A 259,559-nucleotide genomic window follows, 5' to 3' on the forward strand; every position below is an offset into this window, starting at 1 on the left:
AAATGTATTGTGGAAAAAGTTGACGTTTTTTTCTTTGAGGATATTTGTTATTGTTAGGCCATACAGGGATTATAAATGATGTTACTTTGTTATACCACCAGGGGGCAATGTAGCTATTGCATGTGTACAGAACTACACTACAGTTTATTTTTTTATCCTTTCTCCTCATTCTCTGTCATACAGGCCTAGGGACCACTTTCACATGAATAATTACCGAATAATCAATTCCCAATGTTTAGAATCAAGTTAAAATAAATAAATGTATAGTAGATTATCATATGTATGTCACGCTAACAAGATGTGCTTTACATATTTCAATGTTAAAGGCAGCTCATTCTCAAAAGAAAACACATTTAGTCAGACTGAACAGTTCACATGGCTTCTTCTGGGAAGTAGTGGGCGGGGCCTGAGACGTAGACAAACACTGGCATGTTCTAGAGCCGTCCTGTTTTTTTTTAACGGCCGCTCAGCTGATCGTGACGTACCGTATTCACAGCAGACGGCAGAAGGACATACAGATATAGAAGTTGTGTCTCAATTACACGCTGAAGTAATGAAGCACGGTGTGCCAACGGTAAGCGGGGGAATCTAACGGAATGCTTATGTTGAAAGAGCGTCAGTTCCTTTGACCCACGTCTTGGGACGGACTGTGTTCCAGTGACTTCACCGAAATATCGCAGCCCTGTTTACAGAGGCACGGCTCCTCCTGGGTGGATAAACTTCTAAAAAAATGTAAGTGTTTTAATTGGGGTGGAACGCTACAACGCGGCCATTGACATTGCTGAATGATCTCTAAAATACTGTATTTATATGCAGTTGTCGTGTGTGTTTCTATGGGATGGTGATAAGGCATGCTTAAGTAGCACCGCAGCTGTCAGTGGCCTTAAGGCTCACACATAAATCGCTTTTTAAGTTTGGGCTTGAAATAACATCACATTGTGTCCGGTTTCCAGAGAGTTCCAGACATGGGCAGGCCAGACTCCAGGGAAATACCAGTCTATATTCAGTCAGTCAGGCAGGCCAAGTCCAGCAGTTTGTGATAAACTGTCACCATCAGAAACAGTTAGAATTAAATAATTAGTGTATTTGTCAAGTTAAACATTCTGCCTTTGTAGAGCCTACAACTTAAAAATAGTTAACAGTTATTTCTTTACATTAGTATTATATAACAAAAATTAGCTGTGTCTCAGATTCATGATTCAACACACTGCTTGGCCTGCATGGCATTGCCCAAGTTGTTGTTATGTTTGGTGTCGTGGCAGTTGATTTGAAGGATCACACATGCCTTCTCCTGTGAACATGACTGTAACTGACATGAAAATCACAAATGTTTCTGAAACAGTTTAAAATGAGTTGGTGACTCATTTTGATGCTTTTTAATCATTTCACTTTCACAATTGTTAGTAACAGGTGCACTGAGCTAAAGGGCGCAATGGTGGATTATTATGATGTTCTGGGAGTGTCACGAAATGCTTCTCCGGACGACGTCAAGAAAGCGTAAGTTAAAACCCCCTTAACAGTGATTTGCCATATGGGAAAGCTTTGGCATTGTTATGATTGAATGTTACTAAATGTATCTGTACCAACGTATGCAAGTAAAGACTACATGGTTTAAAACCAAGAGTGGCTCAACAGACTATGAAGCATATTACTTGTTAAATGCATACCTCGGGTCTTTACTGACCCCATTCCACCTCCTGTACCTCATCCATTTTTTAGAGTTATGCCCCCACATTTTTTGTATTCCTCAACCTTCTTTCTTCTGAATAGTGTAACAAACAAAAAAATTATATATATATTTGAAGTGCTTAATTTTTTTTATAACTGCTTGATTATGTGTACGTGCAAGACTCTATATATTCAATAGTGTTTTTTTGCTCTTCTGTAAATCACATTTTTTTGGATAATTTCATTTTTATATAAGTTGTGATATATAAAATCACAGGACATGTATTTCTTTGTTTATTACAAGACAAATTAGTACTTAATCACATTGATTTTCTGTGTGACAATGGCTAATTATCAGTATTCTATTAATGTGCACACATACTGTATATATTATATTATACATGATTGATTGATTGATTTACATTTGACACTGTTATTTAGCAAAGGAAGTAAACTATATCAAGTTTAACACATGAACAGTATGATATGACTATTGTCATTTGGATGTGCTACTGAAAAGTTGTGCATCAATTTAAACTCAATAAGTGCTTGGAAAAATAATTATGTGTAGCTTATATATCTTATTTGTTATGTGTAGCTCAATATATGTTTGACAGCTGTTGCCTCATTAAATTTCTGTGTGTAAGTAATGAATACTGTTCTAGATTTGTTGCTTTATCTCCTTGGTGTATGAAAAATGAAACAAAAAATGTATCCATATTAATCCAAATAATTCCATTATTTTCTAATTTTCTTGAAAATGTTTTGAAAATGTGACACTATCTGGGCATTTTGTAGATCAATTTGTGATAGATATAAGTGCTGGGTTTCTAAAAACCTGAGTATATACGTAATAATATTTGGCAAAACATCCATGTATTTAAGGGTTAAATTAAGAATATTTATAACACCATGTCATGAATTCTTTAATCTAATATCTTCAGTAAAGGACAGAATTACTTACCTATGTAGCATTTATTAGCAATTTTCCAATGAGTCTGGTCCATGGCAACATTTCTGTTTGCTTTGAAATGAAGTACACTGATCAGGCTACCTAGACTGTTGAGATGCAGTTTATTTATGTACATGTATACAGTTACAGGAAATTGGCTCTACGGTGGCACCCTGACAAGAACCCAGACAACAAGGAGGAGGCAGAGAGAAAATTCAAGGAGATAGCAGAGGCCTATGAAGTTCTTTCAGACAGTAAGATATCAGATATTTTAGCTTAAAGGTATTTTACTTGTGAGAAAGTGGATTACACTGGGTCTTACACTGTTGTGTTTTGGCATTTCCAAGAAAGCAAACGGGAAGCTTATGACAGATACGGTAGATCCGACATGCCAACCTCGGGTGAGTAAATCTTCACAGTGCTTGATACTGTCTTATTGCTATATGAGTTTATGTCAGGTCTCGAAGCTATTTTGATTTTTACATCTGTCTCCCAGGCTCTGGTAGCTCTTCATTTCCTGATGACTTCCCAGGATTCACCTTCACATTCCGCAGCCCAGATGAGGTTTTTCGAGAGTTCTTTGGAGGGCAGGACCCATTCGCTGACTTTTTTGGTGGGTGCTCATTGACTTGGTCTGTAGATATGCTTCTTGTTGGCCTGATCTTGAACCTCTCATAGATTGGTATCATAGAGTGTTTTCCTTGTGTAAATGCCTTTGCGCACCAAATGCGAATTTTCGCCACGATTAACATTTTGAAAAGAAACAATGGATACCTATGAAGCCTAAAATGAAAATTTGCTCGCTGACAAAGATTTGTTGTTGTTGTTGTTGTTTATTTTCTTCACTTTTTTCTTCATTTTTTTCAATACCCTGACCAAAAAAATATGAGCTTTGGATCACATATCAGGAGCTGCTGCAGTTACTAAAACAACGCAACATGTGGCGGTAATGCACAGAAAGCTGATTTGACCATCAACGTTAAATGCTAAAGTAACTCGAGGAAGAAATCCTGAACCAGCAGTGAGGATGTGTATTTAATTTGCATCAAATGCCTTAAAAAACAAAAACGAACATATTATACAGGCTTTTAAAATATAAATGATATTGCTGCTTCACTGTCTTTCATCCCCTTTAAAACAAATTCTCTTATCTTATGGTGATTGTCTTCATAATGAATTCCATATTGCTCTATTTTTTTACTTTTCACTTAATCTTATGTGAGCTCACTTATATCTCTAATTATGGATGCAAATTTGGGCACATTCTTTAACAAACTAACCACCAGTATCAACCTTATTAATTGGTTAACCAATAAGCCGTAATTCAAACAAATGACCATACAAGGCAGATTTGAATATTTAGCAATAGTTATTACATCAAACTTTGAATGAACAACCGTATATCAAAAACGTGATTATGTTGGTATGGATTTATGCTTTTTTGTTTGCATTATATAGAATCATGGAGCATTTAGTTGACATCACGTTTAATTCATAACATGCAGGGTTTTGAGCAAATCTACGGTATAATACAAGTAGATGTACATGGAAATAATATACAATCTGTATTGTTCCTATTGATATCTTGTTTTAACCAGTCATATAAATTCTTCTACACTCTATTCTTTCTAATTACCCCTCAGACTGTGTAAACATGATAGTGTTGTCAGTAAACATGTCTAGCATGTTAACTGAAATCATTTGTGAAGTATCTTAAATGTTTTCTTTCTCGTTGAGCAAATCAACAACAAACACATCATCACTGCTGAAGCTTATAGAGAGATCTTGCTTTCTTGTCTTTCGTATTGTGTTTCCATGGTTGTTTACTATTGAACTTGTAAAGTAGTTATTCTCATTTGTGATGGGAAAATGGCAGACCAGCTGAAAGGTGCTTTGCACCACCTACTGTCTGGGGTAAAAATTATTGTTGAATAGTGCCACCTATTGTAAAGGCGTGAATGTGTTAACACTGTTCATTCACCTCGTTTTTAATGTGAAAGGGACATTAATCCAAGTAGGTATAGCTGCAGGCCAGAGGTCTCCAAATGGGGGTGGAATCTACAGAAGGGCAGAGTTACTCCAAAAGGGGGTTGTGCCAACTCCAAAAGGGTGCGTCACTTTTTCCACTCTCGGTTAAGATTAGGGAAAGGGTTAAGTAGGGGCTCTCTATATCTTTGCTGGCTGTTTGGAGCTCCCACCCCTTTTTGGAGCTCTGCCTGCATTACATCCTTCTCCATTAGTTGGTGATTTGTTTCACATTATCTAATCGTCGCTGGTGTGCAAAGGCTTTAAGCATTTTCCCTTCCACCCAAACTGCAATACAAAAGCAAAATGCAGAAACTTCACTACTAATGCTGAGTAAAAAAGCTTAACAGATTTTTGATTGTTCAGCCAAATGTGTTGTACATACATGCATAGTAATGTACTGCTTAGATATGAGCATGAATCTGACAATAGTTGAGCTTTAGTTCAAATGATAGATCATACTCTAGTCTAGACTCTTAAGAGACCCACAATAAAACTATTGTGATAAAATGTGTAGTTACTAAGTTTTGCCTTTGCATGGCAGTATAGTCCTCACAAGCTCATCACATTCTACCATCATCTCTGCTTCAGTGTCTCACTTGCATTACCCACTTTAACCCTTTCTCATTCTCTATCTCCTCCCACCTTCCCATTAGATGATTTCCCATTTGGTGGGATGCATAGTGGGTTTCACAGCTCCTCCAGGCTTGGGCCCAGTCGCTTCTTCTCATTTCCCACAGCAAATGGTTTGTATTTTAAACTGTTCTTCTCACTGGTCTGCATTATGGGTATCTTGGTCTCTATTTGCATATAATCCCAGATTAAGACTTACTTCAGATGAACTTTGCTTTAAATCCATTATATCTTGTTTGAACCAAGAATCCAAAAGGGGGATGAAAATGACTAGGGCTGTGTAAAAATATAGATTTTCCAATTTATCTCGTTCTTTGTTTGAACGATCTCAATATCGATTCTTAAATCCCAAGATCAATCTTTCACTTTATGTGGCAACCCCCTATAAAGCAAGTAAACCCCTCGCATGTGCAACTAAATCTCCCGCTATGTGACAAAAAATGTCCATGATTAGCCACTGGCTAGTAAATGTTCAGATTTCACTCAGTGATTGAGTAGTATAGTGGAGAAGAAGTTATTAGCACAGAGGTCCTTTCACTGCATGTTGAGAATAAATGTTTGGTTTCACTCATTCTGTGTGTCCAAAGATGAGATCCACAGATCCATATGTCATTTAATAATGTCTCTTTTAATACCCTTTCTGTTTTTTTACAGTCAGTTTTTGATTAAAAATGAAAATATAATTCTAATCAAACATTAAAGTATTGTTTCCAAACCTTTTTTCAACATCCTTTGAGTATTTACAAAATCCCAAAAAGGTGTGGGTGGTGGGTGGGGTAGGTTAAAACTTGTAATACTCAAAAGTATTAACAACAATCTCATCTAAATCAATGCTCTCCAGTTTAAAGTTGACAAAATGCACAGAAAATGTACAGATGAAATCTTGAAAGAGGGGACCTTACTGCTAGATCAGTTATGATGTTTATTGAAAATGTATAATAATATGTACACTGGCAGCCGAACGTTTGGAATAATGTACAGATTTTGCTGTTTCAGAAGGATATTGGTACTTTAATTCACAAAAGTGGCATTCAACTGATCACAAAGTAAAGTTAGGACATTACTGATGTAAAAAAAACAGCACCATCACTATTTAGAATCAAATAGTTTTTTTATTATTATTTTATTTGAGCAAATCTAGACAGGCCCCATTTCCAACAGCCATCACTCCAACACCTTATCCTTGAGTAGTCATGCTAAATTGCTAATTTGTTTCTAGAAAATCACTTGCCATTATATCAAACACAGTTGAAAGCTATTTAGTTTGTTAAATGAAGTGTTTGTTTTGCCACAGTATGCAATAGACTGGCATGTCTTAAGGTCAATATTAGGTCAAAAATGGCAAAAAAGAAACCGTTTCTCTAGAAAGTCATCAGTCAATCATTGTTTTGAGGAGTGAAGTCTTTACAATGCTTGAAATTGCCAAAAAATAAATAAATGAAGATTTCATACAAAGGTGTACACTACTGTCTTAAAAGACAAAGGACAACTGGCTCTATCAAGGACAGAAGGAGATGTGGAAGACTAGATGTACTAAACAAGAGGATTAGTACATCAGAATCTCTAGTTTAAGAGATAGTTGTATAAATGTATAAAAGTAATGAGAAGAATTCTGTCTTATGGGAAGAATTGCAAAGAAAAAGCCATTATTGAAACAAAAAGTTAGAGTGGGCAAAGAAACACCGACATTAGACAACAGATAATTGGAAAAGAGTGTTATGGATCTTAACCCCATTAAGCTTCTGTGTGATCAGCTAGACTTTAATGTGCGCGAGACGTGCCCGACTAGACAGTCACATCTATAGCAAGTGCTACAGGAAATGTGGGGTGAAATGTCACCCGAGTATCTGGACAAAGCTGTCATTGCTGCACGTGGAGGATTTTTCTGTTCTGAAAGTTCTGGTGAAATGTTTTTTTTAATTTTAATAGTAAATTATCACATTATTAATGTCCTGTCTATACATTGTGATCAGTTGAATGCCACTTTAGTGAATACAATTACCAATTTATTTCCATAAGAGCAAAATCTGTACATTATTAAAGACTTTTGGCCACCAGTGTATACGAAAGATATGTAAGATAGATAATAAGATGACATAAAAAAAAATGAGGCAGGTATATTATTATGCAGGAGTAGATACTTTAAATCTTTTAATAACAAACACGTGAGTGGAACAAAAAATAAAGCTTAACATCTTAAACAAACCACAATGTAACACTTCAACTTACAATGAAACACTTTAAGAACTGACAGGAATGAACAAAACAGGAGAGTATTTATACAAACAAAGGCCGATGATGAAATGGAGTACAGGTGATGATGATAAGGAACAGCGGAAAATGATGAGGGCTGTGAATTCTGGGAATTGTAGTCCCGGGGGAAATTATATTTTATGTAAATTATTAAACGGGCCTAGTTATTATTCAAATGACTAATTCACAAGGCAGAGAAAATACCTGTACAGGGGCTGTATTCACAAAATGTTCTTAAGAAGAAAATTCTTTGTAACTACCCTTTTCTTCTTAATTTCTAATTTAAGACAAAAGTTATATAAGAATATTTTGCATTTCTGAAAAAGGCTTCTTAAGAAAGTTCTTATCTTTTTTCTTAAGATTAAAAAACTTAAGAAGCATTAAAATTTAACTTGAAATTTTTCTTTAAAATCATTGTAAATAACAGCTTAAAGTTAGGAAATCCTCACAGTTGTCTTAAATCCTAAAAGGTAAGATGTTTAATCAATTTACTGGATTCTTTAAAATGTGCAAGTTCTATCATGTTGAATCTGGTCGCAATTGTCTGTTTACATAGAAATGTGATTTGAGACCAAAACACATTTTGTGTTTAATCTTATTTTTATTTTCAGCTTGTAAACAATGTAAATGTTATCACCAAATTATAACAATACATGTTGTTTTGAATCTTCTAAATGTGGTGACCAATCATGCTAATTCAAATGGATGTGCTGCATATAGCACTCTCTCTCTCTGCAATCTTTAGGGTTCATAGAAACATAATAATTATATAATTAGAAAGCTGAGACTTTATTTTTCACCCACCATCCACATCCCTATCGGAGTTGTTGGGCCACCCTTTCCCATTTACCTGCCTTTTAATTTCCAACTTGATATAATTATCAAGCTTTCCAAGGAGAAATTTTTCCTTGCAGTGATGTCCTCAAAAATAACCTCTTCTCTACAAAAGTATTTGTTTTTTTTCTTATCCTCCATGTAAAATAAAAAAATTATCAAATGGTTACCAGCAAGTCAATTCTCCTATAGTGTCATTAAACTAACACATCTCAAGCACTTTACATAAAAAATCACGAGGTGCTTGCTACAAAAAAAAAAAAAAAAGCTTAATAGATACATTTATCATTATGATTTACCAGCGTTTTTTCTTAAGAATAGTATGTATGCAGCATAATATATGCATTTTTTGACATTAATTGATGGAATAGATGGAACTGAACTAACCATAAGCCTAAGCTATAATGTGACCAATTTGATGTAAAACTAATGATAAAATATAATTTGTAAAATTTATATTTTTTAATTGTACCTAGGAGGGTTGCCTAGAATGTTCCTTTATATTTAAGTGCATTAGCTGAGAGAGAATTGTACTGTACCTCTATGAATCGACATCAAATCCAATTGAAATTGAAAACAGATCCAACCGGGAGCTTGTGAATCAGAATTGAATCGGGAAATCTGTATCAATACCTAACCCTAAAAATTAAATTGATAAGGACACTGCTATATCATTTTAAATTCATTAAGAGCTGCATTTGTTTTCTCTCTGACACCAACAGTTGACTTCACCTCCTTCTCTTCTTCAATGGGAGGGATGGGCAGCATGGGAGGGGCAAACTTCAAGTCTGTTTCTACTTCTACCCGCGTTGTCAATGGAAAACGTATCACCACAAAAAAGTCGGTTTGCCTCTTTGTATACTGATTAAGTTTACTTTTACACTTGTTCCATATGCAGTGTAATTCAACAATGCAAAACACTGTCTTTATTTGAAATAATCTCAACCCACTGAAATATGACAATGCACTATGTCAATTTTTTTTGTTTGTTTGTTTTTTGGATGATTATGTAATGGGCAATTCAATGCAGTTGATGTAGAATACATCATCAACATTTGCCATACTGCAAAAGCTAGCCTACAAAAAGTAAAGTTCTTTGATATAGTTTAACTTCATTGTGTTAAACACAGGGTCAGAGAAAATGGACAGGAGAGAACTGAGGTTGAGGAGGACGGGGTTTTGAAATCCATTCTCATTAATGGTAATATTTGTTACATATCTTTTATTAATAACATGCTAGTAGATTTAGGAAGGGGAGACTGGGGGTGAAAGTAACAGTCGGCAGTTGTAACACTAAATTTCTTCTATCACAATCAAGTTAGAGTGATAAAACGTATACAGCACATGCTCTGTAAAGTTCTATCTGTGATGAAGGAAGAACAAGTGTGATCATTTCGTTTTAAGAGACTTTTGTTTTATCGAGTTGTAACACACCAACATCTTGTATTAAATCAATATGACAATAGAGTCTTTCTCACTATATTTTAATGGCACTATAACTGTTGGCACATAAATATGTTTTCTAAAAATGTTACAGTTGCCCCCAGCCTTCCCTATTTCATGACATTTTACACCAGCCTCTTGATTCGCTAATAACTACAACATTTATTCAAATGATCTGACATTCAGCTGTGTTTGTGTTTGCAGGTGTGGAGGATGAGATGGCTTTAGCTTTAGAACTAAGTCGTAGAGAGCAGTCAGGTCAGCCTTCCAGACGGCCCCAACAACCACTGCTTCGCCCTTCCAGCAACAGCTCTCCAAACCCTGCCCTGCGCTCCTACAGTGCTGCCCCTTTCTATAACTGCCCCAATGCCAGCCAAGATGAGGACGACGAAGACCTACAGATGGCGCTGGCCTACAGCTTGTCGGAGATGGAGGCCCAGCAGCGGGCAGACGACATGATCTCAGGTGCTGAGGGAGGGAGGGTGAAGCGACCAGGGGGTGGTGGTGGCAGTGAATGTGGGAATGGGAGGGGTGCCACTAAGAAAAACAAATCTGAGAGGGCTGGGACAGATGATTCAGCACTCAGCTCCCCCTCTTCTCCAGAGGATAGAGTAGCAGAAAAGGGGCTGGATAAGGGATCCGAATATTTTTATCAAGAGGGTGTTGTTGTAAAGGAGAATGAAAAAACAGTGGCTAATGGGACTAATATGATAAAAAAGAGGAGGAAGTGTCAGTGTGTGGTCTGTTAGTAAGAGTGTTTAGAATAATCCTGCTTGTTGAACATGTTATGTTAGTGTGTTGGCCCTATGTTTATTTGATGTGTTTTTGATCCTTCATGAAGTGTTGGACTGTGCCTTGACATAAAGCTCTCTGTTTCTTGTGGCAGGGCTTATGGCATTGCACAAGGATGAATGTGCTGATTTTGTATATTTTTGCATTACAGTATAAACAACAGGTGCCAAAATGTGTTTATTCACCACAAAGAAGGCCAGAGGATACACACTAAAAATGTAAAAATTAAAGGTGCGGTATGCACCATTGTTTTTGGAACCATGCATAAAATGTCCCTACTACCTGACATTGCTCTAAGAAAACACACATCTCTGTGACAGCCTTTAGCTCAGTCAAATCAGCTAAAAAGCAATATTAGCTATATTACTATTAGCAAATCCGAAAATGCCAGCCATATGCCAACCAGTCAGAAATGCTCTCTGCTTTTTTAATTGTTTTTCTCACTCAGGATTTGCTAATATCGTGTTGGTTAACATGGTTTTGGAGGTTGGGGGTTTAAAGAGAATGTGTGTACCTGCACTTGAGATTAGCACACTTACATGTGCAAGGATCATTTATATGTGATAAACAGGGTCCAACTTCACCCAATAATAGTCAATAATACTAAAAAGAGCTAAAACCTCTATGAATTCTTGGTAACTAATTTTAGTTTCTTTTGACCAAGGTATTTACTACAACCTCAATTCTTGATCATTTGAATTATTTACACTTCAAATCATAATTTTATGGATTTTTAAGTCAATGAAGTTGAAGGAACTTGACATGCAACTCACAATTATTAATTTACTTTATGTGTCCCTCTGAGTTCACCTTATAATTTTATATTTTATGTTACAATTATTAATGCATATTAAATACGTTTTTGAGTAGAATAAATACATTTTCATGTTATGGTTGTTGAGACAACTAATCATTTTGTGATAAGGATTTATTGACATTGAAATAACTAAAAACTATTGTGTTTTGAATGATGTTGCATCCATGCTTCTAGGTGTCAGTGTAAACATTTCTGATTGCACCTTTGAAGTTAGCAAAATGGTTGAAGTTAGCAAAACAGCTTTTAAATCCACTATTAGATATGACATTTGGCTGCCAAATGAAGAGACAGTAAATGCTCTTCCCTTAAATTCTCATTTTTTATAAAATTGCAGCTGAGGAAGTTAGAGTGTTTCAGTTTATGCTTAGCTGCCTATTTGGCATCTCATTCCCAAATACCTTACAATTAATGGTTTCAACAGAACAAGTTTTCAAGTTCATCAATGTTTTTAAAAGGATTTCAGGGACTCTGTCTGGTAATTTTGATGCTAGCTGCAGATACATCAATACACAAATGATTATTGTAATGGTTTCTTCTAGAACAGAGGTTATCTGATTCTTTGTAGTGACTAAGGCTCTCCATTAATCTGGATTTATTTGAAAACGGCGTTTGCGTTTTCGAAGCACACTCCATCCACACTGCTGTTTTCAAACATTTTCCAAACGTCACTCATCCACACTGAAATGTATGGAAACTCTTAAATTCCCTTACTGCACAAGCGAAAAATCACCGTTCCATGTACGGTCTGAAACGCAATTGTTCTCGTGCTCCGTCTGGATAGCAATTTTGAGTAAACTTCTCAATGCAATGAGAAGGTTGTACAAAGTAACATATATCTTTAACAATGCTATCAAAGTGAATAGCAGGCACAACAATGCCACTACAACATGGGCCACCATCTTGATTGTTGCAGTTGAATGGATCACACGACTTCTTCACATGACAACAATTTTATCATCGATTTCAGATATTTTCATTTCCCATTCACACTACATCGTGAAGATGGCATTTTCAAATTTATCCACTTGGGAAGCCTTTTCGCTGCCAAAAATTGCTGTCTCAGTGTGGACAGAAGGCCAAAACATAGAGAAAAAGATTTTATGGATGTGGCCTAAGTGTCTAAGTGTCTGGATGCTTTCTGGTTCTTTGCTGCATTTCTCATATTCATTCCTGTTGAACGTGATAGGTATACAGTATTTTATGAGATGAATGGTAAAGATTTTTTTTTAAAAGACACCACTATCAAATTATTCCCCCATTACTTTGAAAGAAGTTATAAACTTTTGCACAAAAAGACCAATATAATCACACTGTCTTTGAAGGCTAGTGCAGTACGTAATGGCCTGTAAATGATGTAGATACAGTACATAGTTTTCTTAATTTATTTGCTAAAATAACAGTGACAATGACACTCATCTCTAGTTTTATATGCATCAAATTGTTCAGTATTATTAATGGTTTGTGGCTTTTTTAGGATAAGAATGCATGGCTGTGGTTGCCAGTGCCATATATTATGTGCCAGCTCGTTTGCAAAACATGTTTACCAGAGAAGCACATTTTACTTATTATTATTTGTCTGTGTGGTTTCTTTCATAATAGCCAGCAACTGCGTAATGTGAAATGAACAATCAAAACCTCAATAAATAAAAAAAAATTCTGCTTAAAAAAACACTAGACAAAGCACAAACAGTTAGAATGTTATGCTATGCGAATGTTTATCAAATACGTTATTTTGTATAATTATAGAAATTGCAAAGCAAAAACGAGTTACAAAATTATTTGCTCTTATGTTTAAAAATGTTATGTGAGATGACAATTATGAGTATCCTAATTCAGAGGGATTCATTTTGGTGCTCTGAAAGTGATATTTATAAATGATTTAATTTATTTCAAATGCTGTTTCAATCATTGTTAACCTGAAGTTGTTGATGCTAATATGAGAAACAATAAACTGAAATAAATCAGTTTTGGTCATAAGCATTCATTTTTAGAACATAGAAAGTATTTTTGATGGACTGCAAACGTTTGTTAATTTGCATCCTTCTACATTGAGACTCAACTCATGATATTTTTGTCCACTTTACCTGATAATGAGTGAACTTTTTTTGCCTTTAATTCTAAATCTCTATGTAGTATTGTCATGGGATTTGTAACTTGCAAGATGCAAAAGGTTGAATTCCTGTCTTAAGTGATCAAGAGACCTAATTGTAGCTGCAATCCAATTTTCAAGTCTAGCTATATGCACTAAAAGCATCCCATTCATATTTTTCAGAGATTTTTTGTTGTTGTTAGTACCGCACATTTATGTAATCTTTCCCACTCATGGATTTTATTTGTGCATTAGCATTTAATATATATTTGTCTTTTTGCCTGACTCATTTTCCCTGCTGTTACAGAGTCCGACTTCCAGGCCTTCACAGGCTGACCTATGGCTGTGGCCTCTTCTTACCCCCCAGAGGTAAAACATAGTGTAGACCTCTCTGCAGCCCTCTTCATGAACTTTAGCATAGTTTTCAGACTTTTCTCCCCACTTTCCAATAGTAAAGCAGAACTCATTGTTTATTAAAAATGTCTGTGTAATTATCCGATTGTTGCCTGTCCCTGCTGTAAAACATGCCGTGTTCCAGTAAGGAAAATATCAAACTCTGTATAATCAGAGTCTATTTTAATTTGTGCAAAATAAATACCATTAGTAGGCACTACTGTAGACTCAAACTTACAAACAATCCTCATAATAATACTTGATTCATCCATCTGCCCTTAACAGGTGAAGCGTTCCCTGGTGCTCTGCTATTGCTTTTTGCCTCTCTGTCTCTCTCTCTCTCTCTCTGCCTGGCACACCTGCTGCTCAGACCCTTTTCAAAGTTTTATTTGGAAAAGCCCCAGGCAACACTACATAAAGGTCAATAATGTACATGTTATGATGTTTGTGTGTTTGTGTATGAATGTGTGTTCAGCCTTAGAGAGGGAAGACTGGATTTTTTTTTTTTTTAAACGTATTATATATTTATGGCCTGCACTGATCAGAAATAGTGGCTAATGTTTTATGGTCAAAATTATTCAATATCATTTTTAATAATTATGAATGAAACAATGAATGTGTAGCAGCACTATATTTAAGAATTTAAAATCTTCATAATTTATCATGATAAAGATTTATTATTTATTCAGAAAGGTTTCCTGTGTTTTATTTAAAATCTCTGCATTTGATATTTTTTCTGCAAGTCTTCTAATAATATACTACAGTGGCAAGAAAAAGAATGTGAAGCCTTTGGAATTATCCCATTCACATTGCTGTGGAAAAAGTAAGTGAACCCTAGGATTTAATAACTTTCCGATCCTCCTTTTGGCAGCAAAAACCTCAACCAAGTGTTTCCAGTAGCTGCTCATTAAACCTGCACAACGTTCAGAGGGAATTTTGGACCATTCTTCCTTACAGAACTGCTTCAGCTCAGCCATATTCTTAGGATTTCTGGGTGAACAGCTCTCTTGAGGTCATTCCACAGCATCTCTATTGGGTTAAGATCATGGCTCTGACTGGGCCACTCCAAAAGGATTTTTGAATTTTCTTTTTTTGAAGCCATTCTGTAGAGGATTTGCTTCAAATTTTAAGGTCATTGTTATCTTTCATCACCCAACTTCTACTGAGCTTCAGCTGGCACACAGCCACCCTGACATTATCATGTAGGACATCTTGATAAACTTTGGAATAAATGTTTCCTTCGATGATGGCAAGCAAAGCAGCCTCAAATCATGATGCTCCCTCCACCATATTTCAGCGTTAGGATGATGTTTTCATGCTTTCACTAACAATGTGCTGTTGTTCTTCACAAACAATTCAACCTTAGTTTCATCAGTGCACAAAACATTTTCCCAGAGTGTCAAGGTGGTCTCTGACAAACTTCAGGTGCACAGCAATGATTTTTTTTGGAAAGCAGTGGCTTCCTTATGCCTGTTTAATATTTTCTGTACTGTAGACTCATGAAGAGTTGGGCTGCAACCAATGATTATTTAGAAAATCGACTAATCTAACAATTATTAGAATGATTATTCAACTATTCTATTATTGCAGTGATTAATCATTAGCTTTTAACCGACTATTCAGCTTGTGCCCTGAATTAAACGTTGTATTAAACGTGCTTTCTAACAATAAAGTGGACAACATCATCTTTTAAAAATACCCCTAAATGATATTCACTGAATTAAAGGGAAAAAAAAAATTTTTTTGTTAAGTTTAATTCAGTAAAAAAATCACAACAAAAAATCCTGTTATCATCAAGTGTTTTTGTTTTGTTTTCCATTTAAAATTGTCTAAAAAAAAATTACATATACAAATATTTTAAAATATCTAAAGATCCTTAGAAAAACATGCATTCACCTGAGAAGCAACATAAACGATATTTAGACTTGCTTTAAGAGACAAATATAAGTGTATTTTGTATACGTGTGTATTTTTTCCACTTGGTTACACTTCTACGAGTGCAGTAAAGACAAAATATACTTATATTCCAGATCTATTCTCTAAAAGCATGTCTAAATAGCTTATATGCTGCTTCTCAGGTGAATGCATCTTTTTCTGAGGATCTTTAGATATTTTAAAATATTTGTATTTTTGTATTTGTATATGTAATATTTTTTTTGTATTATATTCAACATTCTCAGATAAAACATTTTTCTTCTGCAGTATTGGTGCTACAGTAAATGTACTATATGTTGTTTTAAAGGAGTTTTAGATATTTATATTGGAAGAGTAAAATTAAAAAAAGAATTAAAAAAAAATAAAAAATTTATTGCAGTGTATTGGGTAGAAGACTCTCACCATCCTGTTCACTTCAATCCATCTTTAACTCACAAAAAATCAAACACTCTCTTGTTAATATTAAGCCAAATTTCTTCACGATAAGAAATGACACATATACTGTATTATGATATAGTACGTCGCGAGCCATCACGTTATAATCTAGCTGCAGCAAGCGTGCATGCTCTGGATGAGAATCCCCACAACAGACTGTGCCTCGGCTGGGTGCAATTTCAATCTCCCCCACTTAGATGGGCAATGACCACACAGAGAAATGCCAGTTTTGGAGTTTGTAGTTTTTTACATAATCTGCTTCCTTATTATTTGAACTTTAATAAAGCTATAACACATGAAATATAACTGCATTAAAGATGTAATGCCGGGTGTTTCCTTTAAAGGCACCTGACACAAGTTTTGCTTCACCGGAGCTCCAGCTCCACTTATTCCACAACAAGAGTGCTTCTGAATTTACTTATTTTGTATTTTTTGCATTATAATTTCCTCATACTTTTAGTTTCTACTTTTTAGAAAGTTTAGTGTGCATCTTGACTATGAGCTGTGTAATTCTTTCTCTCCTCTAGTCAGGTGTGAACTGCAGTGCTGCTCTCGCTTGTCATCATTAGAGTTTGTATGATCTCATGTTCCTTTAAATGACATCAAACGACTATTCGATAGCAAAATTTCTTGTCGACATTTTTTTATTGTTGACATTGTCAATAAAGGCGACTAAACATTTCAGCCCTAGAACAGAGATGTTAACCAGTTTCAATGATTTCTTCAAGTCTTTAGCTGTTTCTCTAGGGTTGTTTTTTGAGCATTCTGCAGTGCCCCTTAGAGTCATCTTGGCTGGACGGCCACTTCTAGGGAGAGTAGCCACAGTACTAAATCGTCTCAATTTATAGATAATTTGTCTAACTGTGAACAGATGAATATCTAAGCTCTTTGAGATAACTTAACCCTTTCCAGCTTTATGCAAAGCAACAATTTTTGACAACTTCTGAAATCTCTTTTTTGCAAGGCATGATCCATGTCAGTTTATGCTTCTTGTGACTAGCAAACTCAAAATGTTTGATTTGCTTTTATAAGTTAATAATAATAACAATGTATATAGCACTTTTCTAGGCACTCAAACTGCTTTACATAGTATAGGGGGAATATGCTCAACCATCCAGACCACAGGGTGAACACCCCCTGCTGTCCTCCCCTAATACCAATTCCAGAAGCAACCTTAGTTTCCCCCCAGTCTCCCAGGTACTCCAAGCTCATTCCTGCTGAGCTTTAGTGGGCAACCAGGCGAGAGCTGCAGGGTGCTGACAAGGTAAGTCAAGCTAGCTCTAACCCACACCTTCAATCTCGTTTCATTAATTGGATGCCAGGTTTGCCAACTCCTGACTCTAATTAGCTTTTTTTTGTCATCTTTTGCCTGGGTTCTTTAGCCTAAATTCATTAGCCTAAATTCATTTTCTTTTTCCACAGCACTGTTGATGTGTAATGGGATATGTTCAATAAAGACATGAAAGATTATAATTGTTTGTGTGTTGTTATCTTAAGCATGTTTTTCTTTGTCTATACTTGTGACTTTAATGAAGATGAGATCACATTGTTTGACCAATTCATGCAGAGAACCAGCTGCTTCCAAAGGGTTCACATAATTTTTCTTGCCACTGTAGATCCACCAATGCAAAAAAATATTTTCTTAATTAGTATTTTTGTCTTGTTTTCTAGTAGAAATATTAAAAAATTCTTAAAACAAGATAAATTTACTTGACAAGCAAAATGGCATAAGATTGTTTGTCTTGTTTTCAGAGAAATCTAACTTAATTTAGTGAGGTTTATACTTTAAGCTACACTATGTAACTACTGTATTTATTAAGTGTTATTAATGAGAGAATGCAACAAAAATCCATCTTCCAGACCATGTCTTTACCCAAATATAATTTGATAAACCTATAGTGGGCTAAAGCACATAAATGTTAATCAGAAGGTCACTGGTTCGATCCCCACCATTGTGTCCTTGAGCAAGGCACTTAACTCCAGGTTGCTCCGGGGGGATTGTCCCTGTAATAAGTGCACTAAGTCACTTTGGATAAAAGGGTCTGCCAAATGCGTAAATGTAAATATAATAATGATTGATATTTTAGAGCTGTAGGGATGGATTTCATGGGATATTGCATACATATGTCATTTGCCCGTGCGTGTTGATCGTCATATCCGTACACAGGGAAAATAAGCTCCGGCTACTTTAGCATGTGCATGGTGTGAGAGTAGCTGAAGTTGAAAGTTTGTTGTCATAATGAACAACAGAAATTAACCATGGATCATTCAAAATGGCAAACTTATGTGGAATCACCGGTTGTATAAACAAAGAAACCCCAAACAGAGAAGATTCAACAAGCAAAAAGGGAAAGCAACAGAGTCCGTTATAAAACCCGAATCAACATCGGCTTTGATTTTCAGTGGTGGTGACAACTCAGAGATCTGAAAAGATTTCAAAGCGACCCAGAGATGGCTTTTCTCTTTCTCAACTGGTAAGATATTTTATTGATATGGTTTATGTATAGTTGTGTAATCACACATCTGTACACATTATACTGTAATTAGTGCAGAACCTTTAACTTGCTAGCACAGATATGTATTATTTATAACAGCAATAATTATATAAATAAATCCTTTAGTTCTAGGCTTGCAAAGGACATGTGAGTCTTGAAATGAGGTTGACCACTGGTTGGTATCAATGGCAATCTATAAATTAGTTACTGTTGTGGATATCCTGCAGTTATATAAAACTTTACAACGTTTGACCTTATCAGACAAGCAATCATTGTGTCTGATGTTAACATAATTTATTTCAAAACATCAATGTTTTCAATACGTCAAAACAGCAGCATAAGATATGGCACTTATATGCTCAGATGTTTTTTGAGATATCTGTCTTTTCCTTTTTTTTGTTATTTATTCATCCATTCACTCTGATAAGATGTCCAGTATTCATGTGTACACCTGCGCCTCAAACCACATTCATCTGCGCAGAGGAGCCAAGCCAAAGCACAACCAAAACAATGTTCTTCCGCAAGGCGCATGCAGTTTTATTTTTTTAACCACTAGAGGGCCAAAAGTTACATTGTGTAGCTTTAAAAGAAGAAAAACTATTTGCCAAAAAAAGTTATAATAATAATTCAAAGAGAAAACAAGTTTATTTTTCTTTCCCCATTGGCAGATTTATTATAATTTTTTTTTTTGTTTTAAGCATAAAGTTTCCTAAATTTTGTCAGATTTCTCTGAAAACAAGACTTAATAGCTTTCGTCATTTTGCTTAAGTAAATATATCCTGCTTAAAAAATATTTGTATATTTTTACTGGAAAACAAGACAAACATACAAATAAAAGAAAATAATTTAAAAAAAAATTATATATATATATATATATATAATTTTCTTTTTACTAATTTATTTATTTATTTTGCAGTGAAAGCAAACAAACTTACTACCAAGGTATTTTAAAGGTGAAGTGTGTATTTTTTTGAGCCACTAGATGCACAAAACAGAATTACAAAAATAATGAGTGTTTTCAAACAGGTTTCTCAAACATTTCCATTGGTCGAGCAAATACAAACAAATAGTCCTTCCCCAGACTCGCACTGCTTGAGCTCACCGCTCATTGCTTGAGACTGGCTTATCTGTATTTTCTCTGCATATTTTAACACCAAAGAATTACACACTTCACCTTTAACAGTGCCGTGTTTCATATTATTATTGTTAATAAATAGGTGCAGTCTGCATAGTCATTATGAAAGCGAGAGAACAGTATGAAAAGTCACACATCAACCAGTGCTGCTTCACAGATTCACATTTAATTTACAACCATTTAAAATTATAGTCATAAAAGTCTCTCTCTTTTTTTGTCTTTTTTTGTTTACCTTTGCTACATAAACAGACAAACATACCTCTTTGTGATTTGTTTACAGTGAAGACATGACATCAAGGCTGCACTAGACATTAAGAAGTGAATGCACTCAATGTTTTACAGGAACTGTATGATTCCAGAGGTGCCTTTCAGGTTATACATTCCACCAAAACAAACAAACCACTCTAGTGTTCAGACGTGACTGTGCATATATGAGCTAATGTTTGACTGCATGAGACATGTTGGCCTTTTTTGAATTTTTGATACATGGATTGCATTTTTGGCCATCAAGGTAGGGAAAGCATTCGAAGAACATTAATGTAAATGTAGACACTGCATTTTAAACATCAAACATTATATATATTTATATAAAAAGACAACATGATACTGTCAATCATGAATTAGGTCACTTACAATGACTGCAGTGTGTTTAAAATTATGATGTCTCATAAAGCCACTGTTCTCCCTGAAACACAGTAAGGACTGAAGAATTTGGCCCCTGTAAAATATTTTTCAGAATACAGAAATCTTTCGTTGTCTTTTACAAAGGGTGTAAAGTTTACATTTCTGACTCAAAGTGAATGAGGTGCACGAAAAGAGAAATGTGTAAGCAGAAAGGGTGTAATAGGGACACAGTGGGGTGTGGCTCACTGAGGAAGGGCTTTCAGAATGGCATTCACCTCTTCTGCCACAGCTGTTAGGGCAAACTCAAACTGGTCCTGAGGAGAGAAACAAGCACACCCAACAGGTTGTTACAGTTTTGTATTTAGTTTTAATTTCTATCATACTTTTCAATTTGATTTATTTTTCTATATATTTAGTTTTAGTATTTTAGGGATGCCAAAGTTAGTGGTGAAATCATTTGAAAACAATTTGTACATACCTTAGTGCATACCATACTTGGTCTTTGATCACGAATATGCTCCAGTGTCGCAGCAATATCAATCTCCTTCACGCCTAAAAACATAACAACATCCTGTGAGCATGTAGTGCATGCACAGTGTACTGAAATGAAGCAGCTATTGAGAATTAGTTGAAATTTTCAAGAAGTAATGAGGTGCTTACCTTTCGCCATGCGGTTAAGTACCATGTCAATAAGAATGTAAGTGCCAGTTCTGCCAGTACCATCACTGTTTGAAACAGGAAACACAATTTCCATTTACTGTAAATGATTCAATTGCAATGAAAACACTAATAATAAAACACAACATTGAGTCTGAGATGCATATTGCAGGTGTTTACCTGCAGTGCACAATGATTGGGCAGGAGCGTCCTCTGTAGCACTTGTTTACTTTCCTGAAAAAAATATGCATAAGGATTAAAAAAATGGGGGCATTCAAAACAGAGCATGTCATAATGAGCATAATTTTCCATTTGTCATGGCCAACAATTCATTATTCTGCCAACAGAGGAGATGAAGGAATGATGCATCAGTCTGTTTAGAAGGGTAGGGTAAGGAGGAAGGGGGAGAGTGGCGATGGAGCATCCGTTAAGCCTCACTCCTGCTGCACTCACACCTACCAATGATCATTTTTGTGACTATGCAACTGGACCCAGACTACTAGCTGCAAATCACAAAAATGACACTGGGAGGTGTGCTATGTCCAGGGACCTACCGATCTCCATCACAGGCAGCGAGATAATTGGACTGAGGAAAAGCAGGGCCAGTGGAGCATATAGAGCACAACCAGGGAAAGTCCAAAGTGCAGAGGCATTCACGTGTGAGGAACTGAGGGGACTGATCTTCAAGGTTGTGAAAACATCCACAGAAGGTAACCCGAGCATGAAGCAAACCTTCATATCAGGGTTAGGAAGAAATAGCATGGAACATACAGGTTTTTAAATAGTCCGACAGATATGAATGAACCATTTGTGTACATGTCAGTGGAGTGTGGTGTCTTCCCCTCTCTGGGTTTGTTCCAAAACAGTTTTAGGGTTTAAAGTATGTGGAACACCAATTAGCTTATACTATCAACAAGAAACATATTTTGTGTGTTTATATTAACATGCTATTTATTCAAATCAAGTTTAAAAAATATATATATATTTTTTTACATTGCTTCATAAATAATAATGGCAGTAATACAATAATAAGCATGTTTCCTGTCAAATCTTTTATTTGTTTATATTAGCTGTTGTTCGGCTATTCTTGTTAATTGTCACTTTTTCAGACCATCAGCAACAAATCCTGTGTAAACACCACAGGTGTAATCCAGCTCACTCACAGTTCATCATTACAAGTAATTTCAATCTCTATTCGGACGTGTTCGACAGTCACGGCGGGTTCACACATCCTGCTTGAGCGGGGCGGTCACATTATCAGCGTCTTTTCTGCAAGAAACAGCAGTGCCTCTGCGTATGAAATAAAGTTATCTATGTGATCCTACGCCACTTTTTTTCTTTAATATGGTCATAATAATCTGCAGTTATTGCTGCTCCAAGTACTTCAAGCGTTTACGTGCACTTCATCTTGATCAGCACACTTGCTTGTGATTGGGTAATCTTGTGTCTATACAGTACAATTATATAGGCCTACACAGAATAGCAAAAGGTCCAGCAGTTTATTAATTCTTTACTTTAAGTTATTTTATTGAGCTTACTAGCACACAGACAAATTGTAGTGTAATTTCGGTTTGTATAATTTTGATTTGCTTTTGTGTCTTCTCTATAATCTCTTGATTATTTTAGTGTTGTACTGCACACAGATCCCTGAGCTCAGCATGAGCCACATGTCAAAAGTAGGCTCAATGGCGCTTCTGGGACGCGTCACCTCACGACTCACACTTGCAGTGGGAATGGTGTAATCTGTTAATATGGGTGCCAAAACGAAAACGCACTGCTGACGCTTCGCTCATGGAGAATGTGTGAACCCATTGTAAGTTGTTAAAGGGATCGTTGACCCAAAAAGCAAAATTCTCTCATTATTTAATCACCCTCATGCCATTCCAGATGTGTTTGACTTTCTTCTGCTGAACACAATCAAAGATTTATTTGAAGAATATTTGAGCTATGTAGGTCCATACAATGCAAGTAAATCGTGACGAGAACTTTGAAGCTCCAAAAATCACAAAGTCAGCATAAAAGTAATCCATGTACATATATTAAGTCAAGTGAGGCAATCACTTTGGGGGAGAAACTGATTAATATATAAATGATAGGACTTAAATATTCAACTGTTTCTCACACACACTTATCATATCGGTTCTGAAGATCTGAATGTATCCACTGGAGTCTTATGGATTCATTTTATGCTGCATTTATGTGATTTTTGGAGCTTGATTAAAGGTCTGATCACCATTCACTTGCATATTATGGACCTACAGAGCTGAGATATTCTTCATTTGTGTTCTATAGAAGAAGGAAAGTCATAGATGTGGGATGGCATGAGGGTGAGTAAACATTGAAATAATTTTTGTTTATGGGTGAACTATCCCTTTAATTAATCAGCACCATTGACACCATATTACATTTTTCACGAGATAAAACAAAGCTGTGAGGAGTAGATATACAGTCTGTTCAATGGGTTGTACTGTTTAACACCTTTGTTTCGATCATTCAGCTAAAGAAACATTAAAAATACGTTATGCCAAAAAGTACAACATGTCTACATGTCTATGTCTACAAAAAACTCTGAAAACACAGGTTTTGATCATTTGATGTTATCTAGAACGTTTAGATAGCACAACCATTAAACAGACTGTATATCTATCCCTCAGCTTTGTTTTCAATTGCCAAAAAATGTCAATGGATTTTACCCTGACTCAAGCAGCGTAAAAACAGGGCGAATTCCAAACGGAAGTGAGCATCCCTATGCCCTACTCTCTCCGAAGGGCTGAGCCCTGGAGCAGGGCACTCGTGTCTCACGTATTGCCGTTTGGAACACCCTTGATGAAGGGAGTAATGAAAGACATACGTCACTTCCACTTTATATTCACCTTAAACATTACCATGACAACACAGCGTTGCTGTTCTAACAACAGGGATCTCTTATTTATTGCTGTTAATTTGTTGTTCCAAATCAAAACATATAATTTGGGCTAAAATTTAGTTTGAAAATTAATTTCCAATATAGAAGGACCTGTTGGTGAAAAGCTGAAAATTTCAAAGGTAGCTTAGTAATGTCAAAATCATATTGTAATAGAAATGTTATACCCCCAAGGCATTTTATACCAATATGATGATTAATTTTTTATAAAGTTTTGCAACCATTTTAGTTTAAGCACACCATTCATTATCAAAATCAATTGTGTTTAGTCCACCATCACTTTTCCATATATAATTATATTTATTTTTCCAAATAAAGTCATAAATCATCTTATTGATTAACTAATTTTTTTTTTTTGCCAAAATTGCTAGTGAAAAACTCTTGAAAGCTCTCCACTTTAGAGAGAAAAAAATTCTGCCAAATATCGTAATGTCTCTATGGAGCCAATTATTCATAATTAATTTACATTTATTTAAATTACTATCAATATTTAGATTTTCTACATTGTCTAAATTCTTAGAGATCGAGATGCCCAGATATTTCACCTCATCCTTAATTGGAATGTTGCATAATGAGATCAAAGGATGATTATGAATAGACATTAGATCGCATTTGGATGCATTTAGTTTTAACCCAGAAGCTTTTGGGAAAAACTCTATTAAATGAATTGCTATGGGGATTTGCAATTTGTCTCTTTAAAATAGAGTTGTATCATCAGCAAGCTGACTGATAATAAAGTGATTTCCTGCCATGTTAATACCTGCTACTCTACCCATTTTTAATAAGATGGCTAATAGTTCTGCTAGCATAATAAACAGCAGGGGTGAGCTCCACAGCCTTGCCTGATTCCTCTTTTGATTTGAAATCTTGGACTCGTCCCTTGCATAAGTGCCACTAAACTATTTATATATAAAGCATTTTAATGATATTTATACATTTTATTCTAAAACCAAAATGATGCAATGCTTGAAAAATAAAGTGGTGTTCCACCATGTCAAAGGCCTTATAAAAATCTAAAAATAATATGAAACCAACTTCTTCAGATAAATGACCATACTCTAATATAGCAAGAACTAATCGGATATTATTATGAATTGACCTGACTGTGTCTCACTTATTATTTGTTGTAAACTGTCCTTTAATCTTGATGCTAGAGCTGCTGTAAATAATTTATAATCTATTTTAAGTAATATTATGGGACGCATATTGTCTAATTTTATTAGTCAATCTTTATTTGGTTTCGGAATCAAAATAAGAAGGCCTTGTTTCATGGTAGGTAATAGGTTGTTTTGTTTTATGCATATCTGAATAGCTTCTAATAGGAAAAATTTCAGCTCCTCCCCAAAACATTTAAAAAAAAATTGTGGTCAGCCCGTCAGGACCCGGTGATTCACCAGTTTTATTTATTTTTTTTTAAAGCTAGCTCTAGCTCTTTTACTGTAATAACCGCTTCACATCAATTTTTAAAAGTACTGTCAATTGTTGGGATATCCTTCTTCACTTCCTTGAAAAAATCATTACAATCTTCAGCCGCTTTTGAAGAAGAGTATAAATTAGAATAGAACTGAAAAACCTCTTTAGTAATTATTCTATGATCAGAGACTTCTTCCTGATTTTCTACTAAACTAATAATCATATTTCTTACTTGTCTCCCTTTTCCAGCTTGATGAAATATGACCTGTTCTTTTCTCTCTCTTCCATCCACTTAGCTCCGGATCTTACATGTGCACCTTTTGCTTTCCTAATTTATACTTCATCCAGCTCAGGTTGTAAGTAAATAAATGAGTTTTTCTTGACCGTGTCGGTTAACAACGTTTTTCAACCACAATGATTTATATCTTGAATTCATTTAAATTATTTTTCCTTTTATTCAGATTTTTGTTAAATGTAATTGAGTATTCTGTCATTTTGTATTTCATACATTCCCACTGGACATATCTTTATTTCTAATCTCAGTAATCATTTGTTTAATAGTGGACAATAGTCTTTTTGATTTAGCAGCTCGGCGTTAAACTTCCAGTAGCCTTTTGTTCTTGAAGGTTCTTCAAGATTAATTACACAATGATCTGTTAAAGAAGCATTAGAAATTATACAATTGGTAACCAAATTGAAGATCTCACTTGTACCTAACCAATAATCAATTCTTGATCTAGCGTTCCCATTTGGTTTAATCCACGAGAACTGTCTAGAAGTGGGATTTAGCAAAATACCATTCACTTGCGAATTACTAAATTTGGATGGAAGTTTATATAAATATTCATCAGGCGTTATAATGAAATCCCATCCTACCAAAACATGATTGTTGGGAACGGTAGTTTTAAAGTCTTTGATAACCTCAGTTATTGTCAATAATAAATTCTTATTCTGGAAACGTTATTAAAACATTTGAAACCAATACACGTTTACATACAAGTGTTAAACAACTGTGAACTTCAATTTGATCTTGTTACGGTTGATGTTCACACCTTGTCTGCTCACATAACCGTCAGCTGTGATAAATTATATCCCCATTAAAATATGATATGTAATAAAAGTAGATTTGATAAATATTAAATTTGCCCTGTGTAAATCATAATATATAGGAACTGTATCTAAAATAAATAAGGGGTGATAAATAAATACTAATACAACAGGCTAGAAAAATAGACATTTATTCATTTTAATATCCTATATATATTTTTAATGTGTTGAAACTGAAGAGCCACTTAAAAGTTTTGTTCTCTCTCGTAAAAATAAACGAGTGTAAATGCCAATATCATCACGTATGTCGAAATGATTGATGTCATTAAATGAGTCCATCAGTTTTTATTCCATCAGTTACTCCTGTCGGAGTCTTATGTAAATATTGAATTCATACGTAGGGTTATGTCCTACCTAAGTTTAATGGTGCAATGCTCAAATATTTAGTAGTGCATAAATTGTGACTTAGTGCCCATTTACGCCACAGCTAGGCTAAGTTGTAACTTATGTATATCTGGTGCAACCAGCCCCAGGTTATTAGATGTGGGCCTGCCGAGCGACACCACAAAATTGAGAAAAGTATAACTTTATGCAAATGAAGAGTGACAACCAATAGGAGTGAAGACTGTGTCACTCTCGTCATCCGTCTCCTTTAATATAATGGAAACAACAAGAGTGCGGACTAGACGAAGAAGCCTTGTGATGATTTTGTGAGCGATTTCACTGTTCTGTATGATTCATCTGGGTTATGTGATTCATGAAGGGTGGGAAAGAAACTGTCGGTAGTCTGAGTGAGTTTGATTCGTACATTGATAGATCGTTCATCTTTTATTAATGAAACAATTTAATGGGCAAAGCTTCAGTTCATATATAACACTCCCATGCAGAACAAGAAAAGAGTCCTTGTCAAAATAGAAAACAAAATCGTAGTTTTACCGACATAACATCTCATCTGTGAGCATATTTTCAAAAGATATGGCCAGACGTACGGTCTCCCAGTAATGTTAGAGCGACAGCATGTGTGTACGTGTTCAGTTGTGCAGTACCTGCGGAAGTCCAGCAGGGGGCGCGTGGAGGAGGGTATGCCTTGTGCAGGCCAGCTCAGAAAGTGAAATTGGGTCAGAGTGCGCGTCTCTTGAGTCTGCACGTTCTTCAGGTAGAAACTACGAACCAAGAAGTCTTTACACCAGATGTGTTCAGACACAAGATTCACCTGAGAAATGTAGGAGAAAACAGTTAGTTAAGACAAAAAAATAAAAATAAATAAAAGCCACAAGGGACATTACTGGGCAAAGACTAGATGGAGTTATTCACCTCATAGATGTTGTACAGAGACGATCCTTCATCGGGCCAGTAGCGTTCACACTGTTTCTCTCCGTCTTCCACTAGAGCTGTCATCATCACTATTACAGTACATCCACTCTCCCATACCATCTAACACAAACCGGAACAGTGTCAGTACAATAAGAATGGCAACACTTTACAATGAGGTACCGTTTGTTAACATCAGTTAATGTAGCCTACTATGAACTAACATGAGCTAACAATGAACAACTGTATTTTTATTAACAAAGTTTTGTAAAAAAAAAATGCATTGTTCATGATACCTGATGCATTTACTAATGTTAACGAATGGAACCTTATTGTAAAGTGTTACCAAAAGAATAATTGGTAACACTTCACTATTAGGTTACATATGTTAATATTAGTAAAATAGTTAACATGAACTAACCATAAACAATGTTTAAACATCCTTTTGTTAATGTAGCTTAATGTTTATTTCGTAATATTAAAATGTGTATGTTAACATTATGAACATCCATCCATCCATCCATCCATCGTCAACCGCTTATCCTGTGTACAGGGTCGCGGGGGGCTGGAGCCTATCCCAGCTAACATTGGGCGAAAGGCGGGGGACACCCTGGACAGGTCGCCAGTACATTATGAACATTATAATCTAAAATGAATTAACAATGGTCTAATTATAAATAAACATTAAAAACAAGATTAATAAATGTGCATAGAACCTTATTGTAAATTGTTATAAAATAATCAATCTCTTAGATACATATTACTGTAAATAAATGTTTCTGTTTATTCAGCTTTGATTAGTTTTGACTACACTGAATATTTAAGTGTTAGGACCTTGTTTGAAAGCAATCAGAATTAAACTAGATTCAAACATCTAGATCTTAAAATTTCCCATTTCATCATCACTCTCAGCATGTGCACCTCACCTGCCAGAAATCAGCAATAGTGTGTGGCAAAGGTCCTTGAGTGGCAATATAAGCAGGCAAACGTGGATCATGATCAATCTATGGGCAAAGACAACAGTATAAATGAAGACCCTTTCCTGTCTCATTACCACATTTGTTAAATGTTTTGCTAGAGACAATTCTTTATTTTTCCAGAATACATAATAGTACTTTTTATAAAGGTCTGCGTACTATAAAGATTACGATAGCATTTCCTTACTATAGTGCTGGCATTTATGTAGTCTTCTTTGGAAGGGTTGGTCTCTGCCTTTAGTTTCACTCGTGAATGGTCATCTAAAACATAGAATGTAATGTAAGCCCCCAAGTAAGCCCCCATGTAAGCCCCCCAGCTCAGTAGGTCCATTCAATGCAAGTGAATAGAGGCCAGAACTTTGAAGCTCCAAAAAGCACATAAAGGCAGCATAAAAATAATCCATACTACTCCAGTGTTTAAATCCATGTTTTCGGAAGTGATATGATAGGTGTAGGTGAGAAATAGATAAATATTTAAGTCCTTTTTACAATAAATCTCCACTTTTTATTATTTTTCTAATGTTTTTTGGTAATTTGCATTCTTCGTGCATATCATAACCTACTGGACAGGGAGGAGAATTTATAGGAAAAAAAGATTACAATATTGATTTGTTTCTCACCCACACCTATTATATCACTTCAGAAGATATAGATTTAACCACTGGAGTCGTAGAGATTACTTTTATGCTCCCTTTATGTGCTTTTTGGAGCTTAAAATGTTTGGCACCCATTCACTTGCATTGTGAGGACCTACAGAGCTGAAATGTTCTTTTAAAATCTTTGTTTGTGTTCTACTGAAGAAAGAAAGTCATTCACATCTGGGATGGCTTGAGGTAGAGTAAATTGGGTGAACTATCCCTTTAAGAATACTGAAATATGAACTATGTTGTTGTTTTTTGTTTGTTTGTTTGTTTGTTTTTTCAGTTATATGATCTGGGGCTTTTCTAACCATCAAAATAGTATTTAGCAAAAGCAGTGTTCTGTATGCGGATTAGATCACTGTAATAAAGATTCCTTCAAAAAAAGAGGCACATTGCTCTTACAGGGCACAAAGTCAGGACAGCGGTTCTTCTCAATGTTGCTTTCATTTTGGGCAATAGATACGGAGCTCGGCTCAGCCTGGTACGAACACAAAGCCTTCCACTCTTTCTGCAAACGGTCCTTATTCTTCAGATGGTCCTCCATATATGCCTGAACAACAGAAGTGAACTTTAAAAATTCCACTGGTCGCCCATGACTAGTCTAATCCTTCCTTATATAATTAATAACGGACTGGACATGGAAAAGATGACTCCATATTAGAGTATAGAAACCAACTAGAAGCTCTGATCTGACAATATAACTAAAATAACACAAAAGTCTTTAACACTTCTTTAATTCACTGCTGTGTGTGTGTTTTAAGATGGAATTGTTTTGTACAAGCAAGTACTAAAAAACCTGTTTACTGATGTGTAGAGAAATGAATATAGTATGGATCACAACACTTTTTTTTAAGACCCAGACAGAGAAAAGCTGCCAGAATAAAACATTTTGTGCCTGTTTTTTGGGGTGTGGGAGTGAGCCAGTGTGTGTACCAGTATCATGTGTCCAGTGGAGATGTCCATGTTGGACTGTGCAGGCTCTTCACTCCAGGATGGTGTGCTGCTGTGAGAGCTGGGGCTGTGCTGCGGTCCATCGCTGCAATGAGATGACACGCTGCTGACTCGAGACGTGTTGGTCCCCCGCCGACCACCTGGCTCCGGACGGGTGAACGATGTCTTGGCTGCCATGTGCTGGCGACATAACTCCTGAGAGACGCATAGGAACCTTATCATTAACATTCAATAATATATTTCAAAATACATTTTCAAATCAATAATCACTAATGTCTCCTGTACAGTTACCAATATCATTAATACTCACAGCCAAATTTAAATGCAATTACAGTGACGATTATATGTCAGTTGCATCATATTTTAGTGTTTGTTGAATTCATCTGAAAAAGTAACTGCCTCCTCTCAAGCTCATGTCTTAATAGGAAAAATATATAAATGTTATTAAAATTATATATTTATTATTTTATATAAATCATTACATTTAAATAAGGTTTTGCAGACCGCAGGCATACAGAGGATTCCTAGTCCTCCATACTGGAAGGGTGGTAAGATTTTTTCAATATGGCATAATTCAGACACTGTTAGTCAAACTATAAATAATATATGAATATTAGATTTGCTATTGTGTTGTTAGTTCTGTGATGTGTTTTTCTATGCTTATTTCTTGTCATTTTTGGCAACATAATTTTCCTATGTGGATCATAGAGTACATTTTATTCTGTATTTGTCTTTTTCTCTCTGTATCTGCCTGTGTGTACCTGGTAGTCAAAGTGGGTTTCCACGCCAGCCTCTGGTCCCAGACCCAGTTTTCCTGAGGCTAACTGACGGGTGTGGTGGCGAAGACAGGCAATTCCCAAGGCAACCAACAACCCTGTGCCCACACATGCCATGGCGACCATTGTCAGGATGACCCCACGTGAACCCTCCCTTACCCGTGTGGCCTGGGGCAAACCTCGCCCCTCGCTCCTCTATGGCGAAAAGAGAAAAAGAGAAAGAAAGAAATATTGAAGAGACCAGTGAAGCAATGCCAAGGAAAATTAAAATGCTAGAAAATTAAGCAATAATAAAAAGAGTCAATCGAAGTCAATATAATATTATTGCATAGTCAAAAGGAGAGAGTGGAGGGTGCCGTGTTTATGTGGTCTCTTTGGCATAAGACAGTGTCTTCCTTACTCTCTCGTCCTATCTTTTGTATCTCTGTTTGTGTAAACAAATTGGATGTCACCGCCATCATCAGCTACTGATTACCCTGCCAACACACGCACGATCTCATACACACACACGGACAGCCACGTGCCAGCCTTTCTCAACTCCCTGAAATAATTAAAGAAAGTCACTGACCCACCCGCCCCTCTGAATAATTACCAGCAAGTAAACAACTAAGGAAATCCCCCACACAATGCAGGGTCAATCACTCTGAGGGGATTCTCATTTATTTTATTCAATCAATCTCTCTCTCTCTCTCTCTCTCTCTCTCTCTCTCTCTCTCTCTCTCTCTCTTTCTTTCATCTGTACTCATACTACATCACGAGAACAAGAAAAGAGAATGAACTGATTGGCAATGATTGTTGATGTCATGCAACTGCTTTCCCAACCCTCTGCCCCCGTGTCTCCAACCCCTGCCTGTTGGTGTTGCCATGGTGTCTGGGAGCCTCAGCAGGGGAGAACAGGCCATAGCGCTGCCATGGCAACAACAGAAAGCTCTATGTAATCCGTGGCCATCACAGTGTGGAAAGGAAATGAGAAAAGAGGAGATATGCTGTCATCATTATGCAAAAATAATTCAATATAATCACATGTGGTTTAATCTGTAGAATCTTACTTAGTATTTAGTACCTATTTACTAACAGTCCTTTATTACATATTTACATATTCATCTATATTCATTTCATATTTAAGGGTTTTACTATGCAGCTAAATTTCATGTATGCAAAACTACATAATATTATGGAAATTAGTATTTGATCAAATGTATTCAAATGAAAGGAAATACTCTCTGTACCAAAATCAACTACCGCTTCAGTGAGGCCTTAAGAGGACTATAATAACATCACATAACTAAATTTCTCAAGTAAAAATATGCTTATTTTATGCAATTAATGACTTTTACTTTCAGCTGCTCCCGTTAGAGGTCGCCACAGCGGACCATCCGTGATATGCATATTTGACTTGGCACAGGTTTTACACCCGGATGCCCATCCTGACGCAACCCCCAGTGGCTGGTGGATCTCACTCACACCTGTGGGGCAATTTAGAGTATCCAATTCACTTAACCTGCATGTTTTTGGACTTGTGGGGGAAACCGGAGCAACCCCACGCAAACACGGGAAGAACATGCAAACTCCACACATAAATGCCCAGTTGAGCCTGGACAGTGCTAACCACTGAACCACCGTGCCACCCTATGTAATTAATAACAAAAATTATACATTTTGAATTCCCACATTAAAAACACTGAAATATCATCCTGAATTGGGATTTAAAAAAATCTAGAGTATCTTTGCTTTACATTACATTAATTTAAATTGGACGAAATACTCTCTCTCTCTCATCAACCAAAGCCAATAAAAGCATTAACTGTATTTTGTGTATAATTCTCAAAATTAAAAGGAGAAAACTCATCATGAACATTTTACATTTTAAAGAAGATGCATAAAATGTGTTGTGATCAACTTCTACTGACTACAATCTTTTGTGAAATATTTTATGTATGTTTGAGCTTTACATATTACTGACTTTTCCAGATAAATTTAAAGGAATGAGTTCACCCAAAAATGAAAATTCTCTAATCATTTACTCACTCTCATGCCATCCCAAATGTGTATGATTTTCTTTCTTCTGCAGAAGAAGATTTTTAGAAGAATATTTCAACTCTGTAGGTCCATACAATGCAAGTGAATGGTGACCAGCATTTATTTCCTTTTTTTTTTTTCATAAAAAAAACATTTGTATTTGTACTCCAAGCGTGTGGAGGCTTCACGCTATTCTCCATGGTATCCATGCACAACTCACCACGTGCCCCATCGAGAGCGAGAATCACATTATAGTGACCCTCACTAGCAACCGAGCCAATATGGTTGCTTAGGAGACCTGGCTGGAGTCACTCAGCACACCCTGGATTTGAACTCGTGACTCCAGGGGTGGTAGGACCAACATTTTTATGATCCACAAGGATATAAATACAGCATAAAAACTCCAGTGGATAAATCTATATCTTCAGAAGCAATATGATAAGTGTGGGTGAGAAACAGATACATTTTCAAGTCCTTTACTATAAATCTCCAATTTCACATTCTTCTTCTTTTGTTTTTGGTAATTCACAGTCTTCGTGCTTATCGCCACCTACTGGGCAAGAAGGATAATTTAGCAGTAAAAAAGGGCTTAAATGTTGATCTGTTTTATAGATTACTTTTATGCTGACTTGATGTGCATTCTTGGGCTTCAAAATGTTGGTACCCATTCACGTGCATTGTATGGACCTAAAGAGCTGAAATATTATTCTTAAAATATTTGTTTGTGTTCAACAGATGAAAAAAAGTCATTCACATCTAGGGTGGCATGAGGGTGAGTAAATGATGAGAGAATTGTTATTTTTAATATCTTTATGTGGATCAAATTAGGATTTATTTTTACTGGCTAATCTTTTAACAACCTATTCTTAAAATGGATGAAATATTTTTCCCAAGTACCCACTATCTTTTGAGAGCGGTGTGCAATAAGTGGAATAGACCTTTAGGTTGACACCTCACCACCATCTAAACAGGTTCTGCAGCACACAGCCAGACATTAAGAGCTGCAAAGAGTGAGTAAATGAGAATTTAATTCTGACCACAAAGAGGTCAAGATGCCTTCTATCCTTTTCTATCCTTTTCTCAAAATGTATCAACCATTTTCCCCCTTGTTCCCCATCTCTTTCTGCCATCTTAACACACACACTCTCCATTTGTTCCTCATACATTTCATTCTGTCCCTCTTGTTCCTACTCAAATTCAGCCATTTCTCCTGAAAAGCTAGAAGAATGTTCCGGAGAGGAGATTGAAGGAGTGGAAGAAGGGAGGGGGTGATTTGAGGCAAGGGTGAGCGGCTGGACGGAAGGACAATGGGGGAGGAGATAAGGGGTGTGGGGCGCCTCACCTGCTACTCTGGAGAGGCCCCGAAAGGAAGAGTGACAGCCTTTTAGAAAGGAGCACGGGAGCAGGCAGGAAAAATGAGCTGGTTTAGGACAAGAGGACAAAGGCCCCCCAAGGTCTGAGAGGGGCAGGCAGAGAATATGAAGGCTGAGAGAGCAGAGAAAACAGGAGAGGAGGCAACCGAGCAGAGGGGTGAAGGAAAGAATACATGGTTACAGGGTACGAGTGAGTAGAACTCTGCGTAGGGGGGGTAAAAGGGGTCCAGAAAGGGTAGATATACTTGAGAAAAATCTAGGAAAAGAGGTCATATAATTACATGGACTAATTCTGCCACTACATCCCCCACACACAAAAAAACAAAAACATTACACAATGCAATACTCATTACAAACATAATAACAAATACAAATGTGCATTAGAATTACAATAGCTGTTGGCTGCATAATTTTAACATCTGTTCCTCAAGAAGCGGGAAAATAGGATTCAGGGTCCCAGGACCCCTCCACCATTCCCCATGACCCCACTGACCTCCACTGAGCCCTTTGACCGCAACCACAGAAAAAGAAGATACACACAAACACACATGCATGTCTGTGTGTGTGTGCTTGTTTGTTTTGGAAGATCTCAGGGGCAAAGATCATAAAGAGCTTTGCACGCTAATCACAATAGTAGTTCAGGCATAGCCGATATGCCAGAGTCAGAAATGGAGCGCCGGCCATCTCTGAGTCTCTAGCTGATATAAGATTTCATCAGCCTGTCTGTCCCATTATGTATCTTCTGGTCCATTCAATCTCTGTGAATTGATTCCACAATTCAGCAAGACTCTGTTATCTGATAGAACCGTTCAGACTGTGACTCGTCAGGATTCTTATCACCGCTGTAGTGTCTCTGCCTTTATATTACACAGCAGATGGTGTGCAGTACATTTCAATTTTCATTAAGTTTGCTTGAAAAAAAAAAAACATTTGGAGGGTTTTTTATATAAAGAATGTTCTCTCTCTATCTGTCTTGCGCCTTTCAGTGTACTAACATTCCCAACTAATTGTTAACCAATATTTGAAATAGCAAAGACAATACAATTAGCAATGCTAAAATAATTTTAAACTATCAATTTTGAAACTAGAAAATACTAAAACAATCATTTGAATGTTTTACCATAATGTAAAAAATTATGTCCAGTCAATTCTAGGCACTGCGTGGGTGATTTTAGCAGCACATGATAGTAGGAGATAAAACTTTCAAAATTGATTTTTTCAAAATCCCTTTGAAAATGAGTACATGAAACCTATAGAAATAGTGTAAACTTAAGTGCACCTGCAACGGCTACAAATAAATTACATCATCTCTCTCATTTAGTCTGCTCTGCCCTGTTACCACAGCAACCAGTCCACCTGACATCACTAGTTAAGATAGCACACGGCTCCAAAAAATGGTTTAACAAAAATGTTTCATGAAACACTTGAATCACACACACACACACACACACCACAGTACTGTGTGTTTGCCAAGCTGCTTAATACTAAAGGGGTTAACTGTGGTCAAATGCATGTACTTAATTGTTATTTTTGTTCTGATTCGAATTTCTGCTAATCATACTTTTCCAAATATTGCAGGAAAAAGAGTAAGTTACACTTTTACAGTAATGCCAACCTATGTTTAAGATCTGCTGTTTGTGGTATACAGTTTTATGATAAAACAGACAAGTATTGTTCACAAAAATATTTGAAATATGTATCAACATTTTTATAAATGCAGACTATTAAATGCATACTAATCATAATTTACTTTGACCCCTGTAGAATTGAGAGACAGAGAGAGAGAGAGAGATTATTTTTTGTATATTTTTCACAAGATAGTATGATGTTGACGAATTATTGAAGTACTTCATATTTTAGACATTTCTTAAAATACTGACATAACAGTAGTACATAACATATCAACATTTTCAAGACTGAATATCCCAGCCTTTAACTCATACTATAATTTAAAAAGTGTCACCAATGATTTTCGATGAATGATCAGATTGCTTTTAGATTTTTTTATTTAGCTTTTAACAAAACAAAACAAAAAGTCAATTTTAGTTGCATGTAATTCTGCATAATTTACTGTTATTACTATAGTAAATACATGCAATATGTATAACAAGGACATTGTAACATAAAGTGTTTATACTAATGTTGACTAAATGGACAAACCAGGAAGCACGATAAATTGCATCAATATATCGATCGACTAATAACGCGACAAGTAGCCAATACCTATTTATATACTTTATTTAACATTATTCATAAGGAAATATTTTTTATAGGCCTATCTAAGTTTGTTGCTAATGTTAAATTGGAACGGCATGGAAATTTGACTTTTAGACATGAATGACTGGTCACATCCTAGTGTCAAACATAAACGTCAACAAACACAATAGCTGCAGAATTCAACGGTTTTATTTACTGGTATCTCAACATTCACGTAGTCCATTAAGGCCTACAGCATCAGTGATGAAGAGCATTTAGAGTGAACAGAACTCACCCACACACATCTCTACATCAGCGCGAGCAGGACTGTCTTCAGTCTCACATTTTTCAGCCTCCTCAAAACCCACGCGTCCCGTTCGGACAACTTAAGCTGGAGCTACACATCAAACAAGCACCTCATAGTAACCAGTGCTCAACATTCCAGCAGTGAGAAACCACAACTGAAGGAAAGAGTGCCATACGAGTAGAGGCAGAGCGCAAAGGTAGGTGAGTGAAAATAACCGGCGAGGACAAGAAAAGGGAGGGGAGAGAGAGAAAGTGCCTCCCCGAGAGCTGTGTCTGACTCGTATGAAGGTCTCGGTGCCTCTCAGCCCCATTCAACCAGCGCCGACACTTGTCACATCAAACGGCGTTGCCATAGCGACAGCTCCACATGTTGCTGATGGTGGAACAGTGGAGGGGAGGGGGTGGCATTGATGCCCTGGATAGGCCGTCCATGAGAGAGAGAGAGAGAGAGAGAGAGAGAGAGAGAGCGAGAGCGAGAGAGAGAAGGGAAAAAAACAGGCCAAAAGCAACTGAAGCAGGAGGGGGCACAACGAATGTGGTGTAACTAAAGTGCCATGGGCCTAAAAAGGGGATTGTAATTAATATGGTTTGGCAAGGACACAAACACTCAGCCTTCACATCTGGAATAATTGTATCAGATATACAAGAATCGGGGATGATATTGAAGATGCATCCTGTGATTTAAAGAATAAGAAGTATTTAGTTTGATGTGAAAATAAATAGGCACACTCAAAAAAGGATTTTTGCTGCTTGTTTAATTTGCTTAATCAAAATGAATTAAAGCAACAAAATTCACAATCCATTCTATTCATTTAAATTTCTAAAATGGAAGTTTATTTAATCCATTTGAGCTAGGACTACATTCATAATTTTTGTAGTGTTAATGTAGCATTCATGAAACTGGCCAAGGGATTTTCTCGATAGGGAGAGTAAACGTTAAAATTAAGTGTTATTTTATGTGTCTGTGCAAGATGAATACAAAGGGGAATACTTGATAGTGTTTAATGTTTTGTTTGTTTAGATTTAGAAGAGTTTGTTATGTTGGAGTTTTGGGGGTTACCGTTATGGTGAAGAATGAAGATTGAGCTAACAATGAGGACAGGTAGAAGTCATGTCACCCTGCATCTCTCCCACTGAAGCTAAGCAGGGTTAAGCCTAGCCAGTACCTGGATGGGAGTCCTCCAGGGGAAAATTAAGGTTGCTGTTGGAAGAAATATTAGGGAAGCCAGCAGGGGGTGCTTGTTCTGTGTGGGTCCTAATGCCCCAGAATAGTGATGGGACCACTATACTGTAAAAAGGCACTGTTAAACTGAGGACCTGACTCTCTGTGGCCATAAAAACAAATCCCAGGGCACTTCTTCTAAAAGAGTAGGGGTGTAACTGTGGAGTACTGGCCAAATTTCCCCCATTGGCCCTTCTCAATCATGGCCTCCTAATAATCCTCATCCATTAATTGGCTCTATAACTCTCCTCTCTCCTCTCCACCTATAGCTAGTGTGTGGTGGGCGTTCTGGCGCAATATGGCTACCATTGCATCATCCAGCTGGATGCTGCACACTGGTGGAGGTTGAGGAGATTCCCCCTATACTATGTAAAGCACTATATAAATGTAAGGAATTAATATTATTATTAACCATAGCATTGATATGAAAATACACTCTGTACTTCCAACCAGCATTCACTTACACTAATTAGAAATAAAAGAGATTTATATGAGTTACATCGGCATGCCTAATTATGTTGGGTTTTCCCAATTCATCTAGGTTCTTTCTACACCAAATGTCTGTGTTGAGATAACATAGTCATTTGAAGTAAATAAATCTAATTTCAACCTTGTGGAAGTTGAACCACTGTCCATGATTGTGTCAAGTTCTTTCAAAGAGTGATTTTGTTTTTCCATGCATGTGATTTAAGTCAGATGTGTTTGGTACAAAATGTATGAATTATGCTAAAAAGATGAATGATGAACAATATTGTCTGTATATGTTGTCCAATAAATAGAAATGTCATCAAAAGGATTTAGAAAAGAAAAGTTCACTACTATGTGTGTCACTGTGGGAGATAAATACCTTAATTAATTAACGAAGAGAAGAGAAAAAAGAGACTGACAGAGAGAAAAAGCATGAAAAAGTAAAAGAGAAAGAGAGAAAAGCATTTATCCCCAATAAAAGGCGGACAAAAAACAGTCAGGTGCAAGCAGGTCTCATTACTGAGGCAGAGAGAGAAATTATAAGATAAAGGAGAGAGAGTGTATGCACACACACTCTTACACACACGTACTCTCACTCGCTCATACACCATGCACTTCAGAGCAAAGAAAGTGTTACGCCCACAATGGAACAAGAAAGAATAATTTTAAATATGAGCAGGCGGATGCAACAAAAGACATTATTCTGCATTCAAGGGCCTGCAACAGCTGTACAAAGTGAAAAGAGAGCAAGCGAGGGAGAGAGCCGAATGCCTCAATATGCACCAAACACAAAAGCCACCCAAGAAAGTGGGGGAGTGAGGGAGGGGGGGTCAAAGACAGAGGTAACAAAAAGAGAAGGGGTAAAAAAAATGGCAGAGGGGAGAATGGCATGGGACAAGAAGAGAAAGAATGAGTGAAGGAGAGAAATGAGGCACAGCAGGAAAAAACGCAGGAGGATTTGAGATGGGGCAACGGTACAGTGGGGACAGTTAGAGATTTCAAAAAACATTTCGTTTGAAATGCACTCCTTGTTCAGTTCAGTCTAAAACACCAAAAAGATTAATGAGAAAGGGAAATTATATCTCAGTACATCATCTGTACATAATAGATGGACAAACTGTAGAATCTATGAATTTCAATGACACCCCAGTTTGCTTGATGAGGGCTGTTTTCTAAAGAATAATGACCTGTGTGGCCAATTCGGTTGCTGACTGACAAGGAGAGAGTGGCTCATTATACCAACCAATTAACATAATCACTAATCCACAAACCTGCCGATCAGGGCGAATGTGTGGCTTTTGCGGTGTGTGGTTGGACGACTTAAAAAAAGCAAGAGAGAGAGATGCTTACCTCTCCCACTCCAGTCTGGACAATTTTAAAACCTGTCTCGCCCTCGAGGAAATTCTTCTCAGCTACTGCAATGTAAAAGCAACAATGTTTGCGTGTGTGCTGTTAAATGAGTAATACCTGCTTAATTACCTTGGAAGAAATATGACTGCTTTTCCCCCTCTCCCCATCCCCATTTTACACCCCTGGATGTAAAATGAATGGTCTAAATAAGAGGGCTTGTCACTTACCAGCTTTATTGGCCACATCCTCTGCGTTGAGATTGAGAGAGTTCTGTCTGATCCTGAACGTCAGGGCAGGACCCACCACACTGCAGACATGAGCAGAGACAAATATATCTTGTTTCTTTTATTCTCACTCTTTACTCACTGATCTTTCAGTCTCTCTCCATCCAGCAAATCAAACACACACACACACACACACACACACACACACACACACACACACACACACACACACACACACACACACACACACACACACACAGTTGTGTTTCCATGTTTTATGGGGACTTTCCATAGACATAATGGTTTTTATACTGTACAAACTTTATATTCTATCCCCTAAACCTAACCCTACCCCTAAACCTAACCCTCACAGAAAACTTTCTGCATTTTTACATTTTCAAAAAACATAATTTAGTATGATTTATAAGCTGTTTTCCTCATGGGGACCGACAAAATGTCCCCACAAGGTCAAAAATTTCGGGTTTTACTATCCTTATGGGGACATTTGGTCCCCACAAAGTGATAAATACACGCTCACACACACACACACACACACACACACACACACACACACACACACACACACACACACACACTGTACCTAATGTTGATGAAACTGCTTGTAGAGAGACGAATTCTTTCTGCCAAGGTCTCTAAGAGTTTCACCCCATCATACAGACTTAAAGGACTGGCGGGAAAACACATGAAGACATCACACTAATTTTCTTTACAAGCATTTAGTACACAAATAAAATGAATACAGTAGTAACAGGAACAAATCTAGACTACATTCTGCAAATGTCTCAATGAGGGAAAGCTGATCTAGAATCATTTTTGCTTTATAAATCCTCTTAAAACCTATAATATAAGAAGGGGAAAGGTAATAGTAAGGTAAGGTACTTTTAAGGTAATATAATGAACTGGAGCAACCATTCCTTCAATTCAATTTCTTAAACAAAGATTAAATTAGTATACTGATTTCAAATGATGTACTCAATTAAATACAGTACATCATATATATACATTGAGATTAAAAAATATCATGATATCCGATTATAACTTCAACCCCATATTTATTGATTTACTTTAAAAATTAAATTAATTTACTGAAACACAAAAAAAACTTTAACTTTACTGAAATTCAAATTGCACTTTAACCCTTAAAAGCATACCTCGGGTCTTTAGAAACCCGGGACATCATTCCATCCCTGTACCTCATACAATTTTTGGAGTTGTGCCCACACCTCTTTAGTATTCCTCAATCTATGTCTTATATATAGTGCCAATTATAAAATTATAATGGTTTAAGTGCCAAAGTGTATATAGAGACACAAGGTATGTAAGAGTCTTTTTTTTTTTGCACTTCCATAAATTATATTTTTTATAATTATTTCATATCTATTTAAGTTTACTATCACATGATATCAATTTTTTGTGATTTATAACACCAAATATGCACTATAATCTTACAATTAAATATTATATCCCGTTAAATATTCTGTGCAAAACTGAATGAGCAACAACAATGAATTATCAGTATTTTATATGCATATACACACACATAGTATACATGTTGTTTCTTACTCATGGTGGCACTGATATTTCATTGATTGACTTGATTTACATTAGACATTGCTATTTGATGAAGAAACAAAATCGAAGTAAACTATAAACATCTATTAAGACTCAACAAGTGCCTGAGAAAATACACATAAGATACACATAAGCTAGACATAAGTTACACATACATTATACATGTGTAGATTTAGTTTGACAGCCAGTTGCATCTCTTGAAATTTTTGTGTGAATATAATGAACCCTGTTCTTGATTAGTCCTGATTTGTTGCATAATATCTTTAATGTATGAAAAATACAACATCAAAATATATTTTATTGTTTTCTAATTGTATTGAAGATATAAAAAATATGTACACTATCTGGGCATTTTGTTCTTCCATGTTTGATAGATATAAGTGCCAGGTCTCTAAAGACCTGAATATGCAATAGTGTTTGGGAAAATGACCATGCATTTAAGGGTTAAACGAAAAAAGCATTTAAAATAATGAAATGATCAAACAATCTTATATAACCCCCTTCCCAAATCCATTTACTGTCTCCAATGGCCTCATTTGCCATCACGCAAGTATTCATCTATGCCAACATGTCAACCACGAGAACCCTGCTACAGTAATAACGCTGCAAAATCACATTATTAATTACTATGCTATTACAATGCTCATTCTTATTCTGATTCAATTAATTTATTACTTTAAAAGCAGTTAAGAAAAACATTCTAATGGTTGATCAGGAAGCTGTTCTACTGTACTCTGAGACAAAAAGTAATTGTAAAGCCTGCCCAGCCTAATACTAAGAAATGTAAAACATAATGAAGGGCAAGGTGTTCATGGCAACAGATAGATGCCTTATTTACACTGTGGTTGAGCATAGATAATAGTCTGGAAATTATCATGGTGGATTTCATGAACTCCACCATCAAAGTTAACTGTGTAGCATTAAAATTAAGTCTTCAGAGGTTGATTCATGGGAGGCTGGTGAAGGCTGGTGCCAATGTAAATCAGATCACAACTGACTCCTACCTCTGATTAGTGACAATATATCCATACACCTCTCTGGTATTTGTCCCATCCTTAGCGGTTGTCAGGATATTGGCTGTTTTCTCTTTCAGATCCAAGTCTTTTGCTGACAGGGTGGTGACCATGGTGCTCTTACGGTCATCCTTAGGCACAGTTGCAGGGGCAGGTGTGGAAGGAGGCTCATTAGGGGTCAGCTGGTATGTTGGGGTAGAGGGCAGAGCTGAAACAGGTGAGGGGGATTTGGCTCCTTTTTGTGTCACTTTATCACTGCCTTCTACAATTGTCTGTCAAGGATACAAACCAATACGGGCAAAGTTAAAGCACAAGAAATAATGTGCACTCATCAAATGAATAAATTCAATTTTTAAGGTTTTTTAATAGGAATTATGATATATGCCAGCATTATTTAAATAATTAGATGACTCATTTAACTATGCGCTGAAAGCAGTGTTTTTGAACGAATCCTGGTGTAAGTGTTATAGGTTCTTTTAGCAATCAGATAAATAATAACATGGCAAACAGAACCTACCTCTTTTACTGTGACTGTTCCTGGGGATTGATCTGAGCAAGACAAAAATAAGAAAAGCAACAGGTAATAATAAAAACACTTATGACCTGAATGCTTAAAGTGATAGATCACCTAAAATGAAAATTCTCTCATAATTTACTCACCGTCATGCCAACCCAGATGTGTATGACTTTTGTTCTTCAGCAGAACACAAATTAAGAATTTTTAAGAATGCTTCAAAAAGCACATAAAAGCACCATAAAAGAACTCCACATGATTCCAGTGGTTTAATTAATGTCTTCTGAAGCAATATAAGTGTGGGTGAGAAACAGATCAATATTTTACTAGTATTTTATTAGTACTAGTACTAATATTTAAGTCCTATTTTACTCTAAATCTCCACCTTAACGTTCCTTTTCACATTTTTCTTCTTTTGTTTTTGCCGTTTTGCATTCGTGTATATCGCCACCTACTGGGTAGGGAGGAGAATCTATAGTAAAAATAGAACTTAAATATTCATCAGTTTCTCACCCACACCTATCATATTGCTTCTGAAGATATAGCACTGGAGTTTTATGGATTACTTTTGTGTTGCCTTTATGTGCTTTTTGGACCTTCAAAGTTCTGGCCACCATTCACTTAAATTGAAGGACCTACAGAGCTGAGATGTTATTCTAAAAATCTTAATTTGTGTTCTACAGAATATAGAAAATCATACATAACTGGGATGGCATCAGGGTGAGTAAATGAGAGAATTTAAATTTTTGCGTAAACTATTTCTTTAAGACTTGGTGCGGTGACTACTTCCTACATCATTCATGCAGTGTGGCAATGCATACTGTACATCTCAATGCATATGCCTGAGTGTTTCAGGGTCATGCTTTACCTGTATTCTCCATGTTTTGTAACAGCTGTAACAGTAGAGTGAGTCTTTTTATCTGTTGAGGGCTCAGGTCTCGTGGGTTTATCCCAAAACCTTCTAAAAGAGTGGCCAACTGCGCCAGTGTGTCCTCTGTAACACACAAATTCAACCTACTACTGCAAAATGAAAACATCAGCACACAAATCATCACTAACAACTAATTGTTTTTTTTTTTACTGATGTTGAATGCAACTCTGTCCTCAAGTTCTGTTTTATTGCAAGTGTTCCTGTAGCTCAATTGGTACAGAATGTCCCAGGGAGCACATGCACCAAAAATGTATAGTTAGAATGTGCTGGTATGTTGCTTTGGATATAAGTGTCTGCTGAATGTAAATGTATTTTTTAACAAAAATAATGAAATCTAATGGAAAATCAACTCAAAACACACAAGGCAACTTTCATTTTATGAGTGTTACTTATTTGTGCAAGAGACAATAAATAGCTTTCAACTGTAATTTTTTACCCTGTGCAAAATTGCAGGAAAAAAAAAATCGCATTCAGACTTTAGTAGTTCTGAAGATGCATTACACAGAAAAAGCCAGATTCCACCAGACTGATACTCACCATCAAGTTCAGCAAGAGAGCTGTAGTCCTGAGGGACTTTCTTGTTTGTTCGCTGGGGTAAGCCCGGTTGTCCCTGTAGGGTGTAGTCCTCTCCATAGTCCAATGGGAAGTCTAGATCTTCATAATATGGGGCGGCAGGGAGTGCTGCCGCCCCCCTGTGGCGAAAAGAGGGCTTGGCAGAGGCGAGGTAGAGAGAGACAGCATCTTCCAGGAGCTGACGGTTTCTATCTCTCTGCTGGGGTCCAGTTCGAGGGGAAGGTTGCTGGTATCCCACACTGGTGTGAGGATGGAGAGAATGGGTCATGTCTTCCTGTTAGGGAACAATGAGGACAATGAGTGGGAAAAGGTATTCATGACTCTTAAATCTATATGTGTGTTTCCAATTGTAATGCGCATTTCTTCATTTACAGTCCCAGTTTACCTGCAGGTATGAGTAGGGGTCCATAGGTAGGGCCTGCATCCTGAGCGAGGAGGACTGATGGGGGTCTAGAATCATGTAATCCATATAGCTCTGTGCTGGACCAGGCTCAGAGTTAGAACTGGAATAGACCTTCTTAACTACAGGCTGTGAAGGCCTAAAAAAATCAATCAATTACACTAAATCATCTTCAAGATGTAGCTGCTCATTTCATTGAAATCAAAGGTCTGAAGTCTGACAAGAGCCCCAAAATGAGGTTTTCCAGCCTCACGAGCACACACTTAAAATAAAAGCCACCAAATAATAAATATATATAAAATAATATAAGTGCAGTTTTATCTTTTTGAACAATTTGATTCCATGTTTCTACTACACCTCTGGTACTCACTGTGCATTCTGGGTCTTTTGGGAGCGTGTGTGAGTAATACGGCTCAGCTCCTTAGCAATGATGTGCTGTGTGATGTCATCCTGCCAGGAGAATCCTGTTTACATGCATACACATGCACAAACACTGCATGAAAGCATGTATGCGTAATGAATAGATCCTTTTGCTGGTGTCTTTATTACATGAGTGAGTCAGTGTGTATGTCGGCTTATTGTGGGTGTGCTTTCTCCTTGAAAACAAGTCTGAAATCTCAGATGCAGAATCCTGCTTATGATCAATACAGCTGGACAACACTGAGGAGTTAATCCAATGACATGGCTTGTTTTTTTTCTCTCTCAAAGTTTTGTCCGTTAGTCTCTCCATAATTCAAATGAATAATCTTCCTGTCATGATTTCATTTGGTATTAAGCTACAGTATTATTTTTGATATATCTTGTACATGCATTGCACGATACATTAGATCAAAGTCTTTCTAGCAAGTCAGTCCACTGTTAATGTTTTTAATCCAGTTTTACACAGGTCACAACTGTGAGGGATAGCTAAATGTCATTTTGAGCTCCAGGAAAATACTAGCTATTTTGGGTGCTCATATACTTCACTAATATCTAGAATTTATACAGGGTTTTTATTAATAATTAAATAATATTATAATTTAACTTGTTTATAATTACATACAATTTATTTGTACTTTATTTAATTACTCATGTATTAAAAAAGCACCAAAATAATATTATAATGTGTATGTGTGTGTGTGTGTGTGTGTGTGTGTGTGTGTGTGTGTGTGTGTGTATATACTACTTACCCTGAATCATCAACTGTTTGAGCACTTCCTGTAGTCTTTGAAGAACAGGAACAGAGACCTGGTACTGAACCTGGTCATGTCTGGAGCTCTGACACTGTCCAAAGATGCGGTCTGTAATACAAACATAGATTAGTTTCAGCAAGTATCAAACACCAAAGAATAGCTGGAAAAGATATCTCTTCTGATTTCTGATATTTTGTTCAATCATTGTGTGAAGAATCTATGAACTAATTAATGTTAAAAAGTTACTGATGACCATCAAATATTAAGAAAAAAGAAACAAGAAAATGTAAAACATTTTGTGAAATATGGTGTAACCAAACTAAGCCATAAATGAAACAATGAGCCAGTTGTTTGACTGACAAACACCCTTAGCATAGTCAGCCCACCCCACGCACATTTCCACACATATACCATTGACTCATCCCTGACTAACCCCCAGTTGTGTGGTTTAAAAAAAGACCTGAAGGGCTGAGTTGATCCCCTGACACAAATGAGCTCCAAACATGAACCCAGCCATTTTCTATCTCAGAGCAGGTCTGCCCATGAATATGACTCACGGCTATTTATAGCACAGATGGAGATGTGAGAGCACTATGGGGAAAAATAGATCAGTTGCCCTAGGGAATCAAAATACACAGTACATTATTTCATCGTAATAGAAGACACCCAGGAGAATGGTCACACCACAATTCCAGTAAAAAAATGAAAATGTGGAGTAACAAAGCATATAAACTTAAAACAATTTGTTTTTTGTCTCTCAGAAGGCAAGGCTATTTGAAGATTCACAGATTGCTCACATTTTTCTATTGTGCCATTCTTGTCTATACCCATAAACACAAAAAGACACACACTTACCTACAAAGTGTCTGAAATTACCTTTTTTTATTAAGAAGAAATAATTGACACCTCTAATTGAATTTCATGAGGATATTGTACCTTATTTTTTTCTTTTTATCTAACAGCTACAGGTCCCTAAATGATTTATGCACTAAACGCTTAATTCACAAGTTCACTAGTTCATATAGTCCTGAGCGCATTAAGGTAAACATAATTGGTGTGCTGTCCATAACGGAGGGGCTCGAGCACAGGACTGGGCTCAAAGGAATAGTTCACCCAAAAATGAAAATTCTCTCAACATTTACTCACCCTCATGTCATCCGTGATATGTATGACTTTCTTTCTTTAGCAGAACATAAACAAAGATAGACTTTTAGAAGACTATTTCAGCTCTGTAGGTCCATACAATGCAAGTGAATGGTGCCAGAACTTCCAAAAATCACATAAAGGCAGAATAAAATGTAATCCTTAAGACTCCAGTGGTTAAGACTTCAGAAGAGATATGATAGATGTGGGTGAGAAACAAATCAATATTTAAGTCCTTTTTTACCTATAAATTGTCCTTCCTGCCCAGATATGCGAATTGCCAAAAACAAAAGAAGAAGAATATGAAAGTGAAAGTGGAGATTTATGGTAAAAAAAACTAAACCTGACCTGTTTCTCACCCACACTTATTAAATCACCTCTTAAGATGTGGGTTTAACCACTGGAGTCTTATGGATTACATTTATGCTGCCTTTATTTGATTTTTGGGAGTTTTGGCAGCAACCCCTCTAATGTTCAAGACAAATCTACACCCTTGCTTAAATACATACATCATTTTTTTTTTGTTAGAATCCATTTCTGACTTGAAATAATTCCTAACAAAGCACAGAATGAAGGATAAAGGGATGGCTTTAGGAATCTCTAGTTATTTTACCAAGATGTCTAACTGTGGTTTTTAAACCCCTTTTGCCCAAAAGAAATAAAACTGTAAAGATATAAATATAATATAATATATGGGTATAAATTTGAGCATATGTGCGTTGATTGTGTATGGATGCACGGCAGATACGTATTTCTGTGCGTAAGCACCGGGCAGTGAGTCATCAGTGATTGTGGGGGCGTACACCCAGCTTCCATGGGCTTGATGATGTCACAGTTACCAAGGGGACATAGAGCAAAGGTGGGAGGGACTTGATGCAGAGAGAGAAGAGCAGGTGACAGAATACAAGTGGCTCAGGGTTGTGGAAATACATGCACAGGTAAAGCCCTGAGGGGGGTATAAATCAATGGGATATGTGAAACAGTACTGGAATCTTCAGATTACTGCATTAAAACACTTTCAGTCATATGGGGTCATTCTAAAACCATAAGACAAAATTATCAACATTTAGTCAGTGTTGATAGTGTAGGATTGTAGACATACAGTATTCTTTACAGAACTAATTTCAGAATGTCTTGTTACAGTGCGTTCCAAAAGACTGAGACCACATCGTGGGATTATTTTTTTATGATATGAATTGAAAAATAAATATTTAAGATCATTCATTCAATGTCAATAATCAAATAAGCAAATTTGTGACATTTGTGTGAACTTATTAACTAATTTGTACAAATTTTTTTATTTGTGTCCAAATCAGTACTAAGTCAGATTTCCTTGCATCCAAAGATATTTGTGTAAAAAAATTCCTATACATTTTATCCCCAAATCACTCAAATTGTTAGGCTGATAATATAATTTAAATTTTTTATATATATATATATATATATATATATATATATATATATTGAATTACACTGAAAATGTTTTTGGAGTGACCTAGAAAACAATGTCCACGCAGAAATTGCAAGTAAATTTAAAGGTGCAATATGTAAAAATTTTCATGTAATATTCCCTTTTTTTTGCCTTGTAACATGTAATTGGCTTGTAACGCAACTTAAAAAATGAGCCCTTCCCAGACTTCCTAGGTTGCCTATTAAAGCCTGTAGACTTCATGCGAAGGGAGCGGGTCGCATTTGCCTGGAAAATCCAAAGGATGTGACATTAATGCGCGCTCCCGAGAGCCTTGCCTCAGTGCGTCCGCTATTCAACAGCATCAACAGACAGTCTGCAACACTAGGAAACGTTACCTTAGGCTACGTTTACAATAATTTGTAACAGCGTTGAAAACAGCGTTTTCGTTTCAAAACGCTCTCCGTCCACACTAGTGTTTTCAAGTGTTTCCAAAAGTTGCTCGTCCACACTGAAACGAATGAAAACGCTTAAATCATGTTACTGCACATGTGGAAAATCCCCGTTGCATGAATGGACGGAAATGCAATTGTCCTCGTGTTCCGACGCCGGACACCAATTCCGAGTAAACTTCCCTTTGCCTTTGAAGGAACGCAATGTGATGGTTGTACAAAGTAACATTTTTTTTTTTAACAATGCTATCAAAGTGAGTATTAAGTACAACAGCACTGCTATAACACGGGCCGCCATCTTGATTTTTTTGGTTGGATAGATCACATGACTGCATCACATGACAACAAATACATCATAATTTTCAGATATATCCATTTTCACAGTCCACACTACAATGTGAAAATGGCGTTTTCAAATGTATCCACTTAGGAGTGCATTTTCAAAAAGCTCAGTTTTGCAGAGAAAAATGCGGTCTCAGTGTAGACGGAAGGCCAAAAATTTATTAGTGTGGACAAGGCCTTAGAGATGGAATCCAGCATACGTTCGGCTCCCAGCACAACACCGACTCTTACACAAACTCTGTTCCAGCACTGGAGAGTCAGATGTAATATGCAATCTCAAAGTTCGTAGTAAAACAATCATAACTGTGTAATTTCAATTATGCTATCTCATCTGTCAGCATGATACTGGTGAATTAAGTTCAATCTCTTTGTACGTTATGACATTGTTTTGGCCGATGTTCGCTCGTGTCCCTATGGAGTGTGTGCACGAGCCTGAGCAAGAGCAACAAGTATCTGGGTGCAGTTCTCTTAACGGCCACAAGTGTCATTAATAACAAGGGTCTCTGAATCTTACATACTGCACCTTTAATAGACCACATTTTCAAGTAAAGGCTAGACACAACTCCTCGTATAAAGGTTACTTTGCAATACCCTGTTTCAAGTGCATTTTACTCACTTTTTGAATTTTATTCAAGCATTGTAGCACTGAATTAAGTCATGCTTTTAAAAGTGAGTAAAATGCACTTGAAACAGGGTATTGCAAAGTAACCTTTATACGAGGAGTTGTGTCTAGCCTTTACTTGAAAATGGCATTTGAATGCTTTTTAAGTGTACTTAATGTACCACAGGCCACACAGAAGCCTTCCACAGGGAAGCTTAATGCATGTTTTGTAGTCTACTGGACAAGAACACCTTGCTTTAATGGCTATAGAAACAAGATCCAGAGCTGCGCACGCAGACCTCAACACTTGGTGCATGAAACACGATGAATGTAACAATAAACAGATACAGTCATTCTTTTGATCATGAACTGGTTATTTTAAGTAGAAAATGAACTTCAGACTTCACAAAACAAGAAGTTACCAACAAAGCTAACAACAAAATCAACAATACAATTGGTGTAAATCAACTTGCAAACAGTGAAACTATGCAAGCTCATTCATTATTCAAGCTTGGTGTGTGCTGGGAACACCAACTTCAAAAAGTTAAGTAAATGTTACTCAAATTAGCAAATAAATATGACAAGGATTCTCCTTTAGGATTCATATATGATAAAGCATGTAAATATAACAAACAATATTAAATAATATATACTCATTTTTACATAAATGTAGAATTTACTTAATATTTTCAAGTTCACACTTAAACTAACTTATTCAATGTAGACAGTACTTAATATTTTCAAGTTCACACTTAAACTAACTTATTCAATGTAGACAGTACTTAATATTTTCTACTATATTTAATTCATATTTCAGTTTAGAAAAGAATGCAAAATAGAAGCATTTTCACTAGTGGTCTCAGACTTTTGGACCACACTATATTTCCAAGTGGACTATGTAAGACATCTTTGCTACTCTTAACTAGCATGAAATGAGTGAAGCAAATGTTCCTGGAGTGTAAATTCTTTAGCCTCATTTATGTGTCTTTTGTTGTCTGAGCAGCAGGATGTAGAAGAGCTGTGGTGTCAAGTGATGATCCATAGTTGGTGATTAAATCATCATGAGCAAAACATGAAGAGGAAGGACACAGGAGATAGCACCACATGCTATTCTAACATTAGTCAGCCTCATCCTTTTTTCTGAACTACAGAGATTTACTATATTTGTGAATGACATGCAATACTCTCCCCCTAGTGTGATACTCACCATCAGAGCAGAACTGCTCCCTGGAGCACAGCCTCTTCTCAAATAAACAGCCTGCATGCAAAAGAGAGAAGTGAGAGGGAGAGAATGAGTGAGAAAAATGAGGAGGCATAAGAACCAGACAAATTACAATAAAATAAGGGTTAACGTTACCATACAGTTATTGAACATAATGGAGGGATATGTGAAACTATATTTGTGTATTGAGGGTTAGACTGAGCATTAAATCTGAACTAGACTGTCTAATTGATCTTTCCTCCACAAACACTCATCTCAGCATGGGACTATAAACAAACTTGTCAAAACTGTCTTTCCTTATTTCTCTGTGCCTTTTACAGGAGTTGTAAACAACATATCCAAAACATTTAAACAATACTGAAACAAAATGAATGAATGACACAAATCATTCATCCATGATGGTCAATAGTTGCAGCAGATTGCTCGGTTTCCCCTAAGATGCAGAACTGCTGCGTGGGACGATGAGGTGCGGAGACAAGCTCTGGGCATGAGCTGAACACAGCTGATCAAATAAAAAAGGCGCAACTGCCAGTGAGCATGACCTGACTATGCTTGAGTGTGTATATGGGTGTGTGTTTGTGTGTGCGTGTGTGTGTGTGTGTGTGTATGCGTGTGTGTGTGTGTGTGTGTGTTTGTGTGTATGTGGATGCGTGTTTGTGTGCCTGGATATGTGTGTGGGAATCACCAGGCTGGCCAACAGCACTGCTGTCAGGGGAACAGAGTAGGACAAGCAGAGATAAAAAGTCAGGCTGATAAATCTAGAGGAGAATAAATCCAGAACTGGCATAAAAACAGATGTGGAGGGTTTAAAGTGTGTGACGCATAGTAAGCATTCTGTTTGGTTGAAATTCAGGAAACACTTTACAATAATGTTCCATTTGTTAACATTAGTCAATGCTTTAGGTATCATGAACAAACAATGAACAATATATATTTTGTAACTATTTTTTTATCCTTAGTTCATGTTAGTTCATAGTTCATGATTTTCGTCTGATAAAATGACATACTAGCCTTTTCTATGTCGAGTTATAGCCAATTTTACATCAATGTCATGATGATGTAATGTCAACAAACACTAAACCCTAAAATGACTGTAAAAATTACAAGTTTAAAACAAGTTTAAAGCTCAAACAATACATTCGTTTTAACATAATGATTAATTTAAGTGCTTTTATAAAATGATAATCTTTTCTGCCTTTAAACCCTCCAAAAATGGCTCACATTCACTTCCACTGTAAGTGCCTCACTGTACCTCAACTTTTGCTTTTTTAAAGAAACAAATAATTTTTGTGGTGATCAACATTATCCCAAAAGTGCTGTCAATTGAGCTTATCTTGTATTGAAATCAGAAAATTCCTTTAACTAAGATTAATAAGTAATAACTAATATTTAATAAATATTATTCATTGTTAGTTATATTAACTAATGTTAACAAATGGAACCTTACTGTAAGGTGTTACCTAAACATTCTAAATGGAATAATACAACAATCAAACGTAGCAATACAAGTAACTGATTAACTCTATTAAGAGTGAAGTTTACTGAACACAGTTCTTACAAAGAGTTAATGTTTAGATATTTAATGCATCCCAGTGTACCTCAAAATAAGAGTTGTGATATTTTATCATAATTTTAAAACTGTCTCCAGTGAAGCAAACTGACAGGTAAGCTGCTGATATCAACCAGTCTCAGTAGCAAATTCACATTTCCCCTTTCCTAAGTTATCATATTCTGCAGAGGCAGCCTTGGACACTGTTTTACTCAAACTGGATTAATGATGAAAATTGCGCCTCTTGTATAAAACATACAGTAGTGACCAACACCAAACATTACCAGAGTTTAAACTCAGATACACATATCTATTCTCAAACCTCCATTAATATCAAGCCTCTTTCAAGTCATAAATGCTACATAATATTCTTTAACCCCTTAACTTTTTACACAGTTAGCTACATGTATGTTCTAAAGACACTTTCTCTTTCCTGCAGTGGTATGTGTCTGCATTGGACATTGTGAGTCATAATTGCCCTCAAAAGCAAGACAAATGGGAAAACACAAGAAACTGAGAGACAGGATGGGGCATCTGTGGGAATAAAGGCAGGGTGGATGGCAAAGACCATACGTGTCAATAACTATATCAAAACCAGCTCTCAGAAAAATAAAGGCAACTAGAGGCAAAGGATGAACAAGTCGAATCTGGAGCTGTAAAATTTCAAAATTGTAATAGTGACTTATGGTTCCAATATGGAACCAATATGGTTCCATTTTTTAACATGAATTAACACAAACTAACAATGAACAATACTTTTACAGCATTTATTAATCTTAGTTAAGGTTAATTTCAACATATACAGTAGTAGTACATTTTTTAAATCAAAAGTTGTATTTGTTAACATCAGTTAAGGCTGAACTATGAACTAACATGAACCAAGGCACTGCAGCCAGGGGGGATATGGGGTACACATCCCCTGTACTCTTTACCAGAGGTAATTTCAAATGGTGGATTTGTATACAGTATTCTTTGCATTTTGTTACTTTGGGCACTGGATGGTTGTGCAACCATCCAGCGAATCACAGGTGAGTTTCATGAGCCGAAACAACCCTTACATAATAGTCCATTAGTCAGAGTCTAATCAACGGCTCTGTTCATTTCTACAAAGTTGCTTTCAACAATGCTCATTTATCCATGTTTTTTTTATTTCCATTAATGCTGTCTAAATTAATAATCTAGAGATGAGGAAAACACAAATGAGAATGATATATCGGCATATTGTTCTTGATTTGCAGCATTATGTGGAATGCACTGCAGAAAAAAACAATCCTTCTTTTAAGCACACATTGTATGAGGAGTTTATATCAGCACATGAGTCTTTTACATTATGTTCGTGAGGTAATACTTTGATCGGTTGTTTTTGCCAATTAAGCAAATTATTAGATCTGTGTTAAATATGTAAAGATATTTTTAATATCAGCTCCTGTTTTTAATATCTATGTTAGTTGATGAAAGATAGATCTTCTGTGTTCATCGAACACTTACTGAGTTGAATTGATATATAGACATGCTTTTTTATACATGAAAATGTACGACCATTAATGAAACTGATTATAATTATTATTATGATAAAATTCATGCTCATAAGTTCACAATCAGTAGGGAAATTATAGATTTGCTTTTTTTATATAATGCTTAAATGCCTCGGCTCAAGTCTCTTTGTAGCTCTGTAGACATACAAATTTTTGAAATATTCAAATTTTCTTTTGATCATTGATTGAGTGACTATCTCATTTCACACAAGACATCAAAAGGTGGCATCACCAGAACTGGTCACTGAATGAATCATTAAATGGATCTGAACAAATTTTGGTGAACATAGTCAGAACACTCGAGCCACTTGGATACATTTAAATCACACAATGCACAAGCACAGAGTAAAACATTAAATTGTGCACATGCACATTTTTCATTATTTTAATTGATTAAATACTTTATTCAAGGACCAGCTTGTGCTCAGTCTTTTATTGTCAAGTGCGAAACAAAAGCAAGTGCTCCACAAGATGCCCTTTATTTTTGCAGCTAATTTAGATAAGTTTTACATTAATTTGCAATACTTGAATGTAAAATACTACAAATACTTCAGTACAAATACAGAAAATATTTAAGTTGTTCGCAGTTAATATAACCCTCTATTAAGGAGTGTAAACATGTGTGGCTCGCTGTGTGGGGCGAAGGGCTCGAGGCTCGAGACTTGACCCGAGCACCCTGGATTAGCCTAGTATTGATGTAATACATGGATGAGATGGGGAGGTGGTGGGATGCCGGAAACCCTCAGTGCTACGTAGAGGTATGTAACTATTTACATTCTCTTACTCTGATCGGTCGGATTAAATGAACTTGCTCCTCCCGCATCTGGTTAATAAATCTACATATAATACTTACATATTAATAATAATTATATCATACTTGCATATTAATATATAGGCCTACTGTAATATATAAATAGTGCACTGCAAGTTTTGGGTCTGTGCGAGCCCCCCACCCCCATTGTTAGTGCACGATATGCCTACATAATGCATTAACTAATGTTAACGATTGGAACCTTATTGTAAAGTTATGTCAGTAGTAATCACATGAATAACGCACGAATAAATACAAACTAAACTAACAGCAACCTTACGAAATCCGTTCTGACGGCTCTTAAGAAGCGCCCTATAGACACAGTGATGAAGAATAAGCAAATGTATAAGACTTATTGGATAATATAACATAGCCTAATAAAGCTTTCAGAAACCAAATGGCTCACTGTTTCCGTTTCGCCGCCGTACGTGTCGCCAAGGACACAGAGACGAGTAGGCTATAATGTTATTTCTATTGGTCAGACCATGATGGCGAATAAGGGGCTGTTCAGACATAGACGCAGCGCAACTAATGAAATAGAAAGCAGGTTTCTCGAGAAGCGAAGAAGTTCTTGAAGTCACACAAATGCGGCGTTCCTTCGCGAAACGTTCAAAGACGCCCAAACTGCGCAGACACACGCACACACAAAAACACGTTTTAAAGGCCCCTCGTGTGGCTTTTTGTTGTTAACCAAATAGTAAGATTGAAGGTTATGAGACCTTCGGGAATGCTAGATTAAGTGGATAAATGTTTTATAAAATAAACGAATTGCAATGCTGTCCCTATCCGTGGTGCTGAAATGTTGCTCTTCACCGAACGGCTCCTCTAGGATGTGCATTCCCACCAGTTGCGTGATAGAGCTGAACGAAATTCGCTTTACCATAACGTTTTGATGCATGTTAAGCAAAGAGTAGGTCACAATGTTTTGGCAAATCAGATCTCTGTTTGAGACTCGAGCAAACACCTGAACAATTTATGCGGATATCTCACAAACTGATTTATAAGAATGACACGACTAGATATGAAGCATCTTATACGTGATGCCACATGTCATACAACGCAATAAAAATGTAAACGCATTGCAGCATTTTCTGTTTTTGCTCAAAACATCTGCAAGTAACAGTAACTACAAAATGACAGAATTAGGAGCACCCAGCCACAAGTCATTGTAATAGGCCTTAAAACCGTACCAGTTCCCAGTCTGTCTGAATGTGCAATGAAACAAACAAACAAACAAAAACAAAAAAAGTTAATATATTCTTGCATCTTTCATTTATTTCTCGATGCCTTTCTCTGTTAGCGATCCAAATAGCTACCCACCGTATTTGCCTGCCATCCCAAGCTGGTAGAATGCGGTCATCAACAACAGGGCTCTCCATAGTGGTGGATGCATCATCTTAACTGTCCACGGGACTGAAGTCAGCACGCGTTATTTTACCGCCGTACATCAGGGATTTAAATCCACATTTTGTCTGTCGTTGCCGCAGGCTTGTGCTAAACGGTTGTAGCACAAGTGATGGACGCGGCAGGTTAGGCAAATCAACTGTGGGATTCCGTTTTAGGCAGTCATTAACACACGGATGCATTTACGAATGCACCGAATTTGTGGTGCGGATCTGGATCGGGAATCACGCTCTTCCTGTGGCGGAGACCCGCAATGACGTCACAGAGAGACCAAGAGATTTGTGAAGAGTAGTGAATGAGGTGGAGGAGGAAGTCGAGTGCTAGTGCCACAAAGCTGAAGCCCAAACATCTATTTACAGGTTTACCAGAGAAATGAAAGACTGGGCAGGATGTGTAGTTGGAATACTTGAATTCAGACTGAACATGTTTATGTTTGGGAAATGCAGAATATGATGGAATCCTTCTGCTTTTAGATTTTCTCCCCTAACGAAGAGATTGGGTGGGAAAAAAGACATCACATTCTCATAGGAAAGAATAGCCTACATACTAAATTATGTATTCCTTAAAAGGTAAATCATTTCCAGTAATAAATACTACTTGTTTTTGAATTTTTTTTTTATTATTATTATTTTTTACACTGAAAAGTAGTACATATGTGGATTCATAAAAATACAAATAGGCCTATGTATGCTACAATATAAAAATGCATCACTAAAAATGTTTGTCGACATGTGATAATAGTTGTTTAGGCCTACTAATGTTGACAATCGTATGTTTATTCCTGAAAATATTCCTGTGATGTCCAACATTCATTATGAGACATTCGTCTCAGTGGCTGATGACAATAATTTAGCGCAATAGTGCTCTAGGGGGGGATTGTAACATTATTCACTTTTTCCTTCATAACTCACCAGGGCCGTTTCTAGGCACAAGCGAACTAGGTGGTCCCCTAAGGCACCACCTGCTGGGGGTAGGGGGGTGGGGGGTATTGGCAATGCAGGACCGCGAACCAATGGGATGAGGTTGCTCCACCCAGAAGAAAATTAGCGATCTCACCTAGGATGCCAAAATGGTCAGAAACGGCTCTGTAACTCACATACCTGCCATAGTTTTGGTATAAGAAACATTTATATGTATCCCAAAATAACTGTTATAATATTCCAGGTTCAATACAAGATAAGCTCAATCGACAGCATTTGTGGCATAATATTGACTACCATAAAAATGTATTTTGACTTGCCCCTCCTTTTCTTTAAAAAAAAATCTGTGTTACAGTGAGGCACTTACAATGGAAGTGATTGGGGCTGTTTACTTCTTGTGTTTCTACCTTTGAAACAGTGAGGTTTTTTAACATATATATATGGACTTGCCCCATTCACTTCCATTGTAAGTGCCTCACTGTTTCCCAGATGTATTTATTTTTTAAAGAAAAGGAGGGGCAGTATTTTATGCCACAAATACTGTCGATTGAGCTTAACTTGTTTTGAACCTGGAATATTTCTTAATACACTTGAAATAAAACCAAAAACAAAACAAGATAGTAATATCACATTTAATACAAGGTGTTAGAAGCAATTTTAACTCTTGTAAAATAAATTATATAAACACACCTCAAAGCAGCATTGCTTTAATGCTTATTAATACTTTTTGAATAGTTTTCACCTTTATATGGTAGCCTACTAATTCAGTCTTCATGTGTTTAAAGCAAAAGTCTACTTTCAATATGCATCTACATTATAATTTACTGAAAGTAAACTAGAGTTTTGTTTAAATTTCCTTTTTCCGTTTTCCTTTATTTAAAAAAGATTGTTCACTGGTGTGCATTACATATGCCAAACTACGTGTATTCAGTGTACATAATTTTTATTGTGCAACACATGTTGACCAAAGTGCTTTACATTAATACAAAAATAAAGATTTAAAATATACTCACATTTAAAAAAGCATGGACAATATAGAGCATCAACCCAAGAATAAATACAATGCGTCTAGACACAGTTATAGGCAATAGAGAAAAGATGAGCCTTCAACTGAGATTTAAAAGACTCAATTGTACCACAGGATCTAAGATGAAGAGGCAAACTATCCCAAAGGCGAGGGGCTGCAACAGAGAATTAAACGAGACTTGGGGACAAAATCAGGCTCTGTGAAGATCTTAGTGGTCTAGCGGTTTGATATTGATGTAAAAGTTCCGAAATGTAATCAGGTGCAAGCCCATGGGTCAGATTGGCAAACGGTTTGCCAGAATATACCCTGACCCCCATGCATACCCTTAAAAACAGTCACAAGCACCTTAAACTGAATTCTATATTTAACTGGAAGCCAGTGTGGAGAAGCCATCAAAGCGGAATTACTAGTGTGCTTACTGGTGACAGTTAGGAGGTCTATGTATAAGTGCACAGGGGACAGAACTAAACTATATCTAATTTAAATAGTTGCACTTCAAAAATGCACAAAACGGTTCCTGAAAATTGTACCACCCCCTCAATGTAGCGTAAACTGGGCGCTGAAATGGAAGATCGGAAACATATGCCCCCGCAGCCGAGAGCTCACCATTATACCCCGCCTCGGTTCCCCCGTCTCTTTTTTCGTTTCCTGCGATGAAGTGAGCAGTTCGGGAAGCAACACATGTCCGCCGGTAAACGTGCAATGAATGGGGAATCAGATGACTCTTGCCCCTCCACTTCCAACTGGAGACCTCCACAGCAGAGTTTTGATGGCTGGGAAGGAAGTATCGCGTGAGGTACCTCGATGCAGAGACAAACAGTGAAACAGGACGACGATGGGTAAAACATGCAACACAAACCACTAAATGACGGCCTGCCGACAGACACAATGGCGCCATCTTGAATATCTTTTTGTTGTTTTTTATTTTATTTTATGAAAACATCTTCAAAGTGGGCTCACATTGACTGATCAAATCACTATAGAGATTAATTTGTTTATATAATGCTTAAGAAGTAAAAAAAAAAAAAAAAAAGTGTAAGCATTATCTTAATTTGTAACCCAAAAAATAATGTTGGTGTCTCAAAATGATTTGCATTATTTGACCAATTTATCTCTATAACTTGTCTCTATATTTACACAATATCACTTTAACCCACTGCGGGCCTTTAACCTCAAGTGTGTGGGCCTTTAACCCAAATTTGGGGTAAAATCTCCCTAACCACCTTACCACTAACAACCTTCCATTATTATTTCTCTTCACACAAATTAAGTTGCTCCATCAATATTCAATAAAAAGACATCAATGTTTATGATCTTGATACATTTTGTGACCAGAAAAAATATATTTTTTATTTATATATATATATATATATATATATATATATATATATATATATATATATATATATATATATATATATATATATATATATATTAAAATATTTTGTTGTTGTTGTTGAAACAATCACTCTCCCTTTTCCAAGACAAGAACTCTACTGAGCATTTGCTGTCTTTACTCTAGCTCAGTATGATTCAAGGAATTTAGTGTGTGAGGATTGTCTTTTTATTTTGCAGAAATGTGGTGCCACCAACTGTCCAGATATTGTCAGTGTAGTATTATTTTCACCCAGCCTATGAGGCACAAAGTACAATAAATTATAGATTATATGTTAATCTTTGTTAAACATTATGGATGTGCCTTTAGGATGCTAACACATATTTGAATTCGAAAAAAAATAAAAAAAAATAAAAATCCACGTTCACAAATGTTAAAATAAATAAATATATGTTATTTTGCCTCACTTTGCATTCATTTTTAACTACCACTTATTTAATATGTTGAACTATCTTTCTCTTCATTTGTCTAGTGTGTGATTTTCCGGGTTATTTGAAATGTGAAGGTCTAATGAAATTTGGCCACAAGCTCTGCAATATACTGTAGGATAGGATCAGATAGTACTTTATTCATCCCCAGGTGGAAATTAAGGTGGAACTGAATTTTATGTTTTACATAGGAACCCTTACATATTTTACAACTTTTAAACAATGTCCCATTGTCCTTTGACCTGCCTTAATTCACCCTTCCCCTGTGGCATTTCACCTTGTTGGAATCTGTGTATGTCTGTTTGGTGGGTTGCTGAGACACCCGAAGGGTGTTTTTGAAAGACGACCCACTTGGTACCTCCCATCATTTCCCATAACTCCCGCTGAATCTTGGTGTCACATGTCTTGGCATTTAGACACCACAATCCACTGGCATCTATACTACCACCTCCCCATGTTAGCAAACCATCTGCACAGGACATACTGATGCAGGATCAATTTAAATAAACTGATGTAACACAAGAGAAAACCTCAATACCACAGGACAGCTACAAATGTAATTGTCCCTAATTAAGTCTCAGTGAACTAAAATGACGTGAAATTATTGTGTCTTATTTAAACTACTTATTCAGTTACAATAACACTACAATGAAAGTATTTTCTTTTGGGACTGACTGAAATGGCAAGGTAAATAAATGGCAATAATAAATCAATAAAAATTATATTAAATTCATTTCAGAATTCTACCCACACAAAGAAAATGAAAGCCTGAAAAAGAGAACACTTCAAAGCTTTTGTCCTCCAAAGTAACTCATTTCAGTTGCTAGCTTTTTTAATCCTAAATTTAGTTTTAGTTCTGTTTGTTTCACTGACTCAGTTTAAATTGAAGTAATGAATTAAAAATAAACAACACACACACATTATATAAATTGCCAAATGCATAGACACAGCTAATAGTGGAGCAATGCTGAATTTCTGTTTGTGGTTACTTGGCAACATAAACTGTGTGATCTGACCTTGTCAAAATTCATATTTAAACAGCCATCCCTCCTGACACATGCCTGTCCCAGAATTCTTCTGTGCCTCTGGGATTTTCCCGAACCTTATACCATAATGTGCCACAAATAACTTCAAATTTTAATTCATGATGAAGCAAAGTGTATATCGGAACAATATTGTCAATAGGTTATATTTAAGACTGTTGAAATTAATCTTCCATAATTCCATCACTGTTTATCAGTGTACATCACTACCCCTCAGGACTCTCTCTCTCTCTCTCTCTCTACTCTCTCTCACACACACACACACACATGGTTTGGGTTGTCTTTCTATGTTTTATGGGGACTTTCCATAGGTATAATGTTTTTTATACTGTACAAACTTTATATTCTATCCCCTAACCCTACCCCTAAACCTAACCCTCACAAAAAACTTTCTGCATTTTTATATTAAAAAAAATTATAATTTAGTATGATTTATAAGCTGTTTTCCTCATGGGGACCGACAAATTGTCCCCACAACGTCAAAAATGTCAGGTTTTACTATCCTTTGGTACCCACAAATTGATAAATACACACGCACACACACTACACAAGATTCAGAAGCATACATTTACTGAACATAAATTGCTCTTACTGGGTATGAAACTTTATTTTGCATGATTTAAATAAGACATGTTTACCTTGGTTAATTACTTGGATATTTCTTCATGTCTCATCCATCTCATTGTAAATGAAAGGTCAAGTTCAATGCATTTGATTGTGGGATCTAGTAGATACACAGCATATGCTCTGTAGAATACTGCAGCTTTTTTGGTGCAGTATATCATTTGCTCATTTCACACTGTAAGCAATTCTGCTGTGTAACAGAGCTGTGGCTCTTTGCAGAAAACAAAGTGATTACAGGGTTACAGCATTAAGTATTTCCATAAATAATGGAATCTATATTGTCAAATTTTGTGTGTTTTCTGGAGTGAGCCAGCCCACAGCATGCACATTGCTTGCCAGATTTTATTCTCTGTCTCCCTCAGTTGGCCCGTTTCATCCACAGGCCTGCTGTTCTGTTCTGCATTAACAGAGAATCTTTAGCCCGAGATGGAGGACTTGTATTAAAATGAATGGGAAAAATGGGGCACCCAATATGGCAGATGTAGAAAAGGAAGTCCCTCCTTACAGGTAAAAGAGCCAATCAACTTTTAGATACAAACATCACAAAAACGCACATGTGCATTTGCTGGTCTTGCCTGAAAAAGTGTTTTTCAGTGTGATTTTAGCTAAAGAAGCACAATTTATAATACCATTGTTTTACTGCTGATTTAAATTATGTTCTTTGATTTTAATCTTGACCATTCCTTTTGGAGATTTCGGACTTTCCCATGTCAAGTAGATAGGAGCTGTATTTTATGCCGCTTGTATTGACAGAAACACCTTGCTGATGAGAGAGGTCAATGGAGAATAGCCAGACTTGTTCGAGCTGACAGAAAGGCTACGGTAACTCAGATAACCACTCTGTACAATTGTAGTGAGCAGAATATAATTTCAGTATGCACAACTCGTCGAACCTTGAGGCCAGGCCTGGTTCCAGATCAAAGTCACTGAGGGTGCTTCTGAAAATAGTGGGGGTGCTCTGTATAAAGTGGAGATGTATCATAACTACACATTTTATATATTACAATACAACAATATATTGAACAACGTAAATAACAGTTTTTGATGTACCAAACATTTACTGCTTTTCACACGGTCTGTCACTGAAAATGACAACAAAATGCTGCGTGTGCAGATTAGATAGATTGTTAAGATAAAATGCTGCGTGTGCAGACAGATTTGCACAATCATACACGTTTATGAGTTTTGATGTAGCAATTGTGTGTTCACAAACTGCAGGGATTTTTATGTGTTTGCTGGGATTCAAGGAAATCTGCTTGCCAAATGACAGTTTTAGACTTACATATTCAATTGAGCAGAGGTATGCAATTGTTTTGGTACTGGGGCCACTTCAGCCATTAAGTAGAACATGGAAGAGAGAAGGTAAAACGTTTTACATAGTTGTACCTTTAATCCCAGAAGTACTAGTGCACTCATGCACTCAGTGAATGATGCACAATTTTCTGAAGTGTACACAGACTGATGGGACCATTCTGTGATTGCTAGAAGTTTTCTACATTTCTATTATGTGTTAGTAAAACTGAATAAAGGCTGAGTAAGATGATTAACTGATTATTTTACCATACTTCAATGCAGTGGTAATTTAGTATTAAATTTAACACTCTACATCCGGAGTTTGGTTTAATAGTAAAATAAAATATTCAGAATTATAGATTTTAAAGTCTTATTTTAATGTTGGCCACAAAGTGTTTTATTCTCAGAACATTATCATCCGTTTACACGCTCATGGGACATGATGTGATCTCATCAATGGTATATTTGGCATCCCATTCAGCACACAACTGGTTAAAACAGGCTGCATGTCACTGATAAATGATTACTGAGCCAGAGTAACATTCACATACAGCCGTGAGGGACTTCAGCATTTTACAAATAACACAAAGAACAAACAATTTCCTCTCTCACTTGGTTTTACTCGCGTGTTCCCTCCTTGTGCGAATGGTGTGAAGATCTATTGAGATTTTACTTTTGAGTTCATCACTGAAAAGGTTTGCTCGCAGACTTGGCACTAAACAGCATACGCAGCCTCACGAATGGACATGGAGTTGCTGCATCACACTTTTCTTTGAGCATAATATTGCACTATTGAGTACTTTAAGGTTTTTTTCTGAAGAGAAGAGAGAGCGCACTTGCATGCATGGTTTCCAGATTGCATAAATTAAAGTATGACATAAGATAAAATATTTCTTATTTGTGTATGTATAAATCTCTGACTGGGGTATTTCATCTATTATCTGGCAACCCTGAGCATATTAAAAGCTTGTGGATGCTTGAAAGGTCCCAAAGCCAGATAAATGAAAGCTCTAATCCTTCGGCATATCGCGGCACCGTTTTGTGGCCCGTTCTGCCTAACGTGGCGGCCCGTTTCTGTTTATAGCGGCCCATTCAGCCCTGTTTTGTGACCGGCCCACTGGGAAAAGTCACGGTTCACCCAATGGCCAGTCCACCCATGATGTCAGGTTCTATTTCTGTCAGTCAAGAACAGAAAACTGAGGCTGCAGTGACCTCTCATCAACAAGGAATTTCTGTCCGCAGAACAGAATCAGAAGAACGCAAAAGTGGAATTTTTTTTGTTTTTTTGGCACCATTCTGTGTCAACTCTAGAGACTGTTGTGCATGAAAATCCCAGGAAATCAGCAGTTACAGGAATACTCAAACCATCCCGTCTGGCACCAACAATCATGCCATGGTTGAAATCACAGAGATCACATTTTTCCCCCATTCTGATGGTTGATGTGAAAATTAACTGAAGCTACTGACCCGTATGTACATGATTTTATGCACTGCTGCTACGTGATTTGCTGTTTGGATAATTGCATGAATAAGTAAGTGTACAGGTTTTCCTAATAAAGTGGTTGGTGAGTGTATATTTAAATATATATAATATAAAATAATCAACCTATTTTAATTATTAAAATATCTATTGAAATATATACCATGATTCATGTTTTTTAATCTGTATAAACAACTCTTAGTTTAGTGTGGTTGGAGCTGTTGCCCTGTCAAATCCACTCTTTCTCCAAGAGGCCCTGAGGAAAGCACTCTGGTGATGGGGTTCAGACTGGAAATCTATTAATATCTTTGACAGCAGCAGCTGAGGAGTAACACTATGAGGAGCAGGGCAGAGCTATGGGGGTTGGTGTGTCAGAGTTCTTCTTTGGGATCACATGTATTTGATGACACCGATACAATGTTACATTCCTCTGATTTCCCAGGTGAAATTTAAGAGGTTATGACACAAATTGGAACATTCCACCAGAGAGGAAAACAGGTGAAAGACATGTAAAAATCTAAATCACCAAGAATAGTGTTCTGCCTCTATGAGTGCAAGAATGGTGTGATATTTCTAAAATAATAAGTCAGCCTCATCTGATAGCAAAGTATGCAAAGTGTTGTTCTGAAAAGGATTGAAACTTCATAGGTAAAAGCATGAAATGAACTGTTAAACCAGGGAAAACACTTCACAGTGTGCAAAACCAGGATGCGCAAGAGAATAGAGATTTATGAAACCATTGGTGGTACATACTCTGTTAAAAGTATTATATACACTTTAATCCAGATTCCTTTTCAATAATCAATATTCCCTACCTGTCAGCCTGAGCACATTGTCTTACAATCATACATGGGCATTTGAGTTTAAAGTAAGCAAGGGAATATAAATTAAAAAAAAATATATAAATAAAATATATTGTCCGTCATAATTGGTTAATAGAACCCCAACTAATACCATCAGTCTTACAATTGAGAAGAGTTCAGGGCTTAGAGCCAGACATTTAAAGCTTCCGCTTCCTGTTTGCCTGGCCCAGGCAGCCTTTCAGCCACTGAGAAACCTGGCTTTCACAGCAAAGGAAATATGTCTCTTTATACGGAAATAAACTCTTTATACACAAAATGCATGCGGTCGTCGAAGTTACCAGGAGTTCTACCATTAGAAGGGAGACTATGTCATGATGAGTAATCTTGAAACAAGTAGAAATGGCATAAGAGTGAAGTCACCTGTAACTCAATGTTTGGAACTACTGCGCCACCTAATGCCCTATCAGCACTAACCACCATCCATCTGCTACACACAGCTGCTAGAAACCTGACCCATGACAGCTGAGGAAGCAAGGATCAGGAAAAGATAGAGACAGAATTGGAGGCCAATGTGTGGGGGTGAGAACAGTGAAAGAATGAATGTGAAGGACTGGGTGGGGCAGATGGGGTGGGAGCTACACTATATATAATCTAGTTTAGCCACTTGACCCTCATTCTACCACACAGCCCTCAGAGACCCAACATTTGTGCACAGTCCAAACCTCAGAGGCCCAGACATGAGTAAGTCCTATTCAGCTTCTGCCGAGACGGCTTCCTCCTACCGCCGAACCTTTGGCTCTGGTGTGGGCTCCTCAATTTTCACTGGCCGTGGATCCTCTGGCTCCTCTCGTTTGTCCTCCAGAGTTTATGAGATGACCAAGTCCTCCTCAGCTCCCATTTACTCCAGCCAACGTGCTTCCAGCTCCTCCTATGGTAGTGCAATGGTCCGTTCCTACGCTGGCCTTGGTGAGAAGCTGGACTTCAATCTGGCTGATGCCATGAACCAGGACTTCCTCAATACACGCACAAATGAGAAGGTAGAGCTGCAACATCTGAACGACCGCTTCGCCAGCTACATTGAGAAGGTGCGCTTCCTAGAGCAGCAGAACCAAGCACTGATGGTGGAGATTGAACGTGTGCGGGGCCGCGAGCCAACACGTATTGCAGAGATGTATGAGGAGGAGATGAGAGAGCTACGCAGACAGGTAGATGCACTGACCAATCAGAGGTCTTGCGTTGAGATAGAGAGGGACAACCTGGCCGATGACCTCCAAAAGCTAAAACTAAGGTGAGAAGACCCAGATTTAGGACTCCACATGACAATCTGTCAGCCTTTTGAAGTCAGCATACAGATTTATTTATTTTGATTCAGAATTAAATGGATTTTTTTTTATATTGCATTACTAAAAAACAGTTTGTCAGCATTTGTTCGTTATTACAGAAATTTGAGGTGGTGAGATATTGCCATAGATGATGGGGCCTAACACTTGTTTTGATCTTCAATATCCAGACAAATTTTATTATGTAATGCGTGTGGCCTGGAATAAGTCACATAGCGTATACTGGAACTGAAGTCGTGATAGCATTCATAAGTCATGCACATGTCATTGAGTTTGATAAGACATTATTAGACATGTACTTACTATTATCTCACTACTGATCTTCTCTCAAAAAGCATTACATGCAACATGATGTTTGGCAATGAAAGAATGTTGCGAATTGGAAAATAATTTGTGACATAAGTGCCAGAATCCTCAAACATAGACACCAGACACATTACCTCAAGGAATTTGAAGAAGAAAGGGTTCAGGGCCACCTTAGACATCAAGACAGAATGAAAGTCAAGTAGTGACCACCGGTGTAAATTATATCTGTGTATGATGTTGGAAACAGTATGTGAGTGTCACTGCCATTTGCAAGAGGACCCAGAGTCATATTACACATTGCCCAGATTAGACTGCTATTATTATCCTCTTTAATATACCACCCAGCACTGAGAATTCTTAAGCCTTAAAATAACCATTATCTCACTGATAGTCTCTCGCTGTGTGTGTGTGTGTGTGTGTGTGTGTGTGTGTGCGCTTGTGTGTGTGGGCAGGTTTAAGTGGTTAACGAGGACAATGTTTTTTTAGGTTACAAACTGGTAATTACAAGGGTATTATGCTATAAATGTGGTTTATGAGGACATTTCTAGTGTCCCCGTAATTCAAATCACTTTAAAAAAATTTTGGGGAAATCTAAAAATGCAGAAAGTTTTATTTTTGTGAGGGGTATGGTTAGGCCCTAAGGGGATAGAATCTATAGTTTGTACAGTATAAAAATCATTATGTCTATGGAGAGTCCTCCTAATGATAGCCACACCAATGTGTGTGTTTATGTGTGTGTGTGTGTGTGTACGCATGCATTGTACTCAAGGTACTCTATTGGGACTACCCAACATTTTCAACCCTGATTAATGATAACTGTGCTAATTCTACTCACAAAAAATGCTGTTCATAGACATTGCTCAAAGTGAACCTATTGAGGACTGTTTAAAATTGTGTAGAGATTAAAATGACATTTTATTCATAATTACATTTCAGCTAAAGATGTAAATTCTTACTATTCAGCATTGTATGAAAACTAACTAAAACTTAATTTTCTGAAGTCTTTCACATAATTTCTAGTGCCCACAGAGTCACCAGCTTTGGCATGGTATTATTTATGGCATGACTTCTTTCATCTCTCTGATGAAAATATCAGATACCAACTGACTGCCAACAATTACATTCATGAAACCAGATACAGTGTGTGGCACGTTAACAACATACCTCTTTCAGAGAGGTCAGGGACATTTATATTGAACCTAAGCAATGTGTGATTCCAAGCAGTTTGTGAGAGTATAATGTTCCATCTTGATCTCTGGGCATGAAGGAATGCCAACATCACAAGCTCTCCTCAGCATTTTTCAAAGACTGAGGACGTTTAGAACACATTGACCGTAAGGACTGGCTCTATTTCTGGCCATGCAGGAATTCCTGTAGAACAAATGTCAATTTACATCATTAAAATTCATCTTACATAAAATGTCAAGGACATAACAGGCTAGTTACAGTAATTTTCTCAAAATATGTCATGACATGCTTACTTTAAGATTGTTAAACCTTAATATCTCTGTCTTCCACAGACTTCAGGAGGAGATCCACCAGAAAGAGGAAGCTGAGAACAACCTCTCTGCTTTTAGAGCTGTACGTTCTTTCTATCATATGTGCCTGGAAAACCTTTAGTGCATTGGGGAGACACGTTAAATTTGATTGGCGAGACTCACTTTTAAAGATACACACATACAAATATAAAACAATGGAAAATGAAAATTGTTTTATTATTATTGTTTTTGTGCTTTCTATAGGATGTAGATGCTGCCACTCTGTCCAGGCTGGACCTGGAAAGACGCATTGAGGGGCTTCAGGAGGAGATTGCATTCCTCAAGAAGATCCACGAAGAGGTCTGTCCACTGTACACACCTAAAGTCACATTTATTCACTTATTCCTCAACATTTCCCAAGACTATGAGTGATTGATCGCTCATCTCCATTAGATAACAAAAAAATCTGAACTTGACAATTTATTGGGATTATCGAGACTGAGCTCTCTGCTCACTCTTTGTCTCTGCCTGCAAACCCTAATCCCCATTCTCAGTATACTTCAACACAGACTACAGTTACATTTACTGACAGGGCTCTTATGCCAAAGTCTTCAAATGCTCTGCTTTTTATTTGACAAGTTAGAATGAAATGGTCACATGTGTGCAGTATATGTGTGGTGCATGTCAGCTACACACTGACAGTGAGGGGGCAGTGTAAAACTGTGGAACAGATGCATCCCTATAATTAAACAGAGACAGATTCTCTGTCTCTTAGACAGCTGTGAGCAGGGTGGTGGACTTAAAAAGCCTTACAAGGCATCAAATTCCTACACGTATCCGTCTTCATAAATTTAACTTTTCCATCAGGAAATCCGTGAGCTGCAAACCCAGATGCAGGAGACTCAGGTGCAGGTCCAAATGGACATGTCCAAGCCAGACCTGACTGCTGCCCTAAGGGACATCCGTGTGCAGTATGAGGCGATTGCTGCCAAGAATATCCAAGAGGCTGAGGAGTGGTACAAATCCAAGGTCTGTATTAGAATTAGGTCTGAATAACCAAAAGGGCTATATTCAGGTGTGTGTATCATTGGGCTAGACCCATGGGCACATTAACGCACAGGCTTATACGACCTGAAAACCAGAGGCCTACAACTCCCATGGGGCCCAGTGGGAGGAGCGTGTTAATACGCTTTCAGCAGGAGACGTGATTTTTGACATGATGACATTCCGCAAAAGGTGTCCGTGTAGCGCTTGTTCAATTCACAGCAGTTGACCAACTCCCCTAACCTATCGTCTTCCTCCCTCAGGTGTCAGATCTGAGCCAGGCAGTAAACAAGAATAATGATGCTCTGAGACAGGCCAAGCAGGAGTCCATGGAGTTCCGTCACCAGATTCAGTCCTACACTTGCGAGATCGACTCTCTCAAGGGAACCGTAAGTCTTTAAATGACCTGCAGGCTCTAAATCAAGTTAGTATATCCCAGCCAAAACAAACATTTGCTGAGCTGAGCTGATTCCACCTTAAAACTAATGATGAAGCCTGTTTCCCCAGGTGGTCCATGAGTACATTTGATTCAGTAAAGAGCCCCAAGTACCACTTTCTCTGTGAACCACTGTCTCTATAAATATCTAGCTACATTTATTCTCAAGTTTTTTTATAAATACTGCACTTAGTTATTTTCAACTCCTCTATCTATTGTTTCATTTTTCACCTTAATTTCACGTCTTTCTCTTTCTTTTTTTGTCTATTTACCTTAAGAATGAGTCTCTGATGAGGCAGATGAGGGAGATGGAAGAAAGGCTGGGTCATGAGTCCGGTGGTCAACAGGACACCATTACCCGCCTGGAAGGTGAGATCACTAAAATGAAGGATGAGATGGCTCGCCATCTGCGTGAGTACCAGGACCTGTTGAACGTAAAGATGGCACTTGATGTTGAGATCGCCACCTACAGGAAGCTTCTGGAAGGAGAAGAAAGCAGGTAAGAGATCCAGGAAACTGAGAAAATATAGGTTTTGTTTTAAAATGTGAACTGATAGCGAACTGTTGCTGTTATTATTATATTTTAATAGTAGAAGCATTCATATAATTATTTATGTTTTTTCTTTTTTCTTTTTGCAGGATTACTCTGCCTGTACAGTCATTTTCTAGCTTGAGTTTTAGAGGTGAGTTCTCATATTGTGAAAACAAGAGAAACCTTTTCAGCTTTCAACCTTTAAAACCTGTAAACCTCTCCTGAGGCCTTTGATCAAAACTCCTGCCTTTTTCATCCACAAGGGGGGCTGCCTCCTTTCCTATTGTTAACTGGTTAGAATTCAAATAAACAGCTTTTTATTTTATTTTTATTTTTTTTAATTTTTTTTATGACATTACTCTGTGTGAAATGCTACCAAATATCTCAAAAAAAAAAAAAAAAAAAACAACAAACAAAAAAAATTGTTCTGGAAGAACACACTGAAAATAAGGGATAATAAGCAGTTAAATGATTTTTCCCCATGTGGGGGAATTATCAGCATAGAAATCATGACAAGCAAAGTATTCAGTAGCCTATATAAAATAAAGTATTTTTTGATAAATGTATTTTTTATATTAAATATATCCCCAAAAATATTTAAAATATACCAAAAATACATCTGCAATTTAAATCAATAAATAACCAAAGTCTCTCTCCCTTGCATACAAGCATACACTGCTTGGGCATGTTTGTACTAAATGTCATCTTATGTGGATCGAATTATATTATTTTAATTATTTTATTTTAATGATTTAGTTACAGATCTGCTTCTTGGTCAGAACCCAGCAGCATCAAATCAGTACCAATAAATCATTTCTAACAATAATTCTGTTTATATATAATTGAGAGATGTACCTCAATATTTTTGTTTAATATATGATTTTATTTAAATGTTTGATGACACAGTTTCCTTTAGAATCAGAGCAAATGTTTTCATATTCAACTTACAAGAGAGAAGCCTACTATAATAAACCATTCATACTTTGGTTTTATAAAAAAAAAAAAATCGGAATGAAATTAACCGGTTATTTACTGGTTATCAACATCTGGAACAATTGAAACGGACATCGTTCCCATTTTCAGTTACGTTCTGAAAATTGTTTCAGTTAGTATTTGTTTTTCATTTTTGTTCCTTGGAACATTTTCAGTCCCTGATCAATAATGCAGTATTTAGAGTGTGAGTTTACTGACGCAGATATTGTGATTTGTATTGCCATAGAGACCAGCCCAGAGCAGCAGCACCTTCACCAGCCACAGCGCTCATCTGAGGTCCACTCTAAGAAAACAGTTTTGATCAAGACCATTGAGACCCGTGATGGCGAGGTAAACTGCATACAAAAACAAATAAACAAACATTAGCTAAAAGGCTTGTCATCTCTTGACAGAATTGTTGTGTTAAAGGAATAGTTGATGCAAAAATACAAATTCTCTCATCATTTACTCACCCTCATGCCATCCCAGATGTGCATGTCTTTCTTTCTTTAGAACACAAAATACGATTTTTAGAAGAATAACTCAGCTCTGTTGTCCATACAATACAAGTGAATGGGTGCCAACGTTTTGATGCTCCAAAAAGAACATAAAGGCATCATAAAAATAATCCATAAGACTCCAGTTGTTAAATCCATATCTTCAGAAGTGATATGTTAGGTGTATGTGAGAAACAGATAAATATTTCAGAACATTTTTAGTAGAAATTATTCTCCCTGCCCAGTAGGGGGCATATGCATGAAGAATATGAATCACCCAAAACACAAAAAGAAGAATCTGAAAGTGAAAGTAAAAGTGGAGACCGACCTGGCAGGGAGGAGAATTTATAGTAAGAATATTTATCTGTTTCTCACCCACACATAACATATAGATTCTGAAGACATTGGTCTAACTACTGGATACATATGGATTACTTTTATGCTGATTTAAGTGATTTTATCCACACACATGCATATGTATGCTTATAGTGTGTAGGCTACATTTAATTATTATTACCAATATCATTTTCCATTTCACTCTAAATTAGGACAACTAGTGAGGGAATGTGCGCCCTTTGTGCTCAGTGTGTAAATTGAGCCATGGCTCGTTTGTGTCACCTGTTTCCTGTTCTGAGCCAAACCTGTTCTCTATTAACCAGCACTGGGTTTCATTGAGGCAATACAGACTCTCAAAATCCTCCAATCCTCACTGCTAATATCTGTTTTCTTCTAGTGTTCTGCTCAATCTCACAGTGTTTTAACACTGCACACGCTCAATTTCTCACTTGACAACACAAAAGGAGAACTTAGTTTATTAAAAAATGTGACCTTGTACTTGCCTACTATTCATCTGCTGAAAGAAAAAGGCTGTTGTAATTTAAGCCTCTACTAATTCTCTTTATTCCTTATTACTGATTAATGACTTCTTATCAACAATTTACCTTGTATAGCACTTTCATGTGTTTTCATCGCATTTACTTGTGACCAGTTTTCCATTTCTGTGCATGTGAGTCATCATTCTCATCTTCAGACATCTCTAACCATTCCCCTTTTTTCACTCTCTTAGGTCGTCAGCGAGTCCACACAGCACCAGCAGGACATTGTTTAAAATCCATAATACAGATTTTAATTTCGTCAAATCTCTAACCCTAATATAGATTTTTACTGATGGCCTCATGTTTTGTATGCACACCCAGCCTTGTCATGACCCATGACCACAGTGTGGATAAACACAATGACAAAATGAATGTGAGCAAAAGAACAAGAGAGATAAGAGATTGAGTGGAATCAGACCTGCAATACACATATAGTGAGGAGAGTCCTGAAAGTGATCAGTTGATCTCAAAGTTTCTGTTTGTATGAATGTACACGTGCACATGTGGTTGGGTCATATTTTAAGAAATCGTGTTCCACCTCTACAAAAAGACGTTAATAAAGATTCACTGTGCTTTTCTCCTATAAAATTGAATTCAAGGTTTCTTTGCTTTGGGGTTCTGACTCATTGTACATTTACCAATAATAATTAGTGGTATGTGTATTTTATAAGTCAAAAGACTCAAAATGACTAAAGTCACACATACCTTTGCATAGTGAAATGCCACGAGCAAAATACAGACATCTCAATGGGAATCCACGCAATTGTGAATTTCACGTGTTGGATTTTCGGTGGCGAAGAATTTCCACTCACGGATTTTCCATGGAGTTCAAGTGTGGTCAATTTCGCCATGTTGACCAGTGGGAAGTTGGTTTGGCAGTGACCTCTGTATTGGCGGTGCTTCAAACACAGCTATACTGAATATTCACAATGGACAAGGATATCGTTTTAGTGCTGAGTTTCTTTTTAACTTCACTCCCCCAGAGTATAAAGTGCAGCATTATAAAGAGGCTGCTTGACAATTATATTTTTGCTAGTTTCACACACACTTATTGTCCACCCACGCCACCTTCACCCTAGTAATTTCGCCGTGTCAAGGCATGTGTAACCGTGCCTTAAATGTGATGCCTTTCCAAAAATAAATACGTAAATAAACAAAGAAGCCAAAATGCATGTACAGCACATCTTAAACACATAGGAAGCAGCTAGGTTGAGTGAATGATTCTGGATTACCATAAATTATGCATTTCTCATAAAATCTTCACCTTCTGTCCTAATTCAGCTTCCAACTCTTTGTTTCTGAGGAAAAGGCAGCATCATATGTGCAGTCACTCAACCCTCCCTCTCACACCTTAGTTATCTCTCTTCATACACACAGGCCATGAATACATCATCATAACCTTAATAAGACTCCTTTATCTTATAGTTAACTCTGCCCTTTAGAAATTCTCCAGCACTTCGTTGTCTTGAATATAACAAATGCAAGGGAAATCAAGAGGTTCTATTAGTATTATTATTAGTAGTATAATTTTATATATTGATTTATCTACAATATATTTAAGGAACAGCCCTGCAATATTAATTTCCAGGATAATTTGAGCTTTTGATTGACATCTTTCTCACATTTATATGAATGGGATATAATAATGCAACATTGTCACTCTACTGCAATTTATAGAAATAAATCGAATTCAAGTTTAATCTAATCAACTTCATTGGTGTAATTCTTCTCACTAGAGAAAATTCTTCTCTGGTGGTCAGTGTTAATTTTCATTGGATTGAAAGTGGGGTTCTCCCTCTAAATGATAACAGGCAACAAGTCACTCAGAGATCTCAGACCTATTAATACCAGAGAGTATAAAACAGGCTATAATTGGGAGCATATAATCATGCTAAAACTATCTACGGATAGCGTCTTCTAATCAAGAGAGTCCAGACCACCACAAACATGCATGCTGAGCACGCACTCATAAATGAAAGGGAAGCGTTGCTAGCTCAGCCCCACTGTCTGAGATGACTCGAAAGATATAAAACAGACTTCTCTATGTTTCTAGAAGACGAATGAGGGCATTGCAGAAAAGATATCTTAGATAATTTAAATGAAATCACAAAGCTAAACCATTTTCATAGCTTTTTCCATCAATATGCAGCTAAACAAATAAAATAAAATGACAACAGAAATCCATTTTAATGTGATTTTTTTTTTATTTTCCTCAGTGTAAATGAATTCTGCCCCTGTGGAGATTTGCACATTTATTTTTAAAATGGAACATTATGCAGTGTATCACAGAGGTACTTGAGCATGTTTTGCCTTCATTGCTGGTGCATGCCCACCAGTAACTACTGAACACAATTTAATATGTTTCACCCTGTGCCTCAAAGGCCTCTACTGCCTTCAAATAGACCAAATACGTCTGTTTTAAACAGCAATGTATTAAGAGGGAAATGGACACATACACAAAAGCATATTTGACTTCAGGAGCACAACATTTATGGTCATAAAGTTTGTACAAATTCATGCTCAATAATAATAATGGTCGACATCAATTTAATTACATACAGAGTTCCACTTGAAATCCTTATCTATTAAATTAGAAATAAATTATAATTACAAATGACTATCAATGACACATTTGTCAAAAGGACAGTTCTTCACACAGATGTAACCACTGATTAGGAAGAAAAAAAAAACAACATTAAAAATATTAATCAAAGCACTAGCAATTATACAGAATTGCATGTAAGCATATATACATTCAGACAATGTACAAAATTTTACTAGAGATCCAAGCTGTCCCTTTAAAACATGGCAAACAGAGAGGAATTTAAGCCTTTGAGCCCTTTCACTACTCCAGAGAGAGGAAGAGATTAGACTGTGACTTCATTGCTCTTACAGCCCTGATAAACACAGAGGAGAAACTGGGTGTGAAATCACTCTGCATCCAAATATTAAGATAAATCAGAAATTAAGACCAGTATGCACAAATGCTTTCAACAAACCTACACACACACACCACACACAAAAGATTCTCTCTTTCTGCATACACACCCAAATACACGTACAGACACACTCTCTCTATTTCTCTCCCCCTCTCTCCTTTTCATGCTTTCTACAAACACACACAGGAATACACAACATCCTTTGCGGTGGGAAGTCCACCATTCTAATTCCCCCTCAGGCATCTTTCTTTAGTCCCTTTCATTACTTTCAAAACTCTCTCACAGTAGACAAGGACACTTTTTAATCATCCATACAAACCCCTTAAGTGTTCACAGTTACATCGTTAGGCCTCCCCTTGCTACCACAGCCCCTGAGATTTAACTGGGAGCCACAATAGCCAACAGACATAAATGGGACGTCTAACAACAGGTTTAAAAAAATGAAAGCAATGCATCGCTACTTCACAAATAAGTAATGGTGGCACTTTTTCCCACATGCATTGGCTGACAAAGATAAACACACAAGACATTTCATTATTTGTGGTTTCAGCAATAGGCTCAGGCTGAATTGATCTTGTTTTCACCTTACATGGTTTGACAGAAATTGCGTAGGTCCTGACACATAGCAGATAAAGCCATTTGAAACTGTTATAAAATGGTACATACATCCCTGCCTGTGCTGTAAACAACGCATTATCTGAAACATGTCTAACAGGTCAAAAAAAAAAAGTTTTACTCTGTAAACAGATATATGAATGGTCTATACTGCAGAACCTGTGCATGCTATATGACAACTTAGTCACTTAAAAGTCAAAGCTGTATTTGGTCCCATGTTCGGATTGAACATAATGTACCTTCTTTAAAATTGCTGCTGTGATTATGAGACCATTCTTCCTGAACAAAGTGAGATATCTGCTTAATTATGGGTAGAAGAGCCTCAGAAGGGCAGATGCACATACTACACCCATCTTCAGCAATACAAAATAGAGTAAAGGAGCAAAACTAGGCAGTGGTGTGCAAAATATAACACTCTGTGTTGTAGGTAAACAATCCATTTGATGCAACCAAAACAGCATCACACTTACTTAGCAAAAAATGCATGGGAACATGGCAAATCGGTTTGGGTATAAGAGTCCCTTGAGCTATTTGATTTGATCCAGCCGGTACGTTCTTGGTTCACAGATTGGTTGCTGCTGTGTATCTCCTGTTCAGTAGGGGAACTGGGTCAACCTCTCACTGCAGGGCCTGTTTGGGCTGTTAGTGGCACTTGGGAGCCACAGTCATAGTCTAAATCTACAATGTGTGAGCCACCAATCAACCTGTCGTGAGAGTAGCCCCTCCTGTCTGCACGCCTGTCACAAAAGTTCTGGATGTAACTCTAAAAGAGAGAGGAGGGTGAACATGTAACACAATCTTTGATAAATTGAATAGATAAGCATGAGATTAGATTGTTATAAATTTTGAATAGATTTTTGAAAACACAAAAAGTGCCACGTAAAAAAACAAATCAGTGATTTCTTGAATTATGTCATAGGATTATGAGAATAAAGTCCAAATGGTTTAAGATTAATCTCATTACATGCCTTTTACGAGAATAAAGTAATAAAGTTTAAAGTCATAAAATAATGAGATCAAAGTCATAATATTTTGAATAAAGTCAAATTAGGAGAATAATGTCATAGCATTTTGTGAAGCCAGCAGCTTCATCAGTGCAAGAAATGGATATGGAATATTTAGTTAAATCATTCTTTAGGACATGTCCTTTAGGCTAAATACTTGGTCTTTTGGCGCATCAGCACACAGTACACAGACACTGGTTTAGTAGGAAAATGAATTTATTCAGGAGAAAGAAACAGACAGACACTCATGCAGTCCCGCTCAGGGTGGGTGATGCTTGGTTTGCTTTTTGTTGGTTTTGCTCTTAAAACAATACTACATCTTAGGGGATGTTACGACATACTGTAAAATGTATTGAAATGGACCTACATAATTCACAGCAGTTCACTTGAGTGGAAGTCTATATCTCACGCCTCCCTTGTCAGGTGCCCACAGGTTGAAAAATTCTGTACTAATGCATACCTCATTCATGAACACAGAGCTCGCAAAAAACATCCCACAAATTCAGCTCGGCCAACTTGACAACAAAGTTGCATAGCCAATGTTATCTCCCTGGTTAGTGTTGTTTATTATATCCAAAGACTTGAGACTCTCCACTTCGCTGTTGTCCACCACATCACTTTAATGTTACTTTCCTTACAACATTTTCTCAAAACATTTACAACTTTAATTTTATAATGGTCTGACTTTATTCGCGTAGATGTGACTCTTTATTCTCAAAATAATATGACTTTATTCTCAAAATCGTAGTTTTTTGTATTTATTTTTAATTGTGGCACTAAAAAAAAACTATGTAAAATGACAAATGGATTTGTGGCAGAATAGACATTAGCTGAATTAACTGAGATTGAAATCCATAGATGGAGACTGATGTAGTGGGATGAACATATGAACTAATGATACATACCGGAGAAAGTATATCTCCATCAAAGCGGCGATTGGTGTTGGGTTTCCGACGGTGGGTGGGCTCTGGATGCTGGAGTTTGGGTGTAGGGTTGGGTGGACGAGGGTTGGACTGAGGGGGGTGGTGGTACTTCTGTTGCTGCGGTGGCTGTTTTTGTGGCTTTTTCTTCTTCTTTCTGCATTCTTTCCTTTCTACCTTCTGACTAATTCGCATTAACTGCACTCTTCTCTGCTGGTGACTGATGAAGACTTTATGAGCAAAAAAAGGAAGGAGAGGAGAGAGCACATTTAGGAAAGGAATCCAATACCTCAAACAAGACCAAACTGTTAGAAAGGCTGACAAGAATGAGAGTGAAAATTGGAGAAATGTTCTCTGTATTCATGGCCCCAAAGTATCATGACTGCAAAACAGAGGCTTTATGTTAACTTCCATCTCTATTTTCCTTATAATGTAAAGACACTACTTTATGCTGTGAGTACTGGTTGGATTGCTCACATTATAGTCCAAAGCCAAGCTGCTAAACAAATCATTGAGTATTTTGACACATTCTGCTCTGCCACAAGGCTAAATCGACATTCTGTTCTCTGTCATTATTAAAAACAGACATAAACAGAGTATTTTTGCCCATTCAGTCCCTCTGTTGTGCCTCAACAGATTCGCGGCCCATCTGTCAGGGAATTCATGTAATGATCTCTCTCTCTCCCCCCTCACAAACACTCCTCCCACCCTCGCTTCTATTTTTCTATCCCTTCCTCATAACAGCCCCCTCCCCCAGTCTGCCAAACAAGGGCCCAACTTGTAGCCATGGTAACCACTCCCAGTTGTGGCTGCATGTTTTCACAGAGTACACTATAATTCTGAATCTCTGTGTCCATTTGTTTAGTCTTGGATTTGATAAAGAAGAGTAAGGATGTATGCTTTTAAAGAGAACTGTGGATTCTACCATAGACGTTATAAGATTAGGAGAGAAGTACATAACATAAATCGGCGAATCTGTCACACTAAGGGTCTGTTCCAAAACCTAGTGAACTGCCTCACTGCTTTCTGCCTCTGGCAGCATCCTAAATTAAATGCAGCATCTTCACAAGAAGCAAACTCCACACATCATCCATAAAGTGTTTCTCTCGTGCAGCGGAAGATTCAACTCACAAATGATTTCAATACTGGTGACACAAGAAGAAAAACACAATACTCTAATGAACAAAAATATGTATAGCACACACACAGTCTGGTAAAAATACTAAATTTTTAGCTCACTTGGCTGCTGCCTTTCAGTTAAAAGAACCTATAACAAGAGTCATTGCCCTTTCCTTTTTATAAAAATAATCATTATGTTCAATAAGGCAGCTGTAAGAAGGGAAGCTGCTGTACAGTTAAAAGAGCCAATCACCTTTTTGTTTTTTTCTTGAATGAGCAAACTCATCAGCTAGACCAGCCAGTAAAAACAAAAATAACAGAAGCCCAATTTATAAATAAATTGTTGTCAAATTTTGTTGTCAAATTTGAAATATGTTTCTAGAACGTTATCTTGACCAACCGTTTTGGAGATTTTGGTCTTTTCCCATTCAAGACAATATATGACTGGCAATAGCTGCTCTGAGACGTTACCAATATGGCCACAGATTTAACTTAGAGACTGTTTAGCAAAGACAGGCCACTTCTATTAAAAATAATGGGAGAAATTGGAATGCCCAGTGGATGTAGAAAGGAAGTTATTACAGGTAAAAAAGCCAATCACCTTTTAGATACAGACATGACCTATCATTCAACTTGAAAACTTGCATGCACATTAGCTATAAAAGCTGCACAAAATTGTATTTTTTTTTATTTCAGTGTTGTCAGATTTTACAACTGATTTGAAATGTCCTTTGACCATAATCTTGGTCAACCTTTTTTGAGATTTCAGTCTTTCCCCATTCAAGAAGATAGGAGCTGCACTTTCATGACTGGAAATAGCCTTCAAAGATTGTTCAAAAGATGGCCACTAGAGGACTGACTTGCTAGAAAGACTAACTTGACTAACATGTCTTAAAGGGACCTAGACGACATCAAACCTGTGGAAATCTTCATGCATACTCCCTTGCCCTGCATGCTGGTTGCTTTCTAAAAGACAGCGATGAAGCAATTTGAAAATCCCCATTCACAGATGGTAGGTAAAGCCTCCCCAAAAAATTCTCAGAATGATTATGTATGCAGGGCACAGCTGAGACAGTCTGGTCTCCATAGGATCATCACCACAGCACGTAATTAACGGGGACACCCATAAATAGAACAGAGCCTTAAAACCCTGCTCATTTCCCCAAAAATGCACAGGATACCTAGGGGAAAAACTTATTTGATAAGGTCCATAAAGGCCATCCCATATTGGAGTCTTGCTAATTATGTCATTCTCCTGGTACACCAAGCTTATTTACAATTGTCCTAGACATCATAAATCAGTGTTTCTCAATCCTGGTCTTGGAGGAGCCCATTACTACACATTTTGAATGTCTCCCTTTTCTGACAAAGCCGATTTTACTAGTAAGTTCTTTAGAAGAGACTACATAACCTAAAATGGTTGTGTAAATAAGAGAAACATTCAAAATGTGGAGTACTGGAGGTATTTGAAACTTACCTTCTGTGTGTGAATATCCTTCAGCCGTGACCTTCCACTGAATCAGAACACCAAGCAGCGCTAGCACGGGCCAAACTCCCATGACCACCCATGTGAACCAGCAAACAGGGCGAGGTGGATCCACCTTCACCCTCTCGTAGATGTATCGTGTCAAAGCGAACAGCTCAACAAAATAATCCACAGTCACCGTAACCACGGCTGATCCAAAGACGGCAGTGGAGAGGGTTGTAAAACAGCGCTGCCATTGCAACGTGAGCACAGCAAACAGCATGCCTGATCCCAGCAGCACACCCAGAGGAAGCCACACTGTCCTCGGGTGATAAAACTCTTCCAGAACCACCAGAGAGGCAAGGGCCACCAGTAAACCCAGGAGAAGTCCAACCATGAAAAGCCCCACACTGCGGACCAGCATAGTAACCAAGCCACACAGAGTGCCAATGCCCAGGCCGATGCCCACACTGGCCTCCACACTTAGCTGAGTATCCATGACCCTCTCCTTATAGCAGAGCATGAAAATGATGATGGAGCCAAACATTAGACCTGTAAGGAACATTACGGCCTTGAAGCAGCGGTACCCTATGACAGAAAGAAGAGGGGTAGAAAGGGCAGGATAGGGGAGAAGGAGGTGGAAAATAGAAAAGTTATAGAGACACAGAATAATTCAGATTATTTTAACATTAAGAAATAAGAAGAATAGCATACAGCAGAGATTCCAAAACGGGGGGTACGTGAGGTGACAAGGGGGGTATGCGATTTACCGTTCTTTTAATTTCATAAGTCTAAAATAACATTCAAACCCAGTTCATTTCTCACTGGCAAAAATAATTTTGTGTGCCCCCTAGTGGTTGTGTCATAAAGGTCAGATAAATAGGCAATGAAATAACCCAATCTTTTACGGTTTAAAAAAATGCACCTTCTCATGAGTCGTGCATCACACAAGTATCTTTTTTCGCCAGCCAAGCACACTTCTAGGTGACATAGCTTAGTGATAGCAAGTAAAATTGATACTTCACTGTTTTGCCAGACTCGCACATGTCAGTCGTCCATGATTTTAGTTTGTCTGTTTGTTTGTTTTTTCGCAGTTTGAAATGTAATTTGTATTTAAGGTTAGATGCATAATGAGTTTTGATTCTGATGGTATAAGATCATAAGGTCTGATGACAGGTATAAGACATGCAGTGTGGCCAAATAATTTTCCACACGTAGTAATTTTTACTCACATTTGCTTGCACGCTAGAGACTTGTTTTTCATTGTTGTATGATGTTTTTTCAGTAAATGAGCTCAACCTTCCTAACAATGTCAAATTGTGACATAAAAAAGCACCTTGAGCTGACCTCACAATACCCGCAATGCTCGTAGTAGGTCGACAATGCAGTACCTGCTGTGATGCGCAATTTCAGGCACAGAACCGAACGCTATTCTTGCATAGTGTGGGGGAGTTTGCAAGTTATGCAGTTATATCATATCTAGCTTACCCATCTCAATCGGTAAGCTCTTTAATAAATATTTATATGATTAATATAACATATAAAAAAAACATGCACAAACATAACATGTTTAATATAATGCACTTGTTTTACAAAGACAATTGTGTTAAATTTACACATTTTCAAAATACATTGTGTGAATGTTATCTATGCGTTAGAGAGGGGGTATGCAAAAGGATGTTGAATCTTTGAAGGGGTACGCCACTGTAAAGCGTTTTGGAACCACTGGTATATAGTATATACCCACTAAAAAGATTGTACTAGGAACTAGAAAACTTCAATGTATAATTTCTGCACTACTAGTGTCACCAAATGGAGTTCCAAAAAGAGTCATAGTTTTGAAACAGACTCCAGAAAAGTCACCATTTATCACTGGCTGTACAAACAGATAGTCCCACCCCAAAGGAATGTTTTGATAAAAAACATAAAGACACAATGTTACACTTGCAGGTAAAATCAACCAAAAAATTATTTACTTATCCTCCTGAGACCCTGCATCCACATGCATGGACATTATGTTTTGGCTTCGCTATAGGCTATGCATAATTTAATTTAATTTAAACCAACTAATCTCAGTTCAGGAGACTCTAGGCTGTCATTAAAGGGTTAAACTACAAATGTACAAATGTTAAATACAATGACCACATACAAGGACTAAATATCCTATATTCTCCTATATATCCTATATCCTATAAAATCTGGAAAATGTTGCTTTCAGAGGCTGTATATGGAGTTAGGATGAAAATTAGGTTCATTTCAAACTGTTCTGAGACCAGTGCAGACAGACCGCATACTGGAGGTCATTCCCCAATTAGGGAGCAAGAGAGCAAGGGATTGTTCTATAGCTTTCCTATACAGCCAAGTGCATTCACTCCTAACATCCAGTCAAAAGTTGAGTTTCAGGCTACCGAAAATGTGCTATTGGCAGACATGTGACAAAAATAATTAGTGAATAGATTCAGAATTTTTCATGCAAAATAGCAGTGATTGGATGATGCTGCCGATTACTTTGAATCAGAATTATTTATGCTAATTTCTAAAAAAAAAAAAAAACATCAATAACCAACACTCCTGAAAACAATTGTATAAAAAATACTTTCTATAGATTGATATTATTTAAAATTTCACAACTTAGTCCCACTTTCCACATATGTGGACATCAATTTTTATGAAAACTATTTGGTTTAAATAAAAACTAAATTCTTAGGGTTACAAGTTACAAATCAAAAAAGAATGGAAAATGCACACAACAGTCACACTTTGGTCTCAGGAGGTTTTGATGTTGTCTCTGCATTTAAAGCTGTGGCACAATAAATGATTTTATAGCATCAAAACACTTTAAAGATATAGTCAATCAATTCTAAAATAGCTCTATACGAAACCCAAGAGATAAATATTGTGTTTGGAGACATGTAAGTAGAGTCACCAGAGCTGCATTGAGAGGCAAAGTTACTAAAGGTGTTTGGTGCTCTTTGCTATTAACGCCCATTCTGTCCATTCAGTTACAAAATGGTAGCTTTTAAATAACAGGAACCTTTCATAATGCATTGCACTTTCCACAGAGATTTTTGGCTTTTAACTGATGCAATTTAGAATTGTCAGTAATGGTCCAAATTGGTGTTTGGAGAGAAGCGGGGCGGCGGGGGGCAATAAATAACTTGTTTTTAACAGTTTAATCATATAGGAGCCTGAATGCCTCAGAAAGAATATAAAGGAAATGGCCTGAATCCTCACTCTCCTCACTTTCTCAGTCACTCCCCTACCAAGTAATGGGCAGTGAAAGCAAATTTCAAGTGAAACTGATAAAGCTAATCTAATAGAGAGGGACAGGGATCTGTCACTCTTGTCAGGTTGTCACAGTTATACTGGCACCCAAAAGTTTGGAACAATGTACAGATTTTGCGGTTTTGTAAGGAAATTGGTACTTTATTTCACCAAAGTGGCATTCAACTGATCACAAAGTATAGTCAGGACATTACTGATGTAAAAAACAGCACTAGCAGTATTTGATAAAGGTAATTTTTTATAAAAACTAGACAGGCCCCATTTCCAGCAGCCATCAATGGCCACCCTAGTGGTCCAGGAACGCCATCTCTGGCTCAATCTGGTCGAGATGCCTGAGGCTGACAAGAACCGCTTCCTGGACGCACCTGTCTCCCAGATTGGCCTTTTCGGCGACACCGTCGAGGACTTCGCCCAACAGTTCTCCGCGGTGAAGAAACAGACGGAGGCCATCTCTCACATCATGTCCCGCCGCACACCTGCCGCTACGGGCCCTGCCCCGTCTGCTCGCCGAGGGCGTCCCCCTGCGGCGAAGAAACCAGCTCCTGCTCCGCCCCAACCCAGGCCCATCAACACCTTATCCTTGAGTAATCATGCTAAATTGCTAATTTGGTACTAGAAAATCAATTGCCATTATATAAAACAGCTGAAAGGTATTTGGTTAATTAAATAAAGCTTAACATTGTCTTCGTGTTTGTTTTTTGAGTTACCACATTATGCCATATACTGGCATGTCTTAAGGTCAAAATTAGGTCAAAAATTGCAAAAAAGAAACTGCTTTCTCTAGAAACTCATCAGACAATCATTGTTTTGAGGAATGAAGGCTTTACAATGTACTTTGATTTCATACAAATGTGTACACTACAGTCTTCAAAGACAAAGGACAACTGGGTCTAACAAGGACAGAAAGTGATGTGGAAGGCCAGATGTACAACTAAACAAGACGATAAGTACATCAGAGTCTTTAGTTTGAGAAATAGACGCCTCACATGTCCTCAGCTGACAGCTTCATTTAATTCTACCCGCTCAACACCAGTTTCATGTACAACAGTGAAGAGAAGACTCAGGAATGCAGGACTTATGGGAAGAATTGCAAAGAAAAAGCCACTTTTAAAACAGAAAAACAAAAATAAAAGGTTAGAGTGGGCAAAGAAACACAGACATTGAACAACAGATAATTGGAAAAGAGTGTTATGGACCTTAACTCCATTGAGCATTTGTGGGATCAGCTAATCTGTAAAGTGCGTGAGAACTACCCGACAAGACAGACACATCTATGGCAAGTGCTACAGGAAGTGTGGGGTGAAATGTCACCTGTGTATCTGGAAAAACTGACCGCTCGAATGCCAATCATCTGCAAAGCTGTCATTGCTACACATGGAGGATTTTTTTATGAAAACTCTTAAAGTTCTGATTTTTTTTTTCAAATTGTAATAGTAATTTTTCACGTTATTATTGTCCTGACTGTACATTGTGATCAGTTGAATGCCACTTTGGTGAATAAAAGTACCAATTTGTTTCCATAAGAGCAAAATCTCTACATTATTCCAAACTTTTGGCTGCTAGTGTAGATGTTATTATGTGAATTAAATTTGGCTAAACAACCACAACTAAAACTATGTTTGTCATAATGAGGCAAAAACACACCCATGCATTTATGTCATGCTAGAATCTGACCTGGTTTGGAGTGAGCAATACTTACGTGGTAAGTAGGTGCTCGTGGTGGTGCGGTTACTCACCTCAATCTGGGTAGTGGAGGACAAGTCTCAGTTGCCTCTGCTTCTGAGACAATCAATCCAAACATCTTATTATGTGGCTCAATGTGCATGACACCATGGAGACTCCCAGCATATGGAGGCTCATGCTACTCTCCGTGATCCACGCACAACTTACCACGCGCCCCATTGAGAGTGAGAACCCCTAATCACGACAACGAGGAGGTTACCCCATGTCACTCTACCCTCTCTAGCAACCGGGCCAATTTGGTTGCTTAGGAGACCTGGCTGGAGTCACTCAGCATGCCCTGGATTCGAACTTGTGACTCCAGGGGTGGTAGTCAGTGTCAATACTCGCTGAGCTACCCAGGCCCCCATGAGAAATACATCTTATGGAAATCTATGTTTCTCCAAACCAGTGATCTGCCATCTGTACTAATTGTCTTAATATAATCAGTGCATTCATGAACCTTTTCACATCCAGCCTGTGCTACAACCTACCAAAGAAGCAGTAGATGATGCCAAAGAGACAGCACATGGAACAGACGACAGCCGGAATCACCTCGTAGCTCCGTTCAATGTTCTCATCACAGTTGAACAGACGCTCTGAACTCTCATCCTGAGAGGGTGGGGAGAGCTTAAAGGCCAGAATCTGTGGAGTGGATGTCATACTGCCAGTGTATGTTAGAGAATGTTATGGTTTTAACGGGAGCTGAGAGCAGCAGGAGAGTGGGGTCATGTGGAAGACAGAGGATGCAGAGAGGTTCCCATCCACAGCAATTTACCTGTTCAAAGAGATCAGAAGAAGAGTGTGCAGATATTAACTCATGACAGTCTACCAGTTTGAGTCTACCTGTCAAAATAAACATTGTATATACAGTAATGTGCAAAAGACATTTGTCTTAAGATGGTTTTATATATATATATATATATATATATATATATATATATATATATATATATATATATATATATATATATATATATATATTCAGCTTTAGTGTGTCAATTGGAAATATTCATTTTAAATTCCTGAACATTCCTTTTGCAAATGGAATAGAATAGAAGCACAGAGAGCTCTGCAACAGATAGTATTCCCCACCACTGAACACTGAGTCAGTCGGGGATTACATGAAGAGACAGAAGCAGTTGATACACCCTAAATAGATAGATGGACTGTTGCAAATTCTCCAGCTTGGAACATCCAATCTGACAACAACCAAAAAAAACTGTGTCCAGGTGTACCTAGGAGAATTGGTGCTGTTTTGGTGTAAAAGTGGTCATATTTTAATATTGATGTAGCTTTTTTATGTTTACTGGACTTTGTATGACATTAGTTGATAAATAAAAACTTTTTATAGTTTTATTTTTTAATCCATCCTCACTATGCTACATTCCCCTTCTGTCGCTCTCTCCACGTTGTGTCGGAGAAGCGACACTAGGGGTCTCTCTTGAGCGCCGATATCCACCTCTGATCTATGAAAAAAGGCCAATGAGAGTTGGCAGCCAGTATTTGCATGTCCCGCCCCCGGACATACGGGTATTTAAGCGGCGCAAATACGGGAGTTCATTCAGAAAATTTCTTCGGAGCCGATGGTCTGTTTGCAGTCTGCTGCAAGAATACACACCACTTTAAACGTTCCTGTTTCCTCTGACGATCTGCATGCTGTTGGATCTTGACGGCACACAACAGCGGCTTTCTCCTTCACATTGCACGCGTGCATTGTTGCCCCTGAGTGCTTTTACAGCGCAAACACACACACACATTGTGTATTTAAAAGAGTAAATTCCTATTAAAAGAGTAATTTCTCTAAAAGAGCAAAACACAGCGGCGTTGAACGTCCTTTTCAGGACGCGGTCTTTTCAAGATGCCCTTCCGCCCCTGTGTTGTTCCTGGATGCAGTAGAGTGCTCTCCGCTTCAGACGGCCACAGGCGCTGTCTCGTGTGTTTGGGCCGCGATCACACCGAGGCGGCGTTTGTGGATGGCTCATGTTCTCACTGCGAAAACATGACCATGACCACGTTGCAGTCGCGGCTTGCTTTCAACAGAGAGCAAGCCACCCCAGCTGCACCCCGCATTGCTCATTCTTCCCACGGGATTGAGGACGATGCGGTTGGCGCTGGGGGCGATTTGGGGGTGGCAGCGGGTGCAGTTTCGCCGGGTAGCCCCCCGCGAACCTCCTGTTCCCCGACACGCTCGCTGGTCCCCGTCTACGCTCGCGGCGATAGCAGCTCGCCTCACGGCCCGGCTGTCTATCCTCCCAAACCTGAAGCAGATGAGCTTGCCGCTGCATCAGAGAGTGTGATGTCTGATGCCGAGGACTCCCCTGGACTGTCGCCTTCGGGCCAGCAGGCCCAGGCTGAGGCCGACGCTCAGATGTCTGACATGCTTTCCCGGGCCGCCGTGAGCGTGGGGTTGGATTGGAACCCTCCATCCTCCCCACAGCCTTCACGGTTGGATGACTGGTTCCTGGGGGCAGCGCGGCGTTCGCGGCCTCGCATCCCCGGTCCCGTTTTTCCGGAGGTGCATGATGAGCTGGCGTCTACGTGGAGAGCCCCGCTCTCCGCTCGTCTAGGTGCCACCCGCTCCACTCTCACCACCCTCGACGGCGAGAGCGCCACGGATACTGGGCGATTCCCCAGGTCGATAGGGCAGTTGCGTACCATCTATGCCCCGGTAGCCCTACCTCCTGGCGTGGCCGCCCCGTACTCCCATCCAAGCCCTGTAGGACAACATCCTCGCTCAACGCGAAGGCCTACAGTGCAGCTGGACGCGCTGCCTCCGCCCTGCATGCGATGGCCCTCCTTCAAGTCCACCAGGCCAAAGCACTCAGAAGCATGCACGGGGGTGGACCTGATCCTGATGTGCTGCAGGAACTGCGCTCAGCGACCGACCTCGCCCTGAGAACGACGAAGGCCACAGCGTAGGCACTCAGACAGGCGATGGCCACCCTAGTGGTCCAGGAACGCCATCTCTGGCTCAATCTCGTCGAGATGCCTGAGGCTGACAAGAACCGCTTCCTGGACGCACCTGTCTCCCAGATTGGCCTTTTCGGAGACACCGTCGAGGACTTCGCCCAACAGTTCTCCGCGGTGAAGAAACAGACGGAGGCCATCTCTCACATCATGCCCCGCCGCACACCTGCCGCTCACGGGCCCTGCCCGTCTGCTCGCCGAGGGCGTCCCCCTGCGGCGAAGAAACCAGCTCCTGCTCCGCCCCAACCCGGGCCCAGCTCTCAGCCCCAGCGTCGAGCACCCCGCAGGCGGCGTACGCCCCCTGTCTCACGAACCCCCTCTAGGACACGGAAAGCTCCCAAGCGTTCCTGAGACAGTCGACCCAGAGCCGAAGATGTTAGCTCCGGAGGTGGTAAGACTGCTCCGTCCCCCAGTGGAGGGCCGGGTGGAGAATCCTATGTTTTTTCATTTGCCACACCCCCTGATGGGGGCTGTGGTACCCACATTCTCAATAAAAGAGCTATTTCCTTTGCCTCTGGGTCACCTGGCCCGCAAATGCCATTCTCACGGCAATGTGCTTTCAGATTACGACAGTCCGGTACACGGACGCGGCGATCCGCCTTCCGCCTGCCCACGACTGTCCCCGGCCAGCCGGTTCAGAGCGAATCCAGAGGGCGCCAACATCAGACCTCCTCCTCAGTCATGAACCCGCCCCTGCCGGGCGCGTGGAGCAAGGTAAGTGCTTTGAGTCTATTCTCAGCACCTCAGCCTCAGGCGCAGCGAAGCCGCCCGACGCTGCATTACCTGTTCCGCCCGCTGCGAGGCCCGCCGGGTACATCCAAAATACTCGTCCCTTTGGTGCCCCTAGCGCAGAGCTGGGAAGCGTGGCTTTCGCTTCCCAACGCATCACGCTGGCTGCACCGGACCATTCGACTCGGTTACGCAATTCAGTTTGCCCGGCTCCCGCCCTCCTTCAGGGGCGTCTGCTTTTCCGCAGTACACGGCGAGCATGCCAGTTCCCTGCGCACGGAAATCGTGACCCTCTTAGCTAAGGGCGCGGTAGAGCCCATCCCTCCAACCGAAATGAGGAAGGGTTTCTACAGCCCTTATTTCATTGTACCCACGAAAGGCGGCGGCTTACGACCAATCCTGGACCTGCGAGTTTTCAATCGGGCCTTGTTAAAACTCCCGTTCAAAATGCTCACGCAGAGAAATATTCTGGCTGTTGTTCAGCATCTAGATTGGTTCGCAGCGGTAGACCTGAAGGACGCGTACTTCCATGTCTCAATTCTGCCAAGACACCGACCCTTCTTACGGTTCGCGTTCAACGGCCAGGCGTTTCAGTACAAAGTCCTCCCCTTCGGCCTGTCTCTGTCCCCTCGCGTCTTCATGAAGGTCGCAGAGGCGGCCCTTGCCCCGCTACGAGTAGCCGGCATCCGCATTCTCAACTACCTCGACGACTGGCTCATCCTAGCACACTCTCGAGAGTTACTATGCACACACAGAGACCAGGTGCTCCGGCACCTCAGCCGTTTGGAGCTTCAGGTCAACTGGGAAAAGAGCAAGCTCACTCCGGTTCAGAGCATCTCTTTTCTCGGGTTGGAGTTAGACTCAGTCTCAATGACAGCACGTCTCACGAGCGAGCGTGCTCAGTCGGTGCTGGACTGCCTTGCTTCCTTCAAGCCAGGCACAGTGGTCCCTCTAAAACTTTTCCAGAGGCTCCTGGGGCATATGGCGTCCTCCGCGGCGGTCGCGCCGCTGGGGTTGATGCATATGAGACCACTCCAGCACTGGCTCCAGACTCGAGTCCCGAGACAAGCATGGCACCACGGCACGCATCGGGTAAGGATCACCCCCGCCTGCCTCAAAAAACTCCCTGGACAGACCTCTGCTTTTACGGGCAGCAGTGCCCCTGCAGCAGGTGTCCCGACGTGTTCTGGTCACAACCGATGCCTCCCGGTCCGGGTGGGGTGCCGTGTGCAGCGGGCACGCGGCAGCGGGCCGTTGGAAAAGGGCCCCGCTGCGTTGGCACATCAATTGCCTGGAGTTGCTGACCGTCCTTCTTGCTCTCAGGAAGTTCCTCCCGTTAGTTCGGGACAAACATGTCCTCGTGAGATCGGACAGCACCATGGTGGTGGCGTGCATAAATCGCCAAGGCGGCGTACGCTCCACCACATGTCACAACTCGACTCAAGTCGCTGCTTGACACTCACATCCCCGGCAAGCTCAACGTCGTAGCGGACGCGCTATCACGACAACGCCTGCACGGAGGGGAGTGGAGGCTTCACCCCCAGTCGGTCCAGCTGATTTGGGAACAGTTTGGCAAGGCCCAGGTAGACCTGTTTGCCTCCCAGGAAACCTCCCACTGCCCGCTCTGGTACGCCCCAACAGAGGCTCCCCTCGGGACAGACGCGCTGGCACACAGCTGGCCCTCGGGGCTGCGCAAGTACGCATTTCCCCCAGTGAGCCTTCTTGCACCGGTGCTGTGCAAGGTCAGGGAGGACGAGGAGCAAGTCACGTTAGTGGCCCCCTACTGGCCCACTTGGACTTGGTTCTCGGAACTCAGACTTCTCGCGACAGCTCCTCCCTGGCGAATTCCCCTGAGAAAGGACCTCCTCTGTCAGGGACGGGGCACGCTCTGGCACCCGTGCCCAGACCTCTGGAACCTCAATGTCTGGTCCCTGGAAGGGACGCGGAAGAGCTAGCCGGCTTACCGGCGACCGTTGTGAATACAATCAACCAAGCCAGAGCCCCCTCTACCAGGCACCTTTATGCCCTAAAGTGGTGCTTGTTCGCAGATTGGTGTTCTTCCCGAACTGAAGACCCGCAGAGAAGCGCGATCAAGTCAGTGCTCCTGTTCCTACAGGAGAGGCTGGACAGGAGGCTGTCGCCGTCCACCCTCAAGGTGTATGTTGCCGCCATTGCCGCCCACCACGATCCTGTAGACGGCAAGTCTTTGGGTAAGCACGACCTGATCCTCAGGTTCCTGAGAGGCGCCCGGAGGTTGAATCCCTCCCGGCCAGGCCTAGTTCCCTCCTGGGATCTCTCGGTAGTCTTGGCAGGACTCCAGATACCTCCCTTCGAGCAGCTTGAATAAATTGGACTCAGGGCCCTCTCTCTTAAGATGGCCCTGCTGATCGCGCTCACCTCTATCAAGAGGGTCGGGGACCTGCAAGCTTTCTCTGTCAGCGACACTTGCCTGGAGTTCGGTCCGGCAGATACGTCTGTGATCCTAAGACCGCAACCGGGCTATGTGCCCAAGGTTCCTACCACACCCTTACGAGATCAGGTAGTGAACCTGCAAGCGCTGCCCCGGGAGGAGGCAGACCCAGCCCTTTCGTTGCTATGTCCAGTGCGTGCCCTGCGCATTTACCTGGACCGCACACAGAGCACCAGACGCTCTGAGCAGCTCTTTGTCTGCTTTGGGGGACGGCAGAAAGGGAATGCCGTCTCCAAACAGAGGCTCGCCCACTGGGTTGTCGACGCCATCAACTGGCTTATCACACCCAGGCCGTGCCCCTACCCTTGCGGATCCGAGCTCATGAAACAAGGGGTGTTGCGTCCTCGTGGGCACTGGCCAAGGGCACCTCCCTAGCAGACATCTGTAGAGCCGCGGGTTGGGCAACACCCAACACCTTCGCGAGGTTTTACAACCTCCGCGTTGAGTCGGTTGCGTCTCGTGTTTTCTCAGGTCCGAGCCCGTAGAACTCGGTAACACGTAGACCGACCGACCGGGTGGATCGCTTGCGCCCAGCGCCCTTTTCCTGACGTCAAGGTAAAGTAGTGCGCCTTCGTCCCAGGGCACCCCACTCCGAGTCAGGACCCTGGTCGATTCCTCCCCAGCCCTCCGGGTCCGCGGTTCAGCGGAGGAACTCGGCGACCCAAGCCACTGCGGGTACCCTGATGGCTACCCTGTACTGGTATAGGTGCTCCACAGGTAAGGCCTCCTGCTCGGACTCCCCCTGTGTGTATTTCCACGGTTCTGTCCCCTTACGAGCGGACCCCCGTGTCTCCCTTAGGCAGTTACAGCTGCCCCCGGTCGCCGTGCTGTAGCAACTCCCCCCCTTTCGAGGCTGGATCTACAACCGCACCATACTTTCCACACGAGCCCTAAGACGGCCGTGTGACATGTCTACCACTTTTCCTCCCCAAGAAAAAGGGCATGTGTGGTCTCCGCAGGGTCTGGGTAAGTCCCCCTTCCCTATATGCGTGTAAGGGCCCCGGCCGTGATTGCTCTATGCGAGAAACATAGAGAGAAAAGAGGCCCAGCCAGGCTGGCCCATTCCCATGTTGGCAAACATCGCCTTGTTCCCCTTCCAGGGTAACTAGAAGGATTCCGATGTTCTTATGGGGCATTGGGGAAGGGTACGTGCAGCCAGGTACAGACGATGCGCGGCACTGGATGAAATCCCTGTCCGCCTCTGTATCGGCGGTTCCCGTACACGGTTCAGCGCATGGCAAGATTGGAATGGGTCCCCTAGTGTCGCTTCTCCGACACAACGTGGAGAGAGCGACAGAAGGGGAACGTTTGGTTACGTATGTAACCTCCGTTCCCCGAGGGACGGAACGACACGTTGTGTCTTTCCTCCGCCATGTCGCTGAACCGAGCCACTGTTGTGGCCGGACCATTTCCGGCTCCTCAGAAAAATCCTGAATGAACTCCCGTATTTGCGCCGCATAAATACCCGTATGTCCGGGGGCGGGACATGCAAATACCGGCTGCCAACTCTCATTGGCCTTTTTTCATAGATCAGAGGTGGATATCGGCACTCAAGAGAGACCCCTAGTGTCGCTTCTCCGACACAATGTGTTGTTCCCTCCCTCGGGGAACGGAGGTTACATACGTAACCAAACGTTTTTCACAAGTGCCTAAAACATTTGCACAGTACTGTAGTCAGGGTTGGGGAGTAACGGAATACATGTAATAGCATTACGTATTTAAAATACAAAATATAAGTCTCTGTATTCCACTACAGATACAATTGAAATCATTGGTATCATCATTAGAATACAGTTACATTCAAAAGTGTTTTGATTACTGTAGAGATTACTTTGCATTTTATTGTCATTTGTATCATTTAATATTTAGTCCTTTCAGATGGAAAACATTTATACATATAAATGATGCGATCCAAAGAGCGTTTCAGCAGCGGTGAAACACTTTCTTATGATGTGTCTTATGAAAGTATGATTCATACTTTGAAGTTTGGAGCACAAGAAATATAAATAAACCTTGTGTAAATTGTCAGCTTTAAGCTCAGCTAAAATGGCATTTTACATGCATATTGTCACGATTCCTTGTTGTCTGCCCCGTGTTTTCCGTTTCACCCTTCACTGATCACATTCCATGTCACGTTTTCCTTGTTGTCCGCCCCGAGTCTCACTGTCCTTGTAGAAAACTACAATTCCCACAATTCCCGGGCTATGATGACAAAATAACAATCAGGTGTGGACAATAACGCAGTGCTGGCAGTGAGGGTCGGGAATGATTATTTGTCTGAATAAATTGTCCACCATTAAAATCGCAATACAATGTATCCGCTCACAATTTCTACTATAAGGACTTAGCTTTAATAATTGAAATATGATTCGATATTATTCTCATGGCTTATTGAAAATAATATCACAAGTATTTAGGTAAAGCTTTGAAGCGAAATCTTTTAGAAACAGGAATGAGATTATTTATCAAAATATACCACAGTCATTCATCTTTGAATACAGACAAACTTTATTGCTATTCTAAACATAAATCTAATCTAACACATATATACATGAGACAGGTTCTAGAAAAGAGTGACAGAATGTGAAATAAATTATCAGTACAGTGAAAACTAACTTTATGGACGCTGTTGACAATGCCTTAAGAACTACCTTATTTGAGTCTACATCAATTTTCTATCGGATTAGACAAAGTATTCAACTAATACACCAGCACTTTGAGTACAATATTGGAGATGTACTTTTGCGTCTTTATGGCGTTTCCTTGCATTATTTGTGTTGCTTGGTTCTTGGCCGAAAGTTCGTTCCGTCAATGTTTTGGTCTGTATGAATGATGAGGTTGGCTTTGAAGCGAGGCCTTTTCATGGGTGTGTGAACTGTAGAGAGTGACCAGCTTCCTCGGGATGTTGCATCCCGAGCTTTCTTGGTCCTCACATGGCATGGATCTGGTTCCGACGAGATCCAGAGAGGACCACGAGGGAAGAGTCAGAGCGAAGTCTGAGCAGTCAGAGAAGCAGAAGATGCGTGAAGGCAGAAGAGACTGAAGAGAAGCGTGTCCTTCCTTTTTGGAAACATTTGAACTGAAATTGGCCGCATCCCAAAGGTGTCCTGCACCAATCAGAAGTAACTTTTCAGAGTCAAATGGTCAACTGGGCTGTCTTTTCCGACAGTTGATTTATGGTCCTTTGTTTCAGATTCTTACAGATCTCCTGCTCAAAAATTGTGCATATTTAATCATTAACTTTATATCTTGAGAATGGTACAAGAGACATAATATTCGTTGTCATCAGCTTCCTCCATGTAACCAAGCGAGCGTTTGCATATCAAATTTGACCTTCTTTCATTAATATTTGTACGTGTAGGTAACAAAATATGAAAATCCCTGGTTACAAATAATACTGGTTAATTCCTTGGTTATACAACATGGATAAAACATTACACACATTTTAAAGAGGTACATCAGGCTATAATCATTAATTTGTCAGTTATACAAGTTACCACAGTTCAAAGCAATTTTCTGAATTCACTAGCAAGACTAGGTATTGTATAAATCGTGGATGTAAATGTATTCTATACATTTTAGAAGGTTAAATGGGTAAAGTACTGTGACTTTGTGTAGAATGTTCCTGGATTAAGACGAAATGTGCTAGTATTCGAGTCGTGCAAATATGATGGTCTTTTGGAAACCTTTCAAAGAGAAGTCTGCTTTAACTCTGTGTGGAAGTTCAGGAGGTCGTGCAGAGGGGGCCTTTCTGAGCAATATTGATGCCTGGGCTGTCTAATTTATGACGTTGTGGAATTCCAGGATTAAGATTGGGTAAATCCTAGATTAAAATCATGTGGTTTCCATTCTTCTTTATGTATAGTAATACAAAGGTTTATGTTAAAAACAAGAAAAAGTTATGGTAACGCTTTAGATGACAGTCCGCAATTTACAGCGTAAGTACACAGAATTTACAGCGTACCTTTTAGTAATAATAGTGTACTTATAAATGACTTACGTGTAAGTACAAGGGAACGATATGCAAATTTTGGGGAAAAAAGGGGTAACAACCTGGAAAATTACAAATTATTTATACTTTAAGTATTTTAAAACTAAGGGGTAACTATTTTAATATTACGTGGTATGGATGACCTATAATGCAAAACAACATGGAAATTTACAAAAATGTATACTTTAAGTATTTTATAACTAAGGAGTAACTATTCTAATATTATATACTGTATATATTATGTGGTATGTATGACCTACTATGCTAAATAACAATCTAACGTTTGCGATTTAGCAAGAACATACACTGCGTACCTTTTTGTAATAATACAGAGTTATTATATATATATATATATATATATATATATATATATATATATATATATATATATATAGGCCTAGGTATTTTTTAACCATGGGGTAGATATTCTATTATTACAGAATACATGATGGAAATTACTGAACAACAAAACTTGAAATCTAGGGAAATTATTTAATGAGTTTCTGCTATGATTTTATTTAAAAAATTTTGTGTAGGCTACTTACTTTATGAAAGTGTATTGCATACAGGATTGTTGTAGTATATTTTTCTCTAGCAAACAAAATCTCTTACTGACAAAGAGCGGAAGTCATTTGTAGTCAGATATTTTATTTATCATGTACGAGAAATTCTTTGAATAATCTAATACAGTGTTTTGGAAAACATTTTATGTTCTGTCCCTCGGGATCCTACATTAACAAAGTACTTATCTCACCATGTGGCTTTGAAGTACACATTCGCCAATATTTACTTTTCAAAAATGTATGCCCCACGCCCCCGCCCCCACCTTAGACCCAAAAATGCAATGTTCCCATTCCATTAGATAGCCTCTTTCACCCAGATAACTAACAGGAGGAAGGTATTTACACATTGCTATTCCAAAATGCACAAATCCCTTCTGGAATCATGGGAAAAGGGCCTATTTTTGCATGAAGTGAATACTGGTTCTAGAAAAATTGTGAACATCCTCTCCACTACTCTGAGTGGTACACCTTATCTCTAGTGATGCTTTGATGAACATCTGAAATTACATTATAAAACTTTAAAAGCTGATGAAAGCCGGGGGAAAAACAGAAGGCTGTCCATTAGGCACCTAAACATATCCAGCTTTGATCCAGTCTCTACAGTGTTTGTTAGTCTAATTCCAACTAAAATATTTAAATACTTGAAATGCGCTTTGGCATTTACTGTAGATCTAACAGAAAAAGACAAGTTAGATTAATAAATACAGACATATTATTTTAACCTGTGGTCACAAACTGTATTCTGCAGACAAGCAGAGCTATATTTTTATGTAAACTGTAAGTGTCATTGCCAGTAACATCAGTGCTATGTACTGTATATTTGGAGCATGTAAAACAATTCAGAAATGTTCAGACATCATGGCATATAGTTCAGAATGATTTATCTTCTCAGCTCTGTGACAGATTCCTAAGGGCAGCCTTAAATTGGCAATGAGTAGACATACGATGTCCAAAAGAGCTCTTGTATGATGAGACATTCTCGAGTGCTGATTCATTTGTTTTGGGGCGAGAACTGTTTTAGAAAATTATTTATATAACTGACATAACAATACCCCACTTCCTGTCTGTTGTCATAACAACAGTGGGATTCTGGAATGTTACAAGTTATACACCATTTGGCTGCAATGAGTAGAGTGACCTGCCTCCATGGCAACAGCCTGAGAACCAATAAATGTTTCAGCCTGCCTTGTAGTCTTTCAGTGCTGGAGAGGTATTTCTCACTACTTCTACTGCACATCTACTGCACTACTTGCAGTTAGTGCCCTGCAACTTACAGTTGCACTACATGACTGATCGCAGACTGGGTGTATCAACTACTCAACCATTCATTTCCAACTGACGCTCTGTGTACATCTGGTATTAAGATGCATTTTGGGTGATCCAATCACAAGTGTACAAGCCAGACACATCACCATTACACCTGTCCTTCTCTTTTGACCCCTTCCCTGCTAAAGGGCCAGCTTAAGCAGCATGCAATTCCCATGCTGGTGTAGGCTAGTTTATGCTGGTTAGTGCTTGTTTGGTGCTGTCTAGCTGGTTGACCATAGCCATGCTTTTCACCAGCAACACCTTGCTTGGTGAACCTTGTTGACCAGCATGTCTTTCTGATGAAGCAGGCTAAGCTCATTTAAGGTCTTTTCAGCAGGGTTGTGTTTAGATTTAAAAGTTTAGAGCACAATTCTGAGTTATTTTTGTGCAGTGCTTTTAACTGAGCTTCTAATAAGTGTGCTTCTCATATCTGTGTCCATGCATGCTGATATCAGACACACTGAAGAATTTCGAGAAGTTCTTGTGCATGTACACTACCAGTCAAAAGTTTTGAAACACTTCCTCATTCTTTATTATAATTAATTTAAACAGTATTGAAGGAGTTACCATCTATGTTGGGCACTTATTGGCCGCTTTTCTTTATTATCATCAATCAAGATCACCAAGTCATCAATTTCAAAAACTTTTTTTATTTCAGAACATTGTTTTTTAAAATGTTCTGATCAGACAGTTATTTCCTTTTAAATCTGCATGTAACTGGCAAGGTTTAAACTCTTGTTTTGTTAGGTGGTGCTCAGCGGCTGTGGCACTACCAGCCCAATGTCTGCATGTGTTTGAAGTGGAAGAATCTCAGAACAGTTTGGACTAGGGCTGCACGATTTGGACAAAAAGTCATATTGCGATTATTTTGAAAAATATTGCGATTCCGATTTGAACTGCGATTATGATGGTAATGTTTTCCACATGTTCAACTGCAAAAAGGCTGCTGGGGTTTTCACACTTGAGCCCTCTTAAAAAGAACCTAACTAAGACCTTTTTTTCAGTTCAACCACAAACAAATAAATGTATAAACAGTGAAACAAAGTCTTCTTCATATTCAAATGTTACCGTCCACCATGTACCCGTTTTTGTCCATTTTGTGATAGGGTCTCAGCCCACTAATCATCATCATTAGTTTTTGAAACAGTCAACTTGAATATTAGGGATGCTCCAATCAGGATTTTAACATTAACAAAGGTAAAACCATTGTTGTTGCCTAGTTTTTGCTGTAAAAAATAATGTTGGTTGATTGAATAATGCAATAAACACCAAATATAATTTTTAAATATAAATGTTACTCTTTATTCTAGGCCTTAAAAACTAGTTGGCTTATACAAATTATTTTACTGTATACTTTACTGCAGTGCTTCTCAATCTTTTTTCAATAATGTACCCCCTATCAAATTTTTTCTCAGCCAAGTACCCCCTGACCGGCCCCAATAATTTTAGACAGAAAAAAAAAGCTACGATATAGTGATGTGCCATCATTATGAGATTTATTAAACATTGTAAATGAAAAACATTTGCAATAATAATCATTTGCAATAATAAATATTGTATACAGTGTGCATATATATATATATATATATATATTATATGATGTGTATAACATTTTAGCGCAAAAACACTTGTAATAATAAACAACAAACTAAGTTGCACTTATAATTTAGTGCAAAACATGTGCTTGTGCTTCACTGAGGATCTTGGTGATCCTCGGGGTCAGGGAGGACACAGCAGTGATCAGACTTTTTTCCAGGCCCAGTCTGTTTCTCTGCTTTGTTTTGATCACAGTCATTGCAGAAAATGAGGCCTCACACAAATATGTGGATCCAAAGGGCAGTAGCTGCTGCAAAGCTTTTTCTCCCAGCTCAGGGTGCTCCTTTTTTACACACACCCAAAACTGCGTTAGAGTGGAGTTTTCATATTTCGTCTGTAGGCCATAGTCAGATGACACATCCAAGAGTTTTTCCTAGTGACAGAGAGGGAGCTTGTTTCTGCTTTCTTCTGACAAAAGAAATGGGTTTCTCACCCAACTGAGCTGTGGAGATTTTTCCTCCATGTCAGGAAAGTATGAGTTAAAACTCACAATCAGGTTGGCCAAATGTTCTTCTATGATGGACTTCACTGGTGCTCTCTCCACATCTCCACATATGATGCCTGTAGTGCTTTGGCTGATGTTGTGGAGACTTTTCGCATTGTTTCCTGCGATGGTCTAAACTCAGCAAGTTTTCTCTTGAAAAATTCTGGTGGCTTTCCAACATGACACTGATGTTTGGTGCTGAGATGTCTCTGGAGGTGCGCCGGTTTCATCGAGCTGTTAGCTAGTTTCTCCCCACATAAAAAACACAATGCCTGGGGAGGTTTGCCGTTTGTTGCCGTGAATCCCATCAAAACATACCCCTCCTGATATTGACGGTATTTTGTTGGCTCCACTTTGGCTTTCTTTTTTTCTTCATCCTCCACTGTAGTATTACTATGTTTTAACCAAGATTTCATTTAAATGTCTGTTTGTTTTATAGTAAAGCAACTGGCTTCCCGCTCGGCGTGATTCAAATTCTTCTTCTCTGATTTAACGTTAGGTAGTATACAATCACATTTAAAATATAAACATTTAATTTAAAACTGTGGTTTGCATAAACATTTTATTAAACTTATTTTCGTATGATATTTTTAGAAATCATGGATGATTTTGTATATCTTTTAAATTAATTTAAATTAATTTAAGAATATTATATATATATTTTTTTTAATAAATCTCACATACCCCCTACAGTACCGCAACGTACCCCTAGGGGTACGCGTACCCCCATTTGAGAATCACTGCTTTATTGTATATAAGATAGTCCGAAAGAATGAGGCTTAACGTCAAACTGAAGCTGAACTGATTAATTTAATTATTTTTATTCATTATTTTATTCTATAAACCCTGGTTGCCCCGGCCTTTCTGTGTGGAGTTTGCATGTTCTCCCCGTGTCTGCGTGGGTTCTCTCCGGGTACTCCGGCTTCCTCCCACCATCCAAAAGACATGCAGGCTAGGTTAATTGGTGTCTCCAAAAAAAATTGCCCTAGGTGTGGATGTGGAGGTGAGTGTGAGTGTATGTCTGTCTATGTGTGGCCCTGCGATGGACTGGCGACCTGTCCAGGGTGTCCCCCGCCTTTCGCCCAATGTTAGCTGGGATAGGCTCCAGCCCCCCGCGACCCTGTACACAGGATAAGCGGTTGACGATGGATGGATGGATGGATGGATTTTATTCTATTTAATTTAGTAATGCATTATAGTATAGTAACTAAATATTTAATATAGATTTATTATATATACGTTCCTTCCATTTCATTTTGTTGGATGTTGGTAATATTAGTTCCCCTTCTGTCGCTCTCTCCACGTTGTGTCGGAGAAGCGACACTAGGGGTCTCTCTTGAGCGCCGATATTCACCTCTGATCTATTGAAAAGGGCCAATGGGAGTTGGCAGTCAGTATTTGCATACCCGCCCCGGACATACGGGTATTTAAGCGGGGCAAATCACGGGAGTTCATTCAGAAAATTTATTCGAGCCGATGGTCTGTCTGCAGTTGCTGCGAGTTTACACACCACTATAAAACGTTCCTGTTTCCTCTGACGATCTGCATGCTGTTGGATCTTGACGGCGCACAACAGCAGCTTTCTCCTTCACTTTGCACGGCGTGCATTGTTGCCCCTGACGCTCGACAGTGCAGACACACATACACACTGTGTATATTAAAAGAGTTATTTTCCTTAAAAGAGTAAATTTCTCTAAAAGAGCAAACACAGCGGCGTTGAGCGTCCTTTTCAGGACGCGTCTTTCTGAAGATGCCTTTCCGCCCCTGTGTAGTTTTTGGAGGCGGTGATTTCTCCCCACCTCTGGCGGTCATAAAAACGCCTGGCGTACCTGGGTTGCGAAACACGCAGGCAGCGTTTTTATGAATGGTCTATGTTTTCAGTACGAAAACATAGCCATGACAGCATTGCGGTCGTAGGCTTTCTCTTGTAGTGAGAGAGAGCGCTTCAGCCGCCCCGCGCCTCGCCTCCTTCCCACGGGATTGAGGCAGGCGCCGTGGCGATGAAAGCGATCTGGGGTCAATGGCGGGCTGCGTTTCGCCGGGTGAACCCCTTGAAACCCCCGCCTCCCGGCACGCTTGCTGTTTTCCGTCCGGGCTCGGGATGAGCATGCTCTCCAATGGGTTATGTTTTCAGCCTGAGAACATAGCTGCAGCAGCGTTGCGATCTCTGCTTTCTTGTGAGGAAGAAAGCCACTTCAGCCGCCCTCCGCTCCTCGCCTCATTCCTACGGGATTGACGCAGGCGCCGCGAGCGATGAAGATGATCCCGGGATAATGCCGGGCTGCGTTTCACCGGGTAAAAACCGCTCGTAGTCCTGTTCTTGACGTGCTGCAGGAACTGCACTCGGACAGGCGATGTCCACCCTCGTGGTCCAGAAACATAACAAATGGACTGGATCTGGTCGTAGTACAGGAGGTAGACAAAGCACGCTTTCTCAAAACTCTCCAGTCTCCCAGCTCCATTCGGCGACACCACCTGACGACTCCACCCAGCAGTCCTCAGTGGTGAAGAAACAGACGGAGGCCAGGTCACACGTCCTGCCCGCCGCCAAACCTGCCGCCAGGGGCCATAACCTGTCTGCTCGCCGAGGGCGTCTTCCTGCGGCTTTCAAGGAAGAAAGGAAGTGGTGCTCCGCCTCAACAAGCGAGGCGGGCCTAGCTCTCAGCCCGCGTTGAGCTCCCCGCAGAAAGAGGGCGCCCCCTCATCTCACGGACCCCTCGAGGACCCAGAAGGCTCCCAGGCGCTCCTGAGACAACCGACCCAGAGACCGAGGCGTTAGCTCCGGAGGTGGTAAGACCTCTCCGTTCCCGGTGGAGGGCGGGAGGAGAATCCTTTGTTTTTACATTTTCCACATTCTCAATAATAGAGCTATTTCCTTTGCCTCTGGGTCACCTGGCCCGCAAATGCCATCCTCACGGCAATCTGCTTTCAGATTACGACAGTCCCGGTACACCTTCCGCCTGCCCACGACTGTCCCCCGGCCGGCCGGTTCAGACGAGTCCAGAGGACGCCAGCATCAGACCTCCTCCTCAGTCATGAACCCGCCCCCTGCCGGGTGCGCGGAGCAAGGTAAGTGCTTTGAGTCTATTCTCAGCACCTCAGCCTCAGGCCGCAACGAAGCCGCCCGACGCTGCATTACCTGTTCCGCCCGCTGCGAGGACCCGCCGGGTACGTCCAAAATACTCGTCCCTTTGGTGCCCCTAGCGTAGAGCTGGGAAGCGTGGCTTTCGCTTCCCAATGCATCACGCTGGCTGCACCGTACCATTCGACTCGGTTACGCAATTCAGTTTGCCCGGCTCCCGCCCCCTTCAGGGGCCAACCGAAATGAGGAAGGGTTTCTACAGCCCTTACTTCATTGTACCCAAGAAAGGCAGCAGCTTACGACCAATCCTGGACTTGTGAGTTTTCAATCGGGCCTTGTTAAAACTCCCGTTCAAAATGCTCACGCAGAGAAATATTCTAGCTGGCGTTCAGCATCTAGATTGGTTCGCAGCGGTAGACCTGAAGGACGCGTACTTCCACGTCTCAATTCTGCCACAACACCGACCCTTCTTACGGTTCGCGTTCGACGGCCAGGCGTTCCAGTACAAAGTCCTCCCCTTCGGCCTGTCTCTGTCCCCTCGCATCTTTACGAAAGTCACAGAGGCAGCCCTTGCCCCGCTACGAGTAGCCGGCATCCGCATTTCTCAACTACCTTGACGACTGGCTCATCCTAGCACACTAGGATCGAGAGTTACTATGCACACACAGAGACCAGGTGCTCCGGCACCTCAGCCGCTTGGGGCTTCAGGTCAACTGGGAAAAGAGCAAGCTCACTCCGGTTCAGAGCATCTCTTTTCTCGGGTTGGAGTTAGACTCAGTCTCAATGACAGCGCGTCTCACGAGCGAGCGTACTCAGTCGGTGCTGGACTGCCTCGCTTCCTTCAAGCCAGGCACAGTGGTCCCTCTAAAACTTTTCCAGAGGCTCCTGGGGCATATGGCGTCCTCCGCAGCGGTCGCGCCGCTGGGGTTGATGCATGTGACACCACTCCAGCACTGGCTCTAGACTCGAGTCCCGAGACAAGCATGGCACCACGGCACGCATTGGTTAAGGATCATCCCCGCCTGCCTCAAAACACTCCGACCCTGGACAGACCTCTGCTTTCTACGGGCAGGAGTGCCCCTGCAGCAGGTGTCCCGATGCGTCCTGGTCACAACTGACACCTCCCGGTCCGGGTGGGGTGCCGTGTGCAGCGGGCACGCAGCAGCGGGCCATTGGAAAGGGGCCCCGCTGCGTTGGCACATCAATTGCCTGGAGTTGTTGACCGTCCTTCTTTCTCTCAGGAAGTTCCTCCCGTTAGTTCGGGACAAACATGTCCTCGTGAGATCCGACAGCACCACAGTGGGGGCGTACATAATTCGCCAAGGCGGCGTACGCTCCCACCACATGTCACAACTCGCCCGCCGTCTCCTCCTATGGAGTCTCTCCTCAAGTCGCTGCGCGCCACTCACATCCCGGAAAGCTCAACGTCGTAGCGGACGCGCTATCACGACGACGCCTGCCCGGCGGGGAGTGGAGGCTTCACCCCCAGTCGGTCCAGCTGATTTGGGAACGGTTCGGCAAGGCCCAGGTAGACCTGTTTGCCTCCCAGGAAACCTCCCACTGCCCGCTCTGGTACGCCCTAAAAGAGGCTCCCCTCGGGACAGACACGCTGGCACACAGCTGGCCCTCGGGGCTGCGCAAGTACGCATTTCCCCCAGTGAGCCTTCTTGCACCGGTGCTGCGCAAGGTCAGGGAGGACGAGGAGCAAGTCACGTTAGTGGCCCCCTACTGGCCCACTCGGACTTGGTTCTCGGAACTCAGGCTTCTCGCGACAGCTCCTCCCTGGCGAATTCCCCTGAGAAAAGACCTCCTCTCTCAGGGACAGGGCACGCTCTGGCAACCGCGCCCAGACCTCTGTAACCTCCACATCTGGTCCCTGGACGGGACGCGGAAGAGCTAGCCGGCTTACCGGTGACCGTTGTGAATGGGTCCCCTAGTGCCGACACAACGTGGAGAGAGCGACAGAATGGGAACGTTTGGTTACGTATGTAACCTCCGTTCCCCGAGGGAGGGAATGACACGTTGTGTCATTCCTCCGCCATGTCGCTGAACCGAGCCACTGTTGTGGCCGGACCATTTCCGGATCCTCAGAAAAATCCTGAATGAACTCCCGTATTTGCCCCGCTTAAATACCCGTATGTCCAGGGGCGGGGTATGCAAATACTGACTGCCAACTCCCATTGGCCCTTTTCAATAGATCAGAGGTGAATATCGGCGCTCAAGAGAGACCCCTAGTGTCGCTTCTCCGACACAACCTGTTGTTCCCTCCCTCGGGGAACGGAGGTTACATACGTAACCAAACGTTCTGCTTTCACTTGTTTCCGTGGGGAGTGTAATAAGTGTGACCTCTCGTGAGGTAAACAAAGGACAGGAGAATGAAGAGAAGTCCCTCGACACTACAGGTGTTACTGTTAATGCTGTTTGCTCAGCAAGCATTTAATAAAGATGTTTGAATTATACCCCATCTTGTATTCCGCATTATTATTATGGTACCTGTGCCTTGCGGATACTGAGATGCTGCTACCGCAAATAATAATAAAAAACGCTTCACACAGGACGCGCCAGTTTAGTGTAAATAAAGCGTTTAGTGCACATAAGCAAACGGAACCGAACTCTGAGCACTTCTGTTACTCTAAGCATGAGAGGGAGTTGTGGAGTGCAGAACTGCTCTGAAAACACCAACAATGCTCTAACTTAATATAGACTGCAGCGCAAATAAAACTTGGTGAGAACAGAATATTTATTTATTTAATTAAATCGCAACCCTTCCAGTTTAATAATCGCACAAAGTCATATCGTGGTTTTGATTTTATTTCGATTAATTGTGCAGCCCTTGTTTGGACCCTGTTATAGCAGTCTTTAACATCATCCCATTTCAAACGTACCGCCCAAAACTAATTTTAAAATTAAAATAACGAAATTCATTCACAAACTCGTGCACAGTTTATCCGTGATAACATGTCAACAAACATGAAAGAAAGGCCTGATTGCACTGATTTGCACAGAATGGAAAAAAATAAGAAAAACAGCTGAAAAAAAACAAACAAACAAAAAAACAGTGGGTAGGGAGACGTTGGTGATGTTATATTTTATTTTCTAATAATGTTTTGTCTCCTGCTTCCCAATACCTTGCTCTCCTCTTGCGCTCTCTCTATATTTCATTGGCTATTGCTCATCATCGATTCTCGCTCGTCGGGACAGTGTGCACACCCGACGACAAAATGTCTAGATATAAAGCTGGTTTGAAATCTGTCGTAGTGTCTGCGACTAGTCGAGATGTATCGCAGGAGTGCGCACAATCTGAGACATCTCAATGCAGACCAGTTGACAACTCAAATCATCAAAGGAGACGAGCTGGAATCGTGTAGTGTGCACTAGGCTTAAGCAAGCCCCTTCCTGCCTTAAGCAAGCCCCTCCCCTTCTGCACCCAAGATGTGCAAATAACAACTTGGCCAAATTTGGAAAGCCTGGGAAAGGCAGAGTCAGAGAAAGAGAGGATAAAATAGGAAAATAATAAGAGACTAAGAAGCCAACAGGGTAATCAGAAAGACAGGGTCATAGACAGGAACACAGACAGGGACAGAGAGAGAGAGAAAGAGAGAGAGATCTGGCAGAATATTTCTTCATCATCAGAAATACAAAGCAGAGAAGGATCCTTACAAAATACAGTCTCAGTGACCTCTATTCTAGCCACAGAACAAAGCAGATACAGACAAACATTCGAAAAGATGAAAAAGACTGTGCTCATTGTGAGACTGGAGAGATTATGATAGATGCGTTCTCCTTCACTGAAATAAAGAGAGAAATACCTTAAGGGATAAAGATTGTTTTACTAAGCCATGTTTACCTTCATCCATGCATGGGTAAACTTGTAGCACACAATTCAAACAGGTTCATGTTACAACAAGCAAAAATAAATCGATCTGGTCAAACACTCTACAACAACTCTCAGCACTCGAGCAAGAAATACATCACTTGGATGGAGAAGCAGAAAGAGATAACATAACATGAAATTTCACCACTGGGATAGCTTGGGGAGAATACATTCAGGTATAGCTACATATAAAGAGCATTTTTTAATACCAAATAACTCTCTCTTGCGCAAAGAAGCTGTCTTTCTATTTCATTCCTGCCACTAAAAAACCCAAATCTCTTTTGTATCTCCTGATGGTACCTTCAGTGTGTCCCTGTTCACTCCAGACCATGGGCAACCAGTCCTTGTCTAACTCAGGTGTAGATGTCTGTCATGATGTAGAACAAACGGCTCTATTGAGCTTGCAAATTCACATGAATATTTTACACAGCCTTCTAAAAGGCCCACAGAGAGAATGTCAATAGAATGAAGCTTGACCCGTATATGCACACGTAATATATTATGCATGTGTGGATGTGTGCTACTTATTAGATGGAAAATAGCAGATCAATGTAAACAGCCGTCCAGCTGAAAAAAAAACAGGCAACGTGATGGGCTTGAATAAAGCACTTTTGTCTCTACAACAGCCTAGGAGTTTGAACCCTGGTACCCTTGCATGCTTAATAAGAGTCATACTACCGGACTTAAGTCTTAAATAATGAGCAATTAGGTTCATATGTTTTCTGAGTTAACCCTTATTGGGATAAAATCACAATATGCAATAGTAGCCCAGATCTATTGTAAAATCACCACATGTGTAAATAGGTGGTGGTCCTAAACATGAATCATGCCCCATGTGCACATGTCTGCTCTATGTGGAACACTGGGCACAACTAACACAGATGGCAGAATAAGGTAAATACCCCTCCAGCTGGAGAGAAACAGACATAATGCTTCTACACTGTGTATTAAGTATAAAGAGACATGTAAAAAAAAAAAAAAGAGTCTGAATTTCTAAAGTAACAAATAATTACTTGTTTAAAACACATAATAAACCATTAAAAGCCCCCTTCTCTTGATGAAAATCTTAAAGGGGTAATATCATATTTTTTCCCTGATGCCCACTAATATTTTTAAAGTTTTGAGTTATAAGTACAGTCATAATTCACTTTAATATAGGCCTAACCATTTTACACTCTCTCTTAAACAGAGTGTTTTTGAAACTCTGCCTTTTAGACTTTATTTTAACATTATTTTCGTGTGTGAAATTAATTACAACACTTACTCACAGGTTGATTGTTTGCTGTTAGGTCACTATACTTGATGATGCCCTATACTTCAATAACAGCCTCTTCATAAATTCCTTTATTCATTGTGCCAGGATCACAAAACCAATTAAGTTAAAGATGCACTTAGAAACATTTTGTTTATCATCTTGGACTTGACAGTGATATCTAGCGGTGTGGATGCAGCATCATTCAAATGGAATCGTTTTCAGTTTCAGATGCCATTATTGAAATTAACTATTTACGGTCAACCATGATTATTTTAATTATTGAGTGAAAGTGTCCCATAACAGGGCAGTTCCTGAGATTAAGCGAGAAGTATTCAGCTGGACATGTGATCCTAACATGGCCGCCCCCTTGAGGGGACCCTCTCCATGTAAAATAAAACACCTTAAAAGCTTACTGATATGACTGGAGGCTTAATCGCATGTGAGTGTTAATGAAACTGCAATGAATTTCTTTAGGAGTAAAACCTTTTAAATGATGAAACAATTACTGAGTGTATTAAACTGTAATGATCAGTAATCTTGTTTAAAAAATAAACAAGATTTCCTGCTAGAATCTTTGGAAGGATTCTCTTATTGTTAATTTTATACTAACTGAAATAATATATAATAAAAAGTATAATAAAACAATAAAAAGATAATAGTATATTTTTCTGGTGTTTAGAAATAGTAGAATCTATCCTTCCCCCTTTTTATTTCACTGTGACTGGGCGAGCCAAATTGCTAAACACACTGTTTCCACCTTCTTTAATAATGTAAATTTAGCAAACTTTTTTATATCTCCAATTTTATTCAGTTTAAATTTATAACATTTTATATTGTATTATATTACCCTGGAACACATTTAAAAAAATCAGTTCTATCGGGAAGACACGCAGGCTTGAGTGAGGTTTATGATGCCATTTATTTGATAAATGTAAAACAAGGTAATGTCTCTCTCTTTGGCGTAGGCCCTGTCCAGCGGTCCGAGGGAGCGGACCCCCTCGAAAACGAGATGTTTCATCTCAAGGGGTTATCCTCAACAATAAAAATTCAAATTCAATTCAGTTGTGCCCAGAACCATCATATCCTGCCGGAGATAGGAGGCAGGGGCGAGGAGCCTACCCCCGTGCGGGACAGGGCTCAGCTGGTGGTGGTGGGGTGGCGGAGGTTGCCTGTGTTTTAGCGCACTGAAACAGCAATGTGTTAGATTGTGAGCAGACTTATAAAGCGATGGCTTCCAATGCGATTGGCTAGGAATTACCCCGCTAATGAAGTGATGATGTACAGCTGCTAGTCTTCCCGCTAGAACTACGCTGCACTACGTCGCACTTCCATTTCTATCGGGAAGACACGCAGGCTTGAGTGAGGTTTAAGATGCCATTTATTTGATAAATGTAAAACAAGGTAATGTCTCTCTCTTTGGCGTAGGCCCCGTCCAGCGGTCCGAGGGAGTTGTGCCCGGAACCATCATATCCTGCCGGAGATAGGAGGCAGGGGCGAGGAGCCTATCCCCAAAAAGAGAGAAAGTAGTATACTACCCCTAAAGAGATGATCCTGTTTGGTACGAACCGGGTCTTGTGTTGGGCGTTCATTCTGGAGAAGAAAACAGAGATGTGAGCATCAGAATTGACATGAAATTTGTGATATCTCGGGTATGGTTGTGTGAAGCCTTTGCATGGGAAGGGTTTTTTTTTTTTTTTGTGTTTTTGGGCTCTTCGTTGAGGCCCCTGGTTGTGCAGAATCTGCCTAAGGCGAGCAGCGTGGTATGCAGCCCTACGTTAGGCCGGCGTTGCTGTGCGGTATCTTTGTTGAAGGACGACGTTTGATATGAAAACCCTCCGACGAGGGAGGAGTTGTTTGAGGTATCCTTGCCGAAGGTGGGGAACGTATATAAGCCATACGATAATGGCAGCGCTGCGTGCAGCCCCTTCGTTGAAGACATTTGATATGAAAACCCTCCGGCGAGGGAAAGTTGTTTGAGGGATCTTTGCCGAAGTTGGGCAACGTGTGTAAAGCCATACGATAATGGCACGTTGCGTGCAGACCCTTTGTTTTAAATACGTTTGATATTAAAGCCCTTCGGCGAGGGAATGATTGTTTGGGTATCTTTGCTGAAAGAGGTGGTTGACGTGCATAGCCATACAATAATGGCAACGCTGCGTGCAGTCCCTTCGTTGAAATACGTTTGATATGAAAGCCCTCCAGCGAGGGAATGATTGTTTGGGTATCTTTGTTGAAAGAGGTGGGTGACATGCATAGCCATACGATAATGGCGACATTGCGTGCAATCCCTTTGCTGAAAGGAAACGTTTAACTGTGAAACCCTCCGAAAGTAGTGATAAAATGTGTGTGTTTGTTTTTTTTGTTTTTTTTTATATAACCTGCCGGGGTTATGGCATGCATGGGGCCGTATGATAATGACGATGTTGCGTGCAATCCCTTTGTTGAAAGAAAACATTTGATATGAAAACCCTCCGACGAGGGAAAGTTGTTTGATGGTTATCTTTGCCAGAGTGAACGCTTCTTTTTGCCGCCGTCCCTAAGCTGTCGGCTATAGGTGCGTCCCACTGGCGGGGATGAAACGTTTGCCGCCGAATTCGTCACTCCCATTTCTTTTTGCCGCCGTCCCTAAGCTGTCGGCTATAGGTGCGTCCCACTGGCGGGGATGAAACATTTGCCGCCGAATTCGTCACTCCCATTTATTTTTGCCGCCGTCCCTAAGCTGTCGGCTATAGGTGCGTCCCACTGGCAGGGATGAAACGTTTGCCGCCGAATTCGTCACTCCCATTTCTTGCGAGATTTTCTCTGGTTATTGCCTCGGGCTGATCGACCGCGGGCGGCTGGCGGCAAGCCGCTTTGAAATACAAGGATTTCTACTCTCAAAATCGACCAGCGCTACTCTCAAAATCGACCAGCCTTGTTGGCTATTATTATTTTTTGCTCCAAAGCCATTAGGGTTTATAACAGAGTCTTGACTCTTGATTCCATGATAAGGTAAGGTTTAGGAAATGACATTTAAATTACTTTGAAACTCTGAAGCGATTATACAGTAATATATGTAAAATATATTGAATTATTTTACGCACTTGAAAATTGTTTACATTTCTTTGATTGCTGCGCATTTGAGACATGCACCAATAAACCAAAAATAATTCCTTTTGTAAAACTTACTTGGCAATAAATATCTTTATGATTCTGATTAGGTTTTAAAATAGATATTTAATTCATGGTATGAACAATTTAGCAGAATAAATTGATGAAGTTAGACTTTTCACGAATGCCTGACTATCAGTGAACAGTGAAAGACATCTGCAACATGGCCAAAATCTCGGGTATACTTTAATTTTTTTTATTAATTTGCAACCATGGTGATATCTGTCATAAACATGAAAATCCCTGTTTTGACATGAAGGATAAACTCAATGAAAAAGCGAAATTATCCTCTGGTTTCACAGATGCGAAGAAATTTTGTTTATGTCTACATTTTTTCCAACCTCGATTTTTTTTTTGTTGTTATTTTACCTTTTAGAGGTTTTGCAATTATGACCTGTACAAATGTTTAAGAAAGTGTTAAAGTCCCTGTAAAGGCAATAAAAAAAAATCTAAACGCATTATAAATGTTAAAAATGTATTGCTAAAACACATTACAAAGACTGAACTGTGAAGTTCCGCTGTCGCCATATCTGTTTCCGGTTTACTTGCGCGTCGCCCAAAATGTCTGTTTTTACTCGATGTCTCCAGAATCTTCCGAAAATTCGCGTCAGCGATGTTCATCGCATTGTTGATGCCTGGTCCCCTGCTCCGACAAGCAAGGGGGACAAGGGCTTTAAACTCTACATATCGAGTTATCTGCACAACTACAAGGGTAAGTATTTTAATCTAATGTGGTGTGCCGGCAGATAGCGGCTAAGCTAGTTCGCCACGTGTTCATTTTTTATGTAAGGTTAGTATAGAAGCTTGTTTTTTCTTAGTTTTAAATCAGACTGTTTGTTAATTTTTGTGATAATTGTAATATAAATTATATTAACTTGCTCTCCTCTCAGTTTCTAATAAAGATCAGGGCACAGGTGAAGTCACTGTCAGGGCATTGTGCTACAGGTCCATGAGGAAAACAGATAAACCTCACAGTTTGAGAGTATGGTGAAGCTAGAATTGATAAGACCGCAGTTACAGGCTTGTTACTTTAATAGCCCGATGTTCCTGGGGACTCGGCTAAGGTTATTCATGTTTAATGTAACTCAAATCAAATGAAAACAGTTATTGTAGGCAGGTAAGTTTCCCTAACTGGTCCCTCTGTGTAAAATGCGTTCTTATTCAAATTTTCAACTCAGTCATTCGTTTAAGATGCAATCTTGTGTTATAAGTATTAGGCTATCATGATTATACAGTGAGCAAGCTATATAAATAAGTATTTAATATAATAAAAGTGTAGAGCAACAACCGAGGGTGTAAGGTAAAGGCTGAATATTGTAGATTTATTACAATATGTTGCATGTTTGAATTAAAATACCTGTGGATATGCAGGAGCACACACTCTACAAAGGCCTGACTGGAGATTTGCCTGATCTATCCGTCCTTCAGGTGAGTAGGGATACAACAATAGCAAATTTCACTGTACAGTATGATATATCAACCAAAATCTGTATACCAATATTTCATTATTTTCTTTTTCCTCCCCTTTTACAAAAAAATATATTCTGCTTCAAAGAAAAAAAATGAAATTGATGTTATTATAAGGGTTCTTCATTATGAACTTGTATGCCATGCATAACATACTGTGGATAGAAACTACAGGGAAAGTTACTGGTATGATAATTGTGGTTATATTGTATTACTATTATATTTAGTGTATTGCTAATCAATATATTGTTACTTCCCAGGTGACAGCGGCTCACTTCAAGAGCAGGTGAAGCAAGTTGGGACAATGTTGAAGACATTTGCTCGCACTGGGCAATCAGGTACAACTTGCAAACAACACCTGTGGTTGTTGGTTTAATTCCCACTGGGGCCACCTGTACATGTAGTAGACCTAGATATAAATGTCATAGTTTAGTAGTTGAAGGACCAGGACTGACTACTTTATTCTTTTATTCTGGGAACCCCTGTAGGTGCAGATCAAACCCTAATGCTGCGACGTCTTGGAGTTTGGCGATGTTGTGCGTAGCATAGACAACAAAATGCTATGCTGCAACATTTCAGTGCCAATGTGTCTGTTGGAGAGTTATCCCTGCCAGGGGATCTGTTACTCCCCCCAGACACCCAGGAAGATTTGGCGTTGCTTGACAACAGTTTGAGGCAGGATAAAGAGCTCCAGCAACGATTTGTAAGTGTGCCGATTTCGTTTATAACGCCATAGGGTAATCTAAAAAGTAAAATTAAGATCGTACACTGCATATTCTACAGTCTGAATCCACAGCCTGTCACATTTTAAATTTATGAGAAGCTTCAGAGAAATGTAATTTGTAACATGTTTTTTTTTGTATTTTCAGCTTCGGTTTTTGGCAATCAAATGTGAGAGGGACCTAAAGACAACCGTGTGGCGAACGCTTCAGAGTATCTTCTCTAATCACCTTTCCATCAATACAACCTGGACTGGTGTAGGGGATAAAGAATGTTTTAGAGACATGTTCCTGAAGACCATTGTTCAAAGTAAGTTGGATATTTTTTTTATATTTAAGTAGATGTGTATGACCTTATGCCATTCAAATGGAATGACAGATCTTTATTTTCTACAGGAGCCATCCGGAAGAACCCGGCAACCCAGGATGCCACTGATGAGGCGATCCAGGTTAACGTTACGTGTTACCTGAAAGGAGCATCTGAACATGAATGTGGAAAAAGGCGCCGCACAGCTGAGAGGGGCCCACAGCCGACCCCTTAAACCTAGGCTGACTACTGACACTCCAGCATCACTGACAACTGGAACCCTTTCTTTATCCTGCAGTCAGTAACATCAAGACCCCTAAAAAAGCCTGCTAAAAGTGTCAGACTACACTCACCCAATCCACACTGTTCACTGTGGAAATTGCTCTTTTTTTTTTTTTTTTTCTCGTGACCCTGCTTTGAGGGAAGCTCCTTGGATGAATATGGGATGGTTTGTCCTTTTATACAGGCGCACGAGGAATCACTGAAGATATGCCAATTTGCACTGCCTCATTCTGGAGGTCGGGGAAAACCGGTGATTCTTAGCCCGCCACGCAGACCCCAACCTCTCCAGACATTCTGATTGGCTGTGTTCTCTACAGCCAGATATTCTGCTGTTAATTATATTTATTCCCACTTGTTGTCATGTGTAAGTTGAATGTCAAAATGTATATTATACCTGTTATCCTGCACATTCCTTGATACCAAAGATCTCAATTATTTCATATACAATTTGCTGCTTATTTCATTGTTACAGTGCTTAACTATTCTATTTTTAAATATAGCTTGTAAATCCTAGATTATACATCTAATACTTGATATTTGCACATTATCTGGTATAAAATATTCTACTTACCGTGACTTTAGTATTGGCTTATTTCATTCCGTCAGTGCTTAACGATTCTATTATAGTTTGTAAATCCTATTTCATGCCTGATATTTGATATTGCACATTAACTAGTACCAAAAATTCTACTTTCATTCCGTCACAGTGCTTAACTGTTATTCTATTGTTAAATATAGCTTGTAAATCCTTGTGCCACAGGTCAGCATTGCAGTTATAATGATATATTCTACTCCAGAGCTTTACTCTAAATTATTACCACTTAACCTATTGTTAGAAATGACTTGTAAATATGATGTTATACCTCAATTTATTTGGTATCCTGCACTTTATTTGGTACCAAATATCCTCATTGCTTATGTTTACTGGTAATTCTTTTCATCCCAGAGCTGACCTCTTTATATTATTAACAATTATTGTAAGTGTTACAATAGTGTTTTAAATTTTTATTTTTTTTTTTACCAAAATTGAATTGGAAACCTGCATGTTCTTTAGTGTGTGTGTGTGTGTGTGTATATATATAATGTTTGTATTTTTCTGTTCTATATTTCATATATTTCATTATATATTTCAGTGATCTGACATCTTGTTTCAATGACAGTTACTGTACTTTGAAATGTGGAATTAAAATGCCAAATGGAAATTTGTCTGGTTTGATCAATCATTATTGTTGATAAACTTATAACATAGTTATGTGCTGTCCTTGCGAGCGGTGAGCTTGCTTGAATTGAATCAGTGAAGGTAAGGATGAACCACCGACCACCACCAGATATGCATGAGAACTTATGGCTGATGGAGAGTTGAGCTTGTTTGATGATTTGGGTCAAGTTGACCATTTCAGGTACGATTAGGGAGAGCAGCGGCCGAGCATCTTCTTAGTAGATTCCGGTATACCTCGAAGGGTGCCCGTCGAGCAGGTCTGTGGAACTCCTGCGAAGCGAGGGAGGGAAGTTGAGAAACCTGGGGATGTGTCTGGCTGGGATGATGAAGTCACAGGAAATGCACTGCAATGTCAGACGTCTAATAGGGTACATGATGGTTCGAGGAGGGCCGGACTTTATTGACTGTAGTAACTACTGCGAAATTGTCGCATGACTACGATGCGTTTGAGGGAACCCATATGATGCTGGCCGTGATGATGGGTGTGGAATAAGGAAGGCACATTTTAAACTTCTTTTGTAGATGTAGCTTGCTGTGTCATCGCGGAACGAGGCTGCAGTGGTTCTGCGAGTGTATTTCCTATTTCTGAACTCGAACATAGATTTTACCCCGTATGGGGTAAAGAACCATTTCATTGGAGGGTAGAGGGGAAGGTTGTTTGCTGGACCGTATGATGAAGTGCTGTACGAATGGCAAGGAAGGATTTGAAGCTTGGGTCTCGGTGTCATTTCTTTCTTCCCGCCGCTGAGCCGCATTGAGACTGGGATTGTAGGTCGAGATCATTTGTTAAATACATTAAATTATTAAATATCTAGCAATGGGAATACTTACGAAGAGAGCATCTGGAGCGTAGGAAGCTATATTGAAGAGAGTATGATTCTGGCCATTCCCTTGTGAACCATGGACCTAGACGGCAACCCCTGAATCCTATGGAGGGAGCCATGTCCGAGAATAGGGGCGTGTCGTCCGGAAATTCATCGATTGGTGGGTAGGAGAGGCCGTCTATGGAATGAGCTAGTGTGAGGAGGCGGACAAAACGGCAGAATGGCCTTGAGGAATGATAAGCATGGCAAAATTGAGGTGGACTGATGGGGCTGGAGATTGCGTTAGGAGACCCAAACGGACCAGGGAATGACGTGAAAATAGACCTGATCCTGTCATGTTTCTTTAGGGGGGGAAGCTTGCATGGTTAGAGAAGGTGTGTGATGTCTAGAATTCTAGAGATGTGGCTCGTTGTGTTTTTTTTGTTGTTTTTTTTTCTCTCCTCTCTCTCGCTCTCCTCCCTCTTATCCTCGAGCTGGAGCAAAATAGGGTGAGAAGAATAATGTCTCAGCTTCATGATTTTAGTTGTTGGCTGTAAAAGGAACATAAGAGTCTTCATGTACTCCCGGCATAGAGCCCTGAAGATGCAGTGGACAGTTTAGTTTTTGAAGGAGGTGTGCCCCAAAACATACGAGAATGTGTGCATGTTTGTGAAAATCATCTTGCACGAGACTGCTTTGTGAATGTGTGTTGATATGAATCGGGATCTTCAGGATGTGATTCTCGAGCATGGATCAGTTCCGGCTGTTCATGTCCCACCTTTACGACCTGAAGATGCAGTATCGCGCTTTATATTTTGTGAATATTTGCAAATATCCTTCCGAATGTGCTTGATAGCTGATTCGACGGCTGCTGTGCCGAGTTACCATTGTCTCTGACATATTTCGGAGACCAGATACACGCACGCCTAAACATGTATGGCTGGATTCCGGCATTTACGCTGTCAATCATATTGGTTCGGAGTAGTGGTTGCTGTAGTGGTCTGACCACGATGAGTGAATGATTTGTGAAGGCATGCCAACGAATTTCTGCTCTTTGATGATGCCTGAATGATAATAAAATGAAAGTATGCCATGAGATGGGAATCACTCGCTGTATGTCCTGATCATAATTGAATGCCTTACGCTGGTGGTAGACAATCTGAAGAATAGGGGAAGCGGTGCGGAGCCTACCTCTAAGTGTCAGAGGTGCGCCGCGACAGTGGTGCTAGCGATGAAAACATGGAAGTACGTCTGGAGTAAGAAAATGCTGCGTTTTATGGATCGCGTAAATTCGCCCTTGGAGGCGCTCTGGGAACCTCATCGAATGTTGTACTGAATGAAGTAAATTCTTTCACAAGGCTTGGTGGAGGCTATATTAACCCGTTGATATGTATTAGTTTGCGCTCGGGAGTGAAGTCACTCTGCTTACGTTTAATAGATTTGCATTCTGATACATGCATGCATGAATATGCGATTAATGATAACAGATTATATGTCTTTTCGAAGGTCTAAGTGTTCGACGTTGATATCCGATCTCTGATGCATGATGACAGTCCTCCAAAAACAGCAATTTGTTTATTTGTGCCGGAAGTGCGGGTGGCAACATGCAAAATCAGAAACGGGACGTCATACCTTATGAAATAGCGATCGCCAGATGAATCCAGTTCAGCCTGCTTGGGTCAATTGTCCGTGACAGAATTCATTCTATAACGTCCAGTAGCACTTTTGTACGCAATTATAAATCTTGATATGTTCTCCATGTTTACATGAGATCTCACCTGGAAGAATTACACTTCATCGTTCTTCGACAGACTATGCAACCGGAGTAGCATTCTGTTGTAAACACTGTTTTCTTACCTGTTGTAAAACTGTATATTATCTTTTATATGAAGTCTTCTAAACAGAATGAGCCCATCTCAAAGTCCAAAACGTTTTATTTATTTTTTTTGTGCTTTAAAATAACAACATACATTAATTCTGAAATTTGAGAAGTGAAGCCTGAAGTGTCTTCTTTCAAAAGATACTCCAACTGTGTCCATACTCCAGGGGAGCCAGTAGATACAGCCATTCAAGTTGGGTATGTAATTTGCATGGTTTGTGCTCGAAAAGGGGGGGCGCACATCGACGGGTGAAACTGATGTCATGCTCCCTCGGAATGCTCACGTCGTGGGCTCGGTCTTCCTAGTGAGTAGGGCATAGGGATGATGAATTGGATTGGAACCCACCCTTTTCGTGATTTGGGCAAAGGCGGCAACAAAAAAAAAAAAAAAATGGGGGAATCTTACTGAATGAGTAATGAAAGCCCGTATGATAAGCGTTGACTGTACATGACGATATGCCTGAATAATTATATTAATTCCCAGATGGGGAACGCTCGGGCATGCGGACTGTGAATGACAAGTGAATGAACCTTGCCTTCATGAGATTGCGCGATTATCTGCCATACTATGAGTGAATGCGCTGTTGACGTGAAATACTGGCTTTTGATATTGATGCAATTGCGTTATGATGAACAGGCAACGTTGCAACTTTGTGATGAACAGGTTTGCATGGCAACGGAAGATCTAGACCCATGACTAGATCTGAATGCTTTAGATGGATATGAAAATGACTTAGCTTATTTCTGATGGAAGCCGGCTGCTGCCTAAGCCGATGATTTTGCAGGATTCGCGGGTTGCCCGCTCCTTCGCCGGGTTGTGCAATGCGACTGGGAGAGATCTCCTGAGTGAATGAGATATGTTTGCTGGTTGTTTACTCCCCATGGGTTTGATGTTGGCAGAAGTTGAGATGAAATGACGACGTCGTTGGAAAGGGAAGGCGGGCTTCCGGAGAAGTGCTGTGCACTGGTTATATGTGGCCTGGAGACGTTGAAGTGCGTCTAGTTGCCTGTGTTTTAGCGCACTGAAACAGCAATGTGTTAGATTGTATAAAGCGATGGCTTCCAATGCGATTGGCTAGGAATTACCCCGCTAATGAAGTGATGATGTACAGCTGCTAGTCTTCCCGCTAGAACTATGCTGCACTACGTTGCACTTCCATATACCATAGCTGCGATGAGGCTTCTAACACATTTGCTGATTGAGTGATGAAACTTTGGCCTATTTCTCTCTTCTTGTTTCTGTTATACAGCACTGTATATTTTTTCTCTTTTTTGATAAGCTGTGAAAGCGTAATCGTTGATTTTTTATTTTGCTACCGATAGCAAGAACCTTTGGGCAAAATGTGGAAGTTAGCTGTCACACCTGGCCTAAATCTGGCATGGCTAAACACACGTGGGCCAAACATTCACTATATATGTTTTGCCAAATATTCTCTTGGATCGCAGCTGGCATTGAGGCATTTGGCCCAGATGACAACATGTAGCTGAGAGCCATGTGTGGCTTGGCTATGGCAAGCCATGGAAAACGTTAACTTTTTTTTCTTGTTTTTTAAATAGGACCAAAAGTGTTAGGGGTTGTAGATAATGTGTTATAAAAAGTGTCTGATATGTGACTAATTATATTAATTCTATCTAACTCTATTTTCTTCCTAACAGGTTGTGAGTGAAAAAGATATTGCCCATGGGTGAGATTTTTCGAATATGACTACCAACTTTAATACAATTTTCATGTGTTTTGTTTAACATTATCTTAAATGAAAAATAAAAATGATTGTAAGTACACTCACATCACGCATTAAACAATTCTAACCACTTCTAATGTTACTACCAACATCAACACACTTCTGTAATGGTCTTCCTTGGCAACTTCTCATACCTCTGAACTTGAGAAAAGGCCAAAGTGAAATTGGCAGACAGAATTTGCATGTCCAGCCCCTGGACATACGGGTATAAAGGGAAGCAGGCGTGCGTCTGTCAGTCTTCGGAGCCGAGCGGTTGTGCAACACTAAGCTGAGTACTCCACTGTTACACTCACTTCTACTGGCATGAAGCACTGCTGTTGGATCTTATGGCGCATGTCCAGCTGGCATTCTGTGCAGTCCACACCCCTGGGCGCTTCGACAGCGCTTTCACTGCCTAAAAGATTGTTTTCTCCTCCTAAAAGAGTTTGTTTCTCTAAAAGAGTTTGAGTTTTCACACTCAAAATAGCAATACACAGCAGGCGTTGAACGTCCTTCTCAGGACGCGTCTTTTTAAAGATGTCTTTCCGCCTCTGTTTAGTTCCTGGATGCGGTCGATTTCTGTCCACTTCTGACGATCATAAAAGCTGCCTCGCGTGCCTGGGCTGTGATCACACGCAGGCAGCGTTTTATGAATGGTTCATGTTCTCAGTGCGAGAACTGTGTCACTGTGAGGGATTCACATCAATCTCAAACCATCACCGCTCGAACAACCAACAACAAACAATTCGCGGTAAGTCATGGCATCCGCTCATCTTATTTCTTCCTGCATTGCATGTCACATGTTTACAATTGCCTCCTCCGTCAGCAGTGAGGGATTCACATGGGATAAATGTAAGGAATTAGTCAGGCTGAAGGTTAATGAGTTAGAGACTCGCATCTGAACGCTAGTGGAGGTCAGTGAGAAAGAGAAGCCGGTAGATACTGTTTCGGATGCGAGTAGTACAGAGAGCAACATACACACTTTGGTTCTGGCTGTAGAGCCCCTTCAGCAGGGCATTTGGGTGACGTCTAAGCGACATACTCGCTCAGCAAAGAGACACCACTCTCCCGTTCCTATTAGGGTTTCTAATCGATTCTCCACCAATCAGTGTCACACCCACTGAGAATCACGTTGAAAGAGCCCTTGTTATTGGCGATTCTATTGTAAGGAACGTGGAAATAGAGACTCCAGCCACAATTGTTAATTGCATTTCGGGGGCCAGAGCGTCTGACATAAAATCAAATTTACATGTGCTGGCTAATGCTACACGTACATTTTCTAAAACTGTTATCCATGTCGGCACTAACGATGTCCAGCTTCGCCAGTCGGAGATCACTAAAGATAATGTTAAAGAGGTGTGCGAATTTGCAAAAACAATGTCAGACACTGTAATATGCTCTGGTCACCTCCCTGCTCGTCGTGGTGACGAGGTTTGTAGTAGATTAGTTTCACTGAATGGCTGGATGTCTGAGTGGATTTATAGACAATTCGAAGAGTTTTTGGGGTAGACCTGACCTGCTAAAGAGGGATGGACTCCATCCCTCCAGCGAAGGTGCTGCTCTCCTCTCTAGTAATTTGGCTCATAGTCTTAATAATGACAGTATTTGACTAACTGGGGCCCGGGTCAGGAAGCAGACAAACTGGTTAATCCGAACATCTGCTAGCTGCCTTGAGATGTCACACAGGTCACATAAACTACAACATATAGAGACTGTATCACCTAGATATCTCATAGACTGTGTCTGTTCCCCGAACTACCAAACACATTACCCTCATTAAATCACTTAGAATTTTTTTTATTAAGGTCAAACTTGAACAAAACAAACAAATAAAAAATACACATCATATAAAAATAGGGCTACTAAACATTAGATCATAGATTGGATGCGCTCTGTTTGACTGAAACCTGGCTTAAACCAGATGAATATATTAGTTTAAATGAATCTACTCCCCCAGGTTATTGTTATAAACATGAGCCTCGTCTGAATGGTCGAGGAGGAGGTGTTGCTACAATTTACAGTGAAGTTTTTGGTGTTACTCAGAGGACAGGATATAAATGTAAGTATTTTGAACTAATAATGCTTAATGTGACACCGTCAGATATAAATAAAATCTGTCATCTTTTGTCCATGCTACAACATATAGATCACCCGGGCCTTATTCTGATTTCCTTGGTGAATTTGCAAATTTTTGATCAGATCTTGTAGTTACTGTAGATAGAGCTTTAATTGTTGTTGACTTCAACATTCACATAGATAATGAAAATGATAGACAGAGCTTTAATTGTTGTTGACTTCAACATTCACATAGATAATGAAAATGATACATTGGGATTAGCATTTATCGATATTCTCAACTCTCTTGGAGTCAGACAAAATGTAACAGGACCAACTCATCACCATAACCATATGCTAGATTTAATTCTGTCATATGGAGTTGATTTTGATAATATAGAAATTCTGCAGCAGAGTAATGACATCTCGGATCATTACCTCATCTCTTGTATGCTGAAATCAGCTAATGCTACTCAATCTACACCACGCTATCATTCATGTAGAACTATTCTTTCGGCCACTAAAGATAGCTTCACTAATAATATTCCAGATCTATCTCATACAATCAATAACCAAAAATATAAATGCAGTCTTCTCCAGCACTCTTGATATTGTCACAGGTGCTCTGTACTGGGGTAGGGCTCCATAGGCTTAATTCCCTCTTCAGGCTACTCCCTATGATGTATTTTCAGCAGTCCCACTGCCCCTGGTCGATGTGCTTGTAGAGCTCCTCCCTCATCAGGCAGGACCTACCACAGTGCCGCTCCCACGTATGGCTTCACAACCCTTGTGGTGTGTTTGCCACATGTTACATCCCAATAGTCTGTGCAGGATGTGGCCTCCACAGGGTCTTTTCGCCCTGAAAGAATAGGACCGGTAAAGACTGCCTTCCCCGACGCATTTCATAGCGCTAAGATAGCCCCAGCCGCTTCATACCCTATGCGAGAGACATAGAGAGAGAAAAGGCAGCGGCTGCCGGGCTTGCTCCCAAGCTAGTCATGTAGCACCTGTTCCCACAACAGGGGTGCTGGGAACCTAAGGTCTGTATATGACATCTCTTATGGGGGCGTTGGGGAGGGTTACGTGCAGCCGATACAGTTTCCTCTAGCACGCCGCAGCCTGCTTGCACCTGTCTCAGCAGTTCACGTAACATGGATTAGTACGTGGCATTTTTGAATGGGACACCTTGTGTCACTTCATTCGACACAACGTCGAGTGAGTGACAGAAGGGGAACGTCATGGTTACTGTTGTAACCTCCATTCCCTGAGGGAGGGAACGAGATTTTGTGTCCCTCCTGCCACAGCACTAGATCTACCACTGTAAACGGTCGTGCCTTATTCTTGGCTCCACAGTGCAAAAACCTGACTGACAGAAGCAAGCCCGCTTCCCTTTATACCCGTATGTCCGGGGGCGGGACATACAAATTCTGTCTGCCAATTTCACATTGGCCTTTTCTCAAGTTCAGAGGTACGCGAGGCTCCCAAGGAGCTCCCACACTCCCTTGTGTCACTTCGTTCAACACAACGTCTCGTTCCCTCCATCAGGGAACGGAGGTTACAACAGTGACCATGACGTTTTGATTCAGTTCTGGAAGAAATATCTTTGCCAGATTTGGGCCATCATTCACTTTCTGAGCTGGGCCATATTTCAGCTGTTTATCTGGGCCAAAGCTGTGCCAAAGGAAATTTGTTGACTGCAGTTGGAGCAAACGGGTAAGCAAAAAATTTATTTGCTGTGGTCCCCCATTCACCAACTATGTTTATCTATTCAAGTTTATCCAACTACTTGTATGACAACTTCCGCTTTGTGAACGTGGATGTGTGAAAAGGGTCCATAGTCGTTGTTGAGTAAATGTGGGTCGTCTCAGTCATATGTTAATGTATTTATCTGACTGACCTTTAGAAATTTCAGAATAAATAATTTTTGCACATTTAAGAACAAACTAAGTTAAAAAAATCAGTTCTGAAAGCTATATATGTTTTCATAGAGCCTGACATCAAACACTTATTTCTAAAGATAAGATTTTTCATTATATGAACTTTTACGACTTTAAAGTCATTCTAAAGTGCTATAGGCTATCACTTACACACACAATCGTTTCAGTCCCACTATGAACTACAGTACATGAATAGGTCAGAAAGCTACAGAACTCTTCTGCACTCTAAACTCTGAATCACAACACCCCATCCATTAGCTCCCTGCAGAGCACTTACAGGTGTGGAAGACAGCATCTGACAGGTAAAATGTACAATAGGGACAGATAGAGGGATGTGGAAGATAAATCAAAGAGGCAGGCGCTGAATGGTGGGGTGGGGTGAATGACAATGTGTGTGTGTGTGTGTGTGTGTGTGTGTGTGTGTGTGTGTCTGGGCTGTGTGGTTTAACAGACAAGGCAATAGCTCTGCTAAACCTAATTAATCTTGTTGAGAGCTTCTGCTCTAAATTCCATTAGCACTGGACCGGCTTTCTCCTTCTGCTGACCTGAATGAGATCAGCAGTGTAATGGGTGTGTATTTGTAATGTGTATGGTCATGTGCAAACCAATGTGTGCATTTGTATGTGTGTGTGTGTGTGTGCGTTTGTGTGGCTTGCAGTCCAGTATTCTTCAGTTTTATCCACTGCTCTAAACAATGACTAGCTCCACAATGGGCCCACTGTTCATTTACATTCTGAGTCAAAGGTGCAACAGAACAACAGTGGGGTGGTCATCTGATGTCCAACAGCAGACCTGACAGCTCTGAAAACATCATTACAACATTAAAATCATACACAGAGTATAGCTTCTTGAATTACATATTGAATTCATGAGAGTATATAGAATTGTATCATTTGTTTAAACAAAGTTTTAAAACTCACTGAGTACTTTTTTAGGGACACCTTAACACCTGCTTATTCATGCGATTATCTAATCAGCCAATCATGTGGCAGCTGTGCGATGCACAAAATCATGCAGATACGAGTCTGGAGCTTCAGTTAATGTTCACATCTACCATCAGTATGGGGAAAAACGTCATCTCTGTGATTTCGACCATGGCATGATTGTTAATGGCTGGTTACATGTCGAAACTTGAGGCAAATGGGCTTCAACAGCAGAAGACCACATCTAGTTCCACTTTTTTCAGCCAAGAACAGAAAGCTGATGTTGCAGTACACAGGCTCACCAAAACTGGACAGTTTAAGACTGGAAAAACATAGCCTGGTCTGATGAATCTTGATTTCTGCTGAGGCACACAGATGGTAGGGCATGCCAACCTGCCTTGTTTCAACAGTCCAGGCTGGTGGTGTGTGTGTGTGTGTGTGTGTGTGTGTGTGTGTGTGTGTGTGTTGGGGGGTACTTATATAAGTAAAAGTAATGCTAATGAAGAAATAATTCACTTGGTTACAAGTAGAAGTACTGAGAAATATTAGGCCTCAAGTAAGTGTAAATAAGTAGTTTGCTGTAAGTGTAAATAAGTATAATCCACCCTGCTGGTGATGAAAGCATGCACAGTAAAGAGAAGACTCAGGGTTGCAGGCCTTATGGGAAGAATTGCAATGAAAAAGCCACTTTTGAATCAGAAAAACACAGACAGCAGATAATTGGAAAAGAGGGTTAAGTTCCATAACCCTCTTTTCCAATTATCTGTTGTCCAATGTCTGCTAGACTTTAAGGTGCATTAAAAGTGCCCGACAAGACACATCTATAGCAAGTGCTACAGGAAGCGTGGGGTGAAATGTCACCTGAGTATCTGGTCAAACTGACAGCTAGAATGCCAAGTATCTGGAAAGCTGTCATTGCTGCACCTGGAGGATTTTTTGATGAGAACTCTTTGAAGTAGTTAATTTTTTTTAACTGTAACTTTGGTGAATAAAGTACCAATTTCTCTCAATAAGAGCTAAATCTGTACATTATTCCAAACTTTTGGCCGCCAGTGTATATAAAAAAGTTTGTTTTAGACATACAGCAATTAAACAAGATATCCCCACATATACTGTATCTCAAACTACATTGTGTTAATGTTTGAAACAGTTAAAAAATTGCAGCCCTAAAAAACAAGTGAAGTTTGATCAGTGGTTAAACGTGCTCAGACGGTTCCCTCATACATGAATGAATTACTCATTTCCAGAATAAAATGAAATATGCAGAAAATCACAGTATTAAATTTTTTGTATAGTGATAGGGCAGAAAGTCTTGGAGAAGCTTGACAAGAGAGGACACCGGCAGCAGTTTATGAGAGCTGCTGTGCTCATGATGCTGTGCCCTGTGGGCTTCAACCATGCCGCACACAACACGTTTTAGTTTATAAACAGATAACTTTCTTCTTCTCAAAAATTCAGAAATATTATGTATTTTTTGTTCTTTGTAATTATGGTGAAATATAATTGTAGTGAAGTTGAATACTTGATTTTTAATCAACTCAATTAAAAAGAGTCTTGGCACATTTTGGGCCTGTTGATACCAATGAATCATCACTTGAATGCCACAGCCTATTTGAGTATGGTAGTTGACCATGTGCATTCCTTCATGGCCACAAATTACCCAACTTCTAATGGCTATTTCCACCATGATAATACACCATGTCACAAAACAAAAGTCATCTCAATCTGGCTTCATAAACACGACAATGTGTTCACTGTGAAAGAGCCATTTCAGTGGCCTTCCCAGTCACTAAATCTGAATCTAATAGAACACCTTTGGAAACGGGAGATTCGTATCATGAATGTGCAGCTGACAGAGCTACAGAAATTGCATGATGCAATTATGTCAACATGAACCAGAATCTAAAAAACAAAACAAATTCCAACATCTTGTGGAATCCATTCCACAAAGAATTGAAGCTGTTTTGAGAGCAAAGTGAGGCCCTACCCAATAATAGTATAGTGTTCCTAATAAAGTGCTCAGTGAGTGTATTTTTCATGGTAAAGAAATTATGTTTTTTTACAAATATCATGAAATGCTGAGTGAAGAATATCAAGTTTTAGCAGGGTTCCTTCATATGACCTTGACAAAATATGCCTTTTCATAAAACAATTCTAAATATATGTGATATTTTTCAAAACCTCACACACAATGTTGAGGATTTAAAGATTTTTTATTAAAAAAAATTTGACAACAAACTGGCAATCTAAATGTTGTTTACACAACCAGACTTTGATTTATTGGACATAGAATTTTCAAATATTATTAATATTTTAAAAATATTTTATTACAGCTTATTTTTTTAAGAAACAATAATAAAAGATGAATCTGCTATACGTGATTATGAGTGCAATCATCATTAGCAACATAATCACAACCTCAGAGCCAGTGCAGCAGACTTCATCACATACTGTAACTGGCAAGCTCAGTTGCAAAAGTACACTTCAGTCCTGGATAATTCTGAACACAATGGCCTACTATAGAGCTGAAAACACATCTCCCCAAAAAAGTGCATTGCATCAACATGAGGACTAACAGAGCACTCTATGACACTCCTGGCACAAAGTCCAGCTGAGAGGCCCTGAGTGAACCCCTCTAAACTCATTTCACTTTTCACAACCAAGACAAAGGAGAGAGGAAGAGAGGAGATGTGTCTTTTTTATGATAGAAGCTCGTGACTTCAATAATACACACCAACGAAAACTCTATAACATATATCAGGGGTATTTCGCACTTCTGATCTGAAAATTCATCATCTTCTGTAGTTGATTATTTTCATTGTTTCATAGGGGCCCATCTCCCTCTGATTGTTCTTGATTGTGCGGTGGGTGGATCTGTAATCAGTGAGTCCCAGTCACAATCAGTCGTTAACATGTAAATCAGAGCAAACAAAATAAAGTAATTGCCAAGCCTATGTTCGAATTCCATTTGTCCTAATACACGTGGGGGATAACATATGCATATGCACACACACATAAATACACAACCCTCTCACAATGGGCTGAGTGACCTCTGCCACTGACTTTGTGTCTAAATCAAATGCTTTGGAGATTTTCCCAGGCTGCTCTTGGGGATGATACAGAGCATCTATTGAGCTATTCTTGGCTGGAGCTCTGAACAGAGTCACTGACAGTCCACTGAAGCAGAAGTGGATAGACTAAGGAAAGGCCAGAGGGAAGAGGAGGTGCCATCCAGCAGATTTATATGGAGAAACAAAATACACATTTAATATATATTAAGTGCATCAATCTCCCCTATAGTCAGTCCAAAAATAAATAAAAAGTACAAAGGCCCCAACATACTTCTGGAGAAGTTATTTATCATTTTTCATTCAGAGGTAAAAATAAGTTTTAAACAACCAAGCATCAGTATACTGTTTGCGAACATTTAGACTCCGGCCCCACTGCTGTGGGACGCATTTAGAGGAGCATTTAAATATAAGGACTAATGTGACATTAAAATATTTTATCAATGACTTTATGCCTCATTCTTTGAATATAATTTACATCAGGTCAGTAAAAGAAGCTGTTTTAATCACTCAATGATGATTTAAAGTAATATTTATGCAGTAGAAATTTTTAATTAGTCTTTTTTACATTCTGAATTCATGATGCTAATGCGCTAACACACTATACGCGGCCATAATATGCGCCAGTAACAGTCATTGTAATTTATGATGACACTGATACTATTGCAAAGATGAGTGATTAAAAGTGTTAATGTGCAGAAAAAAGACAAAAGTATGATGATAGGTATGTCTTACTTTGGGCAGATGTGTGATAGCTGAAGATGGCTCAAGAGTGTTTGGGCACTTGAGACTATTTGAGTAGATTTGATTCCTTTTGTTGACTAATTAAACAAACAAAACAAAAACACATAGCATGGTCTTGTAAAATGTCTCTAAGTGAACGATTGTACAGATGTAGGTAACCACCAGCTCAGCAGTAACTGCACGCCGGGGTGTTCATGTTGACTTGACTGACTGAACAATGCAGACAAAATTAGCTGTCGGCCTCAAGGTAGGTGGAGCTCTAGGTCACACCTACCGATGAAGTTCAGCAGCCAGTTAGAAGTTTTCCTAAAAGTTCACCAAGGCAAGCTGTTATGAACCACTGAAACGAACTCTAAACACCTTTTTTTGTAGATTTTGTTCTAAATGACATCATACCCATTCGTTCTTCAATTTCGTACTAAAGATCTAATATGTCATGTGAATTACTTTCTTTATTCAATCAACATCACATCAGCATATTAGTTGAGAACCCAACAAATTCGCACCCTAGTTGCCGAATTCCGAACAAGAACCACCATTTGGTAAATGTTTACGCCCCAAAAATAGCACTCGAAATAGCACTCGCTGTGCTTTTGATGAAATTGAAAGGATGCTGTTAGGGTAACAGTACATTAGGGTTAGGTTTAGGGGTAAATAAATGTCATTATTACTTAGAGGTTTCCGAAAATCAGACGCCCAGTGCCTTTCACCATTCAACCATTCAAGTAAGTTCTCAATAATTTTCCACATGTGCACGACTGTAGTTCCAGCTTCAGATATTCCAGTTCAGAAATTCAAAAAGAATAGACTCATTTTAGCTGACAAAACAATCAACCTCCTGTCGCTGATTTTCCCGTGAGATCAGTCTGATTGAATTCCATTCCAACCCGTTTGAACTGACACCAATGTCAAACCTAGCAGCAGCAATCTTCAAGATACAGTAAATGTAAGTTTTTCTTCTCTAAACTGATGCCTTGGAGTTCTCTTGACATATTAGCAAGTGATGAGAGACAAAGATCCAAATAGGCTTTTCTCAGATTAAAGCTTCCCTCATAATAATGACTAGAAACCAACACCAGGGTCTAAACGCAAACATTGAGTTAACTATCATCTTTTAATGAAGCAGTCGCTGACCCATTAAGAAGCTTTGAATTGAACTCAAGTTTTAAGAAATCATACATCTTAAAATGTAGCTGGAGGGAATTTATGAAAGGCAGGACAATATGATGAAATGACTTCAGTTCGGGCTCAAGCAAAAATTCATTATTTTTTCACTTGAGAGAACGCTGTGAGGCCAAACAAAGATTCACATTCATCTCTCATGAACACAGCACAAAACATTGGGTTGTGCGCTAATTTAAACCATAAATTTAAATGGCATGGTAGAGAATCAGTAGATAGCTGTACAATATACACTGGGGAATACTTTGCTTGGCTCTTATATCATTACATGACTCATCGAACATCTGCTCTACTGGATCATATTATAGAGGATAAGCTGAGACAGAGATGTTGTGTCTTTTGAAAGCCAAGGACGTATGAGTGATGTGCCTATGAGACAATTCTAAACAGACTATATTGCATGCACAAAGGCTGTTGAGTTGATGTTAGAAGGTAAAAAACTGTTCTGAGAATAATACAACATAGTGATGGAAAGCTGATTCTAGATCAATGCGAAAAGACAGCTAGAACAAATGAGACCACTTATATATTGGCACAAAAAGGACTGCTACAGACAAACTGCATGACAATTTCCTGAGTTTTGTGCAAAGTATGGGCAGAATTTAAAGTCTACTTCAAGAATGTTACGGTTATGGATTAACTATGACTGTTGGGCAGAACAGCAGTGAAATGGATTAAAAGATTTATCTTCTCTTCCTCTCCCACTCAGCAGTCTCACCTCCTCTGGTCCACCATCATTCTTTTCATCACATCTTCTTGTTCATCTTCATTATCTCTCCTTCCATCTTCCACTCTCCCTTAAAATGAAATATGAAATGTTTGGTCTGCTGCCGCCTGACTCAATTAGACATGGATCTCTAAGGGGCATTACTGCTCCCTTCATCCCTCTATTATTACATAACCACCTTCATTACAGAACACAGTGCTTGGCTCTTAAACAACTTCACTCACTTTTCTTTCTTTACCACACCCATTATTTTAACCTCCCTCCAACTGTGCATTGTTCCACACATCTGTGCCTCATCATGACCTAACTTTTATATGAGTGTGTAGCTGGGAACCCCAGATGAGGATATTTCTTGGTATGACTCATAACTAAAAAAAAAAATGTTCCTTACATAATCATGTTGTGCATGTAAGCTTTCTTGTAATCTTTGCAAGCTTTGCTTGTCTATTTCACTTGTGTTTTATAATAGATAGGTGGTTAGACAGTGGCCTGTCATAGAATACATATATTTTCTATGTCACATTGGAGGTGTTCAGTAAACCTGATCAGCATAAATGCAATTCAGAAAATATCTGCAGATAATGTTTATAGGCTACCCTATGATTATTGATGTCAAATCTCATTCTGCTCAAATGTGACAAGATTCAGAGAATCAATCTCTTTATTTAATTTACACCCAATTAGAAGACTGCCAAGAGAAGCCCTCTATCCAAGGCAATTTCACTCAACTGTCCTGGATAATTTAAAAAAATGACAGACACTTGAAATTTTCAAATTCCAGAGATGAACCAAAATTCAGTTAACCTAAATTGTATTAAAAAATTTAGAACACAAGCAATCTAAATAGTACAAGAATGATGCAAAATGTTTCAACACATACATTCTTAAACCCAAAGTATACCTTTTTAAATGTTTTTGTCGTTTCTGATGCAAATGCAAGCCTGTCAAAGTATACATGAGGGCTACGACTGATATGAGTGACTGGACTATTTCTCCTCAGGTGTTTTGACACATAAACATGTCTTTATATTCCTTTGGACTCGAGTTATACAAATGTAGGTATCGCCTGACCTCCTCACACATGCGCTCTTGATGTACACATTCACTGTTGTTGTCATTTCCACATTCGTCTCCTGTTGATTACTGGCCATTTCATCTTCTTCTAGTGGTTCATCATATTATTCAGTAAATAATATGGCATATTCAATATTCAAACTTATTAACAGCCTGTTTAAATCGACCAAGTTATTGCATTCAGTAAGACCTCTGGTGGCTAGACAGGGGACCATTCATCCTGATAGATCTTCAATGGTGATCTTGTTCATGTAAGATCGTTTGATCATTTTTGGCCTCAGTGGTTGCACTTTGGAAATTAAAAACAGTCACTTGCGATCAGAGTTTGTGCGATTCCTGAAAATGTTTAATCTACCAATACCAGCTGCGTAGCAAATGGGTCTTATAAGAGCAGATGCAATAACAATGACAGTAATTCCTGAAATATGCTATTCATGCCATAATCTTTATGTTGGCTACACCACCAAAACACACTTAGAACAGTTAAGCTAAATTATTGTATTGCTATTTTGTACAAATCAAATTCAGAACATGAAAAAACAAAACTCTTATAATTTTTTTTATAAATGAACACGACAAACTCTCCCATTACAATGACTGCTGTCACTCACTGCAGGTTTACACTGTTTGAGACCTGCATTTCGACACGAGCTCAATGGCGCTCCGCACACTGTTCTGCACTCTCGCGAATGCTCTCATTAAAAACAAAGCTGTCTAATCAGCATAATAAATTAATTATTTACACAGCGTCTGTGTCTCGATTAGAACAGGATCGTTTTAGTTTTGTCATGTTGCTAATTTTCAGTGTATTTAATATCTATGCTCAAAGCGAGTGTAAAATTGCTTTTCGCTCTTGTTCTATAGCTTATTTTCAAGTGTCAGGTGTTGTTTCTTCAATATTAATTTTCATGTGCTGGGCGAACAGAGCTAGAACATAAAGCAAGCATCTGGGCATTCAGACGGTTTAAAACGTGCGCATCGGATCTGTTGTTATTACAGATAGGACAAAGGAATAATCTAAGTGGCTCCGATTGGCCATTGCAATTTCATTGCTCAAAGGACATGTTAGATATTGGTTAGAATACTCAACCGCTGCAAAAACACGTTGTAAATAGAAACCATTGACGCAATAGTAGCAGACTTAAATTGAACGCTGTAATCATCAATTTTCACTATTACATAATCGTGGCGGCCGTTATCGTTTCTCGTAATCGTTTTTTGCACCTCTGGGCCCAAATGTACTCCAATGTTTTTAACACTACACTGACACAGAGGTCATGCTGCAATGTCTGAACAGCAAGCCTTTTCCATTTCTGAGTGCAGGTGTCAAACACAGCTGCTAACCACATGGACTGATTCTTTTATTTATTTAATTTTTGGTCAATACTGCTAAAATATAAGTGGGCTGTGTTGTGAGTGAAGTTCTACAGGAATCCTGCAGGATTTTCATTGTACCTGCAGGATGTGTGCAGATATCCTCCAGGAATGATGAAATACTGCAGGACACATGGACAAACCGTGCAGGATATTCATACAGGTTTTAGAATGGAACTTTAAAAGCCACAGAGACATGCAGGAATAGCCAGCACACTTCCGGCACAGGAAATTTCTACCGGACAACTGCAAACCTCCTGCAGGAATAAAACAGTATCCTACAGGATACACAGGAGGACACACCGATATAATAACTGTAATAACATATATTAACACTGCTATTGTTATATACCTGACTGTCTTTTCAAAACAAGACAATTATTTACATAAAAAAATAAACATTTAAGAAGAGACACCATTTAAAGGATTTTTTTTTTTTTACTCTTTTTAAAAAATATATTGAAAATGGCATTGTATGTGTTAGGGGGTGCAGTATATGCTGTAGTGTTTACCCATATAATTAAAACGTTATATTTTAATAAGCATCAGACTACATAACCTGTTTATCGATTTACATTAGTACGTACATGCATCTAAATGCTTTAGCTAACTGTTTGATATAATGATCTTCATTCAATAGTGGAGGTGACGCTTTACAGTATAGTTTGTACCGTTAAAGATGTTGCGTCGCGTCTAGCTGTTATCACCGACTCGTGTCATAATAGTGTCGCATGTTTCAGATGCATCAAAAGACCGCTGTGCTCTGTTCCATTTGTTGCGCTCCGTATCAGGTTTTTGAACAATAATGCATCCTGTGTACATCTTGTTTAACAGTACATACCAGACTACAGAGCTTCACTTCTAGACTATTTTGTTCATACAATATCAGTCTAACCTTGTATCTCGTTTTTGTGCTGTGTTGTAATGTCTTTTGTTTTTTATTAAATGTTGGGCTTTCAGCCACACCGATATGGACCAGATGGCAGATTGTGAATCTCATGGAAAAAATGTGATGTTATGAGCTGTTATGAGATGTATTATTGACATGTCCAAAAAACCCTTCCTTGAATGCCTTTATGCATTCAACATTAATTGAAATGTACCTATTGTTTTTCCCCAGACACAGTGGACAGTCCTAAAGGAAATTAACAAGGCAAAAATCAGGGAAAAGGCATGGATGAATGATGATATAATACTTTTATAAAAGATTAGGTAATACTTTTCCACTTAGTTTTTTAAAAGACTTTGGAAAAATAAAATACATTTTATACGAATCCAATGTAAAATTGATAACAGATGTTTGATTAGAATGATCTAAAACATACACCTTTGTGAATATAAAAACATACTGTATCTGTGGTGTGCACAGACCTGATCAGGGAGGGGCGGAAGGATAAAAAAGGACACTGGTAATATACAGTACTGTGCAAAAGTTTTAGGCACTTGTGAAAAATGTTGCATAGTGAGGATGTCTTCAAAAATAATTAAATAAATAGTTTTCATTTATCAGTTAATGTCATACAAAGTCTAGTAAACATAAAAAAGCTAAATCAATATTCAGTGTGACAGCACCAATTTACATTTATGCATTTGGCAGACGCGTTTATCCAAAGCAAGCCCTTATAACAGGGACAACCCCACTGAAACCTATTGCCACCTAAAAACACATGCTTAGTATCAACATATAATGTATCTCATCTCACACCATTGTTCTGATTCTTCACAGTTGTCAGCAATACTGTCCTATTTCTTAGCTTGTTTAATTCTCTGTTTTCTAGGTGTGACTGACTGCTTGGGAATTTAACAGATTATGTCATCCATAATGACAACATTTCCATAAATGAAATTATTCCTAGGAAAACAATTGACTACTTGTGAGGGAAAAATCATGCAGGATAACACTCAAATAGTCCCTGAAGAACACTCCTGCACAATGTGTACGGTTTAACACTTGCTATGTTTTGCAGGATTTGAAATCTACCCTGGACAATATTCCTGCAGAGGCTAAAGGTGTTTTAATAACCTGTAAGTCAATTCATGCAGAAAATTATTTCAATTCCTTCATTATATTCCTGCACGATTGCTACAGCAAAATTAGCCGAAATCCTGTAGGAAAACGGCAGAAAATTCCTGCAGGATTCCTGTGTTTTTTGTTTTGTTTTTTTAATAGCCAATCGTTGTTCACAAGTATATGCATTACTTAGAATTCGCACATATTATTTTCGCAATTGTCTATCATTGCCCCAATCTATCCCATCAGCCAAATCTCTTGTCTTTATCTGTGGCCATCTTCACTGGAGGGAGGAAGTAAACAAAATATAAATAAATCAATAAATACAGTGAAAACTGTGTAACATTCGACGCCAATGCAATGAAATGGGGACAAATAATATATAAATTCCTTGGCAAAGTGCAGGCTCAGGATTATTACCGTGACGCAATAACACAACAATAAGCGAATTCTGTCGTGATTAACACGTGACTAATTCCATAACACTGGATCAATTCCGCTTGTTTTCACTGTGAATACCTTAAGTATTTAGGGGGGGGGGAAACGTTACTGCACAACCATCAAACATACAGGACTGTGTTCTTTGATTGTTCTTTGCTGCTATTCCCTCGACACATGACTCACATGAGCACATTATTATAGAACAAAACAATTCAGCACAGCGTGTAGGCTACATTGCGATTAAACAAAAGAACACACACAATGGGATTGAACAATGCCTCATGTCTATAAACTGCGCTGCCATACATGTATTGAAAGTATTACGAATGATTTTCAATTACGGAAGATTCTCATTGATAGTTGTTCATTAAAAAAGTAACCTGCCTACTTTTCTGTTGCAATACTGTAGCATTTTAAAATCGTACATAGCACAGCATACATTGTGAACAAAGGACTGGATGCCTACCTATACCCAAACTACCTACATTGCATTATTACACATCCCCATCTATATACATTCAATACATTTAAGGATAAATTCATGTTTGCAAACTTATTAGCGATTACATTAAAAGCGCGCCATATCTGTATACGGTATTGGTGGGGGGAAACATAACTTACCGTTGTGTCAGCTCAAGATCAGTAGTTTTAATTTCTTTTCTAAAGCGCTGATAACTCAAGCTTGAACGTGGTGACCACACTTAACATCCTTTGTGGTGGACGCTTTTCCCATTCCAAAGCAATGCTTTAGAATCCAGTGTTATATTGAGTTATACAGTGATCTAATGTAAAGACAACTGATATTTCAGGACGTTAACCCTCCAGTAGGAAATGGTTCACATCATTTTTTAAAACAAGTCCTGATCCTTTCAAACGGACCCCCTTTCATGATAAGCTTGCTTTCTGGTCTTCCTCTGGTTTTCTTTCCTTTCTAGTGTGCTATCTGATGGCACACACTGTTTTCATTTTGACTCTCACGCTCGGTCTTTGGAGTGTACCATTCGCTTAGGCAGCGGGGGTGTCGCGTGGCAAAGGCGCACAAAGAGTGCACTGCATCCAGTATTATCTTTATACAATTATAAATTAATATATGGGAATACTAATCATATGAGTGAAATTTTATTGTAAACAATATTCCTGTAAGTGGGAAATGTCAATGTTCACATATTGTCTCTATAGTGTATACTTATTCCTAGTTTAATTAGAGGGGGAGTGGTCAAATATTCCAGGATGTGACCGAGTATCCGCGTCGAGCATAATGAAACAAATTTACAGCAATGGAAAAAAGATAAGCTAAAGACAGACCATTTAGAAATGAGAGCATTTTTAATCTATCTTTTCTATTTAAAAAATCTGAGTGGCATGTGAGAGGTTTTGCTGAACTGTATTATCGTCCCTGGCGCTGTCTAGTGCTGAAACAGGACACATGTATCATCAGTAGCAAATACGCTTCATGCGCTTCAGATCTCCTCTAAAAAGACAGACCAAAGAATATACAGCACAAATAGTGTTTGTTTTAGATCCTACAGGGGATGTCAACTGTCTTGTTCTGGGTCGGCCTTTGACACACAGATTCGATTTCTTCTCTCTTCAACAGGCTGAATTTGCACGGCTTGTTTGTAATGCCCTCTTGCGTAACAGCTACATCAATACAATACTACAGAAAAAACTATGCATTTAGGTGGCAACCTAGAAAATGTTCTCAACACTAAACAAGGTTTTTCGAACACTTCTTAGAGGAACTCCCCCTCAAATCACAAAGAAACATAATATTTTGTCCACATAGGCTAGCAAACATCACATTGTAATAAACAGTAATAAAATGTAGTAATAAAATTAACTGACATTAATAACAATGAGAAGGTAAAATATTGTCAGTTTTCCTTAGAACATTATTGCTCCAATACATCAAATACAACTTTAGTTTGAATACGTGCATTAAGTTGTAGTCCTCCTAAAGTGTTTTTATTTTATTTTATATATAATATATGAATGTGTAAAATCCAAATGTCTATTACGTAAAAAGAACATTTACCTGTTTAAGTATGATTGGAGGAAAATAGACAGATACGTTTTAATTGCTATAATTTCCAGATATTTGGCCCCTCGAAATTGACTCATTAATGTAACCTTTAACCTCGCAGAAGGGTCTGCACCTTAAAAAAAAAAACTACACCTTTTTTTTTTCTTCCTATATGAAGATGCACAGGGCTTTAGCTAGTGGTGTGAAAGGTGGAACTTATTCTAGGGGCCCACATTTCAACAAATTATAAACTGTATTTTTAATAGGAAAGGGGCCCAGAACATTATACAATCAGGGGCCCCATTCCTTATACAGCCCTGTAGATGCATAAATGCTGGCCATGATATCTGAACAGATACACATGCAAAGTGCTCGCCCTGCTGGTGCTACATTGAAACTGCAATGAGAACTAGGTTATCTGTTTGACAAAATGCATTGTTCAAATCAGATATATCTCTTAAATTTAATGGTAGTTCATTGTTTAAGCAGGGTATTGGCTAGAAGGCTTATACCCTATACTTGCTTTTGCACACATACATTTAATTTAAAGTAGAGAAAACTGACAGGTTAATCTGTTTAAAAGCAAGAAGCTAATAAACAAAGGTAACAAACTGTTCTGTCAAATATTAGATTTCTGTAGACACAATTAATTCAGATGCAAGGTGAATAATTTGATAGGTGTTTCAATAATTGCCAACTGAATACAGTATTCTACACCAAACAGTCTCAGACTTTAGAGTTCAAGCAGAAACTAAAAGTAGGCTATGAGAAATTAAAGTGTAATCTCCGGTGGGTTCCACCGATGTGGCAGTTGAGGAACCCCAAATGTTGCCTCAAGTATCTTTTACACAGTATCAGGGCTATTTAGACCACAGCAGTCACAGTTCCCATATGTAATTGTTCAAAGGACAAGAATGTCATGGAATGTCTATAGCTTGATTGACAAGAAAATCAGGAAGACATTTAAAAATCCTGTCGTTATTTTGGGCATTCATCACACAACCTGCATTGCATTGCACATTAGCATTTTTCTTGATTTCAGAGATGCATAAATTGATGAAGACTGGTGGGGTCAGACGTTCACTCTTCCATCTAAAATTGTCTTTTGGCACACAATGCAAATACACCAATGTGTGGTTGTATCTTTGGCCTATGTCCAGTACACCACTGAGCTGGAAAATTTGCCTTATTGTTATTATTGTTATGCACACAACTGATGGCTATGCTGGTTTTTAAATAGTAATTACATACATGCAGCTTCCATAGAGGCTGTGCTTTGAGGTTTTACCACAAACTACCAAATGCCATGAACTGCCTAATCCTGGTGCTCAAATAAATGTTTGATCCATTAACCACTAACTGGCTGGCTATGTGAATCTTGCAGACCACAAATAAATCAGAACCATCTGCTGAAATTCGATGGAGAGTTTATGGAGTTCTGTTCATGCCAATCCTCGAATGAGGCTGACCCATGCCCAATCCACAAACATTTATTTCCCTTTTTTCTTTCTTTTTCATGTATTAAAAGGACATATGACTGATTTAAATAGACTACTAAAGCAAAAGAGTGAGCCCACTTTAAAAGTTTGTTTACGGCACAGCTTGAAGTAACAATCCCTAATTTTTACTGTTCCAATAAACTATTTTCAGAATTTCAGGTACGTAATACAGTTCTATAAGAATTAGCATGGTGAACATTAGACTTTATTCGGAGTAGGGCCATATTTAAGTTTTGACAAGAATGAGAAGCAGGCTGTAAGGGATAGACTTACAGTCTGTACAATGGCAAACACTGTAGGTTACAACATGGCTAAAAGCCCCCGAGGTAAAAGACACTTGATTTTATTTTCTCCCAAAACACTAAAAACAAAAATTACCATGATACTTCCCTTAACACCTGTTTGTCACAATACACTGCAAAATATTCCTGATCAATAAAATCATTGCATGTAGTATCTACAGATAGATCTTGAGGTAATTTGATCTATTATTTAATCATTTTTAAAATGTTGAAAATGTAGATAGCATTGAGAATCTCTGAAATGATTACATTTAGTTTGAGACAAAATTAAATGATTAAATAAATAAATAACAATATTAATAATAATAATAATTATTATTATAATAAACTGTCCAATAAAATCTTGACGTGATCCAATCACAACGGAGATTAATTTGTTTATATAATACCCCAGATGTTATGAAATACCAAATGTTTTTGAAATGAACAGGAAGTGGTTAACCCTTTTCCAGAAGTGGTTCTTTTGAATAAGTATTATTTTAATTTGTTACAAAAAAAATTTAAAATCTTAAAAGTATTTGCTTAAGTTGATACATTTTCCCTTATAACTATTATTTACACAATATCACTTTAACCCCCCTGGGAGCCTTTTACCCCAAATGTGGGAGCCTTTTAGCCCAAATGTGGGTGCCTTTTAGCCCAAATGTGGGTGCCTTTTACCCCAAATGTGGGAGCACTTTTACCCCAATTGTGGGTGCCTTTTACCCCAAATGTGGGATTACTTTTAGCCCAAATGTTGGTGCCTTTTTCGTTTAATGTGGGTGCATTTACCCCTAATGTGGGTGCCTTTTACCCCAAATGTTGGAGACTTTTACCCCAAGTAAAAGGCCAAAAAGGCTCCCTCTCCACCTTTTTAATAATATTATTATTAATAATAATAATTTTAATCAAAACAAACTTTCATTATTTTTTATTTCCACACAAATTATGTTGCTCCATCAATATTCAATACGTTTTCTCGATACATTGTGTGATCAGAATAAAAGCAGATATATTCTTTCAGGTGTGCCTTTAGCCCATTGTACCCTACTGTATTAAGTTATAAGTTATGAACCAATTTTCACGTTTCGTGTTTTCTTGAGTTTTATTTCTTCTAGTAACTGAATAAAGCTGAACTGTCAACACTGCTTCAAACAACAGTTTGAAACTATGTATAGACTGTGTGGCTATAATGTGGCGCTACTCTTAATAAGGTCTATGACCTGACCTCATATTATACATGTCACTGTAATACCATTGTAAAATCGACAGCATTTAAGTACAAATTAGTAAATTAGTGTTGGGTTACGGCTTCGCCCTCCGTGGCGTGACATGACAAATCGTGTACTGTCTCTTTAAGACTGCGCTATTGTCATTGGTCAATGATCATCTGTCTTCTGTGTGCGCTTGTGCAGGTTCATTCTATTCCACAGGCGAATATTATAGGCCTATCATTTAATGCACCCACATCGTGGCAAGCAGTACTGTGTTGAATTATTATTATTGTTATTTTTTATAAATGCTTATTTGAACGGTTACTTGCAAACAACAAAATAAAAAAGGATAAAGATGGCTGAATTACCGATGGGGAAAGGGGTTTCCGCAGGAAAAATAGCGAGTAATGTACAGAAAAAAATTACCAGGGCTCAGGAAAAGGTAAGACATTTCAGCCATTATAGTAAAACACAGCATTATGGTATTCAGTGCTGCCATCGTTTCTGTTAGCACTGATCTCAGCGTTATCTCTCTTGCTGTCGTTGTATCGTGCTTATCATGATGTTTTAAATTGTGCAATGAGTAAAATATCTCGATGGCTCATTCACATATTGAATAGCAAACACATCTTTACACTAGAATACATTGAATTAGTTGTTTTACTGAATTAACAGATTCAAAAATGTGCGCGAGCTCGCTGTTTACTTAATTGCAGCGAAATGGGTATTTGGAAGCAAGCAGAAAAGCTGCGCGTTTTGTACGCCGATATGTGCGTTCATTTGACGCTTGAATACCACAATGGTCAACTCTAGATTTATTTTAGGCTTAAACCAATGCATTGAATGCCTCTGAACGTTTGCACTGAGCGAATATTCAGGTGAGCGCAGCTGCATCGCGCACTGCTGTTGGCCCTGATCCTTCATCACATTTTCAACTGGTGCTGCGTCCTGACAGTAATGAGCGACTGTCACATTTGCAAACACTTCAGGACGTTTCTTGGGAATACTTTAGCTGAGCTTTCTTTTTGTCACGCGCTTTGCCATACGTGTCTTTTAAAGCTCTCGACTGAAAAACATAATCATAATAAGAGGATATTTAAAGGGATTATTCATCCAATAATGACAATTCTGTCATAGATTACTCAACCTCATGTTGTTCCAACCCCGAATGGCTTTCTGTCTTTCTTGGAACTCAAAAGGAGATTATTGCAGATGAATGCCAGAATGTTAGCCACTGTTCACTTTCATTGTATAATTTTGTTTTCCTCCATACAGTGAAAGTGTTACGACTGTGGCTAACATTCTGCTTAACTAACTCACAATTATGTTCATTAGGTATAAAACAAACAAAAAAAACAAACAAATGGGAACCACACACTAACATTAGGGAAATGTTTATATTTCCTTTTGTGTTCCATGGATGAAAGAAAGTCTTGCATTGAGGAACTGATTACAGAATTTGTAATTTTTGAGTAAACTATCACTATAAGGTCAGTGCAGTATTTAGGAAAATTATGCAAATGTATGATGTATGCAAGGTATAACAAAAGACGGTGGTTTATAAATTTTACAGCAATACTTTACAACATATTTATGCAATTTGAGGTGAGTACTGCTCTACAGCTGCTCTTAAAGGGATAGTTCATACAAAAAATTCTCTCATCATTTACTCACTTTCATGCCATCCCAGATGTGCATGACTTTCTGTCTTCTGCAGAACACAAACAAAGTTCTTCAGAAGAATATCTCAGCTCTCTTGGTCGATACAATGCATGTGAATGGTGATCAGACCTTTAAAGCTTAACAAATCACATAAAGGCAGCATAAATGTAATCCAAATGACACCAGTTGTTTAATATGTGTCTTTTGAAGGAATGCAATCACTCAAACAGATCAATATTTCAAACCATTTTTACTGTAAATCTCCACTTTCACTTTCAATTTCAGAATGTGAAAGTGAAAATAGAGATTTATAGTAAAAATAAAGAAATATTATTAATGTTCTCACCCATGCCATCATATTGCTTCTGAAGATGTGGATTAAACCACTAGTTTTTTGGATTACTTTTATGCTGCCTTTATTTGATTTTTGGAGCTTGAAAGTTTTTTTTCTAAATATCTTTGTTTGTGTTCAGCAGAAGAAAGAAAGTCATATACATCTGGGATGGTATGAGAGTGAGTAAATGATGAGAGAATCTTTATTTTGGGGGTACACTATCCCGTTAAATTAGGGCCACGCACCAAATAATTAAAGACTATCTAAATTCTTGTTAATAATTGTTATCCATATTGTGTAGGTAACTAATGAAGTATGTAGTTAAATGTCACTTAAGGAAGTCATAGCACATTGATACTATTCTATATGATCTGTGCAGATGTGCAGTTACTAGTCTTAAATAATGCAGATCATTCATTTATGTCGGAGATTATATAGATACCTAGGATTTCTCTTGAAAAGAAAAACTCTCTCTGTGTAAGTGCAGTTGGGTTGTGGTTTATAATTATCCATTCCAAACAACATGTTTTCATCTTCTGTTCTTTAAGTCAACCTTTTAAAAACAGCCTTTCTAACACTACTAAACATACTTAAGAAATATCAAGCCATAAGATGTGTTTCTTTGTATTTTTCTTTTTCACAATATTGGACGAATATATGCAATAATATGATGATCTTTCTTCAGGTTCTCCAAAAGCTTGGCAAAGCCGATGAGACTAAAGACCTGGCATTTGAAGAGGGTGTGATTAACTTTAACAAACAGCTGGTGAGTTTTTTATTTTTTATTTATGTATGTTTTAATAATTGTTTCCCAGTTCTGAAGCAATATAGCCTAAGCATTAAAGGCCCTTCCTATTTTATGCCCTTGGTGTCCATTTTGCAATGTGCTCACATAGGTTGAGGGTTCCAAACTGCAGAAAGATCTTCGAGCCTATTTGACAGCTGTGAAAGGTGAGATTATTAATTGGCTCAAATATACACATAAATACAGTAAGTACAGAATGAACTGCACTTAAACAAATTGGATTGTTTTCATACTTTTTTGTTTTCTTCTTCTCTCGCTGATCCTTTTTTCTTGGTTTCCCCTAGCCATGCACGAGTCTTCTAGACATCTCTACGAGTGCCTGGATGACATGTATGAGACTGATTGGTATGGCAGAAAGGATGTGGACTCCATCTTCGAGGTTATTTTTGATTCATATGTCATTTTCCGAGAATAATGTGCTTTAAGGTCTCAGAGCACTTTAGGGGAAAATGGAAGCCTATTTGGTCCAAATATGCACTTAAAAAAAGAAAAGAAAAATTGTATTTTTTCTTTCTCTTGTAACTACATTTTTCATTTCTAATTCACTCCCATTTTACCCATTTTAAATGTGATTTTACCATGTTTCCATTACTGAAAATAAAGTTGTGCCATGTTCCATAATTTTTCTTGATCTCTTCTTTCTTTGAAAGGAATGTTAGAAATGCATTATAGAAGTGGGGAAACAGATGGGCGGTAATTCAAGGGGTTTTAATTTACAGTATTTAGATTCATGTTAATCTGCATAGTTAAGTCTTATACAGTATGTAGATAATATTCATGTAAATGCAATAGAGTTTTACAGCACTGTAATTACATTAAAGTACAAAACAAGCATTATTGATCTAGAATTAGTTTCCATCCTAAATAGCTGTACAAAATTAAGGATAATTGAGCTGCTCTAGTTAGATGTGTTTCTGTACGTGTGTGTGGGTTTGCATTTGAATGTATTAATAACAGTTTTGTACCATCCTGATCTCTAGTCTCTAATCTTGTATGTGTATAATAGGACTCAGACCTTCTCTGGACAGACTTCCATCAGAAACTGGTGGATCATGCGCTTATATCCATGGACACTTACCTGGGCCAGTTCCCTGATATCAAGGTACTGAGATCAGGATAAAATAATCTTGTTAGCGTACTGTTATTATATTAAATGCTATGATCTTTCTATTTAATATCTGTATGTTGTTTGCAGGCCCGTATTTCAAAGCGAGACCGGAAGCTGGTGGACTTTGACAGTGCCCGTCACAATTTTGCCGGGGTAAACAAAGGCAAGAAAAAGGAGGGTAATAAGATCACCAAGGTAAACACTGGACAGAAAAGTTCAGTTTTCAAAAATGTTCCAATGTGATTTCTCACAGCCATTTTGTATTTGAATGGGGTTTTTGTTTGTTTTTTTGACCCTGTAGTCCGTGCATATTTGTGCATGTATGAGTTAAATGTATTTTTCATGGCCTCTCTTGTTCTATATGTAGCCTGCTTCTCTGCTGGAAAGGGCCGCTCCAGGCTGGGCTCAGGGTATTCTGTCAGCCCATAACGTGGCACAGACCAGCCTCTCCAGGAGTCAGGTGACAAACCATTACTATTACTACTATGTACTTATAATGTATCTGTGTTGTTGCATTGTACTTACATTGAAGTACCTGCATTTAGTTACATCTGTAGTTACACTGTTTACCTTACCCCTAAACCTAACCCCAATCTAAACACCAACCCCAACCCCAACCCCAACCCTTACCGTAAACCCTAAACCTACCCATACCTCAACCTCATTAGCAGCAGCATATAGTACATAATAAATACATTGTATATATACATTTTAATGTTAGTACATGGTAGTTAAAACACCTAATATAAAGTGGGACCCTGTATATTCAGAATGTTAACTGGACAGTATTTTATAAATAAAGGTAAAAATGAAATGAATGTCCTTGCATTTTTGGACTAAAAATATGACAGGAAACAGGGCTTGTTTTGTAGTGCAATTTAGGTCAAATGGTTTCAACAGCTGAAACCAGTTGAAATAAGATTAGGTGCAGTCCATTTCATATTATGATGTTTTGTATGTGTTTGTGTTAATAGGCAGAGGAAGAGTTGGAGAGGGCACAGAAGGTGTTTGAGGAGATCAATATAGATTTGCAAGAGGAACTGCCATCATTGTGGAACAGGTATAGTTCTATATTATACTGTTGATTAAACAATATGGAGAATTAAATGACATATGTCTGCTGTCCCACAGAGCCAGACTTTTGACTAGTGGTGTAAAGTGCAGTTCATATTGTCCACATAGCTTATTCTTGCTCAGAAGACACAAGTGTATATTTGATTTATGTGATATTTAGGGGATTGCAAATCTGAAATCTATAATTATACAATAATAGACTACTGTGCAATAAAGCTGAAACACAATCAAATAATTGTGTAACAGTCTCATTGAATGGTTTCACAGACAACACCAAATAAATTACTGGAAAATGTGTGTATCCTTCATTGTCAGTATCTCTGTGCACCCATCAGTAATAAGTACTGATTATTTCACAGACATGACTCTAAAAACAAAGCATAATAAACTGTTTACTTGCTACAAAGTCCCTCAAACATAATTCTGAATATCTTTCAAAGATTCAGTGCCATGAACATCACATACTATTGCAAAAAGTTCTTCCTCTTAAGCACTTATCTTGTCAAATGTGTTAAAAACCTCTGTAATCAGATTGGCCCTTGCTATTTTTGTGTGCAGTATGCATAAGATGGGCCATTAGTCTGGGACTGCATGTTCTGTTGCTTTATTGAGGGCTGATATTGTATCTGCTCTCTTCCAGTCGTGTTGGATTTTATGTGAACACATTTCAGAGTGTGGCTGGTCTAGAGGAGAAGTTTCACAGAGAAATGGGCAAAGTAAGGTGTTGCAAATAATAATTTTATGGCAAAGTTTTGAATAAAAATGTATATCTAATATAATTTTTTATAATATAATAACAATATTTTCTTGTGGCTTGAGTAGCTCAGTGAGTATTGACGCTGAATACCACCCCTGGAGTCTCAAGTTCGAATCCAGGGCGTGCTGAGTGACTCTAGCCAGGTCTCCTAAGCAATCAAATTGGCCCTGTTGCTAGGGAGGGTAGAGTCACATGGGGTAACCTACTCGTGGTCACGATTAGGGGTTCTCGCTCTCAATGGGGCACGTGGTAAGTTGACTGTGGATCGCAGAGAGTAGCACGAGGCTCCACATGCTGGGAGTCTCTGCGGTGTCATGCACAACGAGCCACGTGATAAGATATACTGATTGACAATCTCAGAAGTGGAGGCAACTGAGACTTGTCCTCTGCCACCCGGATTGAGGTGAGTAACCGCACCGCCATGAGGACCTGCTAAGTAGTGGGAATTGGGCATTCCAAATATATATATAATATTTTCTTGAAAGAGTAAAAAATTCTCTAAAAGTATGAAAATACTGTATATTACTGATGGCAAAATATGAAGAAAATAACTGAAATGAAAGAAGTCTAACACATTGTCCTTTTTCATTTATTTTCTTTCTTACAGATCAGTCAGAATTTAAATGATACTCTGGAGAAGTTAGAAAATCAAGACATGTCCAGGTCAGACACATTTACGAATATACACAATGTACAGTAATATGTACATTGTCAGTAATATGCAGTCTAATCCTGTCAATGCTGTTTAGAAAGATGTATAAACCGGATGTGCATATGGCTATTATTAGTATATTATACTGTAATTACACTACACATAATAAATAACAATAAATAAATGAACAAACCCCAACACAACTCTCACAGAAAAACAGGTAGCCAAAGGGTGAGGACATCAGCAGCTCAGAAGAGGTAACAGCGGTATCCCTGCAGTGCTCTGTGTGTTTGAGGGTTTGTGTGTGAGTGTGTGTCTGCTTGTGTGTGTCTATGCATTCCCTGTTACTTAAGCTTTTGTGCACCATCAAGTGCTACCCATTTAGGCAAGGGTTGTCATGTGCAATACAGAATCTTTGTCAATGCCGCCTGCAGCCCTGAGCCTGTAGGTGCTACACAGTAATTAACCAGCAATAGTGTTGCATTCTGCCATTGTGTGTTTTAGATCAGTGTTTCCCAACCATTACTGCTGTAAGTACCCACACAGCACAGTCAGTAATGCTAAAGTACCCCTTCACTGACACAAAACCAAAGATATGGAGCAAAGATTATATCATTTAACATTATCATTATTATAAACGAGTTAATGCATGCGATTAATTTAAAAAGTTTAACACGTTCATTTTTCTTAATCGTGATTAACGTGTTTATCGTTAATACAGCATAAATACTGGTGTGAAGGGTGGTAACTTTGTAATGTGTCCAACCGGAGACATTACACTGACACGCACACACACACCAGAGCCCTTCTACCAAGATGAGCCTACAAGCTTAGCATAAAATAGCATAACGTGATGGTCCCATAGACATTCTTTGGGCTGTTTTGTCATAACACACTAAAGTTGACCGTTACGCTCTCTCCAATGATAGAGGTTGTTATTTAATTAAATAAAAGAATATCTGACAGCACTTCTCTGTCAATGATAAAAATGATCGAGAAAGGAGCTCTTAGCTCTATTTGTTGTACAAAACAAGCCCAGATGGGACTTGTGAATCAAGTATTTTTCATGGTGAGTTCAAAGCGGTGCTCAAAGCGCTGACACGAATCATGAACGCAGCTTCACGATTGCTGTAACAAAGCTACAGTCTACCGACAGATTAATATTGTGGATGATGAGAGTTTAAGAGATTTAATACCCATTGCAATGAATATGCAACCTATTTGGGGACAAGCTCTTTCAATTAGACTTTGGGAAACGTTTAATGTGACTTGAATGAGTGATATTTTAGTGCATTGCCTTGATATTGTGGAAGGCTTCGTTTGAAAAATATTAATAGCATTATATTGCTATCTCTGGTTTTGTTATCTTTCTAAGATGAAAGTAAATACATTTTTACAAGAAAAGAAGTATAAATATTGTAAAATTTCAGCTCTTTCAAAATGTGTGATTAATCACGATTAACTAAAACAATTATGTGATTAATTGTGATTACAATTTTTAATCGACTGGTAGCACTAATTATAATCAATAATATTTTAAGTATATTTTAGTTATAATGTCCATTTCACCTAAATAGGAAAGAATTTATCTCTTTGCTAATGCTGTTACTTATACAGGGGACCTTCTAACTTGGTACATTACGAAATATAAATTTTACAAATTTTATTTTATCAGAATTATTTCATAATTTTGGTCACATTTTAGGTTGTTAAATTCAAATAAATATGAATTCTTGGAATTGCATGATATATTGCATACATATGTTTTATTACATGTTTATTGTTTACATGCATAATTTGTACTATTTTGCTGCATAACGATTGGCCTACTTATACTACGCCCTTAAAGTATCAACTTATTTGCTATGGAAAAGTACACACTTTTGAATGTGTAGCAAAAGAGTGTGCAAGTAGTCATACATACTATCACACCATACAATTGCATCTTGAAACCACAGACCTCTTTGATGCATAATTTCATGCATCCTGTCACCACACACTGAACTGTCAATCATAGTTACATGCATCCTGTCACCATACACTGACCTGTCAATCATCCTGTTACAGTTATTATGACATAATTGTTCCTTATTTAATTTTGACTATCATTCATTCATTATTTCTCATTCCAATTTATTTACGCTTCCTATCGTAGAAGAAGCAGTGCGTTGTTGATGATCTGTCATGATTAGCTGTTGTTTTTACATATGATGCATGATGTAATGTGTATTTAATGCCAATCTGATATAATTTGCTATTGTTATCTTCATTAAATGTGAGTAGTTCAAAATGTGTTGCAGATTAAATATAACACATTTAACAGTAAATAAATGATTGCGTTGACAATGTTATCTTGCGATACATCAGGTGAAAATCTAGGATTATTTACCACATCTTGAATCCTACTCCAAATCGGAAAGATAGATCATTTGCATGACACTGTGGTGAATAACTTTGTTATTTTTATCTTTCGCAACGTCACATTACGATTACATCATTACAACAGACCATTGAAAGAGAATCTGGCCTTTGCTATATTTCAGTGACAAATGAAATGGAAAAAAATTTAATGAGAACAGACTATTTATTATTTTTAAGAAAGATCTCTTTAAAAAAATACAGCAGCATACACAATAAGCAATAAAAATATATTAGGTGGAAATATAAGCGTGCAGGTAAGATGATAATGATTATTAATAACTTAAACACTTTTCTGTTCTCTGTGTAAGTAGAGCAGTTGATCTTTTGCAATTTCATGAGTCGATCAGAATGAACAGTTGTAGGGGGAGTGTGTGTTCTCGTTATAGAAAGCACCTGATTAGAAAAGGTTTCTCATCCTCTTTGTGACATCATGGTTGTTCCTGAGTCTTTTTAGCCAGAGCAGAGATACTGCAGATTCTAAATGCTTATATCTTCTGAAAATGGATTTTGTTGACTTTTACAAGTAACACTATAATTTAGAGGACTTTAAAGCTAAAAGATATGGACTATACGCAACAAAACTTTCATTTTGATTTCACTGAGTTGCACCGTCAGTTTTACTGCCGCCATGTTTGTAGTTTTCTTTATTTTACAATTGTAGTTCAGAAGCAAAGTTTCCATCGAGCAAAGTATTATGGGCAATATTAACCGAAAATGAATATAACATTTTGATATCTAGCACAAATAGTAAACAAATCGGGTAACTTTTGCATATCTTTTTACACATACAATTATTTGAGACACACTAATTCTCATCTCACATATATTTTGGATGGATAGAATGCAAAGTGATACGCAGGGATTGATATGTAGAACAAGAGCTATTGGGACTGGTCAAATGAAGATTACGATTAATTAAAAATCGATATTTTTACCCATCCCTAATTTTATTATTTTTATTTTAAGCCATAAATGTCATTTTGTTATGTTCAACATAGCAAAATCCAATTCTTTTCACGTACCCCTAGAACCTTCTTACATACCCCGGTTGGGAATCACTGTTTTAGATGATACCTTCCCAGTCTGTTTGAGATCACTGCATGAGTAAAAATTTGCTTCCCCAGATAGCAACTTTGTCTGGGTCTGCATGAATATTGTTATGTTTGATACTATCCCCACTGTAGTTACTATGCAGTTCTTGCTTGGATGTGTCTCAGTTAGGCTTCTGGTACACACCAGTTAGGTGTGCTTGGATTGATCCCACTTCATGAACATGTTACTGTATTAAGATTAGTATCTGTAATTTGTGCTTCAGTGACAGACCACAAGATGCCAATCACACTTTGAGCCCAGGAGGACCACCGGCAATTCCAAAATCACCATCTAAGGTAATGTATGTGTTTATAAATCACTGGTGATATAGTTACAATCAGAGTTCCCTCAAATTTTTGTTCTTGCTGAGCAAAACTTATGTCTATTGAGGAGATCCTGTGACCACATGAGCCAAAACACACCATATACTTTGGAGTGGTGGTGGTTTAGTGGTCTAAGCACATAACTGGTAATCTGGTAATCAGAAGGACGTTGGTTCAAGCCCCACAGCCAACATCATTGTGTCCTTGAGCAAGGCACTTAACTCCAGATTGCTCCAGGGGGATTGTCCCTGTAATAAGTGCACTGTAAGTCGCTTTGGATAAAAGTGTCTGCCAAATGCATAAATGTAAATGTAAATATACTGTACTAGACCAGTGGAGTGTTCACTGTGCCTTTTCATTTAGCTCTAATTCAAGAAATCCACTCATTTTGGTCTGAATGGGAGCAACATCAGCAGTGTGAGGTGTATACGCATTCAGCTGGAATTTTGTTGCAGTAAACAATAACTGTGCTTGCACCAGTGAGCTTACAGTTATTTCTCATCACTCTCTGTGTTAGCATCAACAACATTCACCTCCATTGCACTTTTTATGTGTTTCCAGCTAAGGCCTGTTGTTCCTCCACCTCCTAAAGTTACTCCATCAAAGGACCTGAAGCAGGAAAGCATTATCAATCTCTTTGAAGAGGCTGCCACTCCAAACATCAGTGTCACCTCACCAACACAGGTCAGCAGGATTTCTAGGCTAATGCTGCTATATATAAAGATACCATGAGTGCATGACTTATAATTATGGCTACCTCTTAAAAATGTTTTGCTTGACAGTCACACATTTTGTTCAAATAATCACACATTTTAGCTATGTTGCTAAGCCAAAAAATGTGATACTATCTTTTAAGATACCTAAAATCTAAGGCAGCATTGCATCTTTTGTGAATAAGGCAATTTCACTCAACATATGTGTGTTCTCATTATACAGTATTATACATGCTCTTTAGAGTATTGAGTTTTATGCCACATCAAACTCTAATATGCTAAAAGTGAGTAAAAGTCTAGTCTCTTTTGCAGTTCATGAGCGAACCTGCTAACTGTGAAACACTTATGGAAAAATCTTTATTGTTCTCCTCTTTTTTTGTGTCAGTATGATGCTCCAGCCACTGCTAATCTGCTGGATATGGACCTGGACTCACTCCAGGCTGCCACCACCCCAGCACAGGTCTGTCACAACTAAAGCATAATTAAAGCAATTAAATAATAAACAGTATAATTGCAGTACAGTAAAAATGATGATATATTTACTTTTAGACTGGATTAGATATTAGCAATGGAATTTCATTGTGCAATATCTCTTAGTAAAATGGACACATCTGGCTTGTCCAGTCATTAATTATTCTTTATCTGCTTATTGGCAGACTTGGGATTCATGGGGGGTGAGTGCACTTTTGAATATGTTTGCTCTCAAAGTTGTTGATACCAGCAAATGACCTTCTCTTGTAATTCAAATGGATTCTCAAGCTTAGCTATTTTAACCCTTTAAGCTTGAATGAGCCGAGACTGAAATATAGCGAGTAATATCTAAGTATATGTCTTTGACGAACATGTTACATGTAAAACAGGTGTTTCTCCTATACTGCGTTTTCGCTTATAATTTAATAAAAAAATAAACAGAAAATTAAATATCACATACCATTAAGTAGACGAGGTGATTATCTTTAAAACAAGCCCACACCCAATGTAATTGTATGCATGGATCATTAGATAATCCACACAAAGTACATGCTATCTGGCTAAAAACACGTTAGCTTTCCTGGATCAAATGATTTTATCGGAAATAATTTAGTATGTTGTCCAGCATCATGGAATGCTAAACCAATAATATTAGGATTCAGATCAGTGCGACCAGATGTGGAAGTCATCATAATATGGGCAGAGAGGATCGTTCACTCTAATTGCATATGGTCACCAGGAGATGGCGCCAAGTACATGACACAGACTCAAAGATGGCTCAAATGACACAGAATGGAACTGAATGAGATCTCGTTACTCATGCCTGCATGATTTGGAGAGAGAGCATACCTTTAGTCATTGTTGTATTTGCATGTGTAATTAGTTCTTATGCACAATTATAATGTTTTATTTGTTTGGAGAGGCTTTTGGACACTTGGAGACTGTGACAAGTCAATTTTCAATTTAAAAGTAAAACTTTATTGGCATGATTGTGTTTACATACAATATGCCAAAGCATTAATACACAAAACAGATAATGACAAGACAATTAATAATAATAAAATGGTAACAAATAGCAATAAAGATAGAATTAAAATAAGTTGCCAGGTAGTGAATCAAATAAAATAAAAACTATAATAACAATATACACTATACAATATAAAATAAAATAAGCATTTAACACGACATTATGAACATAAGAGAATAAAAGTACTGTGACTGAAGTACATGTGCATCTCAAAAATGAATTTAGTTGCAACTGATTCATGATGGTCCTCCCCCAGTAACAAGTCTTCTAGTTGTCATTCGCAAAAGGAGGAACCAGTAGCCGGATAAACAATCCAACTTAAGTTTTATTTTGCATACAAAGATCTGCTTTTCAGCATAACACACATGATCTCTTCTGCGTGTGTTTCTCTCTCACTCCCTCCGGCGGTCTGGATTGCCTTTTTATTCCTCTCCACTCTCACTGCAAACACAAAACAGCTGTTAGAGGTGATTTCCCACAGGTGTCAATCCTTACCGTTCTGTCTCTCCCAGCCTCACTCTCTGCCAACGTTGCTCAGCCATGCCCCCATCACCACAGAGACGTTTTTGGACACTAGGATAAATTATATTTGTAATGCTATTACTTTTGCTATTAATGTAATCCTATTAATGCTATTAATGCTTTGTCAGATCAATTCAAAATTGTACTCAGTTACAGGTGACATGATTGGAAACAAAGCAAATGTTTTTCAGAGCTACCTTATTTACTCGCTGATATATATAAAGTTAATTCATCAAAATAAGATTTTTTCTTTAAATTATTCACCCTAAGAGCTTAAAGGGTTAAATTATTTAACTAATTCTGAAATACTTGTATGTCTTCTATGAATAATAGTCAAGTTATTCCAATTTCTTGAAGGTCAGAGAAAACAAATTCAAATAGTTTGAGATATCAATCTACAGTTGCAAAACAGCTATTCCATAAAATGTCCTCTCACTGCAAGCTGTCCTGCATAAGCTGTAAAGTTGTAAATGTCTGTCTGTCTTGCTTTAGCACTAACTGTCCATGATATTAATGTTGCATTTTTCACATCCTCCAGACAACACTGTGTTCAGCAGTAGAAATGCTCATCTGTGTTTTACAATCTTTCTGGCTCCTCATTCTTCCTCCACTCCGAATGATCCCTGGTCATGCTTTTCCTGGTTCCCACATGCCACCCCCCCACCCCCCACCCCCTTCACCATACCCCAACTGCCCTACTTACCCTACCCCCCTGCCACATGTAGCAAGCAGAAAAGGAAGCTGATGTGCCCCAGACATGGGACGATGATGGTACCCAGCCTATGGGCTCTAGCTGGGGCGATGATGGTTCCCAGGCTACCTGGGATGATGGTGGTAGCCAACCTGTGCGTGCTCCTCCCGCATATCCCACCTGGGAGGATGATGCCTCTCAGCCTGTGCAGGGGAATGACAATGGTTCTGTCCAGCAGGCCCAGGGGTGGGACGATGATGGGGCACAGGTACAATTCTCATAGAGCTAGATAAGAGGAGCAAAGGTGTGCTAGACTGAAGGCATGCCTCCTATGGATGCCTCTGAATGGGAGCAAGAAGATGCTTTTAGGAGGATGCTGGTGGCAGTGGTACTGTAGTAGCAATAGTAGTAGTTGTAGTTGTAATAGATATAGTTGGGCATGATATGTTATAAAGAAAGCTGTGTAATTTGCACCTTTTTTGTTCTCTCTTTCAACTCTCTTGATATTTCACCCTCTCATTCCTCATTCTATATTGGCTCTCTCTTTCTTTATCCCCCAATCTTTCCCTTTTACAGGCCACAGACAATACAGCTGCTACAGAAATTGAAGCTGCTACAGAAGCTGAAACTGTAAGTGTCTTCCAGATTTTCAGATTTTAAATTTTACAAATGTATTTTTAAATACAAGAACAGTAGACAAACCCAAAGTGCAGTTAAAGAACAGCCAAAGGCCAGAATCCAAAACCAAGTCAGAACAATTAGGCAACTAAATCTAAGCAGTTAGATCCAGGCAAGAGATAAGTCAAAAATATATATAAACGATGCCTTTGCAGGGCATTTTGAGGGGAGAACAATCATGATGGCCATACTGTGGGGTCATTCCAAACATAATTTTCATTGAGAATGAATTGTAAAGTGAGTTTAGAATGACTGTTATCTTGGGTCCACACACCTTTTAACCCTGTGAAACGCTCACTGAAAAGGCAAAGTCTTAGAAGGGAATTGGGCATATGGATGATCACTTCTGAATGGAACACACCCTGAAACTATTGAAGGTTCCTCAGAACTAGTATTCAGGCTAGAACTCCCTCTAGCAGATTGAAGGAGCAGCTACAAACTTGTCACTGTGCACATTGGAGGAAGATTCCCTGTAGGTGATCAGACCTACAGATCAGAAGGGTAGAGTCATGGCCTCTTCAGGTTGACACACACTTGGTCACACTTGCATTTTCTTGTTCCTTTGCTAGTTCTTCATATATCACCATAATATATACACATATCCATATATGTGTTTCTGTTGTTATATTTGCATTTATACTTAAAATCCAGCCGGCAGAGGCAACCACCAAGAGCACAGAGAGTGTAGAGATGCCAGAAACCTTCCTGTTCAAAGTGAGTGCAAAATTATGCATTAATTTAACTAACAATTTTGTTTTGATGTATGTTGATCACAATTTTCAGCAAAAGAAGTGACCCAGAGTTGTATTTGTGTGAATATAGGTGAAAGCAATGCACGATTACACTGCCAATGACTCTGATGAGTTGGAGATGAAGGCAGGAGAAGTGGTGTTGGTGTTGAACTATGATAATCCAGATGATGAGGTTAGTGTGGCCTTTCGTTTTAACCCTTACTAACCCAAAATATCTCAGAAGTGTTATATGCAGTGTTGGCTAAGTTACTTAAAAATAGTAATCCATTACAAATTTTGAAAAATTATCTAAAATGTAATCATATTACTTGACTAATTAATTTATTGAAAATTAATCACATTACTACTTACTTTACTTTTAAGTTACTTTCTAAAACACTTTTCCGCTCATCAAATTCCAAATAATGTCTATTTCCCCTTCTGTCGCTCTCTCCACGTTGTGTCGGAGAAGCAACGGAGAAGAGGTGAATATCGGTCTCTCTTGAGCGCCGATATTCACCTCTGACCTATTGAAAAGGGCCAATGAGAGTTGGCAGTCAGTATTTGCATACCCCGCCCCCGCATACGGGTATTTAAGCGGGGCAAATACGGAAGTTTAGTCAGAAAATTTATTCGGAGCCGATGGTCTGTCTGGACTCCCATGGACTGCCGCCTTCAGGCCAGCAGGCCCAGGCTGAGGCCGACGCTCAGATGTCTGACATGCTTTCCCGGGCCGCCGTAAGCGTGGGGTTGGATTGGAACCCTCCATCCTCCACACAGCCTTCACGGTTGGATGACTGGTTCCTGGGGGCAGCGCGCCGTTCGCGGCCTCGCATCCCCCCGGTCCCGTTTTTCCCGGAGGTGCATGACGAGCTGACGTCTACGTCACCCGTCTAGGTGCCACCCGCTCCACTCTCACCACCCTCAACGGCGGAGAGCGCCACGGATACGGGGCGATTCCCCAGGTCGATAGGGCAGTTGCGTACCATCTATGCCCCGGTAGCCCTACCTCCTGGCGTGGCCGCCCCGTACTCCCATCCAAGCCCTGTAGGACAACATCCTCGCTCAACGCGAAGGCCTATAGTGCGGCTGGACGCGCTGCCTCCGCCCTGCATGTGATGGCCCTCCTGCAAGTCCACCAGGCCAAAGCACTCAGAAACATGCACGGGGGTGGACCTGATCCTGATGTGCTGCAGGAACTGCGCTCAGCGGCCGACCTCACCCTGAGAGCGATGAAGGCCACAGCGCAGGCACTCGGACAGGCGATGGCCACCCTAGTTGTCCAGGAACGCCATCTTTGGCTCAATCTGGTCGAGATGCGTGAGGCCGACAAGAACCGCCTCCTGGACGCACCTGTCTCTCAGACTGGCCTTTTCGGCGACACCGTCGAGGACTTCGCCCAACAGTTCTCCGCGGTGAAGAAGCAGACGGAGGCCATCTCTCAAGCATCATGCCCTGCCGCTACGGGCCCTGCCCCGTCTGCCCGCCGAGGGCGTCCCCCTGCGAAGAAACCAGATCCTGCTCCGCCTCAACCCGGGCCCAGCTCTCAGCCCCAGCGCCGAGCACCCCGCAGGCGGCGCACGCCCCCTGTCTCACGAACCCCCTCTTTCGCTTCCCAACGCATCACGCTGGCTGCACCGGACCATTCGACTCGGTTACGCAATTCAGTTTGCCCGGCTCCCGCCCCCCTTCAGGGGCGTCCGCTTTTCCGCAGTACACGGCGAGCATGCCAGTTCCCTGCACACGGAAATCGCAACCCTCTTAGCCAAGGGCGCGGTAGAGCCTGTCCCTCCAACCGAAATGAGGAAGGGTTTCTACAGCCCTTACTTCATTGTACCCAAGAAAGGCGGCGGCTTACGACCAATCCTGGACCTGCGAGTTTTCAATCAGGCCTTGTTAAAACTCCCGTTCAAAATGCTCACGCAGAGAAATATTCTGGCTGGCGTTCAGCATCTAGATTGGTTCACAGCATTAGACCTGAAGGACGCGTACTTCCACGTCTCAATTCTGCCACGTTCTTACGGTTCGCGTTCGACGGCCAGGCGTTTCAGTACAAAGTCCTCCCCTTCGGCCTGTCTCTGTCCCCTCGTGTCTTCACGAAGGTCGCAGAGGCGGCCCTTGCCCCGCTACGAGTAGCCGGCATCCGCAGAGACCAGGTGCTCCGGCACCTCAGCCATTTGGGGCTTCAGGTCAACTGGGAAAAGAGCAAGCTCACTCCGGTTCAGAGCATCTCTTTTCTCAGGTTGGAGTTAGACTCAGTCTCAATGACAGCACGTCTCACGAGCGAGCGTGCTCAGTCGGTGCTGGATTGCCTCGCTTCCTTCAAGCCAGGCACAGTGGTCCCTCTAAAATTTTTCCAGAGGCTCCTGGGGTATATGGCGTCCTCCGCGGCGGTCGCACCGCTGGGGTTGATGCATATGAGACCACTCCAGCACTTGCTCCAGACTCGAGTCCCGAGACAAGCATGGCCCCACGGCACGCATTGGGTAAGGATTACCCCCGCCTGCCTCAAAACACTCCGACCCTGGACAGACCTCTGCTTTTTACGGGCAAGAGTGCCCCTGCAGCAGGTGTCCCGACGCGTTCTGATCACAACCGATGCCTCCTGGTCCGGGTGGGGTGCCGTGTGCAGTGGGCACGCAGCAGCGGGCCGTTGGTAAAGGGCCCCGCTGCGTTGGCACATCAACTGCCTGGAGTTGCTGACCATCCTTCTCGCCCTCAGGAAGTTCCTCCCGTTAGTTCGGGACAAACACGTCCTCGTGAGATCGGACAGCACCACGGTGGTGGCGTGCCACTCACATCCCCGGCAAGCTCAACGTCGTAGCGGACGCGCTATCAAGACGACACCTGCCCGGCGGGGAGTGGAGGCTTCACCCCCAGTCGGTCCAGCTGATTTGGGAACGGTTCGACAAGGCCCAGGTAGACCTGTTTGCCTCCCAGGAAACCTCCCACTGCCCGCTCTGGTACGCCCTAACAGAGGCTCCCCTTGGGACAGACGCGCTGGCTCACAGCTGGCCCTCGGGGCTGCGCAAGTACGCATGTCCCCCAGTGAGCCTTCTTGCACCGGTGCTGTGCAAGGTCAGGGAGGACGAGGAGCGAGTCACGATAGTGGCCCCCTACTGGCCCACTCGGACTTGGTTCTCGGAACTCAGACTTCTCGCGACAGCTCCTCCCTGGCAAATTCCCCTGAGAAAGGACCTCCTCTCTCAGGGACGGGGCACGCTCTGGCACCCGCGCCCAGACCTCTGGAACCTCCACGTCTGGTCCCTGGATGGGATGCGGAAGAGCTAGCCGGCTTACCGTGACCGTTGTGAATACAATTAACCAAGCCAGAGCCCCCTCTACCAGGCACCTTTACGCCCTTGTGCGCAGATTGGTGTTCTTCCCGAACTGAAGAACCGCAGAGATGCGCGATTAGGTCAGTGCTTCTGTTCCTACAGGAGAGGCTGGACAGGAGGCTGTCCCCGTCCACCCTCAAGGTGTATGTTGCCGCCATTGCCGCCCACCACGATCCTGTAGACGGCAAGTCTTTGGGTAAGCACGACCTGATCCTCAGGTTCCTGAGAGGCGCCCAGAGGTTGAATCCCTCCCGGCCAGGCCTAGTTCCCTCCTGGGATCTCTCGGTAGTCTTGGCAGGACTCCAGAGACCCCCCTTCGAGCCGCTTGAATCAATTGGACTCAGGGCCCTCTCTCTTAAGATGGCTTGCTGATCGCGCTCGCCTCTATCAAGAGGGTCGGGGACCTGCAAACGTTCTCTGTCAGCGACACTTGCCTGGAGTTCGGTCCGGCAGATACGTCTGTGATCCTAAGACCGCGACCGGGCTATGTGCCCAAGGTAGTGAACCTGCAAGCGCTGCCCCGGGAGGAGGCAGACCCAGCCCTTTCGTTGCTATGTCCAGTGCGCGCCCTGTGCATTTACCTGGACCGCACACAGAGCACCAGACGCTCTGAGCAGCTCTTTGTCTGCTTTGGGGGATGGCAGAAAGGGAATGCCGTCTCCAAACAGAGGCTCGCCCACTGGGTTGTCGACACCATCACACTGGCTTATCACACCCAGGCCGTGCCCCTACCCTTGCGGGTCCAAGCTCACTCAACAAGGGGTGTTGCGTCCTCGTGGGCACTGGCCAAGGGCACCTCCCTAGCAGACATCGGTAGAGCCGAGGGTTGGCAACACCCAACACCTTCGCGAGGTTTTACAACCTCCGCGTTGAGTCGGTTGCATCTCGTGTTTTCTCAGGTCCGAGCCCGTAGAACTCGGTAACACGTAGACCGACCGGCTGGGTGGATCGCTTGCGCCCAGCGCCCTTTTCCTGACGTCAAGGTTAAGTAGTGCGCCTTTTTCCCAGGGCTCCCACTCCGAAGTCGGGACCCTGGTCGATTCCTCCCCAGCCCTCCGGGTCCGCGGTTCAGCGGAGGAACTCGCCGACCCAAGCCACTGCGGGTACCCTGATGGCTACCCTGTACTGGTATAGGTGCTCTGTAGGTAAGGCCTCCTGCTCGGACTCCCCCTGTGTGTATTTCCACGGTTCTGTACCCTTACGAGCGGACCCCCGTGTCTCCCTTAGGCAGTTACAGCTGCCCCGGTCGCCGTGCTGTAGCAACTCCCTCCTTTCGTGGCTGGATCTACCACCGCACCGTACTTTCCACACGAGCCCTAAGACGGCCGTGTGACGTGTCTACCACTTTTCCTCCCCAAGAAAAAGGGTGTGGTCTCCGCAGGGTCTGGGTAAGACCCCCTTCCCTATATGCGTGTAAGGGTCCCGGCCGTGATTGCTCTATGCGAGAAACATAGAGAGAAAAGAGGCCCAGCCAGGCTGGCCCGTTCCCATGTTGGCAAACATCGCCTTGTTCCCCTCTCAGGGTAACTAGACGGATCCCGATGTTCGTATGGGGCATTGGGGAAGGGTACGTGCAGCCGGGTACAGACGATGCGTGGCACTGGATGAATCCCTGCCCGCCTCTGTATCGGCAGTTCACGTTACACGCTTCAGCACATGGCAAGATTGGAATGGGTCCCCTAGTGTCGCTTCTCCGACACAACGTGGAGAGAGCGACAGAAGGGGAACGCTTGGTTACGTATGTAAACTCCGTTCCCGAGGGAGGGAACGACACGTTGTGTCTTTCCTCCGCCATGTCGCTGAACCGAGCCACTGTTGTGGCCGGACCATTTCCGGCTCCTCAGAAAAATCCCGACTAAACTTCTGTATTTGCCCCGCTTAAATACCCGTATGCGGGGGCGGGGTATGCAAATACTGACTGCCAACTCTCATTGGCCCTTTTCAGTAGGTCAGAGGTGAATATCGGCGCTCAAGAGAGACCTCTAGTGTCGCTTCTCCGACACAACGTGTTGTTCCCTCCCTCGGGGAACGGAGGTTTCATACGTAACCAAACGATTTCTTCCTTGATCATTTTTATACGCAAGTCATCCATTCAGCACCTCACATTTGTCCTTCCCAATAACTGGTCACATGGCCATAATTCATGTATTCTAGATAAATTATATATTAGAAATAATCATAACCCTATAATGTTCTTAAAAGTAATTCATTGATTAAATTAATTGAAAAACAGTAACTGTAAGTGAATTACAGGAATTGAAAATGTTATGCATTACACAATTTTTTTTTACTAAAAGTAATTAGATTACATTAACTAATTACTTTGTAATTGGATTACATAGGGGTGTCCTGATACCAATACTTGTACCTGAATGGGGTCCGATACCGTGCTTATGTACTTTTAAAATGTCATTAAAATAATACCAAAAACTGATACCATCTGTAAACATTCAGTGCACAAATTAAAATCACGTTATGTTTTATTATCTGCAAAAGCTTTGATAAATTATAATTTTAGAATTATAGTAAAGTATAGATTTATAATTATAGTATAGAAGGTCCCCAGTTCGATTACTGGTTCAACCTGGGCCTTTCTGTGTGGAGTTTGCGTGTTCTTCCCGTGTTTGCATGGGATTCCTCCGGGTGCTCTGGTTTCCACCACAATCCAAAGACATGAAGGTCAATTGAATTGGAGACTCTAAACTGGCTGTACATTGGCATTCAAAGTTTGGAATAATGTACAGAATTTGCTCTTATGGAAAGAAATTGGTACAGTTATTCACCAAAGTGGCATTCAACTGATCACAATGTGTAGTCGGGACATTAATAACGTGAAAAATACTTCAAAGAGTTCTCATAAAAATATGCAGTCAGTTTGTCCAGATACTCAGGTGACATATTCCTGTAGCATTGGCCATAGATGTGACTGTCTTATAGGTCATTTCTCACGCACCTTAAAGTCTAGCTGATCCCACAAAAGCTTAATGGGGTTAAGATCCATAACACTCTTTTCCAATTATCTGTTGTCCAATGTCAGTGTTTCTTTGCTCACTCTAACCTTTTATTTTTGTTTTACTGATTCAAAAGTGGCTATTTCTTTGCAATTCTTCCTATAAGGCCTGCACCCCTGAGTCTTCTCTTTACTGTTGTACATGAAACTGGTGTTGAGCGGGTAGAGTTCAATGAAGCTGTCAGCTGAGGACATGTGAGGCATCTGTTTCTCAAACTAGAGACTCTGATGTACTTATCCTCTTGTTTAGTTGTACATCTGGACTTCCACATCTCTTTCTGTCCTTCTTAGAGCCAGTTGTCCTTTGTCTTTGAAGACTGTAGTGTACACATTTGCATGAAATCTTCAGCTTTTTTGGCAATTTCAAGCATCGTATAGCCTTTATTCCTCAAAACAATAATTCACTTACGAGTTTCTAGAGAAAGCTGTTATTTTGTTGTTGCCATTTTTATCTAATATTGACCTTAAGACATGCCAGTCTATTACATACTGTAGCAACTCAAAAACAAACACAAAGACAATGTTAAGCTTCATTTAATGAACCAAATAGCTATCAACTGTGTTTAGAGAATGGGTGGATTGATTTTCTTTGTGCTTCAAATGTGAGCACTGAAGGTTCTCCTTGGCTCATACATGGAAAAAACATCCTGACCATTGCACCCTCAGTTTGTAGCAGGTGATAGTGAAATGAGCGCAAATTCACTTTATAGCACAAGGCACATACAGACTATTGTACATATTTATTTTATTAAATAGCAGCCTTTTGCAGTTTGATAATCACTTTTAGTCATGTAGCAACTGGCTTTTCCAGACTGACCTTCATAACAACACAGAAACACTTCAAAATAAAAACGCAAATTAAATAAAAAAAGTACGACAGAAATAGATGTATAGTTATGTAATATTGACTGTAATACTACTAATAATAAATAAATAAATAGTAATTGTATTATATTTATATTTAAGCAGTATCTCACATCTGTAATGCTCTATTATGCAGCACTTTATTTGACAAAAATAAATCTAATGATGTATTTTGGATTGTGCTGTGATATTTTGTATAAAAGTACTGAAATTGAAGTATCAAGTATTGAAATATTTTCAACATAGAATATTATATTATATAATTTTATATAATATATTGAAAAATATTTTCATTTGATTACATTTTTAAATAATTAATTTATTTAAGCATGATTTTGATGATAAAAAAAAACTGTTGATGTGGAATTCAGAAAAACTTTTTAAAAAAAATAGATAAGTATCAGGACATCCCTAAGATTACACTCAACACTGGTTATATGCCATTTTACATAAACTATAAATCGAGCTGTACATTTCTTTAAACAAATGTATAATGCTACAGTATTATTTCTGCTTGTAACAGTCCAACTGGTTCCTTTTGTAAACTGATTACCAAACCTTTTATTAAAAATGCAGTTGTAATTTCTGTACCACCAGGGGCACAAAACAGATTAGAAAAAAGTATTGTTTTCAAACAGGTTTCCCAAACACTCCCCTCGTCCTCCATTTTTCAATAAGCATGTAGTCCCCAAACCCACGCCATTGGTTGAGCCAATATTACTATGTTGGCCCCACTGACTCTCATCAGAGAAATATTGCAATTTTGGGAAATCAAACTACAAATGGTTTACTTATAGTTTTCTTTAAACTTTTGGCTGCAATTAGAAAAAGTATTCTAAAATTAAAAAAATAAATGCAGCCTCTTTAATTAAATGTGATGATTTTACATTGAAGTCAAGAACATTTTTGTTTTTGTGCTGAATCACCCAAATGAAGGTATAAAGCATTGTGTGCATTGTGTGTTTTCAGGATGAAGGGTGGTTAATGGGAATCTTAGAATCCGACTGGATAAAGTCTAAAGATCATGCAAAAAAAGGAGTCTTTCCAGAAAATTTCACCCAGAGAATGTGAGCCCGGACATCAGCCTGATCTGTGTCACTTCAACCCTTGCTCCGTTTCTATTACTCCTTATTCCACCTTCTAAACTTTCAATAAATATGCATATATGGAAAATCTGTCCTACACCAACAATTGCACAATCTGTTGGTTAGGTTTGTGGAAGTTGTTTGCATTGTTTTGGGTGTCCTCATCATGGCTCCAATTTGTGACGGTGTAAGGACAGTATGAAATTGGATAACCCCATTCTTTGACAAAAGAAAAGTGTCATTCTGTTACTTTGTTTTGCCTTTTATGATGTAGAGAAAGCTGTTTCATCTGCCAGTGAGTTGCATACCCAAAGTTAGGAAATCGTCTAGTACTTTGGTGTAAATTTGATTAGACTAGGCACTCCTAACCATGTACTTTTTGTGTAAAAATGTTTGAATGTCACGTCTCTAAATTACGTATCCAATTTCTGAATGAAAAGCAAAATGTTGAGGAAATTGCTTATCCATGTGGGCTAATGATGTATGATATTGCTTAAACAAACCATAGTTCTGCCACAGGTGGAAACAAACAGTATTTATTTTTAAGTGGTGAATAATTGCCCTCGTAGTTGCATAATCCTTCAGTATGAAACAGTGCTTTTGAGACCAAGTGCTGAGCACTCTTCTGTGGAGATGGAACTTGGCTACTCAATGTCAAAGATCTACCAGCACCATTGTTCCTGCATGTTTAAATCAGTAAAAAACTAAAAAGTAAAAAGGAAGCAGACTCTAATATAGTATATTTAGTATATTAATAGAGCATATTAATATACTCTATTAATAATAGTAATAGAGTATATTGTCCTTCTCACTATGCACTCATTCCTTAACATACAGTATGCAGTTAATGTTGACACTAATGACGCTGACGTATTTATCCCCGGACACTTGCTCAGGTTAAATGTTAATGAGCCTGTGTGCTGTGTCTAACCCTCAGCTTTACTGTATACAGTACACAATATTACTGGCCACAGATGTCTTTGAAAAAGCCATTCCAGATATCTCTGTTTATTATTGTACTTCATTGTGCAAATGGAATCATGTAAAAATAATGTGGCTGTCTGTCATTCAGTGAAAAAGGGTTTATATTCTGTGAAGGAGAAGTAGTCACATGCTCTTCCTTCTTAACATGAAATGCAATAATGTCTGCACAGGTCTTTATTTCTTTATCAATTGTATTCATAAACATATGTCAGAGATATTGGCATTTTGTGATTTGAAAAAAAGGGGTGGATATTAATGCTCACAAATGTGAGTTTTAATATGGTGCAACACTCAAAAGTTATTCAGAATATGCATAATATGAATTCCATAATCTTACACTGTATTTATATTTTTATTTTTGTATATTGTGAGACAAATGAGAGTCTATGTGCCATGAACACTGGCTTATAACTGGGGTCTTTTACTCAGTGTTCTTTTAATGTTGCAATCAGAATTTACCATCAATCCCATAGTAGCGAGAGCAGAGCCTATTTATAAGGAAGGACTATTTAAAAGTAAGCCGGTGTTACAGAGAAATTAATTTACCAGTCTGTTGCGCTGAATGAAAACTTGTTGTTTTGTTACGCCTGATCTCTATCTAATTGGACGTGTCATGTGACCCAAGCTTGGGGGGGTGTTGCGCTTCATTAGTTTTGAAGCACGTGAGTGCGTGTTTGTTTGCACACCTGGTTTTTGTATCCTGTACTAGGAAATCAATGTTATCTGTATATAGAGCTGCCACTGCATCTTTATTGAGTTCTCGTGCAAGCTCTTGATTAAACGAAGAAGACATATCCTCCGCCCGTGCTTAAACTCAATTACAATATTTGCTAGTGTTGTTGTGATGTTGCATTTGTAGCTGTTAACATTGTGTCGTTTTGTTGAGTTCCGTCACTAAAGATTCTCTGAACATATCTATATCTGTGATTAGTGTGAATGTGAAAGGGGCATGTTAAAATCCATGAGCAGTGTGTTAGTGTGTAGTAACTTGGTGTTTTCTTGCTGAGGTGGACTGAGAGACCAGGGCCATTTTAAGGCACTATAAGCCATGAGTGTAGTCATTCTAACATCCTGTATCCTGCTCACTCACCAATGCTAATAAACATGGATTTAATCCTGTATTATTTAATTTTGTGTGTGTGTGTGTGTGTGTGTGTGTACCATAAATATTCTTACTATTTGTACAAATGATGTCACATTCATATACACTGCTTGTTTTACACCTGTCTTAATTATATTATTGAAATGCCCTGTTAAAAATTGAACAGTGTGTTCAAGCACAGGGATATCACTTGTGCATCATGACTATTATTTTATTTATTTCTATTTTTAAAGAGATAGTTCACCCAAAAAGGAAAATGCTCTCATCATTTACTCACCCTCATGTCATCTAAGATGTTTATGGCTGTCGTTCTTCTGCTGAAGACAAAGATTTTTAGAAGAATATCTCAGCTCTATAAAATGCAAGTGAATGGTGATCAAGCTTTTGAAGCTCCAAAAAGGAGATAAAGTCAGCATAAAAGTAATCCATACAACTCCAGTGGTTCAGTCAATTTCTTCTGAAGCAATCCAGTTTGTTTTGGCTGAGAACAGACCAAAAAATTACTTATTTTTTTCACTGTACATATTGAAAGCAATCTCCTTAGCGATCATTATTTCAAGCTCTATTACACTCCCTATAGCGCAATCTAGTGCTCTGCATATGCAAGATTGAAATCATGATTGTACCTAGAGACTGCAATATTAAGAAATACAGTGAAAATGTTGTTACATTTCAGTCTGTTCTCACCCAAAATCAACTGGATCATTTTAAAGACAATTAGTAAACCACTGGAGTCTGATGGATTATGTTTATGATGAATTTTTATGATCTCCTTTTTGGAGCTTCAAAGGCCTGATCACCATTCACTTACTATTATATGAATCTACAGAGCTGAGATATTTTTAGAAAACTCTTTGTTTGTGTTCCGTGGAACACAAAAGGAGATGCTAGGCAGAATTTTAGGCTCTGTCACCATTCGCTTTTATTGTGGGGGAAAAAAGATGTGATTAACTTTCTGCCTAACATATCCTTTTTGTATTCCGGTTTTGCAAGAACATCACGGGTTACTTAACTGTAACCCCTGTTCCCTGATAAAAGCGGAACAAGATCCTGCGCTGACTTAGCGCTTTGGGAACAAATTTAGGTGTGACCAGCTGTGAATATGTGTGCAACACGTCAATGCAATTTACCAGAATTTATAGCCTCTGCTGGTGACATCATTGGATGCACCTGTAGCAGGGCTATAAATAGATGCGTCATAGGTGCATCGTCAGGTATTTTGTCTGAAGAGCAGTCCTGCGGCAATGAAGTGCAGCATCTCGTTACGCGTGTTTTATCAGGGAACAGGGGTTACAGTTAAGTAACCCGACACGTTCCCTGTCAAAAAGCTACACTTTGATGCTGCGCTGACTTAGCGCTTTGGGAACGAGAATACCCACGCCGCTGTACTGTGGATGTCCGGACCGCTTACGGTTGTGTAGTGTGCTCACAAGAGCACGAGAGGTCTCAGACATGAGCTTGTGATGTTGACTCAAGGACATAAGAGCCCAGAGTGGCATGAACATCCAAACTATAAAATATTATGAATGTGTGCGGAGAAGACCAGCCTGCCGCATCACAAACATTCTGAAGAGGGACACCTCTTGACACAGCTTTAGAGGAGGCGACCCCTCTGGTAGAGTGAGCCAGAAAACCTACTGGCGAAGATTGACCGAGCACTTCATAGGCCAGTGCAATAGCATCCCTTACCCAATGCGACATAGTTGCGAATAGTTGCCCTGACTTACGCCACTGGCTAGTGCGGTGGACATAAGTCTGAAGGGCTTGGACTGGACAAAGTCTGTGAAGTCTTTCCTGCTCCGGCGTTGTAAACGGCTTTGGGAGTGACCGGATGTACAGTCGAGAAAGGAACCTTAGGCAGTCAGGATGAGGGGGCAAAATTGCTTTAGCCATTCCTGGGGCAAAATCTAAGCAGGCTGGCAAGACAGACAGAGCCTGTAGATCCTCAATTCTTTTTAGAGAAGTAATTGCCATAGGAAAAACCATCTTGAGAGTCAGACATTTATCAGATGCTGACTCTAGAGATCCGAAGGGGGTCTCAACCAGACCCTAAAGGACTATTGATAAGTCCCATGAAGGGATCCTGGTCCTAGCAGGAGGTCTCAGTCGCATGGCTCCACGAACGAAGCGAGCGAGCAGAGGATGTCTCCCCAACGGCACCCCGTCAATCAAGGCGTGGCAAGCTGATAGAGCGGCCACGTAAACCCTGAGAATGGCGGGTCATGTGCCTGCTGACAATTTTTCCTGCAGAAAGTCCAGTACTGAAGCAATCTGGCAGTTAACTGGATATGCATTATGCAATGCACCATCTTTCAAAGACACCCCATTTATTGGCATAACTTCTTCTAGTAGAGGGAGCCCTAGCACTTAGAATGTTCTCAATAACTTCATGTGAAAGTCCAGTGTCCCTCAGTTGGTGCCCTTCAGGGGCCAAACATGAAGGATCCACAGCTCGGGCCGGGGATGAAATATTGTCCCCTGTGCTTGAGAGAGAAGGTCCCAGTAAGGGACTCTGGCCAAGACTCCCGGGAGCAGAGAAACCGGGGAAATGCATACAGGCGCATTCTGGGCCATGTATGCCCAATCGCGTCCAGACCCAGGGGGGGCTGGCTGACTCAGAGAGAAGTAGAGGGGACATTGTGCTGTTGTGAGAGATCAGCCAAGCTCGATTCCACCCCCCACACAACGATCACTCTCTCCGGATGACTAATCACACACACCTGTTCACCATTAGCAGCCTCATCAACACGCACTATAAAACACTCACCATAACCCCAGTTCAGCGTCAAGCCTCCAACAGGAACAGACCTTTCACCATTGTCTTCTGAACCCCTGATGCATCCCGATTGCTGAAACGTAACGTAGACTCACCTGTAAATCTCTAACCTCTGTGTCCTCGCTCTGTTGTCTCCAGGACTCCTGTTCGTATGGCCAGCGCCCTTCTCAGGCTGGGAGGAAGATTGCAACAGGTTCATCTCCACTCCGTCGACGTCTCTGCCTGTTTTGTGTCTAGAGCGTTACAGAATACCTGACCCAACCATTATGGACCCAGCAGTCCGACTCTTGGATCTTCGTCAGGAGAATCAACCCCTGGAGGCTTATGTGGTGGACTTTCGTGCCCTGGCAAACCAGGTTAACTTTGGTGAGGTAGCCCTTAAAGACATTTTTTATTATGGGCTAAATGAGCCAACCTCTTCTTGTATGCCGAGTAGTCACTGTTCCCTCAGCCTGGCTCAATATATTGACCTTGCCCTACTGTTCACTGGTTCTGCGTTCACTGTGGGGGAGGCCGAGCCAGTGTTCCAAAACATAGCCGCAAGACCAGAGGCCCCAGTCTCGAAGCCTGCCACGGCCCCAGTCTCGATGCCTGCCACGGCCCCAGTCTCAGAGCCCACGCCTGTCACTGTGAGCGAGCCTGCGCCCACGCCTGTCACGGTGAGCGAGCCTGCACCCACGCCTGTCACGGTGAGCGAGCCTGCGCCCACGCCTGCCACGGTAAGCAAGCCAGCGTTGCCAGCCTCGTCCGCCCGGAGGAGGAGGAGAAAAGTAAAGGTCTCTGCCCTCCAGCTTCTGCCTACCTTTGCCAAGCAGCCAACGCCTGTCCCGTCGCACTTACACCCATCATCATGAAGTGCTTCGAGAGAATCGTCATGAGGCAGATTAAGACCCAGCTGCCCCCCTCACTAGACCCAATGCAGTTTGCGTATCGTTCAAACCGTTCAACGGACGATGCCATCACCACAACCCTCCATCTGGCCCTCACCCACCTAGACAATAAGGACTCATACGTTCGAATGCTGTTCATAGATTTCAGCTCAGCATTCAACACAATTATTCCCCAGCACCTGATTGGAAAGCTGAACCTGCTGGGCCTGGACACCTCCCTCTGCAACTGGATCCTGGACTTCCTGACTGGGAGACCTCAGTCAGTCCACTGCTGTTCACTCTGCTGACTCACGACTGTGCAGCAATGCACAGCTCGAATCACATCATCAAGTTCGCTGATGACACGACCGTGGTGGGTCTCATCAGCAAGAACGACGAGTCAGCATACAGAGAGGAGGTGCAGCGGCTGACGAACTGGTGTAGAGCCAACAACCTGTCCCTGAATGTCGACAAAACAAAAGAGATGGTTGTTGACTTTAGGAGAGCACAAGGTGAACACACTCCGCTGAACATCGACGGCTCCTCTGTGGAGATCATCAAGAGCACCAAATTCCTTGGTGTTCACCTGGCAGAGAATCTCACCTGGTCCCTCAATACCAGCTCTATCACCAAGAAAGCCCAGCAGCATCTCTACTTTCTTCGAAGGCTGAGGAAAGCACATCTCCCAACCCCCATCCTCACTACATTCTATAGAGGGACTATTGAGAGCATCTTGAGCAGCTGCATCACTGCCTGGTTTGGGACTTGCACCGTTTCGGACTGCAAAGCCCTGCAGAGGATAGTGAGGACAGCTGAGAAGATCATTGGGGTCTCTCTTCCCTCCATCAAAGACATTTACAAAAAACACTGTATCCGCAAAGCAACCAGCATTGTGGACGACCCCACACACCCCTCACACAAACTCTTTACCCTCCTCCCGTCTGGCAAGAGGTACCGAAGCATTCGGGCCCTCACGGCCAGACTGTGTAACAGCTTCTTCCCCAAGCCATCAGACTCCTCAATACTCAGAGACTGGTTTGACACACACGTGTCCTGAGTTGCACTTTAATTACTGTCACTTTATAACTGTCTGCTACCTCAATAACTGCTATGTGCATAGAACATTATCTCATAGTATGTTATGTTTACATTTTTAGAAACTGTCATCTTTTTGCACTGAGTACTGGTCGGCGCTGCACTGTCTATTGTCCTGTTCATTGTCAGAAATTTGTTGTACTGTCCTGTACTTTTTGCACATGTTTGCACGTGCACTTTATATAGGTATATATAGGTTTTTTATATAGGTATTTTATTTCGCTGTGTTGTCTCATGTGGTCCTGTGTTGGTCCTTTGTTGTTTTTATGTAGCACCATGGTCCTGGAGGAACGTTGTCTCGTTTTGCTGTGTACTGTACTAACTGTATATGGTTGAAACGACAATAAAAACCACTTGACTTGACTTGGCCTGTAGCCTCGACCATCCCTGAGCCAGCGCCTGTTGCCTCGACCGTCCCTGAGCCAGCGCCTGTAGCCTCGACCGTCCCTGAGCCAGCGCCTGTAGCCTCGACCGTCCCTGAGTCAGCGCCTGTAGCCTCGACCGTCCCAGAGCCAGCGCCTGTAGCCTTGACCGTCCCAGAGCCAGTGTCTGTAGCCTCGACCGTCCCAGAGCCAGTGCCAGTAGCCATGACCGTCCAAGAGCCAGTGCCGGTAGCCATGACCGTCCAAGAGCCAGTGCCGGTAGCCTCGACCGTCCAAGAGCCAGCACCAGTAGCCATGACCATCCAAGAGCCAGTGCCAGTAGCCATGACCGTCCAAGAGCCAGTGCCAGTAGCCATGACCGTCCAAGAGCCAGTGCCAGTAGCCATGACCGTCCAAGAGCCAGCGCCAGTAGTCATGACCGTCCAAGAGTGAGCGCCAGTAGCCTTGACTGTCCAAGAGCCAGTGCCAGTGGTCGTGTCCGCCCAAGAGTCAGTGCCAGTGGTCGTGCCCGTCCAAGAGTCAGCTCCTCCCAAGTCTTCCAGGGCTCCTCCTCTCGAGCCTCCCAGGGCTCCGTCTCCCATGTCCCCCGAGCCTTCTAGGGCTCCTCCTCCCGAGCTTCCCAGAGCTCCACCTTCCGAGCTTCCTAGAACTCTGCCTTCCGAGCTTCCCGAGTTCTCCAGAGCTCCGCCTCCCGAGCTTCTCAGAGCTCCACCTCCCGAGCTTTCCAGAGCTCCACCTCTCGAGCTTTCCAGAGCTCCGCCTTCCGAGCTTCCTAGAACTCTGCCTTCCGAGCTTCCCGAGTTCTCCAGAGCTCCGCCTCCCAAGCTTTCCAGAGCTCCTCCTCCCGAGCCTCCCAGGGCTCCGCCTCTCAGGTCCCTTGAGTCTTCCAGGGCTCCTCCTCCCGAGTCTTCCAGGGCTCCTCCTCCCGAGTCTTCCAGGGCTCCTCCTTCCGAGCTTCCCAGAGCACAGTCTCCCGAGCTTCCCAGAGCTCCGCCTCCCGAGCTTCCCAGAGCTCTGCCTTCCGAGCTTCCTAGAACTCTGCCTTCTGAGCTTCCCGAGTTTTCCAGAGCTCCGCCTCCCGAGCTTTCCAGAGCTCCTCCTCCTGAGCCTCCCAGGGCTCTGCCTCTCAGGTCCCTCAAGTCTTCCAGGGCTCCTCCTCCCGAGTCTTCCAGGGCTCCTCCTTCCGAGCTTTCCAGAGCTCCGCCTTCCGAGCTTTCCAGAGCTCCGCCTTCCGAGCTTTCCAGGGCTCCGCCCCTCAAGCCTCTCGAGTCTCCCAGGGCTCCACCCCTCAAGCCTCTTGAGCCTCCCAAGGCTCCGCCCCTCAAGCCTCACGAGGATCCCAGGGCTCCACCCTTCAAGCCTCTCGAGCCTCCCAAGGCTCCGCCCCTCAAGCCTCTCGAGCCTCCCAGGGCTCCACCTCTCGAGCCTTCCAGGGCTCTGCCTCTCAAGCCTCTCGAGCCTTCCAGGGCTCCGCCTCTCAAGCCTCTCGAGCTTTCCAGGACTCCGCCCCTCAAGCCTCTCGAGCCTTCTAGGGCTCCGCTCCTCAAGTCTCTCGAGCCTCCCAGGGCTCCGTCCCTCAAGTCTCTCGAGCCTTCCTGGGCTCCGCTTCCCGAGCCTCCTATGGCTCTTCTCCCTGAACCTCTTACGGCTCTGCTCCCAGAGACTCTAGAGCCTCCTCCGGCGCCACCTCCATCGGCTCCGCCTCCAGAGCCTTCCAGGTCTCCGCCTTTAAAGCCTCCTACGGCACCACCTCCCTCGGCTCCGCCTCCAGAGCCTTCCAGGGCTTCGCCTCTAGAGCCTCCTATGGTGCCACCTTCCTCGGCTCCACCTCCCGAGCCTCCCACGGCTCTGCCTCCTGAGCCTCCCATGGCTCTGCCTCCTGAGCATCCCACGGCTCCGCCTCCTGAGCCTCCCGAGCCTTCCTCGGTGCCGCCTCCTCAGTCTCTCAGTGCTCCGCCTGCTGAGTCTTCCACGGCTCCGCCTTCCAGGGCTCCGCCCCCAGAAACCCTTCCTCACATGGTTCTGCCAGCTCCCCCAGTAACCATTACGCTTCCCTGGCCTCCTGACCCTCCTGTCCAGTGGCCTCCTCCCAGGCCTCCTGACCCTGTTCCCGACCTGTGGCCTCCTCCCAGGCCCCCTGACCCAGTCCCTGTCCTACAGTCGCCTTCCAGGCCCCCTGACCCAGTCTCTGCCCTATGGCTGCCTCCCGGACCTCAACCCAGTCACCTACCAACTTCGCCTGCCTGCTCAGTACCGCATCCACCCCACGACGTCGGGGTCCAAGGTCCTCTGGCGCAGACTCTGGAGGGGGGGGGTACTGTGAGAGATCAGCCAAGCCTGATTCCACCCCCCACACAACGATCACTCTCTCCGGATGACTAATCACACACACCTGTTCACCATTAGCAGCCTCATCAACACGCACTATAAAACACTCACCATAACGTAGACTCACCTGAAAATCTCTAACCTCTGTGTCCTCGCTCTGTTGTCCCCAGGACTCCTGTTCGTATGGCCAATCGCCAGTTCTCCTGTATCCCTCCGATCCGCCAGTGAGTCTTCCGAACCTGTTTGCTAGTGACTGCTTCTGAAAGAGAGGATTTGTATCACTGAACAGTGACTACCCGATGCCCACATTCCCGAAGTGGTTGTGCTTACCTGTTGCCCGTCCTGCACCGAGTGATCTTCACCGTATCTGCACCTGAACTGACTAAATACTCACCTAACACTCTTGCCACCTAAAATAAAGCTGTGTTTGGATTCACTTACCTCTGCCTCCTTGCTTATATCCTGACAGCTGTCTGTTGAGAGACGAAGAGTTCCACATCTGCCCTGTAAAATCTCACCCAGATTTGATCCACTACCTCTGGGTGGAGTTTCAACTCCCCTGTCGACATTTTCTGTCTGGACAGTAAATCTGCTCCCACATTCAGGCATCCAGGGATATAAACTGCCCTGACTGAAAGGAGCTTGCCCTGGGCCCAAAGGAGAAGTGTTCAGCTGGCGTGAACGTAGACCTGCTTGATGATTTATGTAAGAGACTGCTGCTGTGTTGTCCACCTGCACCAGGACATGGCAGCCTCTCAAATGCTGGAGGAAGTATTTCGGGGCCAGAAATAAAGCCATCAACTTGAGGCAGTTGATGTGGCATTCCCCTAGAGCTGAACGCCCACTTAAGACCTGACTGAGCGATTCAAGCCTCGATGATCTAAGATCGGACGCAACCCCCCACCCTTCTTGGGAACCAGAAGTGGAAACCACTGCGTTGAAACGCAGAGGGCAGCGAACAAATTGAATTCTGTAGCCTTTTTCTACTGTTCTTAGGACCCACATAGAAATACATGGCAGAAGTTTCCACACTGCCAGGTTCTCTGAGATGGGTATTAATTTTGACACTTCCTGTTGAGGGGATGTCGAATGTGTCCTGGACTAAGGCAGGAAGCAAAGTACACCCAACATTTCACTGGAAGCCTCTAACTCCCGAAATACCAGAGGCAGCAGGAATGGAGAGGTTTTGTGGGGGTATCGGGAGGGTCGAAGTGGATGATACACACACCCCGTCCCGAGGGGTCTACCCCCACAAGGCTGGGCGCAAGACCGTCAGAGTTTTTTCCGCTAAGAAATGACTGCCCTGAGGTCTTGCTTTGGGGACTGCTGAGGGCGACGAGCCGGTCCCCAGTCTCTACGAGGGGGAGCACGACTCACCATGCTTTGCTTCTGAGCCTCCCTTTTAGAAGGACCGGGGCGGGGCTGGGTGGCCGACGGCCCCTCCCCCCTGTATTGCCCGAAGGCTTCCTCGTGATTTTTCACCTCCTGGAACCTGGTGATAACTACATTCATAGAGTCACCAAATAAGACAGAAGGGGAAACCGGGGCAATCGAGAAGGAAAACTCTGTTCTTGTCTCTGATGCCCGACAGGTTGAGCCATAAGTGTCTCTCCATGCTGACTAAAGCAGACATAGACCGGCCAATGGAATGGGCCATCTGCTTGGTCACGCGGAGAGACAGATCTGTGGCTCGACAAAGCTCGGAGAAAGCCTCCTCGTCGACTGTGGTGCCCGCACTCAGGTCCTTCAGCAGATCAGCCTGGTTCGCCTGTAACACTGCCATAGTGTGCAGGGCAGCACCAGCCTGACCTGCAGGCTGATAAGCCTTCCCCACAAGCGTGGAGGTGGTAGCATTTTTAATGATGATGCCGAGCCAGGCGAGAGATAACCCGCAAGTGTCTCTTCAACCGGCGGCATCACCGAATACCCCCGTGCCTCAGTATCCATGATAGTCGAATATATCGACGCTGAGGGCACAAAGACAGGGGAAGTATAAGGTTTCCTCCATGAAAGAGAGAGCTCGTCATGGAGGTCATCAAAGAAAGGAAGGGACTGATGAGGCATTCCCTTCCCTTGGCAGACAGAAATCTGTCCTCCAACTTGGAGCATTTGGTGGTCTCTTGTTCGCTTGGCCAGTCTAATTGAAGCCTGGCCACCGCACAAGTAATCACCTCGAGTAATTCCTCTGATGATTTATTATCATGCCCGGAATGCGCAGAGGTGGGTAACTCGAAGTCCACAGACTCAAGAGATTCATGGTCCCTCTCATGAACCGAAGAGGCGCCGAAGCGCGCTTCAGGATCACAGCAAGGACCAGCTGGATCTGGGGAGAGAGCGAGCGATAGGGACGGACACGTCTCTCACTCCACAGCCAGATCCATATGAGAGCACCACGATGGAAGTGTGTGTGCTGACTCTCGGAATAAGCAAGACAAGTGCGAAGCATTTTGATTTAGAACAGATCGCAATGCTAGCACCCGCCCTGCCCCAACGCAAGAGCAGCATGCTCTTCCCCCAAACATACAAAACAAAACTGATGTGTGTCCTTCTCAGCCATAGAGCATAAACAAGGGAACACACACCGCTTGCACTATCTTTCAGTCATTTTCTTTTTTCCTTTTTTTTTTTAGTTTCTGCACATTGACTAACAAAATCTAACTCCTAACAGAGGAAAGTAGAAAGTTTCTGACAGGCTCATGAAGCACACACACACAGAGTGATCTGAAGACAAAAGATCTGACGATGCACCTGTGACACATCTATTTATAGCCCTACTACAGGTGCATCCAATGATGTCACCAGCAGAGGCCATAAATTCTGGTCAATTTCATTAATGTTTTGCACACATATTCACAGCTGGTCACAACTAAATTTGTTCCCAAAGCGCTAAGTCAGTGCAGCATCAAAGTGTAGCTTTTTGACAGGGAACATGACGGTGAGTAGACCTATATGCTGACATAATTGTATTATTTCATCACTATCCTATTTGGATATCTCAGGTCATCCCTGAGAGATTTAAAAAAAAAAATAAAATAATAATAACAAAAGTTGTTTATAATTTATAAGTGCTGAGATCTTCTAAAGCAAATGTATTGAACATAAATCAGAATACTCATCTATTTTGTTCTCTGTCTCCGGGCAACATGCGATAGTACTGTCCTCCTTGTGTGCGTTGGTTGAGGGTACACTAATTCAGGAAGAAGGCAAGGAAGGAATAGTGGCCTTTGTGCTCTTTTACTCAGGTATATCTACACTACTGCAAAACTGCATTGGATCAAGTTTACGATTACAGTGACTCACATTCTGTTCCTTCCCATACAACTTTACGTAGTTTTTTCAAAGCTTCTATAGTGTTAAATGCAAAGTTACCCCTGTCCACAGCTTGCCACTGATCCAGGCTCCATACCTTGACTTTCTCATCCCTGCCATGGTGCTGCTTTCTTCACAGTCAGGTAAGAGTGTCCTGTTCAGAATTAAAAAGTAGAAGAGAAGAAAATAAAAATGAGAAAAGAGAGATAGATAGAGCGAGAGAGAGAGAGAGAGAGAGAGAGAGAGAGAAGGAAATCAAATGTATTACATTAGATGCACATTACATATGCAGTACTGTGCCAAAGCATTAGGTACTTTAGATGTTTCAAGAAAAACACTGCTCTTAAGATTTTCATTATAAAATATCAATTGTAGATTTCAAAACATTCCTTTTGCGAATAGAAGTAGAACAAGGAGTCCTGCAACAGATGTTATTTATCCTTTGATGCTCATTGTTGTATTGTCTTGCAGGGACTCTTGTAGCCTGCAGGGGGCAGTTTACTGAGCCTGACGTGACTGTGGCCCCAGCACACCTAATAAGGAAGGTAGAGCACACTGCTGTCCGTGGTGCTGAACATTCAGACCACCCCTCCACTATCTCTCAGAATGTTCCACAGTAGCAAACAATAGCAACCTGCCAGTTATTGGACACATTTAAGTTTTTTATTTTTTATTTGGAGAAACAATTTTTTCTTAGTCATCTTTTAAATGCATGCTTTTCCATTTAAGTGTATTTATACATTTGCCATACTATGTGTGTGTGGGTTGGTGTGTATGCAGTTGAAAGGCATGTCTGTGGTTGCAGGTTTCTCCATCTACAGGAAGGCAGCTCTGCTCTGCTCTGGTATGGCAGAACTGTGAGATCTTCTCCGGAGTCTGCCTTTCATATTGTGCTTCTATTTCCTATTTCCCCCAATGGTTTGTCTTTTTCTCATAAACTTTCTGTATGATGATAGTCATTTTTTAGATTAGCTATTTATGTATTTGACAATTTACAGTTAATTCAAGGTATATGTTTCACAGCACGGTGTGTTCCCTGGGAATAAAACCCATGACGTTGCAAGTGGAATGCTCTAAGACTACTAATTTAACTATGGGAATTTACAGTGTCCAGACAGCAAACAAACAAGAAATAGTGCAGTCTTGTGCATATGCAAGTATACAATGGTGGCCAACAGTTTGGAATAATGTACAGATTTTGCTGTTTCAAAAGGAAATTGGTACTTTAGTTCACCAAAGTGGCATTCAACAAAGTATATTCAGGACATTACTGATGTAAAAAAAAACAGCACCAACACTATTTGAAAAAAGTCATTTTTGATCAAATCTAGACAGGCCCCATTTCCAGCAGCCATCAATCCAACACCTTATACTTGAGTAATCATGCTAAATTGCTAATTTGGTGCTAAAAATGCACTTGCCATTATTGAAAGCTAACAGTTGAAAGCTATTTGATTCGTTAAATGAAGCTTAACATTGTCTTTGTGTTTGTATTTGAGTTACCACAGTATGTAATAGATTTGCATGTCTTAAGATCAATATTAGGTAAAAAATGTGGTTGCAGGTATGGTACAGTTGGTGGTAGGTTTGACTGGTCTGAGTGGGTTTGCACTTAGACGCTGTGGACCATTAGTCCTGGCCCCTCTCCTCTGCATGCTGGGTTTCTCCATCTACAGGGAGGCAGCTCTGCTTTGTTCCAACCACTGGGGTATGGCTGCACTGTAAGACCTTCTCCGGAGTCTGCCTTTAATATTGTGTTTCTATTTCCTTTTTTTCAGTGCAGCTCCTATCTACTTGAATGGAGAAAGGCCGAAATCTAGAAAACAGTTGGTTAAGATTATGATCAAAGAACATATTTCAAAACAATCTGGAATCATAAATTGTGCTTTGTTACCTCAGATAATGCTTAAAAAAAACTTCCTGGCCTGAATTGCTAATGTGCATGTGTGTTCTTGACTTGATTGACAGGCGATATTGGTATCTAAAAGGTGACTAGCTCTTTTACCTGTAAGGCAGGACTTCCTTTCTACATACATTGACCGTTCCAATTATTTCCATTAATTTTAATAGAAGTGGCCCATCTCTGCTAAATAGTCTCTGACTGAAGGCACGGGCAAGATAGACAGTCTGAGAAACCAATCAGAATTTTTTTTAGTCATGATGGGACATTTGCTAACCAATCATATTTTCCATTTCAGTAAGGGGCAGGACATTTCTAGCATCTACATTGAATTGCTAATGCACCAGCTGTGCTAGAGTCATGATAATTTGCCCTTTAAATGTACTTCACAGCTAAACGTGAAAATATTTATGTACTTAAGTTATTGAAAGTACTGACCGCACCCATGCTACACTCAAAAAGTTCTTATAAAAATCAAAAACAGCTCTTTGGCTGAACTTGATTCAGTCATGGACAGTGGTCGATGTGTTTGAAATAGTGTTTGAAAAATGTTTTCTTAACCTTAAATTACTATATAATCTCAACACAAACAGTGTAGAAACAACATTGTTGAAATGAGCTAACCCAACGAAATGAGACATGTCAATGTAATTCAAATAAATCTCTTTTTATCTTTGCGTACTAGTGTGAACTAGTAAGGATAATGGATCCTGCCAAGTAAAAAAATACATAAAATTGGTTATTCTGACATTTTATCTCGCAATTACAAGATATAAAGTCACAATTGTGTGATAAATACTTGGCATGTACTTTCTCTAAATTGTTTTTGTAATTCTCTCAACTGCTTGATATAAAGTGAAAGTGAATGTTGGCATGTTAAACAGGACATTAAACACTAACAAGTATCCCCTTTAAATATATCTTGCACAAAAACACATAAAATAACACTTAATTTGAACATTTACTCTCCCTATTAAGTCCCATGCAAAGCATGCTTTGAAATGAAAATCCCCTGCCCAGTTTCATCAATGCAACATTAATAAGTCATTTCAATTAAAAAAAAAAATGTTATTGATAAAATGCAATGAAATCAAGTTGTGACAAAATATTCTATTGTGTTGCTTTAGTTCATTTTAATCAAGCAGCAAAAATCATTTTTCTTTGTGTGCATTCCATCCATCCATCCATCCATCCATCCATCTTCAACCGCTTATCCGAAGTCAGGTCGCGGGGGCAGCTGCTCCAGCAGGTGGCCCCAAACTTCCTTATCCCGAGCCACATTAACCAGCTCTGACTGGGGGACCCCGAGGCGTTCCCAGGCCAGTGTGGAGATGAAATCTCTCCACCTAGTCCTGGGTCTTCCCCGAGGCCTCCTCCCAGCTGGACGTTCCTGAAACACCTCCCTAGGGAGGCGGCCAGGGGGCATCCTTACCAGATGCCCAAACCACCTCAACTGACTCCTTTCGACGCAAAGGAGCAGCGGCTCTACTCCGAGCTTCTCACGGATGACTGAGCTCCTCACCCTATCTCTAAGGGAGAAGCCCGCCACCCTTCTGAGGAAGCCCATTTCGGCTGCTTGTACTCGCGACCTAGTTCTTTCAGTCATGACCCAACCTTCATGACCATAGGTGAGGGTTGGAAAAAAAATTGACCGGAAGATCGAGAGTTTTGCCTTTCGGCTCAGCTCTCTTTTCGTGACAACGGTGCGATAGAGCGAATGCAATACCGCCCCCGCTGCCCCGATTCTCCGGCCAACCTCCCGCTCCATTGTCCCCTCACTCGTGAACAAGACCCCGAGGTACTTGAACTCCTTCACTTGGGGCAAAACCTCATTCCCTACCTGGAGTACGCACTCCATCGGTTTCCTGCTGAGAACCATGGCCTCAGATTTAGAGGTGCTAATCCTCATCCCAGCTGCTTCACACTCGACTGCCAAGCGATCCAGTGAGAGCTGAAGGTCACGGACCGATGATGACATGAAGACAACATCATCTGCAAAAAGCAGCGATGAGATCCCCAGCCCATTGAACCGCACACCTTCCCCATCCCGACTATGCCTCGATATCCTGTCCATGAATATCACAAACAGGATTGGTGACAAAGCGCAGCCTTGGCGGAGACCAACCCCCACATGGAATGAACTCGACTTCGTGCCGAGGACCCGGACACAGCTCTCGCTTTGGACGTACAGGGATTGGATCGCCCTAAGAAGGGACCCCCACCCCGTACTCCAGCAGCACCTCCCACAGTCTCTCCGGGGACCCGGTCATACGCCTTCTCCAGATCCACAAAACACATGTAGACCGGATGGGCATACTCCCAGGCCCCCTCCAGGATCCTTGCGAGTAAAGATCTGGTCCGTCGTTCCACGGCCAGGACGAAAACCGCATTGTTCCTCTTCAATCCGAGGTTCGACAATCGGCCGAACCCTCCTCTCCAGCACCTTGGAGTAAACTTTACCGGGGAGGCTGAGAAGTGTGATACCCCTGTAGTTGGCACACACTCTCTGATCCCCCTTTTTGAAGAGGGGAACCACCACCCCGTTCTGCCACTCCTTAGGCACTGTCCCAGATTTCCACGCAATGTTGAAGAGGCGTGTCATCCATGACACCCCCTCCACATCCAAAGCTTTCAGCATTTCTGGTCGGATCTCATCAATTGTTTGACTACCTCAGTGACCTCCCCCAGGGAAATAGAATCTGATCCCCCATCAGCCTCCGGCTCTGCCTCTACCATAGAGGGCATGTTGGGATTTAGGAGTTCTTCAAAGTGTTCCTTCCACCGCCAATAACCTCCTCGGTTGAGGTCAACAGCGTCCCATCTTTGCTGTATACAGCTTGGATGGTTCCCCGTTTCCCCCTCCTAAGGTGGCAGACAGTTTTCTAGAAGCACTTTGGTGCAGACCGAAAGTCCTTCTCCTTCTTCCGGGACAACAAATCCCGGAAGGCCTCTTTCTTCAGTCGGACGGCTTCCCTGACCACCAGTGTCCACCACGGTGTTCGAGGGTTACCACCCCTTGCGGCACCTAAAACCTTGAGGCCGCAGCTCTCCACCACGGCTTCGGCAATGGAAGCTTTTGAACATTGGTTTCTCCAATGGGTGGTGGGCCCAAGGGATATACAGTTGTGTGTATACATTTTGATAAATTCACAGTATGCAGGCCTCTTCAGTCACCACTGACTGAAACAATGTTAAGTCAATGCTGATGTGGTAATGTTAATATCATTGAATTAACATTACAATTTGATGTTGGTTCTACACCCTCAGTAAATGTAAAAAAAAAAAACATAGAAATTTCAACAAAAATCCAATGTTAAATAATTGAAACAATGTTAGAATCTGATCTTGATTCGACATCACTTGTGTTGAATCAACATTGAAATTTTAACAAAAAATGAATGTTATCATCATTGAATCAACATTACAATCTGATGTTGGTTTTACATCACTTCTGCAACCTCAGTTTATGTTGAAACATCATTGAAATTTTAACAAAATTTGAATGTTAATGAATTGAATTAACGTTAGAATCTGATCTTGATTCAACATCACTTTTATTGAATCAACGTTGAAATTTTAACAAAATATTAATGTTATCATCACTGAATCGGCGTTACAATCTTATTTCATTTAACATAACTTTTTACCCTCAGTTTGTTGAAACAAAGCAAAAATTCAATGTTAAGTAATTGAAACAATGATAGAATCTTATGTTGATTCGACATCACTTGTGTTGAACCAACATTGACATTTTAACAATCAATGTTATTGTAAAGGGATCAAGGGAAAGGAGGAGGGGAGAACCGGCATGACGATATAAATAATAGTTTTAATATAAAACTGAACCAAAAGACACAAACACACACAGAGCAGCTGCCTGTCATTCACTCTCTCTCTCGAACTGTCGTCACCGGCTGCCTTTATCCCTCGTGCGCCCCCAACAGGCTGATTAGGGACCGGGTGTGCGTTGTTCCAGCCTGGCCCCACCCTCACCGGTTCTCTGATGTGCCGTCGCATGGTCCCCGATCACTCCTCCACCCTCTCAGGCAGACGGCAGCCGTGCCCCCCCGGGTGGACCGGAGTCAGACCGACCCCCAGCAGACAGAATGCCCTCTGAGTTCTCGGTGACCCGTAAGGACACTACACCATCCCTGGCAGCAGCCCTACTGCTCCAGGCGTTCGGGGAGTCATTTCCCTCCTCCCCTTGTGGATGGTGATCTTCTCAACCCCTCCAAGTTTCTGGGGGATGGCAGGGCACTCCTCCGCCCCTGGCAGCGGCTCCTTCGCTCCAGGCGTCGGGTAGTTCAGTGCCCACTCGCCTCGCAAACAGCAACCGTTCTCCGCGTCCGGGCGGTCAGGCAACTACGTCCCCCGGCGGATGGAAGCGGCATCTCTCCTCCTTCCTGGGTTTCGGCACCAGTGTAAAGGGATCAAAGGAAAGGAGGAGGCGAGAACCGGCTTGACGATATAAATAATAGTTTTAATATAAAACTGAACCAGAAGACACAAACACACACAGAGCAGCTACCTGTCATTCTCTTTCTCTCTCTCGAACTGTCGTCAACGGCCGCCTTTATCCCTCGCGCACCCCTGTCAGGCTGATTGGGGACCGGATGTGAGTTTTCCAGCCTGGCCCTGCCCTCCTCCGCTCTACAGTTATCATCATTGAATCAATGTTACAGTCTGATTTTGATTCTTTGTGACTTTTGCACCCTCAGTTAATGCTGAAACACCATTGAAATTGTAACAAAAATTGAATGCAAAATCATTGAATTAACATTACAATCTGATCTTGATTCGACATCACTTATGTTGCATCAACATTGAAATTTCAGTCTCAACCAAAATTATGGTATGGATGAAAAATCTACATGAACATCAACTTGCTATCTGGGTAGTTATTATCAAGACATATTTACCATTTGCTCACTCAGTAATTTTAAATTCAATTGTAAATGTCAATGTGCATCATATACATACTGTCACGAATAACGGAGAAGGTAGAGTCGGGACGAGGATCTAAATGCAGCAGGTTTTATTAACAATAACGGTAACACAAAAGAACACCAACAAAAGAAACATCCACGATGGGAAAAGGTAAATAAACACGGAAGGCAAACAAAGGGTTAACTTAACACGGAAGGTAAACACGAGGATGGCTGGAGTGAAAACGACGAAGGAAGCATGGGAACAGGCATCTACATACAACAAAAGACCGACCAGGGAAAGGAGAAACAGACACGGTTAAATACACAAACACAATGAAGACTCAACGAGATACAGGTGAAAACACTGATGAGTGCAGGCAGTGACGGGGGCCGGGAATTGTGGGAAATGTAGTTTAGACGCTCGGACAGTGAGACTACGGGCAGACAACAGGGAAAATGTGACATGAATGGGAGCGGTGACGGGTGAAACGGAAAACACGGAGCAGACCAGGAAACATGACATAAAAGTGATGAGTGAAAACAGAGGACATAGGACAGACAACTCCGGAACGTTACACATACGGTGACACCAATGAATACAAAATGTCTGTTTTTGTTTGTTTGTTTGTTTGTTTTTCACTTCAGAGCAATTTTTCTTACAGTGATCCTATCTCAGCACCTACACTCATGTATGCGACTATCTGTGTCCCCAGTCTGCAGGAGACTCTCTGTGAGTAGAGCTGAAATGTGATAAACCAAGGGATGTTGCTCAAATTTAGGGTGATTTACTGTATATTGACTTTGGGAGAAATTGATGCAACAGTCTTTTAAAGTATTATGCTAGAATTTCCACTAAAGATAAGTTTACTTCAGCCAAACACAGACCTCCTTAGTCATGATTTATGGGACATCCTGTTCCACTGGTATTAGAGCTCTTTTACAGCTTTTTACCTGCAGTACATTAGACTGATGTTTTGCCAGTAAGAAGATTAGACCATTGATCTGGGCAAAGTTTCCCAACGAAGATGTGCCTTGTGTTACAGTGATCTTTGGATAAAATGTTCTTAATTTAATATGAGGTTGAATGTTGTCAGTGGTGATGGGAAACAACTTGAGGCTTTTTATGAGTGATCGTAAGTGCGTGTTGGAATTTTGCTTTTGGGAAATCCTTATTGGTGTGGAACTAGACCGTGCCTGACTGTATAGTTCTTATTTTTGTCCATCTGAGATTGAGAAAATGTATTTATGTCTGCGTGTTTGTGCATATATGTGTACTTGTAGGTACCTGTATATGCAGGGTCCCAAAACAGTATTGGGACACTTAATCCTCTCATCATTTACTCACCCTTATGCCATCCCAGATGTCTATGGCTTTCTTTCTTCTGCTGAACACAACTCTGTAGGCCCACACAATGCAAGTGAATGGTGACCAAAAAGTAATCCCATGTGACTCCAGTGGTTAAATCTATTTTTTCAGAAGTGAAATGATAAATGTGGGTGAGAAACAGATCAATATTTAAGTCCTTTTGTACTATAAATGTCCATTTTCACTTTCACATTTTTCTTCTTTTGTTATTGCCGATTTGCATTCTTCATGCATATCGCCACCTACTTGTCAGGGAGAAGAATTTATAGTTAAAATGATATAAATATTTATCTGTTTCTCACCCACACCATTATTATTGCTTCTGAAGATATAGATTTATCCAGTGGAGTGATCTGGATTACATTTATGTTGCCTTTATGTCCAGTTTGGAGCATAAAAATTTTGGTCACCATTCACTTTCATTGTATGGTCCTACAGAGCTGAAATATCCATGGCTGGACTTCCCCCTTCCTGGTACATCGAAAGGTCTAAAAATGTTTCTGCTTTATCAGCAATTTAATAATTTTGTCCAAATCTGTCCATCAATACATACATGGTCACGTATAATCCTTCTGGATCTGTGAAGCTGTGTTTATATTAAACTGTCCATGCAGTTATTGTTGTAACTGGATATTAGCAGAATAAAAGTACTAAAAATGCACTCATATGTACTCATAACACTATTTCTTCAAAATATTTGTTTTTAAATTACATCATGGATTTCTTGTGTACTTTCAGCTTCAGCACTCCCCCTTCTGTCTGGAAAAAGCATTGCAGCAGGAGTGCTAGTATTTGCTCCTTAGCTGTGTACACCCGTGGCCAAAAGTATTGGCAGTGACATAAATTTTGTGTTTCGCAAAGTTTTCTGCTCAGTTGTTGTGGTGTTGATTCACATTGTTTCTAGATTATTGTGTAGTGTGATCAGATGCATTTTAAATAATTGCAAAAAGCTTCATTGGCCAAAAAAATTCATTTTATCACAAAAACCCTACCCTAAAATGACCAGCTAACATAATTTCACTAATCATATCAGCAGCCCCTGGAAAAATGTGAATGAGTACTAGTCAGGTGAAATCACTCTATCATTCTCATTGGATTATAAGAACAGACTAATTGCTATAAAAGGAGGGAAGTGCTTCTAATCATTGTGTTCTTGTTAGCAATGGTTACCTCTAAAGAAAGACGTGCAGCCATAATTGCTTTGCAAAGAATATAACACCTGAATGAACGATTTACCGGATCATCAAGAACTTCAAGGAGAGAGGTTCAACTCCAGTGAAGAAGACTTCAGGACATCCCAGAGTCCAGCAAGCGCCAGGACCGTCTCCTCCTGAGGAGTCAGGTATGGAATCGTGTCACCACCAGTGCTGAGCTTGCTAAATATTGGCAGCAGGTTGGTGTGAGTGCATCCGCACGCACATTGAGGCGAAGACTTTTGGACAATGGCCTTGTATCAAGAAGGGCATCAAAGAAGCCACTTCTCTCCAAGAAAAACATCAATGACAGAATGGAATTCTGCAGGAAGTACAAGGATTGGACAGCAGAAGACTGGTGCAGTTATTTTCTCTGATGAAGCCCCCTTCCGACTGTTTGGGACATATGGAAAATTGATAGTCCAGAGAAGAAAAGGTGAATGCTACCATGAGTCCTGAGTCATGCCAACAGTGAAGCATCCTGAGACCATCCATGCGTGGGGTTGCATTTCATCCAAGGGAGTGGGTTCTCTCACAATTCTGCCCAAAAACGCTGCCATGAATTAAGAATGGTATCAAAACGTCCTGCAAGAGCAACTACTCCCAACGATCCAGGAGCAATTTGGTGATCATCCGTGCATTTTCCAGCATGATGGGGCACCATATCACAAGGCAAGAGTAATAATTAAGTGGCTCGGAGATCATTACATTTAAATTTTGGATCCGTGGCCAGGCAAATCCCCGGATCTTAATCCCATGGAGAACCTGTGGTCAATCCTCAAAAAGAGAGTGGACAAGCAGAAGCCCACAAAGTCAGGTCACCCTCAGTCAGGATTTGGCCCAGAAGCTGATATCCAGCATGCCAGAGCGAATTGCAGAGGTTATGAAGAACAAGGGTCAACACTGTAAATATTGACTCTTTGCATATATTGAATGTTTTTGCAAATAAAAGCCTTTAAAACTTCCAGTATACCATAGAAACATGTGAAAAAATTATCTACAAATACTGAAGCAGCAAACTTTGCAAAACACAAAATTTATGTTACTGTCAATACTTTTGGCCACGGATGTATGTGGAAGCAGCTCGGCTCCTAAAGACTCCAGTCCCCCCAAGCACATGCCTGTAACAGGTGCCTGTGTGTAGATGGACTAGGAAGTCTGCTCACTGGCCTGATGGGGCAAATAGGACTGTGCAGCAGTGTGCCTAATGCGTTATTGGGCTCAGCCAGGTAAAACACCCTGTAAACAAGGAACTCGCACAGAAATGACCAACTCTCATTGTAACATCTATTTTATTGCTTTATCATCTGCATTATGGTTTAGTTTTGTGGGACTATTGCACACTGTTTCTTTCACACTCAGTCTGGGTCCTGGAATATAGTGCAGCTTGCTGGGGTGTTCTTTGTAATTTTGGGTGTCTCCACAGCTTGCTCAAATGCTTTGCTCAGTCCCTCTGGCCATCCATGGTGATCATCCTTTTATATCTTTACTGCTGTCCCACACTGCACTGATCTCTATTCCTTATAATATCTTTGTTTCTTTCTTCATTTCTCAATGTTTTCTTTATTTGTATTTCACCCATCCCTCATGCCTTTGCATCTCTCGGTGTTTCTTGTCTAACAGATATATATAGTACACAATTGAGGTTACATAATACTGGTAAAAATCAGGTTGAACTACATCATATTCAACAGCGAAGAAATTAGGTATTATATTTGATCTGTCTTTTGAAAATCAAATTACCAATGTTTGTAGAACAGCATTCTTCCACCTAAGACATAATGCTAAATTACGACACATGCTCTCTGTTGCTGATGCCGAAAAACGTATTCTTGCGTTCATGCATTACTGGGAGGATGTCCAGCAAGTTCAATAAATAAAATTATTTCAAAATGCAGCAGCCAGTTTGCTGACGAGAACCAAGAAATATGATCATATTAGCCCCATTTTATCGTCGTTATTTTCACTACCTGTCAAATTTCGTATTCATTTTAAAATTCTGTTATCTACATACAAAGCTTTGAATGGTCTAGCTCCACAGTACTTAAGTGACCTTCTGCCACGCTATATTCCATCAAGTTCAGTACGATCACAAAATTCTGGCCTGTTAATAGTTCCTAGAATATCAAAATCCACAAAAGGAGGTAGATCCTTTTCATATTTGGCTCCTAAACTATGGAATAGTCTCCCTAACACTGTTCGGGATGCAGACACACTCACTCAGTTTAAGTCTAGACTAAAGATTCGTCTATTTAGCCAGGCATACACCTAATTTATCCTTCAACTCTCAATTAGACTCCTTTAGTTAGGTCTGCCGGAACCAGAAACAGTGATCACGATCAATAACTCTGCAATAAATTGAATGGCATCTATGCTAATATTATTTTATTTGTTTCCCTGTCCCAACCTTGGAACTCCTATCCTGACGTCACCAGAACCGGCTGGACCCAGCTCCATTCCTTCTTCGTTTTGGACTCCACTGCTACCCGTCGCTGTGTGATGATGACTAATAGCAGCCGGTGCCAGACAAACATCACTTCAGTCTTTTAAGATAGACTTCAGAGGATGAACTGATGCCAACTCCAACCATAAGACATTGGATACTTCATATGCCATTGCCTGAATCTTGGTTTTAGGATAGACCTCACTGAAATTACTGGCCAGGATGAACTGCGATGCACCTAACTGATCTCTGCCTGCATCACCTCGGTCTATTGATGGACTAAACTCTTGAAATGGAATACATTGACTATCAATTAATTCCCAACAAAAGCCTTCATCAGCCAATTAACAAGGACAACTGTATCTATGTGAACTTCTGCAGTTAATACAGGACGCACTTCAAAGACATTAGTCATTAATGTTACAGTTCATACAAAATCTTTGTTTAAACAATGACCCTTAACACTTACTTAGCTTAATAATTTTAATCCATGACTTGCAAGTAAGTAAATAATAAGTAATATTGGCATTATAATCATGATGTTATCCAGAGGTGAACTGGCCCTCACAGTGAGTCTGGTTTCTCCCAAGGTTATTTTTCTCCATTAACCAACATATTATGGAGTTTTGTGTTCCTTGTCACAGTCGCCTTCGGCTTGCTAACTGGGGTTATAAATACAATTATTATTTAATTACTTATTTTAAAACACAATTCACAATCGTATTTTATCAAACTACACAATGATGACTCATCGACATTATAGATATTACAGTTTTATTTTCTGTTAATGTCTCATCTTCTATAAAGCTGCTTTGAAACGATGTGTGTTGTGAAAGGATATGTGTTGTTATTTGTTGTATACAACATATAACATGGCTATATCTTGTAGAATTCACCACAGATCTTCGATCTATCTAGTCTTAACTGCTTCTGTTTGTGCATGTAATCCTAGACTGACTCAATGATCCTATGATCCGGGATCTTTGGGGGCTATAACATCTGTTTTAGGGCTCCTTATTCTTCTTCTATTCAATTCTGTTTGCAAAGGGAATGTTGACATCTAAAATGTATATTTCCTACTGGTACACTCAAAGCAGGATATATAAAAGAACCATGTTTTTGTGAAAAATGTCATTTTATTTTTTATTATAATTTTTGTATTTTTTATTTAGGAACTGAGAGGGCAGCAGCAAGATCAGTGCAAGGATACAGCTACAGCCAAGATGCCATATATAACCCACCTTCCTCTGTGATAAAAGTGCTGAACTTGCCTGGGTTAAGAACTATCCCCTTCTGTGCCTGCAGAATCTCACCTGTTGAAGAGGTGGTTGTGACAGTAGCAGAGATGTCTTATTAATATAACGTATTTCCTGACAAGGATGCTGGTTTCAGTTTAGTTGCATCAAATTGTATTTAAATGGTCAAAAACTTGTTTGTGTGTTTTTGTATGTTATATATATATATTGTGATTATTATATACAGTTTATTAATATAGATTATACTTAAAGATTGGAGTTCTCTTTTATCAAGAGACTACTCATTACAAACTGAAGTAATCCCTAAATAATGACAAAGGCACATTTTCCATAATCTTTAATTCTGAAAAATAGATCTTTAAATAGTTTTACAAATATTATATAATTTCTGACATCTTTAAGTAAAATGTAAATAATGCCACAAAACAGATAAATGCAGTAAATTGTACTGGAAATTGAGTATTACTGCATAAAGCACACATAAGGACTACATAAACTGGCGTAAACTCTGCTGCTTATAACATTGCTACACATTGCAATAAGTAAACTTTTTTTTTACTAAGCCTTCATAAACATTGTGTACTCAACCCCTTATGTATGCAAGATGTAGAAATACAGTGTACGATGTGACCATTAAATATTTGATTAAGCTTTGAAAGACACCACCACCTTTACAGTGAGAATTATGCTATTGACCATGTGAATGAACACAACATAGTTACAAACCTCCATGGACAGCAGGTTTCTTGTAGTATGATAAGACATTTTCCTGATGTTTGAAAGGCATTTCTTGTTTTTCCCCAAACTGTCTTTAAGTGTAAGTTTCTGAAGGTGTGTTTGTGTGTGCCTTCCAGTCTCATTTCTTTTCAAATATCAGGTAGGGTTGGGCTGATTTCCTGTGGTTAAGTCATTGCATACCTGAGTATGAGCAAATTTATGCATAGTTTAACTGTTTTATTACTTAAATGACTATAACAATATGTAAAGTTAACTTGTGTGTGTATAGAACAAGAGAGAGAGAGCTATGTAAAAATGTGTGCATCTTTACTATATATGTAAGAATGTTCCAGTGTTGGCAGAATAGAAACCCCATTTTAAAAGTTGTGTTTAATATTTTTTTACAAATAGATTTTTTAAAGAATCAATTTTGTCATATGCATTTCCACTTATTTCCTCAAATGAGGGTTTACCCACAGAATTCCTGTATTCTTTTAGTCTTTTAATAGAGGAATCGATTCAGGGTCTTAAATGGTTCTGTTCTTTATTTCAGAATTTGTTCCTCACTTCTTTTTTCTCAGTTAGGTTCCTTTCTCCATTCCTTTCTTTTCCTGTTTCCTTCTTTTAGATCATTGATCCCATCAATTCAGTTCCTTAATGACTGAACAATGTCTAAATGGCTAATGACATTCTCAGCCCCCATCTTCCTTTCATCTGTCATTGTCCATCATGCTCCAGGGGTGAAAATGTGTCGGGTCCAGCACATGAGTCCCGACCCAGTGCAGCAGTGAGGAATACCAGTGTATCCCCATAGCCTGATGTCCAACTGGCCCTCCCAAGCTATGGAGTACCCTGAGTGGTCCAAAAGCCCAGTGAGCCAGCCAGTGCTGGTCCACGGCTGCATAGCAGGAAGAAACAATGCCATTGACCACCACTGTGCCATGGCGGGTGAGTGGAGCAAAAACCCCCTTGTCCTCCTGAATTTTTATCTTATTGACCCGGGACAGATGCCCCTGATGTCCTGCTCCTTGTGTGGACACCACACACTGACCTGGCAGAACATCACTAGCAAACACAGATTGCAGCTCTCCACTCACTACAGGCCTTGAGCAATTCCCCTGAAAAACAAACAGGAGATGGGCTGCCGTCAGGGTCAGTTTAGCACCTGAGTCTGTTTCAATGGTGTAGAACTGCTTCTGTACAGAAGAATCTCGGTCCAGGAAGGCGATAACTTCACTGTAGATGAGCGGTCCGCTGCCATCACTCTTTGATGATGCAAGTACTTTCTCTCCAGGCAGTATGCTTTCTATGGTCTTCATGCTACCATCCTCAACAGTGACGAGAGCAGAAGCTGGAAAACAGCCCCCTGTCTTAGTAGCCACAGAGTGCTCTGAGAGGGTGAAAAAAAAACATTATAGGCAATGTGAAAGTCATGATACTTTGATAGCATGGGTCAAATGTAAACAGTACCCTAGAAGAATTTTACAGGTTTTGTGGGCTCGTCATAGAGGGTTGTTCATTAAAGTTTTTGATGCAATACCTTCCTCAGATTAATCTACTATTGTCCTCAGCATAGCCTACATGTTTTTTTTTTTTCTATCACATTGCGGAATTTCCATTCATTTCCATTATATTTGCAATGAGCTAGTGATATTTTCTTTCTGCTCTCTTAACCTAACCCTTAAGAACCCGATATACTTCAAACGAAATTGACGAATGAATGGGTGTGACATAATTTTGAACTAAATCTGGCCAAAAAGGTGTTTTTGCATTTGATTCTGTGGTTCGTTAATGTGCAAACTTTTAGGGACACTTCTAACCTACTGCTAAACACCTTCTTCCATTGGTCCACATCATCGGTAGGTGTGACCTGTGTATATTTAATGCAAGGGAGGAAAAACCTCACACACTGTCCATAGAAAAAAATAATATATTTTTTTGTCTTTATTTAGAGGCCATAAGGTTGTTTTTATTCTACGGACACAGTGTGCAAGATTTTTCTTGCATTTAACTTTTTGAGCCTACGCACCTAAATAAAGTGGATATAAAAGTTTTAAAAAGAGTTTGGTGGTGGACGTCTCAACTCTTTTATTGTTTACTATGCTTATTAAGGTGCTTTCTTTGTGAGGACCATTGATTGGTACCCACAATGTAGGTGATTTCTGATTGCACTATACTTGTCAGGACAATTTCTCCTGAAAATCTAGGAAAAATACACAGCCAAGCACACAAACACACACTCGCTCTCATTGTGAACACATACAAATCCAATTAAACTGAAAGTCACAGTGGCAATGTAACCCTGTGTGTGCAGGTAAACATTTCAAATGCCACACTTCAAGCTAATTTGTTTTCTCTTTTCACAAAATTCTAGTCAGTAGGTAAAACTGCAATAAAAGCTAATAAATAACCACTTGATTGAATCTCAGCTCTCCATCTCTCCTGTCCAACAGAAGTGACTGGGGTCAAGAGCCATGCATGCACTACAGAAACTGTAGTGAGTCTCAAGTCTCCGTTGAGGCCTACACAAATATTTGGGAAAGGTAAGTAATAGGGCAGGTGATAAGACAGGCTTTGTGTGATGAGGAGTTCCTCATCACACTGAGATAAGAGATCCGAGACAGGGAACAACAGAATTGCCGTCTGGAATACAAAGGAGCTGGTTAATCATTTAAGAACACTTTAGCAGCCAGTCCTACTTCTTAAGGCACATTCTGTCTCTCTAATACACATCCAGAAGTACACAAGAGTAAAGCACTCTGAAATCTTCACAAAACCACTATAAAGACTGTATGGTTTCTCTTGAGTAATAAAGAACTAATGCTAATTATTTTCTTATACTAAACTCCCTCTGTCCAGTTCTCAATAGTATTTACTTAAGTCATGATTGGAAATCTATCTTATAAAATTATGTTATGTTAAGTTATATGAGTTAGTATTAGGAAATTTAAAGGTGGACAAATACATGTTGGTTTCAACCAAAGAGTCACACTGTGGATCCTTGAATCAGCTCACTTTAATCTGTCAAACTGCATATTTATTACTGATTCTAAGTGCCTGAAATCTGGGAATAACAGCTCAGCCTGCCGAAGAACACACCTCTAGAGTACTTTGATAACGCAGAAGCAGACAACAGGTCTTGGTTGTGTTTGCACGCTCTATCAGAGAGATAATGGAAATGCCTCACAAATGTCCACACAAGAGTCTCATTCCTCAAGGAGAAATACTCAACTGACGAAAAACTGACACATTTAGGCCATTAAACAGTGGGTTAAAGCCAAATCCTCACTGCCAAAACTATTTAAATGTGTGTGTTTTGTAAATGCTCATTTAAGTGTTGTATACTGTATGTGTAAGTGAGGAGAGGTTGTAGCAGTTGTTGAATGAAAGTAAAGGGATAGTATGCACACAAATGAAACTTCTGTCATAATTTACTCACCCTCATGTTTTTCCAAACCAATATAACTTTCTTTTTTCCATGTAACATGAAAGATGTAAGGCAGAATGTACACCTTAGTCACTATTCATTTTTTATTGTATGGAAAATGCAATGCAATTAAATGTGTGCCATCCCTTTAACTTCCTAAAATTGGAATCTTATTGTCCACCAAATGCCAAATACTACCAGAAGAGACAATAAGAGAGTGCACATTTACTTTGCTGCTAATGTGATCTCTGGTGACTCAGGTAGAGGTAGGTGTTTTAGGTTTAATGATGTGGTCTGTTACCTATTTGTTTCTTTCATCCCAGGTCTAACACGTATCTCACCCTAAGCCAATGAGAACTGACCACCTTCTCTACAATAGCACACACCTCATATAATTGCAGCCTGAATGCATATGAACCTTTCAACTTGAACTCTTTTTACAGTTTTAACACATAGATCAAATGGGGCCCATGCACAAGCTCTGGGGACTGACACTTTTCAATCACAGTCATAAACCTGTTTAAACAAAATGTCTATTTGGAGATCCAGATAGTTTTTTACCTAATTAGGTCACAGTTTTGATGGTGGAAAACTATAGTATAATAATGCTCAATTAATCCGATAAAGTCCATTGCTGAAAATTTGAACATTTTTAGTATCAAAGTCGAGATTTCAGATTAATATTTATAGTGAAAGTGTATATATTAGGTTCTGTAACTGGTGACCATTTCTTAAAATTTTTCACCATTACATTTTTATTTTTTGCCTTAATTAGTTGTAAATGGCTCAGTGGTGTGACAATTAATTGTTAAATGTACAAATATACACTCACTGATCACTTTATTAGGAAAACTGTGGTCCTAATAAAGTGGCTGACGTGGACTTCTGCCTTTGAAGCGTGGTTCTCTGAGTCACCGTAGCCTTTCTGTCATCTCGTACCAGTCTGGCCATTCTCCATTGACCGCTCTCATCACAAAGGCATATCCATCCATAGAACTTGCACTCATTGGATGTTAATTGTTTTTGGCATCATTCTGAGTAAACTCTAGAGACTGTTGTTCGTGAATATCCCAGGAGATCAGCAGTTACATAAATACTCAAACCAGCCTGTCTGGCAATAACAATCATGCCACGGTCAGAATCACTGAGATCATATTTTTCCCCATTCTGATGGTTGATGTGAACATTGACTGAAGCTCCTGACCTGTATCTGCATTGTTTTATGAATTGCACTGCCGCCACACGATTGGCTGATTAGATAATTGCATGAATAAGTAGGTGTATAGGTGTTCCTAATAAAGTGCTCAGTGAGTGTACATGTAGTCACTGATGGATGAGGTCATAAAAGCTTTTTGAATAATGATCATAAAAGTAATAAAAAAATGCTGTATGAATAGTTTTCAATGGAATAAAGCATGTTAGGGTTAGGACATGTATTGGACAAGTATTTAATGTCAATAAACCATGTGTATGCACCTATTTATTTATAGAGTAATTTATTAAGTCTCAGTCCTACCTGACTTAACACTGCAGTGGACGTGAGCTTTGGACTCATAGTAGACCCAATCAAAACCGGCCTCCACTGCTAGACGTGCCAACATGCCATATTTATTACGGTCGCGATCAGAGGTGGTGATATCGATAGCTCTCCCCTCGTAGTGCAGTGAATCTTCAAAATGATGGCCGTCTTCATCCCAGCCCTCAGTCACCCGGAGCTTCAACCCGGGCCACATGTTCCTCACTGAGATAGCCAAAGAGTTCAGCTTATCTTTACAGCGCTTTGAATGCAAGAGACTAGGGTTATACACGTGGAAGATCATGTTCTTCCTTCATTAGAGTTTTGCAACATATATTCAAACAAGATTTTTTCATGTATAACTCCAAAGAGCTACACATATTAAGGTTTCTGGCTGACAAAGTGAGACAAGAATTTAACAATACAACTGTTGGAAGTAATAAATAATATGAAGAATTTCAGAAAGCACAAAAAAGCATTAATTATGTAACAACGGAAAAGAGTGGTAAAACTGATACAAATGACAGTACGTTATTGTTGTATACAATTTCCTGTAGCACATTATCCAGAGCTGTGTTATGCCAGAATAAATTATACTTAAAAGGGCAAGGATCATCTCTAAACTGGGTTAAAATGTATAACAATAGTACTGCAGATGCATTGCCAAATAAATGTTCGCTTGGACAGGTTGACATCTATATTTTTATTATGTAAAAGTTTTCTTTGAGCCACCTTATAAATTTTTTTTTTTTTTTTTTTTGATATTCCCCTACATTTACCCTGTTTTGTGATCTCAACGTAAATCCTATAGACCCCCCCATATTACATGCCATTGTGAATAGTGTGCCAACCACTATGAAGAGTTAAACCCATGAAGAGTTCGTTTTCAAAAGTTCCCATGTAAAACATTACATATGGCAAATTATTGAATCATGTGAAGAACTGACTGATGCTACAAACCACAAAAACAGGCCAAAATATGTATACCTTCCCACAGGTATTTTTCAGCGACCAGGGTAAAAACATGTTCAAAATTGAGTGATTCGCTTTTACTAATTTAGCCAAACCACTTTCTCCACCCTTTAAACACAGGACAACATTTTTGCTTTTAAAAGCAAATTCATATTTTTAGCATGGAAACAAGAGCACGTTGCCAAAAAACAGTACATACATAAACAACTACTATTTCAAGACAATATCTTTTACATGATTTAAAGACAAAATATGAGTAAATAAGTTCCAATGTCTGACCCATTTATGAGTTAATTTATTAATTGTTTATATCAGGCACACACTGAATGGAAACTGATGCTGATCTTCTTTTCCTTTTTTCTTTTCTTTGAGACCAACTATTTATTTTTACTGCTGTCACATAAAATAAAATAAATATTATGTTTAATGTTAAGTTTAGAATGAGTTACACTAAGAAAATTAATTTTGTCCCAGATTGTATATTAGCTTCCACACCTGTCCTGGAAACACCTGCTCTCCTTTATTTGAATTTGAAGAATACTACCAATGTTCCTAATTATCTTTAAATACCTAAATATCTTTAATGAACAAAAATAAAAGTTCCATCGATGGTTAAAATAATGCTGATAAAATATTTCATATTTCAAGTTAGTTTTGCATGCGCAAAACCGTTGTTACTTAGAGTCAATGCGTAAAAGGTACAATTGGACACGGACGAGCACAAGGGTTAACATTTGACAGATTTTAGATTTCACTATGACAACTTGTGATAATATTAGCCTGTGTGAGTGGCGCCCAATCATAGCTACAACACAAACCGCTGTCAGCAATCAATTCCACTGAAAGCTGTGAAGATCGATAAGAGCGCGTCGGTGGGACTGTGCAAAGGGCACACTGGTGAGCAACAAGTTTAATGTGCTTGCAATTGAATCAAAGCCATTGAGTGTCTTTCTAATGGGAAGATAATTGAATTCATTCCAGTTGCATTATTCAAGTGTTGCTCACCTGCGTCATGAGTCGATCCGCACCTGTGTTCTCCTCATCTTTGAAGATGATATCGGGGTTGTAGTTCGGCGTCAGCTCTTTAAAGCGCTCAGAGTTCCTGCTTATCTTGCCCTCGTGTCTTCCGCTGGCTCCCAGTGTCTTTTCGGCAACATTTGGACTAAACTGTTTGTAATTAAGGGGTGTCAGTTTCTTCGGAGGCCGCCTTTTTCCATATCCCCTCCCCGGCCCACAGCCCTCGTTAACAGGTGCGAAAATCAGGGCGCAGCCGACGAGGAGCCCAAACACAACGGGGAGACGCATTCCACCCCAACCCCCCGGGCACACGAACACGGAGTGGTACGGTGGCACAGCTTGCCGTTGAGTTAGAAACTACCCTCCACCCCCCACCCCCCCCAGCCGATCAAAAGATGGGGGGTGGAGGACAAAATCTCTACTTCTTTATCACCCTTATTCTCGTCATCGTCAGTGCGTAAAAGTTAAGTCGGTTTACGCAGAGGCTGTCATGGAGAGACGCTGGAGAAAAGATCCAGTGGTACCAAGTTTTCAGTGCCCATATAATGCGAAACGTTCTTCTCTCGAGAAAAACACCGACATAAGAATAAGTAGGCAAGTCCATTTATTTATCTAAAAGACCTTAGGCAAGAGTGAGAGAGATGCGGTGTCACTCCGTCGCAGACCAGGACAGCTGTCAGAGAGACTTGCTGCTGTCTTTGAATCAGCTCCTTTGGCGCACGTCTTCCTCTTGAATCGGGAATTAAAATGATCTGAGTTGCCACCGGCGCACTGAGACCGCACCCTGCCAGTTTTTTTTTTTTTTTTTTTGCCCTCTCCTGCCACTCCTCCCCAAGGGTCACTTTGGGTGCGTCGTATACCCACCAGCTCTCTTTAACGCTTCACAGCGCCTGACTGGGCAAATACAAATCGGCGAACTGTGGACTCCGACGCTCCCATTCATAGATCCACAAATAGAGCGCAAGAGAACAAGCCTAGCTGCTCCTCAAATAAACGCGAGCGAATATTGCCCTCCCCGCCTACCCGTTATAACATTAATACACTTAAGGAAACACACTGGACAAGAAGCTGGCGCACTCATTTGAATGATTGAATTAAAGTGTTCACCCAAAAATAAAAATTCTGTCATCATTCACTCACCCTCATGCCATCCCAGATGTGTATGACTTTCTTTCTTCTGCTGAATACAATGTAAGTGAATGGTGACCACAATTTTGAAGCTCCAAAATGTACTTAAAGGCAGTATAAAAGTAATCTGTAAAACTCCAGTGGTTAAATCCAAATCTTCAGAAGTGTTATGAAGGTGTGGTTGAATGACAGATCAATATATTTGTCTTTTTCTTTCTTTTTTTTTTTTTCTTATTTAACTATAAATTCTCCTCTCTGCCCAGTAGGTGGTGATATGCATGACAATTGCAAATAGCCAAAAACAAAAACTGAAAGTGGGGACTGATTATAAAAAATTCACATAAATATTAATCTGGGATGGCACGAGGGTGAGTAAATAATGAGAGAATTTTTATTTTTGGCTGAACTAACCCTTTAAGATTTATTGATCAGCAGTCCACATCCATTGTTTTGGTGGTTCATGACTCTTGTGTTGGTGTTTTTTTTTAATTAGTTAATTAAATTACTTCATCAGTTGAATAAATGACTCACTTGTTACATAAAATAAGCTTATTTGTCACCGCCTACAGGTGTACATATGCAATCTCCAGAAATATTCACTGAAAGAATTTGTGAATAAATTCAATAGCCACATCTCTACCATCTTGGTGAATGGATAGCATTGTGGAACCGTGCCATTCCATACCAATCTGGGCTCATTGGCACAGTTACAGTTTCTTTTTCCACTGCAGTGCTGCAAATTAGGATTAGAATGGACTGACTGGGGAAGTGACCAATCATGAGCTGCCAGGTCAATTCAGGCATTCCACCAGTAGGGTTCTCTGTCCTGAGCACGGATAGCTAACTCACTGCAATCGAACGGTTCCTCAACATGCTAAGAACATTTGTCCCAAAGGTGGAAAAGTGCTTAAAAAGAAGTTCTAAATGTAAATTCGGGAAGAGATAGTTCATCTAATCCTGTCAATCATAATTTCATAAACTTTTGGTATTATATTGTTATTATATTTGTTATCATATATTATACCTTGGTCCAGTGACAGTCCTTCTGGCATCCCACCCCCTCCCCAACACCTCCTTTATTTTCTTGCATCAAGGTACCTCCTTCAGTTAAGGTCATGATTAAAGGCCAAGTGTTTTTCCCATTAATTCTTTTCACAGGGATTTCATAGATGACTTCATTAAAGCATTCTAAGCAGTGAACCAAACCAACCAGCTCCTATATGCACCACTAAATTGCAAGATTTGATTTTAAGCAAAAAAGTACAATAGAAAATTTTACAAAAAGCTGAAGATACGAGACTGAACCGTTTACGTCAGTAATGAGGGAATGAACGCCAATCCCACGAAGCATTGTGAATGGCGTAGCGTACAGAAATATAGAAAACTCAGTAATTATTTCTACATGTGGGCATGGATTTGCTCTGACACCTAGCGGTGTGGATGCAGCATCATTTAAACAACAGTATAACAACAGGATAATGATGTGAGAGTCTTCATCTTATGTGAGTGGTCATGATTTTATACATATGTTTCAAAATTACTATTCATTTCTTTAGAAGTTAAACTTTATTTTGAGGAGGAAAAATGTACTTAGTGCACTTTTAAATTGTTGATTATAATTATAAAAACAGTACATTTTAAGAAGGAAAGTGAATCGAATGTTACATGGTACATTAAACAAACATTAAAACATAATCATAAATATATTTACTAAATATGTTGTCTCAATTAACTTACAAGTAACAAGAAATTGGTTAGTCATGATTTATTTGTACCATTTAAATATGTACATTAAAATAGTTCATTAGACATATTTTTACAGATATACATTTTTGATACATGTATACTATATGTTTACATGCCATAAAATCAGTGGACTTCTTATAATTCAAAATTTAAATGGCATTATCCAGTAGACTTTTTTAATAATGGAATCAAATGGGAAGATTCAATTCATGTCAGGATTTATTGGCAAGATAAAATTAAGTGTACATTTTAGATGCAATATATATTACACTATACATACAAATATAAAACAAATTGAATGCTGAAATTTATTTTGCTGAAGTTTAAAATCTCAAAACTATTATTTTCTTTGGCTGCTGTTCAGTCTCTATCCTGCACACACTGGGTCTCTTTCCCATACCTGACTCACCGCTTGCAAGTGAAGTCTCTATTTTTGTACAGTAAATCTGCTCCCATGTTTTTTTTATGTATATAGTGTTATTTATACCATATATTAACAACCTCGGACCTCACGGTTCTTTAAAGGTTTATAAGCTATTGTTAGAATTTAATTTCCGTATGGAAAAAATGAATGGGATTTTTACTTTCGGATTCTGACGGTTGCGCTGGATTTGGAAAGCCAGAAACACTGAGAAATGACTGAGTTATACAAATACTGAAGCATCTCAGTGCTGTTGGACTGATGTCAGCACTCTAAGAATACCACTCATCCAATCAGATTCGAGGGCCAGAACTAACTGTTGCATAATACATTATAAAGTATGGCCATGACAACCATAGTGAAAATGCAATTGAACTGAGAACAAACACAAAAGACTTGTATGTCACAGAGAAAACATAAAATTCTGCCCATGACAACCTTTTATGTTAGTGCATAATTATTTTTTAGAAATTCCTGTTACTGTGCATATCAACTGGTCAATGGCTTTCCTTTTTATCAGATATTAGGGAGAAAAAAGCATAATTGTGTACTGGCCTGTGCTGAGGTGGTAGGTAGTGGTGGGACCTGCATGAGGGGTTCACTGTTCTAATTGCAGATGAAGCCAGTAAAGAGGGCCCCTCTTTACCTGCTTCATCTGCAATTAGAACATTGAAGAGGGGAGCATATAGCTTGGCTGAAGGTTACACAGGAGCAGCTCTATTCTATGCACTGAGAGAAGACACTCCACTTAAACAAGTGAAGACTGTGTGGATGTAGCCAGTGGTCAGCACCTTAAGAACAGTTATATCCATGACACTCAAACTCTGTTCAGTTTCTCTTTAAATGAGGGAAAGGAAACAGACCCAAGTCTTCCAAATTAGCTCTGCAAATATTTGCCGGAAAGAGGCTAGTGGTTTTCTGCCCATTTCAAAAGCAAATTTAACAGACGTTGGGTTTGGTGTTGATTTACTTTTTTATTATTTACGTCTGTAAATATCAAAGTATTTTAGTTCTGGGGGGTGTTGTGTCCTCATTTGGAACAGGGAGCTAAAGAGAGTAATTGAGAGAGTGAGCAAAACACTACTGTCACGCTTTTACTCGTGCTCACTTTCCCTCTCACCTTGATAACTTGTCAAATACAGGGGAAGTGAAATGGTGTGCATAGTTTACCCATTCTTCATTCTCTCACTCATGGCCCATTGTTCTCTATCTGTTCCTCTACGCTGTTCCATAAATCATGTGTTTTTTCCTTTCTTCAATCATTATCTGGCGGTTGTCTCTGTTAGCCTGCTGTGTATATTAAAAGCTTTTCAACATTTCAATGGTTACTTACAGTGTTCAAAATTAACTTTTTGCCACACATGGACAATGGCGGATGTTTGAAAAAATATACCGACCAGGCAAATGTATTTTGCATCATTTTATAAAAAAAATTCATATGACAATGGAATTTTCAAGCATTTTTCACATTTTTTTTCCATGTATATTTAATAGACTGTCACTTGTAGCATCATATATAAGATGACATAGTCTCCATCTCAGACGAACTGCACCTAGTATCAGCTTCAGACAGCATGCCGTTCTCTATCCGTCTTATGTTTCATTTGAGGCATGTAACAGAAAGTAAAGTAGAAAGCCACGAGCAGAGCTGCATTTTCTGCTGTGCTTACTTGCGCGAGACTAAGCTGCAACTGTCACAAAAGCATTTAGACCCATTCCAATTTTGTTCCTTATATTTTCATATGGATGGCTTAAAGTAAGGAATATTCCACATGCATTGCCACATGTTTTGGAGGAAAGAAATCTTGAGATATCTTAGTTAAACTTCTGATTGTAATTTTTCCACTTAAAAGGTGAAAGTTGTTAGGACACGAGCAAATCACAACAGATGTTTATTAGAATGTTTGATTTGAATCTTGCATGTCAATTTCATCAGCGTGGGTCGGGCTATAATTATTACAATTCGATTTAAACTACATACAGTATTATTCTGGAGTTCCTTATTAAGTAACTGGCAAACTGGTGAGTTGTATCAGCATTTGGTACTGGGTGGGTGTTATTTTTGGACCCTGGTTACCTTAGCTGTTCTCTAGCTGTTCAAACTCTCCTCTAAACCTTATTTGACAGGACTTGCTTTCTTTCCAGAAGTCACAAAACAGAGGATGGAAGGATTTTCGTTGAGGTTTATGGTCCCTCTTGAAACCAGGTACTCTAAAGCAACATCAGCATACATGATTGGAATGTAAGGATGAACTTGTTTTGACATTTTTTGCATCTTGACTCTAAAGATCACAGAGACACAATTACAGAGTTTGTGGATCCCACGGAGTGTGTCCTCTTCTCTTTGATGGACTGCCTTTTGAACTTGGCTGTTGACAATACTTCAGAAGTGGTCAGATCCACTTAGAAATGCCTTCTGCTTTCAAGAAAAGAGCCCATGTCCTTAAAGACAGCTCGGCAGCGGCTGTTCCCTGTCAACCAGGCGATGGCAGTGGTTTAGACGCCAGCCCAGGCCCATTGATGTAGCAGAGTTATTAATTTGCCCTGTGAAATAAGAGAACACCAGGGCCAAACAGAGGGAGATGGGTGCCTTTCAAATAATGCCAGCCAGGCAGTCTTTTATCTGCTGTCAGTGGGGTGAGCGAACTGGGCCTACTGGGTTTTCACATGGGCACTAGGGATACCCATGGAACTAACCAACAAAGGGCATGCAGGAGGGACAGAGGGAAACTGAGCACAGCCGGGAAGGAGGAAAAAGAGAGAGAAAGAACATGGGTAATTTGTTTTATCCCCTTATGCAATGAAAATATATTTCTTTAAATATTAAGGCTTAATATATTAAATAATTTTCAGTATATTCATAATTATATAGAATTATACATTGTGTTAATATATTACAATATACTGAGTAATACATGAGAAATTGCTGCTTTTCATATATTGGGAAAGACAGTATATAACACTATATTTCCTTATATATTGTAATGTATGTCATTTTATATTCAATAATACACTTCATAATATATAGATGTGCATGTGATGAAAAAAGGTAATGTGTGATAAAATGTATTTTAACATATATGTAGTACACTCACATTATTATGGGAATATGTATGAGCAATATATATATACACAATTCTGAGGAAATATATACAGAAATATATATCCATATATGTGAATATTTATGTAATTATATATTTGTAAATATATACATATTGAATATAAACACATTTGAACATATATGCACTATAGTTGAACATAAATATGTGAACATGTATGTGATACACCGTGCATCCGGAAAGCATTCACAGCGCTTCACTTTTTCCACATTTTGATATGTTATAGCCTTATTCCAAAATGGATTAAATTCATTATTTTCCTCAAAATTCTACAAACAATACCCTATAATGACAACGTGTAAGAAGTTTGTTTGAAATCTTTGAAAATGTATAAAAAATAAAAAATGCAAAGAAATCACATGTACATAAGTATTCACAGCCTTTGCTCAATACTTTGTTGAAACTCCTTTGGAACCAATTACAGCCTCAAGTCTTTTTTTGTATGATGCTACAAGCTTGGCACACCTATTTTTTGGGCATTTTCTCTAATTCTTCTTTGCAGGACCGCTCAAGCCCTTTTCAGATCACTCCAGAGATGTTCAGTCAGGTTCAAGTCTGGGCTCTGGCTGGGCTACTCAAGGATATTCACAGAGTTGTCCCGTAGCCACTCCTTTGTTATCTTGGCTGTGTGCTTAGGGTCGTTGTCCTGTTGGAAGATGAACCTTAGCCCCAGTCTGAGGTCCAGAGTGCTTTGGAGCAGGTTTTCATCAAGGATGTCTCTTTACATTGCTGCTTTCAACTTTTCCTCGATCCTGACTAGTCTCCCAGTTCCTGCCACTGAAAAAAATCCCCACAGAATGATGCTGCTACCACCATGCTTCACTGTAGGGATGGTATTGCCCAGGTGAGGAGTGGTGCCTGGTTTCCTCCAGACATGAACCTTGCAAAGTATATTTTGTTTTTCATGGTCTGAGAGTCCTTCAGGTGCCTTTTGGCAAACTCCAGGCAGGCTGTCATGTGCCTTTTTACTGAGGAGTGGCTTCCGTCTGGCCACTCTATCATACAGGCCTGATTGGTGGAGTGCTGCAGAGATGGTTGTTCTTCTGGAAGGTTCTCCTCTCTCCACAGAGAATTGCTGGAGCTCTGTCAGAGTGACCATCGGGTTCTTGGTCACCTCCCTGACTAAGGCTCTTCTCCCCCGATCACTCAGTTTGGCCGGGCAGCCAGCTCTAGGAAGAGTGCTGGTGGTTCCAAACTTCTTCCATTTACGGATGATGGAGGCCACAGTGCTCATTGGGACCTTCAATGCTGCAGAAATGTTTCTGTGCCATTCCCCAGATCTGTGCCTTGACACAATCCTGTCTCGGAGGTCTACAGACAATTCCTTGGACTTCATGGCTTGGTTTGTGCTCTGACATGCACTGTTAACTGTGGGACCTTATATAGACAGGTGTGTCTTGTCCAATCTTCTGAATTTACCACAGGTGGACTCCAATCAAGTTGTAGAAACATCTCAAGGATGATCAGTGGAAACAGGATGCACCTGAGCTCAATTTTGAGTGTCATGGCATAGGCTGTGAATACTTTTTTCATTTTTTATTTTTAATACATTTTCAAAGATTTCAAACAAACTTCGTTCACGTTGTCATTATGGGGTATTGAGGGACTCATCACGTGACTGCTCCAGAGGGAAGTCCCCCTCAGGAAAGCCCCTGAGAACGGGGATTCCCTCATCTGTGTCATCCTGACGCAGGGCCGATGTTGATGGCTCTGGCACCGCCTCCTCAGCCATAGCATCGCACGTCACACCCCGCGCCACTACTTTACAGGACCCATCCACACAAATTAACCTCAGTAGATTTTTAAAACCGGCCAATTGGTTCCCTGAATTAGTGTATGTGTGGGGCAGGAATTAACCGTGGCCTCGACTCTATGCCTTTTTCCCCTGAATCGTATCTCAATGGTAACCACTGGATACTTGTGAATGTCACCATACACACACCTCACACTTGCCAGTTTATTTTTATCCAATGCCCCGCCTTGCACCAAGCGTTGGTGGATCGAGGTTTGAGAACAACCTGTATCCATCGTATCCGATAACCTGTATCCACCGGTATACGATACATTCCTGCCTGATCGGGGGCAGCCTGTGGAGCGTCGGGGATCCAAACCAGTATCCCCACCTCCATCCTGGCTGTGTCCGGTTTCCCCGCAGCTCCAGCAGACCGGCCCAGGTCTTCCTTCCGCACTCGTGGGGGTGGCCTCGCCAACCTGGGGGGGGGGGGGGGTAGCGGAGAGAGACAGGGGGGTTTGAAGAGACAGACGAGGGAAAGAGTCCTCTGGACCGGGGTCGGGGTCTGGGTGGGCCTCCCCACCTCCGAGGAGCCGGAATTGGGCGGGAGTGAGGGGAATGGGGGGCCGCCCACTGATCGGGAGGCCACCTCCATACCTCCGCAGATTTCTCGAAAAGGTCGAGGAAGGCCTCCGGATCGTTGATTGGCCCCATTTTCACGAGGGCCACCAGTGGGACAGGCTCCGAGGAGGTTGCAGCGCCAGCCCCCTCCATGGCAATCAGGCTCCGCAGCGCCTGCCGGTCCTCCGCTTGTGCCTGGACCAGGTCTTGGAAGCGTTGTTCTTCCTCCCGGCAAACCTCCATGGTGTTGTGCCTGCTGGATGCTGTTGAGGGTGTTGAAGACTTCGGCCACTGGTGAAGACTCCATAGCAGCGTTCTCCTCCAAAGCCGGGTTTTCGGCACCACTGTAAAAAAGCTCTTTTTTCGGGGCATTGGAGGAGTCAGGAGACAGCGAAGCAGGTTCAAGGTCAGTCTTTAATTTCTTCAGTCTAACACACAATCACAATCAACGGTCACCGTTGGAATCAAAACAAAGGAAAGCACTATAGGCTTCCAGGTCACTCTCTCCCCCCTCTATGGACACTCGGCATGCCATTTATGTCTCCCACCACATCACTATAACAAGAGACAGGTGTTAGGGTTAATTATGGACCAGGTGACAAGCCTTACCTCTCTCTCTCCTGCAGACCGACACATGACCACGTCCCCACGCCACAAAGGGTACTACAACAACACATTATATGATGTTTTACCTTGTGAATTTTATAGTTTTTTTGGAAAATGTACAGTAATTTCAAATCAGAAGATTGCAACATGCTCCAGTTGAAATAACAGGCGATGTGAAACAGGAGATCTGAAACAGGTGAGACAATTGTGTCATAACACTTTATACTGTATAAGGAGCCTCCAAAAACAGCCTAGTTCTTCAAGAGCAAGGATCAATCAAGACTTGTCAATTCGCCAACAGATGCTTAAGCAAATAATCCAGCACTTTGAGAACAATGTTCCCCAAAGACAAATTGGAAGGATTTTAAGCATTTCACCCTCTACAGTGAACAATATAGTTAAAAGATTCAATAAATCTGGTCAAATCTCAGTGCGTAAAGAGCAAGACAAAAACCATTACTATATGTGTGTGATCTCTGATCCCTCAGACATCACTGTCTTAAAAAACATCATACATCTGTAATAGATATCAAGAACATGGTCCTGGGATAACTTTTGTAAACCCTTGTTAGTCAACACCACTCACCGCTGCATCCACAGGTGCAAGTTATGACTTTACTATGCAAAGCAGAAGCCTCACATCAACACTGTCCAGAAGCACTGATGACTTCTCTGGGCTCTGTGAATCTGTTTTTTTTGGTCTGAAGAGTCTACATTTCAATATTGTTTTGAGAAACAAAGCCATCATGTTGTCTGGGCCAAAGCCAAAAAGGGCCATCCAAGCTGTTATTAGCGTCAGGTCCAAAAGCCAGTTTCTGTATGGGCCAGGGGTGTGTCAGTGCCCATGGCATGGTAACTCGCACATTTATGAGAACACAATGAATGCAGACAGATACACTGGTGGCCAAAAATACTTTAATTCACCAAAGTAGCATTCAACTGATCACAAAGTATAGTCAGGACATTACTGGTGTAAAAAACAGCACCAACGCTATTTGAAAAATTGCATTTTTGATCAAAGCATTTTGGCCTCATTTCCAGCAGCCATCAATCCAACATCTTATCCTTGAGTAATCATGCTAAATTGATAATTTGGTACTAGAAAATAACTTGACATAATATTAAACACTGCTTAAAACTATTTGATTCATTAAATGAAGCTTAACATTGTCTTTGTGTTTGTTTTTGAGTTGCCACAGTATGCAATAGACTGAAATGTCTTAAGGTCAATTAGGTCATAAATGGCAAAAAAAGAAACAGCTTTCTCTAGAAACTAGTCAGCCAATCATTGTTTTGAGGAATGAAGGCTATACGATGCTTGAAATGGCCAAAAACTAAAGATTTCATACAAAGGTGTACACTACTGTCTTCAAAGACAAAGGACAACTGGCTCTAACAAGGACAGAAGGAGATGTGGAAGGCCAGATGTACAACTAAACAAGAGGATAAGTACATCAGAGTCTCTAGTTTGAGAAATAGACACCTCACATGTCCTCAACTGACAGCTTCATTGAATTCTACCGGCTCAACTCCAGTTTCATTTACAACAGTAAAGAGAAGACTCAGGGGTTCAGGCCTTATGGGAAGAATTGCAAAAAAGCCACTTTTGAAACAGAAAAAAAATAAAAAAGGTTAGAGTGGGCAAAGAAACACAGACATTGGACAACAGATAATTGGAAAAGAGTGTTATGGATCTTAAACCAATTGAGCTTTTGTGGGATCAGCTAGACTATAAGGTGCGTGAGAAGTGTTCGACAAGACAGCCACATCTATGGCAAGTGCTACAGGAAGTGTGGGGTGAAATGTCACCTGATAATGTAAATCTAAATGTTATTCCAAACTTTTGGCCGCCAGTGTATGTACAAATTTTGGAGCAACATATACTGCCCATCACTGTCTTTCCCAGGGATATCCCTGCATTTTCCAGCAGGATAACTTCAAACCACATACTGGCCGAATAAAGCAGAGAGTGTGGAGCAACATATACTGCCCATCACTGTCTTTCCCAGTGATATCCCTGCATTTTCCAGCAGGATAACTTCAAACCACATACTGGCCGAATAAAGCAGAGAGTGAGGGTGCTAGATTTGCCTGCCTGACCATCTCCAATTGAGAATGCGTGGTGCATTATGAATCACATCATACGGCAATGAAGACCCCGTACAATTGTCCAGCTAAAGACCTGCATAATGGATGAATGGGTGGAAATTCCATATGAATGGGTGGAAATTCCAATAAATTTTTGGAGTGTGTTGCAATCATCTGATTTGAAATTATTGTACATTTAAATTACAAATTTTTGTTTTTATAAATTAGCATTTTTCATACGGTCCCAACATTTTTGGAATTGGGGTTGTAGCTTAGACTATCATGCAGTTGTAAGCTGGTCTTTTCAGCAGGGTCCTTTTCTTGCAGGGCGCCTGAATCCCAACCTATCTACCACTCACTGAGCACACAGGAAGTTTAGGTCCATTCTGAAGTCTTTAGAGGCCACAGAGGTTCCTTGTTTTGATTGGACCAGAGACAGGAGATGTCATCAAATTAATTCAAGCATGCAAGGAGCTGCACAGTGTAAATGACTGATTACTCCATCTATCCACATGCAGCTGAGCATGAGGAGTGGTTGGGGCAGTCACAGTTGGAGCAAGCAGGGAAAAAATAATACCAGAGATGTATAAAAGCAGAGGCTAAAAGCAGCCTGAGCTAGCCGCCTGCTAAAAAAACAAAGCACTGCCCAGGGGACAAGCTCAGGGTCGGGCAGTGCGGACCAGACTGGCCACAGCCGCGTCTCCACACGTTAGTGCTCCTGCCAAATGGCTGTAATTGAGGCCTAAAGTCAAGAGCCCTGAATAACTCAAATGAATCAATAGCAGCTTGCAGGACCTCCCCCCTCTATGTTTCTCTTTACCTTCATAACCAACCACCTTTTTTACCCTCTGACAACCTTAAAGGATTAGTTCACCCAAAAATGAAAATTCTCTCATTTACTCACCCTCATGCCATCCCAGATGTGTATGAGTTTCTTTCTTCTGCAGAGCAATAGCAAAGATTTGTAGAAGAATATTTCAGCTTTGTAGGTCCATTCAGTGCAAGTGAATGGTGACCAGACCCTTGCATTGTAAAAAAACGACTCCAGTGGTTTAATTCATCTGAAGTGATCCAATCGGTTTTGGGTGAGAACAGACCAAATTGTAACTCCTTTTTCACTGAACATCTTTCCATTGCATTGTCTAGGCACATCCATAATTTCAAGCTCATCCTTGATGTATGTGTAGAGTGTTAGATGGTGCTATAGGAAGTGTAATCAAGCTTTAAATCATGATCACCAAGGAGATAGCAGATGTCAAAATTCATAGTGAAAAAGGAGTTACGTTTTGGTCTGTTCTCACCAAAACCCGCTTAGAAGACATGGATTTAACAACTGGAGTCTGATGGATTACATTTATGATGTGTTTATGTGCTTTTTTGTTCACAATTCACTTGCATTGTGAGGACCTAGAGAGGTGAGATATTCAAACAAATCTTAGTGAACCACACTTTCCTCCATTGGCTGAGCTGACATTTACTTTCAGTTATATATATTGAAACAGTTCTGGGCTGGGATGAAAAGTGATACTCAGTTTTTCTGTTTCTAGTGTTTGTTCTAGAATACATTTTTGTTGTTTTTAACTTCTGTTGAAACATTCTTTTTTATGTGTAAAGTGAAGTGCAGGGAAAGTTAACCATAATTTACTCACACTCATGTTGTTCTACATAGCTGAATTTCAGTGAAGATGTCACCCATTGAGGCCAACATTGAAAGAACTTAAATTACGTCAAAGCTGTTATAAGTTCATTGGGGATAATAATAATTTTAAGCATATTACAATGATGAAGGTGTTCAGCGCTGTTTGTGTATGGATGGCTGTAGAGAGATCCATACTAATGGCAGCATTTAAGATGAAGTAGGGCACATGGTGCAAATTTCTGCCGGTTTATTGGTCCTACTGTGTTCTTCTCTCAGGCTTCAGAGGCCTAGGCTGCTTTTTTCCTGCACGCATACCACAGTTGTGGTCACTGTGGTGATGTTTCACTGCTCAGAATGGATTCACCAGCTCAAAAACATTCTTATTATATTTATATTTTACTATACCACTGCATCCCTGCCAGCTGTGTACTAGCTAACAGCCTGTTTCCTTTAAATAGGCTGTGACAATATGATTAAACAGCTAAAACTAAGGTAAACATCAACATGCATTGCCTCAGTATTGACATAACGTCCACAAGCAAACAATGCAGCATTTTGGGCCTGATTTTTTGCTGAGAAGCAAGACAGGAGAGCAGAAAGGGTACAGAGGAGTTTCAGTTAGTCAGCTATTGTGTTTGATGTTATGAGTAAGAAATAAGCTCTCAAGCTTGTTTAACTGGGCTCATTCGAGCCTTTGAGAGTGTTTTGTGCTTAAAAAAAATCATGTGATCAGGCACCCCAGCTCAAAAGATAGTATAAGGCCAACAGACCAGCATAGTTGTTCACCAAAAATATATTGTGTTTTGGATGCTGGTCCCAAGTGTCCTGGTGTACCCACAATGTGTCTTAACAAGCTCAAGCAGCAAAGCCAGCTTGGTCAACCAACTTCACCAGAAAGACTATGCTGGTCGACTAGTCGTTGTGCTGGTGAACAGTGAGACAAGTGAGACCAGCACTAACCAGTATAAATCAGACTGAACTTCTGGTCTAGGCTGGTCTTTTCAACAGGATTGGTCAGGGTTGATGTTTAAGTGAACCACGTACCTTGTTTATGACAATGAGAAGAAAGACTAATTTACGGATAAGTTGAAAATAAATGAGATTCATCCTTTGCTTTGTTCTGCAAGGTGGAGCTACAATTCCAGCAGTGTTTGAAAATACAAGAGGGGCAGAAAAAGAAAAAAAGAGGATTGAATGGTAGAAAGAGTTGGTATAAGAGTGAGTGAATGACAAGAGAGAAGAAAGGTGAGGAAGGGTGAGGATTGCGCAATTACAATGAAAGGGAGCCTGCGTGTCCTTGTTGTACGGGTTTGTCTTGTGATCTTCTGTGGGATGCCGCTGTCACCCCAGCTGTGGCGAGCTGCTGTGGAGCTGCTGCAAGCTTCAAAGACTGCAGGCCTGCCCACAGCCCTAATTAGAGAGTGCTCGCTTGGAGCTGGGGACAAGCTAGCGGAAAGTGTGCGCAAGTGCACACACTACGCTTCAGTTGCAACAAGTTGAAATGGATGAAGGGAGGGATAGCATCCTACATTCATCTATCCCACAGTAGTCTCTCTCTCGCTCTCTCTCTCTCTCTCTCTCTCTCTCTCTCTCTCTCTCCCTTTCTGTCTGTTTGTACATCTCTGTACAGTACAGCCCACGGACCATTCCTTTAAGGAAACAAACAGAACAGTGGATGTTATTGCCTACCCAGGGCCGTAGCTAGGAATTCTGACTGTATATTGCTCTGGGCCCCTTACCTTCTTTTTTTAAGTGTAGACAGGGATGTGGCCTGGTGCAGGGGTTTACAAACATTTTGATGCCAAAAACCCAGAATATGATGATCTCCATTCGATGGACCCCCTTCAAAGAAAATAAAAAACAACTTGATTAAATTTAAGTTTGATTAAATTTGATAATCAAAAAACAACTGTCTAATCAAATGAATTCATAGAACTCTAATTAACGGAACAATTACTTTTCAACATACTATTGCATTATATCATTTTATTTAGTATTATTGGCATTATTATTATTTATTACTACATTGAATATTACATTTTTCTAAACAGTAGTAATATATTTCTGTTGCAATTTCATGATTTTAAGTGTCTAGTTAAAATGAGCATTTATTTTGACAGAAAACTTTTAGTTTGTTTCTAATGACAGCTTCTCATTTCCCGATAAGCAATCGCTATATGGCTTATTGTACTTTTTGAATGGCAAACGTTAATTCCGGAGTGAATTTCGTCCGTTTTTTCCACATACAGTAGAGGAAATCATAGGGCCGTGAAAGACCCTTTTATACTGTGCGAGAAAAATAGTAGGGGTGATATTATAAAAACAATAGACCCTTTCACACATGCAACCTTTTCCAGAAAACCTACTGCAATTTTCAGGTTAGAGGTCATGTGTGAAAACGACCCTTTTGAAAATACTGGTAAATTTTGGTCTGGCAATTTGTATCATTACCTAGAAATTTTCAGTTCGTACGAGGTCAGGATGTGATGATGTAATACATTTCTGATGGAGATGACGTTACTCCACCCCATGACACCGGTGAATCAGAAGTAATAAAAATGTTAACAAATTGGTCAGATAGTGAAACTAGATCACTTCTCTTTGTCCGAGCGGATAAAATCACCTGCTGCCTTCGGGAACGCACAGACCTCTTTGTAGCAATATATTTTCAGATAGCATCTCTGCTGTCGAATTCCAGCGAAAGCAATTTGTTCTCTGTAGTTCATTAGACTTATTTGAAGTTGTCGCATATTATGTCATGAGTCTCAAGCAACTGCATAAATGTAAACATTTGCCAACAAAGGTAAATCATTACTAACAGTACTGACCACATTTGTTCAGATACAAAATAATAACCCAACATGTTTTCAAACAAGAAGCATTAATTTGCAGTGCAACCATGTATATCTCATTGATATCATCAATGAAACTATCATTGTACAAAATGCAAAATAAATTATTCAAATATTATCTGGAAATATTTACTTTGTATTCAGGTTAACCACATACTGTATCTTTCTTTGTACCCAGTATTAGAGTAATGGTGAATGTATAAAATCTCTTTGTAGTCCTTAAAAAACTGAATAAATGTTTACTTTTTTATTAGTGCTGGATGTCAATCATTTTTTCATTAATTGCATAATTTCTCATAGTTTATTTTCTTGTCAAAATGCATTTATTTTCTATTTTTTTAGGAAAGAAAACTAAAAATATGTAACAATATAATGCTTTATTAACATTTTCCAAACAAACTTTACACAGTATAAAGATAGAAATGCACTAAGTCTAAGTGGAAGGTTGACTAATTGAAAGAACTAGTCCTCACATAGGTTGCATATTCATTGCAATGGACTTTAAATCTTGTAAACACTCATCCTCCACAATTACAATCATCTGGCACTCTGTGACTATCCACTTTGTTACAGCAATTATGATTCTGTGTTCATGATACACATCAGGGCATCAATGCCAGCGTCAAGCACCGCTTTAAACTCAACATAAAAAGTTCTTGCAAACTGCTCATTCTGTGTTTATTGTGATAGTTAATACTTGACCTGCTTCTGTGGTACAGTAATTAAATTGCGTCTTACGGAGTCTTGGTTTGTACATACAAATAGCGTTGAGCTGTCCATTCCCATAGCTGTTGTGTGTGTGTGTGTGTGTGTGTTGTGTGCGTCAGTATAATGACTCCGGGTGGATGGATTACAAAGGTTCCGCCCTGGTCTCACCAGTGTTTTTGCTGTTTTATACTTTATTAAAAGTAAATCAAATCAAATCAAATCAAATCAAATCACTTTATTGTCACACTACCATGTACACAAGTGCAACAGTAGGTGAAATTCTTGTGTGCAGTTTCGAGCAACATAGCAGTCATGATAGTGACGAGACATATACCAATTACAGTAAACAACATACTTACACAACACAATTTACATATCAAATGTACACATACTTGCACAACACAATAATTATATACAATACACACAATATAGATTACACAATATACAATAAGTAACAGTATATGAAATATATATATATATATAAGTAGTTGTATTGAGGAGAATATGTTGACAGTCCAGTGTGAGATTATAGATGAATAAAGTGCAGTGCTAATTATTGATTCTGATAGATCAAGTGTTCAACAGTCTGATTGCTTGGGGGAAGAAGCTATCATATAGTAATTATTGATCCTGATAGATCAAGTGTTCAACAGTCTGATTGCTTGGGGGAAGAAGCTATCATGTAGTCGGCTGGTGCGGGTCCTGATGCTTCGATACCGCCTGCCTGATGGTAGCAGTGAGAACAGACCATGACTCGGGTGGCTGGAGTCTCTGATGATCCTCTGAGCTTTTTTCACACACCGCCTTGTATATATGTCCTGGAGGGAGGGAAGCTCACCTCCGATGATGTTTCTGGTAGTTCGCACCACCCTTTGCAGGGCTTTGCAGTTGTGGGCGGTGCTATTGCCGTACCAGGCAGTGATGCAGCCAGTCAGGATGCTCTCTACAGTACTGGTGTAGAACCATGTGAGGATGTGTTGGTTCATTCCAAACTTCCTTAGCCGTCTCAGGAAGAAGAGGCGCTGGTGAGCCTTCTTCACAACGGCCTCAGTGTGGACGGACCATGTGAGTTCCTCAGTAATGTGGACACCGAGGAACTTGAAACTGCTGTCTCTCTCTACCGGTGCTCCGTTAATGGTGATGGGGCTGTGTTCTCCGTCTTTCTTCCTGAAGTCCACTACAAGCTCCTTGGTTGTGCTCCTGACACCAGCGTGTCAGGAGCACATGAAAGGGTCATGACATGAGGAATTACATTTTCCTTGATCTTTTGACAAATAAGAGGTCATTGGGGGGATGTTTCCCTGTTTCTGGGGAAACGGAACAGGAGGGAAGGAAGAGGGGGGGAGTGATATTAGTGGAAGTAAAGGCAAGGAGCATGCCTGCACCTGGATATGCTGCCAGATAGTCCTCCGCCAGCTGGACCACTTCATCCAGCGAAACAGGTCAGTGGCACTGGACCTACTCGGTCATCCCCTTTGGCAACCTGGAGATGAACTGCTCCAGCACCACCAAGCCGACTACATCATCGGCGTTACTGTCCACCTTGGCCAGCACCCACTGACAGCAGGCGTCACGGAGCTGCTGGGTGAAGGCAAATGGGCGGCCGACCTCAATCAGCGTTAAGGATAAAAATGCTGGCGATGTACTTCCGGGCTACGGCAGACCCGTGGCAAGATGGTCTTCTTCAGCACTAAGTAGTCTTGGGCTTCCCCAGTCAGCAATGGTACCTGTGGCCATTTCAGCACTTCGGCAGTATGCTCAGGTATGCTTCTGGGTCATCTTGGGGCCCATCTTGTTAAGCAGCAAGTGGGCATGCCCGGGGTCATGGCAGCCACCCCCTCCTGAGAAACCTTGCTCAATAGCGCACACCGATCTTCTTCCTGGGCTCAAAGGAGCACTTCAAAGCGCTACTGCTGCTCTCTTCTGAGTTCCACGAGGGCCTGGTGTTGGCCTTGTTGGATGCTGGCGAAGGACCGGAAGACTTCTTCCAGTGGCGATGGCTTCTTGACAGCGTATCCTCTTCCTCTACATCCCTGGATTCGGCACCAGTGTAACAAGGTTTGTGGAGGAGGGAAAGGAGGAAGCGGGAGGTGATGAATTAATTTCAAAAGGTATTTTATTTTTACAATTAAAGAAAATATCACTCTCGACACTGTGGGCTACATGGACACACGCACACATGCAGGCTTGGCACTCTCTCTCTCTGGTGTTTTGGGTATCCTTTTATCTCCCCACCTCTCACTGTGAACATAGAAATCAAAATTATTAGCAATTAATCACAAGTGAAAACCCCTTCTGCTTCCTCTCTCCCCAGATAAACGCTCCGTCACGCCCTCGCCTCCACAGCATTTATTTAAACCACGCTGCAAATACGGCTCATATGCAATTTGTGAAACTTGTGATGTTACAAGGACCATAATACTGCCTCTTCAGCTAGACATCCACGCCTATTTTTCACCATTGCACCATTGTCCCCGCCCACTGGTGCTCAGTCAGTCACACAGGTGAAGAGGAGAGAGATGGTAAATTCATTTTAAATTCATCCAAAGTGGACTTACACAGGACACCTTCATGTGCCTTTCGGGATTTAAATGTTTTTCTACATAAATGAGCACTAGATGAACGGCTTTGACTATTATCATACATCACGTGTTGCTTTTAAAAGATACAATGTCAAGTAACTGTAAAATGGAGACCTCCATTGTTTTTCTTTCAGCTGTGCTCTCATGCTGTTGCGCTGTTATGTAGGCAACCTGGACTGTTTTTGCACCCATCTGTGCTATTCTTAATTGTTCTTAAACGCCCCTCCCAGGATTGTTGATTGACAGCAGTGTTTCAACACAGACCCGCCCTCGCTCGTGAGCGAGCTGTCAATCATAGTCCGTCATCATTGTTGATACACTGGAGCAGAATGGCGCCTAAGCGATTGTGGTGTTCTGTTCTTCGGTGTAATTACGAACACAGCAGTCATTTTGATGTTCCTAAATCTGAACCGCTGAAGACGCAGTGGCTGAGTTTTGTTTACGATGGGAATATTCCCCACGAGCAACGTCAATGCGTTCATGTTTGCGCGAATCATTTTTCACCAGACTGCTTTATAAACGAGGGTCAGTATAAAGCTGGTTTTGCTAAGAAGCTGCTGCTGAAAAAAGATTCGGTACCAACTATTTATATTCGCTCTGCACGCTCCAGAAGACGTACGTGTAACGTTTCATTGCGCACGCTATAGTTAATCTTGTGCGAATCGCGTTGCACGCTTCACAATGAATGCGGCTAGTATCTCGTACACTCAGGTACATTACGGCATGTTTTCGCATAACGTATCTCGACGCTCGCGATATAATTCTTAATCGCACGCTGATAATGTCACAGCGCGCTATGGTTATCTCGTGCTATGCAAAAGTCTCGTGCGCACGCGAAGTCTTACAGATTTATATTGTTGCACTAGGTTACACCTGGGTTACTCGTATGTTACTGATTAAGAAGTAATGTCAAAAAAACAGTTATAACTGCATGAAGATGAATGGTAACACAATACTGGCAAAATACTGTTTACATCTTGCAAAGTGCGTTGTGTCAAAAACGCCCCCAGAACGGAGGGGCGGGGTGACCAAAGCTCATTATCATTTAAAGTCATATGCACTGAAACGGCGTGCTGAAAACAGAGCTGTTTTTGAGCAGGTAAAATTAGTGTTTTCTTAAAATACTAATGAGAATTTTTAATAAAAGTATATTACAAAGTTTTCATTTAGACCCTAAAGATTCATATTAACTTGTACAAAAATGGCATTATATGACCCCTTTAAAAATGTGTCTCATTCTGCTGCTGCCACTGGATGGATGAAACACCTGCAGTCCTGTGTGTAAACAAACACAGAAAATGTGAGATTTGAAGACCAGAATCTCTGCTTTGGCCTGTTAAAGCCGGATGAAGCACCCCAACATCACGATGGAATGTATTACTTTTGTGTATTTAGAACATTTCAGCATGGATTGTAATGTGCTGTATGCCTGTAAACCAGTCACAGGATCTCTTATTGAAGAATGGGGCCGTTAAAACACCATTAGACTGCAAATCCGCAAGTAAACAATTTAATTAATTAATATTTCATATGTCATGACTGTTTGATATATTATTGTGCTGCTTGAGTTAACAGTTGAATATATTCAGATGAAATATGTTGGATGTGATTTATTTGTACTGAAATTTAGTCTTGAGGAATTTGTTCATTTTCTTCGGACTGCATTTCAAATATGGCTCTATTAGAAAAAGGGCTGCAAGATGTTAGCCAATCACAACAGTGGGTGTTTACATTGAAGTCTTAAAGGGCCACTTAAAACCGAGCGTTTCAGACAGAGGGCCAGAGACAGGGTGGAAAATTGCAACCCATCTCATGAAAATTCATACATATTTTACATGTTGGCTATTTTGTATGATTTTGTATTTTTCATTCATATAAATTTGAATGATTTCATCACGTGTAAATGCCCAGATGTCTAGTGCAGAAGTAAGTTTAAGTGCATTAAGGACATGCTTATTAATATTATGCCCTTATCCAATACCCTTATCTAAACCTAACTGTTCAGTAGAGTGTGTAAACATGATAGGAAGCTGTTGTGTGTGACTGAAGCAAGAAACTGTCGCGTATTAGATGGAAACGATGTCCAGCGATGTCACTGGCTGTAGTGAAAGCAGTCGTATGATATCATACAAATTACCTAAATTTAGAAAAGTTTCACGAATCCTTAAAATTTCGCTGTGAGAGTGTGTTGAATATTATTATATACTGTACAACTTAAAATGAAAATAAAACTGTAGTAAGATTATAAGTGGACCTCAGGAAAGATTATAAAATGTAAAGTATGTCATGACCCCTTTCAAAAAATTAACTTGTTCAACTTTTAATTTTGACAGCTCTCATTTTTATTGATTTAAAAAGTCTCCATCTAGCGGTCCCTTGGGGTCCCTAGACCCCAGTTTGAAAACCCCTGGCCTGGTGGACAGTGCATATGCTCTGACACATTGTATGCTGGCACAAGTCATTTTCCAATTCCACCATTAAGATCTCTCACCTCATTTCCTTCATCTCTAGGGTGATCATATTTTTAAAGTCTTAGTACATATTATAACATAGTGTCAAATAATTGATGGACTTGTTTGATAAACTCACATTTCTTAGAAAAGGATTTGGTATTGCATGGTACCCCTTCAGTTCTTCTGGCCTTCTTCTTCCATTCTTATTTTTAATGTTGACTACATTTTAATGTCTTCCCTGACAATTCACCGCAAGCACTTTTCTAGTCTGTTTAGTTTATGAACATGAAGTAGAGAAGACAGACTGTTCTTTTAGTAGACTTGCATCACACAGAGCACAATTTGCGAATTAATTATTTTTTATTTTGATGTAAAATACATTAAATTGACCATAATGGATTTGACATAAATCTTACTGAAATTGGAGCTGTGGGCTCCAAGAACCATTCCCACCTTTCACCCTATTAGCAATGGCCCAGAGCCTACTGCTACAGGATATAGTCTCAGTTTGTGGTTGATAAATATACCCGGTTATTTCTGTAGTTTAATGATTGAGTGGACACCAGAGGATTACTGCAACAACCTTTCATCAACGTCATTCATTAAAAGATTGTCATTCCACATCCATGTTTCAGTTCCTACTCGATAGCAATACATTTGCACATGGTGTGACGATGAATCGGTTCATTATCACAGCCACGTCTCTTCCTTGAATGTTAAATGCTGTTTATGATCAGCACTGCAACATAGAGGTTCTTTTTGGCTAATTTTAACCTCTTCCCTGTCTGTCTTCAGGTCCCGTCACATTCCCTGTCTCACCTATACTGTATACAGAGGAAGACCCACAGGCCTGCAGTATAGCTAATCTGACCACAGGTAAACACTCTCTTACCACAGCCTTGCTCACTTAGGCTATAATGGACAAAAATACCACACTCCAATGAATGCACACTCACACATCAGTGTACACGCATAAACCTTAAAGCAGACAGACTGTTTGTTGATCTCTGAGAGAACTTATCATTCAGGGTTTTCCAAGAAAGATCACAATGTGATTCATGACAAATGTTCTGTCCTCATGGTTTGTGTATATATCCAGGGACTGAGTGCAGATTTAACACACAGAATTAGGTGATAGAGAAGGGAACAGTCAGGTTATTTACAATCAGCTAATATTTACTCTGGTCACACTCTGTGATTTATTGTTATTTTTTGACTATTTTGTTTAGTAATAGTCAGCTAGTACCTGCATGCTCTATATCCTGCTATTATGTATTTGAACTAGGTATGTAACTTTAAGCTCCTCAGAAGAGTGGGAGCCTCTTGTCTTGCTCCCTAGCTCCCTATGCTGTGAATCAGTAAATCAGAAATACAAATTCGGGCACTGCCATGGGTGTTCATCCACTGAACATTGGGATATATAAGAATTAATCACCTGTGACATGATTGCAATGTTGCACTTTTAAAAACAGCTGCTATTAATCAACAACATCGCTGTATTAAAAACACTATCTTGCATTTTCATTGTTGGTATTAAAATGTACAGTGTTATTATGAAAGATAAATTACTTAAAATAATAAATACAATTACTAAGGAGTGTATTTTTAATCATCTTCTGAAAACTGTAATATTTAAAATATTGTTTCCCTTTCATGCACATTATGGTTGAAGGATATTACAACATATCTTTTAAAGAGAAAATAAGGTTTTGACTTCTTAATTTTACAATTGTGCATCTTCTAACGACTTGAAAGACATCAGAAGACACAATGACAATTCTGGTAAAGGAACACAGTGAGCAATGATGCTCACTGAGTTTTACGATGCATTCTGGTTATTTTTAGGCCGCGTAGGTTTCAGTAAACTGGAACGATTTTGCAATTTGGACACCCTAAGAAATGGCCAACTCCCTGGTCAGTCCCTGACTACTGAACTAGGGAACTGATTGAGACACAACCTGTGGCTGCAGTCAGTCTGCTATGGCTTTTGAATAGAAGCATCCTCAAATCACTAATATTGTTTGACAAGATAATGGCTATAAATTATTAAATTTTCCAAAAGTTCCGTTGCTTTAAGGCATTTATCAAAGCAAACAAATTAGATTTGCATCTGCTTATGAAAACAGCAGGGATTGCAAGACAGTCAGAATAGTGTTAATGCTGAAGTAATTTCTGCTATACTATCGCCACTGAAGGGAACTGCAACAATACAATTTGTTGTTAAAACAGCTTTCTGAATACGCCCCTCATCTGCAGTTGTTCAAACAGTCAGATAGTCCCACCCCCAACTCATGCAATTAGTTGAGCATTGATGTTGTTGGTGCGGGTCACTCAAAACAAAAGTAGGTCTTTTTATAGCGCCACAGAGGCAGTGTTTACAGTTTTCGAGAAAATTAACCCATGAATAGCTTACTTATAGTTAGTCTCAGCATATTAAAAAATTCACTTCCATCACCTGTACGATCAGCACTGGCACCCCCCAGAGATGTGTGCTCTCCCAACAAAACTTCTCCCTCTACACCAACGTCTGCACCACCAAGGACCCCTCAGTCAAGCTCCTGAAGTCCGCAGATGACACTACTGTCATCGGCCTCATCCAAGATGCATACAGAAGGGAGGTTGAACAGCTGGAGCTGAAAACACTCAAACAGTGATTGAGAGATGATAGTGGACTTCTGGAGTTTATTTCTATTTACTTATTTGTATTTTTATTCAGTTTTTTATTATTTCTGTCTTGTTTATTGTTTGTGCACTGAAAGCTTCTGTCACCAAAACAAAATCCTTGTATGTGTAAACATACTTACCAATAAAGCTCACTCATATTCTGATTCTGATTAAGCTGGGATAGAAGAAAGAATTTTAAACAGAGACTATTAGGCAGAGATGGACCACTTCTATTAAAATTAATGGGAGAAAAATGAATTCCCAACTACCAACGGATGTAGAAAAAGAAGTCCCGCCTTACATGTAAATGAGCCAATCACCTTTGAGACATCACCTGTCAATCAACTCGAAAACAGCAGAGTGAATTGACTTGCCTAGGTCTTTGATTTTAACACTGAAAAAGTTACATACTTCAGCTTTAAAGTTTCAGGTTTTTTTCAGGTTTGGTTCTGCTTCTTTGCTGTTTGCTGGCTATAATTGGTTAAATAAATGTAAATTTAATCTAAATTCAGAATGTAAATATTACGATGACATCAATATATGTCAAAGAGTTTTTTAAAAACTTTAGGCCGTGCCCCCACTAATATGTTGTTTTTTTCAGCATTGATTTCACAACAGTACATTGAGGCCTCTCGTCCACACTAAATCGCCATTTTGAAAATTCTCTTCATTGCTGCATACTGGAAAATGATAACATTAGGAAACTGAGTTTTCAAATGAAATAATGAAAATTATATTCTTAAAAGGTTAAAAAAAAAAACAGAAATGGGTAGCACACTACACAAATGAAAAAAAAAATACAAAATAACAAAATGGTATTAATGAGAGAGTGCAATAAAAATCCATCTTCCAAACCATGTCTTTACCCAAATTCACTTTGATAAACCTATAAAAATTATTTATTTTTTAAAGCTGTCGAGACGAATTTAGCGGGAAACTGCATACATACGTCATTCGCTGTATGACATCATATCTACACAAAGAAAATAATCTCTGGCTACTGTAGTGCATGTATGGTGTGTAGCATGAAGATAAAAGTTTTTTGTCACAATGAATGAAATTTTGTTTTAATAAAACCAGAATCAACATCGGCTTGGCTTTTCAGAGGTGGAGACAACTTTGATATCTGAAAGGATTTAAAAGCGACCCAGAGATGGCTTTTTCTTATATATTATTAAGATATTTTATTGAAGTGGTTTATGTATAGTTGTGTAATCACACACTTCTGTATAAAATTATGTATATAAATCTAATCTTGCCAAGGACATGTGAGTCTTGAAATTATGTTGACCACTGGTTGGTAACAATAACAATCTATAAAATGTAGCTGAAAGCATGGCTTTGTTTATATACTGTATCCAATTGAAGAGTACAGTAGGTCAAAGTGATTTATTTTGCGATAGACAAACTGTTGCAGGAGAACATATTATATATATATATATATATATACACACACAGTGAAATGTGCCTTGTATTTTCTGCTCTATGCCTCTGGCAAACCCGCACCCCGTCTGCTCGTCGCCAAGGGCGTCCCCCTGTGGAGGTAACACCAGCCTTGTCATGAAGCTGCAGGAAACAGACGGCACCCATCTCATGGCCGGCCACCAAGAACACGAGAATGCTTTAAAGCACCCCTGAGAAGGGCGGCCCAGGAAATCGGGAACCTGCACTTCGGGAGCTGGTAAGAAGACCACTCCTTCCCCCGGTGGAAAGCCAGATGGAGAATCCTTGTTTTCCATTTCTTTTGATTTTGCCGCACGCCCATGGGCTGCGGTACCCACTTTTTCAAGAAAAGAGCAGTTTCCTCACTTCCTGGGCCTCATACGCGGTGTCCACGTCTGTCGTTATCACGACCACCGGGCACCGTTTCTCTCTGGCAGCTCTCCGCGTTCCCAGCTGTGGCACAAATCTGCCCGATGTGATGGTCTCCACAGGTCATGAGGACAAACTTCTTCCTCCCCATCCCAGGCCGTTCCAGGGGTTGTCACAAGGAGCCAGGAAAGTGCTTTGATGTCCCTAGACTCAACATGGCCACAAGTGGCACCTCAGGCTCCACCCCATCATGAGGCCCCGCTCGCCGGTACATTCGACACAATTGTTCCCTTGGTCCCCCTCGTGCGGAGCTTGGGGGCATGGCTCGTGCTCCCCAACCCATCGTGGTGGCTGATCAGGACTGTCTGACTTGTCTATGCGATTCAGTTCACCAGGCACCCACCCAGGTTCAAAGGCATCCGCTTCACTGCGGTGATAGACGAGAACGGCACTGCCTTGCGTGCGGAGATTGCCTCCCTCCAACGGAAGGACACGATAGAGCCTGTTCCTCCAGCCAAGATGAAGAAGGGTTTTACAGCCCCTACTTCATTGTACCCAAAAAAGGTGGCGGGTGGTGGCCTGACCTGCGAGTTCTGAAATGGGTTTTACACAGACTAAAATGCATTTTAGCGAGCATCCGGCATCAAGATTGGTTCGTGGCGGTTGACCTGAAGGAAGTGTACTTCCATGTCTTGGTTTTACCTTCTACACAGACCCTTCCTATGACCGGCCCTTTGCTTTTGAGGGCCGGTCATATCAGTACTAGGTCCTCCTCTTTGGTCTGCCCCTGTCTATTTTCTTGTTATGGTGTTAGACTCTGTGTCAATGAGTGCGTGCCTCCCTAACGAGCGTGTACAGTTGGTGCTGAACTGTCTGAGTACTTTCAGAGGATCCTGGGGCATATGGCATCCTCGGCGGTGGTCACGGTACTCAGGTTGATGCATATGAGACTGCTTCAGCACTGGCTTCAGACTTGAGTCGCGAAATGGGCATGGCGCCCTTAGACTGGTCCATGACTGCATTGGCACATCAGCTGCCTAGAGTTGCTGGAAGTATGTATTGCCCTATGGAGGCTTTTGCCATTGATCTGGGGCAAGAACGTGTTGGTCCGGATGGACAACACAGCAACGGTTGAGTACATCAACCGCCAAGGTGGCCTATGCTCTTGTCAAATGTCGCAACTCGCCCACCGTCTCCTCCTCTGGAGTCAGCAGCGACTCTGCAGGCCACTTATATCCTGGGCAACAGCTCAACAGCACAGCAGATGCACTATCATGGCAGGTCACACTCAGGTAGAGTGGAGACTCCACCCCCAGGTGGTCCAGCTGATTTGGAGTTGATTCGGTCAAGCACAGGTGGACCTCTGACTGAGGCTCCCCTAGGGACAGACACACTGGCACACAGCTGGCCCCTAGTGCTGGGAAAGTTTGCGTTTCATCCAGTGAACCTACTTGCACAGACGTTGTGCAAGGTCAGGGAGGATGAGGAGCAGGTCCTAGTGGCACATTATTGGTCCACAAGGACTTGTTCTCAGACCTCACGCTCCTCGCGACAGTGCCCCCCCCCCCTTGATTTCCCTTGTGGAAGGACCTTCTTTCTCAGAGGCTGGGCACTATCAGGCACCTGCGACCAGACCTTTGGAATCTCCATGTCTGGCCCTTGGACCCCCTCTATGAGGTGCCTGTATGACATGAAGTGTCGTCTGTTCGCTAAGTGGTGTTCTTCCCGATGCAAAGACCCCCAGAGATGTGCAGTCGAATCAGTGCTCTCCTTTCTGCATGAGAGGCTGGAGGGGTGGCTGTCCTCCAGCCTCCAGCCTCCACCTTGAAGGTGTATGTAGCCGCTATATTGGCACATCAAGATGCAGTACACGGTAAGTATTTAGTGAAGCGGATTCCCATGGATCAGTTGGTAAGCCTGCAAGCACTGCCCCAGGAGGAGGCAGACCCAGCCTTGGCGTTGCTGTGTCCGGTGGATGATTTGCACATCTACTTGGAACGCACACAGAGCTTTAGAAGCTCAGAGCAGCTCTTTGTCAGCAGAAAAGAGGAGCAGCTCTTTGACAGCAGAAAAGAGGAGCTGTCTCCAAACAGAGGATTGCCCACTGGGTCATTGATGCAATCGCTATGGCATAACATGCCCAGGATGCCTTTTGTAATGTTAGTTATTTCAAAACATAAATGTTTCCAATATGTCAAAACAACAGCATTAGATATGGCACTTACATGCTCAGATTAGTATTCTTGGAAAAGAGGGATTTAAGTAAATGGTTTAAATTAGATTTATTTATGCTTAACTTTGATAAGTATACAATTAGTCAAATGAATGCCAAAGTTTCATACTCCTCATTAATTCATTATAGATACACTATTTAAAGATTATTATTTGATGGAAAATTGTCATACAATTAAAATACATAAATCTTACATGTTGACTGAAATATTTTTTATGTTCTGTTGAAGTCAGAAGTTTACATACACCTCAACCAAATACATTTAAACACAGTTTATCACAATTCCTAACATTTAATCATAGAAAACCCTGTTCCCTGTCTTAGATCAGTTAGGATCACTACTTTATTTTAAGAATGTGAATTGTCCGAATAATGGGGCTTTTCCACTACACGGTACAACTCAACTCTGCTTGCTCTTTGGGGGTTTTCCACTGTGGATAGTACCTGGTACCTGATCCTTTTTTAGTACCACCTCGGTCAGTTCCAAGTGAGCTGAGCTGATACTAAATGTGACATAAAAATCCTGCAGATCACTGATTGGTCAGGGAGAAACGTCACTACCAGCGTCACTGGATTTCCGACACGTGACATCAACGTTAGCAACAGTGATAACAGTATAATTTGTTCATGCAACTTTCGAATTGTCAAAAAAGAAATGGCTGTGCGCTAAACCACGCCTTTTTCAATAAATGAGGTGCAGACGGTCCACTCGTTAGTGATGAGTGAAACGAAAAAGTCTCTCAGGAAGTGTCTCAGCTGTTGGCAACAGAGTAGAGAAAAGTAAAAAAAAAACTTAAAAGTGACTACAGAACCATTAAGGATAAGTAGAAGTGGACCAAATGGACGTTATCTAAACCGGCGAGTAATGGAAGGGAGAGTGCCCTGGACTCAGCCACAATGGAGGATGGTACATTTTGTTATGTTAACTCTATACTCTGCTTGAAAGCTTCACTTTATTTAGTTGACCAGCTACTAGAAGCTTGCTTCTTAAACAACCAGGCCAATTTAACTATTACACTTTTGTAAAATGACCATGCAACAGCTGCTTTATGCAGCACAATGAGCTAGTAGCTAGCGGTTGTGTTATTGTTTTGGTCAGTTTGTGTCGTGTTTAAGATGGTATCATGGCAGTAGAGGCAACTATGATAATCATCCTATAATCCCATCTACGTTTAGGTGGCACTAAACTGCAGTGGAAATGCAAGCTCAGAGAAGTAAAGCTAATAGAGTTGAGGCGAGTCGAACTGTAATGTGCAGTGGAAAATTGCCTTAATAGAAGAGATAATTATTTTCTTCAGCTTTTATTTCTTTCATCACATTCCTAGTGTGTCAGAAGTTTACATACACTTTGTTAAAATTTGGTAGCATTGCCTTTACATTTTTAACTTCAGTAAAACGTTTTGGGTAGCCTTCCACAAGCTTCTTCTAATAAGTTGCTGGAATTTTGGCTCATTCCTCCAGACAAAACTGGTGTAATGGAGTCAGGTTTGTAGGCCTCCTTGTTCGCACACACTTTTTCAGTTCTGCCCACAAATTCTCTATCGGATTAAGGTCAGGTCTTGGTGATAGCAGTGGCTTCTTCCTTCCTGAGTAGCCTTTCAGGTTATGTCAATATAGGACTCATTATACTGTGGATATAGATACTTGTCTACCTGTTCCCTCAAGCATTTTCACAATGTCCTTTGCTGTTGTTCTAGGATTTATTTGCTCTTTTCAAACCAAACTACATTAATCTCTAAGAAAGAGACACATTCTGTCTCCTGAGCTGTATGATAGCTGCGTGGTCCCATGGTGTTTATACTTGCATACTATTGTTTGTACAGATGAACATGGTACCTTCAGGCATTTGGAAATTGTCTCTACATCTCTTCCCACAATATATGTATTTTCCATCCTTTGTGTAAAAACTGCCACAGACACACTTAGCTCTACTTTAACAACCTGTCTAGACAACATTTGTCCTCTCTCCGCTAGACCAGCACATACTACATCACCTAGTCCCTGGCTGTCTGACGTCCTTCATGAACATTGGACTGAACTCAGAGCAGCTGAGAGGAGATGGCGGAAATCTAAAGATCCAGCAGATCTAGGTAAGTATCAGCTTTCTCAGATAACGTTAAAGCTGCAAAAACCTCCTATTATCAGTCAAAGATCAACAGCACCACCGACACTTGCAGCTTGTTTAGAACATTCAACACACTTCTCTGCCCTCCCTCTCCACCACCTGACACATATCTGACAGCAGAAATCTTTGCCACATTTTTTATGAATAAGGTTAAAACCATCAGCAATACATTCACAGCACCACACCCTATCAAACAACTGTCTCCTGTATGCAACTCTTCTTTCTCTATGTTCTCTCCTCTGACTGACACGGAGGTCTCTAAACTCCTCCACTGCAACCACCCCACCATTTGTTCCCTTGACCCCATTCCTTCTCACCTTCTCCAGGTCATCTTTCCATCCATTTTACCTGGACTCACATACATAATTAACATGTTTCTAGTTAAAGACACTTTTCCTACTACATCGAGTAACCCCAAGCCACATCAGTTACTTAGTGGGGTACCTCAGGGATCAGTGCTTGTACCACTTCTCTTTTCTATATACACATCACTGGGACCCATCATTCAGTCACATGGTTTCTCTTAGCACTGCCACGCTGATGACAAGCAACTCTACTTGTCTTTCTAGCCCAACGACACCACAGTGACTGCTCGAATCGCTGCTTGCCAGGCAGACATCTTGGCCTGGATGAAGGAACACCACCTGCAACTCAACCCAGCCAAGACTGAACTCCTTGTCTTTCCAGCCAACCCTGCTGTTGAACACCATATCACCATGCAGCTGGGTACTACTACAGTATTACCTTCCAAAACGTCAGAAAGCTAGGGGTAACCATCGACAACAAGCTAAATTTCACAGACCACATCTCAAAGACTGCAAGATCATGTAGATTTACACTCTACAATATCAGGAAGATAAGACCCTTCCTCTCTGAACATGCCACACAACTGCTTGTTCAGTCACTTGTCATAACTAGACTGGACTACTGTAACTCTCTCATTGCCTGCCTTCCTGCATGTGCAATTAGACCTCTGCAAATGGTCAGCAGCACATCTGGTCTTTAATGAACCAAAGAAAGCATATGTTACACCTCTCTTTGTCTCTCTCCACTGGCTGCCTGTTGATCCACATATTAAATTCAAGGCTCTGATGCTGGCATACAAAACAGTCACTGGGTCTGCTCAAGCATACCTAAAATCATTTCTGCAGAGTTACACGCCCACCAGAAGCCTGCCGTCAGCTAAGGAACGTCGCCTTGTCGTACCAACATAAAGAGGCACCAAACACTTTCACAGACTTTCAGTTTCATCATACCACGTTGGTGGAATGACCTTCCCAACTCCATCCGTGAAGCTGACTAACTCTCTGTCTTCAAAAAACGACATAAAACACATCTTTTCCATGAGCACTGTGGAGGGGAGGGGGGGTGGGGCCGGGCTAGAATGTCGCACGCCCGGTCCCCGATCGGCCTGATGGGGCGCGCAAGGGATAAAGGTGGCCGGTGACGGCGGTTCGAGAGAGAGAGAATTACGGGCATGTCCGTCATGTGTGTGTTTATGTTGTGTGTTTTGGTTTTGAGTTTAATTAAATATTATTTATATTAATAGCGGCGCTCCCTGGGTGGATGGTAGTGTCGAGGAATCTGCGACGGGCATCCCTCCTCCTTCCCGGGTTTTTGGCACCAATGTAAGGGGGTTAAGATGGGCAAAGAGGAGGCGAGAACCGGCTTGTCAATATAAATAATATTTCATTAAACTCAAAACCAAAACACACAACATAAACAAACATATGACGGACATGCAAGTAATTCTCTCTCTCTCAAACCATCGTCACCGGCCGCCTTTATCCCTCGCGCGCCCCATCAGGCCGATTGGGGACCGGCGTGCAACATTCTAGCCCGGCCCCGCCCCCTCTCCGCTCCACAAGCACTTAACCAGTCACTAAAAAAAATAAAATAATAAATAAAAAAAATTATGTATTGTTGCACTAATCTGTTTTCAATATTAGTCAGGCACTTTTCATACCACTGTCTCCTTAAGATGATTCGCTTATGTTTTCCTCTTTTGTAAGTCAATTAAAAAAAAAATAATAATAAATGTAAATGTAAATTGCTCCCAAGGATGAACTAGATTTGTGGAGGTCCACAATTTTTTTCTGATGTCTTGGTTGATTTGTTAAGATTTTCCCATGATGTCAAGCAAAGAGGGACTGAGTTAGAAGTTAGGTCTTAAACTACATCTACAGGTACACCTCCAATTGACTCCAATTAAACAATTAGCCTATCAGAAGCTAATTGCCTAAAGGCTTGACATAATTTTCTGTTATTTTAAGCTGCTTTAAGGCAGAGTTAACTTAGTGTATGTAAACTTCTGGCCCACTAGAATTGAAATATAGTTAATTAATAGTGAAGAAATTATCTGTAAATAATTGTTGGGAAAATTACTTGTGTCCTGCACAAAGTAGGTGTCCTAAACTACTTGCCAAAACTACAAGTTGCTAATATGAAATCTGTGGAGTGGTAAAACAAAATTAGCTTTAATGACTTAAGCCTAAGTGTTAAAATGCGAAAACTTCAAAACTTAAGCCTAAATTTCTGACTTAAACTGTATAACTGCAGAAGTATAAAATTTAGGGTTTAGGGGTTTAGAACAACTCCTAACCAGGATGTTTGATGAATATCAATACAGTGCTGCTTTAAAATAAAAATAAAAATTAAAAGAGATAAGTCTATTTTATAATAAGACTGGCTATTTTGAGTTAATTTGGTTATTCAATATAGTATATCATCTAATGAATGAGTCCAGGGCTAGTATTAAGTTGTTTCATAGGAGTGTAAAAATCCACTTATATTTTTGGATATCTACAAATGATCAAACTTTTATTTCCGCATATAGATATGGGTGGAGGTGTTCTCTACCAACTCACAATTGAAAGCTGAATTCAGAATAGGAAGGAAAGTGGAGGAGACTCATTGAACAAACTTCGTGTTCACAAAAAGATTAAAATCTGAAGGAAGTAATAATGGAAACTCCCATGCAGCTGCTTAAAGTCATTGGTACTCTTGTGCTAGCGTGTGTTAAGAGTCCCAACTTAGCCACAATTTGTCATCAGCATTGATTTAAAACAAGGCAAGTGCAATCAGTGACCAGCATACAGATGCACTGAAACCAAAACATCGCTCTGTGATCTTCGTAGATTTGAAACATCAATGGCTGGGTGTTCAATCACAATAGTTTTAATACTTCTGTAGGAACAACGCAATTATCCGGATTTGCTATTTAATCAGAAGGAATAATAATGACTAAAATTATTGTCCCATATGTTTCAGTCAACATATCTTTTATCTTCACAGAAACACGCTTCCTGGACAAATTATACTTTTGTAAATTTTGAGCAGAGTAAAGAGGAGGAAGAGAACTAGTGAAAACAATTCAAAGGCATTATTGGTGAACATGAGTAAAAGGAAGAATAAGATAGTTAATAAGATGGGGGTGCCTGAATGAACAGAAGAGCAGAAATAACCTGACACTTAATACGGTAATGTTTGAGTGTGTGTGTAAAGTTCTGTATATTAAATGTATATTTTGAGTGGGACTGATAATTGATGTTATATGAGTGAGAGCGTTATAATGTTATAATCACTTCCATCGTTCAGCACTCCATCCCAAAAGCGCAAATTCTCACATCCCAACGCACCACTTTAAAGAGCACCCCGGCTGCTTTGGTTCACCACTCCCTGAGGAAACTGCAACTCTGAAATGGCAAATATCAATACATTCATTATGGTATTTATATTTATACATTTATACTTGTGCTTTTATATAATCTTTGTATTTTGTTGCTAATAGTATTTTTAGAGAGGAGATGCAAGATCACAGTAGACTTGAAGAAAAGCTGTATGTTTGTCAAGTGGCTATGCAAGACAGGGGAATAGGGAGATTTGGTTCTCTGTGGTTTTTAAAGGACAAATTTGATGGGTGCCCTGGTCAGTTTTGTGCACAGCTGCGTAGAATAGAAACAGCCTCAATCCAACCCAGCTGGGGCTGCTAGTGTGCTGCCTGGCACAAGGCAAATTAACCCATCTGTAGGAATCCAATATGTTTTTAAGTCATAGTTAAGGAAAAACAAAAATTAAGGAATAGTTAAAAAACAAATGAAAAAAACATTCTGTCATAAATTACTCTTAATGCAACAAATCTTTATTACTTTCTTCTATGCAACACAAAAGAAGAAATGTTACAGAATGTACTGGTTACTCTGTCCATATAATGAAAGTATATGGGACTTAGCCTTTCAACCTGCAAAATTACTTAATAAAACACACCATAAAAGCATCATAAAAGTGGTCCATACAACTTGTGTTTTTTTCCAAGTCATCTGAAGTCATACGACAGCTTTGTGTATTTTAAGCCATTGACACCAAATCCCATTGGTTTTTGAAAATGTCCAAATTACATTGAGCTCCTCCCCCTCCACCATCTGGGACAGTACCACTCCTGTCCCCCTGTCCGGGGCAGCCATCTGCAAGATAAAAGGGAGAGTGAAGTCAGGAGAGTGCAATATCGGCCCTCTGCAAACTGCAGCCGTCACCCATGTGAACACCTGCTGACATTGCTCCATCCACTGGACCAGATCTGGTGCCCTCTTTTAGTTAGATCAGTCTAACAAAAAATCAGGGCTAGTGACAGTCGAATAGTTAGACATAAACCTACAATAATAGCCAGCCAGCCCCAGAGACTCTCTCACCTCCTTTTTTGTCTTAGGTCTCGAGCAGGCTGCAATCACTGCGGATTTATCAGTTTGGGGCCGCACCTGCCCATGACCCAAGTGGAAGCCCAGATACCATACTTCTTCCAGCCCAATTGCGCATTTCTTTGGGTTTGCCGTGAGTCCTGCCCATCTCAACAACCTCAGTACTGCCCTCAGATGCTGCAGGTGCTGCTGCCAATCCTTAGTGAAAATGATGATGTCATCTAGATAGGCAGCGGCGTAAGTAGTGTGTGGCAGGGGCATTGGTCCTGGAAGTGACCAGGCTCCCCACAGCTCCAGCAGACCAGCCCAGACTTTACGCATGTGCCCACATCAGCGGATTTACCAGCCTGTGGGGGAGATCAGAGAGGGATAGTGAAAACCAACGTGTTTGAAGGTCCACAGGTCTGGGGATCCGGTTTTGGGGTCATAATTCCCCGTTTGGGGGATAGGAACAGGATGGGTGGAAAGAGAGTGGGAGGGAGTAGAGAGTGAGAGAGAGAAAGAGAAGAAGAGGGCTCGCCAGCTGCCGGATTCAGATGGTCCTCCGCCAGTTGAACAGCCTGGTCTAGTGACGCTGGATGGTGGCACTGGACCAATTCTGCAGTTCTCAGCAACCGAGCGATGAATTACTCCTGCACCACAAGGTCTATTCCCACGTCAATGTCATGCTTCTCCGCCAGCAGCCACCAGCGTCAGGCATTATGGAGCTGTTGGGCGAATGCGAACGGGCAGCCGGGCTTGCTAAACGTCAGATAGCGGAAATGTTGGCAATGTTGTTCAGGACTCTGGCTGACCTGTTGCAAGATGGCTCATTTTAAGTCCTCATATCCCAGGAGGTTGGGAGTTGTTATGCTGCCAGTTGAGTTTCTCCCAACAGTAGCGGCAGCATCCAGAATGCCCACTGGGCCTCCGGCCCTCCCGATACTTCCGCTGCCCACTCAAATATCTCCACAAATGCCTCTGAGTCATCTTCTGGACCCATCTTGGTGAGCGTGAAATGAGGAATGGCGGGGCCGGCGGCTGGGGTTGCACTGGTAGAATCCATCTGGGGCATCAAGCTCCGTAGCACCTTTCAATCATCCACTTGAGCTTGAAGGAGGGCCTGGAAACGCTGCTCCTGTTCCTGACACAACTCAAGCAGAGACTGATTTTGAGTTTGGTGGATGCTGGTAAGGGTCTTGGGAAGTTTGGTGAGCAAGGACTCCATGATGGTGTATCTTCCTCCAAAATATACTGGGATTCGGCACCACTGTAACAGTTCACTTGTTCTCTTTGAAGGAGGAATGCGGGAGCCGTATAAACAATCCTACATAAGTCTTATTGAACACAGTTTTCAGTGTAACACACAAAGGGGTTCGCTTTTCAGCAACAAATGCACACTGTCAGCTTCACATGTCACTCTCTTTCTCCCTTCCGGCTGTCTGGATTGTCCTTTTATCCGTCTCCAGCACTCAATGCAACACAGAACAGCTAATGTCCCATAGGTGTCAATCTTTACCGCTCTTCTTCCGGCTTTGCTCTCTATAGACTTGCTTGGCCACACCCCCATCACCACAGCTCTATACAAATAAAAATGACCTGACTTGGCATTATAATTTTAAGGTGCTCTTTGGATATTTTGTAGTTTGACAGACCAAATCCCCATTCACTATTATTTTAAGGAAATTAGTTGTTAGTACATTTTGCTAAATTTCCATAAAAGAAGAAAAAACTTTAAAGTAAATTATGACAGTTTCTTTCAAAAACGAATCAAATAAAGCCATTCACACCGAATCGTAATGATTGAAATGGCATGAGATCCAGTAGGTAATATTCTTTGTCTTATTGCAGTAGTTCCCTGAATGGACAGATTTGCCTCTACAAGTTCACATGATCAAACAGCTTGAACATTTATTGACAAGGTTGTCTGTAAATGTTTAACCTGTAGAATAAAGGGAAGAGGGCAAAGAGAGAGAGAGAGAGAGAGTTCAAGCAGTCTAGTTTGTGGCTGGACTTGCTTCTTTTAGACCTTTATTTCTGATAGGTTCACAGCCTCTGGTCCACTGAACTCTGAATTGCAACACAATGTTGAGAGAAAGAAAAGGTAGGGGAAAGCACACAAACACAACAAGACAGTTTGGCCCCATTTATAAACCTTTATTACAGTTTTGAGGAAATTGTGTTAGTATAGTAAGGATATAATTTTAAATGTCTTTTACTGTGTGTGACAGTTTAATGTGAGGGTCATTATTTATTATGGAGAAGTAAATTGTTTTTTAACCTAAATTCAGGCACATGTATTGTATTGGGTTCAAATATCTGGCATGACTTATGAACGTGCTTTGGCATTGACTAGTCCCTATGTTAGTATAGCTTACATTTTTATACATTTTTACTAAGATGTTTTAAGATCTAGACTTGTAATACAGTAGAATGTAAATGTGTCAAATGTTTGTAATACCATGTTGGGTGTATAATCAACAAAACCGGTATCAGTCAAATGCTGAATTGTAATAACTGATATTAATATGGGAAACTTCATGTCCACCCAGAGTCTCCAACAGTGGCTCCTGCAACCTAGCAGTAGGTATGACCTACAGAGCAGTGGGCAGAAGGGGAGTGATATTTACACTTCAATTCACTACACATACTCATTGTTCATGTATTTTATTGTGTTGAGCACATAATTACTTTAGCTGGCTCCCATAGATTTTAATGATTGCTCATATTGTTTAATTGAATTTAAATTAACACAGACCTAAACAAATGGTTAATGAAAGAATTTGCTTGCTAATGGAGAGTGCAAATCAAGCCGTTTGTCATATAAAGGATGGCCAGTATTCAAAAACATTATCTCACCTGAAGCTATACTTCACAAGTCAGTTAAGTCAATTATTCTCTTTCCTTTTCTGATACGTTGATGATAAGAACTGCTTTATATGTAGTTTTACGAGAATATTCTGAGTTGAATGCAACTTGGCACTGCTGGTCACCAAAATACAGTGTGTTGCATTTTAGATGCTGACATGACGAGTCCCCTCATGATATTCAATACCATATGACTTTCTTTCTTCTGCATAACACAAAAATAATTTCTTCTGGAACCCCCAAAGTGTCATAAAAGTAGTCCATGCGATTTGTGCATCATTTCCCAAGTCTTCTGAAGGCATTCAATAACGGTGTATGATAAACAAACTGAAATGTAACTAAATATTTACTCTCAAATAAAATAAAATCATCAGTCAACTTATGTATACAGAGCCTAAATCAAATATGGTGATGCATCACTAACATCAGACCTCATTGGTTCTTGTGTCATGAAATCATGATGTTGGTCAGAAGGCATGCAAGAAATAATGAGGTTTGATGTTATTGACATGTCGCCAAATTGGATTTGGGCACTGCATACATGATGTAAGATGTAAGAGTGAATAATGACTTAAATGTTGGTCTGTTCATCCTACAAAGTGATTGAACGAGCGAGGGACATGGACTTTTATGACACTTATGGGTGCTTTTTAATCTTACAAATAAGTCACAATCAATTAATATGTATGGAAATCAGCAATCGTGACATTCTTATAATATGTCCTTTTGTGTTCAGGATAGGTCACTATATATAGCCAGAAATGCCACATCCACACTTAGTCTAGTCTTCAGTTTCCTAATGTCATCGTTTTCCTTGTACTGAATGTGGTCATGGAGAGCGTTTTCGAAAAGCTACATTTTCGGTGGAGAAAAACACTGTTTAGTGTGGATGAGAAGCATACACATAGCAGAATAATTGTGTTTTAAAAAAATGCATTATTGTTGACATGGCTTGAGTCTTACAAGGTTTGGAATGACAGGAAGGTGAGTACATTTTCATTTTTGGGTGAACAATTTGTTATACTATAGTCTACCCATCAAGACTTCCTTCGTCAACAAGCATTACCAGAGAGAGCAAGCTGGCTGACCTGCATTACATGGCTATACCAGCACCACACCAGCACTAACAAGCATAAATCAGCCTGACCAGCATGGAAATTCTTACGAGTAAGACTTTTCATCAGGGCTGTGGCCACAGAAAAGAATTTTGACTCATCCCTCAATTTCTAAAAACAAAGGAAAAATGTGTTTATAGTAATGCTCTTACAATTGTGTGTAAGAATGAGACTGGAGCGCTGGAATCATTTACCTACCTTGTCTGTGCAAAGTTATAATCCAATCTTGCAACTCATGCCATGACAATATAAAGCCATTAACCCAGCCAGTAACTTTCACATGACATCCATGTAAGAATACCAAGAAGGGATGCAACTATCCGTAAAGCACTGTTTAACATGGAATAACTTAAACCCGTAATATTTTTGACAACACAAAAACAGTCACCTAGAAAAGTGGTCCCACCTCACCCTTTACAGATTAAAAAAATAAACATTTGGTTCTGAATAAGTCACACAAGCGCATTAAGAAAAATACAAGCTTAACAATTAATTAAATGATATGCGATTCATTTATCGAATTAATCACATACTGAATTTTAGGGGTGTGCAGCGAAGCCATTATATGTATTTGTATCTGTATCGGTTCATATGACAAAATTACCTGTATCTGTCTCTGTATTCGGATAGAACCAGGTGTAGGCGGGGCTTAAACTGGAAGAGTGTCAAAACTAATTGAATTGCCCATTTTTAAAGATACACAATGTAACTTTTGGCCCTCTAGCAGTCTAACATGCAAAACAGCATGTGTCTTGCAGAAGAACATTGTTTCGGTAATGATGCAAGTTGTGCTTCGGCTCTGCTCCTCTGCGTGGATGAATGTGGTTCGAGGCACCGGTGTACACATGAATACAGGACATCTTATCAGAGCGAATGGACGAATAAATAACAAAAGAAAGGAAAATACAGATATCTGAGAACATGTAATCTGAGCAGATAAGTGCCATATATTATGCTGATGTTGATGACGTAACAAAAGTTAGACAACGTTCGTTAAAATTAAATATAACGATTGCTAGTCTGATAAGGTCAAACGCTGTAATATTTTCATAAATGCAGGAAATTCTGGTCAAATAGACAATGGTAGTAACTAATTTATAAATTGTCATTGTTACCATCCAGTGGTCAACATAATTTCAAGACTTACATGTCCTTGGCAAGTGTTACTCTTACATGGATATAAATTTGTTCAAATTTAAGAGGATGGTGAACACCATAACACAGATAATACTCCTTACTGAAGGATCCCAGGTTTCACTAGGCATTGACATGAAAAGTAAGTCACTATAGACACCTCATTGCTTCTGTGTTTTCCTGTCTTGACTTACTTTGTGTGCTAGAACTGGATGGACAGCAGCAGCACTGTATGCAGGGGGGCAGAATAACTTCCCGGCACACCCCAGCACTCCTTATGGGGAGCCCCCAGAGTCCACAAGTCCAGGAGGAGGTGATGAAACATGTTGATTGATTGCACTCATACACCTGTCCCAGAAGCTACATGGCATACTCTACTCCTGCATCACCACAACGTGCTGATATTCAAAACAACTGTGCTCTTGCTTGAGTAATATTGCTAATATACACCACAGACAAGCAAAGTAATAAAAACAGAACTGTTCCAGTGCTGATAAGACATATCAGCACTCTTGGATCAACCAGATAAGAGAACTGGACATAACTGTATATAATGACTGTTGTCTTTGTTGAAAGGTAGGTTTGGAGGTGCAGAGTACAACCAGACAAGAGGTGCTGAGAGGCTGGACACAGCAAGCACACAGTCCTGTATGTCCCTGTATGTAGTACAGCTCCAAGCAGGGAGCAGGAGGATGGGTGTGTGGTTTTGGGGGGTGTTGGGGTTTAAAACTTCCAGCCTCTAATCCTGACACACTGTCTCCACCAATTAGATCTCCTTCAAAAGGCAAAAGGGGAGGAAAAAACAAAGCCAGAAAGCCAGCGAGGGCATATATAGTAACATTTTGGCAAGCTATAATTACATGTATGGCTAACAGAGAGATTTAACTGTTTTTTACCCATTGATTGACAAGGCAGAGAACTAAACAGTTTCAATACCAGTCTGGGACAGCCAGACATGCAGAGAGAGGTTTCAGACAAGTGCGTTCACTACATTTAAAGTACAAGAATGAAAAGAGCCATGCTTGTAAACACTCAAAGGGGGACATAACGATTTCATGTTCACTCAAATAACTGCCTGAAGAAATATTTAATTGCTGTGCAGGTCTTTATTTATCATGACAAAATGAAATCCCAGTCCCTTTTGATCATGAAATCTAAATAAAAAAAACACCAAAACACACTCTAGCTATTGACAGTAAGGCTTTTGGGGTCGGCAGCATTCAGAAGGTTATAATTACCTTGCTGTTCAATATTGACCGTTGGAAAGAAAAGTGTCACTTTGGGGGACATGGGGATCACACAGAATAAATTCCAAAGGAATCTATTCCTAACTTATAATAAACATAGGTATAGAAATGCATATTTGTAATGTATTTACAGCTTATTTTAGTATCAAAATCCATTTGTGGGATCCATACAGTAAGTGTAAGTTTGACATTGACCATGACCACCACTTTGCACAAAATGTCCTCTAAAACTCAAACCTTGAGTTCATGTTAGCATTTGCACCTCTCACAGGATAGGTGCAAATGGGGTGTCTGGTGTTAGTGGTGAGTGGCCTTTTCAGTTTCTCCAGAGGACAAGTTAACCATGTTAAACATCCTACAAACAAGACCCCTTTTTCAACTTTTCAGATGGGGGGAAATTATTCTCCAGAAATACCCCTCTCTGGACTTTGATGATGAATGTCCTGTTTCATTCATCATATGCATGTGAAAACATTGGACAGTGAGCTGTCCTAAATGGAACTGTCTGTTTGTGTTCGGGTGTGCAGATTGAGAGCAAGTTTATAATTGGCTGAGTCTGAAAGCTAAGGCAGCTGCCTTGATGCTTAAATGCCCAGTCAGTCAATTACTTCACAGCAGTGATTTGCATATGAGGGCGCCTCATAAGAACATTTGGTTTCAGTCAGCCTTCCAATTCACCATAACATCATGTCTAATGATCTAAAGCAAATTCAAGTGAGCTTTAGACATAACAAAGCAAATTTTCATAACTTATTTCTCAGTAGAAATGAAGTTATTAGTCGAATTTTATTTTTTAACTAAATACTTTCACCCGCTCCATCGGACACCACGTTTAATATTTCAACCAACCAGTAAACCGCACGTGCTAGATTAATGCTGCCTTCAAAATGGACAGATAAAAGCATCTCAGTAGACAGTATATGATGCAAATATTGTATTTGGATATGCCTTGATTCCTTACTAACTTTGTATACAGCCAATAAAGGCTGCTTTTTCAGCTTTCAGGCATAGCCATTACACCAAAGTTTACATTTACATTTATGCATTTGGCAGACGCTTTTATCCAAAGCGACTTACAGTGCACTTATTACAAGGACAATCCCCCCGGAGCATCCTGGAGTTAAGTGCCTTGCTCAAAGACACAATTGTGGTGGCTGTGGGGATCGAACCAGCATCCTTCTGATTAACAGTTATGTGCTTAGACCACTCCAGTTTATGCAAGATACCCTGGGAAAGGCAGGTAAAATAAACTATACTGAAGCATAGAAAACTTGGGTTTTGTTGGACAAAGTTTTCATTGCAAGAAGGATGATTTTAAATTGTTAGAAATAAGAAGATGGCTAATAAACTAAACTAGTCTTGCCTGGGAATCATTTGAAGGGAAAGTGGGCAAGTAGAGTTTACCACAATACAAATCTGAAATTCCCTTTTCCTTATGAAGTGAGAAAAGGTTGAAAGAGTGACCATTAATAAGTTAATTATCAGCTAAGTTTTCTCTTTCAAATCTCCCTGAGCCACAGTGTCCCACTTAACCTTGTGCAAGTCCGCGCATACACATGTGAATTTTAGATTTTTGCTTCTCAATACTCAATGCATAATTTTAATTAATTTATACTGACTGATCTCAGTTCAGGAGACTCAGCAATGTCAGTAAAGGGTTAAACTTTTGATGCACTGAGTCATGTGACCAAACAACTTGGTGCCATCCATAGCTGAGTTTGTCTTGGGGAGACAAACTCAGCTGATCTCATCATCTGGTAAGAAACCTCATTAAGTTTTAATGAAATCTGTTTAAGACAAAAGTTTAGAGTCTATAGTTTTTCCGATAATCAATTTTTAAAATGTGAGCAATGTATCGCGAAATGCCACGCTGGTAAACACTTTAGCACATTCATTTGTTAGAAATCATATATTCCCTGTGCATTATCACATTGAGAATCAATAGGTTCATCCAAAACATAAAAATTTTGCATTCAGAGGATTTATATGGAGTTAAGGGATGAAAATAAGGTTAATTTCAAACTGTTCTGCGACCAGTGCAGTCAGGCAGCACATTTAAGTCATTCACTAAATAGAGAACAAGGACATACGGGTATTTAAGCGGCGCAAATATGGGAGTTCATTCAGAAAATTTCTTCGGAGCCGATGGTCGTGTCTGCAACTGCTGCGTGTACACACCGAGTTCCTGCTATCCCTCTGCTGCATGCTGTTGGATTCTACGGCGCACAACAGTGGCTTTTTCCTGTTTGAACGGCTGTGCTTTCCTGCCCCTGGGCGCATCGACAGTGCAGATTAAAAAAGCTCTCACAAGTTTTTTTCACAAAAGAGTGATTTTTATTAAAAGAGTAAATTTCACTAAAAGAGCAAAACACAGCAGCGTTGAACGTCCTTTTAAGGACGCGTCTTTATAAAGATGCCTTTCCTGGATGAACATCTTTCCTTTATAAAGATGTTGTTCCTGGATGCGGTAGAATGTTCTCCGCTTCCGACTGGTGATGGAGGCGATTTGGGGATGGCAGCGGGTGCAGCTCCGCCGGGTACGCCCCCTCGGACCACCCGCACCCCAGCACGCTCGTTGATTCCCGTCCGTGCTCGAGGCAGTGGTGACTCGCCTCACAGCCAGTCTGCCGACCCTCTTGCGATGGAAGCAGATGAGCTCGCCGCGGCATCGGAGGGCGTGTTATCTGATGCTGAGGACTCCCCTGGGCTGCCGCTTTCAGGCCTGCACGCCCAGGCTGAGGCCGATGCACAGATGACCGACATGCTTTCCCGGGCAGCCAACAGCGTGGGCTTGGATTGGAACCCTCCATCCTCCCCACAACCATCACGGCTGGACGACTGGTTCCTGGGGTCTGGGCGCCGCTCACAGCCTCGCCCCCCCCTCGGTCCCGTTTTTCCCGGAAGTGCATGACGAGCTGACGTCTTCGCGGAGAGCACCCCTCTCCACTTGTCACACCGCCACAGGCTCGTCCGCCCTCGCCACCCTCGACGGCGGAGCGCGCCATGGGTACGAGGCGATTCCCCAGGTGGATAGGGCGGTTGCGATCCATCTATGCCCTTGAACCCCTACCACCTGGCGAGGTCGCCCCGTACTCCCTTCCTGGACCTGTAGAGCAACCTCCTCGCTGACAGCGAAGGCCTACAGCGCCACCGGACGCGCCGCTTCCGCCCTGCATGCCATGGCTCTCCTGCAGGTCCACCAAGCCAAGGCACTACGCAACATGCATGGGGGTGGCCCTGATCTCGACACGCTGCAGGAACTGCGCTCACTGACCGACCTCGCCCTGAGAGCGACGAAGGTCACATCGCAAGCACTCGGGCAGGCGATGGCCACGCTAGTGGTCCAGGAACGTCAACTGTGGCTGAACATGGTCGAGATGCTTGAAGCTGACAAGACTCGCTTCCTCAATGCCCCTGTCTCCCAGTTCGGCCTCTTCGGCGACACCGTCGAGGACTTTGCCCAGCAGTTCTCCATGGTGAAGAAGCAGACGGAGGCCATCTCTCACATCATGCCTTGCCGCAAGCCTGCCGCCATGGCCCATGCCCCGTCTGCTCGCCGAGGGCGTCCTCCCGCAGCCAGAAGGCAAGCCCCTGCTCCGCCTCAACCCGGGCCCAGCTCTCAGCCCCAGCGTCGAGCAAACCACGGGAAGCGCACGCCCCCTGTCTCACGGACCCCCTCGAGGACCCGGAAGGCTCCCAGGCGCTCCTGAGACAACGCACCCAGAGCCCAAGACGTTAGCTCCGGAGGTGGTAAGACCGCTCCGTCCCCCGGTGGAGGGCCGGGAGGAGAATCCTTTGTTTTTTCATTTTCCGCACCCCCTAACAAGGGCTGCGGTACCCAAATTCTCAATAAAAGAGCTATTTCCTTTGTCTCTGGGGCACATGGCCCGCAAATGCCGTTCTCACGGCACTCTGCTTTCAGGCCTCAACAGTCCCGGCTCCATGGACGCGGTGTCCCAGCCTTCAGCGCCACCACTGTTCCCCGGCCGGCCGGTTCAGACGAGTCCAGAGGACGCCAGAATCAGACCTCCTCCTCAGTCACGAACCCGCCCCCTGCCGGATGCGCGGAGCAAGGTAAGTGCTTTGAGTTTATTCTCAGCACCAGAGCCTCGGGACGCCACATTGCCTCCCGACGCCGCGTTACCTGTTCCGCACCGCTGCGAAGCCCCGCCGGGTATGTCCAAAAAACTCATCCCCTTGGTGCCCCTAGCACGGAGTTTAGAGGCGTGGCTTTCACTGCCCAACCCGTCACGCTGGCTGCACCGGACCATTCGACTCGATTACGCAATTCAGTTTGCCAGGTCTCCGTGGGCGTACATTTTTCCGCAGTACACGGCCAACATGCCCATTCCCTGCGCAAAGAAATCGCCTCCCTACTATTAAAGGACACGATAGAGCCTGTCCCTTCAACCGAAACAAAGAAGGGTTTCTACAGCCCTTACTTTGTTGTACCCAAGAATGGCGGCGGCTTACGACCGATCTTGGACCTGAAAGTTTTCAATCAGACCTTGTACAAACTCCTGTTCAAAATGCTCACCCAGAAACAAATTCTATCTGGCGTCCGGCATCTAGATTGGTTCGCAGCGGTAGACCTGAAGGACGCGTACTTCCACGTCTCAATTCGCCCTCGACATCGACCCTTCCTAAGGTTCGCGTTCGACGGCCAGGCGTATCAGTACAAAGTCCTCCCCTTCGGCCTGTCTCTGTCCCCTCGCGTCTTCACGAAAGTTGCAGAGGCAGCTCTTGCCCCGCTCCGAGAAGCATACGCATACTCAATTACCTCGACGACTGGCTCATACTGGCCCACTCCCGAGAGTTACTATGCGCACACAGAGACCAGGTGCTCAGCCACCTCAGCCGTTTGGGGCTTCAGGTCAACTGGGAAAAGAGCAAGCTCTCCCCGGTCCAGAGCATCTCTTTTCTCGGTCTGGAGTTAGACTCAGTCCCAATGACAGCACGTCTCTCCAACGAGTGTGCTCAGTCAGTGCTGAAATGCCTCGCTACCTTCAAGCCAGGTGCCGTGGTCCTGCTAAAACGTTTCCAACAGCTCCTGGGGCATATGGCATCCTCCGCGGCGGCCGCGCCGCTGGGGTTGATGCATATGAGACCACAACGCACAACGTAAATGTCCTCTGCCTTCCGCCAAACCTTCAAACCCTGGACAGACCTCTGCTTTCTAAGGGCAGGAGTACCCTTGCAGCAGGTGTCCCGACGCATTCTGGTCACAACTGACACCTCCAAATTGGGTTGGGGCACCGTATGCAACGGGCGCGCAGCCGCAGGCCGGTGGAACCGAGGCCCGCTGCGCTGGCACATCAACTGCCTAGAGCTGCTGGCTGTTTTTCTGGCCCTCCAGAAGTTTCTCCCATTAATTCAGAACAAACACATCCTAGTCAGGACAGACAGCACCACGGTCGTAGCCTACATAAACCGCCAAGGCGGAGTACGCTCCCTCCACATGTCACAGCTCGCCCATTGTCTCCTCCTTTGGAGTCAGCAGCGACTCAAGTCACTGCGCGCCACTCACATCCCCGGCAAGCTCAATGTGATAGCGGACGCGCTGTCAAGACAAAGCTTGCCTGGTGGAGAGTGGAGGCTCCACCCCCAGTCGGTCCAGCTGATTTGGGACCGGTTCGGCAAGGCTCAGGTAGACCTGTTTGCCTCCCAAGAAACCTCCCACTGCCCGCTCTGGTATGCCCGGACAGAGGCTCCCCTCGGGGCAGACGCGTTGGCACACAGCTGGCCGGCGGGGCTGCGCAAGTACGTATTTCCCCCAGTGAGCCTTCTTGCACAGGTGCTATGCAAGTTCAGGGAGGACGAGGAGCAAGTCATTCTGGTGGCCCTTTACTGGCCCACCCGGACTTGGTTTTCGGACCTCACGCTCCTCACGACAGCCCCTCCCTGGCGAATTCCTCTGAAGAAGGACCTTCTTTCTCAGGGACGGGGCACGCTCTGGCACCCGCACCCAGACCTCTGGAACCTCCACGTCTGGCCCTTGGACGGGATGCGGAAGATCTAGCCGGCCTACCACCGACCATCATAGATACAATCAATCAAGCCAGAGCCCCCTCTACCAGGCATCTCTACGCTCTAAAGTGGCGTCTGTTCGCGGACTGGTGTTCTTCCCGAGCCGAAGACCCGCAGGAGTGCGCAGTTAGGTCAGTGCTCGTGTTTCTTCAGGAGAGGCTGGAGAGGAGGCTGTCCCCCTCCACCCTCAAGGTGTATGTCGCCGCTATCGCGGCCCACCACGACACGGTTGATGGCAAGTCTCTTGGTAAGCACGACTTAATTGTCAGGTTCCTAAAAGGTGCCCGGAGGATAACTCCCTCCCGGTCTAACCTGTTCCCCTCCTGGGATCTCTCGGTCGTCCTTACGGGACTCCAGAGACCCCCCTTCGAGCCGCTTGACTCAGTTGGACTCAGGGCCCTCTCTCTCAAGACTGCCCTGCTGATCGCGCTCGCTTCCATCAACAGGGTCGGGGACCTGCATGTGTTCTCTGTTAGCGACGCTTGCCTGGAGTTCGGTCCGGCAGATACTTTCGTGATCCTAAGACCATGACCGGGCTATGTGCCCAAGGTTCCTACCACGCCCTTCAGGGATCAGGTGGTGAACCTGCAAGCGCTGCCCCGGGAGGAGGCAGACCCAGCCCTTTCACTGCTGTGTCCAGTACGTGCTTTACGTATTTATCTGGACCGCACACAGAGCACCAGACGCTCTGAGCAGCTCTTCGTCTGCTTTGGGGGACAGCAGAAAGGGAACGCTGTCTCCAAGCAGAGACTCGCCCACTGGGTTGTCGACGCCATTTCCCTGGCTTATCACACCCAGGCCATGCCCCCGGGTCCGAGCTCACTCCACCAGGAGTGTTGCATCCTCATGGGCACTGGCTAGGGGCACTGCCCTAGCAGACATTTGTAGAGCAGCGGGCTGGGCAACACCTAACACTTTTGCGAGATTCTACAATCTCCAAGTTGAGTCAGTATCGTCCCGTGTTTTCTCAGGTACCGAGCCTGTAGAACTCAGTGGCACGCCCACGATCTGACCGGGTGAATCGCTTGCACCTAGCGCCCTTCCCCCTAACCAGGGGAAACAGTGCGCCTTCATTCCCAGGAGATCTCAGGTTTGGGACACTGGTTGATTCCTCCCTAGCCCTCGTGGGTCGCAGTTCAGCGGAGGAACTCGCTGACCCAAGCCACTGCGGGTACCGCAAGCTACCCTGTACTGGTATAGGTGCTCCACAGGTAAGGCCTCCTTCGGACTCCCCCTGTGTGTAACACCACAGTTTTGTCCCCTCTGGCGAGCGGACTCCCGTGTTTCCCTTAGGCAGTCATGGCTGCCTCGGTTGCCGTGCTGTATGTTCCCCCCTCTATGAGGCTGGATCCACCACCGCACCAACTTTTACACATAGCCCCTAAGCAGGCCTCTGATGGTTTTGCCACTTAAACTTGCCTCCCCTCTCGGGTAGGCGTGGCCTCTGCAGGGTCTTCTCCGCCCTGAATAAGGGCTAAGACCCCCTTCCCTCAATGCGTGTAAGGGCCCCGGCCTTAGTTGCTCTATGCGAGAAACATAGAGAGAAAAGAGGCCCGGCCAGGCTTGGCCCGTTCCCAGGTTGGCGGCCAGCACCTTGTTCCCCCCTCTAGGGTAACGATAAGGAATCCTGATGGCTTAAATGGGGCATTGGGGAAGGGTACGTGCAGCCTGATACAGTTGGTCGTCCTGCACGTAAGAATACCTGCTCGCTCCTGTATCAGCAGTTCACGTACACGGCTCAGCGCATGGCACTTTTATAAGTGGACCCCTAGTGTCGCTTCTCTGACACAACGTGGAGAGAGCGACAGAAGGGGAAAGTCTAGGTTACGTATATAACCCCCGTTCCCCGATGGAGGGAACAAGACGTTGTGTCTCCCCTGCCACGTCGCTGAGCCGAGCCACTGTTGTGGCCGGGCCATTTCCGGCTCCTCAGAAAAATCCTGAATGAACTCCCGTATTTGCGCCGCTTAAATACCTGTATGTCCGGGGGCGGGACATGCAAATACTGGTTGCCAACTCTCATTGGCCTTTTTTCATAGTCCAGAGGTGAATATCGGCACTCAAGAGATACCCCTAGTGTCGCTTCTCTGACACAACGTCTCGTTCCCTTCATCGGGGAGCGGGGGTTACATACGTAACCTAGACGTTACTTGTGTAAACTGGATACATCCAGTGAAATAGCATTAGGACCATTTGATTAGCATTGAAATTAATGAAAAAGCAACTCAGAAAATGAAGTTACATTTTCTTACATAATTTATGTTATGTTTACTACAAAGAAATACATACATTTTTAAGTGACTTATGTGTCCAAACATGTCCAAATACTTTTTAAAGCCACTAAGTGTACACACTGAAAAAGCATGTTTTTGTGGTAACATCTAAAATAACTCATCAAATAAAAATATTTTACATGACTGTATCAATCTGAATACACTTTAAAAAAAAACTTTAATTTTAAGTGTTAGATCAGGGAGAAATAGATCAAATTTATAGAGTGGAATATGTCAGATTATTCATGCTGTCTTTGTGGGAAATAATTTTCACACTTTGTGATGTGTATTAATTCATTTATTTATGTCAAGTCACACAGTGTGTTGTAGAAAACTGCCAGACAGCACAACCACACACTCTCACAGCACATTGTCTTGTCAAACGTGAAGAATTTAAAAATCCTGATAGGGGTCAATAAGGAAGTTGGTGAATATCAAAGGCTTTCTATGCCCATACAGGGTGTGTTGTTTACTTCCCCAGCAAATGCCTGACACAAGTCGGCATCAGACGACAACGTCAAAACAACAGCACACGCCTGACGCACACATCCCGTAAAAGAGCACCAACACCCATATCACAGAGAATTCCACAGCTTCCCAACCCCTCATTTCCTCTGGGAGCTGACGACCTGTAATCACACTTGGAGAAACCACCATACTTTATTACTACAGTGATTACACCAATTAGCAGCATGTAGGGAGTGGCCCACAATGGCCAGTACCACCACCAGACTGCTCGCTTTCCCCACATGCCAATATTAGAGGGTTTCTATTTGTTTCTACTTTTCAGTTGAACAGAAAACACTTCTGGTGCCTTTTGTAAGGGTCTATGGCCAAACCGGGTGGAGTGATAAAAAAAAAGTATAGATGGGTGCATTGTTATCCCTCTCTGCCCGCGTAGCAAATATGACATTTAATTTCTAGGAACTTGTTACAAGATGTATACTAGGAAGACTATAAAACATGCTGTTAACAATTTAGTGCAATTATATGACAACTGTACACTGTGACATCACAGTGAAAAGGGCCAGTAAATACTGTAATTGTTATGCATTGTGTTGTATAACCACAATCATTATATGTGTCTGAATAACACTAAATCTTTGGCTTTTTTCTTGGTTATCACCTTTGAGCGTGTGCGTCTATGTGCCTGATCTCACACCTATTATGCTAGATAAGCTGTCAACGTGTGTGGTCCTGTCAACGCCCTAAACGTCTTTCTATTATATGAGTAAGATCTTTAACAGTTCAAGCAAAAAAACTATCTCACACTTTGATTTTTCCCCATTACCCTGATCTCGCTTCCCATATAAACTTAATGCCATTTTACTGGCTAAATCTCAGATAATAGTCTCAGATAGTCTTCCATTGTAGGATTTTTTGTTTTAGGATTTGGTGTGCATGGTAACACACTGATTGTTGAGTTTTGTTTTCTAGGGGTTTATATCTAATTATAAAAATTCACCAATGATAACTACTTACCACAATAGTATTGCAAACCACTCCACCCTTAATAATTGACAAAAGATGATATAGTGTAGACTGCAACTTATGATTGGACTTAGAGTAAACTACTAAACTTAGCTTGTAACAAAGGGCAACCAATTGTGTGCAGTAAAACCATTATACTGGCTAGGAGAATTTTGAGACAATTATAGTCATGTCATGAGGAATCAAATTTCCCTTGATATTTTGACATATAAGAGGTCATTCAACTATAAAAACATATTCAGAACTAAAAACGTAATCCCAAATGCAATAAAAGCATTTATTGAAACCAAACTGCAAAAATGCCTTGTTCTCTATGTCCATGACTACACTATGTCACTAGGGGGCTCATTAATTCATGACTGCCTCCACAGTAAAAAATCATTAATGCCTACTTCACATCATCGCATCCTTGACCCTGTCCACTGGTGCTCAGTTTGTACACAGAGAGAAAGAGCAGGCCAAACAGGCCTAGTCTTGACTCACAATTGCTGAAAACTAAAGGGAACCCATCTTGACTATTTTGGATTATTTGTGTATATAACCATACACTAGACAGATGTCTTTAACAGTTGTCATGTATCTGGCGCTGCTTTTAAAAGACGAGGTGTTAAGTTATAACTCTAAAATGGAGATGGCCGTTCTCGTGCACGTAGTGTATGTAAGCATGTACTAGATGGACGTCTTTGAACATTTAGATGCTTTTCCAACTATGTATGCATATGCAGTGCAGGATGATACTGGAAACTAGATGTGTGTATAGTCACACCGTGCTTTGGGATATGTATGTGCATCATGTTGAAGTGCCTTCAGTGTATTTCAGCTTGGATTGCTTGAGAACCATTCATAAAATGATTCAAGCTTTGTAAAGGAACTGTTATTTAAGGACGGGGCAGTTTAAAACACTTGTACTTGATTGCAAAACCGTAAGTAAACAGTTCCATTCTTGAATATTTCAAATGTCATGACTGTTTGATAGTTTATGGTGTATCCAACATTTATTTGTGTTGTTGGCAATAGTATTGCCAGCCCATACAGTGCCCATTAGAACGGGACACCTGTTTACTGTAGACAGCATCATTGATTATAATGGGTTCTATTGCTTTTGACGCAATGCAATTCGCCTCTCACATTCGGTGTAGAAAACTGTGCTTGAGAGAGTGTAATATATTTGGATGCAATGTGTTGGATGTGCGTTATCTGCAAACCCTGAAATGTTGTTTTTATAATATTGTGGAGCTTGTTCATTCTCTTCTGGTTGAGCTTCAAATATGGTTGTATTTGAGGGGTGGCACGATGTAAGCCAATCATAACAGTGGCCGTTTACATTGAAATTTTAAAGAGGCGCTTAGGCCAAAACTGAGCATTTCAGACAAAGGGCCAGAGACAGGTTGGAAAATTATCATATATTACAAAATTATGACTGTTTTGGTGAAGAAAAAAAACTTGACAACATTACATCATTATCAGTGGACCTAAGGGAATATAATAAAAAAGAGAATTTTATTACCCTTTTAAACAAAATTAGTTTACCAGTTAAACAGTAAAAAAAGAAATTATGTAAAATGTTTTGCTATAATAAATGTTGATTTGTTTTGTCTTGCTTCATAACACTTCTTACATCTGTTGCACATTATGCAATGAGGCAAATGTGCATTTTAGGTGACTAAATGTGCAATCAAGATCTGTTGTGAGTCATTGTTTATAAACACATTTTTGTAGCCACTCATCTTTGATGTGTACAAAAACAAAAAAATAATAATCATATGAATCATAAAGGAATCTAAAGATCTAAAGGCCCAGTGATCTCTGGTCACTCAAAACCAGTAAGGCAGACAACGCTGTTTTTGTCTTTCAACTCAACACATGACATGAATCTGAAAATGTGAACACAAGATTAGCAGGTTTTTGATGCTATCCCCTTCTCTCTTTCAACATCTTCCTCTAAACAGATGTTGGGCTCAAGAGTGGCATCCCATTAAGCCACAATTGAGCATATTTTCTTTCCACAGGCTTGAAAGAGCAGCCACAAAACAATCTGCTGCAACTCAACATAAAACAAAGCACATGCAAAATGGGGGAAATGAAGCATTTTTCAAAAAATAAAAAATTGGCGCCGAGCAAAAACTAAAGATTTTCTAATACAACCTTTATTGAGGTTCCTGGTTTCAGCGCAGCAATCTTTTTAATGTGTTAGAAGAACTCCCTGTAATTTTTTCACCACTAGCACTGGACGGGTTTATAATAAAAAGATGTCTATTTTGGGATTGTCTGTAATAATGGGCTCTTCTTGTCTTCATGTACTTCTGTCTTGTCTGAGGAAAGACAGACAGCAGGTGATGAATGCCTGCAGATGGGTTGATGTATAGTTAGCTGAATGATATCTATTGATTATCTATGAAAAAATCAATGGTTGGACTGGCCAATAGAAAAGTATGGTCTAACTCAACACATGCTGTTCCAAACCCATATGGCTTTCTTTCTTCAACAGAACACAAACATTTATATTTTAAATAATGTCACAATTGCTGATTTCCCTATAATAGCAGTTCATAGTGGCTCACTTTAAAGAAAAAAGCAACCCAAAAAGGTAGCCAACGCAACTTTTCCGTTATATTCCATGTCTTCTGAAGGCATTCCATCAAATTATTTGATGAACAGATCTAAGTTTATGTTATTATTCACACTCAAATAAAATAAAATAATTGATCGACTCGCACTGAGCCCAAATAAAAAATGCAGACACATCAAAAACGTGTTTTAAATCATGTGATATGAAGAGTTCAGTCATATCAGTAACTTTATAAAAGCTCTTATATGGGCCTCATGGGGGCAGCCATATTAGCATCACATGACCAGCTGGATACTTCTCTCTTAATCTCAGTAACTACCCTGTTATTGGACACTTACATTCATGGATTATATTAATCCTGGTTTACTGTGTGTCATTTATTGTACTTAAAGTGTATTTCTACAATGGCATTGGTTACTGAAAACTACTGCGTTTGAACGATGCAGCATCCAGGCCACTAGATGTCAGTGTAAGCCCATGTAAGGTGCTTCGGCATATTAAAAAAAAATCATGTGTGCACGTTTTAAAACGTATTTTCATTTCATTAATTTATAAGCAAATAATTAACTGAACAAACGTATTGTGGTAGGCAGAAATCATATTTATACTTGTGCAAGTGAAGTGTAGTCTTAATGTAATCTGGGTTGTATTTTCTTTTATCTTGCATAGTTTTATTTATGGTTTTTGAGAATGATGGCATGCCACGCAACCTGTCCATGTGGATATCTGCATAATTTGGGTGTCTTATACTAAGTGCATCAAAATATTGTAGAATTTGATTCGACGTACAGCTTTTGATGTCAACAACAAAAGATATGCAAAGCATTTTATCCCCCCTTTCTCAAGTTTATATGGCCACGATATTTATTTATCTATCTTAATTATGTACAATTATATATTTAGTTGTATTTTATTATATCCATTAAGCATTGATTTTGGCTTTCTGTCCATGGCCCTATCAGAACAGACTTGAGACCAATTATTGGTTTGTAACTCACATGTTGAGGATCGAAGAACCAAAGAAAAGGGTCGAAGATTTACTAGGACGTTACAAGAATTGAATGGATTACTTGAACATTTTCAGTGCTTTTCATATCAAAAGATCTTGCTACAAACTCTTCACGAACATGGCAATATCATTAACTGACATATTATTCATTCAGCGTAAATCACCAATTACAAGCCTGTGAACACAAACTGTACACACGCAGTCATGTAAACAGATGTTTCTCCTATAATCAAAAAGATGTGTCATGTCTTATTAAGCCTTAATGAAAGTGTTGGGCAATCCAAAGCACCATACTCTTCCCTTTTGCATTTTGGTGGTGAGAGCCATTTAAAAGACTCATGCCCTAGACTCATGCGGTTGCCCTGCCTAATTCTGCAGGGGCTGAATTTCTCCAAAAAGGAGGGAAAAAAGTGAAAAACACACTCTTGTTGCATGACAGAATCCCTCCCAACCAAGACTTGTCCTTTAATACCAAGGCCCTTTCATGTGGCTTCTCCACGATTGCACATTTGGAAATGCAAACCACACTGTTACAGTGCTTATTATACATGAGAGTATGAGTATGTTAGTTACTATGTGAGCAAGCTAGGCTCGTTGCAGTGGCACAGCATGCTTTAAATTGAAATGACACTTCTTAATTTGTCAACAAGCTTAGCCTTGGAAAGAGTATGGAGTGAATAAAGGCAGCAGTCATAGTGCTTTAAGGTAATAGTGGTTAGATGCACGTGTGTGTGTGTGTGTGTGTGTGTGTGTGTGTGTGTGTGTGTGTGTGTGTGTGTGTGTGTGTGTGTGTGTGTGTGTGTGTGTGTCCATAAGGATAGTAAAACCCGAAAATTATGACTTTGTGGGGACATTTTGTCGGTCCCCATGAAGAAAACTGCTTATAAATCTATACTAATTTCTGTTTTTTGACAATGTAAAAATGCAGAAGGTTTTCTGTGAGGGTAAGGTTTAGGGGATAGAATATCAAGTTTGTACAGTATAAAAACCATTATGTCTATGGAAAGTCCCCATAAAACATGGAAACCCAACATTAAAAGAATGATAAAAAAAATGAAAATTGTCATCATTTACTCACCCTCATTTTGTTACAAACCTGTATGACTTTCTCTAACCACAAAATATGTATTTTTGCCACGGTTGGGGACTGAGGTTGTCACGTTTCAAAATGACAAAATAAAAAAGCACCATGAAGTCTCTATTGTAGGAGCCATTTTGTTTGTTTGGTATTTTACATTTTGTATTATTATTATATTTCACTTTTAATGTACTGTAATTCCGTTGTTCTACACTAGGTGGCACTTGTGGGCACGGCAGGTGCTAGATAGTTAAGCACAGAGGAAGATGATGTGCTGTGTTGTTGGCGAGAAAGCACAACAACATATGACTGTTTTCAGGAGATCATATTTAGTGCATTGAAATAGCGTGTCTAACATGTTTATGGAATCATATCGTGTTAAACATACCATGTTTAAATGCGACCTGTTGGAATATGTATGAAATAAAACAATGTGGATTATCTTACATGTTTTTGGAACTTTAATGTACATATTTTTTTGAACTGCTTTACAAATAAATACATTAAACTTTATTCAACACTGGCATGGAACATTATGGGAGGAAACTCGATGGAAACACGCATTAGAAACTACTGTCAATAGCCTCTATGTGATACAAATGATTGGTGTTTGGTCATTACACATTTTACTTTATTGCTATGTTCCACGTCTTCTGAAGCTTTGATTAATTAGCAGTCCAAATTTTAAGTTGATATTCATTGATAAACTTTTGTTCTTCTAAATGTTCCTCACAAATATACCTTAAAATCTAAACTAGCCACAATTTGGCTGCAAATTATTTTAAAGAAGAAATGAAGTCTTCTTGAAGGATTCCAACAACATAAAGATGAGTACATGATGACAGAATTTTATTTTTTGGGTGAACAATCCCTTCAAGTTATCAAGAGTTTTGGAGCCTGAGACTACCTTTTCATAAAATATAAAACAATTTCTGTCATGGCAAGGAAACACCTAAAGTTGAATAATGTTATGGAGTGTAAAGGCCTTGTAAACAAGGACAAGTTCATCTAACACATGATTACATTACATAACACTAGCATATAAGATAAAGTTCAGCCCAAGACTGTATAGGATGAGGCAGGTTATTGGTATTCTTATGAATGGGAGAATTTATCAAACATTTCTAAACATGGCGGCTCAAGAGCAAATCGCATTTTTGATAGAGACATCACTTGTCCTACTTGCCTAAATGGGTTCATTTCACTCTCTTTATTTCTGCCTTTTGGAAACATTCATTCAAAATGTATATGCTGGTCCATGATGGATTATGCTGGTTAGTACTGGTTTGGTGCTGGTCTAGCTGGTGGACCAGCTTACCCATGCTGATCACCAATAAAAGATGTCAACTAGCACAGTCTAGAAGTTGGTTGACCAAAGAGGTCTTGCTGGTTAAGCTAGTTAAGAAGCCTGGTGGGGAGACCCATGACCCAGAATCCAAAACACAACATGCTCATGAGCAGCAATATTGGTCTTTTCAACAGGGAGTGCAGCAACATTGTGTTTTATGACATTACAGCAGATACGTTTCCATCAGCATCATTTTTTCATCTCCACTTCTCTTATCTCCTCCTATCCTCACCTCTTCTGTGCCAACAGATTAAAGATGGCAGATTCGTGGGTATACTAATAGGCACCACAGTTGAGTCCTGGGTATGGTGCCGGTCCCTGGCCGAACTGTTCCCATTTCTTTCTCCCCCAAAATCTGGTCCACTTGCTGTCATGCATGAATTTCCAGCCACAGGAAAGTTAAAAAAGAGGAGTCTAAATTAAGTGCCCTTTCATTCCAGCATTTTCATGGTTTGGCTAAAAACAGGGTGCAAGATGATTCACATTTTATAGGCCCTCTCTTGCGGCTGCCTGCGTCACCCTGGCGCTCGGACTCTACCACTCATTCACACATCTCTCTTCCTTTCTCTCTTTGTCAAGCTCAGTTTCTTTGTCTTCTATGCCACTCAGAACATGTGAGTTTTCTGAATGATAATGCAAATAAATCTTCAATCAGAGGTCATATGGCATGTTTAGTGAGTTGCATGGGCAGCTGAACTTCGAGTAATATTGATCTCAATATGGATTTTAGCCTTTCACCTAAATGGTTGGCAGTCACAATTAATAAATGATACTCTGATTTCAATGATGTTGTTTTATCTTTACCTGGATGATCTGCTGAATGAGCAAGACAGTCCATAACCCCCCTTTAGCAGACTTAATGTTTCATGCTTTCAGCAAAAAAAAAAGAACTTGGTGGTTGCAAGGGAGAAATAGGAAAAGGAAAGGGACAGACATTTCTCTAAACAAGTCTGACAGCTACTACCATTCTCTGACCACTGTCGATTATCATTTCCTCATCATGACTGGTGCCAGAGAAAACATCAGGCAGAGGAACTTGCAAGGGTGAAGCACACAGATGTGCAACTGGACACTCAACTGTGCCCTTAAACTCGAAGCCTTTATGTTGTGCAATTCTGCCCTCTAGTTGCCCCATTCATGAGTAGTATTGCAAGGAATTTAGCAGTATTCATTAAAGGGATAGTTCACGCAAACTTTTAAATTCTCTCATCATTTTCTCATTTTCAACACATCCCAGATATGTGTGACTTTTTTTCTTCTGCTGAACACAACGAAGATTTTTAGAAGAATATTTCAGCTCTATTGGTCCTCACAATGCAAATTAATCCGACCTTTCAAGCTCCAAAAATCACATAAAGGCAGCAAAAGTAAATGGTTAAAGTAAACACCAGTGGTTTAATCCACATCTTCAGAATTGATATAATAGATGTGGGTGAGAAACAGATTAATATTCAAACCCCTTTATTTTATACTATTAACCTCCATTTTTACCCTTATTTTCACTGTCTGGAAGTAAAATTAAAAGTGGAGATTTATAGTGAAAAGGATATAAATATTGATCTGCATTACAATGCTTCAAAATTAAACCACTGGAGTCTTTTGGATTACTTTTATGTGATTTCTGTTGCTTCAAAGAACTGGTCACCATTCACTTGCATTGTATGCACCTACAGAGCTGAAATATTCTTCTAAAAATCTTTATGTTCAGCAGAAGAAAGAAAGTCATACACATCTGGGATGGCTTGAGGGTGAGTAAATGATGAGAGAATTTTTTCTTTTTGGGTGAACTATTCCTGTAATGTGTGTGGACTGATGAGCATGTTATTTGCTGTAGGCACCAGTTTTTGTGTTTATTACTGCAGGTTTGCATGCTCATAAAAAAATACTATAAGATTTACCCTTTTCGATTTTATAACAAAAATCAATCAAATTTAACTGAATAAACTTTTTTAAAAATGTAATTGACAAAAACCTAAATTATTTGTATTTTATAAATGTAATTTTGTTAAAAATAAACTCATTTATTTTTATGGGATTTTGTTGTAAGTTTTACACTGCATAAATATTAAAAGTAGGCTCAAATATGTTTTTAAGTGAATAATAAAAACAAACAATTCTAATGCTCTGTTTTTTTTTGTTTTTTATGAACGCCTCCCTACTTCATTCCCTTACATATTTGTGTTAAAAAGCAAAAACATAAAACACAAAACTCAAATTGTTTCATTATCTGCTTAATGCAATTTCAATGCATTGCATAATTGTGAAGTTTTGTTAATAAATTCAGCAGGCTTATGCATCATGAATGTGAGAACAAACCTTCTGTTATTTAAATTTAAGCAGATGGAGGGCTGTATCTGGGGAACTTAAAATGAAAATGCATATTTTGGCCCACTAAAATGCTCATTCTACATTACAGCATTGATTTTGAGTGGTATGCAGATGTAAATTTACTGCTTACAACAGTAAGGTTATCTATAACATCTATAAAAAAGTAAAACGTTAACACCTAATTTATGTGACTGTATGATTGTAACAGTGTGAGTTGGAACTCATTTCATCAAATTCTTATTGATTCAAATGAGTCATCTCTTTGAATATCTTAAGGCAAGCAAAATCAGTTATATTTTATTACACTCAAACAAAAATATTTTAGCCTATTTTTTTTTCTTCAAATTTACTAATTTCTATTTCATGTAAAAAAAAAATACAAAAAAAAGTGCATTTGGCCTTATAAAAATGTAAATGTATTTATTTATTATTTTATATAGTTTTAACCGTTGTATTTGTAACAAGACCATACTAAGCACGTGAAAGTATGGATCTTCTTCACTACCGCGGTTATGATTTCTATGAAACAGTAAGGCCTACTCTAAACAAAAAATACAAATTATTAACATTTCAAAGTTATAACAAAAATGTATTATATTCCCTCACTCCACTAATGTTGCCTTTGACAAATTTAATAGTGATATGATTATATTTATCATCAATTTATTTCTCCTTTAAGTACAGTTAGTGTACTATAGTTAATCCAGTGAGACGTGTCCACCTACAGAGCCATACCCCATTCCATGGAGTGATGGTGGCGTAGTGGGCTAAAGCACATAAGCTAAATCACATAACTGTTAATCAGAAGGTTGCTGGTTGCTGATCTCCACAGCCACCACCATTGTGTCCTTGAGCAAGGCACTTAACTCCAGGATGCTCCGGGGGGATTGTCCTTGTAATAAGTGCACTGTAAGTCGCTTTGGATAAAAGTGTCTGCCAAATGCATAAATGTAATTTAAGTGGTTATTTATTGGACTTAATGCTGACGCGGAAGCAGCAGCGGAAGTGGTGGCCCTCGTGTCAAGCCCTCCTCGTGTGAAGACCTACTTGGGTAAAGACCAGCGAGTCTACCTGTGCGAGTCCAGCGAGCAAGGACACTGACAAGGCTCCACTCTCCAAAGCACTTAAGTATTTTTCTATTCTAAATCTTTTATTATTTTACTTATACATACATACTAACATGTCTAGTTCACTAATAACACATGCCTTCAAGCACATCCCTGTTATCTGTTGTAGACCGTTCACAAGATACAGATGCAAGACAAAACGCAACCCACACAACCTACGGCCGCTTTGCACTTCAACACCTGCTCCACTCTCGTTCTCAGTGGGACTCTGGAACTGCCAGTCTGCTGTGAACAAAGCTGCCTTCATTCCAGCTTTTGCCACGCAGTCCACCCTCAGCATCCTGGCACTGACAGAGACATGGATACGTCCTGAGGATACAGCAACACCTGCTGCTCTCTCCAACAACTTCTCCTTCTCCCACACCCCTCGACATACTGGTAGGGGTGGGGGAACAGGTTTGCTCATTCATAATAACTGGACTTTTTCACCACAGGCTTCACTATGTAACAATACATCTTTTGAATTCCATGCTATTACTACAATGCAACCCACAAAATTACATGTTGTTGTCATCTATCGCCCCCCAGGTCAGCTGACAAGCTTTATTGAGGAATTGGATGTCCTGCTGTCCTCCTTGCCAGAGGATGGCAGGCCACTTGTGGTTCTTGGTGATTTCAACATACACCAAGACAAACCCCAGGCCATTGAACTGAATACTCTTCTGGCATCATTCGATTTGGAAAGACTACACACCACAGCAACTCACAGGTCGGGCAACCAGCTGGACCTCATTTTTACATGTAACTGTACCACCTCTAATATTCTTGTTACACCTTTACAT

At 40.5% G+C, this 259,559-nt stretch overlaps 6 protein-coding genes and 1 pseudogene across 12 annotated transcripts; 4 read left to right on the forward strand and 3 right to left on the reverse strand.

The window, feature by feature from the left end:
* Nucleotides 1-447: 447 nt before the first annotated feature.
* On the forward strand, nucleotides 448-15,630 carry LOC127655224 (dnaJ homolog subfamily B member 6-like). 3 transcript variants are annotated; one of them, XR_007972024.1, is made up of 12 exons: nucleotides 450-732; nucleotides 1,405-1,497; nucleotides 2,765-2,874; nucleotides 2,968-3,021; nucleotides 3,117-3,233; nucleotides 5,302-5,391; nucleotides 9,088-9,205; nucleotides 9,496-9,566; nucleotides 10,013-10,273; nucleotides 13,814-13,875; nucleotides 14,185-14,319; nucleotides 14,771-15,630. XR_007972024.1 is itself a non-coding variant. In XM_052142900.1 (11 exons), exons 2-10 carry the CDS (start codon nucleotides 1,433-1,435, stop codon nucleotides 13,840-13,842), a joined length of 915 nt encoding a protein of 304 aa, XP_051998860.1. In that variant the 5' UTR covers nucleotides 450-732; nucleotides 1,405-1,432; the 3' UTR covers nucleotides 13,843-13,875; nucleotides 14,185-14,757. The 3 variants fall into 3 exon arrangements, 2 of the variants coding, with proteins under 2 accessions (XP_051998859.1, XP_051998860.1); XM_052142900.1 differs by lacking the exon at nucleotides 14,771-15,630 and having other exon boundaries at nucleotides 14,185-14,757; XM_052142899.1 differs by lacking the exons at nucleotides 13,814-13,875; nucleotides 14,185-14,319; nucleotides 14,771-15,630 and having other exon boundaries at nucleotides 448-732; nucleotides 10,013-13,807.
* A 3,345-nt stretch (nucleotides 15,631-18,975) lies between these two features.
* Nucleotides 18,976-57,212, reverse strand: LOC127655054 (receptor-type tyrosine-protein phosphatase-like N). The gene is made up of 23 exons (XM_052142650.1): nucleotides 56,957-57,212; nucleotides 51,727-51,777; nucleotides 46,571-46,681; nucleotides 45,772-45,865; nucleotides 45,387-45,540; nucleotides 44,966-45,275; nucleotides 44,366-44,491; nucleotides 43,501-43,532; nucleotides 42,975-43,255; nucleotides 40,979-41,065; nucleotides 40,381-40,460; nucleotides 40,154-40,218; nucleotides 31,205-31,414; nucleotides 30,426-30,638; nucleotides 29,895-30,042; nucleotides 29,039-29,112; nucleotides 28,801-28,878; nucleotides 27,878-27,997; nucleotides 27,610-27,776; nucleotides 21,361-21,414; nucleotides 21,184-21,248; nucleotides 21,002-21,075; nucleotides 18,976-20,837 (listed from the first exon to the last, which is right to left on the reverse strand). The coding sequence occupies exons 1-23, from the start codon at nucleotides 57,030-57,032 to the stop codon at nucleotides 20,766-20,768; spliced, it is 2,742 nt and encodes a 913-aa protein (XP_051998610.1). The 5' UTR covers nucleotides 57,033-57,212; the 3' UTR covers nucleotides 18,976-20,765.
* Nucleotides 57,213-66,712: 9,500 nt separating this feature from the next.
* desma (desmin a) lies at nucleotides 66,713-74,122 on the forward strand. Its single transcript, XM_052142264.1, has 9 exons — nucleotides 66,713-67,342; nucleotides 69,221-69,281; nucleotides 69,443-69,538; nucleotides 70,046-70,207; nucleotides 70,486-70,611; nucleotides 70,937-71,157; nucleotides 71,298-71,341; nucleotides 72,410-72,513; nucleotides 73,726-74,122. Exons 1-9 carry the CDS (start codon nucleotides 66,792-66,794, stop codon nucleotides 73,765-73,767), a joined length of 1,407 nt encoding a protein of 468 aa, XP_051998224.1. The 5' UTR covers nucleotides 66,713-66,791; the 3' UTR covers nucleotides 73,768-74,122.
* Nucleotides 74,123-75,729: 1,607 nt separating this feature from the next.
* Nucleotides 75,730-136,963, reverse strand: LOC127654814 (transmembrane protein 198-B-like). Of its 2 annotated transcripts, XM_052142267.1 has the most exons (6): nucleotides 136,627-136,963; nucleotides 131,097-131,175; nucleotides 87,095-87,378; nucleotides 81,609-82,184; nucleotides 78,998-79,242; nucleotides 75,730-77,851 (listed from the first exon to the last, which is right to left on the reverse strand). In XM_052142267.1, the coding sequence occupies exons 3-6, from the start codon at nucleotides 87,261-87,263 to the stop codon at nucleotides 77,699-77,701; spliced, it is 1,143 nt and encodes a 380-aa protein (XP_051998227.1). In that variant the 5' UTR covers nucleotides 87,264-87,378; nucleotides 131,097-131,175; nucleotides 136,627-136,963; the 3' UTR covers nucleotides 75,730-77,698. The 2 variants fall into 2 exon arrangements, with proteins under 2 accessions (XP_051998227.1, XP_051998225.1); XM_052142265.1 differs by lacking the exon at nucleotides 131,097-131,175.
* A 4,263-nt stretch (nucleotides 136,964-141,226) lies between these two features.
* LOC127654532 (myc box-dependent-interacting protein 1-like) lies at nucleotides 141,227-166,514 on the forward strand. Of its 4 annotated transcripts, XM_052141728.1 has the most exons (20): nucleotides 141,227-141,464; nucleotides 143,704-143,784; nucleotides 143,915-143,969; nucleotides 144,108-144,202; nucleotides 144,830-144,925; nucleotides 145,019-145,126; nucleotides 145,299-145,391; nucleotides 145,906-145,991; nucleotides 146,646-146,721; nucleotides 147,370-147,425; nucleotides 147,627-147,671; nucleotides 151,151-151,223; nucleotides 151,812-151,934; nucleotides 152,349-152,423; nucleotides 152,620-152,637; nucleotides 154,709-154,942; nucleotides 155,251-155,304; nucleotides 156,004-156,066; nucleotides 156,175-156,276; nucleotides 164,265-166,514. In XM_052141728.1, the coding sequence occupies exons 1-20, from the start codon at nucleotides 141,378-141,380 to the stop codon at nucleotides 164,364-164,366; spliced, it is 1,722 nt and encodes a 573-aa protein (XP_051997688.1). In that variant the 5' UTR covers nucleotides 141,227-141,377; the 3' UTR covers nucleotides 164,367-166,514. The 4 variants fall into 4 exon arrangements, with proteins under 4 accessions (XP_051997688.1, XP_051997691.1, XP_051997689.1 ...); XM_052141731.1 differs by lacking the exon at nucleotides 154,709-154,942; XM_052141729.1 differs by lacking the exon at nucleotides 152,620-152,637.
* Nucleotides 166,515-168,678: 2,164 nt separating this feature from the next.
* LOC127655175 (solute carrier family 23 member 3-like) lies at nucleotides 168,679-190,413 on the forward strand (annotated as a pseudogene).
* Nucleotides 190,414-190,450: 37 nt separating this feature from the next.
* Nucleotides 190,451-198,866, reverse strand: LOC127655341 (indian hedgehog B protein-like). Its single transcript, XM_052143101.1, has 3 exons — nucleotides 197,950-198,866; nucleotides 195,973-196,234; nucleotides 190,451-192,419 (listed from the first exon to the last, which is right to left on the reverse strand). Exons 1-3 carry the CDS (start codon nucleotides 198,247-198,249, stop codon nucleotides 191,740-191,742), a joined length of 1,242 nt encoding a protein of 413 aa, XP_051999061.1. The 5' UTR covers nucleotides 198,250-198,866; the 3' UTR covers nucleotides 190,451-191,739.
* Between the last annotated feature and the right edge of the window lie 60,693 nt (nucleotides 198,867-259,559).

Source organism: Xyrauchen texanus, chromosome 14 (genome assembly GCF_025860055.1).
Source record: "Xyrauchen texanus isolate HMW12.3.18 chromosome 14, RBS_HiC_50CHRs, whole genome shotgun sequence".
NCBI lineage: Eukaryota > Metazoa > Chordata > Actinopteri > Cypriniformes > Catostomidae > Xyrauchen > Xyrauchen texanus.

Coding starts and splice junctions, on each gene's coding strand:
- desma (XM_052142264.1), top strand. CDS start 66,792: ATGAGTAAGTCCTATTCAGCTTCTGCCGAGACGGCTTCCTCCTACCGC. Junction 71,158..71,297: donor CTGGAAGGAGAAGAAAGCAG/GTAAGAGATCCA, acceptor TTCTTTTTGCAG/GATTACTCTGCCTGTACAGT. Junction 71,342..72,409: donor TTCTAGCTTGAGTTTTAGAG/GTGAGTTCTCAT, acceptor GTATTGCCATAG/AGACCAGCCCAGAGCAGCAG.
- LOC127655054 (XM_052142650.1), bottom strand. CDS start 57,032: ATGATGCATCCACCACTATGGAGAGCCCTGTTGTTGATGACCGCATTC. Junction 45,276..45,386: donor ACCCCTACTCATACCTGCAG/GTAAACTGGGAC, acceptor GTTCCCTAACAG/GAAGACATGACCCATTCTCT. Junction 30,043..30,425: donor CCACTGGACACATGATACTG/GTACACACACTG, acceptor TCTGTTGTTCAG/GCATATATGGAGGACCATCT.
- LOC127655224 (XM_052142899.1), top strand. CDS start 1,433: ATGGTGGATTATTATGATGTTCTGGGAGTGTCACGAAATGCTTCTCCG. Junction 2,875..2,967: donor CTATGAAGTTCTTTCAGACA/GTAAGATATCAG, acceptor GGCATTTCCAAG/AAAGCAAACGGGAAGCTTAT. Junction 3,022..3,116: donor ATCCGACATGCCAACCTCGG/GTGAGTAAATCT, acceptor TCTGTCTCCCAG/GCTCTGGTAGCTCTTCATTT.
- LOC127654532 (XM_052141728.1), top strand. CDS start 141,378: ATGGCTGAATTACCGATGGGGAAAGGGGTTTCCGCAGGAAAAATAGCG. Junction 143,970..144,107: donor CTATTTGACAGCTGTGAAAG/GTGAGATTATTA, acceptor GGTTTCCCCTAG/CCATGCACGAGTCTTCTAGA. Junction 144,926..145,018: donor GCCAGTTCCCTGATATCAAG/GTACTGAGATCA, acceptor TGTTGTTTGCAG/GCCCGTATTTCAAAGCGAGA.
- LOC127655341 (XM_052143101.1), bottom strand. CDS start 198,249: ATGCGTCTCCCCGTTGTGTTTGGGCTCCTCGTCGGCTGCGCCCTGATT. Junction 196,235..197,949: donor CGGATCGACTCATGACGCAG/GTGAGCAACACT, acceptor TTGCATTCAAAG/CGCTGTAAAGATAAGCTGAA. Junction 192,420..195,972: donor CCACTGCAGTGTTAAGTCAG/GTAGGACTGAGA, acceptor TCACCCTCTCAG/AGCACTCTGTGGCTACTAAG.
- LOC127654814 (XM_052142265.1), bottom strand. CDS start 87,263: ATGACATCCACTCCACAGATTCTGGCCTTTAAGCTCTCCCCACCCTCT. Junction 79,243..81,608: donor AGGATATTCACACACAGAAG/GTAAGTTTCAAA, acceptor TTGCTCATAAAG/TCTTCATCAGTCACCAGCAG. Junction 77,852..78,997: donor ATGGAGATATACTTTCTCCG/GTATGTATCATT, acceptor TCTCTCTTTTAG/AGTTACATCCAGAACTTTTG.